Source organism: Heptranchias perlo, chromosome 37, assembly GCF_035084215.1.
Source record: "Heptranchias perlo isolate sHepPer1 chromosome 37, sHepPer1.hap1, whole genome shotgun sequence".
NCBI lineage: Eukaryota > Metazoa > Chordata > Chondrichthyes > Hexanchiformes > Hexanchidae > Heptranchias > Heptranchias perlo.
In genome coordinates, this window is record NC_090361.1 from 5,793,551 (window position 1) to 6,005,015 (window position 211,465).

The following is a 211,465-nucleotide window of genomic DNA, read 5'->3' on the forward strand; positions in this document are numbered from 1 at the left end:
CCTCTCTCTCCTCCTTTAAGACGCTCCTTAAAACCTACCTCTCTGTCCTAATACCTCCTTACGTGGCTCGATGTCAGATTTTGTCTGAAACCGCTCCTGTGAAGCGCCTTGGGACATTTTACTACCTTAAAGGCGCTATATAAATGCAGGTTGTTGTTACTCCTGGAGTCTTGTTAAGCAGCAAGTCTAGGTGAGCCCAGTGACAGGTACTGTAACAGTTAACACCTGAGTCTACCTGTTCGTTAAAATCCTACATTTAATGATCTAATACAATTAGCAAAGGGATTACGGAGATCCAATCTGAATTTGAAGTTGATCACCCTTCAATCTAATGATGCCCCGCATTTAAAACCTGTGTTCAATTTTACTGCCAGTTCTCCCTCCTGCCAATCACACCAAGAGTCTAACGTCACTCTGATATCAGGTGCCACAAGACCCTCGCAAGTAACTTTGGGCACAGAGGAATTGCTGCGTTTATTGGAAGGGCAGCTCTCCAAGCTGGGGGCAGTCAATATGGTGATTCACCAACTCTGTCTACAAGTACCCGTCAGAAAGAGTGTAGAGATGTCTTGCTATTATTGCTGGAGCTTTTGAGCCAAAAGAGCTTGCACAAGTGTTTGGCCAAGAAGTGGGTGTGTGTGTATCTGGTGGGGCCAGCCATTCCGAGACGTTAACAGACTGTGCACGCGATAGATGCAGAGATTATCATTTTTTATGAAGTTGTATGAGAGGAGGGTCACTTTTTCTTTAACGGTTAGTATTCGACAACCCCTCCTCCCCGCCCATCCTGTCTCTGCATTGTGTCCAGTGACTGTCCTGCAACAGGTCTGTCCCATAGGATTACCACCTCGAAGTTGGACACACACGATCTGCATCAAACCCGCACAGTCACTGTTCAGCTAGAGTTGCCAACTCTGGTTGGACGTATTCCAGGAGGTTTCATCACATCATGCCCTCCAGCCGCCTGCCCCCTCACTGCCGCCATTGACCATCCAACATGTCCATCCTCACGATGCACCGCCTTTCACAGCAATCAGAAAACTCTTTGTTACCCGATTGGATGATTCTGTTAGGCAAACAGCCGCTTTCACATCTCCGATATTTTTGTAAGTAAAAATGAAAGTGTTAAAAGAAATTTTTTTTAAAATATATTTTGTAACACCCCTATGATTTTTTTTCCTCCCTGGTTGCTTGCAGCAGTGCCCTGGATATTAATCTTTAATTCCTGGAGACTCCAGGATAATCCTGGAGGGTTGGCAACCCTAAGTTCAGCACTGCTGACCCATCTTGCACTCAATGCAAGAAGATGTAAAAAATCAAGAACGGCAACAACACAGCATCAACCCCCCCCTCATATTAATTAAACTCCTGGGAGCAGTGTGGGTGGGGTTCAATAGGTTGACTTGTGAGGTGCAGCCAATTCTTAAGCTCCTGCCTGTGAGGTGGGGGTTTAACAACCTCACTGACGGAAGAGAATTAGTTTCTCTTCACTGCCATCCTTCACCTCCAGGTGCAGCTAGACTTTGTTTCCGAGAATTAATTTACTTACAAAATCAACTTGGAAGAAAACGTGAGTTTGATGTTTCAGTAACGTTCAATAAAACTGCCCACAGCCAAAAAAAAAATCACAATAACAGGCAAGGTTTACTGCATAAATTTAGTGGACTTGCCATGGTTGCGAAAGGCAACCCCATAATAAAAATAACACATAACTTGTTTGACTGCCGCAAAAAGATTGATGAGAGAGGACAAGGTTTGTCGGTGAATTATCTGAAGGAAAGTGAAATTCACACAGTTTGTGTTGGTTTATTCTAATTTAATTTGGATAAAACCTTCCTCCACCCCACCCTCCCTGGATCAGGGAGGAATATTCACCGCTTGTACTTTGGGGACGGTAGTTTAAGAACAAGAGGCTCCTTACTGAGACCAAAGCCATCCTTTGGCAGCCTAAAGATCACGGTTTGGAGAGGAATAGATCCAAAGTGCGCAACCCAAGTACTTGAGAGGAGGAATGAACATCCCAGTTTGAACTCTGCCCCTTCAGAGTAATTTGGCTTGGAGTGTGGTGGGGGGGGGGGGTGGTGGAGCAGGGTGTTGGGTGGGGGGAGGTCAATCCCCTGGTTAGTAGTTGGAGGTTTTGCCTCTCTTGCCCTGGGCTCCTTTCAGGTCTTGGATTCAAAGCGTCGAACTTCTCCATCTCTGAATCTGGTCCCCACCCGAGGGTAACCGTTGATAGTATTACCTGTTTAACTAACAATAGGTGGGGGGAGGGTTAGCTCGTCACCTTTTACCAGGTCCCAAATGGAATGTGGATAGGATCATGGTCTGAGGTCAGAGGTTTGTTATACAGTTGGTAAAGATTAATTGAAACCCTTAACCTCTGCACCACCTGGCTGGGAAGGAGAGGGTAGAAATGGACCTTGTATATTTTTTAAGAAACAGATCTTTTTTTTATGTCCACTTTTTATTTTATAAATTGCCTCACAAGCCATTCCAAAGGGTCTGGACAGGTGGTAAGTGGGTGGGGGATGGGGAGAGCTAGGTGTCAAGTCTGGAGAAGGAAGAAGTGAGTTTCATATGGCAAGTTTGGATCGGGTGGGGGGGGGGTGGAATTGTGGTTCAGATGGTGAGCCGAGAGGGGGTGGGTGGGGAGAAGTGGAGTACAGGTGGTGAGCCTGGTTGGGGGGGGGGGGGAGGGGGGAAGTGGAGTACAGGTGGTGAGCCCCAGGAGGGAAGCAGAGTACCGAGCATATGAGAGAAGTGGGGTTCAGGTGGTCCTACATTGACTTCTCTGTTTCCACTGTGGGCGGATTAGACAAGGTAACGTCAATTAAAATTCACACCAGAACTAAACAGAGGACCCACATTGGTTGTCAAAATGAGAGAGCTGGCTTATTTCCTGCTTTAGTGGGGACTGAATTTATGAGGGACCTATATATATATTTTATATATTTTTTTCTCAACGTTCTTGGTCAGCAGATGCAGCTCAAACAAAACAGTAGAATGTACATTTAAAGCATTAACTGATTTTTTTTTAAAAAAAACAAACTGTAAATAAATCAAATTGAAGAACAAAAAAGCATTTACTCATTTCAAAAGTACTTCTTGTTTGAAATGTTTTATGTACTCAAAAAAAAGTTCTATTTCCTATTAGTCGTATATCACACGGAAACACGACCAACGTACTTGGCCGTTTGTTCTTAGAAGGACTCTTTCTAGGCATTTTATAATATTTCAAGCCTTTTTACAAAATGTAGCTTTAATCTGTACAGAAAAGTATTTTAAGTCACATCTTTTGTATTCAAAAGTACAGGTTGTGAGGTAAATATACTTCGAAATAAAGCTGTAGGAAACTACATATTGTGGCTCTGAAGTATTTTATTTACAGTGAAACCATCACAGGGCCTGAGGCCCAGGAGGTTATTTACAGTGATGTACAGGTTTGTAAATTTAGGAATATGGCCTAATGGAAGCATAATTCCAATGCAAGAAGATAACGTCCTTGGACACGATTGTTGTTTGTTTGATGCGAGTGGAACCAAGATTCTCCAAATGTTGACTATTGTCCAAAACTGACATGAGTTCTGGTGAACAATGTTTTGAGGTGGGTTCTATTTGGTCTGAGTTTATTGTCTTATTTTTTTTTATTGAGAAATCTAGCTGAAGACAAGTCTTACAGTACAGAACCCCTTCAAAACAGAAAAGAGCAGAACATAAGAAATAGGAGCAGGAGGCATACGGTCCCTCGAGCCTCCTCCGCCATTTAATAAGATTGTGGCTGACCTTCGGCCTCAACTCCACTTTCCTGCCCGATCCCCATATCTCTTGATTCCCCTAGAGTTCAAAAATCTATCCATCTCAGCCTTGAATATACTCAACGACTGAGAATCCACAGCCATCTGGGGTAGAAAATTCCAAAGATTCGCAACCCCCTGAGTGAAGAAATTCCTCCTCATCTCAGTCTTAAATGGCTGACCCCTTAAGACTATGACCCCTAATTCTAGACTCTCCAACCAGGAGAAACAACCTCTCAGCATCTATCTTGTCAAGCCCTCTCAGAATCTTATATGTTTCATCTAAACTCCAGAAAGTATAGGCCCATTTTATTCAATCTTTCATCATAGGACAACCTTCTCATCCCAGGAATTAATCTAGTGAAATTTTGTTGGACTGCCTCTAAGGCAAGTATATCCTTCCTTAGATAAGGAGACCAAAACTGTACACAGTACTCCAGGTGAGGTCTCACCAAAGCCCCGTACAATTGTAGCAAGACTTCCTTAGTCTTGGACTCCAAGCCCCTTGCAATAAAGGCCAACATTCCATTTGCCTTCCAAATTGCTTGCTGTACCTGCATGCTAACTTTTTGTGTTTCTTGTACAAGGACCCAGATCTCTCTGAACTTCAACATTTAATAGTTTCTCACCATTTAAAAAATATTCTGCTTTTCTATTCTTCCTACCAAAGTGAATAACCTCACATTTCCCCACATTATACTTCATCTGCCACTTTTTGCTCACTCACTTAACCTGTCTATATCCCTTTGCAGACTCTTTGTGTTCTCCTCACAGCTTACTTTCCCACCTAACTTTGTATCATCAACAAACTTGGATACATTACACTTGGTCCCTTCATCTGAGTCATTAATATAGATTGTAAATAGCTGAGGCCCAAGCACTGATCCTTGCGGCACCCCACTAACGAGATGCATTTATCATCCTTTATTCTTATCATTTGCCACAGTGTATATTTTATAAGGATAATATGAATAGTTAGGGGCACAGTTAGGTGCCTATTTTCACACCATATCTCTACAACATATTAATACCTTTTCCATGATAGACTCATGTGTCTGTCTACATTTCTAATGGAAACTTCCTATGTAAACTTGTAACGCTGTAATTACACCCTTCTGCCATAGCACCAGCTAGGGAGCATGTTATATGTTTTAATTGAATGGCTTGTTCTTTGCACATCAAGAACTGTCATAAAATATGAAAGGTGAAAATTTCGTTGGGGGAGGTGCTCAGGAAACCCCTCCTGAAAGTGTTTGCATGATGTGCAGATTTCACACTTCCTAAAGATCGCCACACCACCGCTGGCCGGATCAAATTCCATCCCTTATCTTTCTCGGACTCACTAGAGGTAACGGGACCACTTGAAGACGAAAAGCTCCCAATTCAATCCAATCTGGGGGGTGATCAGAATGCAAATACTAACTCTCTCCTGCTTCCCCCCCCCCCCCCGGAAAAAAAAATGAGCCGGAGCAGTTCCACCTTTAATCAAAGCATCAAAAACTCCGACCCATTTTTTTTTGCGGTGCAATAAAACACACTGGGCCGTTCCTGACCAGGAAATGGAAAGTGAAAGGAAGAGTCACTGCAGAGTGAAGCAGTGAGAAGCGCAGGAGCGGCACACGCAGTAATTCACATCGTTTTCATTGCAGTGGGGAGAGGCGACCATGCATCAAGACATCAGCGATGATGAGATCGAGGTATCCTTTCTAATAATACTAGCGGTGGGTTTGTATCAGGGGATCGGTCAGCTCAACTAGCAAAAAATCGAAGAGTGGGGGGGGGGTGGGGGTCCAGATAACCTTACAAATAGAGCTAGGCCGTTCATGAATGATGTCAGGAAGCAGTTCTTCATACAAAGGGGTAATGGAAATCCAGAATCCTCTTCCCCCAAAATGCTGTTGAGTCGAGGTAAGGTTTTTTTTTTTGCTGGTCAGGTAAGGATATTAAGGGTTATGGAACCAGGGTGGGTAGATGGAGTTAAGATACAGATCAGCCATGATCTAATTGAATGCAGAACAGGCTCGAGGGGTTGAATGGCCTGACTCCCGCCTAAAGCTGGCCGGACCCAACTGCACAGAGTTTTTCCCCTTTGCAGAGGGCGGCAGGGAAACGAGATTGAGGAAGAGGAAGTTTCGAGAGATTAAAAATCAAGCAAGATTTTGTGTGTGTGCCTGCGCTAGAAACTATATTGGCCACAATACAAGTTACCAAATTTGTCAATTACGAAATATTGTTCCTTGTTTTATTATCTTTCACACCATATCTTTTAAGAGGATGTCGTCTTAAAGGTGGGCAATGTATTATTCCTGCAAAATAAAAGTTTGACGGAAATGCTTAAAGAATTGCAAATTTAACTCCTGGGAATAGCTCAGTGGTTTAAATGCTTCATTCGGGGTGGTTCTGAATTGAGGATCCCAAGTTCCATGGCCATTCTGTGCTGGGTTCGCTGATCTCAAGTTTAAGCAGTTGGGTCATACAGTTAGTTGGCTTGAATGGCCAGAGCTAGGAAGGGGAGGAAAAAACCAGCCACGATTCCTGATTGCTGTGCTATGCCAAAAAGTGCATGAGCGCAGACAGGTATTGGGTTGCACTGCGATGTCCCCGGGGTGGAACAGTCTGCTGATAACTGTTTAGGCTTGTACATGAAGAATGGTCATTTGGAGCAGGTTTCGGTGGGTTGCCAGAGACTGTGGACCTGCACCCAAGTAACGGTTGGTTCCTTCAGGAGAGAGAAACATAAAATTAAACAAAAAAAATTGGCAAAAGGGTGAAATTGTACTCAGATATACTCAGATGGAGATGTACTCAGATGGAAATGTACACAGAAGTACTCAGATGGAGATGTACTCAGATGGAAATGTACACAGAAGTACTCAGATGGAGATATACTGAGTTGTACTCAGATGGAGATGTACTCAGATGGAGATGTACTCAGATGTACTCAGATGGAGATGTACTCAGATGTACTCAGATGGAGATGTACTCAGATGGAGATGTACTCAGATGGAGATATGCTGAGGTACCTACGACTGATTGTGAATGAAACGTGGATCGCCGTTGGTGACTGTACCAAGTGCATTTTTGTAACTCTTCAGATGCTGCTTTGCCCACTCCCCTTGCGTAACGGGCGATTAGATTTTTAACATCTGGCACATTGCCTTTCAAATCTGCAAATAGTGCCTGATGCAGTGTGCCATAGAATTAAATGCTAGTTTATGTATGTGCTGATGCCAACCTCAGTCACAGCAAGGTGCCAAATGTGACTACCACCTTGACTGACAGAAGGGGAAGTCCAGCCCTTTAGGTCAGTGGGTAAATGTGTTGTGCAGTGAACCACCATAATACAAAGGACCCAGGTTTGATCCCTGAATATTGCTGAGTTAGCCAATATTCAGGGATCATTGAAAAGGGGGTGGAAGGAGATTCAGTAGTGACTTTCAGAAGAGAATTGGATATATACTTGAAAGGGAAAAAATTGCAGGGCTATGGGGAGAGATCAGGGGAGTGGGACTAAATGGATAGCTCTTTCAAAGAGACTGCACAGGCACAATGGGCCGAATAGCCTCCTGTGCTGTATGATTCTGTGTTGGTGATAGAATCAGCCACTTCGACAACACCTCCTAAACCTACGACCTCCACCACTTGGAAGGACAAGGGCAGCAGGTGCATGGGAACACCATCACTTCCAAGTTCCCCTCCAATTCACGCACCATCCTGACTTGGATATATATCGTCATTCCTTCATGGTCACTGGGTCAAAATCCTGGAACTCCCGACCTAACAGCACTGTGGGAGAACCTTCACCACACGGACGGCAGCGGTTCAAGAAGAAGGCCCATCACCACCTTCTCAAGGGGCAGCTAGGAGTGGGCAATAAATGCTGGCTTGGTTAGTGATGCCCGTAGCCCCAGCTGTGATCCACCTTTGTGACCGCTGGAGACTGTATGTGGGGCCCTGTGTTGACTCCTGACCTTCCATGATTCTAGTAATACTTTAGCATGCGGTGCCCACTCTTTGAAAGCTTCTTGTCAGCTTCAAAATGTAAGCTTGGCTCAGTGGTAGCCTGTCAGAAGGTTGGGGGTTCAAACCCCATTCCAGGATGTGAGCACTTAATCTAGGCTGACACTTTGGTGTTGAGGGAGTGCTGCATTGTTAGAGGTGCCGTCTTTCAGATGAGATGTTCATCTGGGGATTGTTTAGGTGGATGTAAAAGATTCTGTGACACTATTTCGAAGAAGAGCAGGGAAGTTCTCCCCGGTGTCCTGACCGACATTTATCCCTCAACCAACATCACCAGAAAAAAAAATAGGTTTATCTCATTACTGTTGGTGGATCTTGCTGTGCACAAATTGGTTGTTGCATTTCCCCACAGTGACCACCCTTTAAAAGTAATTCATTGGCTGTGAGGCACTTTGAGACACGTTGAAGACATGAAAGGCGCTGTGTAAATGTAAACTTGTCCACTCTTTCATCTCTCAGCTTCCACCAACATCAAAGCAAAGAGACATCAGTGCATGAAGCACCCACAGTGGGAATATGGGAGGGAAACTGAGCGAACACTTGGGCAGTGAGGAGGCCAGTGTCTCTCGTACCTCTGCAACCTTAATCGGAAGTCAATAATGATAAAGTTAATGGTTAATCCAATTTGTTCAGTCAGGTTTTTATTGCATGATTTGAGTTTGTTCTCTCCTCTCCCCAACCTGACGCTTTTGTGTTTCCCGAAGGTTTCTGTTTTCTTTACATTCATTCCCTACTTTTCACAGATATTCCTTCACTTTTAAAGACCCCTTTCTGAGGCAGTAGACACTCTCTCCTGGCCCCGCCCCACCCCACATCCCCTCATTGCCAGGCCAATCTGCTGCGGAGTTGTGTTGACGTTTTGCTTGAGTTGTATGGAAGTTTGCAGAACTTGGTGACCTGGTGATGCTCTGACCAGCAGAGCTGAGATGAGCAAACAAAAACTGTTTACCCTTTCAAAAGAGATCCTGGAAGGTCACCATAATCTCCCTCAACAGGAATGTTTCTTTTCCTTCCTGGGGGATGGTTTCTACGCTGAGATCTATTAGAATTGCCACAGTACGAGTCATTTCCCCATACATTACAACAGTGACTACACTTCAAATGCACTTCAATTGGCCGTAAAGCGCTTTAGGACATTCTGAGGTCATGAAAGGCGCTATAGAAATGCAAGTTCTTTCTTTATATTAGTATGAACTTCTTTAAAATAATCCCTTGTGTTCAGGGGACACTTAGGGGATGAATTCATTTGCCGTTTACACTGCATTAGCAATGTATAAACGGTGCACATCATTTTTTTTTAGTGAGGAAATTTGAGTGTAAATCGTTTGAACTGCTTGTGCGCCTTTAAGACTCCTCCCCCGAGTTTCCTCGCGCTTTTTGAGCATTCCCGCTATCTGCCCACAAGCCTCATTTGCATATGTCAAGAGTTCAGAGCCAGTGGCCTATCCGCTGCAAGTTTCCTGGATTTGCACTGTTAATGCGCTCGTGGTAACCGTGACTGAGATTTAGAAGGCACGGCAGCTGCCGGGATCGCCCGATCAAGGCGCGGGGTTTGTGAGGTCGAAGAGTCCGGAAACGTCATAATGGTATTTTGCAGCTTTGAAACGTTTCTTTGAACTTTTTTGTTTACATTTTCCTCCACAAATGCCTGCACTTGGTTCTGGCTGTGTCGCACAAGATCAGCCAACCAGAAGATTTTCTACATTCCCTCCCCACCTGTAATTAGGGCATCTCTGGAGCAGGTATGGCTTTTCCTATGGGCACGTCATTCTGTGCCATTATCGTGGAGAAGGAGGAGGGAGAGGGGCACAGGATGGAGCTAAGACGCAGCCCACCAGGTATATTTCTCCCATGAACTGTACAGGCAGCATTGCCCTCAACCTCTACAGAACAGAGTCATTTCATGACTGCCTGAAATGACCCTGTGTCATGCAGGTTAAGGGCAGTGGTCACCTACATTGCCACTATGAGAGCAGTGTGCTTTACCAAAGAGGCAATAGGGCGTCTCTCTGACCTGCGGGATGACGACCCGCAGCCATTCTCATCTGCCATACTGTTTCTCTGCATCATCAGGCAGGGAGCAGTACAGGCTTGGCCCTGGATCAGTGGGTAGCATGTCTCACCTCTGAGTCAGAAGGTTGAGGGCTCTAATTCCCACTCTACAAATGTGAGCACAAAACCTAGGCTGACACTCCCAGTGCAGTACTGAGGGAGTGCTGCACTGTCGGAGGCGCCGTCTTTCGGATGAGACGTTAAACCGAGGCCCCGTCTGCCCTCTCAGGTGGACGTAAAAGATCCTAGAAGAGCAGGGGAGTTCTCCCTGATGTCCTGGCCAATATTTATCCCTCAATCAGCATCATTAAAAACAGATTATCTGATCATTTATTTCTTTGCTCTTTGTGGGAGCTTGCTGTGCGCAAATTGGCTGCTGTGTTTCACCCATTACAACAGCGACTACACTTCAAAAGTACTTAATTGGCTGTAAAGCGCTTTGGGACATCCTGAGGTCATGAAAGGCGCTATATAAATGCAAGTCTTTCTTTCTTTGCTCCGACATGACAGTGCCAGTAATCATCACCTAAGGAATAAGTCAGTGCCAAATGAGTGTACTTTTCTTGTATGATTAGAATCTCCAGAAAGGACAAAGTGCATTGTGTGTGTACCATCTGTTTTAATACCATAATTGCAAAATGCAAACAAACAATCAACATACTCTTTCCTAACACTGTGCCTACACTTGCCTTTCTGTCATCGGTCCTAGTGCTCTTACCAAGTCCCAGCCCTTCATCAGTTACTAACTGCACTGCCCAGTGTGGGACTTTTTTTTTATTCGTTCACGGGATGTGGGCGTTGCTGGCGAGGCCAGCATTTATTGCCCATCCCTAATTGCCCTTGAGAAGGTGGTGGTGAGCCGCCGCCTTGAACCGCTGCAGTCCGTGTGGTGACGGTTCTCCCACAGTGCTGTTAGGAAGGGAGTTCCAGGATTTTGACCCAGCGACAATGAAGGAACGGCGATATATTTCCAAGTCGGGATGGTGTGTGACTTGGAGGGGAACGTGCAGGTGGTGTTGTTCCCATGTGCCTGCTGCTCTTGTCCTTCTAGGTGGTAGAGGTCGCGGGTTTGGGAGGTGCTGTCGAAGAAGCCTTGGCGAGTTGCTGCAGTGCATCCTGTGGATGGTACACACTGCAACCACAGTGCGCCGGTGGTGAAGGGAGTGAATGTTTAGGGTGTTGGATGGGGTGCCAATCAAGCGGGCTGCTTTATCTTGGATGGTGTCGAGCTTCTTGAGTGTTGTTGGAGCTGCACTCATCCAAGCAAGTGGAGAGTATTCCATCACACTCCTGACTTGTGCCTTGTAGATGGTGGAAAGGCTTTGGGGAGTCAGGAGGTGAGTCACTCGCCGCAGAATACTCAGCCTCTGACCTGCTCTCGTAGCCACAGTATTTATATGGCTGGTCCAGTTAAGTTTCTGGTCAATGGTGACCCCCAGGATGTTGATTGTGGGGGATTCGGTGATGGTAATGCCGTTGAATGTCAAGGGGAGGTGATTAGACTCTCTCTTGTTGGAGATGGTCATTGCCTAGCACTTATCTGGCACGAATGTTACTTGCCACTTATGAGCCCAAGCCTGGATGTTGTCAAGGTCTTGCTGCATGCGGGCTCGGACTGCTTCATTATTTGAGGGGTTGCGAATGGAACTGAACACTGTGCAGTCACCAGCGAACATCCCCATTTCTGACCTTATGATGGAGGGAAGGTCATTGATGAAGCAGCTGAAGATGGTTGGGCCTAGGACACTGCCCTGAGGAACTCCTGCAGCAATGTGCTGAGCCTTATGGACCAGGAAGGCCCCTGGTCCAATTCCCAATCTGTGCTGAGGCGGCACGTCTCTGCTGGGGCAGCGGTAGCAACGATAAAATTGGCCTTTGTGCCCCCTGCGAATAAAGGGGGAGGGCAGGAAATGGCCATGCTTCCTGCTCCTGATGTGACCTTCAGTGACCCCTGCTGGAAAGTGCTGTATGGACGTCAGGTGAAATCCGGATTGGGCTCAAGTCGTGATGCCCATATTGGTTGAATAGCCTGCTGACACTCACCGCACAGGCTCACAGATGAAGAATGGACCTTTGTGTGAGGTACCAGAGGGCAGTCGGTGTCCATGAAACTGTGCTTATCTGTCATGCAGTGAAAGGATGACGTATATATTTTTAGGCTCTCCATAGTTACACCACAAGTCCTGGCCAGTATGGAGATGATTGGGTAATTCCCCCGTCAATCAGGCCTGGAGACCGTACTGCCGTGAGTGACTGGGATCGATTTCGCGCACATTATATATATATAAAACCATCCCCCACTCACTGCGTTTTACTGGAGAAATAATCCTGCTGTAATTCAGGAGATTCTTAATTTGCTGTAGTTTTGGTCATGATTCACTCCGATATTTTTTTTTTATCACGCGGCTTTTCTTTTCTTCCCCAACAGCTGGAGAAGAGCACCCGAAGGTTGAGGGAGAAGTTTCACACGAGGGGCATTCCTGTGGCAACAGCTGAGACTCTGATGAGAAGGTACAATAACGACTATGACCTGGTGGCTCAGGAAATCCTGCGACTGAAGGACCAGGAGGATGGTAGGTTTGCATCAGTACAAGTGAGACCAGCGTCAATGGCCGAGCAAGTATCCGAGTCATTCAGATCAGGGAGATCTGGGATTCGATGCTGGGTTAACTGACCCCTGAGTCTGAGCAGTGGTGGGGGTGCTACAGCTGGCTTTGATGCCCCTTTGGTCAGGGAGGTGAAGGTCAGACAGGGTTCCCATTCCTGGCCACTCTCCAATGACCTCTGCTGGAAGTCCATGTCAACACCGGGTCGGGACAGGGTCGGGGCTCGGTTGTCGTACCTCTTGTGGTTAGTTGGCCGGCCGACACTTAACTACCAAGGTTTAATGCCCTCTTGGTTGAGTTACCAGAGGGCAGCCATGGGGCAGTGCCCAGTAAGGAGCCAACGCCTTTGGGAGAGGAGAGAATTGGCGGAGAAAAGTTGGCAAAAAAAAAGAGCAACGAGGTGACTTTTATTCAAACAAAGCCCAAACTCCCAGCATGTCCTGTGCTTCCGAGGGTTATAATCAAGGCCACTGGTTTGTATTTTCTATGGTAGAAATGAGTGGAATTGCTGGACGTGATCCCAAACGCCAGTTGGAGTGCCGTAACCTACAAGGCTACGGACCAAGACCTGGAAAGTGGGATCAGGCTGGATAGCTCTTTCTCGGCCAGCACCGACTCGGTGGGCCGAATGGCCTCCTTCCGTGCCGTAAATTTCTACGAAGAGCTGAGAAAAGAGCCAGTTTGCCCACCATGAACTAACCCAACTGGCCAAAAACTGATCGACTGAGACAAACATAATTCCAATCGATTTCTTTCTTTCAGACGCAGAGGTGGGTGCTGAGAACAGGCTGAGGAATGATCCAGTGAATTGGGTAAAGTTGTTTGCCCCTCAAACGTTCCTTTCTCATGCTTTTAAAGGTTCATTGTTTGACAGAATTGCAACCCTTGTCTCAAAGGGGCAAAGTTCCATTCACACAGTGGCGATAAGTCAGTCTGTGATTGACCCTAGAATGACCCACCCAGTTTCGACTGGTTAAGAACTGGCAAATGGTGGTTTTGAACGAGGAGACTCAGCCAAACTGAAATCCTCACACACAAGTTCAAATTTTCTTGCAAAAAACAAAGAACTGATACTTCTTCACATAAAACGTAGTGGAAATCTGGAACTCTCTCCCCCCTCCAAAATGCTGTTGAGGCTGAGGGAGTCAATTCAAAATTTCAAAACTGAGATTGATACACTTTTGTTAGGCAAGGGTATTAAGGGTTACGGAACCAAGGCGGCTAGATGCAGCTAAGATACAGATCAGCCATGATCTTAATGAATGACGGAACAGGCTCGAGGGGCTGAATGGCCTACTCCTGTTCCTATGTTCCGGGATACTGCTGTACTTTGGCCTTGTCTAAAGAGACAGTCCTTTTTTGTTTAATTTCCTGAGCTGCTTGGCTTTCTAGCTAGGGCGGCTTTCACCTTTTTGCCACTTACTCAGGGCCAGAGTGATCTCCTGGACTAGTTTTAATCACCTAAGGAGGTTGGAGAGAGATTGTCCAGATTTTTTACCCCCTAATTGGCCTGGGTTTGTATCTGTTTTTACGCCTCTCCCAGGAGATCACATGGCTTTCAGGTGGGATGGGGCGTGTATATATCGTGATGCACAAGGCATCTCAGTTGTGAGGGATGGGCTGGATGGAGCAGTGGGTCTTTTCATGTTCGTCATTGTTCACCCATCATCCCTGTGCTCGCTGACCATAGGCACCCTGTCTGGGAACGCCTCAATTTTAAAATTCTCATCCTTGATTTCAAATCCCTCCATGGCCTCGCCCCTCCCTATCTCTGTAACCTCCTCCAACTCTACAAGCCTCCAAGATCTCTGCACTCCTCCAATTCTGGCCTCTTGCGCATCCCCCATTTTAATTGCTCCACCATTGGCGGCCGTGCCTCCAGCTGCCCAGGCCCAAAGCTGTGGAACCCTCCCTAAATCTCTCCGCCTCTCTACCTCTCTCTCCTCCTTTAAGACGCTCCTTAAAACCTACCTCTTGGTCCAAACTTTTGGCCACCTGTCGTAATATCTCCTTATGTGGCTCAGTGTCAAATTTTGGAGGTAATCGCTCCTGTGAAGCGCCTTGGGACAATTTACTACATTAAAGGCGCTATATAAATGCAAGTTGTTGTAAAGCTAGAATTTATCAAAAGCTTCACGTAGAGTCTAAGTATTTCAGATTTCACTCCTTCATCCACCAGGTGGGAGTAGGGGGATTGAAAACCAGTAGTCGAATCACTCCAGGCTGCCCTTGTTTGCATGCTTATCATCTGATTACAGAGCGGAAGAAGCCTAACACTGGGTTAGCCGTCTCTGTACTGCACTAGGGAACGGTGCATGAAGCAGTGATCCTGAATAGAGCAGGGAGGTGAAGGTAAATAAGGTGGATAGGAAGATTTTTTTTTGTGTTTCTGTCCCAAATCAACATTCTTCTCTAACTCTACTTAGTGACCTTCCATTCCTTCCCCTCCCCATCGAGAATATTATTGAAGAACCCCCAACAACATCAGTCGGTAACCTCTAATGTAGTCGCAGTCTGCAAGCATGTGGTTTTGAGGTTAAGATAATGCAAGTTCCTTGTTACAGTATGAGTAACATTTTGGAAGTTTCTTAAGCTGCCTGTGTGGATATCTGTTCTAACATCAATGGCCCAGGGCAGCTGCTGTCCTTCCAACTTTGTTTCCACTTTTGGGGGAGACCAAAACCAGGGGCCCATAAGTATTAGGTAGCCACCAATAAATGCAATAGGGAATTCAAGAGAAACTTCTTTACCCAAAGAACGGGAAGAATGTGGAACTCGCCATCACTTGGCGTAGTTGAGGTGAATAGCATAGATGCATTTAAGGGGAGGCTAGATACACACATGAGGGAGAAAGGAATAGAAGGATATATTGATTGGGTTAGATGAAGAGGGATGGGAGGAGGCTCGTGTGGAGCATAAACACCAGCCTGGATCAATTAGGCTGAATGGCTTGTTTCTGTGCTGAAGACGCGATGTAATTCTACATAATATGTAAAGCCTGCATGAGTCGAAACTTCCTACAACTCCACACTGGCAAAACTGAAGCCATCCCATTCAGTTTTCACCAGCACATGGCTCTGTGTCCAACCATAACAACCTCTCTGACTGCTCACTCAGGAGGGACCCACTGCTCCTCAGCCTTGCTGGACTCCGAGCTCTTTGCCCCAGATTCATTCTACCAGCAGGACTGCCTTCTTCCACCTCCAGGTCATCGCCTGTTTATACCCCTACCTCAGCTCTGCCGTTTCGGAAACCCTTCTCCCTGCCTTCAGTCGCTGATGCTCTCCTCACCAGCCCTCTGCTCCCACCAATCACAAACGTCAGTGAATGCAAAAACTCCGCAGTCCGCACAAAATCCTTCAAATCCATTACGCCCTCCTCACCAAGCTCCACGTACTTCCTGTGTCCATATCCCTCCACAGCCTTGGTCCACCCTATTTGGGACCACCATCACCCTAGCCCGCACCCTCCATTCCTCTAACTGTGGATTAATGCTTGTTTCCTTCAGCCTCTGCACCATCCGGCCTCTAGCCCCTGCCCTCTGGCGACCTTTCCCTCTTGCTACCTCTCTGCCCGCCTTCAAAAGCCGCTTTAAAAATCTCTCTTAACACTACCCTGGGATGCCTCATCATAATCTTTACCTTCCCGCTTGGTAACTACCTCTTCGCCCTTGTAAAGTGCTCTGAAACATTCTTTTACATTTGGATGGCTACATAAGCGATGGTGGTTGTTCAGTGTGACTGACTACAAGCATCTTTAGGACCCGCAGAGCAGAATGCACAGCTCGTCAGCAGCCTGGTCAGACCTATGCAGAGATGAATTAAATATGTTTTACTATGCAGCAGCTCCGATCTGGTCATTTTCACAACATCGTGGCTGCGTTTGCCCTTGAAATGACTGACTCGAGAAGTGTCTGCGTAGATCTAACTAAAATTCCAATTTGGTTTCAGAATGCTTGGAGCAACTTAGAGAGGAGGAACAAAATAAAGAGTTATGTTAATGTTAAAGCAAAAAAAACCATTCATTCCAGGTCTGTGATGGAGAAAATGCAAATACATTGGAATTTATTTTAATGATACTGATGCTTTTTTTTACTTTTTCCTCCCATTCGTTCCCTCCACGCACCATCCCCAGAATGCACCAGTAAATGACGATGATGTCAACAACCCAGCGGTAAGTGTTAATCAGTTTCTTCCGCCATTGTGTCAGCCTCGGCTCAGGTGGAGCGTTGATTCACAAGGTTGTGGGTTCAGGCCCCATTCCAGACTGAGTTCACAATCAAGGCTAACGCCCCACTGCAGTATTGAGGGAGTGCTGTATTGTTCGAGGTGCCCTCTTTTGGGTGAGACTTTAATCTGAGGCCCCGACTGCCGTCTTAGGTGGATGTAAAAGATCCCATGGCACTATTTGAAGAAGAGCAGCAGGCTCTCCTGGCGTCCTAGCTAATATGTATCCCTCAACCGACACCACTTAAAACAACAGTTATCTGATAACTTCTCTCATTGGTGTTTGTGGGATCTTGCTGTGCGCAAATTGCCTGCCACACACCCCGACATTACAACAGTGGCTACACTTCAAAAGTACTTGATTGGTTGTAAAGTGCCTGGGGACGTCCTGATGTAAAATACTGCGTTCCAAGTCTGTTGTATTTTTTCTTCACAGAATGAAGACGATGAGGACCATGATCTACAGGTACACGATTGTGGGACTGGGTATTCGTGAGTGGGGTCAATACAACAAGTGGCATGGAGCCTGATGTATTATTACTCTTGCTTTCTTTATCCTGCTGTTGAGAAGAGGGTGGGCGGAGAATCCAAGTGGATTCAGTGTGCATTCATGTACCACCTCCACCAATATAAATGGAAGTAGCTTTCTACTTGGAATCAGTCACCACATCTCTGGCAGGGGGGATTTTATTTTAAATTGGAGGACAAATTTGGAGGTTGATGTCATCTCATCTCTACTGTCCCCTCCTTTCTCCTAATTGTTTCCGACACTTGGCTGCACCCAATATCTCTTAATTTAAAAAGAACATTGCTTCATTCTATCCCTCACATTAACCCAATGAAGACCATGAGTATGTGCCTATTAATGTTGGAATAGATACTAGAAGGAAATCACGGTTATGCAAACTCCCCATTGAAATCCAGCCACGTCTACTGGCCAGCCTTGCTCAGTTCACTCATATGACTGTTGGAGCTTGGAGTCCTATTTGATCCTGAGATGTGCTTCTGACCACATATCAGCTCCATCATCAAGACCACCTACTTCCATCTCCGTAACATTGCCCATCTCCGCCCCTGCCTCAGCTCATCTGCTGCTGATATCCTCATCCATGCCTTTGTTACCTCTAGACTCGACTATTCCAATGCTCTCTTGGCTGGCCTCCCATCTTCCTACCCTCCATAAACTTGAGCTCATCCAAAATTCTGCTCCCCGTATCCTAACTCGCACCAAGTCCTGTTTATCCGTCACCTCTGTGCTCGCTGACCTACATTGGCTCCTGGTCCGGGAACGTCTCGATTTTAAAATTCTCATTCTTGTTTTAAAATCCCTCCATGGCTTCGCCCCTCCCTATCTCTGTAACCTCGTCCAACGCTCCGAGATCTCTGCCCTCCTCCAATTCTGGCCTCTTGCACATCCCCGATTTTAATCGCTCCACCATTGGCGGCCGTGCCTTCAGCTGCCTAGGCCCTAAGCTCTGGAATTCCTTCTCTAAACCTCTCTGCCTCTCTACCTCTCTCCCCTCCTTTAAGACGCTCCTTAAAACCTACCTCTTTGACCAAGCTTTTGGTCACCTATCCTAATATCTCCATATGTGGCTTGGTGTCAAATTTTGTTTGATAATCGCTCCTGTGAAGCGCCTTTGAACGTTTTACTCCATTAAAGGTGCTATATAAATGCAAGTGGTGGTTGTTACATTTTTGGGTTTCTTAATTTTTTCTCTCCAGTTATGTTTTTTGGTTTCCATGAATCAGCCCTGGCTCCCTATGTTTCAGGGAGCGTCTTCGCTTCCCCAGAGACCTCGGTGAATTTATAACGTACCCAGGGGTTGAACAGAGAGCTCCGCAATTTAATTCAGCACCTGCTTTACCACATAATCTCACGTGACCCTCCTTGATTTTGGAAGATGACAGAATAACACTAAACTAAACTTTGATTTTATCGTGCCAAACAAATTTATTAAACAGTAATAGAAGAAATGAATATTAGTAACATAATATATATTTTCAAAGTACTTATTAAGCCCAGTTAGCTCCTGGAATAGTAGAAAATAATAAATAGCTTGTGAGGGCTGCACTAAACTATTAAATAAAACTATATTTTGACATTGCCGTTCTTTTTTCTCATCACATAGAGAAGCTATCTGGCCTGACTATCTCTCTTCAAAGGCTTCAAGCAAACTCCCTGATTTTTGAAAAAAAGACAGGCAGATAAATATTTTCAGAAACCGGGACCAAGTGAATTTAACTAAACTATCTGTTAATGGGAGGTGGGCAACAAAAAGCTAACAACCGAAATGCTTGCCCTCGGTACTTTCCTGTAGCAGGTTCCATTTTTCATTTGTTGAATTGTGTGTATTTTGTAAACAGAATTTGCTTTGTAGTTAAAGAAATGGTGGGAAGGCTTAGTTGTTTGGAGGCCAAAAAGGTGGCTATCTTGTTGGAGATCAAGTAACTGTCTGTTAGCAGTGATATATAAATATTGGACTTAAGAGCCTTATAAGCTATTCCGGAGAGTCTTGCTGGGCAGTTCATCACGTAGCTGAGGTCAAGCATTGGAACCATTTTGTTTATCTAATGAGGAAGAACAAACACACGTAACTTTTGTGATGATGCTGCGGTTAAGTGATGCAGTGACACATCCAACATCTTGTACTGCTAGGGAACTATTTGCCCTTTAACAAGTTACTTCATAAATGTAAAGCAAATTAAACACATGTTAGAACAAATCCCAAAAGATGTCGGTATTTGAATTGAATGATTTGGGCCCTAACTTGGCCAGTGTTGACAAACTATTCAGTCATGGGGAAATCACAACTAAGTCCAAGCACTATTCCAGCACAGCTCACTGCTAATGGTTGCCAACTTTGGATGCATGTATTCCTAGAGGTTTCATCCTATCAGCTCCTGTCTTCAATTGCCCCGCCCCTACGCTCCCGTTATTGGTCACCCAACACATCCATCCTCACAGCGCCCCACCTACCCGTGCCAATTGGTAAGCCGATTGGATGATTCTTGACTGTCAGTCAAAACTACCTTTTTCCATTTTAAAAATATCTTTATAACTAATAAACGAAGGTGTTCAAAGAAAATGAAAAAAAATAGAGTTTTTTAAATGATTTTTCTCCTGGGTGTTGCTTGCAGCAGGAGATTAATCTTCAATCCCTGGAGACTCCAGGACAATCCTGGACAGTTGGCAACCCCTAGTCACTGCACAGCAATTAGAAGCTGCATCCAAGCTGGGCTGACTTCCCTCCCACCCCCTTCCCCATCCCAGTGGTGCTGAGGCCAATTATATCAACGCAACTGCTTATTCAATTGAGATCAGAGAAGAGCCGAACCCAGTGCTTTCTGGAACCTTACTGTTGAGTGCTTGCACCCACTGATTTCAAGGGTGACTGTTTAATAAGAATCCAACACCGTGTTATGTCCCTAACGTGAAGCTAGTTCTGAAGTCCTTATTTTTTTGGCAATGTGATTGTGTTTATGTTCTACCTTCAACCAGGAAATAGCAGAACGCCTAAGGAGGCTTCCACTGACGCAGGAGAATTTGCGAATGTTTGACTTGGCGATGAGAAATGAGATTCCCTGTGACCAAAGACAGTTTGCCTGCTCGTCTTGTGACAGATATTGGTGGAGGGAGGTGCCCGAAAGAAAAATGGTAACGCAAACCACATGGACGGGAACTCTTGGCCATCAGCGCCGTTATACCAATCGTAGAAACCATATTAGTTCCCTCGGTAGAATTTTTTGTCCGATTTTATTTATAACGGCCCCAACATTCTGGTTGGGATCAAGACTGAAATTGGGTGGACCTCCAAATCGGGCAGCAGAAAATGAGGCAGATCCTGGTTCCGCTAGGATTCTAATCCACCTCTTGGGTGTTACCATTTTCAGGTGAAGGTGGGGGGCTTCTGGGTTGATTCTTCCACCCAACTTGTCAAGAGGTGTGTGAGTTGTGGGAGGTGGGGGGGGGGGGGGGAAGATCGTAGGCTACCTCGTAGAAATTCCACCCTATTTGGCCTTCATAAGGCCTCAGAAACCGAGAGCTGGCGAGAGTTCTGTCGGGGCCTTTGGTGAAGGCCCCAGATGCTCTGCAGACAAGAGTGATTGATCACGGAGGGAGGTGATTACCTTATGCCTGGAAGTGGCTCCCCCTTGGAGCAGAAGGGATTTTAAACTGCTGATTCTGCCTGAGGAGGATGTTGGGGGAATCTATGCTGGTGGGCTACTCCATCTTTCAAGGGCAGATGGAACCGATAGCGCTGAAGCACCTTTTCAGGTGCTGGTGCCCCCCGACTGTGCTAACAACCCCATCCCTGCAGTTTGGGAGGGAGTCTACATCTGGAGATTGATGACTTGTGGCCCACTCCACCACAAAGTCCTTCAGTGGGTCAGAATTTCAGCCCCAATAAATTGAATCCTGATTTTAGTCTCTTTTTGTTTCCAAATTTTAGTTTTATTCTTGAGGGGGAAAAGTTCAATCAAAATGTAGTTTATTCTTTCATTATTCTCTACTCAGGGATTTGTTTCAAAAAATGTCCCCAGTTGTTTCACAACTCAAGAAATATTAAAAACTAGGACTTGAATTAAAAACTGAAGCCTTTTTTGACCAATTCAAATGTCTCAGTATCTGCACTGACAGTTTTGTGGCTATTGGCCCAATGCTGTTTTAGCCCTGGAAATCATTTTACGTTCAGTCTCGTCTCTTCAGTCAATATTTTAGTTATAGTCCTCATGAGAAATTTAGCCCTCTTTGTTCACAATACTGGAATAATTTCCACTGTTGAAAACACTGGTTGGCATTTCTCTCCAGTGTTGTGAAACACCCCCATCCCCAACTTGCGGGAATTCAACATTTGAAGTTGGGTACGGGCCCCGGGATGAGCAAATTAATTTATTGTGGGGACTTCTAGACCAGCAATCCAATTCAAAGTTCCTCTTGTTCGATGGGAGACTTGAAATCCAGTGTAGTTTGCAATGAAGATTATGCCATGTTAAAACACAGGTCAATAAGGCCATTAAAAAGCAAACCAAGCACTGGGGTTCATTTCTAGAGGGATAGAATTGAAAAGCAGAGAAGTGTTAAACTTGTATCGAACCTTGGTTAGACCACACTTGGAGCACTGTGCACAGTTTTGGTCTCCATATTATAAAAAGAATAAAGAGGCACCAGAGAAGGTGCAAAAAAGAATTACAAGGATGATATCACAACTGAGGAAAGATTGAACTGGCTGGGGCTCTTTTCTCTAGAAAAGAGAAGGCTGAGGGGTGACCTGATTATGAAAGGTTTTGACAGGGTAGACGTAGAAAAGATGTTTCCACTTGTGGGGGAGACCAAAACTAGGGGCCATAAATATAAGATAGTCACTAATAAATCCAATAGGGAATTCAGGAGAAAATTCTTCATCCAGAGAGTGGTAAGAATGTGGAACTCGCTACCACATGGAGTAGATGAGGCAAATATCAGAGATGCATTTAAAGGGAAGCTAGATGAACACACAAGGGAGAAAAGAGTAGAAGATTATGCTGATAGGGTTAGATAAAGAGGAGTGGGAGGAGGCTCGTGTGGAGCATAAACACCAGCATGGACCAGTTGGGCTGAATGGCCTGTTCCTGCCCTGTAGACTTGATGTAGTTTGCATTGAAAATTATGCCATGTTAAAACATTGTAATGAGATTAAACATTTAATCGAGCTTTTATCTTCCAATATTGTGTTTTTTTTAATTCCCTGAATTGAGAACTCGGTTAGCAGCAATAACAAACTGAGTCTCTCCACAGGTCTCCAGATGTCGCCGGTGTAAAGAAGCCTTTATGGCAGTGCCAAGAGATCAGGAGTGGGGACTCGCTGAATACAATTGCCCTAACTGCAACCATTATTTCAGGTAAGGTCTGGTCTCAGCATAATTCTGTGTCCTACCCCTCATCCAAAAAAGAGGAGTATTAACAATGTTATTTCCTTTCCTTATTCTGCGGAAAATGAATGCTATTTGGGATCTGGGTTACCCGAGTTTCCGTATATTAAGTGAAACAGTTCTATTAAGGTCCTTCCTTTGGAGAATTAACTGGACCTCTGAAATTTCTTCCCTGTGAAGTATCAGCCTTGGTTCACTGGTATTCCTCTCGCCTTTGAATCACACGATTGTGGATTCTAGCCCCACGACAGGAATTGAGCGGTTCAAGAAGGCGGCTCACCACCACCTTCTCAAGGGCAATTAGGGATGGGCAATAAATGCCGGCCTCGCCAGCGACGCCCACATCCCATGAACGAATAAAAAAAAAACAGAATAGTCTCTCTTGGTGCCTCTGTTTGAAGGTGCAGTAAGGGTTCATTCTTGGGGGTGGCTCGAGAAAGCTCTGGACTCTAGCCAAACCACACATGTTGGGCCAATGTCAAGCAGAGCAGTCATTAGCTCTCCAGCAGTGATATCCACCAGCCCTAAAAAGCACTGCAAATATCAAACATCAGAAGTTTTCGTCTTTGGGAATGAAACCTTTTGGACTAAGTGATGTTCTGCATGTTTAGTTTCTGGGCACTAATCAACAGTAGGGTTGCCAACCCTCCAGGATTGTCCTGGAGCTTCCAGCAATTGAAGATTAACCTCCAGGACACTGCTGTGAGCAAAAAATTGAGTGTGTTTTTTTCATTTGCTTTGAACACTTTCACTTATTAGTTATAAAAAATATTGGAGATGGGGGAGGAAAAGGCAGTTTGACTGAGAGTCAAGAATCATCCAATCGGGTAACAAAGAGTCTGTTTGTTTCCCAATTGGTCATGGGAAAACGGGGTGCCACGAGGAGGGACATGTTGGGCCACCAATGGCGGGAGTGTGGGGGCAGGGCGGTTGGAGGCAGGAGGTCATGTGATGAAACCTCCAGGAATACGTCCCACCAGAGTTGGCAACCCCTCGCCCACGGTGATGCTGACCGTTTTTATGTTTCCAGGAGCTTTGGACAGATGGGGCTGCCCGCCCCGTGCTATGGCTGCCGCAGCGTTGTACTACCCATCCGGATCATTCCACCCAGAAGAGCTCAGAGGGGACTGGGAAGGAACAGAGGGAATCCACATGGCTGCTGTGCTGAAGATTGTTACAACCGGCAAGGTAACAAATTCTGTATCATTTTAGCAACCTCACTGTGTCCAGGCCTGACAAAGGTGGCTGCTTTCTTCAGATTCATCATGGATTGATTAACACGATGCCCTTTGTTTAGAGTGTGTAATTGAACCAGGGTTTTCCAATGGTGTTTTTAATCCATTTAATCCATAAACTTGCATTTATGTAGCACCTTTAACGTAGTAAAACGTCCCAGGGTGCTGCAGAGAAACTTTATCAAACAAAATTTGACACCGAGCCGCTATTAGGACAGGTGACCAAAAGCATCGGCAAGGAGATAGGTTTTAAGGCGCGTCTTAAAGGAGGAGAGAGATGCGGAGAGGTTTAGGGAGGGAATTCCAGAGCTTAGGACCCAGGCAGCTGAAGGCACGGCCGCCAATGGTGGAGCGATGGAAATCGGGGATGCCCAAGAGTCCAGAATTGGAGGAGGGCAGAGACCTCGGAGTTTTGTAGGACTAGAGGAGGTTACAGAGATAGGCAGGACCATGTAGGGCCAAAGAAGGGGCAGTTAGTAGTGCAGAGTTGGCCTGAGAGGCAGGCTTGCTCCAGCAATGACTAAGGTCTTTTTGTACAACTTTGATACCACAGTCATTGAAGGGATTGGCTAGTAAAAATTTAGCAGTTCCACTACAGGAAGTTCAACCCCTGGCTCATTTTTCAGCCTTCACTGTATTTACAGAACAGAACTGTCAGAGGGTATCACAGGATATGGATCAAAGGCGGGTAAATGGAGTTGAGGTACAAATCAGCCATGATCTAACTGAATGGCGGAACAAACTCGAGGGGCTGAATGGCCTCCTCCTGTTCCTGTGTGTCCTTTTCTCGGACATTATGTGGGCTGCTGGAAGGTGAGGGGGTTCTAAAAGTAGGTTAATTTTTCTTCTTTAAATTTTGAAAGAATGAACCCATAAAGCAGCTATCGTATTTTTTTTACATTTGTCCAAATTGTGCAGATAAGTTTAGACAAGCTGAACGTGATTGGCTTGCTATTCTTTGTCACTGAGGAATGTATTGGGCTTTTCCAATGAAGTACATTAATTCTGGTATTTCTCCAGTAAGGTTTCCAGTACGACGAATCATGATATTTGGGCTGTCTCTTCCCTCCATGCTGATTGGTAAAGCTCCTGCTTGCTACCTGTCACTCCCATGATAGATGGCTAATCTTGAAGTGGGACTATCAATGTGTAGCCAATGTAGCCAACCAGAGGCTGGGAATCTAACTCCCCAAATCCTCTCCACAACCTCCAAGGCACAAGTCAGGAGTGCGATAGGATACTCTCCACTTGCCTGGATCGGTGCAGTTGCAACAACACTCAAGAAGCTCGAGAAGTCCATCCAGGACAAAGCAATCTGCTTGATGGGCAGCCCATTCACCACCTTGAACACCCACTCCCTCCTCCACCGGCGCACCGTGGCTGCAGTGTGTACTATCTACAGGACCCACTGCAGCGACTCGCCAAGGCTTCTTTGATAGCACCTCCCAAACCTGTGCCCTCCACCACCTAGAAGGACAAGGGCAGCAGGTGCATGGAAACACCATCACCTTCAGGTTCCGACTCGGACATATATCACTGTTCCTTCATTGTCGCTAAGTCAAAACCTTGGAACTCTCTACCTAACAGCACTGTGGGAGCACCTTCACCACACGGACTGCAGCAGTTCAAGAAGAAGGCCCACCACCACCTTCTCAAGGGCAACTAGGGATGGGCAATAAATGACCTTGCCAGTGACACCCTAGAATGTACAGCACAGAAACAAGCCATTCAGCCCAACAGGTCCATGTTGGTGTTTAGGCTCCTCCCCCCCCCCCCTTCTTCATTTAACCCCAATCACATATCCGTCTGTTCCTTTCTCCTTCATGTGTTCTATCCACAGGATGCACTGCAGCAACTCACCAAGGCTTCTTCGACAGCACCTCCCAAACCTGTGCCCTCCACCATTTGGCTTCCCCTTATCTAGCTATTTGCCTCAAGTACTCTTTGTGGTAGTGAGTTCAACATTGTAACCACTCTCTGGGTAAAGAGGTTTCTCCTCAATTCCCTATTGGATTTATTAGTGACGATCTTATATTTATGGCCTCTAGTTCTGGACTCCCCCACAAGTGGAAACATCTTCTCTACGTCCACCCTTTCATAATCTTAAAGACGTCTATTAGGTCACCCTTCAGTCTTTTTTCTGGAGAAAAGACCTCCAGCCTGGGTTCAATCTTTCCTGACCGATATAACTTCTCAGTTCTGGTATTATCCTAGTAAATCTTTTTTGCACCTTCTCCAATGCCTCTATATCCTTTTATAGTATGGAGACCAGAACTATGCCCAGTACTCCACGTGTAGTCGAACCAAGGTTCTATACAAGTTTAACATAACTTCCCTGCTTTTCTATTCTATCCCTCTAGAAATGAACCCCAGTGCTTTGCTTTTTTTTAATCTCCTTATTAACCTGCGTTGCTACATTAAGTGATTTGTGTATCTGTACCCCTAGATCCCTCTGCTCCTCTACCCCCATTCAGACTCTTATTTTCCAGGGAGTATGTGGCCTCCTAATTCTTCCTACCAAAATGTACCACCTCACACTTATATTGAAATTCATTTGCCAATTACACGCCCATTCTGCAAGTTTATTAATGTCCTACTGTATTTTGTTGCAGTCCTCCTCAGTATAAAGGAGAGGATGAATTAAAAAGAACCTTGTTCTGTGGGCTTAGGCCAATTAATGGCTATCCTGAGACTGCCTCAAACTAATTAAACTTAAGTTAATGCAGCCAACACAGAGGGGAGTCTCCACCCCACCTACCTGGCCTTGATTTCGATCCAGATCACTAAGGCAAGAAGACACTGCCCTACACACTGCGCCACCTAGCCCTCCCTCATTCTTGTTTAAAGGTGCCTTTGATTTAATATTCCATAAATAACCAAGAATTTCTCGTGTCTCTTGCAGAGCCCCACGTTCCCGGCACGCACTGCGTCCATCCCAGGACACGGGAAGCGCGCAATCTACCCAAGGTGCTGTTTCCCAGCCAGAACCACCAGTCTGCTGGGTCGACCGTAGCCAGCTGCATCACCCAGGGCTCCTTAATGGAGTGTGAAGTTGAGGAAATCATCCTGGAGGATCTGCGAGTAATCCCAGAGGAAGATGAAGATGAATAAAATCCACGGGTCGTAGACGAACGCAGTTTCTGCACTCTCCTAGCTTTATGATGTCCTTTAGGGAAGGAAACCTGCTGTCCTTACCCGGTCTGGCCTATATGTGACTCCAGACCCACAGCAATGTGGTTGATTCTTAATTGCTCTCTGAAATGGCCTAGCAAGCCACTCAGTTGTAAAATCTCGCTACGAAAAGTCATAATAAGAAAAAACCGGACGGACCACCCGGCATCGGACCACTGGGCACTGGATACAACAACGGCAAACCAAGCCCAGTCGACCCTGCAAGGTCCTCCTTACTAACATCTGGGGACTTGTGCCAAAATTGGGAGAGCTGTCCCACAGACTAGTCAAGCAACAGCCTGACATAGCCATACTCACAGAATCATACCTTTCAGCCAACGTCCCAGACTCTTCCATCACCATCCCTGGGTATGTCCTGTCCCACCGGCAGGACAGACCCACCAGAGGTGGCGGTACAGTGATATACAGTCAGGAGGGAGTGGCCCTGGGAGTCCTCACCATTGACTCTGGACCCCATGAAATCTCATGGCATCAGGTCAAACATGGGCAAATAACCTCCTGCTGATTAACACCTACCGTCCTCCCTCAGCTGATGAATCAGTCCTCCTCCATGTTGAGCACCACTTGGAGGAAGCACTGAGGGTAGCAAGGGCACAAAATGTACTCTGGGTGGGGGACTTCAATGTCCATCACCAAGAGTGGCTTGGTAGCACCACTACTGACCGAGCTGGCCGAGTCCTGAAGGACATAGCTGCTAGACTGGGCCTGCGGCAGGTGGTGAGCGAACCAACACGAGGGAAAAACTTACTTGACCTCGTCCTCACCAATCTACCTGTCGCAAATGCATCTGTCCATGACAGTATTGGTAGGAGTGACCACCGCACAGTCCTCGTGGAGATGAAGTCCCGTCTTCGCACTGAGGACACCATCCAACGTGTTGTGTGGCACTACCACCTTGCTAAATGGGATAGATTCAGAACAGATCTAGCAGCTCAAAACTGGGCATCCATGAGGCGCTGTGGGCCATCAGCAGCAGCAGAATTGTATTCCAGCACAATCTGTAACCTCATGGCCTGGCATATTCCTCACTCTACCATTACCAACAAGCCAGAGGAGTGTAGAAGAGCATGCCAGGAGCAGCACCAGGCGCACCTAAAAATGAGGTGCCAACCTGGTGAAGCTACAACTCAGGACTACATGCATGCTAAACAGCAGAAGCAACATGCTATAGACAGAAGTTAGCGATTCCACGACCAACAGATCAGATCAAAGCTCTGCAGTCCTGCCACATCCAGTCGTGAATGGTGTTGGCAATTAAACAACTAACGGGAGGAGGAGGCTCTGCAAACATCCCCATCCTCAATGATGGCGGAGTCCAGCACGTGAGTGCAAAAGACAAGGCTGAAGCGTTTGCAACCATCTTCAGCCAGAAGTGCCGAGTGGATGATCCATCTCGGCCTCCTCCCGATATCCCAACCATCACGGAAGCCAGTCTTCGGCCAATTCGATTCACTCCACGTGATATCAAGAAACGGCTGAGTGCACTGGATACAGCAAAGGCTATGGGCCCCGATAACATCCCAGCTGTAGTGCTGAAGACTTGTGCTCCAGAACTAGCTGCGCCTCTAGCCAAGCTGTTCCAGTACAGTTACAACACTGGCATCTACCCGACAATGTGGAAAATTGCCCAGGTATGTCCTGTCCACAAAAAGCAGGACAAATCCAATCCAGCCAATTACCGCCCCATCAGTCTGCTCTCAATCATCAGCAAAGTGATGGAAGGTGTCGTCGACAGTGCTATCAAGCGGCACTTACTCACCAATAACCTGCTCACCGATGCTCAGTTTGGGTTCCGCCAGGACCACTCGGCTCCAGACCTCATTACAGCCTTGGTCCAAACATGGACAAAAGAGCTGAATTCCAGAGGTGAAGTGAGAGTGACTGCCCTTGACATCAAGGCAGCATTTGACCGAGTGTGGCACCAAGGAGCCCTAGTAAAATTGAAGTCAATGGGAATCAGGGGGAAAACTCTCCAGTGGCTGGAGTCATACCTAGCGCAAAGGAAGATGGTAGTGGTTGTTGGAGGCCAATCATCTCAGCCCCAGGACATTGCTGCAGGAGTTCCTCAGGGCAGTGTCCTAGGCCCAACCATCTTCAGCTGCTTCATCAATGACCTTCCCTCCATCATAAAGTCAGAAATGGGGATGTTTGCTGATGACTGCACAGTGTTCAGTTCCATTCGCAACCCCTCAAATAATGAAGCAGTCCGAGCCCGCATGCAGCAAGACCTGGACAACATCCAGGCTTGGGCTGATAAGTGGCAAGTAACATTCGCGCCAGATAAGTGCCAGGCAATGACCATCTCCAACAAGAGAGAGTCTAACCACCTCCCCTTGACATTCAACGGCATTACCATCGCCGAATCCCCCACCATCAACATCCTGGGGGTCACCATTGACCAGAAACTTAACTGGACCAGCCATATAAATACTGTGGCTACGAGAGCAGGTCAGTGACTCACCTCCTGACTCCCCAAAGCCTTTCCACCATCTACAAGGCACAAGTCAGGAGTGTGATGGAATACTCTCCACTTGCTTGGATGAGTGCAGCTCCAACAACACTCAAGAAGCTCGACACCATCCAAAGATAAAGCAGCCCGCTTGATTGGCACCCCATCCACCACCCTAAACATTCACTCCCTTCACCACCGGCGCACAGTGGCTGCAGTGTGTACCATCCACAGGATGCACTGCAGCAACTCGCCAAGGCTTCTTCGACAGCACCTCCCAAACCCGTGACCTCCACCACCTAGAAAGACAAGAGCAGCAGGCACATGGTAACAACACCACCTGCACATTCCCCTCCAAGTCACACACCATCCTGACTTGGAAATATATCGCCGGTCCTTCATTGTCGCTGGGTCAAAATCCTGGAACTCCCTTCCTAACAGCACTGTGGGAGAACCTTCACCACACGGACTGCAGTGGTTCAAGAAGGCGGCTCACCACCACCTTCTCGAGGGCAATTAGAGATGGGCAATAAATGCTGGCCTCGCCAGCGATGCCCACATCCCGTGAACGAATAAAAAAAATAATGATAGCAGTCTTGATACTTTTAATCTGGTGTAAATTGTGAGCCATGAGTGGATGGACAAAGGAAACAATGGCTGTACTCTTAAAGCATGACTTGTGTAAAACACTGGGGAGCAGGAATGTGTCACACTAAGTGCAGTTCGACCAGGGGAGGCTGACTGGGGAAGGACTTGGTAATTTTTGTTACAACCACTCTTCTTTCTAACTGTTTATATTTCCTGAAATAATTGCACTAAACAATCTACAAAAAATAGCTGCTTTTGCAATTTTTTTCGCTTTTAACCTTTTACAATGGTATATCTTAAAGGGGGAGAAAAAACCTTTATACACCACCGAATATAAAGGCAACGTAATGAAACAAGTACAGTAAAAACAATTCCTACATTTAAAAGTAATAAATTTGGTGGTATGTCAGGCATGGTGAGACTCAGTTTATCCAATAATATTTCTTTGTGCAGACGATAACACACATTTTCTTAATATTTGCCAAAACATTGTAAATAGGTGAAATTAAATACCTAATTATCTATCTTGGCAACTCATCTGTTTCAGGAGGGGGGAAGGTGGAGATATTCCTGCCTTTTCCCTCGGACTGGGATACGGTTCCCTTTTAGATGGAGATCCAAAGGAAGGAAAGACCGAACAGGCTGGAGCTCTTTTCTCTTTTTAAAAAAAAAAGAGAAGGCTGAGGGGTAACCTGATAGAGGTCTTTAAAATTATGAAGGAGTTCGATAGGGTAGACGTAGAGAAGATGTTTCCTCCTGTGGAGGGAGACCCGAACTAGAGGCCATACATATGAGATAGTCACTAATAAATCCAATAGGAAATTCAGGGGAAACTTTACCCAGAGAGTGGTTAGAATATGGAACTCATTACCACAAGGAGTAGTTGAGGTGAATAGCATAGATACATTTAAGGGGCAGCTAGATAAATACATGAGGGAGAAAGGAATAGAAGGCTATGCTGATAGGGTGAGTTGAAGTAGAGTGGGAGGAGGCTCGTGTGGAGCATAAACACTGGCATGGAGTTGGACCAAATGGCCTGTTTCTGTGCTGTAAATTCTTGTAATTGTATGTAAAACATGTTTGAATTACTAATGCCTGCTCCCAAATCCCAGAGGAGGAATCCATGACCAATATTGTTGGGATAAGGGAGCTGGACTCGTTTACATGGGAGTGCGACCTCCACACCTACAGTTAGCTTTACTCCTATCGCATAAAGCCGTCTATTAATAAAGGCCTCTGGGTCTGTAGGAGTCCAAAAATGTTATAATCCCTACCCGTCAGTGTTAAAATGTTTTTAATTAAGAGGGTGTCCCACCGGAATTTAATATCCCCCTCCTTTCCAGAATGTGAATCGCGTTTTAATTCTGTTTTGCAAGGCATTCTGTGTATTTTTTTTAAAAAGTCGATTTGTTTTATAATGAAGAGAAGGAGTTTGGATAAGCTGCCCTGTGCTGGATCCAAGATGCTAAAATAAATAAAGGTAATTGTGTCTATTATTTTCACTTAACATAATCGTGTTTGATATTGGTTCAGATCAAAGTAGAAACGAAAAAGTAAAAAAGAGTAAAGTAGAATTCAGAACCAGCACAGCCACCAGCGTTCATATCAAATAATATTGGATTAATTTCAGAGGAATCACTATTGAAAGACATGTTAGCGTAAAATGTATTAACATTACTGGAGGAGATTTGTCAACGGCAATTTGGCCAAGTTGAAATGGGCCCTTACTGTACCTGAGTAGAATTAGAACAACAAATGTTCCACATATTCTATGAACGAGCAAGCAGAACTGCAACCCAGTGGGTTCCCATGGCAACATCTTTGACCTGGAGAAAATTTGAAGGGTTGAGAGGTTATTGAGACTGAGAAGAGGAACATGGTGGTAGATGGAGGCTCGTTTGGCGCTACTTGAAGAAGAGTTAAAGACCTACAGACTACAGACGTGCGTTCACTATTCAAACTCCAGATTCCTCAGGCCCAAGTGGAACTGGGCGGCCCAATTTATCTACTGTGTAACCTAACTGCGACCTTACTTTTGGCTCAGCCTATTAGAGCATATAAACCTGACCTGGCCTCTTAGCAGCTCATACTTGAACAGCTTATTTGCTGCCCAAAAATTTAAGAGATGCACACGTTTGTGTACTCTTGTCAGCCGCGGCTCAGTGGTAAAATATTGGGTTATAGCCGTGTAGTCAAAACAGGAGTGAGATGCGTAGAGTGCGGTGTTTTGATCTTCCCTTCCCTCAGTCTGCTGGGGTAACGTTTTTTTTAGGTGTCAGCTGTGGCTCAGTGGTTAGCACTCTCGTCTCTGAGGCAGCAGGTCATGGATTCAAGTCCCACTCCATTGACTGGAGCACATAATCTAGACTGACACTTCAGTGCCAGTGATGAGGGAGTGCCGCACAGTCGGAGGTGCTGACTTTCGGGTGGACGTAAAAGATCCCATGACGCCATTTCGAAGAAGAACAGGGGAGTTCTTCCCGGTGTCCTGGCCAATATTCATTGCTCGACCAACATCACTTTAAAAAAAAAAGATTTTCTGGCCATTATCTCATCGCTGCTTGTGGGATCTTGCTGTGTGCAATTTGGTTGCCGCATTCCCTACATTACAACAGTAACTGCACTTTAAAAGTACTTCATTGGCCGTAAAGTGGTTTCGGACGTCCTGAGGTTGTGAAAGGCGCTATATAAATGCAGGTCTTTCAGTGCATATGCCAGTGGACCCAGTTGTACCTCAGGAGTGGGGGGAGGAACAGTCCCTGCAATCTGGCTACATTTTAATCTGGGTAACCTTTTTTTTTCAGTCTCTTCCAACATCCTTGCTGAAAAGCCAGCTGATCACCGATGGTGCTGTTGTTGGTTAGTCGAAGGCCTGAAGCACAGTTCTGCTGTTTACAAGCTGAGATGGTGCTATGTTCAACCAGACCCTGTCCCTTTAAGGCTCAGGCACTCCCTTTTGGGGAAAATGCTCTCAGTAGGCACATCCCGAGGTCAGTTGGAGGCTGTTGGCTGAGGGAAATTTCTGTTGATTGGCAGGTGCTTGTAAATCCCTGCTCCTGATTTTGGGCAGGGTTATCAAGATCAGGAAAACCAGCAGGAAATGACAAAAGGCAGCCTTTCTAAAGTATTCTTCACTCAGACGGTCGTGAATTCTTGGAATTCTCTACCCCAGAGGGCTGCGGATGACCAGTCGTTGAGTACATTCAAGACTGAGATCGATAGACTCTGGAAGAATCAAGGGATATGAGGATCGGGCGGGAAAGTGGAGTTGAGGTCGAAGATCAGCCATGATCTGATTGAATGGCGGAGCAGGCTCGAGGGGCCTTATGGCCTACTCCTGCTCCTCTTACGCTCTTATGTATACTTTTGATACTTTGAAATGTGACATCGGAGAACTGAAGTGTGAAGGGTGCACAGTGGAGGGCATATTCCATATTTGCACATGTTGCTTATATGTGGCACTCATGCCTTATTTGGTGTTACCATTCTGTCACAGCTGCAAACTTCTTCCACTAGATGGAACTCCATGAGCTCCCAAATCCCTGTATCCCCGTCCATTGCCCATTGCACTCTGAGGGAAAGTCACTTGTACAGTCCCCGCTGTGGGGAAAGCCATGGGTGATCCACTATAATATTTACTATAGGTGTAATATATGATAAGGATTAGTTCTAAAGTTCTTTCAAAAGCTGCTGGGAATATTGGGCTGCAGTTGTGTAGCCAATACAGGAGTGAGATGCGTAGAGTGCAGTGGTTTGATTATATTTTTAGGTGTCGGCAGTGGGTAGCTCGCCCCCCTCTGTGAGTCAGAAGGTCGTGGGTTCAAGTCTCACTCCCGAAGACCTAAGCACATAATACGAGGCTGACGCTCTCAGTGCCGTATTGAGGGAGTGCTGCACTGTCGGAGGTGCCGCTGTTCGGATGAGCCGTTAAACCGAGGCCCCATCCGCCCTCTCGGGTGGAAGTAAAAGACCCCACGGCTCTATTTGAAGAAGAGCGGGGGGTCTCCCTCTCCCCTCCCCCTTTCCCCTTCTCCCTCCCCTTTTCCCCTCCTTTTTTCTCCTGTCCCCTTTTCCTCCTCTCCTTTCCCTTTTCCCCTCCTCTTTCTCCTTCTCGCTTCCCTTTTCCCCTCACTTTTTCCCTCTCCCCTTTGCCCCTTACATTTTCCCCTCCCCTTTTCCCCCTCTCCCCTCCCCTCCTCCCTCCACTTTTCCCCTCCCCTCCTCCCTCCACTTTTCCCCTCCCTTTTTCCCGTCCCCTTTTCCCCCTTTTCCCCTCCCCCTTTTCCCCTCTCCCCTTTTCCCCCTTTTCCCCTGTTCTTTCCTCCCTCTCCCCTCCCCTTTTCCCTCCCTCTCCCCTCCCCTTTTCCCTCCCTCTCCCCTCCCCTTTTCCCTCCCTCTCCCCTCCCCTTTTCCCTCCCTCTCCCACCTCCTCTCCTTACCCCTTCCTCTTTCTACCCCCATTCACTCTGCCTTTACCCTGGGTCTCCTTCTCCTTTGGACAGTACTGCCTTTGCCCACTATGTGATGCTGTCGAGCCCCCCTCCCCCGTGGCACAGTCTGGGGGAGGCAGCAATAAGCAGCAGGTCAGGCAGAATTTCAGCCAAAAAAAGGTATCTTTAGATTTAAGGCTACTTCACAAAAAAAAGTATTGATTTTAATCAAACTGTTTTAAGAAGTAAGAAGTTTGGTTTCAGGCCTTTTATCAATGCCCAGGCTGGATTTGAACCATTCCCTACACACAGCACTGTTACTGGGATAGAAATCAAGTTAGGCTGGAAAGAAATGTTAGGCCTCAGCTAAATCTTTAAATGAAAATTGATTTTTTAATATATTTGTTTTATATAAGAGTGGTGGGAGGAGGTTTGTGTGGAGCATAAACACCATTATGGACAAATTGGGCCGAATGGCCTGTTTCTGTACTGTAAACTCTATGGGCCCGATAATAACGCAGAGGCAGGTTCTGAGCACGGGGGAGGGTGAGGGTGGGGAGGAGGGGGAGGGTGAGGGTGGGGAGGAGGGGGGGGAGGAGGGGGGGGGGGCAGGGGGGAGGGGGACAGGTGACCGGGGGGAGGGGGGCACGAAACCCGGAAGATGTTTGGACTCCTGGGAATGTCCGATTTCAACATGGAGAGGATTGTCCTATGAGGAGAGATTGAGTAGAATGGGCCTATACTCTCTGGAGTTCAGAACAGTTCATTGAAACATATAAGATTCTAAGAGGGCTTGACAGGGTAGGTGCTGAGAGATTGTTTCCCCTGGCTGGAGAGTCTAGAACTAGGGGGCATGGTCTCAGGATAAGGGGTCGGCCATTTAGGACTGAGATGAGGAGGAATTTCTTCACTCAGAGGGTTGTGAATCTTTGGAATTCTCTACCCCAGAGGGCTGTGGATGCTCAGTCGTTGAGTACATTCAAGACTGAGAGCGATAGATTTTTTGGACTCTAGGGGAATCGAGGAATATAGAGATCGGGTAGGAAAGTGGCGTTGAGGTCGAAGATCGGCCATGATCTTATTGAATGGTGGAGCAGGCTCGAGGGGCCGTATGGCCTCCTCCTGCTTCTGTTTCTCATGTTCTTATGGATACGTCATCATCATTTTGCTTCCGGGTTTCGAGTCTCCAATGCGTGTCAGCAGGTGTGATGCGCACCAGCGTGACGCGCTCTTAGCTCGACTATTTAACGGGCCAATTCCAAGGTGGAATTTTGAAGGAATTGGGAGCTTTGGAAAGGGACGGTAACTTCAGAAGATGGAGTCAGGACATTCAAAGGACGTTTGATGTACTGCTGGGTGAAGGAGGTAATCTTCCCCAGCAACGGGAAGAAGAAACCTGCTGCTGTCACCAAAAAGGCGTGGTTAGAGGTGGCTGAGGAGGTGAGCAGCAGGAGTATTGTGCCCCGTACCTGGATCCTGTGCAGGAAGCGGTTTAATGACCTAACCAGGTCAGGAAAGGTGAGTGCAATTGCAGATTCATCCTGTAGTGCACCCTGTCCCCTCTCACTCTGTCTTGCCAAGCGTACTCCATCACATCACTCCTCACGGCCATTTAAGTTTCAAAAGCATCCATCGTTCACTTTCTATGCACCTCCTCACGTCCCCATTGTGAGGATGGAGGAGTCCAGCTCAAGCAATTGTAGATTGATGTCACAGGCCACTGCGAAGATGCCTTCCATAGTTAGAGTGGCCTCCCTCGTGGAACTTCAATCGCGGCAATAGAATCATTCCACGCAGGTCGACAACGGCCATGCAGACTATGGTTGCCAACATGTCTGCCGCCTTAAACAGGACGGCAAATACCTTATCCGTGGCCTTACAAGGCGTCACTGATCTGCACCAAGCTGCTCCACCGCAGAGTGGTGGGAGTGATGTGGCACTGGCCCAGGAGAGGGATGATGGTGAAAGGGGACATAGAAGTGAGAACTCCACTCAAAGCACCCCGACATCTCACCCATTGCCCCCCATCCCCTCAACCAGTGCCCAATGTAGGATTTAGAGAGCCAAATAATACAATACAACAGATTGGAAAACTAAACTACTATTTTACTTCATAAACAGTAAAACATACAACCTGGTTCCTTTGAGAGTTCTGCATCAGGGCAGTGGAGTGATCAGTTCCGCGGCACTTGAGGCCTTTTTTGGACACCCTCAGAGATGGGACTTCTGATTTCCCCACCGACAGCGGTGCCAAGAGTCCAAATAAGGATTTTTTAAATATCTTTCTGATGCAATCTTTTAGTCAATCTCTGGTTGCAAATTTGTTTTGCAACAACAGCAATATTCTGTTTATCCAGGTCAGACATTGTGTCTCCAGAATCTGTAAATTGCTTTGTGGCCAGTCTCAAATTTTAAACACTATGTTTATTTGGGTCACAATGTTCTGCGCACGTGGTTTCCAAGAAATGTTGCCAAGTTGGCACATTTCCCATCATCGACATGCTGCCTCCCCTCTCCCGATGGCCGAGTCTGCCCCCTGCGCAGGTACAGGTGGAGCAATCTTTGACGGGGCCCTCACGGGCTCCAAAACCCAGAGGTCATCGGTCGAGAGCATCTCAGCACCCAGGGCAGGGATCTGAGCAGCCTGCCTCGACCTCTGCTGAAGCCACAGGGGTTGCACCATGTAGAAGTGGTTGGAAAAGAAAAAGGAAAGTTCAGCAAGGGTATGCACATGGGTATTTGTGAAAATGTTATGATATTAAGTTTCCTTTTTTTTATCAACTCACATAAAATTTATTAATTTTCACTTTCCATGTTGCCCATTCAAGCCCGGGTATCAACTCGTCTTTTTCAGATGCTTGGTGATGAATTTGAAGACATGAATTGATGGAGACCAATTGGTGGATGCGCAATGGGTGGATGGTTGGTTGTAGGACTGCTTTGTGTCAGTGAGGGGGGGGGGGGAGAGGAGGGGGGGGCGGGGGATGTGATAGTTACTTTGGTCCAGTTTGAGTGACTAATAACCTTCGAGCTATTAGGGAATCCCTGGCATTCCGAGCAGCGGCTGGTCTGGCTTTGGGTGCCCATTTTCATCATCCTCCTCCTCCTGTCCATTGGAATCGTCATCAGATGAAGAGTGATGAGCGCCTTGTTCCTCCTCCACCTCCAGCCCTCGTTGCTGTGCAATGTTGTGCAGAACGCAGCACACCGCGATTATCCTAGAGACCCTCGCTGGCGAGTGCTGAAGGCCGTCTCCAGACCTGCCCAGGCACCCAAAGCGCATTTGAGCATGCCGATGGCTTGCTCGTTGACATAGCTGGTTGTCATATGGCTGTCGTTGCAGCGCTGTTGGGGTTCATTGGTGGGTTTCCTCAGAGGTGTCATCAGCCAGGTTTGAAGTGGATATCCTTAGTTACCTAGCAGCCACCCCTTACGGGTTTCCAGGTACCAACAGGTCGGGGATGTTGGACTGCCGCAGAATGAAAGCAACTCGCAGGGAATCTGGCGCAGACCTGCATGAACCTTTTCTTGTGGTTGAACACCAGCTGAACACTGAAGGAGTGAAATCCTTTGCCGTTGACGAATGTTCCTGGTTGATCTGGAGGTGCTCGGATTGCCAGGTGTGTGCAATCAATGGCATCCTGCACCTGTGGGAAGCCAGCCAGAGACATGAATCCCAGTGCCCGCTCATTCTGGCTATTGTCGTCACAGGGGAAGTTTACATACCCTCCGGCCCTAGCAAACAATCCATCAGTCACCTGCCTTATGCATTTATGTGCAGCCGACTTGAGAGACTCTCAGCATGTCTCCGGTGGCATCCTGGAAGGAACCAGAGGCAAAAAAATTGAGGACAGAGTGACTTTCACAGCCACTGGTAATGTGTGGCCACCAGGTCCAGCAAGCAGCAGCTCTTCTTCAAGGAGGCTGCAGATGTCTGTGATCAACTGACCTGTCAATCTCAGCCTTCGGAAGCACTGCTCTTCAGATAGGTCAAGGAAGCTGAGCCTCTGTGGACCCTTTTAGGTGGCTAGTGCCTCCTGCAAATTGACCTCTCTGTTGCCCCCCCTCTCTGTTGCCCCCCCTCTCTGTTGCCCCCCCTCTCTGTTGCCCCCCCTCTCTGTTGCCCCCCCTCTCTGTTGCCCCCCCCTCTCTGTTGCCCCCTCTCTGTTGCCCCCCTCTCTGTTGCCCCCCTCTCTGTTGCCCCCCCTCTCTGTTGCCCCCCCTCTCTGTTGCCCCCCCTCTCTGTTGCCCCCCCTCTCTGTTGCCCCCCCTCTCTGTTGCCCCCCCTCTCTGTTGCCCCCCCTCTCTGTTGCCCCCCTCTCTGTTGCCCCCCTCTCTGTTGCCCCCCCTCTCTGTTGCCCCCCTCTCTGTTGCTCCCCCCCTCTCTGTTGCTCCCCCCCTCTCTGTTGCTCCCCCCCTCTCTGTTGCTCCCCCCCTCTCTGTTGCTCCCCCCCTCTCTGTTGCTCCCCCCCTCTCTGTTGCTCCCCCCCTCTCTGTTGCCCCCCCCCTCTCTGTTGCCCCCCTCTCTGTTGCCCCCCCTCTCTGTTGCCCCCCCTCTCTGTTGCCCCCCCTCTCTGTTGCCCCCCTCTCTGTTGCCCCCCCTCTCTGTTGCCCCCCCTCTCTGTTGCCCCCCCTCTCTGTTGCCCCCCCTCTCTGTTGCCCCCCCTCTCTGTTGCCCCCCCTCTCTGTTGCCCCCCCTCTCTGTTGCCCCCCCTCTCTGTTGCCCCCCCTCTCTGTTGCACCCCCTCTCTGTTGCACCCCCTCTCTGTTGCCCCCCCTCTCTGTTGCCCCCCCTCTCTGTTGCCCCCCTCTCTGCTCCCCCCTCTCTGTTGCTCCCCCCCTCTCTGTTGCTCCCCCCCTCTCTGTTGCTCCCCCCCTCTCTGTTGCCCCCCCCTCTCTGTTGCCCCCCCCTCTCTGTTGCCCCCCCCCTCTCTGTTGCCCCCCCCTCTCTGTTGCCCCCCCCTCTCTGTTGCCCCCCCCTCTCTGTTGCCCCCCCTCTCTGTTGCCCCCCCTCTCTGTTGCCCCCCCTCTCTGTTGCCCCCCCTCTCTGTTGCCCCCCCTCTCTGTTGCCCCCCCTCTCTGTTGCCCCCCCTCTCTGTTGCCCCCCTCTCTGTTGCCCCCCCTCTCTGTTGCCCCCCCTCTCTGTTGCCCCCCCTCTCTGTTGCCCCCCCTCTCTGTTGCCCCCCCTCTCTGTTGCCCCCCCTCTCTGTTGCCCCCCTCTCTGTTGCCCACCCTCTCTGTTGTCCACCTGCAGCTCCCGCCAGTACACGCCCTTGCTGCCATGAATGGTGATTGTTTTTCTTGTCCAAAGTCTACTCTAAAGCAGCCGTGGCGCCACCCATCCTGATATTCTGTGTGTAAACACCTTCAGACTGTACAAATAAGTAGTCCTCTCACCAAATTATTTCCCAGAGAGAACTGAGGATGCAGCGGGGAGCACCGAGCCTTTATTAATATCGGGACACCTGACCTTTAACCGTCCCCATGAAGTGCCGCCCAATCTCGCCTCCATTTTACTGCCGAGTTTCCCAACTTCCGGGAAACCCGCGCAGGAGGCCTTAATTTCAAATCGCTGCCAAAATCTCATGAAAGGACACTCATTAACATATTATAATGAGGGACCTGCCTCTCCAGAGCGGGTTATTCAAACGCCCCCCCAAACCCACCTCTGTGAAACCAGAAATAGGCGCGTTCGCGGCGGGTTGGAGTCGGGTTTAAGATTTTTCAAATTTTAACCCATCCCACCACTATGTCATTCTATAAAAAACTCATGTTTTTTGACCTGGTTCAGAATTTGTAAACGTGAAGATTTCAAAAGACAAGATTTTATTTTGCTCAAGCAATTTTGAGGCCTATCTTCGAAATTCAAACATGTACAGCTGAGAAAAACAGTCACCCCGTGGGACATGTATTATATAAAAAAACATTGGGGAACACTTTAAAAGGCACTCGATAAGACTGTTTGCACATGTGTGAACCAGAGGTGAGCCAACTCACGCACCTGTAGAGGTCACCAACTCTGGTTGGACATACTCCTGGAGGTGTCATCACATGACCTCCTCCCTCCCTCCCCTCAACTGCCCCCCCCCACACACTCCCCCCGTTGGTCGCCCAACGCGCCCATCCTCGCGGTGCCCCATAGCCAGTCGGAAAGCGAATAGTCTCTTCATTACCCAGTTGGATGATGCCTGCCTGTCTAGTCAAACAGCCTTTTCTCCCCCTATGTCCAATATTTTTATAACTAGTGAATTAAAATGTTCAAAGAAATTTTTAAAAAAACACACAATTTTTTAATGCAGGTGGACGACATACTTTGTTAACCAGCTGTTAATCTCTAAGGGCAAAGCTCGTTAAAAAATGCATGCCATTTTCAAGGCAAAATGAGAGCGTGCTGGCAAGATCTGAACAGCCCTGAGCTTTAGGAGGGGGCTGAAATGTTTGACTGGTGGATTAGTAAACGGTGTCGTCATACTCCAGCATTTTAAAGGGATGATAATTAAATCATTCAAATTAATTTAAGTTCCAGGCCCGGTCACTTAAATCCTTAGCCATTTTGCCGAGCTTTTTTATTTCTGTGACCTGGTCGTTGAGTTCTCTCCATTGTTTATCTTGGTGCTATAAATCTCAAAACCAGCCAAATACTGTTGACTACCTTACAAGCTGCTTAACTAACCGGTTCATCAATCGAGCTGCGGTTCTTCTGACTATTTGGGTGGAGCAGGGGTGGTTCCCTTTGTGTCGGCCGCCCAGTCACCAGTGAGCTCTGACTGGTGTCCAGAGGACTGGAAGGGTGGGAGGGAAGAAAGATGGGGGGGCGGGGGGGCATCATTCTCCAAGATGAAGGGAAGGAAAGTTTCTACACTTACCCTGTGTGGTGATGGTTGCCGTCCTGAGTACCTTTTGTTCTTTTGCATGTCAACTGAAGGAGATCAAACAAATGCGAGGTTTCCTAGCGGGACCTGAGACAAAACAAATCATCGTGGTGCCAGCTACATCTGAGTGCCCTCTTTGTGTGGGAATTCCAAGTGCCCTGGGAGAGGGGTGGGGAAAGATGAAGAAGCCAGATACGTGCGAAGTGCATTGCTTACCAGATAAAGAGAGGAAGGTGAGGAGAGTTTACAACGTAAGGATCTAAAAGGCTGCTGCAGTGGATAAGTGCACCGTCCGATGTGATAGTGAGCCCTCCGGACCCAGAACCCTCCACTCATGGTGTGCATGAGATCCAGGACCGAGAAGGTGCCAGGTTTGAACTCCACCTTCTGCTGAGTTAGGTGATTTCAGGGATTTTTTTTTTTACTCAGCGAGTTGTTCTGATCTCGAATGCGCTGCCTGAAAGGGCGGTGGACGCAGATTCAATCGTAACTTTCAAAAGGGAATTGGATAAATACTTGAGGGGAAAAGGTTGCGGGGCTGTGGGGAAAGAGGGGGGGAGATCGCCCGTCCAACACCACGTCGCAGAGAAACTAGAACTTCTCCAACTTAACATGGGCGATGGTGAATCGATCCTGTTTGGCTTCTGCGCAAAGCTCCTTATCTCCTGATTCCATTGCCCCATTCCCACCAAGCTGAGAAAAGAAAGAAAGAATTTGCATTTATATAGCGCCTACAGGATGTCCCAAAGCACTTTACAGCCAATGAAGTACTTTTTTTGAAGTGTAGTCACTGTTGTAATGTAGAAAACGCGGCAGCCAATTTGCGCACAGCAAGGTCCCACAAACAGCAATGTGATAATGACCAGATAATCTGTTTTAGTGATATTGGTTGAGGGATAAATATTGGCCGGGACTCCGGAGAGAGCTCCTCTGCTCTTCTTCAAATAGTGCCATGGGATCTTTTACATCCACCTGAGAGAGCAAATGGGGTTTTGGTTTACCGTCTCATCTAAAAGACGGCCCCTCTGACAGTGGAGCACTCCCTCAGCACTGCACTGGGAGTGTCAGCCTAGGTTTTGTGCTCAAGTTTCCGGAGTGGGACTTGAACCCACAACCTTCTGACTCAGAGGCGAGAGCGCTCCCCACTGCTCCTCAGCCGACACCTCAGGGTGAACCCATTGGTGCCTCCTGTTTAACCCTGAGCTGAGCTACATGCTTCATATCCTATCCCACCCCCCTCATCACTAATCCCGCCCCCCACCCCCAGTCTCTGTCTGTACCCCACACTTACCACTGCTGAAACTCTCTGTTACCTCCAAGCTCCACTCCTCCATGTCCTCCTCACCAGTCTCCTGAACTATCTCCCATAAACTGCAATTCATCCAATTGTCTCCGGCATCCTTTCCCATTCATCCAGCATCTCCTTGCCCTCCACTGGCTCTCTGCCCCTTAACGCATGGAATTCAAAATACTCTTCCTTATTTACTCTATTCTGCAATCTACCCTTGTCCTACATGTCAGCTTATGCCTCTCAGTCTTCCCTCTCTGGACTCTTCCTGTGCACCCCCCAACACCCCCCCCTCACCCACTCACCGTAAAGTCAGGAATTCAAGGCTGTTAACCCAGCGACTTGGAAATGATGGCGTTGCCATGATCTTGCTGCTCTTGTCCTGCTCGTGGTAGAGGTCGTGGGGCTGGGAAGGTGCTGTCAAAGTAGCCTTGGTGAGTTGCTACAGTACATCCTGTAGATCGTACAGATTGCAGTCACAGTGCACTGGGAAATGGATATTGAGAGGAGTGATAGGGGGCGTTTGATGCTTGTTTGGTTCAGATTGTGGAAGACTGCCATTCGTATACCAGCTCCTTGCTAAAACAAAATGCTCCCTATCCCAGCAGCAGAATCGCACTCCCAGTTTTCTGTAAAGGAGCCAGTTCTAACATTATAAATGTCACGAGCTGGCTGTCCTGCAATCCAAATAAACAACCTGTCCCTGAATATTCAGGGAGGAGCTCCGTTCTAAACAAGTTTGACTCGGTATAATTTAACTGATCTGAGCTGAGGTTTAGTTAGGACACTGTGTTTGGCCTCAGTGTCCCAGGATCAACTAGAGGTAAAAAAAAATCATTATTATGACCCCGACCCCCCACAATTAATCATAATACAGTGCCTCCTCGGATAGTCTGTGGCCAGGGAGGTTGGGTGAGGACAGCTCAGTATCACCACTCATACTCCCAGGACTGAATAGAGTGCGGATCTCGCTCTCCAGTCCAACACATAAAGAATGGCTTCCAGGACCTGATCTAAACTCAACTGTAACTCAGTCTCGGGGTAAAAGGCCAAACAATTCATCTTTTCCTCTTGAATATTTTTGGTTTAAACAGTGAAAACTGCAGAACATTATTCAAGTCATTAACCCTTCTACAGTCTGGTACAGTAACCGTGTGTTAGTACAGCTCCCTCATACAATCTGGTACAGTAACCGTGTGTTAGTACAGCTCCCTCACACAGTCTGGTACAGTAACCGTGTGTTAGTACAGCTCCCTCACACAATCTGGTACAGTAACCGTGTGTTAGTACAGCTCCCTCACACAATCTGGTACAGTAACCGTGTGTTAGTACAGCTCCCTCACACAGTCTGGTACAGTAACCGTGTGTTAGTACAGCTCCCTCACACAATCTGGTACAGTAACCGTGTGTTAGTACAGCTCCCTCACACAATCTGGTACAGTAACCGTGTGTTAGTACAGCTCCCTCACACAGTCTGGTACAGTAACCGTGTGTTAGTACAGCTCCCTCATACAGTCTGGTACAGTAACCGTGTATTAGTACAGCTCCCTCACACAGTCTGGTACAGTAACCGTGTGTTAGTACAGCTCCCTCACACAGTCTGGTACAGTAACCGTGTGTTAGTACAGCTCCCTCACACAGTCTGGTACAGTAACCGTGTGTTAGTACAGCTCCCTCACACAATCTGGTACAGTAACCATGTGTTAGTACAGCTCCCTCACACTGGTACAGTAACCGTGTGTTAGTACAGCTCCCTCACACTGGTACAGTAACCGTGTGTTAGTACAGCTCCCTCACACAATCTGGTACAGTAACCGTGTGTTAGTACAGCTCCCTCACACAATCTGGTACAGTAACCGTGTGTTAGTACAGCTCCCTCATACAATCTGGTACAGTAACCGTGTGTTAGTACAGCTCCCTCACACAATCTGGTACAGTAACCGTGTGTTAGTACAGCTCCCTCATACAATCTGGTACAGTAACCGTGTGTTAGTACAGCTCCCTCACACAGTCTGGTACAGTAACCGTGTGTTAGTACAGCTCCCTCACACAGTCTGGTACAGTAACCGTGTGTTAGTACAGCTCCCTCACACAATCTGGTACAGTAACCATGTGTTAGTACAGCTCCCTCACACTGGTACAGTAACCGTGTGTTAGTACAGCTCCCTCACACTGGTACAGTAACCGTGTGTTAGTACAGCTCCCTCACACAATCTGGTACAGTAACCGTGTGTTAGTACAGCTCCCTCACACAATCTGGTACAGTAACCGTGTGTTAGTACAGCTCCCTCATACAATCTGGTACAGTAACCGTGTGTTAGTACAGCTCCCTCACACAATCTGGTACAGTAACCGTGTGTTAGTACAGCTCCCTCATACAATCTGGTACAGTAACCGTGTGTTAGTACAGCTCCCTCATACAATCTGGTACAGTATCCGTGTGTTAGTACAGCTCCCTCACACAGTCTGGTACAGTAACCGTGTGTTAGTACAGCTCCCTCATACAATCTGGTACAGTAACCGTGTGTTAGTACAGCTCCCTCATACAATCTGGTACAGTAACCATGTGTTAGTACAGCTCCCTCACACAATCTGGTACAGTAACCGTGTGTTAGTACAGCTCCCTCACACAATCTGGTACAGTAACCGTGTGTTAGTACAGCTCCCTCACACAGTCTGGTACAGTAACCGTGTGTTAGTACAGCTCCCTCACACAGTCTGGTACAGTAACCGTGTGTTAGTACAGCTCCCTCACACAGTCTGGTACAGTAACCGTGTGTTAGTACAGCTCCCTCACACAGTCTGGTACAGTAACTCCCCTCACTGATATCACTATTGAAGCAAATATACATCCTTCCCCACTCCCTCCAAAAAGATGAACAGGGACAGAAATAAATGAAAGTATGTGAAATGGATCTATATTTTCTGTAACTGATTTACTGGGAGTACCAAAGGTTGGATCCTGCTCGATCTGCAGGTTCTGTGCGGGCAGTAGGAGCCCGTTGCCTGGTTACCTGTGGATCAGGCTTGGTTTGTCCATTTGCAATGTAAAGCAGCCTCACCTCTGTTCACAAAGAATATCATTTCCGCTCAGTCCAGCTCCGTGTAATCTGGAGTTATACTGATGGCTGTGCCGTGCGCTCTACAGTCAGGGGGTGTTTTCAGGCACGGCTCCGCCCTCAAACGCTGGTTGCATTTCAGAGCTGGGAAAAGCAAACAGGAGGGTCAGTTCTCAGCTTAAATGAAAAATGACCTTTACAGAGTGTTAGTGAAGGTCTGTGCTTTTCAGCACCTTGTCACAGAGACCCCACCGAAACTCGATTTTAATCTTCATTTGCTCTGGATTTAAATTCGTTCAGATTCTCATGGGGTAATTTCATGGGGGTTTTCCTACACTTGGAATTGTAAACAATCCTCCCAAAGAGTCGCACTCCAACCGATGATTTACGGTAAAGAGCTGCTCCTATTTGCATTTGGCCGTCAGGAATTCCTGTTGATACAAATGAATCAGCTCCTTCACTGGGTCTGTCGCTGAACCGGGCAGTGAGTCTCGCTGTGTCACAGTAACGGCCGAGACTAGCCTAGCGGCTGAGGTATGGACGGGGCACAGTGAGGCCCTACCACACAACTCCCCTCCCGTTCCCACCGCCCCACCCTCCTCCTCCAGCTCCCTCACTCCCACTATGGAGCTCCCAGAGGTGCTGCTCCAATCTGGTAAACTCAAGGTTGAGTGCATTTGGCTCCCACACCTCCCCCGCCCTCCTGTATCCTCCTCCCAGTTAAAATTGTATGCGTTTTCTTGATGAGATTTACCTTATTCTGTTGTGGGTTTATAAGAACATAAGAAATAGGAGCAGGAGTAGGCCAATCGGCCCCTCGAGCCTGCTCCGCCATTCAATAAGATCATGGCTGATCTGATCCTAACCTCAAATCTAAATTCATGTCCAATTTCCTGCCCGCTCCCCGTAACCCCTAATTCCCAAAAATATATATATTTTTTTAAAAAGTTTTGACAAACACTAAAGAGAGTATAAGGAAGGTTTCTTGTGATGTTCTCTTTTTACTGGAAGCCAGGAAACGTTCCCTTTTTTTGGCCAGTGAAAAGTTTCCTTTCACGTTGATAGAAACTGTCAATTAAAGTCCTTTCCGATTTTCGCAGCATCTTGACAACGCAAAAAAAAAACTTACCGTCGATCGTCATCAGACACCTCAGCATCTCCAAAGGCCTTCCTTAAGTTATTGGATATGTTTGGATGGCCCAGCGTACCCTTCCCGCTCTGAGCTCAGCTTCCCGCAGGGATGGTGGAATTAGCCCTCATATCCCCACAAGCCGACGGTAAGATTACCACCCAACTGGTTTCCGACTGGACAGGTTGGTTTTTCTCGAGTGCTGCATCTCGAAAATGATACCAACGGGGGTCCCACCAGATTCCAAGTGTTAGCCCATTTATAACAAGTGCTCGTGCCAAAGTCTGATTACTTTTAAAATAAGCCCGCTTTACCATTTGTTTCTTTGCTTTGTGGTGTGGAGCATTTCGCTACTCGCGGTGGTCGAGTGGCCCACCAACATTCACAGTGAAAACGTTCAGCTGAGTTATCAGAGTGCGTGGCACTGTTCTCCAGCAGGGAGTCAGCACCTTCAGGAGAGGAAGGGAGAGAGAGTAAAAATAACAAGGCTTAGGGTGAGTCATTCTTTCAATAGACTTCTTTACAAAAAAGTGAGGCGGCAATTATTACAGTTGGCAACATGCGGTGTAAATGTGTTACTCATTTGGACTCAGAAGCTCTGTCAATCACCGCTATGCCCCACCTCACCTGACTTAAACTGTATATGATTTAACTTCACCTGCAAAGCAGTGAATAACAACATGCAATGAAAAGCATAAAATGATAAGCTGGATGATAACATTTCTGGGTGAGGCTCTCATCAGAATTTGGGTGATACGGGTGAGCAATTAATTGTAACATTTGACGTGGCGTCGTGTTATAACCTCGCAGGTGCATCCCTTCTCGACCAGATCAACGCTGGGCGCCTGTCAGACTTGTCAAGATGAAAACACAGGTAAGGGTGGCAGAGTTAAAAGCAAAACCCCAGAGTGCGTTCACTTAGCCTTGTTAGTTGCTACAAGGGGGCCAGAGTGAGAGGTCGGATTGCAAATTTGCTTCTGATTCTTGTCGAAACGGAAACTGGACGTAGCAGTTAGAATGGAAAAAACGGGAGGGGCAAAAGATGCGAGTGCCGGGAATCTGAAATAAGAACAGAAAAAACTGGAAAGGTGCAGCCGGTCAGAGACTGTGGAGAGAAAGGGCAGGTTAACATTTGAGGAGCCCTTTGTAGGAGCTGATCTGCCAGTCATACAACATACGGCTTTTTGGGTAGTGGAAATCTGGAACTCTTTCCCCCCAAAAGTTGTTGAGATTGGGGGGATCAATTGAAAATTTCAAAACTGAGATTGATAGATTTTTGTTAGGTAAGGAAATTAAGTGTTAGGGAACCAAGGCGGGTAGATAGAGTTAAGATACACATCAGCCATGATCTAATTGAATGGCAGAACAGGCTCGAGGGGCTGTGGAAGTGCATGAAGGGATACTTGACCATATTAACTCTTTATTAACTCACATGATAGGATTAGCCACAAACACATAGAAGCACAATTGTGTAATTACGTTTGAACCTTGGTATGTTGATAATTAAGCCGAGCACAGCCTGGCCTTCCCTTAAGATAAGGATATAGCTGAATACAGAATATAATAATAATAGAGTTGATGAATGGCCATGTAGCCTTGAGACTGGCTCCAGCCTTACTGAAAACGAGGAACAGAAATGTAGAGAGAAAGGAGATAGCTGACATCAGCTCAAGCCTATGTGCAAGGTATCAAGATGTTCGGGGGCAGGCTCACTACTTGATTGACCAACTACCTGAGCCAATAAAGAATGTACGTGTATGCTCATATTCTGTAGCAGGTGGGCGTTGTCTACTGAATTGTATAAACATGAGCTGTTTCATTGACTCGGCAAAGTTGTACCCTCAACCATTGTTTGAGGTGCACTTCCACTTGTATACAAGTTGGGGTTCAATAAAGTTTCTCCTTGTACTACTTTGTTTGGTTGTTAATGCATTTGTATAGTGTTAAGTTTCGACAGTTTCATGGAGGTTCCACCAAGATCGCTTGTGATCCCCGGTAAGTACGGACACAGGTTGTTATTACAACTAGGTGTTCTGTGCAAGCCGCGGATGCACTGCGATTAGTAAGTATATGCATTAACTGACGTGACTAATTCTGCTGTTTGCCTTTAGGAATTGGAAGGCGATCATAGGAAATGTGTTTCATATAGACAAGGAGAAAACAGGAGGGAAGAAGGAACTTGTCAGATTACTCGATATTGTCAGCTGCGGTGTTGTAGTAACGGGCTGAGAGAGAACAATAGTGAAGTAGATCTGTGAAACCGATAACAAAGTAGTTACGTTTAGAGTAAAATTAATATTCGGAACTGAGTGAAATTGTAATTTGAACAAGTCTGTAGTGGCGACAAACACAGACTGGTGTTAATGTCGTGTAGAATTAAAATATACAAGAATCTTGTGTAAGTCAGCTGATCCAACCAATTGCAGACGTTTCTCTCACACACTTGGCCTGAGCTGGTTATTAAGAGGGTTTTAACCCCACGTGAAGGCCAGGACCCTAAAGTAGGTGTGGAGAACACATGACGTCTTGTCCGATCAGCTGAATTATCCGGTATAGAATTGCGATAGAGTTAAGATAGGCCTTGATTATTGTGTTATTATAGAAATGAGTTAAAGGAAAGATGAGGATGTTGAGGATTATATAGAAAGAATGGAAAATATTTTTGACCAGTGTTCTGGTATGGCCAAAGATGCATACCAAGTGCCACTCGTTAACGCCCTCGTTAACGGACTCAGACCAGAATTAAAAGACCCACTGACTTTGATATGCCTAGATTGGAGACACAAAACTATGCCCCAATTAACGTCCATTCTAAAGAATGTCCAGGATCGTAGTAGAGAAGCACAGACCATTACACTCAACCATCGAACCACCTTGTACGTGCCCCATTCGGTGGAAATCCTGCTGACACGATGTGCTACCCAACACATCACTACTGCTAGAAGCAGCAGGTACGAAGTGGAACTGTTGTCAAATCCTAATCTTACTATACAACGCTGTACTACCCTGAATCCAGCTACTCTACTGCCTACTGAAGAAGACGGCTCGACACACTGCTGCGAGGCAGTAACTCGGCTAGTAACCAAGCCACGAATAGACCTTTCCGAACAACCTATTTCGAACCGTGAATTAAACCTCTATGTCGATGGGTCAGCATTGCGAGACGAAGAAGGGTCCCCTCGTGCAGGCTCCGCGATTGTTGATGACCATTCTGCTATAGAAGCCTATTCACTACCACCCACCTTTTCAGCACAACAGGCAGAACTATTCGCCCTAACACGATCCTGTATTGTTGCTACTGGGAAAAACAGCCACCATTTACACCGACTCACGATATGCATTCGGCGTTGCACGTGATTATGGACAGATTTGGAAATTGCGTGGATTCCTGACAACAAATGGAACAACTATTAAAAATGCTGAACAGATCTTTAAACGAAAGAACAGACTCCAGCCCCGGTTTGAAGGACATACATGTGTCCCACTGTAAGAAGTCCCCATGCAAGGCTTTTTAAAAAATTTATTTGAACGCTACGTTGACACACGCTGCGTGAGTTGTTTATATTTCTGCAAAGAAGTTAGCCCTTTCCAAGGACACCAACATCTGTTTTTAATTCACCAAGCAACAACTTTTGCAGTTGTTTAAAATAAGTTTCTTAATGTAAGTGAATATTTCCCCACTTGATGGAAGGAAATATTGGGCATAATTTTGTGCTCCCTTTGCTGACTATTCCTCCTGGAGTGAGGTAATTAGATTCATTCATGGCCCCGATATTAGCGGGGAGGCGGGATGGCAGTGGGTGGGTGATTGGGCGCGTGGGTAACCCACCCAGTAAAATCCGTCCGTTTCCCACGCGACCACGGGTAAATTGGAGCCACTTAACGTGGCTTACGGGTTTGCCATCGGAAACCTGCGCAGCGGGCGGATTGCGCACCCGCATCACAGGCTGTCAGCTGGAGGAGTTCTATTTAAAGGGACAGTCCTCCAATTGCTGCTCCTGAAGGAAACACCCAAATAACACAATGGAGCAGCCCAGGGGAAAGGCTGCTCCTAGTTCCAGTGATGCCTCACTCCAGGTGCTACTGGATGGGGAGAGGAGGAGGAGGGATGTCTTTTACCCGGCGGACGGGAGCAAGTGGCCTGCCTCTGCCACCAAGAAGGCCTGGCTCGAGGTGGCAGAGGAGGTCACCAGCAGCAGTAACATCTCCTGCACCTGGATCCTGTGCAGGAAGTGCTTCAATGACCTAACTAGGTCAGTCAAAGTGAGTACCCTTACTCATTATCCTACATTCCGTCTTCCACATCACCGCCCCCACCCCCCAACTCATTCTGCACTGCCAACACTACTCTATCACATCACTCCTCACACCCACTCAAAGCTCATCCTCAACTTACCTGCACTTCCTCACCACTTCCTCACCTCCCCAGTACTCATCCCACCACTACCACTCAACCCAATCCTAATACAATGTCATGGCTCTGTCTCGTACTCACCCTTTGATGCATCTCTTTCACGGTCAGCCGCACCCAAATCAATGCATTCAACAGTTGGCCACGTCACCAGAGAAAAGAGCTCAGAATGCACGGGAGAGGGCAAGGACCGGAGAGGGGCCGCAACAGGTAGTCGTGCTCACAGACACGGAGCAGGAGGCGCTGGAGCTGAGCTGCACCCTCGAGTGCCTGTCCATCAGGGACGCTGAGACTGGCACCCAACAAACGTCTGGTGACAGAACTTTAGCATTCAGCACACACAATATGAATTGATGTTAACATGCCTTGCCATCTTCAGCACCTCAACGTCTGTCATCATGCTTAATATTGCCTTCTCTTCTCTAACAGGGCCTTCAGCGACCGCTGTGATGGTGGATGGCGGTTCCTCAGAGGACCTGCCAGCCTCTGAGGGTGCGCCGTCAAATCTGAGCGAGCCATCCACCAGCGCAGATACACACACCTTGGTGGGTTCCAGTCCGCAGTTAGTTGGGGTCGCACATGGTGAGTTACCACACACATGTGAGCACGAGCAGACACTGGTGGCAGGGGCAGCTGTGGAGAGTCCGTGTCGGTGGGAACACTCTTCTCCAGGCTCTGCTCAGCTGGACACAGATGCTGAACCCTGGGGGCCATCCGTTAAAAGGAGAATGATCGAGGGGCAGCAGCACATTTGTGAGGTGCTGGAACAGGTGCCACGCACACTCTCCACAATCGCGCAGAGGATGGAGGAGTCCAACTCCTGCATGAGTGGAATAGCGGCACAGGTAAGGGAGGGCATCTCTGAGATAGTGTCGTGGGTGAAAGCGGGAATGTCTGCAACGGAGAGAAGGCTAGCCGCGATGGAGGGAAGGCTAGCCTCCATGGAGCTTCAAGCATGGCTCACAAATGAGTCCATTCAGGCCCTGACAATGGCCCTTCGGACTCAGAATGAACAACATTCTGCCGCCTTAATCAGGCAGGCAGATACTCTAGCACTGGCCTTACAAGGCTTCACACTTGTCCTCCAAACTGTCGTCCAGCAGAGTGGTGGGAGTGGCGTGGGCCTGGCCCAGGGGAGGGATGATGGTGAAAGAGGACATGAAAGTGGGGACACCACACAAAGCACCCCTACATCTCACTCGTTGCCCCCCTCTCAACCAGTACCCGCATTCTGCCTTCTCTCCAGGTGGCCGAGTCTGCCCCTGCACAGGTGCAGGTGGAGTAGTCTTTGGAGGGGCCCTCACGGGCACCAAAACCCAGAGGGCGTCGGCCCAAAGCATCTAATCGGTCAGGGCATGAACAAGAGCAACCTGCCACTACCTCTGCTGCAGCCACAGGGGATGCACCACGTAGAAGTAGTCGGAAACTAAAGGCAAAGGTTTTGTAAGCACAAAGGGGATGCACAACCGTATTTGACGATTGGTCATGTTTTTTATTTATATTTGCTTTTTGTTAAATGCACATTAAATATTATTATTGTCACCACTACTGCCACATCTTGGCCATTCTTGACTGGCTTCTGTAATAGGGCCCTTTAATGAGGTTCACCATGAATGCAAACACTTGATGCCACCCATTGGGTCACTCTACCAGTGGATGCATGTGTAGTTGCAGGTCTGTTTTGTGCAGGGAATGGGGGGGCTGGTGTGGCCGCTGCTCTGTCTAGGTGGTGAGGACTGGACTCTTCACACTGTCTGATGCTAGTAGAACCGTTCACGTATCAGTGACTCCCTGGCCTGATGAGCAGCGAGGTGAGCCGCTGTTTAGCCCATGGGTTGCTCCTCCTCCTCTTCCTTCGCCTCCTCCTCCTCAATGTGGGTGGCAGATGTGGATGGGGCCTCCTCAAGCGGCACCCCTCTCTGTTGTGCCCTGTTGTGCGTCCAACTCTGTCTGGTGCGTATTGAAGCGCTCCCCCAGAATGATCAAGGCACCTGAAATGCATCTTGAGCAGCACTATAGCATGCTCAATTGTAGACCTAGTAGTGATGTGGTTGTCGTTATATCGACGCTGTTGCTCGGTGATGGGGTTCCTCAGAGGTGTCATGACCCACATTTGCAGGGGGTATCCCTTGTCCCCGAGGAGCCAGCCCTTGCAGGTGTTCGGTGCATGGAAGAGGGGCGGGATGTTGGACTCCCGGAGGATGAAGGAATCATGGCCGCTGCCAGGGAATCTGGCACACACATGAAGGAATCTCTTGCAGTGGTCACAAATGAGCTGAGTGTTGATGGAGTAATAGTCCTTCCTGTTGTTGAACAGTTCTGGCTCGTGTGGAGGTGTTCGTATTGCTATATGGGTGCAATCGATTACACCCTGCACCCGTAGGAAGCCAGCCACAGCGTGGAATCCCACTGCCCTCTCCATCTGGCTGAGGTTGTCCATGGGGAAGTTGATGTCGTGCAAGGCCCTGTGAAACATGCCCTCGGTGACCTGCCTTATGCACTTGTGTGCAGACGACTGAGAGACCCCGGCGATGTCCCTGATGGCACCCTGGAATGATCCAGAGGCGAAGAAGTTGAGGGCAGTGGTGACTTTGACAGTGACAGGTAAGGAGATGCTGCTTGGCCCAGCGGGAGCAGCTTGGCAAGAAGGAGGCTGCAGATGTCTGCGACTACCTGGCACTGTCTCTGAGTCTCCGTATGCACTGCTCCTCAGAGAAGTCCAGGAAGCTAAGCCTGGGTCTGTAGACCCTGTTGTGAGGGTAGTGCCTCCTGCGACGTCGCTCTCTCTGTTGTTGCCCTCTGTGCTGTTGTGCAGGTGCCTGTGGCGCAGCACTGTGTTGTGGAGCTCCACGTGGCGGAGGTGGACGGCGTGCCTGCCGAGGCTGGTGATGTTGCTCGTCCTTGGATGAAATGATGAATGCAGCCATGGCGCCCCCCCAACCTGACGGTGTGAGTTTGAGGGCATCCGCAAAATAGGTAAATGTGTTTGCACAGCAGAGTATTGGGTGGAAAGTAAGAATTTTGAGTGAAAACACAAAGGTCTTGCAGCCAAAACTTTGTCTGAAGTGACTGAGTGCCCTGCTTTCCCCCCACCTGTCAAATAATCCTTTGCATCTCCCACTGGCTGCTGGCTGAAACACGTCTGCTCCAACAGGGAGTGTTTCCCCCAGCACGGGAAACACGCTGAGGATCCTTCAAAATTGCACCCCTGCCAAAATGTCTACTCAATGAGGTCTCTCAAGTACCTCAACTATCTGTCAAACTATGTAAATCGTTTAATTGCCGTTGGGAGTCCCACATTCGGGAGGTGCGCGAGCACCCGAACGCATCACTGGGGAACCCGGAAGTCAGCGGGTATCGAGCCGGGCTCCAAACCCGCTCTGGATTTCTACAATTTTAGGAGCCCCCCTGCCCCCAAGGCACCCACTCCGCCATCCGAAAATCGGCCCCAATATCTCGCTTGAGTTCTCCATTCCAAGTACTGGGATTCTTTTCTTCTCATAGTTACCCTTTGTGATCTCTGCGGATGTCATAGAATCGTACAGCGCTAAAGGAGGCCATTTGGCCCATCATGCCTGTGCCGGCTCTTTGAACGAGCTATCCAATTAGTCCCACTCCCCCTTGCCCTTTCCCCATTGCCCTGCAAATTTTTTTCTTTTCAGGTATTTATCTAATTCCCTTTTTGAAAGTCACTGATGAATCTGCCTCCACCACCCTTTCAGGCAGTGGGTTCCAGATCACAACCCGCTGCGGGAGACATTCGTAGTTTGTGGATGAGACTAATTCAATGCAGACTGCATTCCAGATCATAACAACTCGCTGCGTAAAGAAAATAAATTCTCCTCATCTTAAAATTATTTTATTATTGCTTCCTCAAGTTCCGAAACAGAACTTGTTTCCACTGGTGAGAGGGTCGGTTACCAGAGGGCAGATTTAAAGTAATCGGCAAAAGAGCCAGAAGGGGAGAATTTTTTTTTATATGCAGCAAGTTGTTATGATCTGGAATGCAGTCTACATTGAATTAGCCCCCTCCTTTTGTGCTGCATTACTCTACGATTCTATGAATTCAAATCTGGGGGGAACTGACCTGTTGGTGGTGTGAGGGACCTGTCGAGTCCTCGGCCTGTTGCACTTAAGATTCTACAATTCTATGAAGCCTCGTACTGCAAACAGCGATTCTCAAACTTTTCTGGCTGGGAGCATTCAGTGCAAATATTAATTGTAAACAATTTTACAACACCAAGTTATAGTCCAACAAATTTATTTTTAATTCCACAAGCTTTCGGAGGCTTCCTCCTACGTCAGGTGAACGGTATGGAAGGAGGAAGTTATAGTCCCAACAAATTCATTTAACAGGCTGCCTAACCACCCAAAATCCTAATTATCCTCCTTCGTCAGGTGAGAAGGCTTCCCCCTTCCTCACCTGACGAAGGAGGAAGCCTCCGAAAGCTTGTGGAATTAAAAATAAATTTGTTGGACTATAACTTGGTGTTGTAAAATTGTTTACAATTGTCAACCCCAGTCCATCACCGGCATCTCCACATCATGCAAATATTAACACAAAGAAATGACCTCAGGACGTCCCAAAGCGCTTTACGGCCGATGAAGTACTTTTTTGAAGTGTAGTCACTGTTGTAATGTAGGAAATGCTAGGGTGCTACTGTAAATAACGACGCTGTCTCAGGGGGACCCTCTTGTCCCATCTTCTGAAAGATGGTATTAGTTACTTGAAGGAGAACAGTGCAGAAAGCAGGTTTTATTTGAGTACAGCAATGGAAATAGTGCACTAGTAGGTCAAAAATGCAGAACAATACAGAAATCTGATGATTAACGGAGAGCTTGTGGATCCCTTGGGGTACTCTCCCAATCCCTTAGGGCTTGGGATCCCAGTTTGTAAGCTTGCGGCAGGCAGGATAACGCGCACAATGTCGTTAAGATAACATCGTAACCATAAGTTTATCCGTGTCGACAACGAGAGCTTGCATTTATACAACACCTTTTAGTGCAGAGAAATGTCCCAAGTTAATCAGACAAAAAATGGGCGCCAAGTCAAAGGAGATAGGAAGGAGGGGAGACTAAAATCTTGGTGGGTTTTAAGGATGAGGAGTTGCTCAGTGCAGAGGCTGGCAGAGGAAAGGAGGGAGGATATGTCTGGGAGAAACTCGGATTGTCCGGTGGGGGGGGGGGGGGGGGGTGGAGAGTGTTAGAAAATTAGGATTTTGGGGGGTTGGGCAGCCTGTTAAATGAATTATACACCAATTAAAACCTTCAAAGATATTTCCCCGTTCCTGCTTCTCACTCAGGGCTCTATAGGAGAAACTTGAAAAGCTTATCTTGCTTTCATTGGAGAAAAAAAGGATTGAGGAGAGGCATTCACAAGTAATTAGTGCTGTCTTTGTTCCCTCGTTCAAAAAGGAGCGGGATAACTTCCTGGTTTGTGGATGAGACTAATTCAGTGCAGACTTTAAAATGTGTCCTGCTGTGTTACAGTTCCACCTCAGCCTCTGGCTAGTTGCTTTGTGCTCCCAGCAAGTTTTGGTGATGTCTGGGCCCTACTGGAATCTGGCTTTGCTGAAACCCCATCGTCATCGTCAACGTCAACACTTGCGTAAGTTCAGATTGGGTCGATGAGTTAGCGTGTTTGATGTAGTCTACATGGATTTTAGCAAAGCTCTTGACAAGGTCCCACATGGCAGACTGGTCAGAAAAGGAAAAGCCCATGGGATCCAAGGGAAAGTAGCAAGTTGGATCCAAAATTGGCTCAGTGGCAGGTCGACGGGTGTTTTTATGACTGGAAGGCTATTTCTAGTGGGGTTCCGCAAGGCTCAGTACTAGGTCCCTTACTTTTTGTGGTATATATCAATGATTTAGACTTAAATGTAGGAGGCATGAATAAGAAGTTTGCAGATGATACAAAAATTGGCTATGTGGTTGATAGTGAGGAGGAAAGCTGTAGACTGCAGGAAGATATCAATGGACTGGTCAGGTGGGTAGAAAAGTGGCAAATGGAATTCAATCCGGAGAAATAAGGTAATGCTTTTGGGGAGGGCAAACAAGGCAAGGGAATACACAATAAATGGTAGGATACTAAGAAGTGTAGAGGAACAGAGGGACCTTGGATTGCATGTCCACAGATCCCTGAAGGTAGCAGAACAGGTAGATAAGGTGGTTAAGAAGACATACGGGATACTTTCCTTTATTAGCTGAGGCATAGAATATAAGAACAGGGAGGTTATGCTAGAACTGTATAAAACACTAGTTAGACCACAGCTTGAGTACTGCGTACAGTTCTGGTCACCACATTACAGGAAAGATGTGATTGCACTAGTGAGGGTACGGAGGAGATTTATGAGGATGTTGCCAGGACTGGAGAATTTTAGCTATGAGGAAAGATTGGATAGACGGGGGTTGTTTTCAGAGGAGGCTGAGGAGAGATGTAATTGAGGTGTATAAAATTATGAGAGGACTTATTTCCCATAACAGAGAGGACAATAACTAGGGTGCATAGATTTAAAGTCATTAGTAGAAGGATTAGAGGGGAGTTGAGGAGAAATGTCTTCACCCAGAGGGTGGTGGGGGTCTGGAACTCACTGCCTGAAAGGGTGGTCGAGGCAGAAACCCTCAACTCATTTAAAAAGCACCTGAAGTGCCGTAACCTACAGGGCTACAGACCAAGAGCTGGAAAGTGGGATTAGGCTGGATAGCTCTTTTTCAGCCAGCACAAACACGACGGACCGAATGGCCTCCTTCTGTGCTGTAAATTTCTATGATTCTATGATTTATGGAAAACACAAGCATTTGATAACAGCACATTACACTTTTTTTCCTAGACCTCTTGAGGCCCGAGACCTAATTTAGATGTAAAAGTCGCAGCCTGATGACATAATTGGCACCATGACCTTATTGAAACTCACGGATTTATCGGGACAACCCTGACAGCTCGACCATGGCCAGAGTCCGCAAAGCGGCCAGAAGAGGGTCATATCAATCCAGGGAGAGTGTGTAGATATTGCTTAGGAGGAACAAGTGAAAGTTCAAGGCAGATTACCATCATACTATTGATAAAATAGAGAGACAAGGAACATTGCAATGGAGAGAGAGGGTTGGGAGCTAGAGGGGAGGGATCACCTGCCAGACGACAAGCTTGTTTTGTATGGAGTGTGCGAGAGGTGTTTGAGGAGCCTACCCAAATATGGGAGCAACCTTCGAGTCTAGGATGGAATTGGGCTTTTGGGAGATGGGGGTTGTAGAGGGGGAAAAGAAAGGGGAAACCAAGCCTCTTGGAGACAGCTTTAACATTGGAGGAGATGCAATGGAGGAGTTGGTGATGCCAAGAATGTCCACAAATAATTCTTTACACTAACGACTTGCTGATTCCATACAGGTACAGGTACAAGAATCTTGAACCACGGGGTGTCCTGGCATAACTTTCCAACTGATTGTTTGGATATTTATCACCAAGGATTTCATAGAAGTGGGGTTTATCAGATCTACCCCTCTGAACCTTTCCTTCCACTGAATGTTTACTGTGACATGGAGAGTGATGGTGGAGGCTGGACTGTAAGTTGGTGTCTTATATTATTTGAATTATTTTTTTCTGTAATCTTCTCCACTCCTCTCCTGAAGATGCCACTTAGTGCTGAGGTACAGTTCCACAGTACTTCACCAGGTGGCTATTAATGAGTGAGCGTTTTGACCACGGAGAGCATCGCCATCGAGCCCAATCCTGACTTCACCTGATGTCCGCACGTGCATATTCCAGCAGAGGTCGCTGAATGATGTTTTTTCATAGTATCATTGAAATTTATGGCACAGAAGGAGGCCATTCGGCCCATCATGTCTGTGCTGGCCGAGAAAGAGCTATCATGCCTAATCCCACTTTCCAGCTCTTGGTCTGTAGCCTTGCAGGTTGCAGCACTTCAAATGCATTTCCAAGTACTTCTTAAATGCGATGAGGGTTTCTGCCTCTACCACCCTTTCAGGCAGTGAGTTCCAGACCCCCATCACCCTCTGGGTGAAAAAATTTCTCCTCGACTCCCTTCTAATCCTTCTACCAATTACTTTAAATCTATGCCGCCTGGTTCTTTCCCTCTACCTAGTGCTGAGGCCAGCTCCAGAACCCCTACCGTTGTCTTTTTTGAGATCAGTTATCAGACCAGGGATCAAACCTGGTTCAGGTGGCTGAGTATCACAGCAGGCAGTGGCCACCTTTACTTTTACCTGTGGCATTTGACGATATCTTAATTGAATGCAGCCCCGGTAGTAGAACGAGTTAGGACGACATCATGTCCCTTTTGGAGTGTGGGTTTGAATCCAGCCCCAGACTGATGGCATGGAAGTCTCATCTCTTTTCTGGCTGCTTTAATCCTGTGTTAAGACTAATTCGGACAGTTTTTGACCCAGCTATTAGTGGGTGCAAGTGCAACACTGCCCAAAATGTTCGCCCAACTTAGCCAAGAATGGTTAGAGAAAGGAAGGTCGGGGATGTATCAGAACGTGTGACTGTTTAATAAGAAAAGAAAGACTTGCATTTATATAGCACCTTTCACTGCCTCGGGACTGTCCCAAAGCGCTTTACAGCCAATGAAGTACTTTTTTGAAGTGTCGTAATGTAGGAAACGTTACCAAATGTCAGGGTTGGTGCAAGAAAAGGAACAAGTCGCACTGGGTGTGATGGAGGGTGCATTTTTGAGACAGGAACAACAGCATATTGTTGAAACAGAGCATTCTGTACCTGCTTATGTTCCACCAGGCCAGGGAATATTCAGCGCTGATGCTATAGAGTGTTCTTGTCCATACCTCATATTGATGAACACAAAAAATTCATATATTTGAAAATAGACTATCTACCCCAGGTCTGGGTATCAAATAATTCAAATCTTAATGAACTTTTAAATTTCTTTAAAACCAGTTTTTGCAAGTTTTAAGTGCCTTGTTGCTGCTTTGTCAACCAGTGAAAACAACCCTTCACTATTGATCTCAAAACCTGCCAGAATTTTGAAGATCTCTAATTGTTCCCTCGAATCTTCTCTGTTCCAATTTTTTAAACCTTTTTTTTTATGATTAGTGATCGCTCGTTCCTGGTATCATTCCACTGATCGTAACTGTAGCCTCAAATAAAAAACAGAAAATGCTGGAGAAGCTCAGCAAGTCAGGCGGCATCTGTGGAGAAAGAAACAGAGATAACGTTTCAGGTCGAAGACCTTTCGTCAGAACTGGAAGATGCTAAAATAGTTAAAGTTTTTAAGCAAGTACAGAGCCGGGGAAAGGTGGGGGGGGGGGAGGGGGGAGAGGGGAGGGAGGGGAGGGGAGGAGAGGAGAGGAAAGAACAAAAGGGAAGGTCTGTGATAGGGTGGAGGGGGTAGGAGTGATTCAATGACAAAAGGGATGATGGTGCAAGGCAAGGAGGGTGATAATGGGACAAGTTAAGAAACAAAAGATGGGTCTAGAGGAGCTGTAAATGGCAACAACAGAACCATTACCAGCACCCGCTGACCGAAAAAATGGGAGCAGTGGTTATGATCTGAAGTTATTAAAATCAATGTTAAGTCTGGAAGGTTGTTTTTCCATGACACTGACATCCTTCCTCTAATGAGGTGACACATTTGCACCCGATTGGCTCAAATATACTCTGTAAAGCAATAATGAATCATGATTGAACGGATAGAGAACCTGCCAATGAGGATGTAGCATCTTAAAAGAAAAAGCATTTATTAAAAAAAGGCAATTAAGCTCTAACTGTCCTTAGGATGCGCTTACTTAGAGGGACAGACAAGTTTCAGCATAATTCCACCTTAGCAGCAAAATACTACATTGTGCTTTACAAGGTATAACGGTCCTGGCATCGCATATTACAGTGAGCATCGCCACAGGAGATCGGCAAGTAATTTAAAAGACTTAAAGGGAAAAAAAGTAATGCACATTTTCATCCAACTTCACCCCCAATGGGGTAATTTTTGATTTTGTGTGATTGGCCGCCCGTTTTATATCTCTCCTGATTTTTATACCCAATTGAAGTCAAAGGCTATAAACAGCGGGAGAGATATCAATCAGGCAGCCCGTTTCACACTATCGCACTATGACCCCCATCGGGGTTGGAATTGGTCTCGGGGAGGTAGCGCAAAGCAGATGGTTGCGATTTGGGGGCCCGTTTTACACCCCGCCCGATCCTCTTTTCCAATGACTGTTGCACCAATGCCAAAGACCAGTTTCATCCCCATTATGACCCGCTTGGCCTCCAGATTCGAGGCACTTCCGAGACTCGCAACAGAAATACGTCCCTTGATTGCCTCGCCTTAACCCTGAGGGTAGGATTGGCGTCTTGAAAGGATGGGCTGCTGAGCTGCCTTCTATTCTACCTCGTGGTTTCAAAGGCCTGTGCCCATGCAATGAAATATCATGTTCTACTCAAAATCTAGCAAAGAAGATGGCCTGGTTTGAGAGACCGATTGTTACTGGGACACCTCTCAAGACCAATAGTGCAGGACACCTCCAAAGTTGACGGAGACAAGACGAGGGAAATTATCAGGCTGTGAGCGGACAGGGAGTTTAATTTTTTTTCCTTGTAAAGTATGTAGAAGAAAGCAGTTTTCCTGCAAAGGCAAGCTCTATCCAGGAGCATTTTATCTGGTCATTATCATATTGCTGTTTGTGGGATCTTGCTGTGTGCAAATTGGCTGCTGCGTTTCCTACATTACAACAGTGACTACACTTCAAAAAGTACTTCATTGGCTGTAAAGCGCTTTGGGACGTTGTGAAAGGTGCTATATAAATGCAAGTTTGTTCTTTTTAGGAGAAGCGATTTGGGTAGGATTTGGGACAGTCAAAATGTTGTAATTCCCCCATTTTGTGTTTACAAGGTGTTTCAGAAAAGAAAGGATGGCTCTGTTAACTTCTACCGAGGATGGGACGATTATAAACTGGGCTTTGGGACCGCAGACGGTGAATATTGGCTCGGTGAGTAGGAGCTGAAGGGCTGAGTGTTCAACCATTGCCATTGATTTTCATAGAATCTTACAGCACAGAAGGAGGCCGTTCCGCCCATTGTGCCTGTGCTGGCTCTTTGAAAGAGCTATTCAATTAGTCCCACTCCCCCTGCTCTTTCCCCATAACCCTGAAAATGTTTCCTTTTCAAGTATATATCCAATTCCCTTTTGAAGCTTACTATTGAATCTACTTCCACCGCCCTTTCAGGAAGTGCATTCCGGATCATAATAACTCACTGCGGGAAAAAAAATTCTCATCTCCCCTCCCTCTGGTTCTTTTGTCAAATTAACTTAAATCTGTGCCCTCTGATTACCAACCCTCCTGCCAGTGGAAATGGTTTCTTCCTATCTATTCTACCAAACCCCTCATAATTTTGAACACCTCTATTAAATCTCCCTTTAACCTTCTCTGCTCGAAGGGGAACAATCCCAGCTTGTGGACCATTAGCAGCTTCTCTGAAACAATTGTTTTTTAAAATGTTTTTGGCCAATGTACCCCCCGCTAAAAGTAATCCATTCCAGTAATAAGCCAGTCAAGAACCAGCGACAGGCTGGTAGTAGTTTTAAGGCAAAACACTAGAGCCATTTTAACTAAAAAAAAAACAAAAGAAAATTGTTCCGACACCTTTATCTTTTTCTCCACCTGTCCTATTTTTATTTATTTAATTAGAATATCTTCCCTACCTCCAACGTAGCCAGGCCGACCTTTGCTGCGTTTTTACACATCAAAACGAGAAGCAGGATGTCGCACAGCAATTTCCCAAGTGGAGTTTGTCATCTGTGTCACTTATCCCGAATAATGTGGGTGCAGCGGTGTAGTGGTTATGGCCCTAAACTAGCAACTTGTGAGTTCAAATCCTATCGTGGCAAGTTGCGAAATTTACTTCGATAAATCTGGTACGCTTGTTGCTTTGCACAATGACCCATGAAAGCTGCCATTTTGTTGTAAAACTGTCCTTCAGAAGGGAACTGGTCGTGACTCCAGTCCCACATTGTGACTCATAAGGGGGGACTTTTAACTTTCTCCGCCCGATTGGAACGGGGGGCTAAAATCCGAGCGGGACACTTAACACTCGCTTCCCGCTCAGTGGCTATTTTAGTGCCGCTCTTGTCTTGGGAGCCTGACTCCGGCGATATGCAAATTGGGGTGTGTAGATCAGTTTGACAATACGGTGGCAATCAGTAATTTTAATGATTACAGTACAACTAGCAAGGCATTAAGTACAGAAGATGGATATTATCTCAATCCTTTTGGGGAACAGGTGCCCATGTGTTGAAATTGTTTGTTCTTTGCTCTTGTTCTGCTTTTCCCCCTTAAGCCAGTTCTTTATACACCCCCAACTTCATGCGGTACCCACATGATCATGCCATCAGCCAATCAGCCCGTTTAACCCATATAGGGACCCTGCTTCCATTTTGTTCCTCCCTGACGCTTTTTAGCAGTTTTCCAGCAGACGCAATTTAAAACAAACTGCAGTAAGACAGTTTAGGATTACGGGCCCCAACACTCAGCTGGGAACCCGACGCTATTTTAACTGCCCTCTGAACGGGGCATCCGTCGCACTGCTCAGTAAAACTTGGCAGGCACCCAGCAGAGTAAAACATATCTTTGCGGGGCTCGGAGGAGCAGGATCTGGGCTGCCCGATATCCATGGACCCAGGTGAGCTGGCTCTGGACGCCTGTTTTGGGCGGGAAGCCAGCCAGTTGGATGTCAACGGGATCCGGACGTCAAAATGGACCTTTGCCACCCTGCCCACAGCTCCCGGGCGAGTGGCCCGTCTGTCCTGCCAGCTCTCTGCCTGGAATTAACATTCCCTCCTTTGAAGTGATCTAGTCAGCTACTATCAACTCAAGGAGAAAGATCATCACCTTCTCAAGTGGGGCACCTAGGGAGGGGCAACAAATGCAGACCTTGCCCGCATCCCGAGACAGGGTTTTGATTAAAAAGCAAGCAAAGAGCAAATACTGAGGATTGACCTGTGGGGACCAGCAGTGCAGCAGACGGAGGCCAACAGCACAGGAGGCCTCTGGTCTTCTTCAAGGCTGTTGTTTCCCCCTCTGAAGTTGCCAGTGGCTTTTAGAAATCTGCACCGGAGGCCGTTCTTTACAAAGAAGGGCATCTGAGGAACAATCGGCACAGGGTCTTGTTGGTTACAGAGATGATGCTCTCTCTCTCAGTCAAATGGCAACAATTCTCCCTTTTATAAATCTGAGTATATATTCCCTGCAGGTCTGAAGAACATACACTCGTTAACAGCCGGGAGGAAATATGAGCTAAGAGTCGACTTGGAAGATTTTGAGAACATTACTGTGTTCGCAAAGTACAGGGAGTTTGCTCTGTCTCCCAACGCCATTAATGCAGAAGAAAACGGCTACAGTCTCCATGTGTCAGGCTTCATTGATGGAGGAGCAGGTATTTGTTCTCCCCGAGGCCTCAGTTAGACCTACCTTTGCTACACTTGATCTTGTTCTCTCGCCCACTGTCCTCACACATACACTTCAGGTGTCAGCCGTAGCTCAGTGAGTAGCACTCTCGTCTCCGAGTCAGAAGGTTGTGGGTTCAAGTCCCACTCCAGAGACTTGAGCATAAAATCTAGGCTGACACTCCAGTGCAGTACTGAGGGAGTGCTTCGCTGGCGGAGGTGCCTTTTGGATGAGATGTTAAACCGAGGTTCCGTCTGCCCTCTCAAGCGGACGTAAAAGATCCCATGGCACTATTTCGAAGCAGAGCAGGAGAGTTCTCCCCGGTGTCCTGGCCAATATTTATCCCTCAACCATCATTAAAACAGATTGTCTGTTAATGATCATATTGCTGTTTGTGGGATCTTGCTGTGCACAAATTGGCTGCCGCGTTTCCTACATTACAACAGTGACTACCTTCAAAAGTACTTAATTGGCTTCAAAGCGCTTTGGGACGTCCTGAGGTCATGAAAGGTGCTATATAAATTCAAGTCTTTCTTTTCTTATTAAACAGTCACATGGCCTGGAACATCCCTGATGGGTGTTGAGTTAGCTGACATCGATAGGCCGGTTATCGCACCTTTGCTGGCTCCTTGACCGTTCGGGTGGCCACCTGATGGTCCGCTTTTGGGGCTGGGCACCAGGTAATTCTGGTCATCCAAAACCACACAGTAGAAGTCCTTATATGAGGTATTGGTGAAACCGCACCTGGAATACTGCATACAGTTTTGGTCTCCATACTTAAGAAAAGACATATTTGCTCTCGAGGCAGTACAAAGAAGGTTCACTCGGTTAATCCCGGGGATGAGGGGGTGGACATATGAGGAGAGGTTGAGTAGATTGGGACTCTACTCATTGGAGTTCAGAAGAATGAGAGACGATCTTATTGAAACATATAAGATTGTGAAGGGGCTTGATCGGGTGGATGCGGTAAGGATGTTCCCAAGGATGGGTGAAACTAGAACTAGGGGGCATAATCTTAGAATAAGGGGCTGCTCTTTCAAAACTGAGATGAGGAGAAACTTCTTCACTCAGAGGGTAGTAGGTCTGTGGAATTTGCTGCCCCAGGAAGCTGTGGAAGCTACATCATTAAATAAATTTAAAACAGAAATGGACAGTTTCCTAGAAGTAAAGGGAATTAGGGGTTACGGGGAGCGGGCAGGAAATTGGACATGAATTTAGATTTGAGATTAGGATCAGATCAGCCATGATCTTATTGAATGGCGGAGCAGGCTCGAGGGGCTGAATGGCCTACTCCTGCTCCTATTTCTTATGTTCTTATTAAGTCCAATTTTTGCGATTTGCCCCGTTAAGGAGAGGAAGAATTGGCCAGAGTACCTGATGGTGTCCAGTGGCCACAGCTGGAAGATGCACCTCCTGGATATTGAGTGAGGATAGGACTAGACTATACTGCGATGCACCTCGTGGTGGATTAGCTCATTGATACTTGCCATCCAGACTCCAAACTGAATAGTGGCAACTAAGACAAAAGGCTGAAGGCTTGTGAGAATCATGGTCCCAGCCTTAAGAAGAGAAGGGGAAAAACTGGAGGGGTGGGGAGGGTGAATAAAAATTGCATCTGGATTAAAATGAGGAGCTCTGTTGCTCTTCAGCTTGTCCCTAATTGGCCTACTTTGTGTGATCTGTTTCAGGAGACTCACTTGCCTATCATAATGGACTCAAGTTCAGCACTTTCGACAGCAATCACCAGGGTCCCATAAACTGTGCACGGAATAACTCGGGAGCTTTTTGGTACAAGTCCTGTCACACAGCGAACCTCAACGGCCTCTATTTAAGAGGGGCGCATCCATCCTACGCCAATGGAGTCCACTGGGGCACATGGACTGGGTATTACTATTCCCTCAAAGCTACGGCCATGAAAATGAGGCCAACCTCTTCACAGATTCTGGCTTAGAAAGTGCATCTACAGTTCTCCATCCCGAGTTTACAATCCATAATTGCTGTATCCCACAGCTTGCTTTAAATACATGTTTCTGCTTTTCTGAAGGGCTGCCTGTAAAATTCGAGCTGCAGTACCTCTAAGTGCCTCTCGGCCTACTGGTGGCGCTATCGCACTAACCCACAGGCACCGTCCTCTGACTCACACAGGTACTGCAACACCATCAAACATGTCTGTGCTCTGTAAGGGTCAGGTTGATTTTATTTATTTAATGCTTATTTTCCATGCAGCTTTGGGATTTTTCTCTTCTTGCTGACCTCTGCTGATCACTAGAAGCTCTAATTTTTGACTATGACGGGCAGGAAAAGACCTACTGGTCCATCAAGCCTGCCCCACACCATGATGGCCTGAGTATCATGACTAGACATTTCCCTCCGCCTCCCCGTCCCCCGCAGCCATGTAATCTCCTGGGAGAGGCAAAAAAAGAGAAAAAACCCAGGGCCAATAAGGGAAAAAATACTCTGGGAAATTCCTCTCCGAGCCCCTCAGACGATTGAAACCAGTCCAGGAGATTACATGGACTGACTTTGGAACTCTCTTCCGCAAACAGCAATTGATACTAGCTCAATTGCTAAATTCAAATCTGAGATTGATAGCTTTTTGGCAACCACATGTATTAAGGGATATGGGCCAAAGGCAGGTATATGGCGTTAGATCACACATCAGCCATGATCTTATCAAATGGTGGAGCAGGCATGAGGGGCTGAACGGCCTATTCCTATTCCTATGTCCGATGTTCCTATGAGTGTTATTTGTAAAGGCACTTACCTTCTATATGATGCGATCCCTGCCCTAGTCAGGAAGCGGTCCAGCTCCCTCTTGAAGGCAGAGAGTCGGCACCCACCTCACCAGCCAGCAACACATTCCAGAGGCTCACTGCTCCCTGGGAAAAGAAGAATCGCCCAACATCTCTTGCGTAGTTTAAATTCGTGTCCCCCAGGGTGGCCACCTTTCCCGAATTGAACTGGAAGTCTGGGAGGTGGTGGCCAAGTAATTTTGAACATCAAAAACTGGCCAACAAAAGTCCAATCTTCAAATACTGCATTAAGAAAAAGCGCAGTGAAGTGAGAGGATCTGCTTTGCATTCACAGGAACGAGTGGAAACACACGGAATGGACTAAAAGCTTGGAAGCATTTAAGAACCAGTTGTGATTGGAGGAATATGGTATATTTTCTGTATGGATGAAGCAGGGTGAGGTGAATGGGCTTCCTCACCTGTGTTTATCCTGCCCATCACTATTCATAGAGAGAAAAGACAGGTTGATGGTTTAAACTTCACCAGGGAGGTTCAGTCCGAAACATTCTCCTGTCCTTTCTCTTCGCACTTGTTGACGGGCCTGCTGTCTGTTTCCAGCATTCTTTGTTTCAGATTTGCAGAGGGTTTTTTATTTATCCCTTTGCCTTTGACCCATCCCTGGTGCTGGCTCCATTTCAGGCCAGTGCCCAGCCAGCTGATACCAGTCTTTAAAATCTGCAACTAGTGAGAAGCCAGACCTGGGATAACAATGCAAATTGGCCCCTGACAATTTCCAAAGGTTGGGAGTCTATTTTCAAATTGGCCAAACAAGTTACATAGAAATACATGGAATTTACAGCACAGAAACAGGCCATTCGGCCCAACTGGTCTATGCTGGTGTTTATGCTCCACTCCTCCCACTTCCTCTTCATCTAACCCTGTCAGGTTAGCCTTCTATTCCTTTCTCCCTCATGTGTTTATCTAGCTTCCCCTTAAATGCGTCTATGCTATTTACCTCAACTGCTCCTTGTGGTAGTTGGATAGTTGAGTGTGTAAATGGCCACGCAGGAAAGGAAGCTCCCAGCGTCCAGCCCTGGTCTGTGCGGAGTTAGTTGATTTCAGCAGGGGTGCTACAATTGGCCTCATACAACTTGGGTAAAGGAAGAAGGAAATCAACCAAGGTTCCCCCTCCTGACTGCTAACTGTTAGAAATGGAATAGCCTGGTGGTGAAGGATAGAATACAAGAGCCTGGTCTTCAGTTGCTTCCAAGCCTTTATTCACAGAGATCCACATTACACCCACCACATCCTGGATAAGCTCTCATATAAAAAGGATACAAAAGAGTCCCCCAATTGACACACACCGCCTGAATACAATCAATACTAATTGGTATAAATCACATGATACAATCAACACTATCGAGCTGGAAAGTACAGCTGTGGACTTCAGGTGAGCGCAGGATTGCACTCAATGGTTGAATTGCATGCTAACATTCACTGTTCGGGCTCGCTCATGTAGAGTCGCACAGCATTTGCGGAATCATAAGAGCCTACACCTACAGGAGGGGGAGGGGGGAGAATGACGAGGCTCCTGAATTTGATGCTTAATTGGATCCGAACGCATTAGAGAGAGGCCAGTCCAGCTATTGCAAAAACGACAGCAACAACTTGCCATTCTATCGTGCCTTCAATGTATTTAATGTCCCAAGGCACGTCACAGAAGTGTAATCGGACAACCCTCCTGATTGGCGGGGAGTGCAGAAATAGTTTCTGAATTAGCGTGAAAGGTTGCCTCGATTTTGCAAGAAGTCACTGGGGGAATGTAATGCTGAAGATCGCAGGGTGGTGAGGAGCTTACTGAGGTGACTTTGTCTTTGGCTGTCTCACCCGGTGAGATATTCAAAGTCCCAACAGAAATAAATATCCAAACGAATGCATTCCCCCCCACCCCCCCCCCCCCCCGTCTTCCCAAAACTCTCAGATCTTGTCAAGGCGGGAATGTCGGTACGGGGGAATATCCTTAATCGTTAGTATCAAGTTACTGCCAGCTTGGGTGTATCATAGCACAGATTCAGGGAAAAAGCTCCCTCTGTTCTGCCCCAAAACAGTGCCCTCATTCTACCCCCATCTCTACGTTCCATACCAGTCATGCTTATGGCGTCTCTGATTGAGATTGCCAGTGAAATGCCAAACTCTATGCAATTTTCTGCTGTGGGCATGAGCCCATAGGAACAAGGATGAGACTGCCCAAACTCATTTCACTTGGGATCCTCTCAACAAAAAGAGAGAGCAAACTTTCACCCTGGGCTGCACCTCAGGGGTGATACGCAGTGTGCTGAGCCAGTGCATCACCCAGTTCTCCAGGAAATTAGCTTTTTATTATTAATTCTTGGCATGTGGGCATTGTTGGTAAGGGTTGGGCATTTATTGCCTATCCCTAGTTGCCCTTGAGAACATGGCGGTGAGCCTTCTACTAACTGAGCAAGCAGTGACCGTTTCCCACCTGCGTTTACCCCGACAGTTGGCACACCTAATCTTGCTGGAGCAAAATCCTGAACTCCAAAGCAAAAATGATCTTTTTATGTTTTTAGGCCCACCTTCGATTGTGGGTCAGTCGCTCAAACTTGCCCAATCTTTGAGAACAAAACCTACCAAAGCCTATCTTTATTCTAATTGCCTGCCTTAAGGGCTGGCATCATTAAACATTGCCAAGCAAGCACTGCAAGAGCTATGGGCAGTAGGAATGGCTATCTCTGGCTACATATCGCTGCCATCAGACAGTATCACGTCTTTAATGAAATCACAATAGGCCCCCACAGACAGGAGTTTTCAGAATGGGTGATAGAAAATCTGTGGGACTTACTGTTGGATCAAACAGTTTCGTACAATCTTTAAATAAACTGCTTTAACTCTTTGTAATATTCATTCAGACTGGTTTTATTGCATTTTTCCACAGTAACATAGGAACATACTAAATTGATGGGCAGAAAAAGACCAGCTGGTCTATCAAGCCTGCCCCACACACCATGATGGCCAGAGTATTATGACTAGACATTTCTTCCCTCCTCCGACCTCCCCCCTTGCGCCCTCCCCTCCCACCCCTCACACTCACCTCCACAGCCATGTAACCTCCTGGGAGGGGCAAAAAAATCCAGGGCCAATAAGGGAAAGCATACTCTGGGAAATTCCTCTCCGATCCCCTCAGGCAATCGAAACCAGTCCAGGAGATCACATGGATCAAAGGTATAGACACTTCTAAATGATGCGATCTCTGTTCCCAGTCAGGAACTGGTCCAGTTCCCTCTTGAAGGCTACGCACAGAGTCAGCACACCAGCCGGCAATGTATTCCAGATGCCCACAACTCTCTGGGAAAAGAACCGCCTAATATCCGGTCTATTCCTACTCTTCCATTGTTTAAATTCATGCCCCCTGGTCCTCCCCAATCTGTTAAATGGGAATAATCTATCAAAGGTGATGCTATCCAGCCCTCTAATTATTTTGTAGACCTTTATCAGGTCACCTCTAAGTCCAAGCTGCTCTAAAGTAAATAGACTAAGGTCCTTGAGCCTATTTGGGGTTCTTTAAGCTAGGAATAATTCTTGTAGCAAGTAATGCACAAACACTGAACACAATGTATCATGTATAATCAATGGGAGAGGAGGGCTGACGGGTGGTCCTGGTTCAGCAACTTCATATGCACGTTACAATCAGTGGATTCAAATATTCCATGTTACGGGGAGCTGAACTATCAGTCTCTGTAGCTCCACTGCGCGGGGGAAATTGGAACCGGCTATAAGTATCGGTAAGTGTTAGAACATAAGAAATTGGAGCAGGAGTAGGCCAATCGGCCCCTCGAGCCTGCTCCGCCATTCAATAAGATCATGGCTGATCTGATCCCAACCACAAATCTAAAGAACACAAGAAGTCGGAGCAGGACCCGGCCACATAGCCCCTGGGCCCTCTCCGCCACCCACAGGGCATTGACCGATCCGAACTCAGCTTCATGTCCAATTTCCTGCCCGCTCCCCATAACCCCTAATTCCCTTTACTTCTAGGAAACTGTCTATTTCTGTTTTAAATTTATCTAATGATGTAGCTTCCACAGCTTCCTGGGGCAGCAAATTCCACAGACCCACTACCCTCTGAGTGAAGAAGTTTCTCCTCATCTCAGTTTTGAAAGAGTGGCCCCTTATTCTAAGATTATGCCCCCTAGTTCTAGTTTCACCCATCTTTGGGAACATCCTTACTGCATCCACCCGATCAAGACCCTTCACAATCTTATATGTTTCAATAAGATCGCCTCTCATTCTTCTGAACTCCAATGAGTAGAGTCCCAATCTACTCAACCTCTCCTCATATGTCCGCCCCCTCATCCCCGGGATTAACCGAGTGAACCTTCTTTGTACTGCCTCGAGAGCAAGTATGTCTTTTCTTAAGTATGGAGACCAAAACTGTATGCAGTATTCCAGGTGCGGTCTCACCAATACCTTATATAACTGCAGCAATACCTCCTTGTTTTTATATTCTATCCCCCTAGCAATAAAAGCCAACATTCCGTTGGCTTTCTTGATCACCTGCTGCACCTGCATACCAACTTTTTGATTTTCTTGCACTAGGACCCCCAGATCCCTTTGTACTGCAGTACTTTCCAGTCTCTCGCCATTAAGAAAATAACTTGCTCTCTGATTTTTCCTGCCAAAGTGCATAACCTCACATTTTCCAATATTATATTGCATCTGCCAAATCTCCGCCCACTCACCCAGCCTGTCTATATCCCCTTGCAGGTTTTTTATGTCCTCCTCACTCTACTTTCCCTCCCATCTTTGTATCATCTGCAAATTTTGATATGTTGCACTCGGTCCCCTCCTCCAAATCGTTAATATAGATTGTAAAGAGTTGGGGACCCAGCACCGACCCCTGTGGAACACCACTGGTTACTGGTTGCCAGTCCGAAAATGAACCATTTATCCCAACTCTCTGCTTCCTGTTCGATAACCAATCCTCCACCCATGCCAGAATATTACCCCCAATCCCGTGATTTTTTATCTTAAGTAATAATCTTTTATGTGGCACCTTGTCGAATGCCTTCTGGAAGTCTAAATACACTATGTCCACTGGTTCCCCTTTATCCACCCTATACGTTATATCCTCGAAGAACTCAAGCAAATTTGTCAGACATGACTTCCCCTTCATAAAGCCATGCTGACTTTGTCCTATTAAATTATGCTTATCTAAATGTTCCGTTACTGTCTCCTTAATAATAGACTCCAAAATTTTACCCACCACAGATGTTAAGCTAACTGGCCTATAATTTCCAGCCTTCTGCCTACTACCCTTTTTAAATAACGGTGTTACATTAGCAGTTTTCCAATCTGCCGGGACCTCTCCTGAGTCCAGGGAATTTTGGAAAACTATCACCAAAGCATCCACAATCCCTACTGCCACTTCCCTCAAGACCCTAGGATGGAAGCCATCAGGTCCAGGGGATTTATCCGCCTTGAGTCCCATTATTTTACTGAGTACCATCTCCTGAGTGATTTTAATCGTATTTAGCTCCTCCCCCCCGAGAGTCCCCTGTTTGTCCAGTGTTGGGATATTCTTAGTGTTCTGGTACAATAACCCAATCTTATTGGGAACAGCAAGGCCTCAAGGCCAATGGTGCTTGCGGGAACAGCGACAACAACTTGCATTTATATAGCGCCTTTAACGTGGTAAAACGTCCCAAGGCGCTTCACTGGAGCGATTATCAAACAAAATTTGACACCGAGCCACATAAGGAGACATTAGGGCAGGTGACCAAAAGCTTGGTCAAAGAGGTACGTTTTAAGGAGGGTCTTAAAGGAGGAGAGAGAGGCGGAGATGTTTAGGGAGGGAATTCCAGAACTTAGGGCCCTAGGCAGCTGAAGGCACAGCCGCCAATGGTGGAGCGATTAAAATCAGGGATGCGCAAGAGGCCAGAAGTGGAGGAGCGCAGAGATCTCGGAGGCTTGTAGGGCTGGAGGAGGTTACAGAGATAAGGAGGTAAGGCCGCAGGGTCTGAGCCAACGGTGCGAGTCAGGCACAGAAACATGTTTGCCAACTGAGGAAACAAGCAATAGCTACCCTACCCCCAAAATGCTGACAATTCAAAATGAGCCCTCAGTATAAGCCGATGCTATGTGACAACAAGTAACTATACTGAAAGTGCAGTGGGACACTGGCTTGTAACTGTGCATACAGCAATATTCCTCACTCATTTTGGAGGAAATAAACAATAAGTACACAAGTGTTCAAGATACAGGATTTATTTTCTGGCAGGGGAGGGGGCTGCAGTACCAAGAAAATTTTGATTTTAACATTTTATTTGATACATTTCACAATGAACGTAGGGAAAAAAAATTATTTTATTTAAAAAGGAAAGGACATGTGCCCAATATTATTGATAACTATTCGCTATTTGTCATTTGAAAACAAGGTATTATTCTTTCCATTTCAAGACCTCTGAGTCCCAGTAACAGCAGAGGATCAATTTCTGTGATAAAAGGTTTTAATTCAATATTTTTAAAAAATTGCCTGACCACAAGTCGATCCAGTCTTATTGACCAGTGGATCATCCCAGTCAGGACCATAAGCACCATATTTGGAATTGTACATACTTCTTCCAAATGTTGTACCCCCTCCCCTTTCCCCATGCCAACTAATGGGTGCATTTTTAGGGAGGGCACTCTTCTTCCACCTTAATTGTAAGTTGACACTCTTCTCCCCTCACTCCCAGTTTAAGTTGATACTCTTCTCCCCTCACTCCCAGTTTAAGTTGATACTCTTCTCCCCTCACTCCCAGTTTAAGTTGATACTCTTCTCCCCTCACTCCCAGTTTAAGTTGATACTCTTCTCCCCTCTCCCAGTTTAAGTTGACACTCCTCCCCTCACTCCCAGTTTAAGTTGATACTCTTCTCTCCTCACTCCCAGTTTAAGTTGATACTCTTCTCTCCTCACTCCCAGTTTAAGTTGACACTCTTCTCCCCTCACTCCCAGTTTAAGTTGACACTCTTCTCCCCTCACTCCCAGTTTAAGTTGACACTCCTCCCCTCACTCCCAGTTTAAGTTGATACTCTTCTCCCCTCACTCCCAGTTTAAGTTGACACTCCTCCCCTCACTCCCAGTTTAAGTTGACACTCTTTTCCCCTCACTCCCAGTTTAAGTTGACACTCTTCTCCCCTCACTCCCAGTTTAGGCTGCCACTCTTCTTCCTTCCTCTTTACGGCTGTACTTTTCTCCCCTGCCCCAGTTTAAGTTGACACTCTGTTCCGTCCCCTCAGTTCATGCTCACTCCCAAACCTCTCACTAGATTTCTGTATGTAATTTTGCTAGCACAGTATATCACTTTTGTTGCTTTGCACTGGTAAATATTGTTTTCTTCAGTGATAGTATTGTTATTTCTGAGTAGCTGACTTTTGCTTTCTGAAGTTAGGATGGGGGTGGGCAGGGTCCGAGTGGATGTCAATATTTGTGGAAATGTTTGAACACCTCTGCTTTAAAACAATGTCCATAAACATTATATTAAAAAATCTTCTATTTCCTGTCCACAAGTTATACTTCCTGTTGTTATGATCTTTAGTTACACTCTTTATGTCACCAGTTAACATTGAAAATGCAAATGCTATGTATTGACAATTCCCTATGTAAACAGGTTCCGTAACATTGTAGTTGCAGGCTATAGTCAGTAGGTGGTGGTGTAGTTCCACCCTGTCCTCTGACACACTAAGCAATGTAATTCATCGAATTACATAGAAATTACAGCACAGAAACAGGCCATTCAGCCCAACTGGTCTGTGCTGGTGTTTATGCTCCACACGAGCCTCCTCCCACCCCTCTTCATCTAACCCCATCAGCATAACCTCTAGGGGGGAGATTTGCAGGGCTATGGGGAAAGAGCAGGGGAGTGGGACTAATTGGATAGCTCTTTCAAAGAGCTAACACAGACACGATGGGCCAAATAGCCTACTTCTGTGCCATATCATTCTATGATTCCCTTCTCCCTCGTGTTTATCTAGCTTCCCCTTAACTGCATCAATGCTATTTACCACAGCTACTCGTTGTGGTAGCGAGTCCCACATTCTACGGGTGAAGATGTTTCTCCTGAATTCCCTATTGAGAGATCTACTAGTATAAACATTTGTTTTAGCAAAATAAACTACCCTAAATTTACAGTAAAACAAATTTAAAAGAATTTGCATTCCAGCATTTGCTCAAAATAATTGATCATTGCTGATTTCTGCAGGTTTTTATTGCAGCAATAAATACTTTAGAAGTTAAACACTTAGTCACGACTTTACTTTTATATTTTTTAAAAAGCAAAACTTCTCATCACTTACCCTGCATTGGAAATCGTAATTTACTGTGATTTAAGGACTCATCATTTAATTATAATAATCATTTTTCCGCGGCCAATGCTTCGTTGTCCCTTTAAGTGCGGGTAACTCCCTCCAAAGATAAAATGCAACGAAACTGAAAGTAAAAAAAATACATTCAGGAAATTGCGTTTTCTGGACAGAAAGAGGAAGAAAAAACGGTGCAGAATAACTCTGAGGCCGTTTTAGAGATTTTAAATTTCTTTTATTGTATTTGCTTTTTAATCCTAACATGGCCCAACGGGAGCTGCAAGAAAAAATCATGGTGATCAATTATTTAGATTACTTGGGGGAATTGAGATGAATTTCTGTAACGGGGTGGGGGGTGGGTCTGTCTGGGCTTGAACAGTTCCAGCGAGCACTGACCGTCTCTGTGCTAATTGTGCCCTTTTTTTTGTTATTCCTCTTTCCTTGTCTACTTCCCTCCCCGCCCTCTTCAAACATCGTTTTCACAGCTGGAGAAGAGCGTCAGGAGGTTGCGAGAGATGTTTCAGGGCAACTTGTCCTTGGAACTGGCGGTGCTGTTGATGAGAAGATACCACAACAATTACCAGCTGGTGACCAAACACATTGTCCTAATGATTACAGACCAGGAATCTGGTGGTAAGCGACTTCCCTCAGCCTCACCTGTATCAATATGCTGGTAAAAATTGTTACAAGGTTTACAAACTTTCTCCCATTTATAAATTTCCCATTTTAAAATTCTCATCCTCCTGTTCGAATCCCTCCGTAACATCTCCCCTCCTTATCTCTGTAACCTCCTCCTGCCCTATGACCCTCCGAGATCTCTGCGTTCCTCCAACTCCGGACCCTTAACCATCCCCCGCTTGCTTCGCCCCACCATTGGCGGCCGTACCTTCAGCTGTACGGGGCTCCAAGCTCTGGAATTCCCTCCCCCTAAAGGAGAGGGTTGATGAGGGTAGTGCGGTTGATGTTGTGTATATGGACTTTCAAAAGGCATTTGATAAAGTACCACATAATAGACTTGTTAGCAAAATTAAAGCCCATGGGATTAAAGGCACAGCGGCAGCGTGGATATAAAAATGGCTAAGGAACAGAAAGCAGAGAGTAGTGGTGAACATTTTTTTAGACTGGAGGGAAGTATTCAGTGGTGTTCCCCAGGGGTCAGTATTAGGACCACTGCTCTTTTTGATATATATTAATGACCTGGACTTAGGTATGGAGGGTATAATTTCAAAGTTTGCAGATAACACCAAACTCAGAAATGTAGAAAACAATGTGGAGGATAGTAACAGACTTCAGGAGGACACAGACTGGTGAAATGGGCAGACACATGGCAGATGAAATTTAATGCAGAGAAAGTGTGAAGTGATGCATTTTGGTAAGAAGAATGAGGAGATGCAATATAAACTAAATGGTACAATTTTAAAGGGGGCGCAGGAACAAAGAGACCTGGGGGTGCACATACACAAATCTTTGATGGTGGCAGAACAAGTTGAGAAGGCTGTTAAAAAAGCATATGGGATCCTTGGCTTTATTAATAGAGGCATAGAGTACAAAAGCAAGGAAGTTATGCTAAACTTTTATAAAACACTGGTTAGGCTTCAGCTGGTGTATTGTGTTCAATTCTGGGCACCCCACTTTATGAAGGATATGAAGACCTTGGAGAGGGTGCAGAGGAGATGTACAAGAATGGTACCAGGGATGAGGGACTTCAGTTACAAAGAGAGACCGGAGAAGCTGGGGTTATTCTCCTTAGAACAGAGAAGGTTAAGGGAAGATTTGATAGAGGTGTTCAAAATCATGAATGGTTTTGACAGAGTAAATAATGAGAAACTGTTTCCAGTGGCAGACAGGTGGGTAACCAGAGGACGCAGATTTATGGTAATCAGCAAAAGAGCCAGAGGTGACAAGAGGAAACATTTTTTTACGCAGCGAGTTGTTATGATCTGGAATGCGCTGCCTGAAAGGGCGGTGGAAGCAGATTCAATAGTAACTTTCAAAAGGGAATTGGATAAAAATTGACAGGGCTATGGGGAAAGTGGAGGGGAATGGGACTAATTGGATAGCTCTGTCAAATAGCCGGCACAGGCATGATGGGCTGAACGGCCTCCTGTGTTGTACCTATTATGATACTATAAATATCTCCGCCTCTCTCTGCTCCTTTAAGACCCTCCTTAAAACCTACCTCTTTGACCAAGCTTTTGGTCACCTGTCCTAACGTCTCCTTTCTCGGTGCCCACTCCCGATTGCTGTCCAGTGCCGTACGGTGGATGTTGGTGAAAACAGGATCAGGGTCAACAGTGACACTGCCCGCCCTTGGTGGAGTTCTTTGAGGAGGTGACGGATATGGTGGATGGTGAAATGCAGTGGATGTGATGTACTTCGACTGTCAGAAAAGCCTTGACAAGGTCCCACACAGCTTGGAGAAGATTAGGGGGTGTGGAATTAGGGGGAGGGTAGCAAATTGGATTAAAAACTGGTTCGAAAGAAAGAACTTGCATTAATATAGCCCTTTCATGACCTCAGGATATCACAAAGCGCTTTACAGCCAGTGAAGTACTTTTGAAGTGTAGTCACTGTTGTAATGTAGGAAACGCGGCAGTCAATTTGCGCACAGCAAGATCCCACAAACAGCAATGTGATAATGGCCAGATAATCTGTTTTAGTGGTGTTGGTTGAGAGATAAATTTTGGCCAGGAGAATTCCCCTGCTCGTCTTTGAAATAGTGCCATGGGATCTTTTATTTCCACCTGAGAGGGCAGATGGGGCCTCGGTTTAACATCTCATCCGAAAGAGGGCACCGCCGACAGTGCAGCACTCTCGCTGTACTGCACTGGAATGTCAGCCTGGATTTTGTGCTGAAGTTCCTGGAGTGGAACTCGAGCCCACGATCTTTTGACTCAGGTGAAGAATGCTACCCACCGAGCCACAGGGAAACAGGGAGTAGGAGGGAAGGGCAGTTTCTCAGAGTGGCTGGAAGTGGGTGGCAGTGGCTCACAGGGTTCTGTTCTGGGACGGCTTCTGTTCGCTGTTTACCTCAATGATTTGGATATAGGGCTAGAGGGAGTGGGGTCCAAATTTGCAGAGGTGGTACACTATTCCAATACTCTCCTGACCGGCCTCCCATCTTCTGCCCTCCGTAACCTTGAGCTCATCCAAAACTTTGCTGCCCGTATCCTAACTCACACCAAGTCCCGTTCACCCATTACCCCTGTGCTCGTTCACCCATCGCCCCTGTGCTCGCTGACCCTCAATGTCTCCTGGTCCGGCAACGCCTCGATTTTAAAATTCTCATCCTTTTTTTGAAATCCCTCCCTCTCTCTGTAACCTCCTCCAGCCCTACAACCCTCCGAGATCTCTGCGGTCCTCCAATTCTGGCCTCTTGCCCATCCCCGGGTTTAATCGCTCCACCATTGGCGTCCGTACCTTTAGCTGCCTGGTTCCTAAACCTCTCCGCCTCTCTCTCTACCTTTAAGACCCTCCTTAAAACCTACCTCTTTGACCAAGCTTTTGGTCACCTGTCCTAACATCTCCTTATGTGGCTCGGTGTCAAATTTTGTTTGATAATCGCTCCTGTGAAGCGTCTTGGGATGTTTTACGACGTTAAAGGCGCTATATAAATGCAAGTTCTACATTTTGGTTTGAAAAGAAAAAGTATTCATTCTACTTTGGACTGGGGGAAGGCTGGGTGATGTGAAGAAGCAGAAGGATTTGGGGGTTCAGGTTCACAAGACATTAAAAGCAGCACATCAAGTGGATCAGGCCTTTAAAAAAGCAAACGGAATTTGGGTTTTATGGCAAGAGGTACAGAATATAAAAGTCAAGATGGGGTGTGGAGTACTGTGTGCAGTTCTGGGCTCCAATGGGAAGTATGTGGAAGCAATAGAGAAGGTACAGCACAGGTTCACTGGGATGTGGCCCAGTATGAAGAAATACAAAGAAAGACTTTAAAAATTGAGGAAGTTTTCATTAGAACAGTGAAACTTACGGGGTGATTTGACAGAGGTGTTTAATATTATGAAGGGATGGGACACAGTAGATAGAAAGAGACTGGTCCTAGCGATCGAGCGAGGAGGTCTGGAACGAAGGGGCACAGAGAACCTTTTTACACAGAGGACTGGTGAGACCGCGGAGTGCTCTGCCGGAGTTAGTGGTTGAAGCAGAGAGCGTTGACGTTTAAGAGTAGGTTCGGTAAGGGGCGAAGGAAAGGGGGAATATGGGGATATGGGAACCAAGGCGGGGGCATGGGATTAGGATGACTGCTGACATGGAGAGTAAAGACCAACACAGACTGGATGGGCTGAATGGCCTGGTTCCCTGCTATCCAATAAAGTGCTGACACTCCGAAATTAAGCTTAGATGTGAAGAATGGACACTTGGGTGAGATTCTGGGATGGTAACCATGGCAAAGTGTCACTGATTTCAGGAGAGGAGAAAATAGAGGGACAAAACGAAGGCTTCCATCAATCCACAGCAATGGTGGAGGGAGGTGGGGGAGAGGGGGAGGGGGCGGGGGGGTGACAGGTGGGGGAGGGCGGTCTTGTTATTCTTACTGTTAGCATCTCTTGTCTGAAGGGAATGATATAAAAGAAAGAACTTGTATTTATTTGGTGCCTTTCATGACCTCAGGACGTCCCAAACAGCCAATTAAGTATTTTTTCAAAGTGTGGTCACTGTTGTAATGTAGGAAACACAGCAGCCAATTTAGGCACAGCAAGATCCCACAAACAGCAATGTCATAATGACCAGGTAATCTGTTTTTAGTGCTGTTGGTTGAGGGATAAATATCGACCAGGTCACCGTGGAGAACTCCCCGGCTCTTCTTCAAAATAGTGCCACGGGATGGTTTACGTTCATCTGAGAGGGCAGACAGGGCCTCGGTTTAACACCGTATCTGAAAGACAGTGCCTCCAACAGTGCAGCACTCCCTCCCTGCGGCACCGGGAGTATCAGCCTAGAAGTGACTGGAGTGGGGCTTGAAGGAGAGGATACTACCCACTGGGACACAGCTGGAGGAACACCCAGAGGGGAAAAGGAATTGGGAAATCTTTGAGGAATGGAGATTAAAGGAGGTCTTCATTTTATCTCTTTAAGATCTAGATGCTGACGACAGGAGAGAGATAGAGACGGACCCAGTCATGCAGGTAAATGGCGTTTTCTGTCAATCAAACTATCAGAATGCGTGAAGGTGAGTTCTTTACCTGGGGGACCATCTGAGGCAGGTGGTGAGTAGAGATGAGCCCAGTGCGTCCCAACCTCCTGCTGAAGAATTATGGCTTTGGAAAAGGCATTTTGGTTTCTCTATATTGGCACGCTTGCAGTTTGTCCGTGGTGATCACCTTCGCTGGGAATGGACAACCAGCCCTGGGCCAAAGGTGCCGTATCCCTCGTTACCAGGAGCTCCCCTGCTTGCTGCCCTTTAGAAAGTGCCTGACTTGTCCTGACTGCCTCTGTTTAACGGCGTGGCGGAGATCTGGAGCTCACTGTGTGGAGAACCCGTGGGCATGAACGAGTCTTGTGCCAGCGTGCCAACAAGGGAATGGTGGTTGACATAGCAGGAAGGGAATAGCCAAGTCGCCCTGGTGTGGTCTTCTTTCCAAGGCCCGGAAAACAGCAGTTGGCGTCACAAAAATCAGTAAACGCACCGGCCCATGTGTTACTGAGACACACAGACCAGACGTCTCCTCCCCTCTCCCTCCCCAGACTTCTATGTTGATCTATGTTAATAGCAGTTGGGTGTGCCAGATTTGGAGAGCCTTCATGCTCCCAGGTTTAGGGAGGGGGAAGAACCAGCCCGGGATCCAGCTCTTGATCACTGTGTGTGTACGTCAGGAGAGGGCTGGGTCGGGCACGGTTGTGACAACACCCTCCCCGTGGTAAAACGTCCTGCTGGAATGCACGGTCTTGGCTCCCTCGTGGAAAATGACCACTGAGGTGAAGTACCAGAGGGCTGATGGTGCCGGTGGATCCAACTCTTGGCCTTCAGAGGAAAAGGAGGAAAGGGGAAGAAATTGGGGGGGGGGTGGGGGGGTGCGGAAATGAAGAATAGAAAGCAGCTCCCAGTCGATCCGCACAAACTTGTATTTATTTTATCAGTTCCCTCGAGACTATTCCCTAGCATGGTGCCCGCTTTCCCTTTGCTACTGAGCAACACTTCAGAGGGAGCTTGACTGGGGCAAAGATCACGTCATATAGAAGATGTGGATTAACAGATAAGGGACACATGGTCCTTTACATAGAATAATATAGAATGTGCAGCACAGAAGCAGGCCATTCGGCCCAACTGGTCCATGCTGGTGTTTATGCTCCACACGAGCCTCCTCCCTCCCTACTTTGTCGAACCCTACCTGCAGATCCTTCTATTCCTTTCTCCCTCATGTACTTATCTAGCTTCCCCTTAAAGGCATCTAAGCTATTCTGCTCTACTACTCCATGTGGTAGCAAGTTCTACATTCCAGCATGAATGATAGCAGGAAGATCGAAGGCATTGTCAAGGATCTGCGCGGTTAGGAGGCTGTTGATGGCAAGGAGAGAGGTGGCGAGGCAAAGTGATCAGTCGGTGGAGGGTGTGGGTGAATAACGCGACAGGTTACCCTCCCGACTTCACGCGGCTGTGCCACCTGGCATTAATTACAACGGTCGGTGTTGTGTAGGCATCTGTCACTGGTTGAGGCTAAGCTCCTGATTCCGGTTCTTTCCACAGGGTGTTATTGAGATGCTCCGAGCTGAAGAAAAGAAAGCAAAGAATAAGGTGGGTTTCGAGTTTTTGGGAGCAGGAAATGGCCATTAGGTCCAAGCAAGGAAAAGGCCATTAGGTCCAAGCAAGGAAATGGTCATTAGGTCCAAGCAAGGAAAAGGCCATTAGATCCATGCAAAGAAATGGCCATTAGGTCCAAGCAAGGAAATGGTCATTAGGTCCAGTGGGACAACAGGCAAGTTTGCAACCAGCCTTTCAGACGTCTGAGGCAACTGCAATAGACTGTAAGTAGAGGCAGTGGAGAGCTAATTATCAGTGCTAATTATCGCCATTCTCTGGGTGAGCTCCAATACAAAGCAATCTAAGTAACCAGAAGTGAACCATTCCTTTTGAACCAGGCTCTTGCATATCAGGCAGGGCTGTGGGTTCTTTCCCAGAATGAAGTCACATGTGCCATTTTAAAATTGTTAAAATCTCGGTGTTGCCACACATTTCCTTTGAAAAATACAGAGTGTAGAGATTCTTATAATTTGAAACATGGTAGCTCTTCGGGTCTGTCGTAACCGGATTGGAAGAGTTACAGGACTTGGGCTGGGTTATGAAGGACCTTTTCCTTACTCCTGACATTGGATGTTCTTGTGTTGTGAAGGGGCCCAGTGACTGAGAGACACTGAACCTCTAATTAAGTACAGGCCCTGCTCGTGAGGACAGTTGCTCAGTGCCAGGTTATTGCTTACTCAGTCAACAGCAGTTGGATTGGAGAAAGAGCAGCTTACAAGGGGAGGGGGGGGGGATGCTGCGCCCACTGTTCCTGTGAACAGCCTATAAACGGAAGGTGCGCACAGAGCGACTTACCGCTGCTATCCATGGGATAGGCCGTAAACCCGAGCCCAATAAGTGCCTGCAGGACCTGAGAGAGAGAGAAGCGGCCGTCCTAGTGTGTCTCTTAACAGTTGACTCGAGAGCGGGATTGTCAGAGATAGGGTTTGCCAACCCTCCACGATTGTCCTGGAGTCTCCAGGAATTAAAGACTCTATCTCCAGGACACCGCTGACGGAGAAAAATCATCGGGGCGTTCAAAAAAATGGGGGGAAAAGTTAGATAAGGGCCGTTTTTGGGCGTAGGTAGCGTGATGTGTGATTACCCCGCGCCCAATGACCCCTGCGCAGGCAGGACGCGAGTTTCGGCCGGCCCCAGGACTCACCTGTAATCAGAGTTCCTGTCCAGGTCTTGCATGTGGAATCAATGCAATTCGCACTTTCCACCACCAGAGGGCGCTCCATCTCTTAAAGGGAGGATGTTTCTTAGAAATCTCTTAAAGGTATCCGGAACCTTTTATTTGCTGAAAATAACAGTCCACTGTCTGCACGGAGTCTGAACGGAGATCAGTCATCGCACATGTAAAACACAGATGCAGGTCCCATCCCTATGTTTATGAGTTATGTTAAAACATTGAATAAAGGTTGCGCACTACTAAATCCCACATCCTCCAATCTGCACGCCAGACCTCACCAATCTGCCGATCTGAGTTGGTACCAGGCCTGCGAGAGTGCGTGCACCAAGGTTCTCTGCTGATGCACTGGAGACCTTGGTGCAAGAGGTAGACAGAAGGAGGGACATCCTATATCCGCGGGGGGTGAGGGGGGGCAAGAGGCCCTCCAGACATATATCCAAAAAGCAGTGAGAGGCAGCGGGGGATGAAGTCAATGCCAGGCGCACAGCATCATGAACATGGATGCAGTGCAGGAAGAAGTTCATTGCTTTGACACAAGTGGTCAAGGTGAGTGAGGTCAACTGTCAAGTGGCGTCTCCCACTAACTGCACCATGCACTACACCCCATCCCCCACATACCAATAAACTCTTTCCATCAGTACTCAACTCTTCCAATCAGATGCTTCCTCTCACCCTTACACATTACCACTGTTGCAAGCTGCCCTCCCACAACTCACAGGCCACACATACTGGCAGCTATTCAACCATGACAGGAACATCACCCAGACACGTGTCCCGCTTTCTTGCAGGAGAAGGTGGTGCATATCAGGAAGCAGCCCCTCATTTAGCCCCTCAAGCCTGTTCCACCATTCAATGAGATCATGGTGGACCTGTGACTTAATTCCATATATCTGCCTTAGCCCCATATCCCTTAGTACCCTTGGTTCACAGAAATCTATAAATCTCTGATTTAACATTCACAAGTGAGCTAGGATCAACAGCCGTCTGCAGAAGAGCGTTCCAAACGTCTCCCACCCTTTGCGTGTAGAAGCATTTCCTAACTTCACTCCTGCACGTCCTGGCTCTCAATGTTAGGCCATGTCCCCGCGTCCTAGTATTCAAGTCTAGGAGACCTCCAAAAACGGTTACAAATGTCTCGGCAGCCAGAAGCAATAATCCAGCCACCTGTAAATCTTGCATGGTCCCTTTAAATAGCGCTGGTGGGGGGTCCTCCAGGCACTCTAGAGACACGTTCAGACGGTCGGGGTTAAGACTGTGCGTTGATTTGAGCGTTAAGTCCCAAAATGGCGTCTACCACTTTAAATCAGCGTTGCACACTGATGGAAGCCATTTTCTCCCTATTTTACATGATTCCAGCGTTCGTTATCTGTGCCTGCACTAACTCCTATACCAAGGTGCCATCTTGGATGTGGAAGAGTCTGCGTAGCACCGAAACAACGGGCACTGCACGGCCCAATTTGGCGCCCATCGTGTTTTTAAAAACATTTTCTTTGAACACTTTTGTTTATTAGTTATAAAAATATTAGAGATGGGGGGAAAAAGGCTGTTTGACTGAGAGTCAAGAATCATCCATTCGGGTAATGAAGAGTCTGTTCGAGTTCCGATTGGCCGTGGGAAGGAGGGGTGCCGTGAGGATGGACGTGTTGGGCGACCAATGGCGGGATTGTGGGGGCGGGACGCAAGAGGCAGCGGGTCAAACCTCCAGGAATACGTCCAACCAGAGTTGGCAACCCTTGGCAAAGGCCCAAGTGCAGGCGGCTGGTTTCTACACCAGGTGGCGCTGGCTGTAAAGCACCTGCCCATAGCACCTTTTACCGCTGGCTAATGACGGCTGATCAAATCTCCTCTTGTTTCAGAGTGCGAAAGCGACAATTAAGGACGATGCCGACATTAAGGTAAAGAGCTCAGCCGACACGATGGGGTGCTGGGTGTTACAGACGGCGTAGTGGCTGTTTATTGACCGCTGCCTTCACATAGGCGGGGTTCCAGTGATGAGTGTTGCCCAAGTCCACTGGCTGAGTTTGTGGGGTTTATTTGGTTAGTTCCCGGCTAAGCTGTTCAGTGAGTTCATGGTAGTGCGGCTATGGAATATCATCGGCATGTGTCTCTCCCATCTGACCAACTACCAGTTGAGACGCATTTTCTCATCGCACACACCCCTAGACTGGCAGGGAGCATCTCCGTATTCTTCCCATCTTGCTGGACTCCCAATGGTCACTCTCTAATTTGGAGATGTAGGAGTTCATTTCCTGCTCACAGTTCTTTCCCAGGAGGGTGGGTGAATCTTCACTGACCGCTGTTTTCAGCACGTAGATTTTTTAAAAATTCATTCCCGGGATGTGTGCATCGCTGGTAAGGCCGGCATTTATTGCCCATCCCTAGTTGGCCCCTTGAGAAGGTGGTGGTGGGCCTTCTTCTTGAACCGCTGCAGTCCATGTGGTGAAGGCGCTCCCACAGTGCCGTTAGGTAGTTCCAGGATTTTGACCCAGCGACGATGAAGGAACGGCCGATATATGTCCAAGTCGGGATGGTGTGCGACTCAGAGGGGAACTCGGAGGTGATGGTGTTCCTGTGCATCTCTGCCCTTGTCCTTCTAGGTGGTGGAGGTCTCGGTTCTGGGAGGTGCTGTCAAAGAAATGGGCTTGTGCACCTCAGGTTAGCGACTTTGTAAAATAGTGCGCTTGGAATTTTACGCAAGTGCGTTGACCAGTGCACTGAGAGCAGCGCTCAGTGGAATTTCGACCCTGTGGTGAGTTTTTCCCAACCCTGGATGTCTCTGAGCGGCCCTGAGCGAAGGCCGGGTGCTTTTCCCAGGGGGATGGAGGGAAAATTAGGGAGAGAGAGACTCGTCTCGCTCAGCGACCGTTCTCGCCTGCCCTCAGTGGCGTTGGCGGTATTGTAGGGCACTCACCTTACTTACTTGGGTCAGTATGTGGAGATCAAATAATAGAAATTAAAGAGTGATAGCCATGGGGGACGGGAGCGACCGCAGAGATGGGCGGAGGAAAAAATAAAGTGCGTGAAATCCCATTCAGCAGGCCCAAGTTTCAACCCCCAGTCTGGACCGCTGTTGGGGTTAGGCGACTTTCTGTGGTAATGGGCTCTTGACTGGGCACCTTGTCGGTGGAGCGAGGAAGGTAAATTGCCAGCGAGATTGCCAGACTAATCCCACTGCGAGAGAGTGCCCTCCTGCGAGAACTGACAGCGGTGGTGGGGTCATTCCACTGGCCAAGTCCATCAGGGGGACGGGCAAGAAGGCCTTGAGGTGAGGAGAATGGGGGAAGGGAAGGGGCGGGCGAGGAACTGGCTCACAGCCGCTGGGAAATGGGACTTTCTGAGATCTTTCTGTTTTACATCCCTCTCCATTACCCCAAGAAAATAGCGTTAGAGTTGACGGAGAAGAATTTGCAACTGTTTAACCTGGCCAATGCGAAGCTGATTCCATGGGAGGAGAAATTGTTTGCTTGCAAGCAGTGCGATAGCTACTGGTGGAGAAGGGTACCTGAGAGAAAACAGGTAGGAGGAACCTGATTGCCTTGCGTCTGTTTCGGAAAGTTCTGAGAGAAGGTTTCAGTGGATGGGCCTCCCTACTGAGTCCAGTCGGCAAATGAGTCACATGATACAAAAACTGACCCATGCAGACTGGGGAGGTCTCAGGTTTGACCTTTGACCTTCAACCTCAGCCAGGGTGGCAATAGAGGTCGCTACAAACTGGCCTTGGCATTCCCGGGTTGCGAGGGGGTGCGAAATCACCCAGCATTGCTGCTTCTGATCACCATCCTGCGGCCCGCGCTGGAGAGTTGGCCGAGGGGGAGAGATCTGGACAGTGATGTCCATCCCCGCAGCCTGCCCACGCTGCCTGGGTTCACACAATATAGACGATGACCGTGAGCCAGTGCCTCCGTCACTGGAGGGGAGAAACTCATGGAATAGTCAACAATGTAGATGTTTTACCTGAAGGCCATTTCTTCAGTTAACCCTGTCGGGGGAATTAGGGGAGGGCACCTGTAAATTGAAGAATTGGGACAGAGCACCAGTAAATGGGGGAATTGGGGATGGTTCCATTAAATGGGGGAAAATGGAGGGCAACACTAAAGGGGAAATGAGGGAGCGAACAAGTAAATGGGGAATATTGGGAGAGCACCAGTAAATTGGGGAATTGGGGACAGCACCAGTAAATGGGGGAATTGGGAGAGAGCACCGTTAAAGGGGGGAATTGGGGAGAGTTCCATTAAATGGGGGAAATTGGAGGGCAACACTAAAGGGGAAATGGGGGAGGGAACAAGTAAATGGAGGAATTAGGGGAGGGCATGAGTAAATAGGGGAAATTGGGAGAGAGCACCAGTAAAAGGGGGGAAGAGAGCACGTAAATGGGGGAATTGGGGGAGCGCATCAACAAATGGGGGAATTAAGGGAAGGGCATCAGTAAATGGAATAGGAGAGGGCACCCGTAAATGGAGGAATTGGAGAGGGCACATCAATGGGGGAATTAAGGGAGGGCACAGCAAATGTGGGAATTGGGGGAGGACACCAGTAAATGGGGGATTTAGCGGAGGGCACCAGTAAATGGGGGAATCAATGCAGCACCTGTGGTTGGACTTAAAGTGTGAGCCCCCACACCAAATCCATGCACTCAGATTGTCTGAGGTTCCCGGTGCCACCACTGGCCATATTGCCTGTAGCAGGGTGGGAAACGGGGTGGGAGCTTATGGACCAGAGATTCCCCTATTGCGGAATTGCGGGTCCATCTTGTGTGCTGCATGATATGTATTGTAGTTGCGAATTGAGTCTGATGACGTGGGATCTCTGTCTCTGAGCAGGTCTCGAGGTGTCGGAGGTGCAAGAAGAAATATGACCCAGTGCCAGCTGACAAAATGTGGGGCTACGCTGAATTCCACTGCCAGGAGTGTGGCAACAACTTTGGGTAATGTGGGTGGGAGCGTCAGTCGTCAGAATGATTCAGAAAATAATGTGAAGGGAGAGGTAATTCCATGGGTGACGTCCTTTGTAGCATCTGAGAGACACACATGGAGCTTGTGTACCATCGCTGACAGGTAGTGACCCGTAGAGTCCCTCCTGCACCACCACCAACCCATAGAGTCCCTCCTGTACCATCACCAACCTATAGAGACCCTCCTGTACCATCACCAACCTGTACAGCCCCTCCTTTACCATTACCAAACCATAGAGCCCCTCCTGCACCATCACCAACCTATAGAGACCCTCCTGTACCATCACCAACCTGTACAGCCCCTCCTGTACCATCACCAACCCATAGAGTCCCTCCTGTACCATCACCAACCCATAGAGTCCCTCCTGTACCATCACCAACCCATGGAGCCCCTCCTGTACCATTACCAAACCATAGAGTCCCTCCTGTACCATTACCAAACCATAGAGTCCCTCTTGTACCATTAACAAACCATAGAGTCCCTCCTGTACCATCACCAACCTATAGAGTCCCTCCTGTACCAGCACCAACCCATAGAGTCCCTCCTGTACCATCACCAACCCATGGAGCCCCTCCTGTACCATCACCGACCCGTAGAGTCCCTCCTGTACCATCACCAACCCATGGAGCCCCTCCTTTACCATCACCAACCCATGGAGCCCCTCCTTTACCATCACCAACCCGTAGAGTCCCTCCTTTACCATCACCAACCCATGGAGCCCCTCCTGTACCATCACCGACAGGCACTGACCCGTGGAGTGCCTCCTGTACTGACTGACCCACTGAAGCTCCGTCCCATTTCGATGTCTTTGGCGGATTGCAAAGTTTTCACTGCGCTTCCTTTTCTCGTTTAGGGGATTCGGACAGATGGGTTTGCCTGCTCCGTGCTATATCTGCTACAGCCGGGTGACTCCCACACGCATCCTCCCACCGAAGAAGGGGCTGGGTCCTCGCACTCCGAGACCTCACAGTTGCTACGCTGAGGACTGCTACAACCGCAAAGGTCAGCCCACCTGCCCGGCCTCGTGAGATGGTTTCTCCATTTTGTTCTTTTGCAGTGTTTCTCTCCCCAGCCGGACATGTTGACTCCTTGCTAGGTTATATTTCTGTTGGCTCCAAGGCCCCCCCCCCCCAAGTATCTCACCCTAGTAGGGCCTTGACGGCAAGTGTCAAAAGATCATTGAACTTGGGGGGGTGGTGGTGGGGATGGTGTGGTGAGGAGTCATCACACCACCCAATCCTGTTCTCATCCACAACCAGCAGGAAGCCACTGGATAGTCCCCAAGAGTGGGGACCACTGGCCGATTACCTCCAATCCCTATTGTAAGGGCACCGGGTCCAGTTGTTGCACCCCTACAGCCTAGTGGGCTGAGATTGATTAACGCAGCACCGACCGTGGGGAGTCAACCTGTCGCTGAGCCAACCGGAGAGGCTCGATGGTTTTGACCCCCCCCCCCCTCATCGCCCAGTTGCCAGGGTCCACGTCACCGACGAGTGCAGGGTGGCAGCGATTTAACCCGAGACGTCTGTTTGCTGCGGCATGGTTTGGCAGCTCACCTCTGCCTGGGGCCTACCCGCGAGAAATGAAATGCTGGAAAGGCGCAGCAATTGCGATGACGGGAATCTCCGGAAACATCGTCCCCTCCACCTCCCGAATTCCACGGGCCGCGGTCCTGGGACTCTTCCAGAGTTTGTTGGTTCACTCGAGGCCGGTGAGCACCAGCGATACATCGTGGGTGCCCGCCTTGCCCAGATAGACTGGCGCCACTTGCCGGTTCCAGTGGGGGGGGGGGGTAACAGGCGTTTCCACCCCCTGCCCCACCCCCATATGCCCCCGTTGTAAGGGGGAGCCCCTCCCGCAGTTAAATAAATCAAGAAAAATGACCCTGTATTCTTATGACGTCATGAGGCCCACTCCAAGAGGCTGGTACACCTCTTCTTGCTCGGCCTACTGGCCTCCAAGGTTATGCCGGGTCCCTGTGAGTTACGGAGGACGCTGGAATTCCCAGAATAGGGAGTACTCCCCCTCAGCCCCTCCCCCTCTGACACAGCTCCCCTCGGAAGAGTTTCTGCCCCCAGCAAGGCTCTGCGTGCATTGGCAGCACAGGCCGTGACCCCACGTGTTCGTGATTCCCGGCCTGTTTTCAGGCCCAAGAGTCAGCAGTGGCTCGGTGGGCATCACTCTCGCCTCTGTGTCAGAAGGTCGTGGGTTTGAGTCCCCACTCCAGAGACTTGAGCACAGAATCCAGGCTGACACTCCCAGTGCAGTACCGAGGGAGTGCTGCACTGTCGGAGGTGCCGTCTTTCGGATGAGACGTTAAACCGAGGCCCCGTCTGCCCTCTCAGGTGGACGTAAAAGATCCCACGGCCACTATTCGAACAGCAGGGGAGTTCACCCCAGAATCCTGCACAATATTCATCCCTCAACTAACACCTCCTGTTGACTTGTGTCTCAGACGGGTACATCAGCTGTACCAGCAGGAGATATCTCCTCTGGGAGAGTACGTTCTTCCCATCGGTCTTTTGCTCCATCACCAAAGACAGAGGAGCAGTGTCCTCCTGTCTTGGCTCCATGGGTCCAAGTCCATTGCTCTGCGCTGAAAGGAAGTCTCAGTCCCAGAGCTGAAGGACAGAGCACTAATCCTCGTGTGCTACATCAGAGAGAGGGAGAGATCTTCATCCCTTCTGAGCTACCTTAGAATTCAGGTTCTGGTAACCATTGGCTGTCTAGGCCCTAAGCTCTGGAATTCCCTCTCTACCTCTCCTCTTTTAAGATGCTCGTTAAAACCTACCAAGCTTTTGGTCACCTGTCCTAATATCTCCTCATGTGGCTCGGTGTCAAATTCTGCTTGATAATCGCTCCTGCGAAGCCCCTCGGGACGTTTTTACTACGTTAAAGGCGCTATACAAATGCAAGTTGTTGTTAGGGCAGCATTGTAACCTGGTTCCATCTGTTCACGTGATACTCAAAGGACGAATTGCCTTCTCCCCCCCCCTCAGAGCCCCACATCGTTGGGACCCACTGTGTTCACCCACGCAGCCGGCAGCGTAAAGGGCTTCAGAAAGTTCTCTACCCGAGCCCAGAGCACTGCAGCACTGGGTCCACCGTCGCAACCTGCCTGAGTCAGGGCAGCCTGATGGAGTGTCACGTGGATGACATCATTGCTGAGGACATCATGGAGGAGGAGGAGGAGGACGAGGACACAACCGAGGAAGACGAGGAATCGACGGAGAAGTCGGACGAGGGGAACAATGAAGATGATAACGGCGACTAAACGATTGGAGAAACAAGAGTGCTAACACGGTGAATGTGTATGAAAATTGGCCAGGGCTGTGCACTATCCATCACAATGGTGCACTGTTACCCTCTCCACCCTCAGGACTCCCTGTGGTGTTGGGGAGGGTGGTGGTTTGTGCAATTTTAGAATTTTAAAAATGCTCATTTCTGAAGTTCTCATTGGACTTCCACTGACGAAAACAAAGAAAAGAATGAAATTAATTTGCAAACCAACATTTGCTTTAATTCTGTACAGCTTTAAATGTAAGAAAATAAGTTTGGGTTTTATTTCCAGGTCATTGGAAATTGCCTTGAGCTGACCGACCAGGGGGTGCGTCACACTGTGCCAGGCCCCCTGTGTGATTTCTACCTGTATGTGCGGGGCCACTCATTCCTCAGACAGCTGCCCTGAAAGGAGCAGGTAACTGGAATGCCAGGCTGTGAATCTGTGATCCGCGTGAAATTATTTTATCTGAGCAAGACTTCCTTTCTCTTTTAAGTGACTGATTAAGGCAGTGGGTTCTCATTAGAGCAGCTCAGGGGGGCTGTGTGCGGCCCCCCCCCCCCCTTCCCCCACTGCCGCTAGGCCCCTCGAGAGAATTGCTCCTCCGTGCGCTGAGCCGAATTCTCCGGGGTTTTCTTTAGCTTTTTGCTTCGAAACGGCAAGTGAGAAGGGGTCGCTGTTCGAAAAGAACTGTCGAGTTTTACCGCACTGGAGGAAATTTTTCTTCCTCGGATATTTACCCATTTTCTTTTAAAAGCTAATGTAGATTCTGCTCCCACCACTGTTTCTGTTGGAACCTTCCGCGGTTCCCTCACAAGCCTGCGAGTGTATAAACCATTCCCTCCTGGTTCTTTTGATGATCCTGAAAGCTCTGCTGCCCATTATCCTAACTCGCGCCAAGTCCCGCGCACCCTTCACCCCTGCGCTCGCTGGCTTACATTGACTCCCAGTCCAGCAACGCCTCGATTTTAAAATTCTTATCTCCGTATTCAAATCCCTCCATGGCCTCGCCCCCTCCCTATCTCTGTGACCTCCTCCAGCCCTACAACCCTCCGAGATCTCTGCGCTCCCCCAATTCTGGCCTCCTGCGCATCCCCCCCCCCCGATTTCCTTCGTTCTGCCATTGGCGGCCGTGCCTTCAGCAGAAGCCCTAAGCTCTGGAATTCCCTCCCTAAACCTCTCTGCCTCTCTCTCTCTCTCTCTCTCTCTTCCTTTAAGATGCTTAAAACCTACCTCTTTGACCAAGCTTTTGGTCACCTGTCCTAATATCTCGTTCTTCAGCTCGGTATCGGTTTTGTCTGATAACGCTCCCTGTGAAGCACCTTCAGATGTTTTACTATCTTAAAGGCGCTATGTAAATGCAAGTTGTTGTTGTTGTTGAGTTGATTCCCTCTAGTTACCGACTCACCGACCACGGAAATAACTTTTCCCAATTTATCTCATCAAAACCCCTTACAATTCTGAATCGCTCTCTATCAGTGGACAACACTAAAAGCATCTGTTTGACATTCTTAGAAAACATAGAAAATAGGAGCAGGAGTCGGCCATTCGGCCCTTCGAGCCTGCTTCGCCATTCGGTATGATCATGGCTGATCCTCTATCTCAATACCATATTCCCGCTCTCTCCCCCCACCCCATGCCCCTTGATGCCTTTTGTTCCTCTATCTGCCATTTTAATACAGATATTTAATTGGCTCATTTTGAATTGGTTAACGCCTACGGTCGCCAACTCTGGTTGGACGTATTCCTGGAGATTTCATCACATGACCTCCCGCCTCCGACTGCCCCACCCCCGCACTCCCGCCATTGGCCGCCCGACGCGTCCATCCTCAGGTCGCCCCACCTTCCCACGGCCAATTGGAAAGCAACAGACTCTTTGTTGCGCGATTGGACGATTCTTGACCATTAGTCAAACGGCTATTTTCCCATCTCCAATATTTTTATAACTAATAAATGAAGATGCTCAAAGAAAATGAGAGAAACGCACTTTTTTTTTAATGCCCCCTATGATTTTTGCTCGCAGCAGTGTCTGGGAGATTAATCTTCAATTCCTGGAGACTCCAGGGCAATCCTGGAGGGTTGGCAACAGTACTAATGCCTCCATTAAGTCAAGATGTGGAGATGCCGGTGATGGACTGGGGTTGACCATTGTAAACAATTTTACAACACCAAGTTATAGTCCAGCAATTTTATTTTAAATTCACAAGCTTTCGGAGGCTTCCTCCTTCCTCAGGTGAACGTTGTTGGAAAAAAAAAAGTCAGCAGACAGAGGAACACCAGTCATATGCGTTAAGTGTCGTGCGCTGGTATTACAAACAGTCTTTTCTAGGCTGTCGTTTTTTTCTGTTTTCCTGCTGCAAAGTGCCTGAGCTTCAATTCCAATTGCCTCGTGGCGGCCTGCTTGAAATCAGAAGCTCCCCGTGTGGTGAATCTCGGCCACAGACCCACGTCCCCTCACCACGGGTTACAAAGTTTATGAGGCCGGGCTTTGAGGAAGACGTAGGTTTCGGATCCTGGTGAACAGGAACTGCGGCTGATTTATTTTTCCTGTCAGCTGTGGCTTAGTGGGTAACACTCTCGCCCGTGAGTCAGAAGGTCAATGGGTTCAAGTCCCATTCCAGAGACTTGAGCACAAAACCCAGGCTGACTCTCCAGTGCAGTAAATGTGGGAGTGCTTCACTGTCAGAGATGCCGGTTTGCAGATGAGGCCCCTTCTGCCCTCTCAGGTAGGCATAAAAGGTCCCATAGCACTATTCGAAGAAGAGCAGGCAGTGTCCCAGCCAATATTTATCCCACACGACTGAAAGAAAACAGATTATCTGGTCATTATCACATTGCTGTTTGTGGGATCTTGCTGTGCGCAAATTGGCTGCCGCGTTTCCTACGCGTGACTGAACTTCAAAAAGTACTTTATTGGCTGTAAAGCACTTTGGGACGTCCCGAGGTCGTGAAAGGCGCTATATAAATGCAAGTCTTTTTTCTTTTTAGTGGTAATGTCCCCGAGCCACCAACCCAACTGAGTGCAGTTAACTTAGCATCAAACCAGAGATTGAATCTGGGATCTTGCTGGTCTATACACCACTGTACATTTCCTCAGAAAACAGTTTATTGCTGCCTAACATCACACAAAGTATATTTTTGTAGTATTTGATATGTGATAAAGTCGGACATGATGCTGTCAACACACCATCAGATCTATTGTCACTGAAACAAATGAAAAATTCTTTATCCTTCACAAAGTAGGTAGAACCATAGAAGATTACTGTGCGGAAGGAAGCCATTCGGCCCATCATGGCTGTTCCAGCTCTTTGCTAGAACGATTCCCAGTGCCCCGTTCGCTCCCCATAGCCCTGTATCTTACTCTGCTTCAGATATTTATCGTTTTGCCCTTAAACGATGCAATGGTCTCTGCTTCAACCACTCCCTGTGGCAAAATAAATTTCTCCTCATCTGTCTTCTCATTGTTAGCGACAGTTTTAAATTAATGACCCCTCATCACTGACTTTCCAACCAGGGGAAATAGTCTTTCCCTGTTCATCCTATCAAAAACCTCCATTAAGTCTTTTATTGGCCTTCTCCGCTCCAATGGAAATAATTCCGCATCTTGCCGACAAGCTGTAGTTTCCCAGAATTTATGCTGTTTATTTTCTATGAACATAAGAAATAGGAGCAGGAGTAGGCCATACGGCCCCTCGAGGCTGCTCCGCCATTCAATCAGATCATGGCTCATCTTCGACCTCAACTCCACTTTCCTGCCCGATCCCCATATCCCTTGATTCCCTTAGAGTCCAAAAATCCATCCACCTCAGCCTTGAATATATTCAATGACTCAGCATCCACAGTCCTCTGGAGTAGAGAATTCCAAAGATTCACAACCCTCTGCATGAGGAAATTCCTCCTCATCTCAGTCTTGAATGGCCGACCCCTTATCCTGCGATTATGCCTTCTAGTTCTAGACTCTCCAGCCAGGGGAAACAATCTCTCAGCATCCACCCTGTCAAGCCCCCTCATAATCTTATATGTTTCAATGAGATCGCCTCTCATTCTTCTAAACTCCAGAGAGTATAGGCCCATTCTAATCAACCTCTCCTCATAGGACAACCCTCTCATCCCAGGAATTAATCTAGTGAACCTTCACTGTACCACCTCCAAGATAAGGAGACCAAAACTGTACGCAGTACTCCAGGTGAGGTCTCACTAAAGCCCTGTACAATTGTAGTAAGATTTCCTTACTCTTGTACTTTAACCCCTTGCAATAAAGGCCAACATGCCATTTGCTTTCCTATGGTTTTAATGTCCTTTCTATAATGGGGTGCCCAGAACTGCATACGGCACTCATAAACTCAAAATGCTGTTGGACTTATATTTTTAATGGTGTTATCTCGCTGCATTTGAACTTTCAGGGAATTATATATTTGAACCCTCAGCCTCTCCTCATAATATAGTTTCTCACCCCTGGTATCACCCAGTACCAGTTTGAGAATGACATAGAATGTACAGCACAGAAACAGGCCATTCAGCCCAACTGTTCCGTGATGGTGTTTATGCTCCTGACGAGCCTCCTCCCACCCCTCTTCATCTAACCCTATCGACATTTCCTTCTATTCTTTTCTACTTTGTGTTTATCTAGCTTCCCCTTAAAAGCATCTATGCTATTCGCCTCAACTGCTCCTTGTGGTAGCGAGTTCCCTATTCTAACCACTCTCTGGGTAAAGAAGTTTCTTTTGAATTCCCTATTGGATTTATTAGTGACTATCTTATATTTATGACCCCTAGTTTTGATCTCCCCCACAAGTGGAAACATCTTCTCTACGTCTACCCTATCAAACCCTTTCGTAATCGTAAAGACCTCTATCTGTTAGGTTGTTGTTAAGGTTCAGCTTCATTCTGTTGGTTCTGATGTTATCTAAACCCTTCAATTGAATCGCTCCCTGTTATTTATTACAGTGTCTCGTTATCGCTTTAATTAAGGAAAGGCACTTGTCCAGTCTCTGGTAACCTGTAGATAGTGCTGACAATAGCACTGCCTGGTGTCTGCAATCTCACACTGCAGCTGCAATGTGCTTTACCTCCAGTTTTTCTTGGCCAAGCTGAAGTGTTGCTCTCAGGGATTGTTTGACCTTTCACCCCTTCCTCCTCCCCACCCTGAAAATATGCTCTCTCTCAGGTGTAACGATCCCACACTGCAGCGGGAGGCTTTACTCAGGCTTTACTCAGAGAGGTTGTCCATTCTTTACAACAAGCTTGTGCAGCAGCAGATGTACGGGTGAGTTTTTAAAGGATTGAAGTGATGTTGCATGCAAAGGGGAAAAGGAAAATATTTTATAACAAGGTGCAGCGTAAATTAAAACCAGTGAAAATGAAAAACAGGGTAATTGGAAGGGATGGAATTGATTCTCCTGTTCTACACGGAATCCGTCCCGTTAGACGTGTTTGCCACATTTCTTCCTGCTGTTCGCCAACACTTGGTTCGCATGCTTTGCGTCAAGAGACTTCATTGTCTCCCTCAAGTTGCCGATAGTCTTGGGACCTACGGTACCCTCCAGCACGACAGCACCTTTCAGGAGAGGAGGGAGAAAATTGGGGCGGGAAGGTAAATTCTAGTTTTTGCAACTCTGTGTTGTGTGTCACGTACTCAGTGGAATTAGGGCTTGCAATGGAGTCCTGCACTGCTGGATGGGTATTTGATCCCGTCACATTAACAAGGGGGGCACTAGTTGTGATATTGTTTTTTGGAGGGGGTTTTCTGTACTGGACAGACCTTGCTGTAATCTGTGCTTCCTACCTGTGAAATTATGTCATGTGATTCTATGCTTCTGTCCGACACTTTGAGAAGGACAAAAAGTGTTAAAGTGAAGGATTTAACGGAGGAATCGTATAAAAACTGGAGAGTCTTTGACTCGTAAAGAAAAAATATTAATTGGATTGAGTCTGTGGTCTGTGGTAAAGTGTTGAATTATTTTACTCATTTGCCCGAAAGGGGAAGATTATGTATTTTTTTAACATTAAAAAAAACTGTCCTTGAATCTCTCTGACTGTCGTCTGCTCTCCTTTCTCATCTGAAGATGATGAGTTTGGCTCTGGGCTGATCTGGGTGTAAAGTCTGTTTGTAGAAGAAATGTCTGCGGGTGAGAGTCTGCGGGTGAGTGAATGTCTGCGGGTGAGAGTCTGCGGGTGAGTGAATGTCTGCGGGTGAGTGTCTGCGGGTGAGCGTCTGCTGGTGAGTTGAGCATCTGCTGGTGAGTGTCTGTGGTTGACCGTCTGCCGGTGAGTGAGGTCTGCCGCTGTGTGTCTGCTGGTGAGTGTCTGCGGATGAGCGTCTGCCGGTGAGTGCCTGTTGGTGACGGAGTGTCTGCCGGTCAGTGAGCATCTGCTGGTGAGTAAGTGTCTGCGGGTCAGTGAGTGTCTGCGGGTCAGTGAGTGCGGGTGAGCATCTGCTGGTGAGCGAGTGTCTGCTGGTGAGCGAGCGTCTGCAGGTGAGCGTCTGCTGGTGAGCGAGTGTCTGCTGGTGAGCGAGCGTCTGCAGGTGAGCGTCTGCTGGTGAGCGAGTGTCTGCTGGTGAGCGAGTGTCTGCGGGTGAGTGCCTGCTGGTGAGTGAGCGTCTGCGGGTGAGTGCCTGCTGGTGAGTGAGCGTCTGCGGGTGAGTGTCTGCGGGTGAGTGCCTGCTGGTGAGTGAGCGTCTGCGGGTGAGTGTCTGCGGGTGAGTGCCTGCTGGTGAGTGAGCGTCTGCGGGTGAGTGTCTGCGGGTGAGTGCCTGCTGGTGAGTGAGCGTCTGCGGGTGAGTGTCTGCGGGTGAGTGCCTGCTGGTGAGTGAGCGTCTGCGGGTGAGTGTCTGCGGGTGAGTGCCTGCTGGTGAGTGAGCGTCTGCGGGTGAGTGCCTGCTGGTGAGCGGGCGTCTGCTGGCTGCACGGCCGTTAGAATCGGACAGGAGGAGGCCACTGGCAGGAACCCAGGAGTACATTCCCCGGCACAAGGTGAGTGCTCTGGAGGGGAATCCCGGAGTGGGGAGGAAGCCCGGGGCATGGGACGCTGAAGATTTCCTTGTGGGGCCCGGACGAGCATTCCTGCTCCTCCCGATCCACAAGGAATATAAAAAAAATGTTTTTAAACATCTCTTTGGGCTCAAGTGGCCCTGGCTGCTGTTGCCGGAAGGTTTGGCCTGTTGGGGAAATCATTGCTCCCCCCGTTCAGGCCTCAGGTTAAAATGGCAATCAGGGCCCCGACGACATCATCAGCAACAACAACTTGCATTTCTAATGACCGGATAATCTGTTTTAGTGAATGTTGGTTGAGGGATAAATATTGGCCAGGACACCGGGGAGAACTCCCCTGCTCTCCTTCGAAATCGTGTCATGGGATCATTAACGTCCACCTGAGAGGGCAGACGGGGCCTCAGTTTAACATCTCATCTGAAAGACAGCTCCTCCCACAGTGCAGAAAGTGGGGAAATCGCCTATTTGAGGTTTGGGTTTACCAGATTGGAGCAGCACCTCTGGGAGTTCCACAGTGGGAGTGAGGGAGCTGGAGGAGGAGGGTGAGGGGGGGGGAGTGGGAGGGGGGTTGTGTGGAAGGGCCTCACTGTGCCCAGTCCATGCCTCAGCCCCTCGCCTAGTCTCAGCCGTTACTGTGACACAGCGGGCCCGATATTAGGAGGGAGGCGGGTTGCCAGCAGGGGGGGTCGACTGGGCGTGTGGGTAACCCGCCCAGTGATATCGGTGGGTTCCCCACGCGATCGTAAGTAAATTGAAGCCACTTACCTTGGTTCCCGGGTTTCGCGCTGGAAAGCTGCGCAGCGGACGGACTGCGCACCCGCATCACAGGCTGTCAGCTGGAGGAGCCCTATTTAAAGGGGCAGTCCTTCGCTGACTGATGCTGCAGAAAGGAGCCAAAATTACAGCATGGAGCAGCCCAGGGGGGAGACCGCTCCCAGGTTTAATGATGCCTCACTCCAGGTCCTACTGGATGTGGTGAGGAGGAGGGGGAGGACAGAGATCTTCTCCCCGGCGGACGGGAGGAAGCGGCCTGCCTCTGCCACCATGAAGGCCTGGTTCGAGGTGGCAGAGGAGGTCACCAGCACCACCAACATATCACGCACCTGCCTACTGTGCAGGAGGCGCTCCAATGACCTAAGTAGGTCAGCCGAAGTGAGTACACTTACTCATTCCCCTACACTCCGTCTGCCACATCACCGCCCCCACCCCACATCTCCTTCTGCACTGCCAACACTACTCTATCACATCACTCCTCACACCCACTCAAAGCTCATCCTCATCTTACCTGCACTTACTCACCTCGCCAGTACTCATCCCACCACTCAACCCAATCTTCATACAATGTCATGGCTCTATCTCATACTCACCCTCTGATGCATCTCTTTCACGGTCAGCCTTACCGCACCTGCCACTACCTGTGCTGCAGCCACAGGGCATGCATCACGTATGTGTAGTAGGAAGTGTAAGGCAAACATGTCGTGAGCATGAAGGGAATGCACAAGGGTGTTTGAGGGTTTGTCATGGTTTTTACTTATATTTGATTTCTGATCAACTCACATTACATATTATATTGTCACCACTACTGCCAGGTCTTGGCCATTCATGACTGGCTTGTGCAATAATGCCCTTTCATGAGGTTCTCCATGAACACTCTTGATGCCACCCATTGGGTCACCCTACAGTGGGTGTATGTGTAGTTGCACGACTACTTTGTGCAGGTGCCTGTTACACAGCACTGTGTTGTGTAGCTCCACGTGGCGGAGGTGGACGGCGTGCCTGGCGAGGCTGGTGATGTTGCTCGTCCTCCAATGGAGTGATGAATGCAGCAATGGACCCCCCCCCCCCCACATCCTGACGGTGTGAGTGTGAGGGGGTCCACAATATAGGTAAATGTGTTTGGACAGCAGAGTTTAGGGTCTGATTTAATAATTTGGAGTGTGGAGACAACGGTGTGGCAGGCAAAACTTTGTCTGAGGTGACAGAGTGCCCTGCTGCAACGAATGAGGGTTTACCCCGCACCTGTTAAATGGACCTTTGCAGCTGCCACTGGCTGCTGACTGCAACACGTCTGGGAGTGTGTCCCCCAGCATGGGAAACACGGTCTGGGTAGTCCAAAATCCGAATCCTCCGAAAATCTCCAACTAATGAGGTCTGTAAACGAACTCAAGTACCCAGATAATGATCTGAAGTGGGATCCCGCCGGCTTTGATTGCCGATGGGAGTCCCACGTGCGGGGGCTGCGCGCGCACCGATTCGCGTCATTGGGGAACCCGGAAGTGGGCGGATTGGAGCCGGGCCCCAGACCCGCTGCGGGAATCCCCAATTTTAGGAGCCCCCCCCTGCCACGAACGCACCCGCTCGGCCATCCGCTAATTGACCCCAGCGAGACTCACTGCACGGCTCAGCGACAGACCCAGTGAAGGAGCTGATTCATTTGCATCACAGGAATTCCTGACGGCCAAATGCAAATAGGAGCAGCTCTTTACCGTAAATCATCGGTTGGACAGCGACTCTTTGGGAAGATTGTTTACAATTCCAAGTGTAGGAAAACCCCCATGAAATTACCCCACCAGACCGTGTGAGGGAGCTGTACTAACACACGGTTACTGTACCAGACTGTACGAGGCCTTGTCTATCCTCTCAGGTGATCCATTGGCGCTATTCGAAGACGAGCAGGGGAGTTCTCCCCGGTGACCTGAAACAACATCCCTAAAACAGATTATCTGGTCATTATCACATTGCTGTTTGTGGGATCTTGCTGTGCACATGGCTGCCGCGTTTCCTCCATTACAACAGTGACTACACTTCAAAAAATGTACTTCATTGGCTGTAAAGCGCTTTGGGACGTCCTGAAGTCATGAAAGGTGCTGCTTAAACACAAGTCTTTCTTTTTCCAGCTTGGCGGTGATGGGGTGGAATCAGGACAGGGAATCGGAGTTTTGGGCAGAAGACAAACAGTGATATCAGTGAACATACGATATCAGTGAACATACGATATCAGTGAACATACGATATCAGTGAACATACATCAGTAAATAAGTAAATAATGACAAGATGCTGGTATTTAGGATGATCCCTTTAAACATAAAATCTATATACACATATTTTTCTTAAAAACCGTATCCTGATTCTACTCAAAAATGATAAGACTTAAAAACAACAATTTTTATATTTGCATAGTCCATCCATTTCAGATATCTGGGTATAAAAAGTGATATCACCCTAGTTTTACACCTCTATGAACACAAATAGTTCTTTTTTTAAAAAATAAATCATTGTAAGGAAGTATTTGTGCTTTTTAAATCAAGGCAATTTTACAATAATAAAGAAATCTGGATCCACTGCTCACATTTTAGAATAAGCAAAACCGGAATTCAATTATTAAAAACAGGTGTCATAATGGACGTGCAATAATATAATTACTATAAAAAATTTGGGATTCATTTTTACATGGGTTTCAGTCTTGCCCATGTTAATTTGGAAAAGTTCGAGCTTGTCCATGACATGGTGTTGGACGAGCGATGTGACAGCAGGGAGGTGAGCTGAACACTGCCAGTATCTACGTGAAAACTGACTCCCGCCCCCTCCCCTCAAATCCACTTAAGGACAATATGTAAAGGAGGAAGGAGAGGGTGGAGGGTCAAGGATGGAAGCTTGGGGTTCTGTGGAGGTTGGAGGATAGAACCAAGCGAGAGGTGGATCATTGGAGGCAAGGCAGTGGAAGATGATTGAGTGGATGAGTAGAAGGCAGAAACGGAGTGCGTACTTTACTGTCGTCAAATGACTGGTTCTGACACAGTCAAACATCTCAGGGCGCTTCACAGGAACGTAATTAGACAAAATTTGACACCGAGCCGCTCATAAGGAGCTATTAGGACAGGTGACCAAAAGCTTGGTCAAAGAGGTAGGTTTTAAGGAGGGTCTCGAAGGAGCAGAGAGGTTTCAGGAGGGAATTCCACAGCTTAGGACCTAGGCAGATGAATTACAACAACAACTTGCATTTATATAGCGCCTTTAATGTAGTAAAACATCGCAAGCCACTTCATAGGAGCGTTATCAGACAAAATATGACACCGAACCACATAAGGAGATAATTATATAGAATATACAGCACAGAAACAGGCCATTCGGCCCGACAGGTCTATGCTGGTGTTGATGCTCCACAGCAGCCTCCACCCACCCTACCTCATCCAACCCCAGTAACATTTCCTTCTATTCCTTTCTCCCTCACGTAATTATTTAGCTTGCCCTTAAAGGCATCTGTGCTCCTGCGCCTCAACTACTCCATGTGGTCGCGAGTTCAAAGGCAGACACATTACTGTTAAATTTATGATTACTTTCTTGCAATTCACAATCGATTGATTCGTAGTTGGCTGGTGTGTGTGTCTCTCTTTTTTTTAGGTGGATGAGTTTGGGAGTTGATTGCTGCGGTCTGGTCTCGGTTCTGACACACCTTCCCTCTCCTGTGTGTAGATCCGGGTGGAGAGGAGAGTTGCGTGTACAAAGCGAGAGACAGACATTTACCAAGACACCAGCGGATACCTTACAGCGAGAGAGGTAGGAAAAGATCAAGCCGCCTTCTGCTGGATCCTTAAACGTGTAACAGCGACTCTTGTAAAGTTCTGCACTTAAGTATCTTCCACACGCAGCCCAAACAATTTTAATAGGGAAAATTATTTCTGTTTATCTTCAATCTAAATTGCTATGCAGCATTTAGCAGGGGGTAGCAAGATTGACTAATGTTTATCAGATAATTGATAAATTTGAAATAAATTCATCACAAGCTGCATACTTTGAAATATCTGAAGTTTCAATATTGTCAATAAGTGGTTATTATATAACGAGAAAATATTGTAAATCGATGTCCTGTAACTGCAACCTTATAAGGAGTGCCTGTTGGTTGGTTTCACTGTAACAAACGCGAAGTGTCAATTTCAGTGGCGATTGCAGTTTGCAGTCCTTTTAAAATTGTAAATTTTAATTTCAGAAGCTCACGATTTAAAAGGGACCCTTTCTGAGCTCTCTGTCAGGAGACAGGGGAAACTCTTGTTCATCATGCTGATTTTTAATGGAAGAATTAAAACCTAAAAATATTTAGATGTATAAAAAAATGACAGGGTTGTTTGCCAGCAGCTGTTAGCTGGGCTGGAGTCGTGCCTCGCCTTTAATGCAGCACCAGAGCCGAGTGTTTATTTAAATATAAAATGGTCTGTTTGCGGTAGGGACCAGACTTGGTCCACTAGCCCTGTCCAGTTTGGGAGACAATGAACACTGTTCAGATGACAAAGTCGTGTCAATCTTTCTAAAGCTATAGGGCTTATTTTGGAGATTTAAAAAATAGATTTGTTTTTTAATAAAAAAGCAATGGAAATTTGGAAATAAAAGCAGAAAATGCTGGAAATTCACAGCGTGTGTGAAGAGACAGGTTAGAATAAGTGTAGGCTCTTCCCCAGAACTGGACACTGGGAGATCAGTGAGGCCCTTAATAAACTGAACAAAACATGGGGAGGGGGAGGGATGGATGGAGGGGGAGAGATGGATGGAGGGGGAAGGAGTGGGGGATGGGGGAAGGAGTGGGGGATGGGGGAAGGAGTGGGGGATGGGGGAAGGAGTGGGGGATGGGGGAAGGAGTGGGGGATGGAGGGAGGGGGAAGGAGTGGGGGATGGAGGGAGGGGGAAGGAGGGAGGGGGATGGATGGATGGATGGAGGGGGGATGGATTGAGGAGGGGGAAAGGATTGGGGGGGAGAGAGGGAGAGGGAGAGATGGAGGGAGGGGGAAAGGATTGAGGGGGAGGGGGGAGGGATGGATGGATGGAGGGGGAAAGGATTGAGGGGGAGGAGGGGGAAAGATAGAGAGAGAAGGGGGGACATGTGAGGAGGAAAAAAAAAGAAACAAACTACAAGAAATAAAACCAGGAAATGCTGGAGTCAGACGGAGGTGCAGCAACATCCAAGAAAAAAAAGACAGACCAACATCTGGTTGCAAATCTGCAAAGTGACCCCTCCATGAAAGAGTCTTCTCCCCTCCTCGTTCCTCTCTAGCACTCCGTACAGCCCCCTGCCCTGTTTTCTAACCCTTCTGTCACCTCTAACAGACTCCTCACTGGTCTCTAGTAAACCGCATAAACTGCAGCTCACTCTAGACTCCAATACCTGGATCCTATCCCGTGTTAAGCCCCACTCGTTTATCCCCTTGGCCTTCCCGACTTCCATTAGTTTCCCAGCCCTCCACCACATTTTCCTTCAAAATCCTCGTCCTTGTTTACAAACCCCTTCCACAGTCTTGCCCCACCCAGCCTCTGTATCCCAGCTCGCACAGTCTGCTTTTTGACACTGACCTACTGTGTATCCCTCTCCTCCATTGCTTCATCGGTGGTAGAACCTTCAGCTACCACTCCCAGGCTTTGCAGGCCTCCTTCGTACCTTCACCTCCCCTAAATAACTCCTGCGCTCTCCTCTCTCTCCCCTTCTGCCTCACCTTCCCCCGACTTATGCTGTGCCTTGGGATATTTGCTTCATTAAAAGCACTATATCATGCAATGTGTTCTTTGCTTTCTTATGAATGGATAATTAATGAGCTACGTGGTGGTAATTGTTGGGTGCGGCCTCCTTATCTTTCCTGCTGCTCTATTTCTGCCCCTCCCCTTCCCCAGCGTCTCTCGCAGTTCTCTGACAGAAGGCACAGGTGGTCAGTCTGTTCCCACCACCTCTGGTAAACGTGGCGCGTTGTAAAGCTTGTCAAAGAGCCAAGGTTCACGGCATTGGGCAGTGCCAGATTCGAGAAAAAGCCAATTTGCGCACAGCAAGATCCCACGAACAGCAATGTGATAATGACCAGATCATCTGTTTTAGTGATGTTGGATGTGGGATAAATATTGGCCAGGACACCGGGGAGAACTCCCCTGCTCTTCTTCGAAATAGTGCCATGGGATCTTTTATGCCCACCTGAGAGGGCAGGCGGGGCCTCAGTTTAACGTCTCGTCTGAAAAGGTTATGGGGGTGAGGCCCAGCTTTTGTGTCTGTAATTTGCCTCATGGCGGGGGTGAGTTTGGGGGGGGCTCCGATCTCAGCTGACTCCTCTTTGGGACGGTGGGGGGAGGAGCAATGCATTTATCCACAGGAAGTGGGGGGGGGCGTGGGCAGGCAGAGATCGGAAAGCAAGGTGCAAAACTTCTTACCCACTCAGTCCTCCTATTACCTGTAGGCTTTTCAAACCCAAGCTCAGTGCTGCCGTCTCTACATTGTGGCTCAGTGGGGAGTGCTCTCGCCTCTGAGTCAGAAAGTCGTGGGTTCGAGTCCCACTCCAGAGACTTGAGCGCAAAATCCAGACTGACACTCCCAGTACGGTACTGAGGGAGTGCTGCACTGTCGGAGGTGCCGTCTTTCGGATGAGACATTAAACTGAGGCCCTGTCTGCCCTCTCGGGTGAAAGTAGAAGATCTCATGGCACTATTTCAAAGAGTAGGGGAGTTCTCGTGTTCTGGCCAATATTTATCCCTTAATCAACATCATTAAAAAACAGATGATCTGGTCATTATCACATTGCTGTTTGTGGGACCTTGCTGTGCGCAAATTGGCTGCCACGTTTCCTACATTACAACAGTGACTACATTTCAAAAGTACTTCGTTGGCTGTAAGGTGCTTTTTTTTTTGGTGAGCTCTTTTAAAATGGTGTGTTATTTGCATGATAATTTGCATATGGTACTATCTCCCCTCACGTAAATCGTACTATAAAGTGGTTTTAAATGTTTTTCTTTCAAATTTCACCAATGTGTTTTAAAAGCACCAACTTGGTTTCATTAACTAGCAAGGGTAGAACTGGTTAGCTGTTGGGGGCAGGGACTGCTGATGATTTGTATGCACTCCCTTGCCTGAGGACAGTGAAGCTGGTTGGAGTGCTATGATCTTAGCCTGGACTGAAATAAACTAACTCGGTGCAGAACAGGGAGTGAACCCAAGACTCTTCTGGACTGAACGATGCAGCTTTTAATTGAGCCACTGGGGGAGGCACGTCACATAATCCTAGAATCTGATTAGATGTGAGTCCAGAGCGTCTGTTTGCATCGACTCGGTGGCTCCGTGCGCCAAGTCAACCCGACGGGCAGTTTCGAGGCTTTGTGCCCACTGTAACCCCGCCTCATGGGTCAGTGCAGTGGACACTGCCCTTGACGCTATCACAACGGAGGAGCCTGGGCTGCTAGCGGGTATTCAGGCGACACAGGACAAACTGCTTAATTCAGATTGAGGACCAAGACTGGGAAAATTACCATGAGACACTAACCGATTGTTGTGTAATCATGGACTTTCTGGGACTTGCACTAAACCATTCCTTTGGGATCTATACAAATCAAGACATGTACTTGCCTGCTCTCAGTCCAGTGTGAAAATAGAATGTTGCTATGTTCTATTTAATGTCAGGGCCTGGTTCTCTTGATCATGGGGTGTTGGTGCATCAATTGAATCAATAGAAGCCAGCAGCACACAGTGCCTTAAGTTGAGAGATCAGCCAAGTGTTTAATGGCTGTAGTTCTTAGAATAGATTGTATCCCCTCTCCCACCGCCACCCCTCGCAGTTTGAAGGACTTTGTAAAATGAGCACTGTTCACTGAAAAGGGCAACTGGCATCGCACTCGGAGATTTCAGGCGGGCTTTGTTCTTTGAAAGCCCCGAACTGACTGCTTTGAAGCCTCTGTTGTATAACACTACCATGTTGGTCAATGGTGAAGCCATAACACAGTAAAGGCACATCAGGGGCAATGTGGGCTTGATTAAAAATGTGACCACCACCATCAGCGACGTGACATCACTGCTGATGGCGCCACTGTTTCCTCTTGCTAAGCTCTGGAATTTTCTCCCTAAATCTCTCAGCCTCTCCTCCTTATAATACGCTCCTTAAAACCTATCTCTTAGACCAAGCTTTTGGTCACCTGTCCTAATATCCCTTTCTGTGGCTCAGTCAAATTTTATCTGATTACACTCCTGTGATGCACCTTGGGATGTTTTACCACGTTAAAGGTGCTACATAAATGCAAGTCATTGTTGCTAAAATGCCCCCCGCAAGAACAGTTATTAGATGAGAGCTGCCCTTTGGATCTCCATCCCCACAGTAACCAAACAAGGCTTTAAAACAAGGAGACCAGTTGTTAGCAAGGAGCTGGAGAGCTCGATCCTGGTTCGATCTACACCTAGTTGTGTCTGTTTGTGGACGATGATGAAGAATTCTTGGTGCAGTTGAACCAGCCTGGGGCTGAATAAATTCAAGGTCTTAAAACTGCCTCAGGCGTGTTTGCTATTGAGTCAGAACCAATGATGATATTCTGCCATATGAATGCAGTTTTTAAACAACGAGCATTCTGCTAAAACAATGTGTCTGTTGTTACCAAATGTGATGAGTGACTGAGCCTTTACTTAGTGGCAGCACTCTGAGTGAGCAAATTGGCTGCCACGTTTCCCACATTACTACACCTCAATTAAGTACTTCATTGGCTGTAAAGCGCTTTGGGATGTCCTGAGGTCCATAAAGGCACTATATAAATGCAAGTGTTTCCTTTCTTTTGGGTACGTGCAATTGGAACCAAGAGTTAAAGTCCTGTTGAGTGTCAGTTATAAATGCCCCATTGTCGATTGTGTAGAGTCTCTTCATATTTCTTTACAAAACTATTAAGTTTTGGTGGCAGTGACAGACTGGATCCAGGGAGAATATTTCCCCTGGCTGGGGGGGTCTCGAACGAGGGGTCACAGTCTCAGGATAATGGGGTAGGACATTTAGGACTGAGATGAGGAGAAATTTCTTCACTCAGAGGGTGGTGAACCTGTGGAATTCTCTACCCAGAAGGCTATGGAGGCCAAGTCACTGAATATATTTAAGAAGGAGCTAGATAGATTTCTAGACACAGAAGGCATCAAGGGGAATGGGGAGAGAGCGGGAATATGGTATTGAGATAGAGGATCAGCCATGATCATATTGAATGGCGGAGCAGGCTCGAAGGGCCGAATGGCCTACTCCTGCTCCTATTTTCTATGTTTCTATGATACAGTCATAGCAAGCTGCTGTACTAGATTTAGGCTTCCTGAGTGTGGCCCATGTGTCAGTTTAACAGAACTGTGGGCAAAAATAGACTGAATTTCAGAAAATCCATTTATTGAGAAGAATGAAGTGGGGCAGTGCCACAGTGTCGTGGGACGTGTGCCTTCCACACATAGTTTCTCTTAAATATGGAATCCTTGATCTCCTCTGCCTCGCTACGTGGAGGCATAGAGTTTTCCCAATAGGGAGGGTAAATCATAGGTTCAGTCCCTCCTGAGTTACTCCAGCCTGGGATTGTTAAGAGATCTGGCAGCAGGTTACTTGCTTGACCAGACCAGGGAAGAAGGGGAAGGAAAGAAATGCCTGAAATGGAGAGAGCCTCAACCAAAATACGTGCCTGTGTGAAAAGCTGCTTAATGCCATGTCTGTGCTTCTATCCCCCGTCCCCCCTCCTCCTCCCCAGTGTAGGGTTGCCAACTCTGGTTGGGTGTATTCCTGAGGGTTTCATCACATGACCTCCTGCCTCGAATCGTCCCAACCCCCCCACATTCCTGCCATTGGTCCATCCTCCATGCGCACTGCCTTCCCATGGCCAATTGGAACGGGGATAGCCTCTTTGTTACCCAATTGGATTAATCTTGACTGTCAGTCAAACAGCTGTTTTCCTCCATCTCCAATATGTTTATAACTAATTAATAAATGAAAGTGTTCAAAGAAAATGGGGGAAAAAAATCCACAGTTTTGTTTAGTGCGCCTATGATTTTTCTCCTGGGTTTGCTCGCAGCAGTATCCTGGAGACTCCAGGACAATCCTGGAGGGTTGGCAACCCTACCATCGCTCGTGAGACTCGGTCCTTCCCAAAGTCCACGGCCTTTCTGCGAGGAGGTGCTGTGGAAACAGGCGAGTCAGCGTCAGGCCGCTGATGCTCATCTCCTACAGATCCAATTGGTCCCAGGCCTCTGCCGATGCTGTTTGGAATTGGGTGCTTTCTCAGCCCTCTGCCAATATCAAGTCCAACTGGGGATAATCAGAGATACCATGAAACACCACAGTCCAGGCCCTGTACAGGAACTTGGGAAAGAACATAGGAACAGGAGTAGGCCATTCAGCCCCTCGAGCCCGTTCCGCCATTCAATTAAGTCATGGCTGATCTGTATTTTAACTCCATCTACCCGCCTTGGTTCCGTCACCCTTAATACCCATGCCTAACAAAAATCGCAGTTTTAAAATTTTTAATTGACCCCCCAGCCTCAACAGCTTTTTCAGGGAGAGAGTTCCAGATTTCCACTCCCCTTTGTGTGAAGAAGTGCTTCCTGACATCACCCCTGTACGGCCTAGCTCTAATTTTAAGGTTATGCCCCCTTGTTCTGGACACCAGAGGAAATAGTTTCTCTCTATCTACCCTATCAAATAATTTTAATCATCTTAAACACCTCAATTATATTACCCTTTAACCTTCTATACTCAAGGGTGTACAAGCCTAATCTATGCAACCTGTTTCACTTTTGTACTGTAAATGGGGAGAGGGAAATGATCAGATCTAAGTGCGCTAAATCCAAACCTGGATAGTGGGCAGGACTGGAGCTGAACCCAGGGATGTGGCTTCGGAATTTTTTTTAAGGAGACAGATTATTTCTACTATTGTGTAGCCTCAATATTTAACTGGTGTATAGAGTATATTTATTTCTCCTGATATATATCTGCCTCTCTCTGTGTCTGTCGTGTGCAGCCTCTTGATACACCCTGAGCTGGACCCTCTTAATGGGAATACTGACTGCATCAAACAGTGATCCCAGTTAACTCACTGCTTCTCTAAACCAGTTGCTAGACTGACTGAGAAGAGATTTGTTGCTGAGCAAGTAAACAAGGGCTCCACTGGAATGAATCCTCCCATTAACCGGCCTCTACTGTGCCAGAGATTCAGTGAGTTGGGTCTCCCACCCTCTGGGCCTCTTCACCCAGCATAAGATGAGACAAATCACGAGGGGGGAGAAGAACATTGTAGTCACTCCTCCGGTACATTAACTCTCTCCACAGGGCATCTAATTATATCATAGAATCTATGATAGGAGGCCATTTGGCCCATCTCTATGAAAGAGCTATCCAATTAGTCCCACTCCCCTGCTCTTATCCCCATAGCCCTACAAAATTTCTCCCCTTCAACTATTTATCCAATTCCGTTTTGAAAGTTATTATTGAATCTGCTTCCACCACCCGTTCAGGCAGTGCGTTCCAGATCATAATTATATCTTGAATAATCCTAATGTTATTGCCTCTGTTATACACTGTCCACCCTTTCCCACTTTTGAGGACGTAGCTCATCCCCTTTGCAGTAATTTTACTTTCCACCAAACCCGGCACAGATTTCAATGCAGACTCTTCCAGGAAGTGAGCTCGCCTGCGAGCATCCCAGTAGGACAACACCACCCCTTTAAATATTTGCGTGCTGTTTTTAAAGATCCACTCCGTCCGAGCCACTGCTGCACCAGAGCTGGTCGATAGCGAGGCTGACATTTTCTAAAAGTGAGTTAGTGTTTTCAGTTCATTAGAATTGATCGATAATGCCAAGCAACTGCTGATAAAATACTGACCATTGATTCTGCTTCTCCTGTGTGTGTGTTTGTGTCTTCAGCAACTGATGTGTTGGTTCCTCCTGCAAGCTGTAATGGGAGGTGGGGGAAGCACAAATTCACTCCTGCAAAAAAAAAAAATGTTCTAGCGATGGGTGCATTACAAGTTATCTCCAGCTGTACTGGATAAGAAGCAATAAAGCCATAAAATGCTATGGAGCTGTTTAATGTTTAATGCTATCTGTTTAGATATGAGGATCGTAATAAAGTCAATGCAGGAGAAAGAAATGTACCTGGTGATTGTCAGTTGCAGCTCTTCTTCCCTCAGCCCATATAATAGGGCGGGGACTTTAGTGAAAGTGCAGAATTACCAGGACAGTGCCAGCTTTGACCTGCAAGATAGTTGGTAACAGTTGTGGCGTTGATGTGGACTATAAAATGCTCTGCATCGCTCTGGGATGGGCAAAGAGATAAGCAGATTTGCCTCTGCTCCCCATCACTATCTGGTGACTCTTTCTGTAAAAGGCTGCATTTGTGGACAACAAGTTTACTGTCTAGGCTCAAACATGAAGGGCAGCTATTTTGAGTGAGGCATGAGGGAGGTGCCGGGGGCCTGTGGGGTTGTTGGGTGAGTTGGGTCCCTCATGGAAAGGCGGGGTTGGGGGGGGGGGGTGGGAAACAAAGAAATGAGAGGAAGAGTTCATGCCAAGGTATTGTGCCTTGCATAATTTAACTGGACTTCCTGATCCGAATGGAATACAATCTCATGTATCGTAGAATAGAATGATACAGCATCGTGCCTGTGCCTGCTATCCGATTAGTCCCACTCCCCTGCCCTTTCCCCATAGCCCTGCAAATTTTTCCCCTTCAAGTATAAATCCAGTTCCCTTTGTAAAGTTACTATTGAATTTGCCTCCACCGCCCTTTCAGGCAGCACATTCCAGACCATAACAACTTGCTGTGTAAAAAAAAAAATTCTCCTCGCCTCGCCTCTGGTTCTTTTGCCAGTTAACTTAAATCTGTGTCCTCTGGTTACCAACACTTCTGCCACTGGAAACAGTTTCTCCTTATTTACTCTATCAAAACCACTCATGATTTTGAACGCCTCTGAACATCACTGTGGCTTTGGTTGGAGAGGTGGCAATGGTTCTGTTTGGGTGGGGTGAAGGTCTCCTGATGGGACGCCCTGTACACTGTGGTGTATTTTTATCCTGTGACTATTTTCGTACAGTTAGGTGACCTGGCTATTAACTGGGCTGGTCAAAGTGAAAGTAAACAAAGTGTATTGTGGTGAACAAATACCATGTTTACAGAGCAAACACACCACTGCCTTAAAGTAACACTTCACATAGATTGCAGGGTCTAAACAGCAGGATTTACACACACTGCCCACTGGCTGCCTGAGCACTCTTTTTAAGAAGCACTGCCTCAAACATTGAAAAAAATCCCATAGAATTTTACAGCACAGAAAGAGGCCATTGACCCATTAGCCTATGGCTCAGTGGGTAGCACTCTCGCCCCTGAGTCAGAAGGTTGAGGGTTCAAGACCCACTCCAGAGACTTGAGCACAAAAATCTAAGCTGACACTCCAATAAAGTACTGAGAGAGTGTTGCACTGTCAGAGATGCCGTCTTTCGGATTATATCTTGATCATTAAACCGAGGCCCCGCCGGCCCTCTTAGTTGGATGTAAAAGATCCCACAGAGGTATTTTGAAGAAGAGCAGGGGAGTTATCCCCAGTGTCCTGGCCAATATTTATCCCTCAACCAACATCACTAAAACAGATTATCTTCCCTAATAATTAGGCCGTTGAAACGTGAACAAGCAGCACAAGAGTAATTGAGGGGTTTGTAACGGTGTTCAAGAGGTCAGGGGTAAGAGGCTGTGTCTCTATCTTTCACTTGCCCTCTCTGCCTTCTGTGTGACCATGTGTGCTAATGCAGTGAGGTTTTGATAAACATAGAACTGGTTTTCCCAGAAAATATTTCGCTTGAATCAGGATTTCTAAAGACTGCAGAGGGGGAAAGAAGCCTACTGGCAAACCTCCTTACCGCAGCCCGTCCAATCAATCCTCCGCAGCCTGTCCAATCAATCCTCCAGCAATCCTGCCTGGACAAAAGCCAATATTTTATTTCTAGTGATTAAGCTGATCTCTGCTGACTGTAAGGAGACAACACTGGGTGTCTGGATCATTGGAAAACTTAATAATGGACATGAATCAGGGTTCAATATTCCAATGTTTTGATTAAATCAGGAATTCTTTCCCCTCCTCTCCTGAAAGCAGTGATTCAATCAAGATATAGACTCGGGCTCTTTTCTGTTGAAAGGAAGACTTAAGAGGAGACCTGATACAGGCTTTTAAAATTATGAGGGGTTTTGATAGGGTGAGTGAGGAGAAACTGTTTCCACCTGTGGGTGAGTCCACAACGAGGGGGCAGAAATATAAGATGGCCATTAGCAGATGAAATAAAGAATTTAGGAGGAATTTCTTTGCACAGAGAACGGTGAGAACGTGGAACTCACTGGAGTGGTCGAAGCAGATAACATTGATGCATTTGAGGGGAGGCTTGACGCATCCATGAGGGAGAATAGAATAGAGGGATGGGGGTGCAGGGTGGGAAAGGTAATTAGAGTGGGAGGAGGCTCGTGTGGAGTAGACCTTTTGGGCCAAATGGCTGGTTTCTATACTGTATATTCTATGTAATTCTGAATAAAATGTGGATCCAGTGACCTACAACTCCCACCCTACCCCTGTCCTAGCATTTGATCTCGGAGACTCATTCTTGTTGGATTATGATGTGGAGATGCCGGTGATGGACTAGGGTGGACAAATGTAAGGAATCTTACAACACCAGGTTATAGTCCATCCATGCAGAGGTGTGATAACAGGCAGTTGGAAAGATTATCTGTAAACACCAGGCATTGTTCTGTGACTATATATGCGGTGCTTTTATGGAAACCTTCACCCACCTGACGAAGGAGGTAAGCTCCGAAAGCTTGTGATTTTCAAATAAAACTGTTGGACTATAACCTGGTGTTATAAGATTCCTTACATTTGTTGGATTATGTGATACGTAATGGATCTCTTCATGCTCTGCACAGGCCTGCCAACTGGGAGTAGTACGTGGCCCAAACAGCAGAGGTGTTCAGCCCCTCTGCTTCCAGCCAATAGCCTGGATGCTGAGTAACACGATAAAGGAAAACATTGTGAAATCACTTGTGAATGGAAACCAGGAGTTGCAGCATTTCTGGTGTTCACTCATGCACAGATTCTGTAACTCTGCAGTCTCAACCACAAAGTTTGCCCTTTTTCTTTCACTGCGGTGAATCGATAAGCAGACGGTAAAGATTGGCACAACCACAATTCAAGTAAATAAAGTTCCTTGAATTTTGCTCGTTATAAAACTTTTCTTTTTACTATCTGGGAAACCTTCAGTCAGACATTTGAGAAATGAAATGCCTGTCTCCTCACCAGCTTGGTTGATACATTGTGTGCCTGATGGCGGAGTGAGCTGTACAGGCCAGGAAGGGCCCTAGGCTTCAAGGCTAGTCTACGATGAGTTACCTGCTGTCAGCTGGGGCAGTAGTAGGGGCAGCACATTGGGCCTTAGCGTCCATAAATAAAAAAGAAAGAACTTGCATTTATATAGTGCCTTTCACAACGTCCCAAAGCGTTTTACAGCCAATTAAGTACTTTTGCAGTGTAGTCATTGTTGTAATGTAGGGAACGAGGTGGCCAATTTTGCGCACAGCAACATCCCACAGACTGCAATGAGATAAATGACCAGATAATTTTTTAAGTGATGTTGTTTGAGGGATAAATATTGGTCAGGACACCGGGGAGAACTCCCCTGCTCTTCTTCGAAATAGTGGCCACAGGATGTTTTACATCCACCTGAGAGGGCAGACGGGACCTCGGTGTAACGTCTCATCTGAAAGACGGCACCTCCGACAGTGCAGCATTCCCTCAGTACTGCACTGGGAGTGTCAGCCTAGATTTTGTGTTCAAGTCCCTGAAGTGGGACCCGAAACCACAACCTTCTGACTCAGGTGAGAGTGAGCCACAGCTGACATCTTGATTCCCATATGGGCGTGTATACTGGATACCCCTGTACCCCTGGTTAGGGGGGAAGGCAAACTGGAATGATTTTTTCTCACTGATGTTTGCTGCTGAAGATTTGCCTTAAACACCATCTCCTTTTGCCTGTGTGGCAGGTGGGCTGCCATTCTTTGTGACGTCCCTTGAAGGGAACCATCCTGATTAAAATCCTCATTCAAAGCAATAAAACCCAAACTATTCCTGCAGCTATAATGTTTTGTTCTTTTTTCATTTAAGGGAATCAGTTAAACGAATTCAGTTAGTTTGTACTGAGATGTGATTTAATATCTGTTGCCACTAAGAACATAATATCAAAAGCACTGTTGGTGTTGAATTATTCCATACTGCCGTAGCACAGGTTTGGCCAGGTAACCTTACCCTGGGGGTTTGGGACAGGGACGCAGGGCTCACAACAACATAATGCTGACCAGCTTCCCTAAGTGGAACTAGGGTTGCCAACTCTGGTTGGAAGTATTCCTGGAGGTCTCGTCACTTGACCTCCTCCCTCCAACTGCCCTGCCCCAACACTCCCGTCATTGGTCACCCGACATGTCCCTCCTCATTGTGCTTCGCCTTCCCAAGTGGAAAGTGAACAAACTCTTCATTACTCGATTGGATGAATCTTGACTGTCAGTCAAACAGCCATTTTCCCCCATTGCCAACATTTTCATGACAAATAAACAAAAGGCGTCAAAGAAAATGAAAAAAAAAACACTTTTTTAAAATACCCCTATGATTTTGCTCCTGGATTACTTGTAGCAGTGTCCTGGAGATTAATCTTTAATTCCTGGAGACGCCAGGACAATCCTGGAGCGTTGGCAACCCTAGTGAGAACCATGGCTCATTGGACTTCACTGCGCTCTCATATAAAGCCAGATAGGATTGAACACTCTGCATAATACATTGTCAGCTTGGCTCAATTGTAGCAGTGTCATCTGACTCAGGAGGTTGTGGGCTCAAATCCCATTCCAGGACTTGATCACGTAGGCAAGGCTGACACTACAACGCAGTATTAAGGAAGTGCTGCGTTGTCAGAGGTGCCATCTTTTCGAATGAGATATTAAACCGAGGCCCTGTTCACCTATTCAGGCCCATGGCTCTATTTGAAGAAGACCAGGGTGTTCTGATGTCTTGACCAAAATTTCTCCCTCAATTAACACCGTCAAAAATAGTTTACCCGGTCATTTGCTATTTGTGGCAGTTTGCTGTGTGCAAATTTGGCTGCCATGTTTGGCTATAAAACTAGTTCTGAATTAAAAAGCTAATAAAGGGTGCCAGAGTTCAAGGTATTGGCACGGGCGATTATCTGCTTAAGGGACTGAAAGTTCCAAACTAAACTAATTTCCTTAAATGGACTGGAAGGTCAGAGAGCCAGGTTGAGTTTGGGTCTACTGTTTGTTTCGAGTTATGTAGATAGCTGTGTTTCTCTTTTAATGTTATACTAAGAGCTGTGAGACAGAAGCTGCACATTAGGCCATCAACGCCACCATTAATCAAACATGTTGACCATGATTTCTCCGATGTTTGGGCGAGTTGAGGTTTTGAAGACTTATACCAAGAAAACAGACCTTGTGATGTTTGTACTCGGTTTTTTCAAACAGTTCGCTTTATATTGTGGGGCAGTTTCACAAACTAACAGGCAAGAGAAATGGCTGTCGTTAATTGAATCCCCTCCTCCGAATAGTGATGGTTTTGATAATATCTGATCAGGGTTATCGGACAAAAGGATTTCAGGATTTAAAAACAAATTAAAGGCAAAATATTTTCGAACATTAAGAATATTGAGGCACTGGAAAATGGATATAGAGGCACTAGAGAAGGTGCAAAATAGATTTACAAGGATGATACCAGAACTGAGAGGTTATAACTATCAGAAAAGATTGAACAGGCTGGGGCTCTTTTCTTTCGAAAAGAGATGGCTGCTGGATGACCTGACAGAGGTCTTTAAAATTATGAAAGGGTTTGATAGGGTCGACGTAGAGAAGATGTTTCCACTTGTGGGGGAGTCCAAAACTAGGGGTCATCAATATAAGATTGTCAGTAATAAATCCAATAAGGAATTCAAGAGAATCTTCTTCACTCAGAGAGTGGTTAGAATGTGGAACTTGCTACCGCAGGGAGTGGTTTGCGACTAGCATAAATGCATTTAAGGGGAAGCTAGATAAGTACATGAGGGAGAAAGGAATAGAAGGTTATTCTGGGGTTAGATGAAGTAGGGAGGGAGGGGGCTCGTGTGGAGCATAAACACCGGCATAGACCAGTTAGGTCGAATGGCCTGTTTCTGTGCTGTAAATTCTAAGTAATTAACTAAAGTGGAAGGTTACGATTCAGTGTTGGACCTTCTGTAGGCTTGGAAACCCAGCTTGGAAGGAATGGCAACCAACCTGATGGTCTGTCACAAAGCTACTAAAACCCTCCATCTCTGTCTTTGTCTCCGGCAGATGGCTTCGGCGAATGACTCCAGGCATGTGCAGAAAGATGCAGCGGACCAGAACTTTGACTATATGTTCAAGCTGCTGATCATCGGCAACAGCAGTGTGGGCAAGACGTCCTTTCTCTTTCGTTACGCGGACGATTCCTTCACGTCTGCCTTCGTCAGCACCGTGGGCATCGACTTCAAAGTCAAAACGGTCTACAGAAATGAGAAGAGGGTGAAGCTGCAGATATGGGTGTGTGCTTTATAAATTTGTGGGTTTTTTATGAAATGCAATCCTCTATCTCTTGTTTTCTTTCCTTTTATTTCCTCCTGTGGAAATTTGCATTTGATTTTTTTAAAAAGCATAGTCAAATAAGAGGGCAATTGAAACAAATTCACTAATAACTTTCAAAAGGGAATTGGATAATCACTTGAGGGGAAAGCATTTGCAGGGCTATGGGGATAGAGCAGGGGAGTGGGACTAATTGGATAACTCTTTCACGATGGGCTGATTTTAAAATTCTCATCCTTGTTTTCAAATCCCTCATGACCTCGCCCCCTCCCTATCTCTCTAACCTCCTGCCCTACAATCCTCTAAAATTGCCTCTTGCGTAGTCCCGATTTTCGTCACTCCAATATTGGCGGCCAATGCCTTAAGCCGCCTAGGTCCTAAGCTCTAGAATTCTCTCCCTAAACTTCTCCGCCTCTCTACTTCTCTCTCCTCCTTTTATAATGCTCCTCAAAACCTACCTCTTTGCCTAACCTTTCAGTCACCTGTCCTATTATCTCCTTATGTGGCTCGGTGTTAAATTTTGTTTGATAAAACTCCTGTGAAGCGCCTTGGGATGTTTTACTACGTTAAAGGCACTGTATAAATGCAAGTTGTTATGATTTCTGAACTGCTGGGACCTTAGAAATCTCATGGCAAAGGACGCAACTGGGCTAGGGTGGATATCGTATGATATAAGATTCGATGGGTATTTCGGAGTTTTACCTGATCGACCTTTTGGACCAAGGGAAGCTACAGAAGACGAACTGGGCTGGTTGGAGTCCATGATTCTGCAGATTGTACAGAGGAATAGCCTTGATGGACTGAATGGTCTTTTCTCATTCAATGCTTTCTAAGTTTGTATAAGTTTACGATTTTCAGCTCATTGTATAATATTGTATGTGCGTGTGTGCATACTTGTTTGAGCATGCATGTAGAAATATGTTAATTAAAAACTACACAGAGGCTGCAGTTGGATTGCTAATTGCTGCTCCCTGAAGTCCCTGTGTAGCTGTTTTAATCGTTGATTACTTGTGCAAAGGCTGCAGATTACTTCTGAAACAGCTCGTCAAGGTGTAATGATCCCAGAACAGGAGAGCAGCGCTGGTATACTGGGTGTTTCACACACATACTGCAACAGAGTACAAGTTACATGGAGCTTGCTAATTTTAAAATGTATTATTTGTTCTCGGGATGTGGGTGACACTGGCAGTGCCACATTCATTGCCTGTCCCTAGCTGCCCTGAGATGGTGATGGTGTGACACCATTCAGTGCAGTTTGTGAGTATTCAGGTCCGTGTAGGATTTCCGGAGTTCTGAGGGCCTCCTCTTCACGGGGAGGTCCGGAATCCTATCGGCTCTGTAGGTAGAAGGGGATGATTATGGGCAAAGTATTAAAAAGAATGGGAATTTTATAAATTAGTGCATTTTTGAAAACTCGAGGGGACTGTGTCTGTGTTGGCGTTGTTTCCAAACCAGGGACCCTGGTGTAGAATCCCAGCCTTTAGACTGATTCATCAGCCTGAGTGCTCCACAATGGGCTGTGTACATAGCAAGTTAAAAAGAAAGACTCCAAACAATGCTCGCTGTGGTTTTCTTGTTAGAAACCTGTAGTTATCCAAGTAATGAGTGCACAGATCATTTCACATAACCAGACCAAAACACAATACATAATTATAAGCAACATGCTACAGTCTTTAGTGTTCCCCAATGGGGGCTTGTCATCGCTACCTTCTAGTTTTTAAAGGCGAGCCCAACCCTTTCCGCAGAATTACGGGGAACTGAGTTGGTTACGTTGAATTTGATTGCTGACTCTTCACCCTAGGTGCGAGCATTCATATCTAGCCCAGAATACAAGAGCTACTTTGCTCAGATTTGTGAGCAGGGGAGGGGGGAGTAATGCAGTGCTTTCAATGTCTGAAGAACCTACAAAAAAAGTTTCAGTTTCTATGGGGCTCCACATCGAAAATAATGTCTGAGCTTCAGGCGAAATGGGCACCAAGTAAAAAGAAAGAAAGACTTGCATTTATATAGCACCTTTCACGAGCTCAGGATTTCCCAAAGCCAATAAAATACTTTTGAAATGTAGCCACTGTTGTAATGTAGGAAACACAGCGGCCGATTTGCACACAGCAAGATCCCACAAACAGCAATGAGATAATGACCAGAGAATCTGTTTTTAGGTGTTGGCTGAGGGGTAAATATTGGCCAGGACACCGGGGAGAACTCCCTAGCTCCTCTTCAAATAGTGCCATGGGGATCTTTAACTTTCACCTGAGACGGCAGACAGGGGGGGGGTCTCGGTTTAACCTCTCATCCGAAAGATGGCACCTCCGACAGTGCAGCGCTCCCACAGCACTGCGCTGTGTCAGCCTGGATTTTGCACTCCAGACTCAAGGAGTGGGACTTGAAACCCCCAACCTTCTGATGCAAGTAAGAGAGAAAAAGTGGTTTAAGTCTTGGGGGGTTTTAGGGAATCTTTTGAAGTTAGGGTTAGGAAGGGGAGGTGGTACCGTAGAGAGGTTTTGGGAGCGTTCCAAACTATGCGGTCATAGTGGACAATTGGCATTTGGCCAGTGATGACACTACATTGCGGAAGGTCTCCCCAAGATTATGGTCCCGGTTTGATTGATTACTGGCTGGACTGGAGGAATGATGCAGGGAGTCACCCGACTTCCATATTAGACTGTTTCCTAATCTGATTGTCTTGCTGGCCTCACTGTATTCTTGGAGCGATTTTATTGGTAATGTTTAGTGGTTGCTACGATCCTGCAGTTCCCAAAGGTTTCATTGCAGCCGCGTGACTGTGAGAGGCATTCGAGAGTTTCAGATATGAACAGGTTGTAGTTGCTGGAATCCAGGAAGTAACATCGGAATGCGGAGAACCATCGATCCACCCCAAAAAATAAACTGGTTATTGTCCGTACTGGTGGGAGTTGTGTGAAATCTGGGGCTGACTCACTTATTACACATTTATTAAGCTTGCACTGTGTGCAAAGAGGGTGTAGGAGGGAATTGCCTCCGGCAGGGGACTGAATGTGTGCATTTCCCCATGTAACAATCGCATTCCTAGATCAAGGGACCATCAGGGGGAATGAGATTAAAACGCAAATGAAGCTGCTCTTTTTTTTTCTTGATTTTTAACTCTCCTGCTTACTGACTCTGGCAATAAGGCAATTACTTTGGCTCCGTGCCCAGGTACAGTTGGCAGGAGTGCTTTACAATAAAAGGGCAGCATTAGCAAGATGTAGCTTGTGCATTAATAGCAGTGCTGATACAGCAAGAAGACATGATCAAAATAGTGCCAAGCGCATCTGTGTCTTGCTGTCGGCTTACAGACCTTTGGATGGGAATATCTGGATCACCGGGAAAGTGCGGAGGGTATTGCCACTCCTCCTCCTAACCAGTGGCTCACCACCACCTTCTCAAGGGCAATTAGGGATGGGCAATAAATGCTGGCCTTGCCAGCGACTCCCACATCCCATGAATGAATGAATAAATAAATAAATATGTACGGGGATTCACCCAGATATCCCTGCTAACTACCTTTGTAACGTACTTGTTCTAACAACATAGGAGCGATTATCAAACAAAATTTGATACCGAGCTGCATAAGGAGATATTAGGACAAGTGACGGTCATAGAGGTAGGTTTGATGAAGTGTCTTAAAAGAGGCGGAGAGGTTTAGGGAGGGAATTCCAGAACTTAGGGCCGAGGCAGCTGAAGGCATGGCCACCAGTGGTGGAACGATGAAAATCGGGGATACGCAAGATGCCAGAATGGGAGGAATGCAGAGATCTCAGACTGGATTATAGGACTGGAGGAAGTTACAGACATAGGGAGGGGCCTTGCTGTGTGCAAATTGGCTGCTGCATTTCCTACATTACAACAGTGACTACACTTCAAAAGTACTTCATTGGCTTCATGAAGGGATTTGAAAACAAGGATGAGAATTTTAAAATCATTGGTCAGTGAGCACAGGGGTGATAGGTGAACGGGACTTGGTGTGAGTTAGGATACGGGCAACAGAGTTTTGGATGAGCTCAAGTTTACGGAGAGTGCCAGGTGGGAGGCTGGTCAGCAGAGCATTGGAATAGCTGAGTGTAGAGGTAACAAAGGCATGGATGAGGGTTTCAGCAGCAGGTGAGCTGAGGCTGGCTGGAGACGGGTGAGGTTACAGAGGTGGAAGTATGTGGTCTTGGTGATAGAGCGGATATGGGGTCTGAACATGTGGTTAAAAGTGAGCTTGAAGGTTATGATCAAGGCAACTGACTAAGTAAAATTCGATTTTTATCTTGATGGATTCTGCGATTTTTGCTGGTGTTTTGGGGTTTGAATTCCTCAATTCTACAAATTTTTCCTTTTGAAAACTGCAAATCAATTGCCTTGGTTAAAGAATGAGTGTAGTCAGTTGGTGAAACCCCCGGTGGCCAGTTGCTGTGTGCAGCACAATTGTTCTTTTGGTGCTGGCAAATATTCTGTGGAATATAATTGATTACAGTCGTATAGTGTAGATGATTGCAGTGCTAGACTGGTATCCTAGAGTTTGGATTGGTGCGGAAGCTGGGGAGAAGTTTCAGATCGTGGTCTTCAGATGTGCTAGAAGGGGATTGGTTAGATGGGCTGAATCACCATATTTCATAAGTGTTATCCTTTCCCTTCACCAATAAAACGTTAGCTACATGTAAATAAGCAGCAACAGCTGAACCCCCCCCCCCAACCCATGTTTAATGACTTGAAACTGATCTTATCAGTTTCTGAAAATAGAACAATTGAGAGAGGTCACCAGGTACCTCTCACTGATTATATACTTGATTTGGAGACGGTTCAGGGTTTTTAAATACTTGGATTGAACCTAATTCGTGTTGCTTTTATTTTTGATAATATTATATTACCCTGGGGCCAAAATAGTCTCCTAGTTGCCAATTTGCTGTAGCCACCAAAGCATAAATACAATTGAGAGTAGGACTTTCTGCCTCTACAGTTTTGACGATGTAAAGCAAGAGGCTGGAAGTCCTGATCTCGAGCGGGCTGCCTGTGTGAGACCCCTCTCTTCCATAACACACACACACACACACACACACACACACACACACACACACACAGTGGCACTCTCACAGAACCACCAAGTTCCTAATCTCTAGGCTGGGGAGCAGCTCGCTTGCCCATGCATGTGGCTGGGGTATGGTGAATGGAGAAGGAGAGAATATACAAAACGGGATAGGGTTTCTAATAAGGCTACTGCTGTATTTAAAGATTGTTTTTGCCCTTTGAGTAAACTCCCAGGATTCTTTCTCCGCAAATGTTTGGCTGGGCAGTGGATGACTCTTTTCTCAAACCTTGACCAGTGCCTCCAAACCAGATGCTGGACGGTATGCCAGAATGAACTGTAGACAATCCTCCCACTGGCTTGATTTCCCCTTCTCTACCCGCTGTGGATTGGTGGGAGAGGGAAGCTGAGATCAGGAAGTTGGAATATTTGGTTTGCATCCCTTGTATTATATATTGATGGCTTCTCTTAAATTGAGCCCTCTACATGTTAACAGGTTAGTCTTGCACTGCTGGACCATCCCTCACCAGTCCATTCCACTGACCCATGCTCTATTGGTGAGCTGCATTTTTCTACTCTAGCCATGTCCCAGTGGGTGGCACTCTCGCCTCTGAGTCAGAAGGTTGTGGGTTTACGTCCCACTCCATAGACTTGAGTAGAACTTTTAAGTTGATGCTCCAGTGTAGTACTGAGGGAGTGCTGCACCGTTGGAGGTGCCGTCTTTCGGATGAGACATTAAACGGAGGCCCCGTCTGCCTCCTCAGGTGAATGTAAAAGATCCCACAGCACTATTCGAAGAAGAGCAGGGGAGTTCTCCCCGGTGGCCTGGCCGATATTTATCCCTCAACCAACATCACTAAAACAGATTATCTGGTCATTATCTCATTGCTGTTTGTGGGACCTTGCTGTGCGCAAATTGGCTGCTGCATTTCCCCACATTACAACAGTGACTACACTTCAAAAGTACATCATTGGCTGTAGATCGCTTTGGGGCATTCTGATATTGTGAAAGGCGCTACAGAAATGCACGTCTTTCTTTCTTCTTCTACTGTGTCTCTCTTGCCAAACTGGCACTTAAATTTTGCTTTAAAATACTGTGAGTGTGAAACCAGGCCCTAGGTTGCCTGGTAACGAGGTAGATCAGGTTTAATGCTGCATTTGATGGAGCAGGTTCCAGGCGTCTCCCAGCGTCTCAGACTGCCGTCACACAGGGCAAAGGGTCACAGCTCAATGGGCATGAGTGGCCCAATGATTTCTAAGATCCCGCGTACACAGAGTTTACATAAATGGCAATTATTTATACCTTGGGCGTTGGGTGTGTTACAAAACCATTAACGAGCATTGCCTTTCTCCTCAGGTATGCATGTTTGATAGGGCATCTAAGGCTTGTGTTGTGACTCATAATATCAGGTTTCAAAACTTGAATGGCTTTAGTACTTAAATATGATCGTACCAGTCCACTAGTAAGACGCTTGTCCGACTCGAACCCGCCCTGTTGCTACCAGACGGGTTAGGTTAAAATCGGGGCTTTGGTCGGACACACATCTTACTAGGCCCGATTTTGCGCTCCATTGACTTCGGTGGGTCCGACCTGACTGCGCCCCCTACCCGCCGGGCGGGTTAGGTTAAAATCGGAGCTCAAGTTAGTGCTTCCTATCTCGGGAAGGTCATGCTAGGGTCGGAGGGAGTCCAGCAACAACTCAACCAGGAAGATACCTGGGATGTAGGGTCTGATCTGTGAGGAGGCTCAGTAAACATTGGCTATATTTTCCTGTAAGTCAGGAGGTTAAAGGGTGATCTGATTGAGGTGATTAAATATAATGAAGGGTAGATAATGAATGACTCTTCCATCCGATAGCGGAGCCCAGAACAGTCATCTTCACAGTGATGATATTTTAAAAACTCCCCCACCACCCTGCCCCTCTCAGTTTCTTCCCTTTTCTACTGATGGCTAGACTGCACCGACTGCCCCGCGATGTATCGTCTGAGGGATTATTCTTCATGTGTGAGCCTAGGCGCTGTTAATTGGCGGACTATTTCACCATGGGGGACTTCACCGGCGAGACCAATCTCGCCCTTGCTTGAAGTCCATGTGTCCGACCTCTAGCAGGTGTTGCTGGGATTTCCCCACCACCTCCCTAACCCAGGAATCTGATCCCCAACTGAAGCTCCCCAGTTGGCGACGGTCAGTCAAATTCGAGCAGATTGGGATCAAACTTCTGCTCTGTGTGACTCAGTACTACACCAGCAGCACCTTTCACCAGGGCTTTTTTTCATAAGAGCCTGTCCCAGGACTGGCCTCAGATGGGAATACCTCATTCATTAGGAATATTGGCTCTGTCGCTGCTTCATTTGAGAATGTTGGGACTTTTAGTGTAGGGAATGTGTTGCTGTACTAGCTTTGAAAGTAGACAAACTGGTTTTGTCACTCGGCAAGGGTTTGAATTGAATTTCTGAAAGGCCTAAAGCAGCAGATTAAAGTTGTAGCCTTTACTGTGTTAATATACGGAGGAGGAGGCTCCATGGATTGGGACTTTAACTAGTTGTTGTAGGATTTCCCCGAGATAAATTTTACCTTTTTCTAAACAGACTTTAAAAAAAATTCATTCTCGGCATCTTTGCACACAGCAAGGTCCCACAAACAGCAATGAGATAATGACCAGATAATCTGTTTTTTTTGGTGATGTTGGCTGAGGACACCGGGGAGAACTCTCCTGCTGCTCATCTTTCAAAATAGTACCGTGGGATCTTTTACATCCATCTGAAAGACAGCACCTCCAACAGTGCAGCACACCCTCAGTACTGGCACCGGGAGCATCTGCCTGGATTTTGTGCTTGAGGCTCCGAAGTGGGACTTGAACTCTCGACCTTCTAGACTCAGGCGAGAGTGCGACCCACTGAGCCACGGCTGACACTACAAGAAGTGCAGTAGAAGGTGCACCCAGTGCCTTGAAGCAGAGTTGAGTTTGCCAAACATTCGATCAGTCAGTTAGCCTCAGTATCACCAGAGAGGGAGATAAGCTAGAGGCACGAGGATTCACACAAGGTGGGCGGATGAATTACTGAGAGACTCCAGTAATGCAGGGTGGGAATGCAGCTACGCCACTCACATTGTGACACTCTCACTGTAAACGACTGGGTTCCACTGGAGCGAGCCTTGACAACAAGCATGGGAAGACAACCATTCCACTGGGGCAGTGATAGTCCCAGGATACAGTAGTTCAGGCCTCTCCGCAATACCAGTAACACAAACTTGCCGAAGCCACTCATCCATCTTCCTGCAAATGGAGAACGCGTGTTTGCAGTTTTGTGTGGTGATTAGGTGCTTGTTGACGCAATCTCTCTGTTCGATGGACTCACGCTGGTGTCGTTTGAGTACCAAGGAAATGCAGGCATCGCCTCGATTTTAAAATTCTCATCTTTGTTTTCAAATCACTCCGTGGCCTCGCCCCTCCCTATCTCTGTATCCTCCAGCCCTACAACCCTCCGTGATCTCTTCGCTCCTCCAATTCTGGCCTCTTGCGCATCCCCAGTTTTCATCACTCCACCATTGGCGGCCGTGTCTTCAGCTGCCTCGGCCCTGAGCTCCGGAATTCCCTCCCTAAACCCCTCCCCCTCGCTACACCTCTCTCCTCCTTTAAGGCGCTCCTTAAAACCTACCTCTTTGAGGAAGCTTGTGTCCTAATATCTCCTTACGTGGCTCGGTGTCAAGCTTTGTTTGATAATCGCTCCTGTGAAGCGCCTTGGGAGGTTTTACTACGTTAGAGGCACTGTATAAATGCAAGTTGTTGTTGTCAAGAGGTGTTTACCACAGTCTTCATTCTCCTCCTTTCCAATCTATGCAACTCAGTGTCCTGGTTGCTCTGTGAGTCAGCCTCCTTTATTTTAAAATTTGTTCTGAAGCAAATGGGTTCCATTGATTGATATTCCACCTCAGGCTGCTGATTCAGGCGACCTCGCATGGAGTGGACATTTATTGCGTCAATCCTATGGCAACCGAACAATTTTCAATGAGCCTGACGTTACTGTGCTATTTTCTGCATCTGGGCCCAGTGACTGTTGCTAGGATATCAGAGATGCTTGGCTACAGGTTTCCGTCAATACAATGACTGAAGCTCGATTTGCTGCCGTGCAGGTGTAAGAGGCATTTTTCTAGCATTGAAAGGTTGAAGCATGTTTTCAGGAAATCTCAGTGAAACATCATCTTAAAACTAAATTATTTAAGTGTTTGACGCATGGAACAGAGGTTTTTTGGGGGGATTTATTCAACAAACATTTGCACAAAGCCGTCGCCACTTAAAACAAACAGTTACAACAACGACTTCCATTTATACAGTGCCTTTAACGTAGTAAAATGTCCCAAGGTGCTTCACAGGAGCGATTATCAAACAAAATTTGACACTGAACCATACAAGGAGATATTAGGACAGGTGACCAAACGTTTGGTCAAAGAGGTAGGTTTTAATGAGCGTCTTAAAGGAGCAGAGAGGCAGAGAGTTTTAAGGAGGGAATTCCAGAGCTTAGGGCCTGGGCAGCTGAAGGCACGGCCACCAATGGTGGAGCGAAGAAAATCGGGGATGCGCAAGAGGCCAGGATTGGAGGAGCGCAGAGATCTCAGAGAGTTGTAGGGCTGGAGGAGGTTACAGAGATAGGGAGGGGTGAAGTCTTGGAGGGGTTTGAACCCAAGGATGAGAATTTTAAAATCAAGGCGTTGCCGGACCGGGAGCCAATGTAGGTCAGCGAGCACTGGGGTGATGGGTGAACAGGACTTGGTGCGAGCTAGGAGAGGGGCAGCAGAGTTTTGGGTGAGCTCAGGTTTACGGAGGTGCAAAGTGGGAGGCCGGCCAGGGGAGCATTGGAATAGTCAAATCTACAAATCTTGCAAATGCTGGAAACACTCAGCAGGTCAGTTGGCATCTGTGGAGAGAGAAACAGAGTTAACGTTTTGGGTGTGGACCCCCTCGCAGTTCTGACAAAGGGGTCTACATCTGACCTGTTAACTCATCTATTTCTCTCTACAGACGCTGCCTGACCTGCTGAGCGTTTCCAGCATCTGCGGCTTCTTTTGCTCTTTATTTACAGACGCTGCTGGGTTCCATAGAGGGAGAGGAGAACACTAAAGCTTAGCTGACCATTGTGAGCCCAGACTGCGGGTGTCAGGTTATTTAATATAAGACAGTGTTACAACTTAGCCTATAAGGTGTGATGGATGGAGGGGTGTCAGCAGAGGTGCAAGTCCAGGCAGACCAAAGATAAAGATAAATTTCCAAAAGAAGAGTTTTTAACAAAAAATTCAATCTCGAGATGTGGGTGTCGCTTGACAGGCTGGCATTTATTGCCCATCCCTAGTTGCCCCTTGAGAAGGTGGTGGTGAACCGTTCTTCTTGAACAGTGCTGTTGGGAGGGAGTTCCAGGATTTTGACCCAGCAACAATGAAGGAACGGCTGATATATGTCCAAGTCGGGATTGTGTGTGACTCAGAGGGGAACTTGGAGGTGAAGGTGTTCCCATCCACCTGCTTCCCTTGTCCTTCTAGGTGATGGAGGCCACGGGTTTGGGAGGTGCTGGCGGAGAGGTATTTGCGTGTGAAAGGGGCAGCCTCAAAAAGATGCTTTTGTCCTACGCAAGGCCCAAGCCAGGGCCTCTGTTCTCGATGAACTGCTTCCCCGCCACAGGCTGCAGCCTGAAGGGTAAAGCTGGCGGCAGTCACTAAGGCCGAAGACTGGGAAGACTCTAACTGGGTCTTTACGACCGGCTTTAGTGAATGTATGAGACCCAGGCATTAGGAGCTGGTGGTGCTGGCAGGATCTTGCAGTGCGCAGTGTCAAAGCAGAATTCTGATGGGGAAGAAATTAATTATACTCGATTGCATCTCTGTCAAGATGGGGGAAGAAAATGCAACACGCAGTTTGAAAAGCAGCCAAGCAGCAACTTCATCTAATTGCCTCAAGAATATATTGAACATGATGGATTGGAGCAGGAGCTGATTGCTGATGTACTGGGAGCCCTGGGGACTTGTTCTGAGATCTAATAATGAGTGCAGATCCTGCTGCATCTCACAGGACTTCCAGTAACTGAGTATTCGCATTCCCTGTTTCCTCTGCATGTTTAAGTCTCCAAGCCGAGCTACTGAGGATTGCAAATAGTTTCTGCTCGCCTGATATGGGGTGCACACTCCTCTCCCCCCGTAGGGACACACCCCACTTAACTACGTCCAAGACCTTAGCACAGCTAAGTAATAGGGAGTTAGGGACCCCCCCCCCCCCCCCCCCCCCGCCCCCAGATGTGTGCACAGCGGTGTCGTAGGTGTTTAATCCGTTAAAACCAGGGTAGAGCACTGGCAAGCTTCCCATCGCCTGTCCAGCTCGGACCATCCTACCCAGGGTGCTTGCTTGCAGGGTTATCTGTAAAATTCCAACACTGCCACCAACACCACCCCCCCTCCCCCCCCATGATGGCTCCACCCCTTCAGGTCCTAGTAATGAGCCAGGCTAGTTGGTCAATCATCAGCAGTACCCTGGAGTACTGCCTGGTTAAGGTATCAGATTACCAAGTCTGTCACAGACTCCGCCCAATCCTCCATTACCAGACGTGTCACCTTGGAGCCAACTGATGCTTCATACTCCCAGCAATGAGGTTATATATTTTTGTGGGTTCCTCCCCCACCCCAACATCCAAATCATGTGGTATCATCAATGGTAAATGGAACTATAAGGCTTGGTTCATGATTTAACCTAGATCTCAGTGTCCCTTTAAGTGACTTGGCCACACCAGGGTAGGGTTGCCAATCCTCCAGGATTGTCCTGGAGTCTCCAGGAATTGATGACTAATCTCCAGGACATTTCTGCGAGCAAACACCCGGGAGAAAAATCATAGGGGCATTAAAAAAAAATTGTGTATTTTTGCGAACGCATTCATTTATTAGTTGTAGAAACACTGGGAGTTGGGGTTGGGGAAAAAAGGCTGTTCGACTAACTGTTAAGATTAATCCAATTGGATGATAAAGAGGCCATTCCCTTTCCAATTGCCTGTGGGAAGGCCGTATGCACGGAGGGTGGACCAATGGCGTGAGTGTAGGGGCGAGACAATTCGAGGCGGGCAGTCATGTGATGAAACCTCCAGGAATACACCCAATCAGAGTTGGCAACCCTGCACTAGGGTGAAAGGGGGTGCATAGATGCAAGATCTCGAAAGGAACAAATGACCAAAATAAGGCAGCCTGTTGATTGTTGATGCACCGAGCTCCAAGATTCTGCTGTTGCTGCTTCTCAGTTGTGCACCAGCTAATGGTTTTATAGCTGGGATTTCTGGTGCATTGTATATTGAAACGAGGCTTGAGGGCTAGGGTTGCCAACTCTGGTTGGATGTATTCCAGGAGATTTCATCACATGACCTCCAACTGCCCTGCCTCCACACTCCCACCATTGGTCGCCCGACATATCCATCCTTCCCACGGCCAATTGGAAAGCAAACAGACTCTTTGTTGCCCGATTGGATTAATCTTAATTGTTAGTCAAACAGTCTTTTTTCCCAACTCTAATATTTTTTATAATAAATGTATTGTAAAGAGAATGGGAGGAAATAAACACATTGTTTTAATGTTCCCATGATGTTTCTCCTGAGAGGTTAATTTTTAATTCCTGGAAACTCCAGGGCAATCATGGAGAGTTGGCAACCCCATTGTGGGCTTCTGAAAAAAATTTTACTGCCGCAGTTTGGATCCTTGCACTGCCCCTGATTCTCTGCGGGTGACTCCCTGTTTCATGTTGTCAAATGCCATGTACCAGTGATTATCGTTTGAAAATGATAAAATAACATGGGGAGTTAACAGGCAGCTGTCTGCGGTTGTGAGGCAGTGATGCCTGCAGGTGTTCATACGATGTCAGACTGCAGTAGTGAAGATTTGACTGACTGATCGCCAGCATCTGATGGTTTCATTAAAAGGAACACCTCAGTCAATGCAACGTGACAAGATTAGAGTTCAGATTCCAGTGACTGCTGATGCTTGGCGGAGGCAGGTTTTCTGGCTTTGGGTGAGCTCTTGCTGGGAAGTGGGATGATGGTTTAGTTGGTAATTGCCTGATGTGATGCCAAGTGATAGAGCCTCGAGCGTCTTGGGTTCAATCCCTGGTCTGTGCGGAGTTGGCTGATCTCAGTCAGGGAACCACTTGGGGCCACTACAATCTACCCCTCTCTCCTCCTTTAAAACCTACCTCTATGACCGAGCTTTTGGTCACTTGTCCTAATATCTCCTTAGGTGGCTCGGTGTCAAATTTTGTCTGATTACACTCACGTGAAGCGCCTTGGAACGTTTTACAATGTTAAAGGCGCTATATAAATGCAAGTTGTTGATGTTGTACAATTGACTTTGGTGCCCCCTGGTTAAAGAGGGAATAATCAGCCCGGATATCTGCCCTTGATAAACTATTGAATGATTCTTGCTGGAAAGTACATGAATGGTTATCAGGTGCGGACATCATTGGGCTCAGCTCTGTAGTTGAGCTCGGCTCGCACTCAAAGAATGGCCTCTTGACAGGGTACCTGAGGGTGAACAGTGCCCTGGAACTTTACCTTAATATGTGTAAGCGGATTCAACAGGAATGGAGAAAATTGGAGGGGAGAAAGCGAGTGAGATTTCTCAGCTTGTTTTGCAGGCTTGTGCTGTGATTAGTCCCTCCTGACCCAGGGCTTGTGATGGGAATCCCTGAATCAATTTTCTTCCATCCTTCATAGGACACAGCAGGCCAGGAACGTTACCGTACCATCACTACAGCCTATTACAGGGGTGCCATGGGATTCCTGCTAATGTATGATATCACCAACCAAGACTCCTTCAATGCCGTGCACGACTGGTGAGTATACAGAGCGTCTGTAAACCCCGGGTCACATCCACAGTGGCCGGACAGAGCATGTTGTCTGCAAGATGTGCGTCCTGTTATTTTCACTCTTTTGTGTTTTCTACTGCCGCCCCTCCCAAGTTTACTTCTCTGTTGAGGGTGCAGACTTACGGTGGGGTGTGGGGTTCACGGGCGTTGACGTATGTGAGGGTACAGGTTCCATGTGCACTGACACGTGATGGGGTATTGGCTCCATGTGCTGACGTTTGCTGAATCACGGGTGATGATTTGCACTGGGGTACAGATACCAAAGGCGCTGACTAGTGCTGGGGTACAGATTAACTGTTTGAATGTTGTTGGACAGATTGATCTGGTACAGCATCACCAATTGTCAAAGCCCACGCATCCTATTTACAAAGCTGCTATGATGTCTTTCAAGACACTTTGCAAATGGCATGTGTCAGCCTTTCATCCCCCTACGCATTCCAGGCAAAGGTCGACTCCGCTGTAGTGACATGAAAGCACTGTAGTTTTGCCTGCTCTGTGGCTGGATGATTCACTTCCTAGAGATTGAAGTTCTGCATCAGTGTGAATACTGGAGAGGTTAAAATGTCTGTCAGAATATTTAGGTGAATGGAAAGCTTAACCTCTGCAATTCTCAGTCTGAATGTGGGTGGCCTGCTTCACGTTGGTTGTCCTCCAACTTTTTCTATCAGATAACCAAATCTGAGGATAACAGCAAAAAAAAATACTGATATCCCATGAATCTGTTGTCTACTAAAAGTGGCCGCTTCCATTCCCTGATGTAAACCCTGGATTGGTGCTTGGACGGGTCACACTCCGGCTCCTCGTTTAAGTGAGTCGAATTGTATTCTAAATATAAAACAGCTTCATTTTCTGTCTCTCCATTAGCCCTTGAAGCCATCTGAAGTTCAACGGTGGATGTGCCCTATTTCCCAGTGAAATCAATAAGGAGTCTTATCAGTTTTGTGTGGTTGCCTTTGTAACTTGGTGATAACATCAGCACATTCAACCCATTCTTGGCCAACAAGAACCCCAGGTGGAGTCATCAAGGTAGCTTAATTTAATTGCAGTCTCTTCATTTCCCTGGTGTCTTTTTGTCCAACAGGGCCACGCAGATCAAAACCTATTCCTGGGATAACGCTCAGGTGATCCTAGTTGCCAATAAATCTGACCTGGAAGATGATCGTGTTGTCCCCTCAGAAGAAGGAAGACGATTGGCTGACGAATTAGGTATGCAAAGTACGGTTTCAACCATTTGCTGCTTGCAGGAGATAAATGATGGTCCTGGAGGTTGCTTAGGTTTTCAGTGCCTTTTGAGTGCTGAGGTTTGCTAGCAATGTAACTAAACAACAAGCTAAGCTGGCTCAGTTTCTGTAAAAGAAGAACATTGGAGTCCATTCAGGATGTTTGATTTTGGTTCTTGACTTCTGCTCACCCACAGTGAGCATTTATTAGGCCGGCTGCTAGAGGCCGGGTTACTGGGATGTCCTCTCTTGGAAGGAGAAGGCATTGTTTTCTGTTAGGCCTCTGCCAGTGCCACTGCGTAACTAATCATTCTTCTTCTCTACCGGCAGCACACGAGGCGTCCCATTTCTTCCACTGCTTTACATCCAGCAGATGGTGCTCTGGGTTGTCTCCGTAACCAAGTCCATTTTTACGTGGGCAGGTCGTCAGGCTGACCCACACCTCCCTGCCAGGAGAACTGGCTGGGGAAGGAGGTGGGAGGGAGTCACCACTCCGCTCTCATCAGACACGAGTATCCTGCTGCATATCAACCCAGAATTCAGATACCGGAGAAAATGGTCAGGAATGAAATCTACGCCAAGTCCTTTTAGAAGGGTCAAGTATTTAAGAAATAGCCTTGGATTTTTGGGTCATTATTGCAATGTTGGCAAGTATAAAGCTGGAATGCACTGCAAGAAGAAGCAGAGATGATTTGCCTCTAGTGGTGTCACAAGCACAATGTCACAGTTACATATTACATAGAATTACATAAGAATCTACAGCACAGAAACAAGCCATTCTGTTGCCGGCATTTATGCTCCACATGAGCCTCTTCCCGCCACTCTTCATTGAACCCTATCTGCATATCCTTCTATTCCTTTCTCCCTCATGTATTTATCTAGCTTCCCCTTAAATGTATCTATGCTACTCGCCTCAACTACTCTATGTTGGAGCGAGTTCCACATTCTAACCACTCTCTGGGTAAAGAAGTTTCTCCTGAATTCCCTATTGGGTTTATTGGTGACTATCTTATATTTATGGCCCCCTAGTTTTGGTCTCTCCCACAAGTGGAAACATCTTCTCTATGTCTACCTTAACAAATATTTCTCCACAGCTCAGCAGTGAGTTGCTCAGAACACCGCTTAATAGTTCTTGTTACAGTTGGGGAATATGCTTCGATTAAATTGGTTGGGAAAATGAGGCTTTATCAATGTCTGTTCATCATTCTATCCCTCTTTCTGTCTTTTTGAGCAGGATTTGAGTTTTTCGAAGCGAGTGCAAAAGAGAACGTTAATGTGAAGCAGGTTTTCGAACGCCTAGTCGATATCATCTGCGTGAAGATGTCCGAGAGCCTTGATGTGGACCCCACGCTGATCAGCAACAGCAAGAATTCAACCCTTGCGGAGAAGCCCCAGCCACAGCAAAGCAGCTGTCCGTGCTAGGAACCCTGACCTCTTGCTCTTCTAAATCATCAACTACAGACGGCACGAAGATGGCCTGTTAAGAATGGATTTGGGGAAGGGGATGAAATTTGGCTTCAAAATGTATTTAACATTCAGGGTTAACACTTGTCAAAATAGATTTCGTTTTTATTAAGGACTTGGCCAAACACTTCTACATGTGATAGACAGGTGCTGAATTCCACTGACCCATCCAATTGAGGAGTTATTTTCAGCACTCACCTGTACAGATCTGTTGCAGCTATTGTTAAGTCACCGAGCTGACACTGGGAAGTGGGAATTTATTGATAAAATATTCCATGTTCTGCACTGGCATTGGTAGCTGGAGTGTTATCTGCACCAGGTTCCCCGTGCCTACAGTGGTTGGGAGGGATGTTTCCAAATTGGGGGACTGGAAATTTGGGTCTCCAATGGGGCTGACGGATTTTTAAAAAAAGTGACCCCAAGATTAGATCTATTTTTTTTCTCTCTATTTGAAGGTAAGATGAAGACTGGGGCAAGCATTAACCACCGAGATAGACTCGGAATGGAAATGAGATCATCACTTCCTGGTGACTGGGTGGCCTAATGGTGGATCAGTGGCTCAGATGTATGAACAGAGATTGCACAAAGAGACCTTCTCCCACCCATTCCCTCCTTTCTTCCCCACACTCCGGGTGAATATTCCGGTAGGAATTACACCCGTAACTTTGAGTCCTCTGCCATTACTGCAGTCCTGGTATTGGTTGCAGAGACTAATGTGAAGCATCAACGCCAAAATTGGAAATAGTATTTGTATGTGCATGCTGCCACCGGATTCTCTGCCGTAGCCTATCGATGAATTGAAAAAGAATGTTTTCAGAATTAGTGAAGCAGTGTTTTATTCACTGATGTCTGTGCGACCTGGTTTTAACTTCCATTCGAGAGTTTGACTCACTTAGTGGAAGTGAAGCCCACGTTAGATGGACTCTCCGTAAATATGCTGCATATATCTGACTCCTCGCTGCTACATGTTTGGACCTATCTCTCACTTTTTTTTATTGGCACTCCTTCATCTTTTGTTCTTTTGTTGAAGGTTGTCCCAGCAGATGTTGTGACTGGTCAGCATGAAGTCTGCAGGCACGGTATATTATTTCTGATATAAGAACATCAAAGGTAACATGTCCCTTTGGGTAGATTGATGTTTACATAGAATTTATAGCACAGAAAGAGGCCATTTGGCCAGACTGGTCTGTGCTGGTGATAATGCTCCATACGAGCCTCCTCTCACCCTATCAACATACCCTTCTATTCCTTTCTCCCTCATGTACTTATCTAGCTTCCCCTTAAATGTATCTATGCTGTTCTCCTCAACCATTCCTTGTGGTAGTGATTTCCACATTCTAACCACTCTCTGGGTAAAGAAGTTTCTCCTGAATACTTTATTGGATTTATTTGTGATTATCTGGTATTTATGACCCCTAGTTCTGGTCTCCCCCACAACTGGAAACATTTCCTCTATGCCTATCCTATCAAACCCTTTCATAGTCTTAAAGACCTCTATCAAGTCACCCCTTAGTCTTCTCTTTTCCAGAGAAAAGAGCCGCAGCTGTTTCAGTGTTTCCTGATAGGTATAACCTCTTTGTTCTGTTATCATCCTTGTAAATCATTTTTGCACCTTCTCCAATGCCTCTATATCCTTTTTATAATATGGAGACCAGAACTGTGTGTGGTCTAACCAAGATTCCATACAAGCTTGACATAACATCTTAAAACAATGCTAAATATTCTTGTATGTGGTTTCTAAATGAAATGGAGAGGTGGTGGAATGTTTGTAATCCACCCCGAGGGGCTGGAATTGCTATGCCAGCTTCGAATTCTATGATTCCTCCTTGGATGCATTTTTCAAGTTCTCGGCCAGGCTGCCAGAACACTGCTTCTGAGAGGCATGTGTGTCGGAAGGACAGACAAACTAACTAAGGAGATTTGTTCCATACGGTGGCCACACGTCCAGTCAACTGGCATCGAGGACAACCTTGGGCAAAGCCTGTGTGGTTCAGGTTGCTTCAGACTCCCAATTGAGAAAGTGGTCATTCTTTCACCAAGTCCAAGGGCTGGATAGGGATGTGGGGCAGAGGTGACATCGTGCTTTTGAGTGCTGATTTTCTGATGATTACATCACCATATCAGGAGACGCAGAGATAACTGGGGAAAATTTGTGCACAGTTCACCCAAAATTAAGACTGGCCCAAAGCTAGAGTGCATTGAAATGGGAGAGAGTTCTTTTTTCTCTCTTTTTCATAGGTGTTGGTTTTGAAGGCATTTATTTGTTCAGGCACTCCAGGAGGTGTACTTTGAACGCAGACAGTTGCAGACGTCAGTAGTCCCCATTACCTGCAGCCCACGGCCAATAGGTACTTGTTCGCAGTAGTGACTTTTAGGAGATAACCCAGTCCCGGTCTAGTTGTTGCCTTCTGATTGATCATTGGTGCTTTCACACTACCGACTGCCAGTATTATAATGTACAATTCAGGTCAGTGACTGCGGCCAGAGGGGCTGATTAACACTTAAAAAATAGAACGAGCTTTCATTTATATAGCGCCTTTCACAACCTCAGGATGTCCCAAAAAGCTTTACAGCCAATGAAGTACATTTGAAGTGTAGTCACTGTTGTAATGTGGGACAGTGACTACTCTAAGCACGGAATGGTATATTCTGAACGTGATTACTCATTACTGGGGGTGGGTGAGAACAATAGCCTGATAGCAAACTCAATCTGCCAGTTCAGCTGTAAATGCCCAAAATGGCAGGGTACCCAATCTATACCATCAAGTATTTTTTTTTAATTGGCTACTAGATATACGGTGTGTTTTTTTTGTTGCCAGTGCCATTGTGATTGGTGAAGTTTTCCATTGTAGTTCTTCTTAGCAGTTGAGAAGCAGCCTTAGCAGAAGTACGGGAAGGGGAGGGAACAGGGGGTTAGCTCCATTTCCACTCTGCTGGGATTGGTACCTGAAGCAGGAAGAGGCATGAACTTGTCCCCTTCCTCCTCCACTTTTCCCTATTTTGCTGCATCACAGTGAAAGACTGCAGCGTTCTATGGAACTTTGAGTTCTATGTCTTCAGGATTTGATTTTTTTTTTGCGTTTAGTATTATTGGGTTGGAAGATTTTTGGATTTTTCGAAGCATTCTTTCTTCGGGGTCTCGGTGCGGGTGACGCTGGGCATTTCTTGCCCAACCCTAGTTGACCTTGAGAAGGTGGAGGTGGGCCTTCTCCCTGAACCGCTGCAGTCCTTGTGGTGATGGTACTCACACAGTGGTGTTGGGTAGGGAGTTCCAGGATACTGACCCAGTGACGATGAAGGAACGCCGAATTATGTCCGGCTCAGGGTGGTGTGTGACTTGGAGGGGAACTTGGGAGGTGATGGTGTTCCTGTACGGTGTCGAGCTTTGGGCGTTGTTGCGGCTGCATGTACTCTCTGCTGTACACCACTATTCCACTTGTCCAGTGTATATCAGAATGAACCAGAGTAAGCAGTTTTGGCAATAACGCAGAGTTTTTGGGGAGGGGAGGTTTTCTGTTTATGATTAGTAATGTTTTCACTTTTAGTGGCAAATTCAGTGGTGATTAATGGTTGTTAAAATGGTTTTAAAATTAAAAGATATTAACCCCAAATAAATTAGAGGCCAGTGTAATTACAATACCTCTCTATAAATCAGCGACTGGTGTTCTTTTGGTGCTCAGTCAGTAAGAGGAATGTTGAATGGTAATGTAGGCAGTGCTGGTCACTTCTCTCCCCTGCTCTCCAATGCTATTCTACCTCCTCCAAGGGACACGGACACTCTGAGAGGTTGTATCGATATCTGTGGATTGTTCCATTTGTCTGTCTTGGGGCAGCAGTCGATCCAGACCCCTGGGACCAACAGATTTGTAGATCAGCAATGAACAGCATTACGCCACTGGGCTGCCCAGGAAATGGTCGCAATGGGAATTGAACAAGTGGCCTGGCTCAAGTCATGAAAGTTGAGGTGACATTTAAATGGAAGGGCACGAAATAAAGGCTCTCCCTCGCCTCTGGCAGATGGTTAACCATCTGAACCTCGGAGCTGCCTGCTGCTGGAACTAATATTATCCTTCACGTTAGATAGTTTTGATACTTGGGGTGAGAGAGAGAAGGAAATACCTCCTCACAACAAGTACACTTTCTCTTGGCTGGTCTTGGACTGATGCTGATGAAAAATCTGTGCCTTATGCTTTCAATGACCCAGAGGGAAACTTTTGGAGAGAGATACAATCAGGGAATTAATATGGGAAAATTGCCAAATTGAGAATCAATGAACTCCAGGTATATAAAAGAAAAATTAAAAAATTCCCCCTTGCCACAGAGGGTTTTGTGCCCACATTCACGCCTTGCTGAAATTTCTCTTCACTTTCAGCTGCCACTGAACCCTGGGGAGTAGAATGTGCCAAAATGAACCATTCCTTTGCCTTACAGTGCTGTTTCCCTGCCTGGTTTACATTTTTGCAACCGCAGGCCATTTTGTGTCCAAGTTTTGTGAGGTGTTAGTGAATATTTCTTCAAGTATTAGAAAAAAAATTCTGCTCCTGACTTCAGCTGCTAGGAAGCCTGACCCCAATACCAAATGTCTTTCAGGGAAGAAATCTGTCAATCCTTCTGCATCCAAATGATGTGGCTGCTGAGGTGGGACCATGGATGGACATCTTTAAAAGCCACCTCCATATTATTATTCCTTCTTTGCGCTCCAGCATCATGCCAATAAGGACCTCATCATTAGTGCCTGATAATGTGTGATGGTTGCATCAGGGAAGGTTCAGTGCTCCTGATTGACCGTATTCTCAGCCAAACAGCACCTGGATGGGCAACAAAGTGGTCATCTTGGACGCTGCTTTTGGAAATTTGGGTCCCACTAGTGATTTTATTTTTAAGTTTGAGAATTTGACTCTTTTTTCATTCTTGTGCAATTAAGTGCACCTCTTGCTAATGACAATTTGCATTTATATAGTGCCTTTAACATCATAAAACGCCCCAAGGTGCTTCACATGCGAGAGAACGGACCAAGTGATAAAAGAAGCTTTGGGAAAGGCGACTGAATACGTGGTTTGAAAAAATTTTAGGAGGTGTTTCAAGGTGGGGAGAGAGGTAGTAAGGGGGAGAAGGTTTGGAAAGGAGGGATTAACTATTTCCACTGGCAAGAGGGTCGGTAACCAGAGGATGCAGATTTAAAATAATTGGCCAGGGGGGAGAAGAGAATTTTTTTACGCAGTGAGTTGTTGTGATTTGGAATGCACTGTCTGAAAGGGTGGTGGAAGCAGATTCAATAGTAACTTTCAAAAGGGAATTGGATAAATATTTCATGGGGAAAACATTGCAGGCCTTTGGGGAAAGAGCGGGGGAGTGGGACTAATTGGATAGCTCTTTCAAAGAGCTGGCACAGGTGTGATGGGCTGAATGACCTCCTTCTGTGCTGTATCATTCTATGATGTGGAGATGCCGGTGATGGACTGGGGTTGACAATTGTAAACAATTTTACAACACCAAGTTATAGTCCAGCAATTTTATTTTAAATTCACAAGCTTTCGGAGGCTTCCTCCTTCCTCCTTCCTCCTTCCTTCCTCCCTGAACATTTACCTGAGGAAGGAGGAAGCCTCCGAAAGCTTGTGAATTTAAAATAAAATTGCTGGACTATAACTTGGTGTTGTAAAATTGTTTACAAGTATCATTCTATGATCATGATACTAACTCTCGTAACGTAAAACTGGCACTAACTACTTAACGGTTCTCGTTTACAATAGTAAGTGGTGGGGGATGTGAAGACTGTATCAGTAAGTACATGACTAAAAAGCACCCTGTTACTCAGTGAACTGTGGCCAGGGAGTGTGGAAAGAGGATTGTTTTGTCTGAAAAGAGCATTAGATATAAACAATATTCCTGGAAATTTCAGGTCGTAGAAGCTGGCTGACATTTGGTGGCTTCTGAACAGCAAATGGTGGGAATTGTAACCTCCTTGAGCGGCAGTGTCTCGAAAGGATGGCATGGGCTCGGCCTTTGAGCCAGGCGTGTGTTTTCTGTAGAACTGGCAAATCGTCTGATCTTTATTGATCGGAGAGCCTTGCCGCTGTTGTTGCTTTTCTCAGTGGTGTTGAGATATCGCGATTAAAACAGAACAGTTGAGGGCTGGAATTCGGCAGGATCCTTCCTGAGGCCATTGGCCAGTGTGTGTGTGTGTGTGTGTGTGTGTACGCACGGGAGAGATGTTCTTCGTAAAGGGATGAGGCATTTTATTACACACAGAGTGCTCAGATGAAATTTTCACTCCGTGATGTATCATCCAGTTCTGCCGCTGAAACGAGCACTCACACTATACAACCCCCCAAGATCTCTGCGCTCCTCCAGTTCTGGCCTCTTGCGCATCCCCGATTTCCTTTGTCCCGCCGTTGGCAGCTGTGCCTTCAGCTGCCTAGATCCTAATCTCTGGAATTCCCTCCATAAATCGTTCCGCCTCTCTACCTCTCTATTTTCCTTTAAGACTCTCCATAAAACCTACCTCTTTGACTAAGCTTTTGGTCACCTGTCTTGATATCTCCTTATGTGGCTCGGTGTCAAATTTTGTTTGATAATCGCTCCTGAGAAGCGCCTTGGGATGCTTTAGTACGTTAAAGACACTATATAAATGCAAGTAGTTATATTTGGGGTAGGTGTATCGTGTAATACCAAACATTTTCAGGTGGTGCCTTGGTCTCCTCTTCATCCTGTTTTCTGCTCAGAGCGTACCTCTTAACTGCCCCATTTATAATTGGGACACCCCACCATTGAGCAGCGTCACTGAGGAAAGCAGCAGTACGCACAAGACACCAAAAACAAAAGCAAAACACTGCGGATGCTGGAAATCTGAAATAAAAACAAACAAAATGCTGGGAGACACTCAGCGGGTCAGGCAGCATCCGCAGAGAGAGAAAGAGAGTTAACGTTTCAGGTCGATGACCTTTCATCAGAACTGGAAGACGATAGATATTTAACAGTTTGTAAGCAAGTACAGAGCCAGGGGAAAAGGGGGTGGGGAGAACAAAGGGGAAGGTCTGTGATAGGGTGGAGGGTAGAAGTGATTAAATGACAAAAGGGATGATGGTGCAAGACAAAAGAGGGTGGCAATGGGACAAGTAAAGAAACACAAGATCGGTCCAGAGGAAGTGCACACGATATCTAAATCAGTAAAATCACCCAATTCAGCAATTCTACAGAAAACCAGTCTCTGTCGTAAGTAATGACATGAGATGGTCCTGTCAGCATGTTTCCCCTTGAAATGCAGAGTGTTCAACATCTCCAATAAATTTAAAAAAAATAATAGTTACAAAACAAATGATCGAGCAGTGAGAATATATCGGGGATTAAATCTCACTATTGTGCTCGTCTTTATAAGGTTATACCGACAAGTTTCACACTCTCAGTTTATGACATCCCCAGAACAGCTCTGCTTGAAGTAACGGGCTGCCTTATTGCCCAGTGATTTTTTTTAAGAGAAGATCTGGGCAGTCGGGCCATGTGGCATGTGACGGTGAAGGAATCTGGGCACTGGTGGGATTGGGGCAGGTGATGATATAAAGTGCAAGAGGGAAACTCGAGCAGTTAATCATCAAAGTCCCAGGCTGGGATTAGTGTCTCTAACTTGCCGAGTCCCACTTGGTGTAGAAGTTAGCAAAATTAGATTTTTTTTTTTATTTTTAAAAACGAACCAAAATCGGTTTTCAATTGCGGAAACTTTGAAGACTGCCGGGGAAACTGTTGGATTATGTAGGCGGGTTTGTGAAGCGGGGTCCCCAAAAATATCAAGGAATTGTGAATTGGTGAATTTACCCTACATTACATGGAGTGGGGGGGGGGAATGGGAAGGAAACTGATTCATATTTACATTCTCTATTGGCACAGGAGATAGTTTTAAAAGCAGGAATCAGTCCTAAACAACTCACGATGTTTGTGAGGGAAACTTTTAAAGCAGATTTTCTTTGCATGGACCTGTACTGTATGTATAGAACTATAAATTATTGAACCAAATTCCACAAGAGTATTTCTATGTTGCCTGGGAATAATATTTTGTGTTTTTGTGCCAGATTTGGGAGAGGAGGTAGTCTGCAAATGGGAGATAAAAAGACACTATGAATGTCAACCTTTCCATCTTGTCTTGTACGTGTACTTTTTGTTGAGCCCATGGAAGCAGCCATCTTGTTTGTGTTGAACATTTTCTGTGTGTTTAACGTTGGGGAAAAAAAAAATCAAAATTAAAGATTAATATTCAAATAGCAACACTTGGTTTGTTTCTGTGTTTTTCAAACTTCATTCCACTTGAGAATTGAGAGAGAAAGAAGATAAAGAAAAAATAAAGAGAGACTTGCATTTATATAGCGCCTTTCCCAACTTCTGGACATCCCAAAGCACTTTACAGACAATTAAGTATTTTTGAGGTGTAGTAAAAGTGACCATGAAGCTGTTGGATTGTCAAAAAACCCAACTGATTCACTAACATCCTTTTAGGGAAGGAAACCTGCCATCCTTACCTGCCTGGTCAATAGGTGAGTCCCAATTAGTCCCAACGTGATTGACCCTTAACTGCCCTCTAAAGTGGCCTAACAAGCCTCTTACTTGTATCCAGAGCAAAAAGGGATGGATAATAAATGCCGGCCTTGCTAGCAATGCCCATATCCTGAGCAAATGTAAATAAGTCACTGTTGTAGGATATCTGCGAGGATATATTGCAATTCTTGCAATAGTGTAGGATATATATTGCAATACTGTATTGCAATAGTGTAGGATATATTGCAACAATGGATATAAATGGCAATAAAGTAGGATATATATTGCAATAATGTAGGCTATACTGTATTGCGATAATATAGGCTACATATTGCAATAATGTAGGATATCTATTGCAATGATGTGGATATACTGTATTGCAATTCTTACGAGTAAGAATTGAGGGAGAGATGTCTGCAAGGTAGGTGTTTGGATATGCTCCTAATGCCACAAAGAATCACTTTCAGCAGTTTAATCTTTATACTTTTTACAAATATAGGGGGTGAATTTCCATGGGGGGCTCTCCTGATCGGCAGCTGTAGTTTCAGCGGAAGAACCGCAGTGAGCCTCTCTTTCCCCCCACCCCCCCCCACAACCAAAAAAAGGTGTAAATGTGTTTCTGCAGTTCTTCCACCCAAGTTACAGTAGCCGAGCAGGAGAACGGCCAAGGAAATTCAACCCCATCATTTTACCAGTTGTCTCCAATTTCTTTCCCCTGAAGGTCTGTATTATGGTGGATAATTGAAGTTCTATCATTGATTTCAGTCTGAAGCCAGTTTGTAGCGGCCAAGCTGCTGCCCTTAGCCTGAGAGCAGGTAACCCAGCACAGATCGGGGAGCAAACCAGGGACTTCCCTGTTCTGTGGGGTTCACTAATGGGCGACTGCAACAGAGCATCATTTACAAGCACAGGTGTGGACATTCCTGAAGGTAAAGGTGAGTGAGCGTGTCTTCATAATGTTGATAGAGGAAAATATGAAGTGCTAAGTTTTTTTTTTAAAAAGGTGCCTCCACCGTACTGATGAAATTAAAATCTTTTTTAATGTATCTGAGCAAAGAAATGAAATGTACTTCCACACTGGAAGTACATCCGAAGGACAGAACCACAGAAGAGAAAAAAAAACTTGCATTTTTATAGTGCCTTTCACGACCTCAGGACATCCCAAAGCGCTTTACAGCCAATTAAGTACTTTTGAAATGTAGTCACTGTTGCAATGTAGGAAACACGGAAGCCAATTTGCACACAGCAAGGTCCCACAATCAGCAATGTGATAATGACCAGATAATCTGTTTTAGCAATGTTGTTTGAGGGATAAATATTTGCCAGGACAAAAAGAGGTCAGCCTGTCGGCTGGCTCCCCCACTGGAGCTAGCTACTCGAATCTCACTTCCGTGTGCTTTCCCTGTACTTTTTTTTACTATTCTTCTTCATGTTTATCTAATTTCCTCTTAAATGTCCTGATTGACTTGGCTTCAAGAGTGACACACAGTAAAGTATTCCATATCCTCACAACTCTTTGTGGAAAAATGTCCTAACTTCCCTTATTACGCTTTGTAGTACGAACGTAAGATGTAACTGTGGGGGATCCTCCCCCAACCCCCAACCCAGGCCACAGCTGCTTCCCAGTCGGCCCCCTTTCCTTACATACCTGAGGGGCCACTGCTGTCGTCGTAGCGGCCCGATCTTCAATCCCGTTTTGGGCCTTGGGCCTTACCATCCAGGCACAGGGATCGTTCCCTGCGGCCTCTGCTTAACCAAATCTTGGGCTTGCCTGAATTTCTAGGCCCATGGGTGTAGATGGTGGGTGAGGGCAGAATCAGGCTCGACCTAGGGTCACATGAATGACCCTTCAGTTGAAGTACCAGAAGACTGCAGTTGCCTGCAGAGCTGTACATTAGCAAGAATCAGTGTTTTCAGTAGAAAGGGAGAGAAAATTGGGGGCGGCGGGGGGGGGGGGTGGTTAGTGACAGTGATTCATTTTGCTTTTAAGATTAGATTTAAGATTGTGACACAGTTCCTGTAATGAATCATTCTGTACTGTGTGATTCACTGTCCCTTTAGAACGTGAATGATGTGTCATGTGCTTATGTAGACAGAATAATGCTCAGCCCCACCAAAGAGAGCAAAGAGATCTTACTCATCGCCAGTTACCCTCTCTTGCCATGGTTAGGATGAGCTGAGTCAACATAGTACCATCAGGATAACTGACCAAATAAGTACTTCAGAGGCAGTGAAAGAGCTAGGAGAGGGAAAATGATTCTGGAGTTACAGATACATTGACTGAGAGCTTCTAAGTGTGTTGTGGATGGCCTCAGAGTCAGGGGACAGGGAAGCGGAAAAGGTCAGCTAGAGTTCAAACTCTCGATAGTTATCCAGTGACTTGTGCAGGAAAGTACAAGTGTGAAAAGTATACATAAGAGACTTGCATTTATATAGTGCCTTTCACGACCGCAGGACGTCACAAAGCCCTTTACAGCCAATTAAGTACTTTTGAAGTGCAGTCACTGTTGTAATGTAGGAAACGGGGCAGCCAATTTGCGCACAGCAAGGTCCCACAAACAGCAATCTGCGAATGACCAGATAATTTGTTTTTAATGATGTTGGTTGAGGGTTAAATGTTGGCCAGGACACCTGGGAGAACTCCCTTGCTCTTCTTCAAAATAGTGCCATGGGATCTTTTATGCCCACCTGAGAGGGCCTCGGTTTAACGTCTCATCCGAGGGATGGCACCTCTGACAATGCAGCACTCCCTCAAGTATAAGAGAGTGGAAAGTATAAGGGGATCAAGCTTGGTTGTTATGCCTGTGCAATTGGTTGTCATGCCTGGCACTTGCTGTCTTTGATTATACATAAATAAATAATGAGATGAGGTAAAGGAGGGCAGCTGGTACCAGTAGAGTTGTATCCCAGCATAGTCAGTACCTTCAGGAGGGGAGAGGAGAGGAAAAAGATACAAGGATACATGACCTATAAATGGAACTTGGGCTTTAGCATCATCTGGTGGCCTGATCCAGCAATTTCAGCTTCTCGATCCTACACTAGAGCTGGTTCTCTGTCAAATGTATTACTTTATTATCTACATTAAACTCGACAGGGTGCAAATACCTACAATATTTCTTAAAAAGCCAATGTGTTCTCAATGGGAGTGAAGACCTGCATCATTCTTACCCATGGTCAAATTTTCTCAGCGCAAATTTCATAATTGTAATGTGTTTTTTTTGGCAAAGAAATCAGTTTTGACAAACCTTTGATTTTTTTTTGGGTCAGCCTAGTACCTGACATACAGGAGAACTCATCACTGTGCTTAAGAGTCTCCAAATCAAACTACTGAAGAAACCACATAAGTAGAATATCTTTTTGCTTCAGATGGTGTGAGCACTCTTTATCATCAAACCTGCAGTTCCGGAACCCCAGTCCTATTTGCACCTATATTTCTTATTTGCTGGTTCATTTTGTTTAAATTTTGTGGGCCGGGGTTTGGAAAGGGCTGTTTTTAGTGCTGTTGACTCATTAAATCCTAAATCAGAACTCCGCGATCTACATAGAGTCTGCAGCACTGAAACAGGCCATTTGGCCCAACTGATCTATGCTGGTAAGATGGGTATAGAGGGATATGGGCCAAGTGCAGGCAATTGGGACTAGCTTAGTGGTATAAACTGGGTGACATGAACATGTTGGGCCGAAGGGCCTGTTTCCATGTTGTAAACTTCTATGACTCTATGGTTTTTATGCTCCACACAAGCCTCCTCCCACCCTACTTCATCTAACCCTATCAGATCTGTTAGTATCAGCAACATGAGATATATGGGAATTAATAGGAACATGGATTTAAACTTTATATGAAGCCCTCAAAGCTCCACGGAACATACCTACACAACCTATTTAACCCAATATATTTGGGCATCTTTGTCGTTGGGACACAAACCTCTGACCTAAGGTTAGAAAATGTAGGCACAGGTTGGCCAGCTCTAAGCCTTAGAAAACTCCTTCACTTGTGGGGGAGACCAAAGCTAGGGGACATAAATATAAGTTAGTCACTAATAAATCCAATAGAGAATTCAGGAGAAACTTCTTTACCCAGAGAGTGGCTAGAAAGTGAAACTTCCTACTACATGGAGTAGTTGAGGCGAATAGCATAGATGCATTTATGGGGAAGCTAGATAAGTACATGAGGGGGAAAGGAATAGAAGATTATGCTGATAGGGTTGGATGAAGATGGGTGTGTAAGAATATTGGAAACTGGGAAAAATTGACATCTTTTTCTTAAAGCTACTAACCATCATGCTCTGCAGGCTGTGTGCTGCATATTTTGCTGAGTCCGTGGCTTATTTTGCTGAATTGTAGCAACATAGTAAACTGTTAACCTTTGACTAGTGACTGATCCGTGTCACCCGCCTTGCTAGATGTGGCAGCTATGTATAAAAGAGGAACAATGACCCAAAAAAGCAGAACAATAATCCAAAGAAAGCAATTAGACCAGGACCATCTCTAGATAGTTAGACAAGGCTACTTGAAAAGGGTCTTGTGGTTAAGTGAGTAATGCTAAAACAAATGGACCATCTGGAATTCTTTGAAAAACAACTTTGTTAATCTATAAGGGTCTTATGAGTGTTGTTCCAAATATGGTGTGAGGTTTCTGATATAAAAACCCAATGTCTTTTGAGCTCAGGGCAGAGGAATCAGCGAAGATCATCCAGCTGTTGAAAGAACACTTAGCTGTCTGAAGACGACTCTGCAGTCTGAAGAACTATCACCTCACCGTGGGAAAACTTGAACCGACCACATCGCCAACTTAATTACGACCTCTGCCTAGAGATCAAATGGGGTAATATTGTTTTGGTCTTTGTTGTTTAAATATTTGATACCTTCACGTTTGATGTGACTATTAATAAATGAGACATTGATCACCAATTGGTATCACCTCCGAATCTGTTACAGGTGGGAGGAGGCTCGTGTGGAGCATAAACACTGGCATGGATCAGTTGGGCCGAATGGCCTGTTTCTGTGCTGTACATTCTATGCAATTCTATGTAACCCTAAGTGTTTGTAGGAAAATACTGCTGGCAAAAACTACACAGCTTATCAGCACAGAGCATTGGTAAGCTTCTTGTTACTTTAGGGATTGGCTTGCTGGGTTTTCTGAAGCTGAGTGGTAACAACCCCAGCTTCCAGTGACTGGGCCAATCAATGATCATGCCGACTGTTCAAGTGTCAATGCCCTGACAGGGTATCCGATTACCTTGTTGGCTGCAGAGTATCAACTCAGTCCCAAGCTCCTGAGTCTAGGCATGTCAACTGGGAGTCAACTTAACCCCAAAGAGACCCTCTTAACAACAACCTTCAAAGAGAATAGTTACTGGTTGGAAATATTTAAATAAGGACAGTACCCCTTTAATAAAGGTATCTTGACAATTGGCTGTTTAAAAAAAATGAAATGGTTACAAAGAATGCACTGAACACCCTTTTTGCTTTCTTCTTAAAAACTTTTATTGTTTGCTTGAAATTTTTTTTGCGGAAGTTTCCTGTAGCAAGGAGGCAGCCCCTCTCCCTCCCCTTAATCCCCGACCCAACTGATTGCTCAGAGACCAAGAATGGTCTAGTTGCTTAAATCCACATTGCCCCCAGCACAAGTAGACCATGCCAACAAAACCATAATGCATCAACTTGCTCCTCCCACAATGAAAATATACGATGGCTTCATGAAATATATAAATGTAAACTCTTGAAACTAGTTAAAACAACTTTCTGTGAAGCAAAAGGATGTTGGATAATTTTGAAGCATCCTTCTTAGTTGGTTTGTATTTCTAAACTGACCCAGTATTTGCATCTGTTGAAAATGAAGAACTGCATTGCTTTAAGCTCCATGTCTACCCAGTATTTTGAATCATAAATTATTATTTTCCATGTCGGCGGGGAGTATGTAAAGGATGCTCAGAATTGTGCTGGTTGAAAAATGGCTAAAGCTTTGAAGAAGCTGCAACGGTTCCCTATTCCATCGGCTGCTTTTTCTAGTTGAAGCAGTGAGTAAGTGTACTAACTCGTGTGGTACTGAGTCATACAGGGTAGGAAGATCGCAGCTTCAATCCCTGGTTCACGCTGAGTAAACTGATCTCAGAACGGGTAAGGGCTAGGGGGGGGGGGGCTACAATTGGCCTCGGATTCCTAGTGCTAGGAGGAAAATGTCGGTAGAATTGACCCTCCTCATTGCAATCCAGAAACTGCTGCTGGAAGGTGGGTGCGTGTTTGCATTGGGCAAGAGGTGAACTGGATGCCCTCCGCTGTCAAATAGCCTGCTGGCGCTCACTGTCTCGGCTCACAAAGGTGAGGGGAGATGGACTGCAAATGATCTTTGGGCAACATTACAAGTACCACTATCTAGAGTCACATGAAAAATGGCCACCCAGGGGAGGCTGTTGAGGGGTACCAGTGTTTTGTAACTGTAACCTAACCGGCGCCAGCACCTACAGGAGTGGGGGTGAAAAACAGAGAAGCTTAAAAAACCAGTGGGCATGAATTTCTGCGGGGGTTCTCCCAATCCTCTGCTGTAATTGTGACAGAAGATCCATTGAAACCCCAGAAAAACAGGGCAAACGTTTATGCTTTTTTCCCCCAGGGTTTCCACGACTCTTCCTCCCAACTTATGGCGGAAAAGCAGTAGAACCCCTGCAGAAATTTACCTCCACTGAGTACAATACTGGTAAAGTTCAAATGTGCATGAACAGCAGTAGATGATGCAGTCTCTGAATATGCCAGCAGGGAGCAGCAAGAGTCTGTTGGCTAGGGTACGTTGTACAATCTGAGCAGATTTAATTGTTCACATCTGGAGTTCAATGTTGCCTGGATTAACTCTTCATGTGCTACCCATCCTCATATCTGACTATGAGGACGGGACCAGGACCAGCTCCCAGCTCTCCTCCAATGTTTATAGCTGATTGTGAGGAGGCCAGAGGAAAATGATTGTGCTCTACCAGCAGTCCGTCTTGGTGATGTTGGTTGAGGCAGTTCTCTTTAGCCTGAAAATAAACAAAGCCCGCACTGGAGATACTCTGAGTGGATTCCTATCTAACAGTCTGTTTCACTGTGGTATACTGGCACATTTGGAGAAATACTAACCTTAAGTCTTGCATTTAAGTTTGAACAAATGCAGTGAGGGTGGCAATAACTGAGAAAGAAAGGAACAAGGGGGTAAATAGTCCCCTGTTGGGGCAAGGGCATAATTTCTCTAAGAGCTGCTTGGATAAAGGGAGAGCTTTGGAAGTTGGCACCAGAACTATAACTAGGCTCTAGTTCAATGATGTGAATAAAAATCTGCAGTGTCAACTGGTACAGAGCAATCTTTGGAGGGCAACGTCCACCTGCTGCCATTGTGCTTTGCTAAAGAAGAGTGAAGCTGATTTTGATCTCAGTGCCACCCTGTTTTTTCAGGGATAGACCAACATCCTATGATATACATAGGACCCCAATGTAATTTTGATGTGGTGCTCGTGATGTGCAAGCCCTGCCCAGTGGGACTGTGGTTAGGGCCTTTCGCTGGTGGCAACAGGTGGATGCCCCAATCTCTTTGCCCATGCCCTGCCCGATGTGCATCACACAAGAAAATCTACTCTGATATGTGTTGATAGAGGACAGTTTGCTTAGGGCCAATTACTTGTCTATTTCAATCCCATTGGGCCATTACTTAAGAACGTAACTAGTGCTTCAATGCACCTTGACACTGAGATGAGAAGAGAATGTAGACTGATGGCTAATCAGTTTGTGTAGACTTTCGTAACAGGGGATGGAAGAGTGACATGAGTGTTGTCCTGGCATCACGGATGTCAATGGGTATATTTATACCGCAGCTACCAAATCAAGTTCTAGCCAGATAGATGTCTGTTTACAATGCTTGGCTTCTAATTGCCTGAAGCTTTAATTGTCCTGTTTAGGAGAGCGCTGTGCATGCCTGGACACATACATGGGCAAAGCTCTTTTCCGACAATTACAAATATAAATGTTAAGAAAGTGGGGAAGGGAGAACACTTGTTCTCTAAACTCAAATTGAATTCTAATAGATTTAAAAAGTGTCTGAACTCTTTGTATCACACTTGTTTGATATCACACTGGATTTACACTCCTTGTGGTGTCAAATCGAAGACGCGTGAGACTATCCCACTCCGCTTCACTCAGGCGTCAGGTTGCGCCCTGACTCCAGGTTTACACTGCAAATATCCGTAAAGGATTCCGGCCATTGTGATTTTCTCTACTGGCAACCTATCTTTGCTCCTGTGGTAAATAGAGGAAGCTGATGCAGAATAATGTTTTTCCATTTTTGCATCTAATGACAGCACCTCTTACAGTGACCAGTGGTGCCTTAACCACAACCGTAGAAAAGCAGTCTCTACTGTACCAAGCTAATATTTCCATTCTCCATGATTTTCTATTCTTTTGATCACACAGGTAAGTATGCTTGACTTATCAGTTGTCACAGAGAGGAGATCACTATGCTGTCTGTACTGGGTTTGAATCCAAGGTCAGTGATAAATGTTCTGACATAAAAACAGAAAATGCTGGAAACACTCAACAGGTCAGGCAGCCTCTGTGGAGAGAGAAACAGACTGAACGTTTCAGGTCGATGACCTTTCACCAGAACTCTTTCATCAGATTTTGATGAAAGGTCATCGACCAGAAACATTAACTCTATTTCTCTCTCCACCGATGTTGCCTGACCTGCTGAGTGCTTTTATTTCAGATTTCCAGCATCCGCAGTATTTTGCTTTTGAATAAATGTTCTGATCTTGTGTAACTCCTTGTTCAGGAGAATGTCAGATCTTTGAAAGAGGATTTTCTTGTGAAACAATATTTGTATCACAACTGAAAATGACCGAGGAAGGCAGGCTTGCATTATTGTAGTTTTTTCACTTGGAGTAGAACCCAAATTCCATGGGTGTATACATTCCAATTTTCAATAACATCTTATTTCCATGGGTCTAATGTCTGGGACTGTGATTAGAATAGGTTTAAAATCAAAAACCTATTTCGATCACAGTCCCAGACATTAGATCCTGCAAAAGTCAGAGAATTCACTGTTCAGAATTGTGAACTCACAACTTACTATTGTACCAATCTCCAAGTTAACAGAAATATAAATTATTAAAGAAAAAAATAATGGATTGTACTTTAAGACTGAAATCAAACAATTACATTTTATTACAAAATGCTTTCTGTGTTAAATCAAAATCATTGTTTAGTTAAAACAATAGAATATATATTTATCTATAAAATAAAAATAATAGATGGTAGAAGACTATAATTTAATCGTAGACTTCTGATGACAAAACAATTGGTCAAACGTCGATGTGATTCATGACATCATTGGAATCTCCTGATCATATTATAGCATTATAACCCCTAACCATCCATAATTCTGTATGTATTGGTGGTTTTATCAAACAGTAATAAATGAATGCCCCAGCCTTAACAATATTTCTCTCTGTCAGCAATATTCATATTCAAGTTTTGGTAGCAATAATCCAATATATCTTATGCATAAACCTTAAATACATTCTGAATTAGAATTCGTTAACTGACACAGGCAGAGAGAGGTGTGGTTGGAAAGACCTACTCAATAGCTTACTAAGTGCACAATCCATCTACAGCACTCTGTAAGCCTTTTGAGGCACACGCTTAACATACTCATTGAGAACATAACAGTTCTTCCAACTGAGTAATCATAACTGTCTACATTTACACTGCCTTGTGGGCAAAAATGACACCTAAGTATTCTTTTTGTTTAGTTTATAGTTGGCCAGGACATAGAAGAGAGCGTTCTGTATAAAAGCAGACTACTAACTGGGTAATCATTGATATTCTACAATAAATTATAATAATCCCTAGCCAATGGACTGCTAGACTATGAGGAACATATGGCAGGGCATGGTTAAATTTAAATGAAAGAAGTCTTGTATAGAGAGCAGTGTTATTTCCAATTGAGCCACTGCAGGTTGAATGCCTCTAATCCTGCAGTAATGATATCACAAATTACTTCCTCAATAACATCATGAACAACATATCAATGTCACAAAGACTAGTATTTATATAAAAAATAAAAGAATGGGTGGTAGAGATTGAGTTACAGTGAAAACAGGTTGCATTAAACAATTAACTTGATGGTGAAGTGGGTTATGATAGATGGTAATTGAACCCTTTGAGGAGATTTTTTTGTAACTGGTCCTATTCACCCATTTTTTCCATCCTTTATTTACATGGGTATTTAATAGATCAAACTGAACTTAATAGAAACCTAAGATTTCTGAGTCCAAACTATACAATCCGGAAAAGGTTGATGAATAACGTCAGTGAAATGACCATGGCCATCAGCTTAACGAAGAAAATAAAGAAGAAACAATGTTAAGAATCTCAGTTTAAATGGCAATCACTGTAATAAGATTCAAATCTATTTTAGAACTAAAATAAAAATGATGGACCCGCTGTTTATTTCCCACATTTCTCAGCGTGTGAAAGAGAAATGGCAGCTTAACATTTTGTGTGTAGGGCCTTTCTCACCAGCATTTTCTGTTTTTATTTCAGATTTCTAGCTGTGTTTCTTTTAATTTCTTCTGTTTCAAGCTTGTCCATTGATTGCCACCAATTGACAGTGGGCGAAGTTGCAGCATTGAACTCCTCCTCTTCCTCAAATTCCCAGCCACCCAAGGTTGAGCTGATCAAATCAACCATCAAGGAGGGCTTGGGAGATTCCCTAACTGCAAGAGTGAAGGTGCAGTTGAGAAGAACCAGTAGCTTCAGAGATCAAGACAGTGTGGCAAAGGAGGAGGCCTCTTGGAAGGTGGAGATATGTGTGCTGACCGATGGTGTCAATTGGTTGGTAATGATCATTTCTAAGGAGTCTTCACCAGGCAGTGATAATTGGGAATGCAAACTTTGTTGATGCCAACTGCTGCCAAATGGAATTTTTTCACTTTTTTTCCAAATCTCTGCTAAGTATTAGGCAATCCTGACAATACCAAAGGATGGTTTCACTATTATTTAGCATATAAAAGGCAGAATAATGTGGAGCATTTGGAAACCTCAATCTTCAATACTTTATTGACAAAAAATAATTAGGCCTGGATTTTCCTTAAGAAAATGCCCATTTTTGGTCTGGCGAGTAAAATGGGGCAAAGAGGCCGCTAACAATAGCCACTGTAATTTCCCTCCCGTGAGCCTGATACACCCACTGGAAGCTCATCCCTCCACATTAAAATAAAGTGGGGGGTGGGGGCATACTCAAAGTGCCCCCACCCCCTGAGATTGCTCTGATTCTGCCCACTTCACCCCACCTCACCCCCCGAAAATCACAGCCATTGTAAAGGTGTCATCACCATTTAGCACCTGTGTGGGACATTCATCTTTGGAAGGTGCTCTTTGACTTGTGAATCAGATGTCATTGAGTAATAACAGGATGCTTTTCAGATCATCAGAATGTCTGCTGACATCAAAAATTTAGTTATGTAAGTGCTTCATCCCATTACTGACAGCTCTCTTCCAGCCTTCCAGCCAAGGGGTAGACATCTTGGATAATGTGGCGGTGCGTCATGCTTGCTGCAATGTCTCAGCATCTGCTTGAGCACTTGCGCCTTTGCTTCCCTTGGCCAGTCTGGTGAGCTCATTAACAAGGTTCTGGCACGGAATAGCTGTTTGCGAGGTGGTAGAGTTGACATAGACTGCCAGTGCCACCGCCCTCCAGACTTTCTGCACATTCTTTTTCTGGGGTATAACTGGCTAGGTGCCAAAGAGCCTTTGTCTTCTGGACCTTATCTCTGCCATTGTTAGTTCCACTGCAGTTACTGAGGATCTTGCGGCCTAAGTCATAGCAGACCTCCCAATGGGTGCTCCTCTTTCCTGCCATTGCTTTTGAATGTTGAAGTGCAGCTCCACCTCTCTCTCCGTCCTATGAGTGTGGTGATTTCAACCACAGCAACTTTTCAACTGCTGCATTCTGTCCCGATTTCCCTCCCTCTCAGCAGCAGAGACCCAGCGATTCTCTTGCTGAAACCCTGCCCTGCAACTTAATGAGGCCCCCCACCACCACCACGGAAATCCAATCAAATGCCTGTGGGATAACATGGGCAGGCGGAAGTTCCACACTGCATTTTACCAATGATCTCAGGAAAATCTAGCCCTTAATCTCTTGATTGCTATTGTTAGATCTTACCTCTATTACACCAATGCCAACAGCAACGCCACCAATAACTGCACTGTTCTTTTTGATCATTGAGATTACAGAAGTAAAACAGCCCTTAAAACACATATAAATAATAAAATTGGTACGTTTGCTTTTTTTCATAAAATTTAACAATATTAACAATATGAAATCCCACCTTTCTGCACATTCTTACTACTCAGCATTTCATAGCAAATCCTGTACCTTTGTATAGATAACATTGTTTGATGTTTCTATTCCATCACATTCAGGAGAAGTAGGCTTTCGACAACAACTCTTAGGATAAAGACGTCCTTTTTGTATGTGATAGGTTGATCCTCTAAAATCTGTGTAATTATTTAACCCACAGCAATGAAACTAAAATGACAAAAGAAAGCTCTTTCAGAAACCTCTTCAAACCTGTTTTAAACAGCATCTAATCCAATGCAAAACAACAAGAAAAATGTATAATTGACAAATACTGTCGTAAAAAACACGCCTTTCTGGATTTTTTGTTGTAATTTATTATGCCTTTATGCTCCATTTATTTCTTTGGTGTAGTATCCCTACACCATGCAGCTTCTTGACTCAGAAGACAGGCTGGTGGCCTCCTCAGGGTCTTTTCACTCCCAATGCTGCTTTAAATCTAAAAGTATATTGTTAAATGTCATTTCGAAACAATTGCCTCAAATCGTCAGCTTTCCAAATTATGTAATGTCCAGATATTATGTAGGATCAGTTTAGTTTTTATAATTTTTCATTTTATTTTGTTCCAGGATGGAGAGGATATTTGTGCTTCTCACGACAAGTGATGACAGTGGGGGGATAGAACCCTTTTCCTTTCATAGGACAAGAAATGGCCATTCAGCCCCTCAAGCCTGTTCTGTCATTCAATTAGATCATGGCTGTTCTGTATCTTAACTCCATCTACCCGCCTTGGTTCCGTAACCCTTTATACCCTTGCCGAACAAAAGTGATTCTTCCCATTGGGTATCAGCAACAAGCACTCTCAAGTTAAGTATGATCTTAAATTAAGCTGGTCTGCTGCAGAATAAAGTTGCCTCTACAATAAGCCTTAATCACCTCTGAAAAGCACTATCCATTATAACAATGTAGCATTTCCATTTCCTACAACCACCATTCTTTTGACTGCTCTAGATGCTGTTGTCCAAGTTGGTTGTTTTTATGCTTCCTTGGGGTAAAATGTATATATATGTTGTTAATGCCAAGTCTTATTTTCTGATCAGTGTAACGTAATGTTAGATGATTTCATTCAATAGGCTAAAAATGCCAATCGTCCATTAATCATCCACAATCTGAAGATTTCTGCATACTTTTGAATATCTGTTTGTTTTTAGATCAGTAAGCAAGCCCATGACTTAGCTTGTTTTTGTAGTTTGGAAAAGGGTGCCTGTGTTCCAAAGAATTACTCTTTCACTTTTAGAATTCCATCTCTGAAGTTAAAAAGCTTGATTTTACGAATAAGTGGCCTCCTGTGTTACTTTACAGATGTTATCTTGTGCGTTTATTGCCACTATCAGAATAAATTGCGTCATGTTCACAGGCCAAATGGCTCATTTAGTGCATAGCTGCAATGTAGTTAATTGCGGCTACTATTTGATTGGGAGGTTACATTTCTATAGAGTCTGTGACAAAATCCGGGGGAGCTAAGAACAGGGTGTCACAGGCTTCAAATAACCTCTCTAATGTACATTTGTGCCAATATGGCTAAAAGTCCAAAAAATCAACCCCTTTGAGTGAAGCTGCAAATATACTAACAAATTATGGGTTACTTTGTGCCTTAGCGACAGGGTAGAAACTGTTCAAAATAATTTCAGTTAAGTCACTTAAAGCTGATTGAATAAGAAGACTCTCATCTCATCAGTCAGGCCTGGATATGAAATAGTGCTGCGCTTTTGGGTTTTGTGCTAGATATATTTCTTATGTTCAGTGTCACTGATCACTCTTGTAAGTGGGCCTCGTGTTCCCTATACACTAAAGTGTGTCTCTATCTGCCTGAAATTTGCATAAACGTGGTGAGTCCTAATGATAAGGGAACCCTTGCCCCAGTACTCTGGCTTACTAATATACCATGTACCACCACTTGATCTTCTAGACTCTGGTAAGCGGAACAATAAACACTATCAGACCATGGCTCAAACTATGAACAACTAGACATATTTATTCTTTAGCAGATAAAAGATCAGTGCTCAGCATATTTACAGTAATTACAGACTTTGATATTCTTCTTGAAATGTCAAAACAACAAAGATGCTCCTCCTGCACTAACTCCCAACATAAAACTTAACCCTTGAATCACAGTTTCTTATTTCTTATATGGCTATTTGCTACCAGGAAGCCTCTGATTAGCCTCATACCCCTGACGGTTTCAGACTGACTAGTGAGCAGGCTGCAGGCTGCCAAATATAAACCCACAAACGCTAGCTTCTAGTTGCAGGGCTGTCCGTCAAATGGACTAAAAAGAATTATGGTCCTGCCCTGCTCACAAATCTAACTCAAGTCTTCAACGCAGATATAGCTGCCAATCAAACCTATTATTTTAAAAAGGTCCACTGGATGTTAAATGCATTGGAAGTGTGCTGGTCATCCGATGTCCACACACGTGTTGGCTGCCCGAATGAGATAAGCTAACAAAAACAAACCAGTGATCAAACTCAGGTCTTCATGGTCCACATAGCTCAGCTGCTCATGGGATAAACTTGCAGAGCTATTTGGGAACCACAATTATTCTTTGTTAGCCATCCTTACTTTTTCAACTAGTTTCCTTTTGCAGTTGTAGTGTTTAGTGAACTCCTTTTGTCTCTGGATTAGTATGCCAGGGTAGTTATTTCATTTTCCAAATTAACATCAGTACAGAATAATGCAATGGATCTATGTGTAACTTACAGTTGTCATAATAGCATCCCATCCATAACTTGCAAAATTTTTATCACCAAATCCGGTGTAGTTGTTTTTTAATAACTGAAGTGCCTCTTCTTGGAATACAGATGAAGCCTAAGGGGGATATAAACACTACCATTCAGCAACTGCATATCTCCCAGTACATTCTTCCCCCATTCTTGGGGTGTGTGTGTCGCTGGCATTAATTGCCCATCCCTAGTTGCCCTGCTACAATTGAGTGACTTGCTAGGCCACTTCAGAGAGCAGGTTAGAGTCAATCACATTGGTGTGAGACTGAGCACATATGGGTCAGACCGGGTAAGGATGACAGGTTTCCTCCCCTAAAGGACATTAGTGAACCAGTTGGGTTTTTATATCATTTTTACTGATACCATTTTTTTTTTTAAATTTTAATTTTTTTTATTGAATTCAAATTCTCAAACTGCCATGGTGGGATTGGAACTAACATTCTCTGGATTATTAGTCCAGACCTCTGGATTACTAGTCTAAAAACATAACCAATAAACTACCGCACCCGTAACTCCTTTCTCAATGGACTATGTGTGCAATGGTTACCATAGCTATGGAAATATATTCTAGACTTTTAACACAGTCAAACCAATACAGTGTAATTGTTGTAATATGCAGGACACAATGGGCCTGATTTTAGCAGGCCTGCGGGTTTCCGGCGGGTTGGGTTTCGGGAGCGTGGCCTCCGCGCCCGGGGAAATTAGTGGGTTGCCCGCGCGATCATAGCAGGCAATCCACTAATTGGATTCACTTACCTGCTCCTCCGGGGTCCGCGCTGCTGGTCTGCGCGTCGGGCAGGCTGCGCATGCGCAGTACGATCTGTCAGCTGGAGGCTCTCTAGTTAAAGGGGCAGTCCTCCACTGACAGATGCTGCAACCAATGGAACAAATTACAGCATGGAGCAGCCCAGGGGGATGGCTGCTCCCAGTTTAATGATGCCTCACCCCAGGTATCATCAGATGGGGTGAGGAGGAGGGCGGGGACACAGAGATCTTCCACCCGGCGGTCGGGAGGAAGCGGCCTGCCTCTGCCACCAAGAAGGCCTGGCTCGAGGTGGCAGAGGGGGTCACCTGCGCCACCAACATATCGCCCACCTGCATACAGTGCAGGAGGCGCTGCAATGACCGCAGTAGGTCAGCCACAGTGAGAACACGTAGTCTTTCCCCTACACTCCGTCTGCCACAACACTGCCCCCACCCCACATCTCCTTCGGCACCGCCAACACTACTCTGTCACATCACCCCTCATACCCACTCAAACCCCATCCTCATCTTACCTGCACCTACTCACCTCGCCAGTACTCACCCCGCCATTAACACGCAACCCAATCTTCATACAATCTCATGGCTCTATCCCATACTCACCCTCTCGTGCATCTCCCTCACGGCCAGCCTCACTCAACCTGCCACCACCTGTGCTGCAGCCACAGGGCATGCATCACATATGTGCAGTAGGCAGCGGAAGGCAAACGTGTCGTGAGCATGAAGGGGATGCACAAGGGTGTCTGAGGGTTTGCCATGGGTGTTACCTGTATTGAATTTCAGAGCAACAAACATCACACATTATATTGGCACCACCACTGCCATGTCTCCGCGAATCCTGTCTGTTGTGTCCAATAATGCCCGCTCCAGGGTATCACTATGAGGACCCACCACTGATGCCACCCATTGTGTTACTGCAGAGTAGGTGCAGGTGTATTTGCAGGGCTCTTCCGCGCAGACGACTGAGAGACATCGGCTGCACCCTGGAAGGATGCGGAGGAGAAGTTGTGGAGGGCAGTGGTGACTTTGGCAGCGACAGGTAAGCAGATGGTGCTGGGGCCAGCCAGGAGCAGCTCGGTATGAAAGATACTGCAGATCTCCACGACTACATGTCGAGTGAATCTGCGCCTCCGTGTGCCCTGCTGCTCGGAGAGGTCCGGGGAGCTGCGCCTCGGTCTGTGGACCCTGTGGCGAGGGTAGTGCCCTCTGCGACGCGTCTCTCTCTGCGGTAGCCCTCCCTCCTGCTGTACAGGTGGATGTGTCACAGCGCTTTGTTGTGGAGCTCCACGTGTCAGAAGTGGATGGCGTGGATGGCGAGGCTGGTGATGCTGTTCGCCCTCCAAGGGGGTCATGACTGCAGCTACGGCGGCCCCCATCCGCAATATGTACATCTGAGGGGGTCCACAAGGTAGGCACATGTCTCCGGACCCCGGGGTGAGTGTGCAGGTTGGTGACTTTGACCGTCCGGAGGGGGGTGGTGGAGGCCACACTTTGTCCCAAGTGACAGAGCGGCCTCCTGCAATGGGTGAGGGTCTCCCCCCCCCCCCCCCCCCCCCAACCTGTCAAATGGACCTTTGCAGCTGCCACAGGCTGACGGCTGCAACACGTCCAGTTCAACTAGGACTGTTTCCCCCAGTGTGTGAAACAGTCCCATGTTCCCCCAAAATCACACACAGTCCCTTAATCAGGTCAGTTAATGACCTGAACAAGCGAAATAAATAACCTCAAGTGGCATCCCGCTGGCTTTAATTGCCTGCGGGATTCCCACCAGCGGGGGCCACGCACGCACCCCCGCACGTCATCGGGGAACCCGGAAGTGGGCGGGATCTTGGCGCGATCCGGTCACGTGCCTGGATATCAGGATTTTCGGGGCCCCCCCGCTGGAAACCCACAGGAAACCAGACGTAAAATCGAGCCCAATGTATGTGAAAAGCAGAAAATAAAAATAACCATAATTTTTTTAAAAAACATGAACTTGTTCATGTGTGATGAACAACAATAACTTACATTTCTATAGCTCTTCTCATATGCAGGACGACTCCTCGTAAAGAGGGCAAAACAATAGACATTGAACAGGTGGAGTAAAAGGGAAAAGTGGAGAGTGATGGATTAGTCATAACTTGTGGAGAATGGAGACAGGGAGGCTGGGTAGGAGAGTGTTAAGGAAGTTGAGCCTTGAGGTGATGAAGCCATGAACCAAGGTTTTGAAAGCAGAGGGGGAGAGGTAGAGGCGGATGCAAGCAATGTTGTGGACGCAGAAGAAAGCAGTGCAAGTGAAATGGGAGCTGGTGCTGAGCTTGGCTTTGAACAGTACATCAAGGTTCTGCACCTCCTGAGATAGCAGGTGGGGAAATTGAGGTGCTGCTGGGAGCTAAAAGGATAGCTTTGGTTTTACCAACATTTTAGGCTAGAGAAAATATTGGCTCATCCAAGTCTTGATGTCAGAAGGAGGTTTGAAGAGAGTAGCAACAGTTTTTGGATCGATGGAGATGGCAGAAAGGTAGAGCTGTGTGGCATCAGCTGACCCAATACTCTCGGATAATGTTGCTAAGGGGCAGCATGTACATGGTGAAATAGAAGAGATGAAGAATGGATCCCTGATTTGTACCAGAAGTTACATGTGTGCAGAAGAGAAAAGGCCATTGGAGACAATGTAATACGTCTGTTGTGATAAGCATAAGCAGGGCCAGGGGAGAGTATTGCCTTGGAAATGGACTGCAGAGAAAAAATGTTGGAAGATAATGGAATGGTTAATGGTGTGGAACACAGCAGAGAGATCAGGTGGAGACAGAGACCAGGGGGCAGTCACAACAGATATCTTTTGTGACTTTGACCAGTGCCATCTCAGTGCTATAGGATGGGATGAAAACCAGGTTGGAGAGTCTAGAATAAGGACATTTAAGAGCATATCTGCAAGACAAAAATGTGTTCCAGGGCTTTGGAGAGAAAGCAGAGGTTGGGGATAAAGATTGGAGAGTAAATAATGCTGCTTGGGAGGAAGGGAAAATTTACAAATTTTCAGCAGTGAACTTGCAAGCACATTGCTTGCGAATTATCAGATCTGTCCACTGATAAAAATATACATATTTCCTGTCTTTTGTATGCTGGAAATAAACACAATTGTAAAAGTTGCACTCCAATGTTTATAGCAGAAGGCTGAGCAATAAGATATTACTCATGAAAGTGAGCAAGTCAAATCCCAGGTTTGCAGGTTGTGAAAAGGTGCCAGAATTTTTAGGGACTGTTCTGGGAAAAAGAGTTTGGCTCAGCCTTCCAAAGAACTTGGTTATGCAAAATATAGAAAGGAAATCAATGGATAGAATATCTAGATGGCACATGACAAATTTGACTTAATGTAAATAGAACGTTTGTGCAGAAACCTACGGTTTATGAAATTTGCATTACTTCTGAAGAAGGCTTATGGTGAAAGTGGGGCAAGAATAAAGGTAATGTTTTAGTAAACATTTTTAGCACACGGGCATATTAGCAGTTTTAATACAGAAAGCATCAGCATTATCAGGACTAAGAGAACCAAAGGATTGATATTTACAATTGACTGAAAGATGAAAACGACAACTGCACAAATTAGTTCTCCAATAAAAATCGTTGATATGGCTATGAAGAACTGCAAGTTAAAAAAAGAAAAATGTTAATATCTAATGCAATTTCACTACTCTTAAGCAACTAAATAATTAAAAAGTTTTCTCACAAGTTATTGTTCTAACACTTTATACAGTAAAAGCAGATTTAATAGTGTATTTTTATACTGTTGATCAGGGAGAAAAAGAGGAAAGCTGAAATACATGGGATACAAGAACACCAAGGCAATGGTAGTGTTGTGGAGATCTCTTCAACCTGGAAGTGAGATAATCTGCATAATAAACAATTAATAATGGTGAGATGTTCAATTCGAGTATCCTTTAATACACATTCTGGAACATTTCAAATGCTGTTAGTTGCTATATTGGATGGGTAGTCTAGGGGGAATATGCAGCATACACAGCATGTTTTTCGAGGATCATGTGGATCCAGATTAGTTCCCACACGATTTGAATTCACAGTCCCCACTGAAATGAATGGAGTTGCTCTGGGACACAAGTGGCTCCTCCTCATTATTGATGTCACCGGAGCAGCCTGGAGGCAAGGAGACCCAACACAGCAGGTTTTCACTGGCGCAAGAAAGATAATTTTTTAAGTTTAAAAACTCAAGGATCTTTTAATAAATATATCTACAGTATTTAAATTGACAATGGGAAGGTGGGAAATCTGGCAGGCCTGCTGCTAATTAAAGGTAGCCTGCAGTCCTTAAAGGGGAGGTTCACTTTTCAAAGGTGGTCAGTGGAGAGCACGTTACTCAGGCAGCATGATGTCATCCAGGGCCCTTCGATTCTTCGATTCAGCCATGGAGGTGCTCGTGGAGCAAATGCAGCCTCATGCACTGCTCTTCAGAGAACTGTGGCTATGTTGTCCTGGGCCTATAAACTCTGTTGGGAGGCTAAAGATTACTGTTGCCTCCCTGCAGCTCTGTTTGCTCCTTTCTCTAGCTGCTGCCCCTCCTTATCCCTCTAGCCTGAGTGGAATTGCCAGAGGACCCTCACAAAGAAATAAATGCATTGCCAGAAGCCTCTTAAGAGTTCAGGGCATTGTACAGCCACTACAAGCACTTTAAAATCATCTACATAGCAAAAGAACTATCTAATACAAAAAAAATGTCTCCCAAACCTATACAACATTTTAGCCGCGGGCAGGTGAGTATGCCTTTAATTACCACTGGAAATGGCCACCTCACGACTTGTACTGCCCATGGTTTTTGGATGGGTGGTAGCAACGCAGGTAGGGGCGAAAGTAGCACTGAGGTCTTAACTGCGTCATTTGACCCCTATTTACACATTTTAATGAAGCTCTTGCCTATTTCTGGCAGGAGCCTAAATGCCCAAGAATCAGAACGGGAAAATTCTCTAGTGGTAATTCAGTGGGACTTTGTTTTCCAATTTTGGCCCTGTTTTTAGGTCTAAACGGGGCAGTGGGAAATGGTGCAGTAGCGAGACAAAAATCAGACCCTACAATTTTTTAATGATTGAAACATTTAATAAAAACGTGGTGTAGGCTCTCCATGGATATCGTCTGCACCTGCTGCTAGGTTAAGTAGTAATCAGGTACAGCAGTTAATGAGTTAAATGTGAAGTGGATGATTTTGACCAAAAAAAATCAAACAATTGAAATTACAATCCTTTCACAATTAGTTTAATTGGCTACAGCTCCTAACTTCAGTTATGCAAGATGTTTTTTTCAAATAGACACACCCACATCCCAGAGGTGCAGGCCTGTGTTTCATGCAATGCACCACTTGGCCCAACTTAAAAGGGTTATATATATTACTTATAATCTTTGGGAAACTGTTTTGTATGGGATCCTGCCATTTCATAATAGCCTAGATACTGTAATACTGTCCCAGTTTCAAATATCCTTAACAGTAATGTCGTAAACCTACCAACATCAAAAGTAACTTGCTCTCTTTGATAGCACCACAGCAGCCAACGAACCCTAGCACTGCAAGGAAGCACCCTGCAGCAATACAGAAATAGCCAACGTTCATAAAATGTCCTGCATGTGTTCCCAGGATTTGCAGGACAGAATCACCATGAACTTTCACCCAGACCCCGAATCCAAGAAGTACAAAACCAGCAACCTAGAAAAGAATATTTCAATATTGCAGTCCTGTCCATCACATTGTTACCAAATATACATTGCTTCAATAGACTGTCTTTTTGGCAAGGGCAGTTTTTTGTGCTTGTTAAGTTGTTGGAGAATGGAATACTTTCCTGTTTCACACACCCAGTGTTAACATCAAGTCCTCCCAGGTACAGCACAGCGCAATTAGAGGAAGGGTAAAGCTCTCTCTATAGACCCCAATAGTAGCCCTCAGCCCAAATCTCAAAAGAACAATGTCATCTGCACCAGTGCAATATTCTGTTTCTTGCACCAGCTGTCCTTGCGGCCTTTCTGAGTGAGTCTGCCAATCCAGTGCCAAATTAAAGGTAGATTTCTAATGTGGGTCCTTGCTCACAAAGAACTGGGCTGAGACTGCCCTGTCTTTCCATGCAGGACCCTCAAAGCCAGCAGGCAGAGGACAACTATATCCCACTAGTCTGGCCTGGATTCAAAAACCCACGTTTCAGAGCTGTGATCACCAACTGGGCCAACCAGATCTGCTCCCCAACCCACACTATTTGTTAGTACAGTAGATTTAATTCCATATCAAATCTGCTAATTTTTTACCTTTAGAATGAAAATGCCCAATGCCTTTTTTGATTTAAAAATTAGGTTTTAAAATTTAATAAGGCATAGGCAAATGTTCAAGCTAGAGTCTTTCACAAGTCGTGACCTGTACTCAAGAAACTAACATGGAACAAGTTCTAATTAAAAATATTCCTGCATAAATCCATGGGATGTGCATACAGTGATGTAGTAAGTAATTAGTCAGTAAAAATGTTACTTTTTAATAATCATTAACTGCATATAATTTGAATATATAAAGTTCTTTCCCTCAACCATGTAATCCATAAAAAGCTGTGTAAAATTTTCTAGCTGACTGGGCAGTTCTGGTCTTCCCTCACATCAAGGACCTGCTCCTCTAAAATTAGTTCTTGGGAAACCTCCAGGAGGAATCCCACAGGTTAACATCGAGGCTGGAGTTGGGGAGGTGCCCAAGATTGGAAATGTTAATACTGGCTGAGAATACAACAATGAATGAAAGAAAGGATTTTTTTAACACAATTTCTTCATACCACACGCAACTTCCCTTCCTCAGAACACAGATTTGCCGGGGAATTTACCAAAGTAAAATTACATAGCTGGTTCCATACCTGAAACATCCTCTATATACCATTGGAGTGTACCGGACCTCAGGTCAAAGAAAAGGGGGGAAAAGTTCTAAAACACAAGATGTGCTTTTGGCTAGGTAGAATACCTAGAGTGGTAGCAGTGAATACCTGACATAGTGGATCTCTGTTCACCCAAAAAATTTGGGCCCTGAAATACTGTGGTCTTTTGGCCATAAATGGAGCATGTTTTGGGCAGGATTGGGTGGAATTGACAGGGAAAGCTCAGTGCCATAAGGCTGGGCTGCCCCTTGGTGCCAGGATGAAATGTCAGTGTATTATTAACCCACTGCAGAGCCTGGTTCTCAGCAGGGGGCATTTTAATGCAAAAATAATTTACACTACACTAGTACAGATATCTTAAAGTACTTACGGATATAATGGCATTGATCCCAATCATTAAGAATTTTATACAAAAGAAAATTCTCTGGACATTTGACTCCATATTTTCAGCTTTCTATTATTCAAGTTACACCATCTAAAAGTTTTTAAAAGAAAATTAGAATGAAAATAATACATTTTATTCATGTAAAAAGTTTACATTGCATGAAGCATGCTTTGACAATGGATTAGTAAGTTATTTTTTGCATCCTTTTCACAAATAAATTGTCGCCAGTGATAATGTAGTTATTCATAAGAATGTTCTGTTTTTAATGAGATGTATTATACAAATACTATTGTGATTAATTCAGACAGTACAGTTATGAAAGCATTGTCTACTGTGAAAACTTCCTTACTTCTCATTTTAAGTTTGTCTGTGTCATGGTTTGTTGATCTCAACTTCCAACCATTCAAGCGAGGAGGATTGGTGTTTTGTAGATCGATATCGCACCAAGACTTCCTTACCTATTTCAAATACTCTCAGTGCGAGTAAATTTGTTGACCAACAATTGTCATATTCTATTAGAAGTCATGATGTGGAGATGCCGGTGATGGACTGGGTTTGACAAATATAAGGAATCTTACAACACCAGGTTATAGTCCAACAGTTTTATTTGAAAATCACAAGCTTTCGGAGGCTTTCTCCTTCGTCAGGTGAAATGTGACATTTCACCTGACGAAGGAGAAAGCCTCCGAAAGCTTGTGATTTTCAAATAAAACTGTTGGACTATAACCTGGTGTTGTAAGATTCCTTCTATTAGAAGTGACAGATGCTCTTGTATCTAGTTTAAGTAATTACAGAACCCTGTTGAACAGGGAGGTCCCCAATTGCTTACAACTCTGATCATTGTTGCACTGAACTACTCCCTCCCCGCAGCCTCAGTGGGTTGGAATAGAGACAGTTTATTCCCCAACCATATCTGTAGAGCGACGTCCTAAAGATATGGCATAGTATCTGCAAATATTTCCATATCCATTGGAGCCTTTTTTTTCATTCGTTCATGGGATGTGGGCGTCGCTGGCGAGGCCAGCATTTATTGCCCATCCCTAATTGCCCTTGAGAAGGTGGTGGTGAGCCGCCTTCTTGAACCGCTGCAGTCCGTGTGGTGAAGGTTCTCCCACAGTGCTGTTAGGAAGGGAGTTCCAGGATTTTGACCCAGCAACGATGAAGGAACGGCGATATATTTCCAAGTTGGGATTGTGTGTGACTTGGAGGGGAACGTGCAGGTGGTGTTGTTCCCATGTACCTGCTGCCCTTCTCCTTCTAGGTGGTAGAGGTCGCGGGTTTGGGAGGTGCTGTCGAAGAAGCCTTGGCGAGTTGCTGCAGTGCATCCTGTGGATGGTACACACTGCAGCCACTGTGCGCCAGTGGTGAAGAGAGTGAATGTTTAGGGTGGTGGATGGGGTACCAATCAAGCGGACTGCTTTGTCCTGGATGGTGTCGAGCTTCGAGTGTTATTGGAGCTGCACTCATCCAGGCAAGTGGAGAGTATTCCATCACACTCCTAACTTGTGCCTTGTAGATGGTGGAAAGGCTTTGGGGAGTCAGGAGGTGAGTCACTCGCCACAGAATACCCAGCCTCTGACCTGCTCTTGTAGCCACAGTATTTATATGGCTGGTCCAGTTAAGTTTCTGGTCAATGGTGGCCCCCAGGATGTTGATGGTGGGGGACTCGGCGATGGTAATGACGTTGAATGTCAAGGGGAGGTGGTTAGACTCTCTCTTGTTGGAGATGGTCATTGCCTGGCACTTGTCTGGCGCGAATGTTACTTGCCGCTTATGAGCCCAAGCCTGGATGTTGTCCAGGTCTTGCTGCATGCGGGCTCGGACTGCTTCATTGGGCTCGATTTTAGGGTCGGGTTTCCTGCGGGTTTCCAGCGGGGGGGCCCCGAAAATCCCGATATGAGGTCACGTGACCGGATTGCGCCGCGATCCCGACCACTTCCGGGTTCCCCGATGACGTGCGGGGCTGCGTGCGTGGCCCCCGCTGGTGGGAATCCCGCAGGCAATTAAAGCCAGCGGGGTTCCACTTGAGAGTACTTACCTTGCTTGTTGAGGTCAGTTAATGAGCTGAATCAGCTGTCAAAAGAGGAAGTGTGGGATTTTACCTGCATCGCAGACTGTTTCACAACTGGGGGAAACAGTCTCTCTCCAACCAGGCGTGTTGCAGCCAGCAGCCTGTGGCAGCTGCCAAGGTGCACTCCACGGGGGAGAGCCCTCACCCACGCAGGAGGCCACCGCGTCACATAGGGCAACCCCTGCCCCCCACCACCCCCCGCCAAGCCAGAGGACAGACCGACACGAAACCGCAGCCCCAGTCCGAGGAACCACCCACCTACCCTGCACAACCCCTCAGACCAACACCTGCCAGATGGGTGGTGCGTCGACACCCTCGGAGGACGAACAGCATGACCAGCCCCAGCAGCCTCGCAGTCCACGCGGTCCGCCGCAGAGACGTGGAGCCCCCCAACACGGTGTTGTTGCACGCCCACCTGCACAGCAGGAGGGAGGGCTACCGCAGAGAGAGACGCATCGCAGAGGGCACTACCCTCGCCACATGGTCCACAGACCGAGGCGAAGCTCCCCGGACCTCTCCGAGCAGCAGTGCACACGGAGGCGCAGATTCGCTCGACATGTAGTCGTGGAGATCTGCAGGCTCTTTCATGCCGAGCTGCTCCTGGCTGGCCCCAGCACCAAGTGCTTACCTGTCGCTGCCAAAGTCACCACTGCCCTCCACAACTTCTCCTCCGCATCCTTCCAGGGTGCAGCCGGCTACACCGCAGATGTCTCTCAGTGGTCTGCGCGGAAGAGCCCTGCAAATACACCTGCACCTACTCTGCAGTAACACAATGGGTGGCATCAGTGGTGGGTCCTCATAGTGATACCCAGGAGCGGGCATTATTGGACACAACAGACAGGATTCGCGGAGACATGGCAGTGGTGGTGCCAATGTAATGTGTGCTGTTTGTTGCTCTGAAATTCAATATAGGTAACACCCATGGCAAACCCTCCGACACCCTTGTGCACCCCCTTCATGCTCACGAAACATTTGCCTTACGCTGCCTACTGCACATATGTGATGCATGCCCTGTGGCTGCAGCACAGGTGGTGGCAGGTTGAGTGAGGCTGGCCGTGAGGGAGATGCACGAGAGGGTGAGTATGGGATAGAGCCATGAGATTGTATGAGGATTGGGTCGCGTGTTAGTGGCAGGATGAGTACTGGCGAGGTGAGTAGGTGCAGGTAAGATGAGGATGGGGTTTGAGTGGGTATGAGGGGTGATGTGACAGAGTAGTGTTGGCGGTGCCGAAGGAGATGTGGGGTTGGGGCAGTGTTGTGGCAGATGGAGTGTAGGGGAAAGACTTCGTGTTCTCACTGTGGCTGACCTACTGAGGTCATTGCAGCGCCTCCTGCACTGTATGCAGGTGGGCGATATGTTGGTTGCGCAGGTGACCCCCTCTGCCACCTCGAGCCAGGCCTTCTTGGTGGCAGAGGCTGGCCGCTTCCTCCCGCCCGCCGGGTGGAAGATCTCTGTCTTCACCCTCCTCCTCACCCCATCTGATGATACCTGGGGTGAGGCATCATTAAACTGGGAGCAGCCTTCCCCCTGGGCTGCTCCATGCTGAAATTTGTTCCATTGGTTGCAGCATCTGTCAGTGGAGGACTGCCCCTTTAACTAGAGAGCCTCCAGCTGACAAATCGTACTGCGCATGCGCAGCCCGCCCGACGCGCAGCCCAGCAGCGTGGACCCTGGAGGAGCAGGTAATTGATTCCTATTAGTGTGTTGCCTGCTGCGATCGCGCGGGTAACCCACTAATTTCACCGAGCGTGTTGACCACGCTCCCGAAACCCAACCCGCCGGAAACCCGCAGGCCTGGTAACATCGAGCCCATTATCTGAGGAGTTGTGAATACAACAGAACACTGTGCAATCATCAGCGAACATCCCCATTTCCGATCTTATGATGGAGGGAAGGTCATTGATGAAGCAGCTGAAGATGGTTGGGCCTAGGACACTGCCCTGAGGAACTCCTGCAGCAATGTCCTGGGGCTGAGATGATTGGCCTCCAACAACCACTACCATCTTCCTTTGTGCTAGGTATGACTCCAGCCACTGGAGAGTTTTCCCCCTGATTCCCATTGATTTCAATTTTACTAGGGCTCCTTGGTGCCACACTCTGTCAAAGGCTGCCTTGATGTCAAGGGCAGTCACTCTCACCTCACCTCTGGAATTCAGCTCTTTCGTCCATGTTTGGACCAAGGCTGTAATGAGGTCTGGAGCCGAGTGGTCCTGGCGGAACCCAAACTGAGTATCGGTGAGCAGGTTATTGGTGAATAAGTGCCGCTTGATAGCACTGTCGACGACACCTTCCATCACTTTGCTGATGATTGGGAGTAGGCTAATGGGGTGGTAATTGGCCGGATTGGATTTGTCCTGCTTTTTGTGGACAGGACATACCTGGGCAATTTTCCACATTGTCGGGTAGATGCCAGTGTTGTAGCTGTACTGGAACACCTGCTCTCTCATTTGGGATCATTCTGACATTCCTTCCTCATGGAATGTTCTCATTACTGCCATTTTATGTTTAAAATTCTTCTCCTATCCTTTAGGGCATAAACAGTTTGATCTTTGTCTCTATTTTGGATTCAGTTTTCTCCTAAAATAGTGAATTTCTTTCACTACCTCCAAATCTGCCATTTTTTTTTGCTTTAAAGGCTTCTCTGAGGATCTTCAGGCCGCCTTAACTTTGGATGCCATTTTATTTGGCTCCGTGAGGATAAGCTGATTTTGAAGCGATATTTTGTTTTAACTTTATATAAATCTGGTGAGCTCCCCCTGCCCCATTACGAAGTGTCAAGAACCAATTTTAACATAGGTATTCTAGACAGGGACTGGAAACCTCTAATGCTATTACTATATCTCCACCTGTAATCACCTACAGGAGGGTCAAATTAAGATTCTGTATAAGTAGAATGCTCAGTGCATTGTCAGTGCCCCAAAATTCCTGAAGTATGCTGCAGATCCAAGAGTGTTAGAGTAGGATTTTTAATGAGGTTAAGCCAGTAATGGTCTTGTGGTCAAGCCCAATCCAAATCATTGTGTGGTTGACTCCCAGGGTAGGAGTCCCTTTTAGAGTCGAACTTGTGTCACTTAATAGACTTTCTTTTTGCCATTCATTGACGTAACCATGCCTTTTGGTGTCCGTTTTGTGGCCCTCCACATTTCATTTGGGTTGACAGACTGGAAAATGGCCCAGTTACAAGGATCATGTAGTCTCTTTCTGCCTTAGTCCGGTTAAGTTCCTATGGTGTGCTTTCCCTTCCTTCATTACTGCTCTGAGGGAACAGGCTGATATGTTGTCAATAGGGACTCCCCCCCCGTTCTGTTTCTATTGATTTGCTCAGAGTTCTCCTGGTGCCCCTTTCTTCAATTAGCCTTCTTCATTTTCCTTCCCCCTTGCTCAGGCATCCTATTTTTTCTATTGCTCTATTTGTCTATTTTCTGCAACCCTGCCACGCTCCGGATTTCCTTGCCTCTTGGCCACTGATGAAGGGCATAACATGTTTTCTGCTGGGCCAGATGCCTCTGGGACAGTTCCCAAAGCAATCAGTGGAGCTGTTCTCGGATACCTCCCCATCAGTAACTGGAGGAGCCCAGAATGACCGGATCCACCTTGGCATTGGGCCAAAAGATTGAAACATTTTACACTTTAAAAAAAAATCTACATTTCACCAGTTACATAAAATGGAGTACTTTGAAGAAAATGTACCATTCCAATTGTTAAATGTTTGACTTTGATTTTTTTTTTGTCTTGTAGTTCATTTTTGCCTTGTAGTATATTTTTGTTAGCTGGCTTGCAGTAGATTTTGCTGTTTTAATACGGCAAACATATTGTATAGTTAAAAAAATTACGGTAACTCGTCCCATTTTGATGCTGATACAATCATGCCATCATCATCATCAACTCTCATTTCCGATATTACCTTCCTATGGCAAAGTATGTTGCATTGGGGGAAAAAAAAGATTAGAGATGGAAAGGAGTTAAGACTGCAAAGTCATATAAACACAGACGGGAGTGGGATTTATGCAATGAACCAAAAATAAGTTGTTTCACATTGACAGGTCTCAATGGTTCTACCATCATGCAAATATGTACGGCGTCTATTAGTAAAATAATGTTATTTTTACCTCAAATGAAATACAAAACTTACAGGTTGAGCTTGATCCTTTGTTTGTTTGTTTGTTAACTACTGGAACAGAACCCCCAGCCGGTTTGAAAATGTTGGCACGCGCCCAGTCCCGGGGCCGCGCGCCCGCCAAAGGCCAACGGAAAACTCGCGCGCCCGCCAAAGGCCAACGGAAAACTCGCGCGCCGGCTGGCGGCAGGCGGTCGGGGGAATGTTGTCCACCTCCTGACTCTGAAGACAAGGGCCGACGAAAGAAAGATGTGGGGTTCTCTTCACCCCTCCCCTCCCACTGCACGTTTACAAAAGGTCTGAAGAGTTTGCAAGCGCTATCCGTGTATGAAAGGGTGTAAATTTTGTCGTGAGGGCGAGGAGTCATTATTTGTTCTCTCACTGTTATAGAATCATAGAAGGTTACAGCACGGAAGGAGGCCATTCGGCCCATCGAGTCTGCTCCGGCTCTATGAATGAGCAATCCAGCTAGTCCCACTGCCCCGCCCTATGCCCTGCACATTTTTTCGTTTCAAGTACTTATCTATTTACCTTTTGAAGGCCACGATTGAATTTGCCTCCACCACTCCCTCAGGCAGTGCATTCCAGATCCTAACCACACCCTGTGTAATAAAGTTTTTCCTCATATCACCTTTGGTTCTTTTGCCAATCACCTTAATTCTGGTTCTTGACCCTTCTGCCAATGGGAACAGTTTCTCTCTATCTACTCTGTCTATACCCTTCATGAATACCTCTATCAAATCGCCTTGCAACCGTCTCTGTTCCAAGAAGAATACTTCCCGCTTCTCCAGTCTATCCACATAATTAAAGTCCCTCATCCCTAGAATCATTCTAGTAAATCTCCTCTGCACCCTCGCTAATGCCTTCACATCCTTCCTAAAGTGCGGTGCCCAGAAATGGACACAATACTCCAGTTGTGGTCAAACCAGTGTTTTATAAAGGTTCATCATGACTTTCTTGTTTTTGTACTCTATGCCTCTATTTATGAAGCCCAGGACCCCGTATGCTTTTTTAACCGCTTTCTCAACCTGGCCTGCCACCTTCAATGATTTGTGCACATATACCCCCAGATCCCACTGTTGACTGAATGGGTTGGGTTTGATGTGCCTGATGGTCTTTTCTCGTATGCTACAGCCTTATATCTTCCACGCAACTCACAAATCTCCCTTTCATGGTACCTGCTGAGACATATTGACAAACCTTTGCAATAACACTCTCTGTGCACATCAATTTCCGTGCTGCCAGATTTTTAATTAAACAGATATGTGTATGAGTGTCTAGTGTTTGCTTCCACTATGTTTCCCTTTAGTGACAGTGTCTGATGTATATGGTTTTAGACCTAGTCTGGAGCTTCTTCTAGGTGCTATCTTAGTGAGAGTCAAATATGAACTGGTGGCTCTTTGTGCATTTTAGCCTCTTAGGATTGTGGTAGACATTGCCTCCCAGCAGGTGAGTCCTGAAATAGAACTGTTGCAGCCTGTGCAACTACTGTATGGCCAGTCTAGGTCTGTGTGCTTTCTAGCCCTTGTGCATCATTGGAGTGAGCTGGCTGGAGGGCCCAGGTGTATTGGCACCCTGTGATTCAGCACCATCATCTGTGCCCATTCTAGCCATGCCCCTGCGGTGGGGCACCATTTCACCATGGCCACTGGTGCAACCGCAGTCTTAATGACACTAATGAGATCAAGGCAGCAGCAGGGGCACTTCAATTGCCTCGGTGTCTTCAGGATAGGGAGCTGAAAAACGCCTAGTGTCAGACTCCTGTGACCTCCTTCCGTGACGACAGGATTGGGCTCATTTGTGATCCTCTCCCATAGTCGCATAGCCTTCCGATGTTGTACAGGCCCACATAGGAAGAATAGTCATTTCGAAGAGGTACCAGAGGGCTACCCGGTGCCTTAGGAATTGTACCTCAGCATAGATCACAGCTTTAGAATCATAGAATCATAGAAGTTTACAACATGGAAACAGGCCCTTCGGCCCAACATGTCCATGTCGCCCAGTTTATACCACTAAGCTAGTCCCAATTGCCTGCACTTGGCCCATATCCCTCTATACCCATCTTACCCATGTAACTGTCCAAATGCTTTTTAAAAGACAAAATTGTACCCGCCTCCACTACTGCCTCTGGCAGCTCGTTCCAGACACTCACCACCCTTTGAGTGAAAAAATTGCCCCTCTGGACCCTTTTGTATCTCTCCCCTCGCACCTTAAATCTATGTCCCCTCGTTATAGACTCCCCTCCCTTTGGGAAAAGATTTTGACTATCTACCTTATCTATGCCCCTCATTATTTTATAGACTTGTATAAGATCACCCCTCATCCTCCTACTCTCCAGGGAAAAATGTCCCAGTATATCTAACTTCTCCCTATAAGTCAAACCATCAAGTCCCGGCAGCATCCTAGTAAATCTTTTCTGCACTCTTTCTAGTTTAATAATATCCTTTCTATAATAGGGTGACCAGAACTGTACACAGTATTCCAAGTGTGGCCTAACTAATGTCTTGTACAACTTCAACAAAACATCCCAACTCCTGTATTCAATGTTCTGACCAATGAAACCAAGCAAGCTGAATGCCTTCTTCACCACCCTATCCACCTGTGACTCCACTTTCAAGGAGCTATGAACCTGTACTCCGAGATCTCTTTGTTCTATAACTCTCCCCAACGCCCTACCATTAACGGAGTAGGTCCTGGCCCGATTCGATCTCCCAAAATGCATCACCTCACATTTATCTAAATTAAACTCCATCTGCCATTCATCGGCCCACTGGCCCAATTTATCAAGATCCCGTTGCAATCCTAGATAACCTTCTTCACTGTCCACGATGCCACCAATCTTGGTGTCATCTGCAAACTTACTAACCATGCCTCCTAAATTCTCATCCAAATCATTAATATAAATAACAAATAATTTCCCGAGAGAAGGGAAGAGAAACTGGAAAAGGAAAAAAAATGAGGAGGACAACAAATGTATTCAGATAATCATTTATTGCTCAAATATAATTTGGAAATTATACCAGGTGAATACAGAAAAGTGAATATTAAAAATACAATCATTTGATGGTAAAATCTGAAGATTTAAAAAAAGTGTTACTCCCTAAAAAGTTCTCCTAAATGCTTCTTGATTTCTTCTCTTGAATAATTTTTTAAGTTTAAAAGCTTCATTGTTTAATCATTTAACATTATTGTTGCAGTCTTAATTTGAAATCATATTTCAGCATTATTTATTTGCGAGTGGGAGGATGTTACTGTATCAATATACTGCCTTTTCTAAATGTGAAAAATTTGCTTCCTGTAATAAACCTACAACTCCTGATAAAACTATTGACATGAAAGAAAAAATGTCAGTATGAAACTCTGGTATAGATTTTTAAAAAGCGTAAATTAATTTATAATTTTACCTATATACATCAAGCAAAAATAAAGGTTGCTGTTTTCAAAATGACTTGAGGGCAGATTATTGTTTTCCTTAGCTGCATTTGAGTAGTATGATGAAATTCTAACTTGCACTTTCTGCAAAAAGTGTTCAGTATTCTATTTCAGATCACAGATGCATTTCAATGCTATGAAAGTACTTTTCTGTTAACCTATTGATGGTCCTAAGTTGTTTGGGTGGAAATGACTTTTTCTGTATCAGTGTGAACTTGCTGTAAACTTTAAATAATTTTTAAAATTACAAGCCATGTTTGGAAAATGCATTGGAGCTGCAACTTTTTAGGCAAATTAGTAATGTTTCTGATGATTCTCAACTTTTTTTGCGAGAAGGCACGGCTGCCATTCATTTCCATTCTAAATTCTGTAAGCTTTTGGACTGATGCTGGTCTCTGAAGGCAATAATTGCATAGTTGTGGTGCAGTTTACATAAGGAATCCAGCTCACCTGATACTGTGGTGTGGAATTTAGAAAGTACCATCTTTGTAAATTTGTGGTGTTTCATATTACTCAATGGAGTGGTAACTTGTGCAAAGACATCAGATTATTTCCCTCTTCCCCCGTACCATTTAAAAATAGAACATTTTATTGATAGCAGATAGTATAAAATGCAAAATACCAGAGAGATTTATTCTTACAGAAGAAAGTGAATATTAAATCTAAAGCTGCCTGTCAACCCAAAATATACATATAATGGCTATTATATAGAGAGCAGCATGTTATTTTGATGGTTTTTATTTTTCCTGATGTTAGCAAATTTTCAAAAGACTTTAATTGATGATTCCTCCCATCCACTGTACTTTAGGGTCAGAAGAAAAATGCATACTTTCTTTGGATTACAGCATCTAGACCAGTGACTTAGAAAATAATTTATCAGGACTAATACATTTACTTTGGTCCCACCTCCAGCGAATAGTGTTAAGCAAACCTTGCACTAAACCAACCCATATGAAACCTCTGGAAGTTTGTAGAAAGTGCAAACTGATGCGCAACATGCAGTTTTGCTCTACATGTAGAAAGGTCTGCAACAGGCCAAGGAATGTTTCTGCTTTGCTCATTAGGCTTTGGCCTAGAAATTCGGGCACAGGGTATGATCCCTGCGCCTGAATCGAGAGGCTTGAGGCGCCTCCAATATTGGACATTGGGCCTCATTTCCACGAGGTGGGTGAGCTGCGGAAAGTAAGAGGCAGCTCCCCCGACAAAGTGTTGCTGAAGATCAGGCCGCTGCAACCCTCAGGTAAGTGAGGAAAGGGAGCGACTGGGGACGGGGGGAGGGGGAAATTGCTGGCTGGGGGGTGGATAGCGCTAGCCGGGGAGTGTGATCGTTGGCCGGGTGGGTGTGTGGGGGAGATCGGATCTTGGGCCAGAGGGGGCAGGAAAGATTAATAGACGGGTCAAGGAGATCAGTGACTGGGTCGGGGCGATTGGTGACCGGGTTAGGGTGAGCGGTAGCTGGGGATAACTGCGTTCTTTTAATGTGGGGTCGGGAGGAGCACTCCTGCTCCTCCCAGTTCCACATTCAGGCCATCCTGCCGGGTATCGCCACGTGCTGTGTGAGTTCAGCACGTGGCGAGTGACACACTGGGGCTTTCGAAAATCGAGAACAGGTCCTGTAAGAAGCCCAGGACCCTAATTTAAAATTATTTCCACCTTTGAATGTTGCCGCAGTGCGCTCCTGCAACCACCTTATCCAATATGGTGGGTGGCACGCCTTCGGCCCGATATGTATATGCACTTCCTGCCAGTCATATTAAAGGCTTAGGAGGCCACTGAGCATCTGGAAATGAGCACCGCACGGCCGAATTTCTAGGCCTTTATGTCTCCTATTGCAAACCCTACCTAATCCATTGAAATTGTATAGGCCTGAAAATTATTTTAAAATGTGTGGTATTGATATAATGTCTGCCAAAATTGTCTTTTTTTCACCATTTCTTTAAATGAAGATGAGAAAATTACCACAATGCACAGACTGTCAAGTGCAGGTTTCAGTCTTTTTACACTCTTCATGTAACTCTTTTCCTGATGGAGGAGGGAAACAGTTTTTAAAATTGTGTTTTAGTTATAGCTAGGGTTGCTAGGAACCTTTGACCAAGTTCAAATAGAAAGGGGACAGGGCAGGGGATAGGTACATGAGGTTTGCTTTGCTGATGATAAAAATTAATTGAAAACCTTAGTGATCACAATAATTAATGCCTCTATCATAATGGCTTATATAATTCATAGATTTCCAGTCAGTCCACTGAAAAAACTGGAATGTCTAGTCCAAAACCAGATAGGTCAGCAACCCAAGTTAAAGTGGGATTATTGCTGGAAGAGATCACATTTTTGTCTCACTGACATCCTGTGCAAGTGATACATATTGATAGACAGTTATTGCAAAGCTTTCTAGTTTATTAGCAACAAACACCCTTTAAGTGATAATAGAAAAGTGCAACTGAAAGAACAGAAAAAGCAAACTGTAAAGTAAAATGGTGCAGCAAGCATATCATTTTTGTTCCATACTCATACATGTGCTTCCCGTTTTTTGATTTGATAGTACATTATCATGGATGCTGTCAATGCCCCCATCTGTAAAATGGAAAAAAAAAGTCACTGTTCATTTATTTACATTATAGCAGTACATATTATTTCACTTATGGGGCAGAGGGAAATACCAAGGAGATAAAAACTAAAATGTTAAAGATAGACTAAATCTTATATATCTCCCAATTCCATGAAGTTGACTACCACCCAGTTAGGACTTTGTCACTTGTGAGTTATTTAGTCAGCATCACTTAGGGATAGCATCCCATAGGACTTGGTGGTTTACTGGAAAAAAAACACTGAGCGATGTTGGCCGTATTACTCAAAAACCCGAGTTTTTGTTTTAGTTATATTGACCAGACGCGGTCAGTAAACTATTTTTCCATAAATCATTGAGCCTAGTCGTGAATCAAGTTATATGACATTACAGAGATTTTTAAACAGTTTAAGATAAATCATTTCACAAAGGGTTAATCAAACAAGTTAGAACCATTGCATAGCTCGAGGTAAAATACATCTCAGGAGGAAATATACAATCTTGTTACTCAGTGAAAACAGAATACAGTCTTCAAAAGAATTATGTAATCACAAGCTTGCAGACAGTAATTCATGCACTACAACAAGACGAATCAAACTGTCAACAACTCGAAATTGGCTTTTTAAAATATTTATAATCCCTTTGAAGAACAGGCACTGGCTTTGAAAATCAGTGGGACAAAACAACACTGTTTACCAGCTGTACCACAGAGGCACATGGACAACTGCATGGGAGCTGGGATTTTCTGCTTTGGTGAAAGGTTTGCAGTGCAGGCTTTATGCCCAACAAACTTTTTTTTTATTCGTTCATGGGATGTGGGCGTCGCTGGCGGGGCCAGCATTTATTGCCCATCCCTAATTGCCCTTGAGAAGGTGGTGGTGAGCCGCCTTCTTGAACCGCTGCAGTCCGTGTGGTGACGTTTCTCCCACAGTGCTGTTAGCAAGGAAGTTCCAGGATTTTGACCCAGCGACGATGAAGGAACGGCGATATATTTCCAAGTCGGGATGGTGTGTGACTTGGAGGGGAACGTGCAGGTGGTGTTGTTCCCATGTGCCACATGAAGAGGAGGCATTGGACTTAATAGGCAGATGTACAGGAGAATCTGTAGGAGAGGATGAGGTTGGAGGCAAGCTGGCAAGAGAAGGTTGGTAAAGGCTGGGCAAGGATCATCATACGTGTAATGTATTCAAGTTTGCTGACAATACAAAGCTAGGTGGGACAGTAAGCTGTGAGGAGGACACAAAAAGTCTGCAAAAGGATACAGACAGGTGAAGTGAGTGGGCAAGAAGGTGGCAGATGGAGTACAATGTGGGGAAATGTGAGGTTATTCACTTTGGTAGGAAGAATAGAAAAACAGAATATTTTTTAAATGGTGAGAAACTATTAAATGTTGGTGTTCAGAGAGACTTGGGTGTCCTCGTACAAGAAATACAAAAAGTTAGTATGTAGGTACAGCAAGCAATCAGGAGGGCAAATGGCATGTTGGCCTTTATTGCAAGGGAGTTGGAGTACAAGAGTAAAGAAGTCTTACTACAGTTGTACAGAGCGCTGGTGAGACCTCACCTGGAGTACTGTGTACAGTTTTGGTCTCCTTATCTAAAGAAGGATATACTTGCCTTAGAGGTGGTGCAACAAAGGTTCACTAGATTAATTCCTGGGATGAGAGAGTTGTCCTATGAAGAGAAGTTGAGTATGATGGGCCTATACTCTCTGGAATTTAGAAGAATGAGAGGCAATCTCATTGAAACATATAAGATTATGAGGGGGCTTGACGGTAGATGCTGAGAAATTGTTTCCCTTGACTAGAGAGTCTAGAATTAGGGGGCATAATCGCAGGATACGGGGTCGGCCATTCAAGACTGAGATGAGGAGGAATTTCCTCATGCAGAGGGTTATGAATCTTTGGAATTCTCTCCCCCAGAGGGCTGTGGATGCTGAGTCATTGAATATATTCAAGGCTGAGATGGATAGATTTTTGGACTCTAGGGGAATCAAGGGATATGGGGATCCGGCGGGAAAGTGGAGTTGAGGTTGAAGATCAGCCATGATCTGACTGAATGGCGGAGCAGGCTCGAGGGGCCGTATGGCCTACTCCTGCTCCTATTTCTTGTGTCAGTTTCATGTGCTTTCTCAAAGTATTGCAATGCCTTACACTCACTCACTTTTTCTTCAAGAGCAAATGTCACTATGTGGACAGCTATGCAGGCTCTTCTATCTTTCACATTAAAGGATGTGCTTTGGAGGAAAAGGCCAGTCATTTCGATGATCGCCCAGAGCTTTCCAGATACACAGCATTGTTCCTTTCAGGACTGGGCGCCTGAGATCTGGGTCCCTAGGCTCCTCAGCTGAGGATAGACGATTCTTCTCCCTCTCTGGGGGAATAGCACTATCCCTCTCCTCTACTCCTAAGTCCTCATTTTCCCCAGTGCGTCAGACATCGGCCCAGTACCTCTTGCTACTGTAAGTGTAAGGCTGTCACAAGCTGGTCTTTCTGGGATAGCATACAAGAGTCACTTTGGTATCTAAGGCTTCAGGGGGAACCATCCCAGCCACCTACTGCTCAACCTCATCTCACTCAAGGATCACCCTATAAGAGTAGTAGATTAGGAACTAGGGTAAGTAAGTTAGCTGGCACAAAGGTGTTAAGATGTAGTTGTAGAGAGAATGGATTTTGTTGGCACTTCCTGGTGAATGTTCTTTCGAGACAGCATATAGAGTTCAAAATTAATTTCTGTGTTTACTTTCAACTTTTGGGAGTTGGATGATGACAAGGGAAATGTAGACTTCTGACTTATGAAGAACTTTGGAAAGTGAGGAGACTTTGTGAGGGTGTAGGTCAGAGGGGAAGGCAGGTGTGAAGGACTTTATTCGGTGAGTTAACCTTTATTCATTAAACATTCTGGGCTACCAGTTATGCTCTCCTTGCTCTGGTGCTGGCCCTCCTGTAATACTCTCTCTCCTCCTTGTGCTGTGGGGATGCCTAAGTAAGATCTTCTTGGTCTGCAGACCTTAGTGAGTGAATGTCTAGGTGTAGGGAAGAGATACCTTCACTGATGCCTGACTTTAAGAGCCTCCAACCTAACATCTTCCATGTTGTCTTCATCCTCCTCTTAATAGCATCAAAATAATAATAGTATTCCCATTGAGAAATCCATGTTTAGAGTGCAAAGCTGTACTTTGAACAGAGCTGAGTAAAAGTAGCAGGAAAAGTCTTGACGCAACCCCAAAGTACCAAGAAGATTGCTATGCAAGCAAAGAAATGCCGACCTTCAGTAGCAGCACGTAAAATGGCCTCCTCAGTGTGGTATCCACCACAGGGGTACCTTCAAGCAACTCTTACCACCATTGATATAGTGGCAGCCACTATTTGTGCTGGGTTTGGGGCAGAAATGGAGGGGAATGAGACGGTGAGGTTAGCCTCATCTCCTTGACCATTTAAATATGGTGGGGCGTGCTTCGGATCAGCCGTAAAGAGAACCGGTGGTTTTTTTGTAAGAAACTATAGGTATGTTGTTTTATGTAAATTTGAGGCAGGAGCCTTTAGAAATGCACTTTACTCTGTTTACTGCCCTAAAATGAGTGTTAATTCAGAGGAGAGTCCAAGCCTAATTGTCAAGTTATTTACTTGTGTACAGTACACGTTTTGGGGTATGGCATAGCCAGAATGTACAGTGGGATGTCACAGTTATTTCCCTCATGACAAAGACCTTTAGAGTTTATTCTTTTCTGACGGCTTCCTCACCTTTAGAGTAAACAAATTATTCTATCGTTTCCACCGTATTGTGTGGACACTGTATCCTGGGTATTAAATCAAATGAAAGAAACAACTGCATAACTGGAACATAGGAACAGGAATAGGGCATTCAGCCCCTCGAGCCTGATCCGCCATTCAATCAGATCATGGCTGATCTGTATCTTAACTTTACTTACCTGCCTTGGTTCCATAACCCTTAATACCCTTCCCTAATAAAAATCTGAATCTCAGTTTTGAAATTTTCAATTGACCTAGCCACACCAGCTTTTTGGGAGGAAGAGTTCCAGATTTCCACCACCCTTTGTGTGAAGAAGTGCTTCCTGACATCATCCCTGAATGGCCTAGCTCTAATTTTAAGGTTATGCCTCCTTGTTCTGGACTCCCCCCACCATAGTGTATCTACCCTATCAACTTCTTTAATCATTCTTAAACACGTCAATTAAATCATCCCTTAATCTTCTATACTCAGTGGAATACAATGCAACCTGTCATCGTAATTTAACTCTTTTAGACCAAAAATGCAGTCATCATTCTCACTGCAAACATTTCCAGTTTAGACATATTATACAGTACCTCCAGTACACAAATTCCCAAAGCAACTGCACCGACAATCTTGGTGTTGTCCTTCAGAAGTTTCAGAAATGCCTTAAAGCAGCCCTGAAGACAAGAAAAATGTTCTGTTCAATCCTTTATCTTTTTTTTCTTACCAATTTTTTCCCTTTCTCCTCCCTTAAAGATATTAGCATAGAAATCCTGCAGTGGGGCAGCTGCGCCTGTAGAAGTGCATCACCAAGGCAGCAGAAACTCTGACCTGCTGCTCTGAGCTCTGAGAGTGGGAGCCAGAGGCGCCAATCAGCCAGCTGGGGTCGATTGGTATTGGGGTTTGCACTGACGGCACTTTCACTAGGCTCAGAGTAGGACCTGCCCCTGCGCTTGGCAGACGTAGGATGGTCTGGGTTTTTCAGGAGCACATCTGGCAAGATTCCTGGAGTAGCTGAACATCCTCAGGTATGTCCCCAAACTGCTGCAAAGACTCTGGGGGGGGGGGGGGCAGACAGAAGAAGCTCACCTCCATTGGGATTTCCTGGATAGTTAAAGTAGGACTGAACCAAGGCAGATCTTGGTTCCACCCCAAATTGCAACTCACTCCACAGCTTTGCCACAATTCTGCGTCCCTATGAACGGAATTCCTAGGTTATGGCTCTAGTTGGGGTTTGATTCCATTGGCTTTACTTCACTTAACTGGCTATTCATCATGTGTAAAGTGTGACAGTGAATGTTGAAATTGCTGGGATTATCACAGTTTAGCTCAATCCTATCATCATCCAATGTCTGCAGATGCACTCTTCCAGTGAGGCTCATTGGCTAGCGATCAGTGGCGGTCCCTCCCTAAACTGGTGCACAATACCCAATTGTAGCACGTATTCTAACTTGGTTCACTGGTAGCACTTTCGCCTCTGAATCAGATTGCCGGTTCAAGCCCCACCGCAGGACTTGAATGCATGATCTAGACTGAGACTTCAGCGCAGTACCGAGGGAGTGCTGCATTGTTACAGATGACATCTTTTGGATGAGACCTTAAACTGATGTTCCATCTGCCTGTCCAGACATACGTAGATAGAGGGCACTGATTGAGCAGGGAAGTACTCCTGGTGTCCTGACTAACATTTATCCTTCACCAACATCAAAAAATACGTTAAGTGGTCATTATTTCATTGCAGTTTGTGGGACCTTGCTGTGTGCAAATTGGCTGCCGTGTTTGCCTACTAAACAACAGTGACTACACTTCAACTAGTAATTTAATGGCTATGAAGCACTTTGGGACGCCCTGTGAACGTGAAAGACACTATATAAATCCAAGTTTTTTTCTTTCTGTCTTTCCATTACTACGGTTGAAATCAGCTAATTTAGCAGATAATGGGATTGAACCTAGAACTTTCTTGACTGTGTTACACACTGCTGAACCTGGGACCTCCCTGGTCTTAATGGCTCTGCTATTCACTGCTTTGCCCAGCCAAGTCTTTAGGGAGATGTGCCGGATTTTATAAGGGCATAGTGTCTACAATAGCAAGATGTTAGTGTAAAAGTGTTTAGAAATGCATACTTTACCGGCAAAGAAGGATTAATATTTTGGCTGTAGCATTTAACTGAAGTGAGGCAGCATTCCTTTGGATAACTTGACGTGTCGTTGTAGAAAGGAGAATTTCTAAAATCACTGTAGTCATTGAATCCACAACACTTGAACTGGAAATGGGAAAAGAGAGAATGGATTTTCTGAAGGATTGTCATGGCTTCAGAACATCCTGTTTTTTGTTACCAAAGATTTCTAAAGAAATATCAGAATGCTGATCAAAAATTTGAATGCATTTGTGTGTCTTTAGTTTAAAAATTATACAGCATATCTGGATTTCTTCTTACCTTTTTTGTTAAACTACAATTCTAGTTGTTTGCTACAGTCTTGTGTCCAATATGAATCCATAATGTCATGCCTTTCAATTTTGACATTATGGGTATCACACCTCAGGGCATTAACTCCTCAAAGGTTGCAACAACATCATCATCAACAACAACAACAACTTGCATTTAAATAGCACCTTTAATGTAGTAAAATGTCCCCAAGGTGCTTTACAGGAGCGTTATCAAACAAAATTTGACACCGAACTACATAAGGAGGTATCAGAACAGGTGACCAAAAGCTTGGTCAAAGAGGTAGATTTTAAGGACCGTCTTAAAGGAGGAGAGAGAGGTGGAGAGGTTTAGGGAGGGAATTCCAGAGCTTAGGCAGCTGAAGGCACAGCCGCCAATGGTGCAGCGATTAAAATCGGGGATGTGCAAGAGGCAAGAATTGGAGGAGCTTAGAGATCGCGGAGGGTTGCAGGGCTGGAGGAGGTTACAGAGATGGGGAGGGGCGAGGCCATGGAGGGATTTGAAAACAAGGATGAGAATTTTAAAATCGAGACCTTCCCGAACCTACGTCAGCGAGCACAGGGGTGATGGGAGAATGGGACTTGGTGCGAGTTAGGATATGGGCAGCAGAGTTTTGGATGAGCTCAAATTTATGGAGGGTAGAAGATGGGAGGCCAGCCAGGAGAGCATTGGAATAGTCGAGTCTAGAGGTAACAAAGGCATGGATGAGGGTTTCGGCAGCAGATGAGCTGAGGCAGGGGCGGAGACGGACGATGTTGTGGAAGTAGGCGGTCTTGGTGATGGAGCAGATATGTAGTGGGAAGCTCATCTCAGGGTCAAATAGGATGCAAAGGTTGCGAACGGTCTGGTTCAGCCTCAGACAGCTACACTTCCATACTGCAAAAAAAGTGATTAGCTGAAAGATGCATTTATCTGTTAGGTTACCAATCAATCCAATTGATTAATCATGAACAAATCACAAAGTAGCAAAACGTACAAGGAGTGACCAGCAGAAAACTGACCAACCAAATTCATCAATTTTTTTTTCCAAGTTGCAAGTCACTAACCAAGCAGAACTGCAAAACTGACCAAATTCCTCAAATAATCTCTTCGCAATATTTTCACCTGCCATTTGTCTTTTTCACTCAGGTGACTGTAAGAAACTAGAAGTAACATTTGCAACATACTAAACATATTAAAAAATACATAATTCTGAAAAGTCACTGAACCTACTAATAAAATTGGTTATTTTATGTTAGAAATGCCTGCAACAAGTTTCCCTCACATAGAACTGCTGCATTTCCTGGAGCCTGGGTCTTGAGTTGGAAATTTCATTAAATGATGGGAATTTCCAGCAGCTATGGACAAATTTTGTGTATGTATGAGAGAAATGCACTGTGAGAGTTGTAGTTTTCAACTGCTCACGTGCAACTACAGTGCCAAAATTTCACCTTGTGACAATCAGTTAAAAAAAGTTTTAGTTCCTGTCGAGAACTTCTGCAAGGAAAAATGCTTAATGTGAGTTGCAGTTTTCAGCTTGCTTTTGTAGAACTACAATACCTCGAGAGTACTGCGACAAACCAGGCAAAAAAATCAACAAATAACAACTGTGAGGTGAGAATATTGGAAATTTGAAAGAAAAGCAGCGTATTACACAGCTTAACCCAAACTTATTTGAGATAAAGGGGCTGATTTGCACTAACTCCACCTGGCAGGAACAGGCTGAAAATGGGAGTGCATCACTTACTGCCTTGTTCTCACTCTCGGTACGGCCGTGACCATTTTCTTCAGGTCCTTCAACAGGATGGCCCAGGCCCTAGGTGGGGTCCTACTACCAATATGCAAATTCAGGTCCTACGCCAGTTGTATGACCCTGATGCAATTTTGAAGTACCAATGGATGGAGTGTGCACCACACACGCTCTGCCTATCGGTACCAGGCATCCAGCGGCCTCCTGCCTGCCCAAAGTCCGCCCAAAGTTAAGTAAAGCTCCAAAGTATATATTTGTGTTTGAGTCAAATTGGAAGAAAGTGACCAGAGGTGTCCCACAAGGATCTGTGCTGGAGCTTCAACTATACACTAGATTTATTAATGACTTAGATAACACAATAGAGAGCCATATATCCAAGTTTGCCGATTACAGAAAGATTGGTGGCATGGTAAGTAGTTGTAGACGGGAGCATAAAATTACGTTGATAGATTAAGAGACTGGGCAAAACTGTGGCAGATGGATTTCAACGCAGATAAGTGTGAGGTCATCCATTTTGGACTAAAAAAGGATGGATCCAAGTATTTTTTTAAATGGTGAAAAGCTAGGAACAGTGGAGGTCCAAAGAGATTTAGGCGTCCATGTACACAGATCACTAAAATGTAGTAGTCAGGTATAAAAAATAATCAAAAAGGCTAATGGAATGTTAGCCTTTATAACTAGAGGGCTAGATGATAAAGGGGAGGAGGTTTTGCTACAGCTATACAAAGCCCTGGTTAGACCACATATGGGGCTTCATTTTAGCACCCGCTATCGGGTGCGTTCCTGGCGGGGGGGCTCCGAGAATCGGGGAATCCCGGAGCGGGTCCGGAGCCCGGCTCCAACCCGCCCACTTCCGGGTTCCCCACAGACGCGCCGACATGCGCGCGCAGCCCCCGCATGTGGGAATCCCGCAGGCAATTAAAGCCAGCGGGATGCCACTTGACAATATTTATCTAGCTATTTCAGGTCATTAACAGACCTGATTAAGGGATTATGTGAGGAGGGGTGGGATTTTACAAACAACTGGGACTGTTTCCCATACTGGGGGAAACACTCTCAGTTGAAATGGACGTGTTGCAGCTGTCAGTCTGTGGCAGCTGCAAAGGTCCATTTGACAGGTGGGGGGGGGGGGGGGGGAGACCCTCACTCATTGCAGGAGGCCACTCTGTCACTTGGGACAAAGTTTGGCCTCCACCACCCTCCTCCTGACAAGAAAATTCACCAACTTGCACACTTACCCCGGGGTCCAGAGACATGTACCTACCTTGCGGACCCCCTCAGATGTACATCCTCCGGATGGGGGCCGCCGCAGCTGCAGTCATGATCTCCTCGGAGAGCGAACAGCATCACCAGCCTCGCCGGCCATGCCGTCCACCTCTGACACGTGGAGCTCCACAACAGAGTGCTGTGACACATCCACCTGCACAGCAGGAGGGAGGGCTACCGCAGAGAGAGATGCGTCGCAGAGGGCACTACCCTCGCCACAGGGTCCACAGACCGAGGCTCAGCTTCCTGGACCTCTCTGAGCTGCAGTGCACACGGAGGCTCAGAGTCACTTGACATGTAGTCGTGGACATCTGCAGCCTCCTTCATGCCGAGCTGCTCCCGGTTGGCCCAAGCACCATCTTCTTACCTGTCTCTGTCAAAGTCACCACTGCCCTCAACAACTTCTCCTCCGCATCCTTCCAGGGTGCCACCGGGGACATCACCGACGTCTGTCAGTCGTCTGCACAAAAGAGCCCTGCAAATACACCTACACCACTCTGCAGTGACACAATGGGTGTCATCAGTTGTGGGACTTCATTGTGATCCTCAGGAAAGGGCATTATTGCACAAACCAGACAAGATTCGCAAAGATGTGGCAGTAGTGGTGCCAATATAATATGTAATGTGAGTTGGTCAGAAATTAAATATAAGTAAAAACCATGACAAACCCTCAAACACCCTTGTGCATCCCCTTCATGCTCACGACACGTTTGCCTTACACTTCCTACTGCACATATGTGATGCATGCCCTGTGGCTGCAGCACAGGTAGTGGCAGGTTGAGTGAGGCTGACCATGAAAGAGATGCACGAGAGGGTGAGTATGAGATAGAGCCATGAGATTGTATGAGGATTGGGTTGAGTGGTAGTGGCGGGATGAGTACTGGCGAGGTGAGTAAGTGCAGGTAAGATGAGGATGAGCTTTGAGTGGGTATGAGGGGTGCAGAAGGAGATGTGGGGTGGGGGCGGTGATGTGGCAGATGGAGTGTAGGGGAATGAGTAAGTGTACTCACTTTGGCTGACCTACTTAGGTCATTGCAGCGCCTCCTGCACTGTATGCAGGTGGGCGATATGTTGGTGGTGCAGGTGACCTCCTCTGCCACCTCAAGCCAGGTCTTCCTGGTGGCAGAGGCAGGCCACTTCCTCCCGCCCGCCAGGGGGAAGATCTCTGTCCTCCCCCTCCTCCTCACCCCATCATTAAACTGGGAGCAGCCTTCCCCCTGGGCTGCTCCATGCTGTAATTTTTCTATTTGTTGCAGCATCTGTCAGTGGAGGACTGCCCCTTTAAATAGAGCTCCTCCAGCTGACAGAGCTTACTGCGCATGCGCAGCCCGCCCGACGTGCAGATCAGCAGTGGGGAACCCGGAAGACCAGGTAAGTGGATCCAATTAGGCTGCAATCGCGCGGGGGGCAGATTGATTTCGCCAGGCGCGTGGGTAGCCCCTCCGCCGCGAAAAGGGGTGATTTGATTGAGGTTTTTAGGATTTTGAATGGAATTGATAGGTTAGAGGGAAACTTTTTCTGCTGGTGGGGGAATCTAGGACAAGGGGATATAACCTTAAAATCAGAGCCAGGCCATTCAGGAGAGAAGTTAGGAAACACTTCTTCACGCAAAGGGTGGTAGAAGTGTGGAACTCTTCCCCCACAATAAGCAGTAGATGCTAGCTCAATTAATAATTTTAAATCTGAGATCAATAGATTTTTGCTAGCCATGGGTATTAAGGGATATGGAGCCAAGGCAGGTGAATGGAATTAGGATACAGATCAGCCATGGTCTCTTGCGCAACAGGCTCGAGGAGCTGAATGGCCTTCTCCTTACTGATTTTTTTTCCACTCCCCTCCCCTTTGATGACCAGGTAGCTTGCGCTAGTTGTGTACTGTGCCCAGTGACCCACCAAAGACCAACTTATGATGTAACTGAACCCCTTGATGTTACCATTGTGTAATGCACTCAGCTTGTGCATTGTAGATAGGACAACGCACAGATCAGTTACCAAAAGTCAGCTTAAACAAATAAAAATTTTAACTAGAAAATTCACTATAACTGAGTCTTAACTCTATATTAGATTGCACACTTAGCAACTTAAAACATTTATGTCTTTTTCATTATTTACCTCTTCCATTACTGCATGCCATACTGCAGTTATGTCTGCATTTTTTCCAAATTCTTCCTTAATTGATTTCACTGCCCAGACCTTAATGTAGCCAATAAAAATTTCAGCCTGGAAAACAAAACAAAAAGATTTTTAAAAATTTAAATGTTTCATTTTTAAATGAAGAGTCATAGCTATGTACACAAACAATGTTGTAACTTCTAAAATATTTTAAAAGGAGTAAGCTATCCTTACGGTATCACCCTGATTAGAGGAGCCCGATTTAACTATAGCATTCAGCTTGGTAGGCATTTAGTAGTAGCATATTTCATTCATTGTTATGGACACAGTGCATTCTGCAACATCTACTTTTACGCCTGATTTTCTAATCCTTATTGTACTTATTTTTGTTAGGATATTTTGTACGCCAATTCGGTGATGATGCAGATTAAAATATAGCCCGAATACACAATTAAATGGGATTCTTGAGTCATTTTGGTCTGTCTTGTTTCTGGTATCCTTTTGTGTTCCAGCTCCTATCCAGTCCTAGAAAAGTACATTAATGGGATCCTATATTACTCCAGTAATTGTATTTTCCCTTGGGATAAAGCTGGATGTACATATTGGAATATAGTTGAAAATATTATGACAAGGCTCACTGTTCCAGCTAAATACATAAATTAAAATAGAAAAATAACTTGAATATGTAACACATTCTAGACTGATACTAATTTGATTTATTTCTACCATATATGACGATATTTCTTTATTGTCAATTTTTCTGCTTTTCCCCTTTTCTCCCCCTTCCTCTCCCAAAGGCATTTGTTTCTGTAGGGTACTATTCTCTGGCCGTCTCAGATTCCTTGCCCAATTGGTCATTTTTCACGTGTGAACCTTGACAGTGATTACTGGCAGGCCAGTCCATCACAGAGGCAATTATAGCTAATCTTGTCCTCACCCAACATCCATGCAAGTGTACTTTCCAGCAGCTGTCGCAGCATTGCACTCACAAGAGAAAAGCCTGGCTGATTTCCCCTCCCTCACCTGGAGTACTGAGGGATATTGTAGCTCCTCACTGCTACCCTGGGTAACATCGACTAACTCAGCACGGATCTCCTGATCAATATGCTCAGTTACATGCTGTCTTCAGCTACTCGGCTATTGCTGTTTTATTGTGCAATCTATATGCTCATCTCTAAATTTTTTTTTTGTTCCCTGTCTGACATTGCTCTAATATCGCTGAATTTTTATTTCAGAGATACTTACCAAGCCAGAAAATGCAAGTACAACCACAGCGCCTGTAATCTGAGCAATGAAGATCAGCAGTATTATGATGAAAAACTGGAAGGAGAAATAGCAAAAATCAACACTTCTGCATCTTAATATACCAGTACCGTGGGAAATCAAGGTACTTTAAAAACATTTTTGTTTGTATATTTGTTAAGATAACAACAGATTATAGCTGGAGGCAATCCAGTGGACCGATGCATAAAAACATTAACCCCATTAGTTACAGTGAACACAGAAAAACTTAAGAGAACTTGCCAGCAGGCTGGGCCGGTAGCTCACTATGGCCTAATTTGTGATCCAGAACCCAAGTTCAATAAGTAACGGTTAATCCTGAATTTGAACTTCTGCTTATAGGGAACTATGTTCCAGGTGATGACTGTGCAGTAAGGAGGTCCACAGATAGAAGAAATGGTGTGGATATTAGCCTCTACTATCTCACCTAAAAGGCAATCTTCAATTGTGAGCCAGGCAATGAGTGTCAGTGTGTTATCTGACTATAAAGGCATTAAAGCTAAGACTAAATTCTTCCCTCATTCACATATGCTCATTTACCAGGCTGTTATCACTGAGATCAGCGCTGACAAGTGACTGAATCTGGGACCTTCCTGTTACAACCACACCAACATACATATCTCGTATATGTGGGAGTATGACTTCTACACCTGTGGAATTTCCTGATTTTTTTTTGCCACAATGGTAACCATAAATTAGTGGTACAGGTTCAGAATTCCTGTTACAGGGTAGAAATCTCTGTAAGAAGCCCAATTTCAATCTCAGAAAAGCCCTTCCTGCTCTTGTGATGTTTCCATTGTGCCTTAGCTGTCCTTGTGTCTTTTCTCAGTGAGATTGCCAAGTTATCATTCTGTGGATCCAGGCCCACTCAGATCTGGGTTAATATAGGGCCTTCTCCCCTTTGCCAGATTTTCCATGCTTCCCTCTCCCTCTGTTACTCTGCTGTTAACATTTACATATCCTCTGAACCATCTTTTGTTTCTTTACTTGTCCCATAACCATCCCCCTTTTGCCTTGCACCATCATCACTTTTGTCATTTAATCGTTCCTGCCCTCCACCCAATCATAGGCCTTCCCCTTTATTCTTTCCTCCCCTCCCCCACTTTTCCCTGGCTCTATACTTGCTTAAAAACTGTTAAATCTCTTAACATCTTCCAGTTCTGATGAATGGTCATCGACCTGAAACATTAACTCTCTTTCTCTCTTCACAGATGCTGCCTGACCTGCTGAGTGTTTTCCAGCATTTTCTGTTTTTAATTCAGATTTCCAGGATCCGCAGTATTTTGCTTTTGATATAGGTTCATATATTTTTTGGCCCTTGCAGCTGGGCAGAGAGGAGACTCTCATGCTAATAGGGTTGGATTTGAGACTAGAGGTGAAAGGACAATATGCTAAATCATTCAGTCGGGTCTAAGAATATTGGAAATGGGAAGAAATATACTCAATGCACTTATTCTGACATGATTTATGTAATTCTGAAATGTTTACAGTCATAATGTGTGGTGTGACGAACAGGCATGATTGAAGGTAAAAACAACCAACTAACACTCCCTCCTTACGCTACACAAAGATAAGTCACACTCCTGAGTCAATGTAATTTCTATTTCCCATTTTCCCCACTGTTCTTTTTCTTCCAATTTACTCCCCTCTTCTCCTGCACGAATTGATTCCTTGGCCGGGCTTAGTTCACAGCTGCTAATTAGCCTCGATGCCTTACCCAAGCACCCATTTTTTTCATGTTTGAGCTTAAAAGGTGAGGGTTAACATGCTATTTGATTGCGGGGAGTAACACAGCCAAGCCTAATCCTTTCCTTATCTGACGTCCACATGTGCAAGGGTCACTAGATGATGATCAGCAGCACGAATTCTAGATGTTTTTTCACCTTGCTAACATGGGAGTCCTGAGGGCAATTGCAACGTCCCTATCAGTGTTCCAGCTGAGACCAGCTAACTCATCACAGAAAAATGACTGAGCCAGAGATGTTACATCAGTAACGTACGTCGGTGTCTTAAAGAGCTGAGCCAGTAAACAGTCCTACTGCCTTTTTCCTCAGAGTAGAACCCTGAGCTTATAACAAACAAGAGTTTTTAACTCACTATCATCAACATGCACTTGTTTTCCTTCATTGCTCCACAGCATCCCAAGAAGCCAATGAGTACTAAGGCGCCCCCTAGTGCGATGCAGAGATACCCCACGTTCATCATTTGCTTCAGCTGTGGTGCCAGATGCCCCAGGAAATCAATGAAGGATCCACCATCCACTTTAAGCCAAATTCCTACTCCAAGTACAGCGGCACCTCCGAGCTAGCAAAGACAAAACAGAGTGTTGTTAGTGAGTTCTTTTGGACAGAGTTGGTGCATTAGTGAAGAATTGCATCTTGTTTCTAAATCACTCAGTGGTTAATATAACTTCTGGTTGAATATTCTATTCAAATATGCTGTACACTTCACTAAGACAATCTATATATTCGACACAATCTATACATTCTACACACACTGACTCTGACATATAGTTGTTTAACTATGTCATAAAGATCACTATGAGATACATTTTCAAAAATTACTTTTCAATTAACAAAAACTAAAAGCTGTTATACTTAGGGCTGGGTTTTGTTAGAGCAATAGAAGACTTGGAACACCAGGCACTCCATAAGCACAATGCATTCCACTCGTTCAGCTCCTTAGCATATTTAAAGGGTAATTCCAAAAGAACAACCCACAAAGCAATCTGTACTCATCTTCTATACTATATGTGAAACAAGTGTTACCAATGCTTTAAGTACAAAGTTCTTCGTTTTCCCTTCCCCATGAGAAATCGCTGGGAGTACTTATGATTTAACAGTGTGGGCATCACTGGTCAAACAAGTTTTACCTTCTCCACTCATAATATGGTTTTTTGCAGAGAGGGAGCAAAATAAAACCTTTGTTCTTCCAATTAGCTAATGGTCTGAGGAACTTCTCAGAAAACATAATGCACGAATTTCATTTACACACTATGAATTTGGAGTCTATCTTAATTGGTTCCGACAGACAATTTTAAATTGATGATCCCTTGTCACTGGGGAGTCACGTTTGCTTCTGGCAGTAATTGGGCCACAGGCTTTTCTGTCTTTTAAGGGAAAAGTGGATAAACAATTGGAGCAGAGGAAGATACAAAGGACAGAACAAGGCAGCTAGATTAGTTTTGGATTGCTCTAGCAAAGTCCCAGCAGACACGATGGGCTGAATGGCCTTGTTTGGTGCTGTAAATCTCTATGATTTTTTTTACTAACAACAAAAAAATCAGGAAATTGCTGCACAAAAACAGAACCCTGCATGAATACAGGCATATAATGTTTTATCTCTGGAAAGTTTGCAGTTTATTTTTATGATAACAGATTTAGTCCAAAAAGAGAAAAGATATGGCATGGAAAATTAAGAAAATTTACAGAAAGAAACTAAATTGCAGTAGAACTGAAAAGAAACTATGCTGAATAAAGTATTTAGAGAGTAGCCTGTAGTACAGAATAGATGTATTACATTCCATTTGCAGCATGTTAGGCTTGAACTTTTAAGAGTTCCACCAGAATAAAAGTGTCTGATATCTGCTTTCAAAAGTTTTTCCTTTTCACGTGGCAGAGCATCTTGCACACAATTTTTCTACATTAACTTCTCAATTTAACAAATTGCTATTAAAAAAACCCACCAAAAAAGACAAAATATCTGTTTGAAATGTGATTTAGTGCAGTATGAGGATATTCATCAAACTATTTTACTGTGTTGATCGACATCAAGTGACACTCAGAGTGGTGAGAATGTGGAACTCATTGCCTCATGGAATGGTTGAGGCAAATAGCATAGATTGGTTTAGGGGGAAGCTAGATAAATGAGGAAGAAAGGATTAGAAGGATATGTCGATAGGCTGAGATGAAGTAAAAAGGGTGGGAGGAGGCTTCTGTGGAGTATATACACCGGCATAAACTGATTGTTTATAGTGAGGAAGGATATTGGCTCGGAAAATCATGATGTGGAATCTGTATGGGTGGAGCTAAGAAACACCAAGGGGCAAAAAACGTTGGTGGGGGTTGTCTATAGGCCCCCAACAATAGTGGAGATGTAGGGGAGGGCATTAAACAGGAAATTAGAGACGTATGCAAGAAGGGTACAACTACAATCATGGATGACTTTAATCTACATATAGATTGGTCAAACCAAATTAGCAATAATACTGTGGGAGAGGAATTCCTGGAGTATGTATATGATGGTTTTCTAGACCAATACGTTGAGGAACCAACTAGAGAACAGGCGATCCTAGACTGGGTATTGTGCAATGAGAAAGGATTAGTTAACAATCTTGTTGTGCGGGGTCCCTTAGAGAAAAGCGACCATAACATGATAGAATTCCTCATTAAGATGGAGAGTGAAGTAGTTGAATCTGAAACTAGGGTCCTGAATCTAAATAAAAGAAATTACAGAAGTATGAGGTGCGAGTTGGCTATGATAGATTGGGAAACTTTACTAAAAGGGATGACGGTGGATAGGCAATGGCTAATATTTAAAGAACATGTGCAGGAATTACAACAATTATTCATTCCTGTCTGACGCAAAAATAAAACAGGAAAGGTGGCTCAACTGTGGCTTACAAAAGAAATTAGGGATAGTATTAGATCCAAAGAGGAGACATATAAAATTGCCAGAAAAAAACAGCAAGCCTGAGGATTGGGAGCAGTTCAGAATTCAGCAAAGGTGGACAAAGAGATTGGTTAAGAGGGGAAAAATAGAGAATGAGAGTAAACTAGCAGGGAACATAAAAACTGACTGTAAAAGCTTCTATAAATATGTCAAGAGAAAAAGATTAGTGAAGACAAATGTAGGTCCCTTACAGTCAGAAATGGGAGAAATTATAATGGGGAACAAAGAAATGGCAGAACAATTAAACACATACTTTGATTCTGTCTTCACAAACCTCCCAGAAATGTTAGGGAACCAAGGGTCTAGTGAGAGGGAGGAACTAAAGGAAACCAGTATTAGTAAAAAAATAGTGCTGGGAAATTAATGGGGCTAAAGGCTGACAAATCCCCAGGGACAGATAATCTACATCCCAGAGTACTAAAGGAAGTGGCCCTGAAAATAGTGGATCATCTTCCAAAATTCTGTAGACTGTGGAACAGTTCCTACAGATTGGAGCATGGCAAATGTAACCCCACTATTGAAAAAAGGAGGGAGAGAAAAAACAGGGAATTACAGACCAGTTAGCCTAACATCAGTAGTGGGGAAAATGCTAGAATCTATTATAAAAGATGTGATAACAGAACACTTGGAAGGCATTAACTGGATTGGACAAAGTCAGCATGGGTTTATGAAAGGGAAATCATGCTTAACAAATCTACTCGAGTTTTTTGAGGATGTAACTAGTAGAATAGATAGGGGAGAACCAATGGATGTGATGTATTTGGATTTTCAGAAGGCTTTTGATAAGGTCCCACACAAGAGGTTAGTGTGCAAAATTAAAGCACATGGGAATGGGGGGAATATACTGGCATGGATTGAGAATTGGTTGACAGACAGGAAACAGAGTAGGAATTAATGGATCTTTTTCCGGATGGCAGGCAGTGACTAGTGGCGTACCACAAGGATCAGTGCTTGGGCCCCAGCTATTCACAATATATATCAATGATTTGGATGAGGGAACTAAATGTAACATTTCCAGGTTTGTAGACCACACAAAGCTGGGGTGGAATGTGAGCTGTGAGGAGGATGCAAAGAGGCTCCAATGTGATTTAGACAAGTTGGGTGAGTGGGCAAGAACATGGCAGATGCAGTATTACGTGGATAAATGTGAGGTTATCCACTTTGGTTGTAAAAACAGAAAGGCAGATTATTATCTGAATGGTGATAGATTGGGAAAAGGGGAGGTGCAACGAGACCTGGGTGTCCTTGTACACCAGTCGCTGAAATCGAGCATTCAGGTGCAGCAAGCAATGGTATGTTGGCCTTCATTGCAAGAGGATTTGAGTACAGGAGCAGGGATGTCTTACTGCAGTTATACAGGGCCTTGGTGAGAACACATCTGGAGTATTGTGTGCAGTTTTGGTCTCCTTATCTAAGGAAGGATGCCCTTGCCATGGAGGGAGTGCAACGAAGGTTTACCAGACTGATTCATGGGATGGCAGGACTGACGTATGAGGAGAGATTGGGTCGACTAGGCCTATATTCACTAGAGTTTAGAAGAAATAGAGGTGATCTCATCGAAACATATAAAATTCTAACAGGACTAGACAGACTAGATGCAAGGAGGATGTTCCTGATGGCTGGGGAGTCCAGAACCAGGGGTCACAGTCTCAGGATACGGGGTATGCCATTTAGAACCAAGATGAGGAGAAATTTCTTCACTCAGAGGATGGTGAACCTGTGGAATTCTCTACCACAGAAGGCGGTGGAGGCCAAGTCATTAGATGTATTCAAGAAGGAGATGCATTTCTTAATGCTAAATGATCAAGGGATATGGGGAAAAAGCGGGAACAGGGTACTGAGTTAGACGATCAGCCATGATCATTTTGAATGGCGGAGCAGGCCCAAAGGGCCGAATGGCCTACTCTTGCTCCTATTTTCTATGTTTCTATGATTGGACCGAATGGCCTGTTTCTGTGCTGTAAATTCCATGTAATACTTTGTATAGTTCTAGACACTAGATAAACTCACTGAACCATTGGGGCAAGATGTAGCATTGAGTTTTCATGGCATTTCACATCAGTGCCATTGGGATTTCCTAATCTGCCATTTGCAGGAAGGGTGACCAATAAAACTATGAGGTATAATGTTATAGAAGGGATGAGATTGATGATCACTACGCAGTCTTGGGAGCTGCTTAACATTTTGAGGGCAGTAAGAACGTGTCCAAGGTAAAACTTGCCAATTTTCTTTTGTATTTACTCTGTACAGAAAGAGGTTCTACAGTGTCAGCCTTGGCTCAGTGGAGCACTCTTGCCTTTGGATTCAAGCTCCACTCCAGCGACATGAGCACATAATCTAGGCTGACAGTCCAGTGTAGTACTGAGGGAGTGCTGCACTGATGGAAGTGCTGTCTTTGAATGAGATGTTAAACCAAGTCCCCATTTACCCTCTCAGGCGGATGTTTAAGATCACATGGCACCTCTTGAAGAAGGGCAGGGAGTTCTCCCAGTGTCCAGGCCAGCATTTATCCCTTAACCAAGACCACCAAAAACAGATGATCTGAAAGGCGCTATGTAAATGCAAGCAGCCTGTCCGTCCTTCCTTCCTTCCTTCTAAGGGAACTAATTGATCCAAAGTGAGAGGTTGACATCCATTTTAGTGTAACCTACACATAGATTACTTTTCTACCAACTCTTTTCTAAGTTCGATTTCTTTGTTTCAAAGTGAACTGCATTGTAGATGAAGTATATATTATGAGCACCTGTGGGAAATGAGTTACATCCCATGAGAGGGCTAACCTGCCAACCCATGAGTGATGGATCTTCACAACATACTCTCTTTTCATATATGTTGAAACAAAATGTCCAGCGATGAGTCTTCCCTACAATTTTCTCTCTCGCATTCAGAGAGACTGTGGAGTCTCTGCTTGGTATTTCCCCATTTGGCACAGCTCAGAGTGGATCTGGGCATCAAACCTATGTTTGTCCCTCTATGATTCTATGCATTAGTGTTCTAACAGTCAGCAGCACCAAGCACTTCCAATAAAAAAGTTATTAGGCTACTTACAAAGATGATGCCATTAAAGCAGAACATCATTATCTTCAAAAATTGGAAACACCCCATCTTCTCTTTTGTGTGTTATCTGAAAATCAAAAAATAAAGAGCAGATTTTCCATATCTTTTATGAAAGGGAAGTCATATCTTGACCATCGTCTTAAGCAGCAACAGTCATCGAACAATTCCTTTCAGACATTTTTTCCTTGGAACTCTCTTTGATGGTCTCACAGAGACAGACCCATTTAGAATTTACTAGTTATGATCACATCCCTGCCAAGTAATTTCTAATTAACGAACAGTTTATGTGTGAAAACAATTATACAATTAGCAGCAATGATAAATACGTATGACAAACTACGTGAAGGAGGGACACACAAACTGGCATCTGAATTTGAATTCAAACTGGATCATGTATACCTCTTATAATGCATACAATATAAACTGTTAATATTATTATGTCAAATATATATAAGGTTTGCTAATTAGCATATACAAGAGATAGAACCTGGGATCTTCCAGGCACAGCTCAGTATCATATACACATGAAACAAGTAGGAATATTAGAACAACATTCTGTATGGAGGAGGTGAGCTATTATGTCTGTTTCCTGTGAAGGATTAGCCAGTCTTGGTTTATGTGCAAGATGATTTTTTTAAAAATTCGTTCATGGGATGTGGACGTTGCTGGCAAGGCCAGCATTCATTGCCCATCCTTAACTGTCCTTGAGAAGGTGGTGGTGAGCCGCCTTCTTGAACCGCTGCAGTCCGTGTGGTGAAGGTTCTCCCACAGTGCTGTTAGGAAGGGAGTTCCAGGATTTTGACCCAGCGACGATGAAGGAACGACGATATATTTCCAAGTCGGGATAGTGTGTGACTTGGAGGGGAACGTGCAGGTGGTGTTGTTCCCATGTGCCTGCTGCTCTTGTCCTTCTAGGTGGTAGAGGTCGCGGGTTTGGGAGGTGCTGTCGAAGAAGCCTTGGCGAGTTGCTGTAGTGCATCCTATGGATGGTACACAATGCAGCCGCAGTGCGCTGGTGGTGAAGGGAGTGAATGTTTAGGGTGGTTGATGGGGTGCCAATCAAGCTGGCTGCTTTGTCCTGGATGGTGTCGAGCTTCTTGAGTGTTGTTGGAGCTGCACTTATCCAGGCAAGCAGAGAGTATTCCATCACACTCCTGACTTTTGCCTTGTAGATGGTGGAAAGGCTTTGGGGAGTCAGGAGGTGAGTCACTCGCCACAGAATACCCAGCCTCTGACCTGCTCTTGTAGCCACAGTATTTATGTGGCTGGTCCAGTTAAGTTTCTGGTCAATGGTGACCCCCAGGATGTTGACGGTGGGGAATTTGGCGATGGTAATCCTGTTGAATGTCAAGGGAAGGTGGTTAGACTCTCTCATGTTGGAGATAGTCATTGCTTGGCACTTATCTGGTGCAAATGATTGCAGGATGTAGGTTGCCTTTAATGGCAAGTTCCTTATGTCAACTGAGCCAACACACAGAAGATACAAACTTCTTCACAGGGAAGATGGAGAACATCAGAGTCAATGATCAGCTCAAGAGGACTGGTAACAGGTTTGCTGCCCATCTTGCAAATGCCCCAGGGAATCCTTACAGGGGTTAAATTTAATAATAAATGGAACTTAAAAATGAACGAATGGTGATCAAGATGTAGTTTTAGTACCTCAGATAGTTAACAAAAAGACTGATTGTGGTGAGGTCCATACATCTGTAATCTGCATTTGCCTCTGAATAAATTATGGACAGGTACAGTTTTAACGGCACTAGCTGCTATTGAAAACACAATTATCTACAATTAACAGGAGCATTCATTTGCTTCCTGCTGACACTGCAAAGTACAACACTGGATATAATCTGAATGTTAACTCATCAATATGAGAATAAGCTTTTCCATTCATTTAAATAAATTTAGCTCAAGGGTATGTCTTAAAAATGTGAGCATTGCTTGTAGTTTACAGGTTATAATTGGTAAATTATTACCAAACATTTTAGACATTATTGTACAATGAAACCCTCTTCTGTAAACCTCAGGTCAATAATTCACCACTATAACTAACTGTTGTACTTGTATTTACTATTGCCAAGTCAAGTCTTTCCTCAGATTAATGTTTTAGTAGGTAATACTAGTGACTGTTTGTACACCAGCCCCTGCATAGAGTGAAACAAGACTAAGCTAATGACCATTTATTAAAAATATTATAACTTGAGGCTTAAAGAGCCTCTTATCATAAACAATGGACTAAAATCCCTCATGGCAGTAACTTAGAGTTGGGCTGCCAATGGACATTTTTAAATTGCCACTAAAGCTAATGGTTGGTTGCTACCAATAAGAGGGTAGAATCAAGTAAATGAGGCAGATTGCTAGAACTGCTGACCTGCCACAAATGTTTCTATTCTGGTGGGGATGAAACCAGCTAATGATGAGGCTTTTCTGTCGTGTGTCTTTTTCCTCCTGTTCTTCTCGTCGATAAAATGTTGGTGGAAACAGATTCACTGGTTCACTGGTTATCACCTGTTCACAGGAAAATTGAAGTATTAATGTTTCGAAAAGCAATCTTACATTTTATTGCCAAAATTCTTGGACTCTCCAATGGAACCAACTGAAGCAAAGCGTTGAATGTTTGATTGAAATATTAGTGAATACTCAGTGAAAATTTAAAGAGCACAAGATTCAGCCTCTGCAAGATTGGGAAAGAGAGATTCTTATACTGTATAGATGATCATCCTGCCTGAGGTTATCCGTGCATACCCATTCCATAGCTACTAAATGAGACAGCTGTTTATAAGACTCCATGATGAACCCCTGTAAATGGTAACAATTAAAATGTAGGGCTTGGTGGCATAAAGAAGGTCATTTGTTTAATGTATAGAATAGGATTGATCCATACGACACCAGGATTGAGGGTTTCCTAGGTTCAATCCTCAGTCTGTGATTTTAGCTGGGATGCTACAGATGGTTCCAGCATCCTTGGTGTGGGACAGAGAAAATGAATCAGCTCGGGTTTTTCTGATTGCTATCCAGTGACCTCTGCTTTGGTGTCTGTGCATTGATGTTGGGTGAGGGCAGAATTGGGCTGAACTTTGATTCCTCTGTAGCTGCTTAGTCTACCATCATTCATAAATGAAGAATGGCCACTCGAACAAGGTAGTGTAGGGCTGTTGGTGCCTATGGAATTGGACCCAGCAAAAATCAGCAGCTTCAAGTAGAGAGAACAGAGAAGAGAATTCTGACTTCTCAGGAGCACTGTTGAGCTTCTGGTTCACCCGAAGCTGATCTTGGTCTGCTGCAGTTACCTCTCATTTGGTAGTCTGCCTGGTTAAAAAGGAGTGAATCCTGTTCAACACAGAATTTTGATCATTGATTTGTTTCAGTGAAATAAATACAATTTTCATGCAATATAATGAGCTATGAATACAGAGATCTAAATATTTGCCATGGTTTAGTTGCCAACGGTTGTGTAGTTTTGAATTTTGACTTCTTGCGAAAACGGACATGTAGAGCAGTTGTGCTGCCTGCTGGGAGGCCCAAAGCTACATTTGGATGGAGCCAGCGAGCTGTGGGCGCCAAACGGGTTCTCTGTTCCAGCTTGCCCGTTGTGGGGAAGAAAAAAAAGGTGCGGTGCCCTTTTGTGGAGCAGCCAACCAATAGTCCCTTCAAGGACCACGGGTTAGGCCGCTCATTGCCTGGCACAAATGGGCAGAGCGTGTGCAATGTGCACTCTGCCCGTCTGTACTTTAAAATTGCAATCGGTCCTACAACAGCGTAGAACACCGATTTGCATATTTAGCCAGCCTCCTGCCTGAAACAGGCAGGTGTGTTTGCCTATCCAAATTAGGAAGTCTTTTTAGTTTTAAAAAAATAAATTTTTGTGCTTAAAGAAATTCATTATGTCAGTATTAGGGAATGGAGCACCCACAATTGTCACATCTAATGTTAACATTACGCACTTTCAGGTCATCAAGTAGAGGAAGAATAGATACAGAGACCTAGAAATTCGATGACGGTGCTCCCATTTTATAGGTGCAAAACGGGCACCAAGATGTCCAATATGGTGAGTGGGCATATATGCTGAGCCGGAAGTGGGCCCTCTCCCCCCATACTGTTATACGCATCAAATGAGGTCTCCAGGGGGCCATGCCTGAAACGGGCAAATAAGGGACCTATGCCTGTTTGATGCCTCCTTTGCCAAATTGTATCTAGCCCTCCTCTAGGCTTTTAATTCCCTCTAGTTACTAAAATGTTTTGATGAATTTGGGGTGGGTAGAGACTGAAAGCAACTTGGGGACATGCTTCACTGCATCCCTGCCTTGGTTGGTCAGTCAAGGGGAAAATGTGCCCACCTACATGTGGGTGGGTGCATGATAAATATACACTAGTAAGAAAAACACGGCTTCTGCCACGTTTCCCGCCACTTGCTTTGCAGGAATTTTGCATGCAGATGACATCTGTTAGGCCCCAGCATTCAGAGATCAGTAGAGGGGGCTATGTAAGCATTCTCAGAGTATGGCCGTACACAGCCATCTGCTCACTGGATATCTCTTTCTTCCACTGCAGCAGGCCCATATGTAAATGTAAACCCTGGGGCTGGAAATACAGCTGGGATCAACAGGGCAGGTGGAAGTCCCACCTTGTGGAGATGTGCCCAATAACGGGAAGCAGAAAGCCAAGGCCACTGTCTCCTTAGAAACGAAAGCCCTTTAAACAAGAAAATCATCACTGAGAGCTCCTTGCTTCAATTTTAGCTTCACATTGATTCTTCCAAAAGAATTGGAGCTCCTCTCAAAAAAACAGCTCCTGAAGCTAATTATAATGAAATCCCATGTTGCCTCATGACTCCAGGTGGTTTAATCGTTTGAACTGGATTCATTTTTAATGAGATGTGTATACTAAGTTTCCCCATAGATAGTTACAGCTAAGGTAATCCCCTAGATTTTAGAGGTACTTAGGACTACTGTGGTAGTCTCACATTCCAGAGGGATTTCAAAGTTGTATGTGTAGTTATAGTTGTTAAGTATTGAATGTAAGCAAAAATACATTTGTTCCATTTGTGCAATGTGTTATAGAAACACTTATTGGTATTATTTTCAATTAATTTCTCACAAAAAAAGTAAATGCTCTCTATAGGACCCATCTTTGAGAAACATTCAAAAATATTTCAGCCAAGAGAAATGGTGTGGAGAAGATTTTTTTAAATTTGGATTCTTGAATAACTGTTTTAAATTTAATAACATGGTTGTGTAAACTTTAAAATTATTGATATTTCCATATTGGCATTGAGGCCAAGGAGGATTCCAAGCTGCTCTAAACCTATGGAATCACTCACAGACAGACTTGCTGCTAACGTCTGCTGAGAGGCCCTTGTCCGGTTTGCAGAGAATAATGGCAGGTGTCAAGGAGCTACAATGAGAGGTTAAAAAAAAATTATTAGTTAAGTGGTGGAGGAGAACATTTTACTGGCTGACTCTGGCCGCAATTTCCAAATAAGCAACAAATGCACCAGAAACATATCACTCTGGCCCCAGTACAAACACAAAAAAAACCCTCATCCCAAACAGGTGGAGTCCATAAATTCTTTTGAAAGGGAGCTAGTTCCTTGACTGTCACCTGTCCTAATATCTCATGTGGCTCGGTGTCAAATTTTGTTTGATAAGCACCTTTGGACTTTTTACTACGTTAAAGGCGCTATATAAATGCAAGTTGTTGTTATTTGAAGAAGAGCAGGGGAGTTCTCTCCTGGAAAATGTTTATCCATCAACCAACACCATTAAAATAGATTATCTGGTCACTTATCTCATTGCTGCTTGTGGGACTTCACTGGTCACTTATCTCATTGCTGCTTGTGGGACCTCACTGGTCACTTATCTCATTGCTGCTTGTGGGACCTCACTGGTCACTTATCTCATTGCTATTTATGGGATCTCGCTGGTCACTTATCTCATTGCTGCTTGTGGGACCTCACTGGTCACTTATCTCATTGCTGTTTGTGGGATCTCACTTTGTGCAAATTCGCTGCTGCATTACACTTGCAACCGCATTTCAAAAAGTACTTTGTTGGCCCTGAAGCACTTTGGGATGTTCTGAGGATATATATATAAATGTTTCTTTAAAAATGGGGCAAAATAAAAGATTTTTTTTTGAACTGTAGAAATGGAAACACCAGATTCATTTATTCAAATGTCTGACTGTGAACAAAGTTTGGTTGGAGATTAAAATACAAAGGAAGATTTATATTATAAAGTGAATAACGACACACAATCAGTTTTATCAATTGTGATCAACAAAATATGACAACATATGTCTCCCCAGATTCATAATGGGTACAACGCCTATTTGTTATATTTGTTAGAAAAGTTCAAGTTTTAATTGGGCTGGTAGACGGGGCATCTATCCTTCAAAAAAATGGTAAACTGTTTGTTCCGTAGGTAGTGCACATTCTGTTTTAATATTTTGTTAAATAAGTAACAAGTTTAAGAGTCAGACTGTGTTACTGGGAAAGAACAGCTCTGCACCATTTTTGCCAGGATGGCATTGAGAACATACAGCACAATGACATGATTGCATCATCATTTCTTAGTATTTGGCAAACACAGAAAAACATTCATCATGACTTCTTGTTTGTCTCTTTTTAAAAGTCCATTTTAATTGGAGGAGTTGTTTGAATTTTAAAGTTTTGTTAATGGCACATTATTATTGCTGTCAATAATCACAGGGGTATCTGGGTCCAATTTAAACTGCACAAACAGTAGTGTTTTTTATTATTATTTACAGGCATAACGTCGATGTAATGTTATGGAAAAAAACTGACTTGTTCCCAGAGGGTTCGATACAACACTCTCCTGCAAGAAGTACAATATGCAAATCAATATGCTCACAAACACCCATTGTTCCATTTTTAAATAGTTCAGTCTATTAGATTGATAAATCATTTTTAACTTTTACGAGAATTTTTTGCGCATATTTCACCTTTTAAAATTACTATATAAATTAAGGGACACCAGGACACAGCTGTCTAATAACACAACATGCTTCAACGTATGGGACTCGTTAGATAATACACTCAATGGAGTGAGTCATTAAACTGTTGTGCATTAAAGGGCTCAATCCTATGATTTGTTGTATCCTTGAAACACACACCCACCTATATTTTTCTTTCTCAGTTTCCTTCCCTTTTCTACCTACTCCCCTCAGGTGGTGATTCATGCCGGAGTATAGTTTCAGTGGTGGTGGCTGCCCTCAGTAACTCCCTCCAACTGGTCCTTTTAAAGTCGCGTGCTTGGACAGTGATTGTCAGTAAACTGCTTGGCCATGGGGCTAGATCTACCCGCACCCAATGTCCACACAAGTGCGCAATGCCCAGATAACAATTACTTATCCTCTCATTAGATCACAGGATAGATATAGATCAGGAAGGTCACACTGCTCATCCTAGTTCCTACAGAAGGAATCTACAGTCCCCAACCACAGCTGTCAAACTGTCTCTTAAGTTTCCAAGATTTGCTTCCATTACCGTACTCAGAAATCTTTCTAACTGCTGGTCCCTCTATGTGTGAAGAAAAACTTCTTGACAACAGTCCTAAATTTACCTTTTGCCATTTTGAACCTGTACCACCTTGTCATACTGTCAGAGTTTAATTTGAAGAATGCATTCTGGATTTAATTTTTTTATACCATTTGCTATCAATTACACGTCCATAAGATCCCATCTTAGTTGCTTTAATTCAAACCACAATCTCAGCTCCTGCTTTGCCACTATTTGTCCTTTCTGGATTTTCTCTAACAGGAATCCTAAGGCTCTTTGGATGCTGTGGTTAAAATTAGCTAGTTTATCATGGACCAGGGGTCAAATCCAGGATCTTCCTGATTTCCTGACTGAAAGGGTGGTGGAAGCAGATTCAACAGTAACTTTCAAAGGGAAATTGGAAAAAAACTTGAAGGGAAAAATTGGATAGCTCTTTCAAAGAGGAGGCATAGGCATGATGGGCCGAATGACCTCCTTCTGTGCTGTATCATTCTATGATTCTTCCTGTTGGGTTGGCCCAATAACACACCCTGGATCCACTTACCCAATATTAATATACACAATGTTACATATATAATGGGTAATGGCAGAGTTCTGTTTTTGATGGCATTAAGTCATGGTCTGAACAGTAATGAAATTGGGTTTATTTTCTCTGCATGTTGCAGGATGCAACACATCCAGTATATACGTTATCTTCCACTATCATATTCAACAGCAACCCAATTTTGTTTTTTTAAGCCTACCTGTGCATTGCTTTACTCTAAGCAAAGGAACCAGAATATATCTGTCCTATTTCAATTGTTAAGAATTGTTGTCAAGAACAAATTCTCAATTAAAATTTAAATACAGGGAGAGACAAACAGACTTAAAACAAAGGACTTTAATGCTTAACGAGAATTAATCATTCACTCAATGAATGATTCCTGAATCCACCTAAGTTTTACGTAGTTTCGAGCAACTGGGATTAAACATCCACTTTTCTTAAATATTCCTCTTCACCAGTGAAAAATGCATTTCGAATAGTTAACAATAATGAAGCAAAAAAAATCTTTTATCATTTCAAGGCTTTTTGTATGACACTACATTTGGAGGCCAAAAACATGTTTGAATTTTTAAAACTTTTGTTGTTACTTGTGGCTTATTAACTTAATTAGTGTAATTTTTTGAAGAAAAAAATGCTACAAAATCTTAATTAATAGATATGGGTAGATACCTGTACACTTCCTGTTGCATCTCAGTGATCTCTTGTTGCTGAGGTGTATATGCTTTCTCTCTGCTGGTCGGGGGGAACCTGAGAGCAGCCATTTTGTATAGAAATCCCTTTCCAAAATTGGTTATTAGTGAAAATAAATTAAATCTTAAATTAATTGTAATTTTTGCTTCTTGTTGGTTTCACCTAGACTTACAAGTGTGGATTTAGTGAAGATGTGGAGTGATATCTGTGGGGACATTGTGTAATGTGGGCTGAAACTGCAAAGAGTATAGTCAAAATTTTTCTTTTTCTTATAAAGCGAAGACTTCTAAATAATAAAAAAGAGTGAATTTTAAAATAGATTAAACTACTCTTGTCCTGACAGTATAAAAACAAATATTCTGCTGCTGGTTCAGTGGTGGCATAATCCACTGTTCCATATTAAATTTATTTTGTAATCCTATTTGGGGGTACTCTGGTAATGTATAAAGTTTTCTTTTTCATTTATTTTTTATTTTTGACTTAATTTGATCTGGTAAATATGCGTTTCTCTCTCTTTCATTCTCTTTTTCACAGAAGTCATGTAAATCAAGTGGTCCTGACTTTCTCCCAGGCCATCTCAAAACTACCAGCAGTCACATGAGATCAGCTGAATACTCAGAGACCATCTATATTTTTCCCTATTTTCCCCCTTCACTTTCCTCCCACCTCATGCTGCTAGATCAGGAGCTCAACAGACGGAGATTGAATATTCATTCTTCCACCCGGAGTACAGCTACTGTTAAGCATGTCCAGAAAAAAATTATTTTAAAATTGAAACAGAAATTGAAAGTAGAATTAAATATGCCAACTCACAGGGCAATTTTTTATCAATAAATTAAAAACATGAAAATCGCAATCAAGTCATGTAACTGAAATAGAATTCAATAGTAGTAGAAAACTGAAGTTCACTATTGCATCTTACAAATAGTAATGCCTGGGGAAACAGGAAAACTGTTTTCTCTATATTATTTTAAACAAAATCATCTTGTTTGCTTACCTTAATCAGTAACCCTGCTGTATTTTCACCTGATCTGAAGGTGGTTTGAATTCCTGGCTGTCTCAGTCCAGGGCTTTTGTCTTTATAGTCCTGTTTGAAATCTGCTATTCAAAGCAGGAGCAGCATTGTTTTAAAAGCCTGAAAGCTGTCTTGTACTCTCATATACATACACACACACATATATAAAAACACACACACACACACACAGTTGTATAGATGCACTGGTGTAAACTCTGATTCTACACCTGATCTCACCTAATCTCGTTCTCCTCTGGGAAAAAAATTGAATAAGCTTTGAATGTTCGCCTCACTGGCTGCATAATATGTAACTTTTATCTGCCATATTACGCTTACAGGGGCATCATCAGCACTGCAAAGTGTTTGGCAAAGCTGTTTTCAGTCTTACCAATACGACCTTGCAAAAAAAAATTATCCTTGCCCTGCTGCAAAAGCTGCCTCAGGAAAGCTGCTTCTTGATGGTTCAGTTGGTAAAGGCTAGTAGATTCTTCCAGACTGGAAAGGTCCCAGATTTGGCCTCTGATTTGTACTGAGTTAGCTGATCTCAGCTGAAGTGGCTGTTGGGCCACTCAATTGGTGTCAGTGCTCCTGAGGTAAGTAGCTGAAATAAGAGCAAGTTTCGTACTGATTGATATCCAGTGGTTCCTGCTGGAAAGTGTGTTGTTGTGATGCTGTGTGAGGACAGGATTAGGTTAGGGAGTGAAGCCTCCCACTGTCATATAGCTCGCTGAACCTCACTATCTAATGTCACACATGAAAAATGGCCATTTGTACAAGGCACCAGGTACCACAATGGCAACCAAGAAACCATACCCTAGCATGAATCAGTGAAAGCAGGAGAGGAAGAGAGAAAATTGAGAAAGCTGCTTCTCGGTTCAGTTGATAAATGCAATGAGTTACTGAGCCTTTCAGACAAGAAGGGCTCCACAGTCGCAAATATTGCAGCAACTTTGGCAAGCAATTTCCCAGTTGCCAACATGACAGCTCCAAAATAAGAGTTTTTGGAATAGGGTGTTTCAAGAGCTGTGTCTGTTCTGAAAACTCCCTGATAAGACAACGATGCCCCTTTAAAATATCCTGTACATTTCTGATTCTAAATTTGCTTTCTTTTTAAAATCATACATAATATATTGCAGGGTTTTGGCATGTGTAATTTCTGTACTTTACTGAAATTGAATATTATGAGGAAAAAGGCACAGAGTACATCAGTCAGGGTCTGGTGGGCTATGGAAAATAAACTATATGTGACAACTTGAGTTATGCAGCTCTGTTACAACTAGTTTATTCTTTACAAACCAATGGTCTGTGATACATGCTCTATTTCTAAAATGTCACTTATTAGTCAAGAAAAGATTGCATCTAAGTTCATTATTACTTATTTTCTATCATGTTGGGCTGAATTTACCAGAGTGGATTTAGTGAAAGTTTGAGATTACCAGCGTGGATTTAGTGAAAGTTTGAGATTACCAGCGTGGATTTAGTGAAAGTTTGAGATTACCAGAATGGATTTAGTGAAAGTTTGAGATTACCAGTGTGGATTTAGTGAAAGTTTGAGATTACCAGCGTGGATTTGGTGAAAGTTTGAGATTACCAGAATGGATTTAGTGAAAGTTTGAGATTACCAGTGTGGATTTAGTGAAAGTTTGAGATTACCAGCGTGGATTTGGTGAAAGTTTGAGATTACCAGTGTGGATTTTGTGAAAGTTTGTGTTGTGACAGGCATGGTGACATCTTCCAAAGTAAAACAAAATTGGCAAAAAATTATTAATAAATATTTAAACTCTTGATGGAGATCATTCCATGTAACTTCAAAGAATGTCATTTCAGAAATAAGGACAACAACCTAGATTATATAGTATTCCTATGTCGAAGGAGTTCTCTGAACGGTTTATAAATTGGGAGAGGAGGGCACTGAGCAGGAAATGGAAAAGACTGTGTGTGGAGGGGGGGGGGGTGGGAAACACAAGGTTGAAGAGATACATTTTTAACAAGCTCTTAAAGGAAAGGTAGCAAGGTGAAGTATTTTTTGGAGAGACAAAGTAGGGATGGAAATCAGCAGCTGTCATTTAACATTTAGCTTTTAGGAAATGAATAATATTAAGATTTTTAAAATGTTAATATTCAGAAGAATGAGATTAGTAAAGGGAGAGAAAGAACCCCTTTGGTAAATGGATGTTCTGCTTGTACCTTCTGCCCCCACGTGGCAAAACAGTGTTATCTTCCCATATTAAAAGCCTTACAGGATCCTTTGAGATTTTTCATTATATTGGAACAAGTAATTTTATTTGTTAATGGGATTATGTTACTGCCATCATTCTGATTGAGACAGCATCTCTTTTTGCCAAAAATGACATTCATTTTTTGGTTGACAGAGAGATTGTCTCTTTTTTTTAAACTGAGTAATGCAGTCATTTTTTGAAAAAAATTGTACGCTGGTTTGCATGTTGTTGTCTCTGTATATTCTGTTTAGATAACATTTATAGGAGCACACATCAATACACCGAGCCTGTCAGCATGATTGTGCATATTGTTCACGTAGTGTTAAAGTCTTCAGGTTGCCGATCCTCCCAGGGGTCCTGCAAATTGCCTCGACTACTTTGAGAGCCACTGCCCACCGGACCACCACTCCCCGATCACTGCCC

General features: G+C 45.6%; 5 protein-coding genes and 1 long non-coding RNA gene across 6 annotated transcripts; 4 read left to right on the forward strand and 2 right to left on the reverse strand.

Moving 5' to 3' along the window:
* Window positions 1-5,239: 5,239 nt before the first annotated feature.
* LOC137304434 (shiftless antiviral inhibitor of ribosomal frameshifting protein homolog) lies at window positions 5,240-31,587 on the forward strand. Its single transcript, XM_067973027.1, has 9 exons — window positions 5,240-5,491; window positions 12,295-12,439; window positions 13,235-13,284; window positions 16,607-16,645; window positions 17,135-17,164; window positions 20,201-20,356; window positions 22,478-22,581; window positions 23,642-23,799; window positions 26,749-31,587. The coding sequence occupies exons 1-9, from the start codon at window positions 5,459-5,461 to the stop codon at window positions 26,955-26,957; spliced, it is 924 nt and encodes a 307-aa protein (XP_067829128.1). The 5' UTR covers window positions 5,240-5,458; the 3' UTR covers window positions 26,958-31,587.
* Window positions 31,588-40,605: 9,018 nt separating this feature from the next.
* LOC137304276 (uncharacterized) lies at window positions 40,606-75,856 on the reverse strand. The gene is made up of 4 exons (XR_010958534.1): window positions 75,762-75,856; window positions 45,728-45,868; window positions 42,971-43,151; window positions 40,606-42,070 (listed from the first exon to the last, which is right to left on the reverse strand). It is a non-coding gene; the product is annotated as an uncharacterized lncRNA (long non-coding RNA).
* LOC137304560 (microfibril-associated glycoprotein 4-like) lies at window positions 58,783-66,625 on the forward strand. Its single transcript, XM_067973214.1, has 4 exons — window positions 58,783-58,824; window positions 62,124-62,220; window positions 64,481-64,663; window positions 66,363-66,625. Exons 1-4 carry the CDS (start codon window positions 58,798-58,800, stop codon window positions 66,623-66,625), a joined length of 570 nt encoding a protein of 189 aa, XP_067829315.1. The 5' UTR covers window positions 58,783-58,797.
* Window positions 75,857-75,934: 78 nt separating the features above from the next.
* On the forward strand, window positions 75,935-97,950 carry LOC137304435 (shiftless antiviral inhibitor of ribosomal frameshifting protein homolog). The gene is made up of 9 exons (XM_067973028.1): window positions 75,935-76,062; window positions 76,253-76,400; window positions 80,856-80,905; window positions 82,465-82,512; window positions 85,549-85,587; window positions 87,068-87,208; window positions 88,513-88,616; window positions 89,498-89,646; window positions 91,644-97,950. The coding sequence occupies exons 1-9, from the start codon at window positions 76,030-76,032 to the stop codon at window positions 91,916-91,918; spliced, it is 987 nt and encodes a 328-aa protein (XP_067829129.1). The 5' UTR covers window positions 75,935-76,029; the 3' UTR covers window positions 91,919-97,950.
* A 5,404-nt stretch (window positions 97,951-103,354) lies between these two features.
* On the forward strand, window positions 103,355-140,465 carry rab3da (RAB3D, member RAS oncogene family, a). The gene is made up of 5 exons (XM_067973029.1): window positions 103,355-103,473; window positions 118,055-118,282; window positions 132,081-132,199; window positions 133,314-133,438; window positions 134,687-140,465. Exons 2-5 carry the CDS (start codon window positions 118,055-118,057, stop codon window positions 134,872-134,874), a joined length of 660 nt encoding a protein of 219 aa, XP_067829130.1. The 5' UTR covers window positions 103,355-103,473; the 3' UTR covers window positions 134,875-140,465.
* A 38,150-nt stretch (window positions 140,466-178,615) lies between these two features.
* LOC137304278 (tetraspanin-1-like) lies at window positions 178,616-201,548 on the reverse strand. Its single transcript, XM_067972830.1, has 8 exons — window positions 201,430-201,548; window positions 199,050-199,125; window positions 193,428-193,634; window positions 191,295-191,369; window positions 190,050-190,157; window positions 184,626-184,760; window positions 183,090-183,173; window positions 178,616-178,770 (listed from the first exon to the last, which is right to left on the reverse strand). Exons 2-8 carry the CDS (start codon window positions 199,104-199,106, stop codon window positions 178,705-178,707), a joined length of 732 nt encoding a protein of 243 aa, XP_067828931.1. The 5' UTR covers window positions 199,107-199,125; window positions 201,430-201,548; the 3' UTR covers window positions 178,616-178,704.
* Window positions 201,549-211,465: the final 9,917 nt, after the last annotated feature.

Bases quoted from the DNA above. Each gene is read 5' to 3' on its own strand.
- LOC137304434 (XM_067973027.1), top strand. From the start codon at position 5,459: ATGCATCAAGACATCAGCGATGATGAGATCGAG. The intron at 13,285-16,606 runs GTAAAGTTGTTT...CACCATCCCCAG, and splicing joins GGAATGATCCAGTGAATTGG to AATGCACCAGTAAATGACGA. The intron at 17,165-20,200 runs GTACACGATTGT...ACCTTCAACCAG, and splicing joins ATGAGGACCATGATCTACAG to GAAATAGCAGAACGCCTAAG.
- LOC137304560 (XM_067973214.1), top strand. From the start codon at position 58,798: ATGGAGAGTGATGGTGGAGGCTGGACT. The intron at 58,825-62,123 runs GTAAGTTGGTGT...TGTGTTTACAAG, and splicing joins GTGATGGTGGAGGCTGGACT to GTGTTTCAGAAAAGAAAGGA. The intron at 64,664-66,362 runs GTATTTGTTCTC...GATCTGTTTCAG, and splicing joins CTTCATTGATGGAGGAGCAG to GAGACTCACTTGCCTATCAT.
- LOC137304435 (XM_067973028.1), top strand. From the start codon at position 76,030: ATGGCCCAACGGGAGCTGCAAGAAAAAATCATG. The intron at 80,906-82,464 runs GTAAATGGCGTT...TTCTTTCCACAG, and splicing joins AGACGGACCCAGTCATGCAG to GGTGTTATTGAGATGCTCCG. The intron at 89,647-91,643 runs GTCAGCCCACCT...CCCCCCCCTCAG, and splicing joins GGACTGCTACAACCGCAAAG to AGCCCCACATCGTTGGGACC.
- rab3da (XM_067973029.1), top strand. From the start codon at position 118,055: ATGGCTTCGGCGAATGACTCCAGGCATGTGCAGAAAGATGCAGCGGAC. The intron at 132,200-133,313 runs GTGAGTATACAG...TTTGTCCAACAG, and splicing joins TTCAATGCCGTGCACGACTG to GGCCACGCAGATCAAAACCT. The intron at 133,439-134,686 runs GTATGCAAAGTA...CTTTTTGAGCAG, and splicing joins ACGATTGGCTGACGAATTAG to GATTTGAGTTTTTCGAAGCG.
- LOC137304278 (XM_067972830.1), bottom strand. From the start codon at position 199,106: ATGGGGTGTTTCCAATTTTTGAAGATAATGATGTTCTGCTTTAATGGC. The intron at 193,635-199,049 runs GTAAGTAGCCTA...TGTCTTTGCTAG, and splicing joins GCTTTAATGGCATCATCTTT to CTCGGAGGTGCCGCTGTACT. The intron at 190,158-191,294 runs GTAAGTATCTCT...TTTGTTTTCCAG, and splicing joins TACTTGCATTTTCTGGCTTG to GCTGAAATTTTTATTGGCTA.